The 273,721-nt window shown below is 48.7% G+C and overlaps 7 protein-coding genes across 17 annotated transcripts; 3 read left to right on the forward strand and 4 right to left on the reverse strand.

The window, feature by feature from the left end:
• Positions 1–34,939: 34,939 nt before the first annotated feature.
• LOC133351991 (tumor necrosis factor receptor superfamily member 1B-like) lies at positions 34,940–48,056 on the forward strand. Of its 6 annotated transcripts, none has more exons than XM_061567659.1 (6): positions 34,940–35,386; positions 36,038–36,229; positions 38,151–38,772; positions 39,086–39,370; positions 40,524–40,816; positions 44,474–48,056. In XM_061567659.1, the coding sequence occupies exons 3-5, from the start codon at positions 38,175–38,177 to the stop codon at positions 40,787–40,789; spliced, it is 1,149 nt and encodes a 382-aa protein (XP_061423643.1). In that variant the 5' UTR covers positions 34,940–35,386; positions 36,038–36,229; positions 38,151–38,174; the 3' UTR covers positions 40,790–40,816; positions 44,474–48,056. The 6 variants fall into 6 exon arrangements, with proteins under 6 accessions (XP_061423643.1, XP_061423644.1, XP_061423645.1 ...); XM_061567660.1 differs by having other exon boundaries at positions 36,101–36,229; XM_061567661.1 differs by having other exon boundaries at positions 34,940–35,237.
• Positions 48,057–50,881: 2,825 nt separating this feature from the next.
• On the reverse strand, positions 50,882–58,375 carry LOC133351969 (DEP domain-containing protein 1B-like). Its single transcript, XM_061567612.1, has 5 exons — positions 58,243–58,375; positions 57,605–57,777; positions 56,637–56,831; positions 55,906–56,058; positions 50,882–54,723 (listed from the first exon to the last, which is right to left on the reverse strand). The coding sequence occupies exons 2-5, from the start codon at positions 57,671–57,673 to the stop codon at positions 54,568–54,570; spliced, it is 573 nt and encodes a 190-aa protein (XP_061423596.1). The 5' UTR covers positions 57,674–57,777; positions 58,243–58,375; the 3' UTR covers positions 50,882–54,567.
• Positions 58,376–59,059: 684 nt separating this feature from the next.
• LOC133351967 (DEP domain-containing protein 1A-like) lies at positions 59,060–77,556 on the reverse strand. Its single transcript, XM_061567611.1, has 8 exons — positions 76,917–77,556; positions 64,301–64,567; positions 62,163–62,363; positions 61,828–61,958; positions 61,279–61,326; positions 60,718–60,858; positions 59,839–60,054; positions 59,060–59,197 (listed from the first exon to the last, which is right to left on the reverse strand). The coding sequence occupies exons 2-7, from the start codon at positions 64,360–64,362 to the stop codon at positions 59,849–59,851; spliced, it is 789 nt and encodes a 262-aa protein (XP_061423595.1). The 5' UTR covers positions 64,363–64,567; positions 76,917–77,556; the 3' UTR covers positions 59,060–59,197; positions 59,839–59,848.
• Positions 77,557–81,975: 4,419 nt separating this feature from the next.
• LOC133351843 (serine/arginine-rich splicing factor 11-like) lies at positions 81,976–97,269 on the reverse strand. Of its 3 annotated transcripts, none has more exons than XM_061567404.1 (11): positions 96,923–97,269; positions 94,319–94,452; positions 91,811–91,902; positions 90,820–90,975; positions 89,824–89,891; positions 89,140–89,270; positions 88,826–88,919; positions 86,704–86,847; positions 85,673–85,954; positions 84,677–84,836; positions 81,976–83,332 (listed from the first exon to the last, which is right to left on the reverse strand). In XM_061567404.1, the coding sequence occupies exons 1-11, from the start codon at positions 97,033–97,035 to the stop codon at positions 83,078–83,080; spliced, it is 1,629 nt and encodes a 542-aa protein (XP_061423388.1). In that variant the 5' UTR covers positions 97,036–97,269; the 3' UTR covers positions 81,976–83,077. The 3 variants fall into 3 exon arrangements, with proteins under 3 accessions (XP_061423388.1, XP_061423389.1, XP_061423390.1); XM_061567405.1 differs by having other exon boundaries at positions 89,836–89,891; positions 96,923–97,268; XM_061567406.1 differs by having other exon boundaries at positions 81,976–83,299; positions 96,923–97,267.
• Positions 97,270–103,064: 5,795 nt separating this feature from the next.
• On the forward strand, positions 103,065–117,794 carry LRRC40 (leucine rich repeat containing 40). The gene is made up of 16 exons (XM_061567402.1): positions 103,065–103,149; positions 103,788–103,944; positions 106,589–106,773; positions 107,678–107,751; positions 108,345–108,474; positions 109,048–109,171; positions 109,247–109,389; positions 109,958–110,130; positions 111,095–111,185; positions 111,674–111,719; positions 112,235–112,346; positions 112,860–112,967; positions 114,664–114,774; positions 115,000–115,077; positions 115,886–116,071; positions 116,611–117,794. The coding sequence occupies exons 2-16, from the start codon at positions 103,821–103,823 to the stop codon at positions 116,714–116,716; spliced, it is 1,791 nt and encodes a 596-aa protein (XP_061423386.1). The 5' UTR covers positions 103,065–103,149; positions 103,788–103,820; the 3' UTR covers positions 116,717–117,794.
• Positions 117,795–119,100: 1,306 nt separating this feature from the next.
• On the reverse strand, positions 119,101–241,156 carry LOC133351841 (erbin-like). Of its 4 annotated transcripts, none has more exons than XM_061567399.1 (29): positions 240,789–241,156; positions 196,868–196,924; positions 187,894–188,113; positions 186,273–186,390; positions 174,630–174,708; positions 173,519–173,608; positions 171,212–171,268; positions 160,654–160,717; positions 159,282–159,356; positions 157,431–157,575; positions 155,614–155,686; positions 155,051–155,180; positions 153,204–153,319; positions 151,893–151,962; positions 150,163–150,262; positions 149,317–149,441; positions 148,645–148,863; positions 148,061–148,228; positions 147,303–147,435; positions 146,267–146,459; positions 137,970–139,149; positions 135,326–135,595; positions 129,673–129,891; positions 128,960–129,091; positions 128,199–128,315; positions 127,230–127,334; positions 126,598–126,690; positions 124,729–124,803; positions 119,101–123,234 (listed from the first exon to the last, which is right to left on the reverse strand). In XM_061567399.1, exons 3-29 carry the CDS (start codon positions 188,080–188,082, stop codon positions 123,139–123,141), a joined length of 4,431 nt encoding a protein of 1,476 aa, XP_061423383.1. In that variant the 5' UTR covers positions 188,083–188,113; positions 196,868–196,924; positions 240,789–241,156; the 3' UTR covers positions 119,101–123,138. The 4 variants fall into 4 exon arrangements, with proteins under 4 accessions (XP_061423383.1, XP_061423384.1, XP_061423385.1 ...); XM_061567400.1 differs by having other exon boundaries at positions 241,048–241,093; XM_061567401.1 differs by lacking the exon at positions 196,868–196,924.
• A 5,419-nt stretch (positions 241,157–246,575) lies between these two features.
• Positions 246,576–266,377, forward strand: PPWD1 (peptidylprolyl isomerase domain and WD repeat containing 1). The gene is made up of 12 exons (XM_061567536.1): positions 246,576–246,887; positions 249,374–249,476; positions 250,965–251,068; positions 252,144–252,264; positions 254,463–254,649; positions 255,179–255,439; positions 256,202–256,392; positions 259,113–259,302; positions 259,617–259,798; positions 261,000–261,081; positions 262,821–263,003; positions 263,662–266,377. The coding sequence occupies exons 1-12, from the start codon at positions 246,644–246,646 to the stop codon at positions 263,803–263,805; spliced, it is 1,992 nt and encodes a 663-aa protein (XP_061423520.1). The 5' UTR covers positions 246,576–246,643; the 3' UTR covers positions 263,806–266,377.
• The last annotated feature ends 7,344 nt before the right edge of the window (positions 266,378–273,721 follow it).

Consider the following 273,721-nt stretch of genomic DNA (forward strand, 5'->3'; position numbering starts at 1 on the left):
ACGCCGTCTGAATTCTGAGACGACAACGATGACGCTGATAAAAAAAAGCAAAAAAGAGAAAAAAAACGGCGTGAAAAACGACACCGAACCTTTTACCGTGCAACGCCGGGCCTGTCACACGGGTTCGAGTTACGTCGAAGCGTACCCGAGCGCGGGCCAGAGCTCACCGCCGCGCGTGGGAATTGGGGCTCTTTCGCCAGTGGGACAGATGCCAGACAAGCGAGGCTGCAAGAATCCCCTAGTGGCCGCTGTTAACTCCTCTACCTGAGAAATCATTCGGTCATGCTGCTGCTGCTGCTGCTTGAGTTGGCAGTGGTGCACAAGCACACACAACAACAAAAAAGCCTCAAGACACTGTCTTCTTGGTTCTTTCGGTGAAGTCACGTAGAATGGAAATAATAAAATAATAAAAATAAAACATAATAAAATAATTCTCACGACGTTTCGGCCACAACGCAAGCAGCCGTCCTCAGGTGGAGAACAGGTCTGTCGAGGAGACAGTCTGAATGACAAGCCCCAGGCTTGGAGCGACTATTTAAGCTGGGATCGAAACCTCAAGACACTGGTCAAAAACACTGCCTCAAAGTGAGATAAATTACAAGAGGCGACGGTTTGGGCCCTTCTCCACGGCACACAGAGCGGCCACACTCCGCCCCTCTGTGGCCCCTCTGTGGCCCCTCTGTGGCCCTTCTGTGGCCCCTCTGTGGCCCCTCTGTGGTGTTGCGGAGAAGGACCACCACCCAAAACGTCGCCTCCATCTGACAGCTCGGTGCACCCTGGGCCCACCGATATCGAGACGCACCTACGACGCACGGCCTGTTTTTTTTGTTTTATCAGGTCTGTTGCTGAAAGAGGGCCTCCCCACGGTCGCGAAGCTATTTTTGTACCATACTTCACCACACAGGTGAAGGCGGGGGAGCATTTCGGTGCGAGCGTCAAATACAACAAGGGAGTTGTGCTGCACCGGCCTCTGCTGCCCACCATGTAGCCTGTAACAACCTGTGCGTGTGCTTGCTGGTCAATAATCACCGGTGATTACACTAGTCAAGAAAAAAAACATTTTTTCTGGCCTGGACTTTTGCAGCTGTTCTAGACTAATTTCAAGGTGCTGATTCCAAATCTGATCTCAGATTTGCTCTATCACATCTCATTTTTATGCTATCGGCATACCCCATTTTCATTGATTTTACCCGAAATTAACTCTGTCACTTATGATTGCAAGTTGTTGCCAGTCAGTGACTGCTTTAGTGTTAAAATATGGTGCTGTATTTTTAGTATAGTGTGTTTATAATATAATTTTATGTAGATATTCATATTTATTTAATATTTTTCTTCTGCAGTTTTTATTGAAAATGCAATATTTGATATCTCAAAATCTGATGTGATAGACAAAAACTGATGCCAGATTTGGAATCAGCACTCCAAAGTTACATTAAAACCGTTGGAATACCTTATGCCAGAAAAAGTGTGTTGACCAGTGTTATTAACTGAACCGGTCCCGGGCCTCCCCTAGGTCGACTCAGCCTCAAATGAGTAACTAGTGCGGTGTGTAAACATCGCCGCTGGGGAGATATAGGCGGTCGAGCGTGGTGCTGGCCACCCACCCTCTCATGTGCCATTCTGGCCTTCATAGGTGCTCGCTAATAGCACTTGCCCCAACACTGTTAAAGGCTATACGGGGGATGTTTGCCTTTTGATGGTCATCCAATCAGTGACCCCTGTAAACACTGCTTAGCTTCTGAGATCTGATGAGGGTCAGCCACAATCTTGGTGATTAAAGTTACGGGCGTTCAACACAATTCTTTCATTCAAGGCCAGGTGAGCGCGCCTGTTGAGAATTAAACAAAAAGTCTCTTTTTTCAAAGAGGACCTGCGACAAACTAGAACTTATGAGAGGAATCGGATTTCGAATGCAATCCAATATGGAAGCGGGGTGGTGCAGGGGTGACACTTGCGTCTCACAGCAAGAAGAGCCTGGGTTCGATTCACGACTCGGGCGCCTTTCTGCGTGACGTGTGTACGTTCCATTCCTCCCCCCTCTCCCCGGATTCCTCCAGTATAAATAAAGATCCTGATTCTGTTTCCCTTCGGTGTCCTCCCGGAGCGAAACTAAGCGCGCAGTGTAAACCGGCATTGGCCAAAAAACATCCCAGCACCGTCAAACGACCGGCACGCGCATCAATTTGCGCTGCAGCAACATCGCACCCTGCTGCGAACACAAAAAAAACTCGCCCAGGCTCCCTCCCTCTTGAGATTCGGTGATGCTTTCCGGGGTAAACAAGCAACAACAAAATAATAAACAGAATTAAACAAACAGCGACGGTAGAGCGCACACTCGAATGAATTGTTTGATCAGAACGTGCTCAGAACGTGCTCAGAACGTGCTCAGAGCGTGCTCCGAACGTGCTCAGAACGTGCTCAGAACGTGCAAAGAACGTGCTCAGAGCGTGCTCAGAGCGTGCTCAGAGCGTGCTCAGAACGTGCTCAGAACGTGCTTGCGCGCGCGTCTTTGTGTGTCTGTGTGGACGCGCGTTCGCTGTTCACAGGCGGCGCTCGGCATCGCAGAGCGACACAGCGGAGAGAGCGGCGACGGTTCACGCCTGTTGGCCTCTGGGTTCACGTCACACCACCCGTCACACCGCCCGTCACGCGCATCTGTGTGGGCTGCGCATCTGCACGTCTGGTAGCGAGCGGGCGGGCGGGCAGGCGGGCCGGTGAGCAAATGTTGTGTGCAGCGATGTGACAAAGACAAAGATCCCCCGTGTAGCCTTGAAACAGACTGTTGGGGCAAGTGCTGTTAGCGCGCACCGATGAGGGTCGGCACAGCACACGACGGGGTGGGTGGCCAGCACCACGCCCGACCGCCTTTGTGTCCCTAGTCACGATGTTTACACACCGCACCAGGTACTCGTTTGAGGCAGAGGCGATCTAGGGGAGGCCCAGGATCGGTTCAGATAATCGTCGACGGATGAGCGGGAATCGAACCCGGACCGCCGGCTCTGTCGCTCAGCGCTCGCTCGCCAACCGGCCCGCCACCGCTCCCCACTGCGATGTGAACAGACACACGCACGCACACACACTGCATGTGTGGGCTTTACAGCCCAGCTGAAGCCTCCGATAAGCAACACAACAACACAGCTCAATGCGTGCCCCCCCCCACCCCACTGCCTGACACCTAGCCATGACCCACAGAGATAAGGCGGGCGGCCTTGCGTCAGATTGGGGGGGGGGGGTTGCTTGCGTCCTTTTGATGTTCGGCAGCCGGGGTGGGCAAAGTGCATCGGTGTGAAGCGGCGAAATTCCTCGGGCAGCCCGGCTGCTTTAAGGATGGATCACGGGGGTATTGTTTGTCGTGTCAATGTGTGGGCTGGCCTCTCTTTTTTTTTGTTTGTTTTATATATCGTTAACCCCCGCCAAAAAAAAAAAACCTGGCCTGGGCATCCCCTACATTGACTCCGCCAAAATAAACGGGCGGTCGGTGAACCTCGGCCTCAATCGTGGACATCGGCCGCCGCGCAAAAAGTGACGCCGGTCCCCGCACCGTTTCCCCGCCGCCCTCAATAGGTGCTCGCGAACACGATTTCCTGGCCCCGGTGATGTACGCGCGGCTAAAAACGGTGACATTTCTATGAAATCCCTTTAATATACGCGGTGCAAATGATACGTAACAATTACACCTCTTGTCAACTTCCAGCAGAGATTCGCTCGCTCGCACGCATTGCACGCGCACTTCAAAGGGCGCAGGGCACACCTACGCACACGCTCGGGAAAAGCCACACGCATCGTTTCATCGGAACGCCGCCAGAGGATTGCTCAACGCCGCTGCTATTAATCCGTCAGCTGTTGCGCGAACACCACGCGGCCGGCGCCACGGCGAGTGAGAGCTCCGCTCACGCATGGATTCGGGTTCTGCGCTCCACTACCCAGCCCCAACTCTTGATATGCAATAACTCTACGCCAGCATTAGCCCGAACCATTATCCAGCATTAGCCTTAACCCTAAGCCAGCACTAGCCCTAACCCTAACTCAGCACTAACCCTAACCCTAACTCAGTACTAACCCTAACCCAGCCCTAACCCTAACCCAGCCCTAACCCTAACCCAGCCTAACCCTAACTCAGCACTAACCCTAACCCAGCCCTAACCCAAACCCAGCCCTAACCCTAACCCTAACTCAGCACTAGCCCTAACCCTAACTCAGCACTAACCCTAACCCAGCCCTAACCTTAACCCAGCCCTAACCCTAACTCAGCACTAGCCCTAATCCTAACCCAGCCCTAACCCAGCACTCAACCTAACAATCCCCTTACCCTAATCATGCCCTAACCCTAACAAATACTTAATCATAACCCATAACCTAATACAGTCCTTAACCTAACAATTCCTTCACGGTAACGATGTCCTAAACCCTAATAAAGTCCACACTCTTAACTGTAACTCATCCCTAACAATGCTCTAACTCCTAACAATGCCCTGACCATAACTCTAATATCGCCATAATGCCAACGCAGCCTTAACTGTAAACGTAAAACAACATGAATTCCAACCCGAACATGGCCCGAACAATAACACAGCCCGAAAGCCCTCTAACAACACAGCGCTAACCTTAACAGAGCCTTAACCTTACATCGAACACAGCCCATCTGTGTATCACTCGACACTGGTTCGGTAGTTGAGCGTCGAAAATCTTTCTCCCAATATTTTTGACCTCGAGAGAGGAGCGGAGGCTGAGCTGTTGGCCTCGCATCTCCCCCCCCCCTCCTCTCTCGTTGCGTGAAGGCCTCTGGCGGCTTCTACCTGTTTACGTGTCGGCAATGGTGAGTAATTTTGATGTGGTTGGTGGGGATTTGATGCGCATTACATTTTTTGTATGCAACTCGAGGTACACCTAATCCTGACGTGACACGTCAGCGTGCATATACAACGCACATAATATCTCTATCATAATGTACCTAAATTAAATTTGTTTTCATTTCGCAAAGTACACATTTGCCTCAATTTGTTTAATCCCCGTTCCGATATATTTATTTATTCGTCAGATATTTAGCCTTTGATTTGATTGACTTTTCAGGAGGATTTTGCATTGTGATGTTTGGCCAACTCCATCTTGTTTATGTGGGGGTGGAAACTGTAGTCTTCCATCTTCTTGTTTCTTTCGGTAAAGTCACGTAGAAGGGAAATAATAAAATAATAAAAATTAAATATAATAAAATACAATTCTCATGACGTTTCGGTTACAACGCAACGTCGTGAGAATTATTTAATTATGTTTTATTATTTTATTATTTCCCTTCTACGTGACTTTACCGAAAGAACCAAGAAGATGAATCCCTGCAGTCACGAAAACTTTAAATCGAAATTTGAAGTCTTCCACTTACTGCGCTTCTTTCTCCACTCATCCTGTCCTGGGCCATCATCTCCACGTCCACTCCACAGCCCTTGGCATCCAAATTCACCACTTAGAACCAAGACTTATACTCATCATCAAACCAAGACCTCAACAATGTACCTCGCTGCTGACTCAAATCCCTGTTTCCCCTTACTGAGATCGCTGCTGCTGCTGCTGTCACCATCCTAGAATCTCAACCAGAGCTGAACAGAGCAGAACAACGCAGCAATCCAGAATAAACACGGCGCTCGAGACGTGAACATCAACGCAACTCCCGGCTTCGACATTCCTCCTCGAATACACTGCTGTCCCCATCGATCACATCAGGAACCGTCAACAGGCCGATGAGCACATCCGCTTCGTGAATGGAAAATTAACGACACAAGCCGCAGCAGTGCGACCGTGGCCATATAACCATGTAACCCAAGCTATGGACCATATCGTAAACCACTGGCTAGTGCGATACTCAATAGTAGAATAAAACCACTTGGAAGCGCCTCTTCATGGGCTTGTGCGTCTCGGGGTCTAACGCCCTTGCACTTTAATATTTACGGAAGGACAGCGTAATGCCTGGAGAGGAAAAAAACACAAAACGTACGGGGAGGGGGACACACTGAAAGGTTTGCACAGATGGGTTCACAAACACACGCGCAGTACTGCCATCTCTTGTCTACCTCGCAGTCCGGCAGGTTTGGGGTGTTCACGGATCTGTACGTGATCTCAGGTGAGCACCGGATAACTTGGTTATTTCTCAGTAAATAAACCTGGTGGTGCTGGTGGTGATGGGGGTGATGGGGGTGATGTTTGTTGTGAATTCATTAGACAGTGATGATGGTAGTGGCGGTGTGGATAGCAATGACGGCGATAGCACCGATGATGAGGATGATGGTGCAAGCCGTGGTAATGATGATGATGATGACACGATCCTGATTTTGATGGTGACGGTGGTGGCAATGAAGAGGACGGCTGCTGGCAGCGCTGACGGTGGTTGTCACGAGGGGATGGTGATGATGTTTGAAATTCCGGCGGCGGCACGAGCGGTGACGATGATCGCGATGCTCGGTGTTGTGATCTGGCACGTAACGAACTACGCCTCGATTAAAAATCGATTCTTCCATCGACGATAGATGCCTCCAATCGTGCGTGCAACCGCCCAGCGGCAACCCTCCGTGTTAGAGAGAACGGGGAGAGCAGCGCAGGTCTCCGTGTTAGAGAATGGCCCACGGAAAGGAAGGTCACCAAGCTAAGTGACCTTTGGCCCACGCGGTAAGAGGACATTACCTTCTCACCTACCCTGCCACTGAGAGCAATGTTCACTGGATGAAGGTTAAACCTCATGGGCGGGGGGGGGGGGGGGGTCGTTGTCCTATTAATCGCGGAGCAGGAATTTGGCCGAATGAGATGCAGAACCATATTTTAGGGTTTTCATGGGTTGGTTTACTTTTTTGTGTAGTCATCGGTAACCGGGCTGACGCCAGGCAGCTTGCCAGGATTTGAATTCAGGATGTAAGCGGTGCCAACTCAGCACTCTGACCTCTTGAGCCGTCGAGCCCGAGGGTAGAAGAGCAGTCAATGATTGATGGATGTGAAATGATTCATCTCTAGAAATGTGATGAATTGTCACAATTCAGAACCGCAATCAGATTCGTCACTCAGGTTTCTTCTGTGGCTCATTTTTTATCGTCTCGCATTACCTCATTGGCTCCATTAGCATGCCTTCTGCGTGCAAATCGCACATGCTGAATATATTACATTCTCATTACAAACACGATTTGACGCATTTAGGGCAAGCGTAAGAATCGATTTTAAATCATATAACCGACACATCGCAACATGCAATGATGGTGTGAGGGTTATTTAGAAACAATCGCTTAAATTATTTCGATTATTTGGCTGATATGCATTTCCACGTGATAAGCCACTTCGTTGAGCTATCATTTGTGGCCAGGTCGCTTCTGAAAAAGAAGCTAATAGCTCACTGGGCCTTACCTGGTAAAAATAAAACATAGCTTGTTTTTTTGTGATTTTCTTATATTCGCTATAATTTGTACTCCTATCGTGTTTTCGTATTGTTTGTTGTTGTAACTTTATGATCCGGCCCGACTGGACATCTGTGAAAAAGAGCTTTATAGCTCATTGGATTCCTCCAGTATAAATCAATATTCTGACTCTGATCTTCGTGAGCGTTGTGGTGCTGGCGATTACAAAGATGATGATGATGACAATGAATGTGCCGGTAGTAATCAAGTGGTCGATTCTTTTTCAATTAATAATGACGGTGATGGTCTCGCTGGCCGCGGTGGCGCTAGGTGATGCTGCTGTTGGCGAAGCAGATGATGAGGACAATGTTAAGTGGTGCTCGGATGGAATGACTGTGATGGTGCCGGTGGTGCCGGTGGTGCTGCCGTTGCATCTGACGCTGTTGATTTGTGTCTCCAGGAGCGTCCTGTGCGTTTCCCATGACTCCCGGGCTGCACAGCCCCAGGGAAGCACAAAAACCACAGCGGTCACGCCAGAAACTTCGGGTGGACACGAAAACTTTAAAAAAAAATTGTTTTAAAAAAATAATCACGCTCATCCCCAATTAATGGGAAGCCCCACGGGCAATACGTGTCCGCCGCCGAGCGTCGGCTATTTGACGGCCTTACGTCAGCGGCGGTGACACATTTGTCCTCGCGTGCGTGGTGCAGTCGCGGCCCTCGATGCTCCGCAGACTTTCGTGCGACGCGCCCGACCAAGGCGAGCGGCATCCGGTGCCGGGCCCGTGAGTCAGCCGCCGAGCCGAGGTGTGCCAGGGTACGGTGGTGACGTGCGGCAAACGGTGGGGGGAGGAGAGGGGGGTGGTGGATAGTGAGGGGTGGCGTACGTGTAATACGAACGGTCCTGTTTGTCGATGAATGCGGTTGGTGAACGTGGAGGGCAGCTCGGCTGTGGGCACTATTCAATGATAACGCAGCACAAATCGAACTGTTAAAGGACATTGAGAGCCGCGGAAGAATGGATTGAGAGAGGAAAGTTTTCAGTTTCGATTTAAAGCTTTCGTGACTGCAGGGATTCATCTTCTTGGTTCTTTCGGTAAAGTCACGTAGAAGGGAAATAATAAAATAATAAAAATAAAACATAATAAAATAATAAAAATAAAACATTATAAAATAATTCTCACGACGTTTCGGCCACAATGCAAGCAGCTGCTTGCGTTGTGGCCGAAACGTCGTGAGAATTATTTTATTATGTTTTATTTTTATTATTTTATTTTTTCCCTTCTACGTGACTTTACCGAAAGAACCAAGAAGATGAAAGTTTTCAGATTCTGACAAAAGCTCGACGCCGATGTGCGGCACAGTGAAAAGGGAGGAGGGAGCGAATTCCCGACGGCTGGAGCCGCGACACAGAAGCTGCTTTGAGAGATGGGAAACGATAAAAAGGAGGCCACAGCAAGAAAGGCCTGTGTTCGACTCCTGACTCAGACACCTTTCTGTGTGGGGATTGTATGTACCCGCACCCCACTTCCCCCATGTTGTTCATGGGTTTCCTCCAAGTTTTACCGGTTTTTTTATTTTTCTCCCCAGAACTAAAAAAAACAACAATGTCAATGGCATTGGCCAAACATTCCAATGCTGACAAATGTTACTCAATTGGGATTACACAGAGCGGCTACATCGCCCTCTCTGACTGCGATGATCTGGCAGGACCCTCCTGCAAAAATAGTCTTGAGTAAGAGGCTCCTCTCGGGGAAAACGAGCGAACTCGAGGCAGATCTTAGATCGCATTTCGAGCGCAAGAAGCGAACGTCGATCGGCCGAATAGGTGCATCGGTTCACAGTCGTGGTGTGTGACAATCTGAAAGCACGCCACGCGCGCGTGGACAAGTCAATATTTGCTGGAACATTCCGCCCCGTGTGCTCGTGACGCAGACATCCCCTCTCTCATCTTCTTTAATTGGCCCTCATCACAGCCCAATTCAAGACAAAGGAATTAATTCAATTAGAGAATAACAAATGATTGCACTCGGGGACTGCTAATCTAAAATTGCGTAAAATTGACAGTTACCAGACCTAGAGCGTGCGTAGCGTATTTTTTTTTCTGTTTCAGAAAAGCCCTTTCGTAAAATTACTGCAATTTTCTCAGTTTAATGCAAAAGCCCCACTAAATTGGATTTGTTTTTTTCTTCACCTTTTTAATGATTATCATTAAAAAGGCATTACTACGACGCGTCGCCGCACGCAAAGTGTGTTTTCATAGCTCCGCGAGCGCGGCCGTCGACGAACGTACACAACGCGTCGCGCGTTCGGTCTTCATCACGCCGCCCCCCCCCCCCCTGCGCTCACGTTCAAAGCGATCACCGCGGTTGGGAGGGGGGGCTCGCGGGCCCGTCACGCGGACTCGCCGGTGCCCTCTTTCACGCGCGAGAAAATTTACTCTCCTGTCGGCAGCACGCGGGAGCGAAACGTCGGACGTCGTGAGGAAGGGCGGCCCTCTCGTCACCCACCGCCAGCCAATCCCTCGTGCCGTGAGATGTGAACTAAGGCTCCGGGAAGACTGTTTGGATTCACCGTCGCCGCTGATTTGGAAATACCGGTTGATCCATCGACAAGATAGCGAGCCGTACACCACAACCGCCGGAACATGCGGCTTTTGGCGAGATATGCGGAATGGTGCTGGTGGTGGTGATGGGAGGGGGTGGGGTGGGTAGGGGGCTTGTGGGGGGAGTGCGGGCGGAAGCGACGAACTTTCCCAGATGCATTAAGCGCTGGTCCCTCGGTAATCGCCGGCTGCTAAAGCTGCGTAATTGCCCTGTTTGTGCGTGGCAGCGTGGCCGAGGGAAGCCCAAAGCGCAGGGTTCTGCTTCCGCGCGCCATCTTCAAAACCCAAGGCCGCCACCTCCTCTGGGGTGTAACAACAACAACAACACGAACTGAAAAATAATTCACTAAAACCGGGACGTATGATGATGGGTGAGAAGAAGAGGGGGGATTGAGGGAGAACGACGTGAATTGTGACACAAGTGAAAAAAACCAGGATTGTTAATGTCGCGGGGAGGCTGGCAGATTCCAACAGGATGGCAGCTGCATCAAAGAGGAGGAGGATTCTGGGAGAACCGGGACAGGTGGCAGGCACTGCCAGCCGTAGGTGCCATGCACATCCACAGCATTGCTCATTGACACAGAGATAAAGATCCCCCGGGTAGCCATGCAGACAGCCGAGGCAAGTGCTGTAAGCGAGCACTTTGAAAGGGGGTGGTGTGGCCAGACCCCACGCTCATTAACACACACACACAATGACCGATTAACACACACACACAATGACCGATTAACACACACACACAATGACCGATTAACACACACACACACAATGACAAATTAACACACACACGTACACATAATGACCGATTAACACACACACACACAATGACCGATGAACACACACACACACACAATGACCGATTAACACACACACACAATGACCGATTAACACACACACACAATGACCGATTAACACACACACACAATGACCGATTAACACACACACACAATGACCGATTAACACACACACACAATGACCGATTAACACACACACACAATGACAAATTAACACACACACGTACACATAATGACCGATTAACACACACACACAATGACCGATGAACACACACACACACACAATGACCGCTTAGAAAGGAGAAAACAAAAGCGATGAAACAAAAATGATGACTTGGTCGTTAACAAAACGTGGAACATAAAACTTAAAAGTGCACAAAGCGTTGAAAGAACTGCATCGAGAGGCAGAGAGCGGGATACACGTGATTAGAGAGCGTGCAGGTGAAGGAGGATAAGTAAGTGGCCTTGCGCACGATGATCAAAAATAATAACAGTGGCAGCGGAGGAGTGGACCGTTTGATCCCGCCAAGGAGATGGAGTGATGGAATCAGCTCGTTTGGCGGTGTGACGTGGATTATAATTACACCGCAGGAACTCGAGGGATCGTGGCAGCTCAGGGGGGAGAAGGCCTTCATCCAGCAGTGAATTGGCCACGACCGACGATGATTAAAAAATATTTCGCCTTCCTGCCCTTTCCTGCCGACGTGTAAACACTCCCGCGCTGGTAATTTCGCAGATTACGCGGCGCGGATTATTGTGCTCAAAACAGCGCCGGCACCGATGGCCACGCGGACGGACGGACGGACGGCGGCAATTTACCACAACATCAGCCAAGCCCCGGTGTGGTGTATTTATAACTTTGAAGTTCTCAAATCCCATTCACCTTTGACCCCGGGGAGCCGCCACCGCGCGGACGACTGCTCGATCGGGAAACTGTCGGGCAGCCGACGTCCAAAATTGTCGGACGAAAAAAAAACTCCAGTCGCCGCGGGAATAATTTTTCACAATCACGGCGATGGTCCGGTGGAAATACGGGGGGGGGGGGCGAGTGCCGAACGGCGAGGATTCTACGGCACGCGCGCGCGGGGGGGAGATGATGGGAGACCGCTGCGGCGATGATCTCAGATCTTGAGTTGGTTTTCTTTCGGCGGTCGTCAGGTGGCTCGTGGTTCAAAGCAAGCCGCGTCGGCGCCGCAGAGATCCTGGCATTAAATTGGGCTTGAGCCGCGCGTGATTACACCGGGTCTTTCTCGAGTGGTGTGTGGTAGCGGCTGTTGACGGCCTCAGCCAACGGCACGCACCACAAAAAGACGATGACGTTCGATTCGGTTAGTCACCAGACACTGCACCTCAAGGCGTGCAGTAGTGGTGAGCACACTGGCCAGTTAGATTCCATTTCCCAGTTGCGGCGGCTGAAGCAACCGTGCTTGTTTATTAAATCTGCTTCCCAGGCCCCCTCCCCCTACCTCACCGTCTGTACACCCTGCAGTGTAAATGAGTTCACCACATCATGGGACCTCCTTTGCCAGTATCAAAATATACTAATAGGGTTTTTCCCCATTTTCTGGCAACAAAACTGACACCTTTTGCAAGGAATCATGCTTACATTAACCACAATACTTGCAGTCAAATGCAAACAAAACACAATACTCTGATAATTTATGCATTGTCTTTGAAACTGATTGGTCCACACCAGAGACAGCTTTCTTTAGAGCCTAAATTATCAGAGTATTGTTTTTTGTTTGCATTTGACTGCAAGTATTGTGGTTAATGTAAGCATGATTCCTTGCAAAATGTGTCAGTTTTGTTGCCAGAAAAAAGGGGAAAACCCCTATGAGTTCACCACAGTTCGTTGTCGATGGGAAGGTGGCGTGTGGTGGGGTGAAGTGTGGCAAGATGTCTGACCAGCGTGGACGAGGAGGTCGAACGACCCTCTTGTCGAGTGGCCCTCTGGCGTTCCGTCTAGTGGAAGCCCTTCTGACAGCAGTGGCGCGAGCAAGCAACTTCCAGGGCTGCACCTTTACCTTTGATCTTTTACTTCGGATTATTTTGAGGTGAAACTTGGGGGGTGCGTTTTATTATTCTTATTATTATTATACAGACGGTTGTGTGTGCGGTTCAGATTTGTGTGCTGCCTTTATTGTTCTACCGGGCACAAACGTGGGGTGCGTCTTACTATCCGGAGGGTCCATGTCATCCGGAGAATGCGGTAATGCTCACAACAACGACGACGACATTGGGGGGGGAGAAGGCAACGAAGTTTAATTACAGCCTCGATTCTTACAACAACAACAAGTCAAAGTGATCTGCTGCTCAAACGTGTCTCGGGGCATTGGTGCTCATCGCCTCGCTTACAGCCCTGGGCGTGTGGTGGGAATTCCACATTCCTATGGCGGGGGTGAGTATATCCATTGGACAACCATCAACTAAGCTATACACTATTTCACCAGGCAAGGCCCACTGAGCTATATAGCTCATTTTCAGAAGCGACCAGGACACAAACGATAGCTCAACAAAGTGGCCTATCGTGTGCAAACTTATATCGGCCAAATACTCTGAATGCATGTTTCTTAAAATGTGGAGAAAAAAATCCGAAGAACCCGGAGAAAAATCAACACGACCACGGGGAGAGAGACACGAAAACTCAAAATATCCAGCAGGCGTCAGGGTTGGGATCGAATCCCACGAACCTCCTGCATACCAGGCGAGGTAGTTAACATCTCCTAGCCACCGTTATAATAAGAGAGAGAGACACGCAAACTCCAAATATACAGCAGGCGTCAGGGTTGGGATCGAACCCACGACCTCCTGCATACCAGGCGAGGTAGTTAACATCTCCTAGCCACCGTTATAATAAGAGAGAGAGACACGCAAACTCCACCTATACAGCAGGCGTCAGGGTTGGGATCGAACCCAAGAACCTCCTGCATACCAGCCAAGGTAGTTAACATCCCCTAGCCACCGTTATAATGATAAGAGAGAGACACGCAAGCTCCAAATATACAGCAGGCGTCAGGGTTGGGATCGAACCCACGACCTTCTGCATACCAGGCGAGGTAGTTAACATCTCCTAGCCACCGCAGCACCCCCCCCCCCCCCCCCCCCGAACTGGTGACTTCCTCGCCAAAATGGTTCCAATTTTATCAACCCCCCCAGAGGGATTGTGAGCAACGTCCCCGCCGCCCCCCACCCCAGCGCGATCATCCGCTGAGCCACCTGGCCGGTGAGATTGTGTGGTTTTAAAACAAACCTGAGTGAGGGGAGGTGGGGAGGGGGTTGTGTGAAATAAGTAGGCGAGGGAGGTTTTGTTGTAAATTGCTGGAGGAAAATTGCACTTAATCCATCGCCCTATGGGCCCTTGCAGATTAGCGCTTCCCAGTACTTAATGTTGAGTCGAAATTTAAATTACTCCCGGAATTAAAAAATACACGAACAGAGGAAGATAAAAAAGGTGGCATTTACAAGCACAATTATACCTATACGTTGTAAGCGATTGCAAAAATAAATTACCCCAATCGGGGAACACGTTTTGTTCCTGCAGTCACGAGCCGGCGAGGGTGGACCGTGACCTATATATACCGTCCGCACATCCACCTCCATCGTCGTCATCAACAACAGCCACGGCCTGTCCACTGCTGGATGAAGCATCCCCACAACACCATCCCTTGTAGGCCCCTTGTCACAATCAGGTCTCGCTCCTTCGTGCACACGAACGGATCTGATCGACGCTGCGTCGCCACCACAGTGATTATCCTCGCAGACGCGCTCAATCCCTCAGCTGCGATTTTCTGTCACTGGTCTCTTCTTCAGGCCATCATCGCTGATAGCGGCGCATGAGACAAAAAGCGCACTAACTTTCCGTAACGGTCAATATTATGACTTCCAATCTGTCTTTCTTCTCCGATCCCCTTCCCCCACCACCCCCTCGTTGTAATTCCAAGCAGGCATCTCTTCACGCTTCTTTTCGCACTTTTCACCTGTTGTTCCATTTTGTTTGTCAGCGACCGCGCTTCTGATCCCTCACGGCAGGCCGTACGCACCGACCAAACAGCTTTATTCTTCAGGCACCAACGGTTTATTGCTTTTCGCGATAAAGAAAAAAGAATTCAGACATATCCTCGAAACGACGAGACAGGAATAACTGGAAACCCGCCAGTAATGCGTCGTTTATCCCGACACAGCGAGGCACAGCGAGGTGGTGGCTGTGGTGTTTGTCGAGGCGACTGTCAAGAGGACGGCGAAGAAGAAACCGCAGCCTTGTCACGGGTGTCACACGAGATTAGAGGGCCCTTTTCCGAAGGAAGTGAGCCCTCGGACAACGCCCGCGTCCCAGGCTACATCAACACCAGTTCCGGGAAGTGCTCGTCAAAGGACGCAAAGGATTCTTCGAAAAGTCCAAACTTTTAACTCCCCATTTTCAACTCCTCCATTTGATGTTGAAAGCACGAATGCGTCAGCCATGTCCATCCGCCTGTCGGTCCATAACATGGCGGCCGCGAAAACTCTCGCAGAGATGATCCGCTATTAATGACACGTTTGCATAAAGTGGTGTTGCTATTAGCGGCTTACCCCGCTCTCCGCCATGTGGCCTCCGCTTCAGCAATAAACACCTCCTGCTTACACGGCCCACGGTCAACCCCCAATCCATGGGTGGTTGCTCCTCCTTGCTTGGAATTCTCTTCCGCTCGAACTCTGCGCAGATGAGGCTGCTCCGGCTCAAGTCAAGCCTTAAGACGAATTTGTTTTCCTGTGCACACAGTAAAAATATGTTATTTATTTTACTCAACCCTTTTAATTATATTTATTTCTGCGGTTCCATGTAGACACTATATCCAGTAAATGCACATTGTATTATTGTTGTATAATACTCGACGGCAAAAACCAGTGCTAAAAGGGTTAGCCTGGCCGGCCAAGGGAAGCGTTACAGCCCCTCCTCTCCCGGTGGCATCATTACGTTGTGACGTCACAAAACGATGTCACATGACGCACGACCTGTGACGTAGCCACGTGGTTTGAAACGTGACAGAATTGCAGCCAGATTCCATGCGGAGTATGATGTTTCTTAAACATCATCAAGACGCGGAGACAACGGTGCCAATGTAATAACATGAAAAGTGAGTACGCTAAGATGCATGGAAAAAAATATTCTTGGAATTACACCGAGAGACAGGAAGAACAACACGTGGATCAAAGTTAGGCAAATTAGAGGCATCATTCTGGATTCTTCCGTCGCTTAAAAAAAATGAGTGTTCGGCTATCGCTGGCTTGAAGTCAGTTTTTATTTTGTGGTTTCTCACATGAGGGACGAGTCTGATCCTAGACTGACAAATGCGGTCACAGATCTTGCGAGTGCAGTCGTTGTTGCAAGTGTAGTCATCACATCGACTGTTAAAAGTGGGCTTGAGCAAGACACATCGCGGTGAGAAGGGATGATGGCCAACAGACTGGCAGCCAAGACAAATGACGGAACGGCAGCCGAAGGACAGAGCGCACCCCCCAGAGGACAGAGCCACCGTGGAGATGGAGCGATGAGATCAACTCGTGCGCACGATTTTGGCGTTGGACTGCGAGGTTTGGCGACGGCGTGTGTGGAGGTCTCCATCCAGCAGTGGATAAGACCACGGGCTCATGATGATCATAATGACGATGAAGGTTAATTGCAGGCATTGGAACAAAATGACAGCAAGACCAAGAGTTGGTAAACATCCAACGGTCGCTCTCACGAATTGACTTTAATACGCGCATTAAAATGCCAACATCGGCGACAATGCGCAGCGTTTGTGCGTACGTGCGCGGGTGCCCGAATGTTTGTTTGCATCCACGTGCTTGTACGTGCGTGATTGATTGTGAGTGTGTGTGTGTGTGCATAAAACACCCCGGGGCATAGTACGAGAATATTTAAAGAACACACATAACGCATGATGTGAGCCTGTCACAAGCAGGCAAGCAGTTACGTGCCAATAAAACACAACCCCAAGAAGCACACACACACACAATGACAAAACAAGTATTGGTAGCTGCCAAGAGAACTACCTACCAAGAGCAACCTCCTTCCTGCTCACGTGCAAGAGACACCACCTGCCAAACGTGCACTGAACAATTCGTTGAAGGAAGATCAGGAGGTTTTTTTTTTTTTTTGGGCAACCCGTCTGCCTTCCACCGAAGCGTACGGTGCGTGGCGCAAGCGCCAAGCGCGGGTCCCCGAGACGTTTTGTTCGACACGAGAACGGAATCTGAATATCTGGCACGGCCAGAGAGATCAGCCAGGGACGAGCGGTAGTCGGAGGTCGGAGGTGCCATCGGAGCGAGGCTGGCGACATCGCGTAAAAAATAAATGGGCCTCATTTATCAGGAGTATTTTGTTTTCCAGCTCGCCGGTAGACTGCGGTAGGTGCAGCGTCGGTCGCTAGGTAGCCATGAGCCATATCGAGAGGTATGATGATTTCGATATAAAGCTTTCGTGACTGCAGGGATTCATCTTCTTGGTTCTTTCGGTAAAGTCACGTAGAAGGGAAGTAATAAAATAATAAAAATAAAACACAATAAAATAATTCTCACGACGTTTCTGCCATTGTGGCCCTTCTACGTGACTTTACCGAAAGAACCAAGAAGAGGTATGATGATGCCATGTGCCACGTGCGGAAACTTTTTTTGAGGACAGACCCGGCTAAAATGAAGAAAAATTGAGCCCCGCACGCGACGCTTTCCCAGCGTTCCACCTGAATGAGTGAGAATGCTCTGGTTGTGGTTGTTGCTGGTGTGGGTGAGGAGTGGAGGGGTGGGGGAGGGGGGAGTTAGGTTAATGGATCGGGAGACGATCCAGGATTTGTCACTTGAGAGTGGAGCGGTGCAGGTGGCTGGGAGGTGGGATTTGCGCCGTCCGTTTACGGATGGCTTCACCTTCACGGAGGGCCCCAGAAGCTGGCGGCGGTGGCGGCGCATCCTGCCCACGGCAAAACCCCGGCTGAACAACCAGCTCTGTAGCATGGGGGGGTGGGCTAGAGGGGGCTGAGGCAACACCCCCACACCCCCCCTCTCTCCTCCCTCCCCCTTGCTAAACGCTCTGCACCCCCCCTCCCCTTCCCCCTTCTACATTCCCATCGTCCAGCGAAGCTGTGAAACACAAACATCGGAGCGTGCAATCAACGCGATCGTTTTAGACGGCGACTGAATATAGAAGGTTCACAGCTCGCGTAGGACCTCGAGGCTCAACGGCTTCGATTGAGATCGCCGCTGTTCAAACGCGTGCCGGGCACGCGAAAAATAGAAAAATTTACCCGTAAAAACTAAGTTTTTCACTATAAATGCTTTATATGCGTGGCGGCTAGAGTCCTCTCGTCCTCTGGCTTGAGATGGCTGCCACCTATGGGTCAGATGATTGCCTGCCACCATTAAGCAATTGGTAATTAAATATATTTTTTTTTCCTAAAAAGTGTAAAGTTATGGAAAAAAAATTTCACGAAAGTAAATTGTCACGCACAACGAGTCTGTGTGCAAAATGTCAGCTTGATTGGATCACGGGAAGTGGGTTAAAAAACGACCGAAAGATTTGCACGGTCGTAAGCGCGCAAGCAAGCAAGCAAGTGAACTTAATATAAAGGATTTAAAAAGACGACGGTTCCAGGTCACGAAATGTTTTGCTCACACGCACGTGAACCCGATGTGTTGCGCTGTCCTTCTTTGGTATCACGTGATGCTCGCGTGATTACAAAGAACGCTTCCGCAGGAGTTGCAGGGGGCCCGGACAAAGTGAGTTTCACTCCGACACGGACGCACGGGGGAGCGAGCAAGCGATCGACAAAAGTCGATCACATCTGATACTCGTAACTGTTTAACGTTGCACATTTGTTTGAAAGTTTTTTTTTCATATTGACTTTGTCGTGCCCGCCATGATTGTTTGCATGCCCCCCCACCCCCACCCCCGAAGTTTAAACAAAGTCACGCAAATAGTGTTGTGAACAACCCTAATAAATGGCTGAAACAACAACAACGACGGCCATGTTACTGCTAAGCGTAGGCGATGCCACCATGGTGGGTGTGCCAGCCTAGGTGCACTTTGAGGCCACGTGAATTGTCAAAAGTTTGCTGGCAGGAGATCATGGAACAGGCTCAGGTGTTATGAGTTTACTGACTGATGTGACTGACAGATGCAGTCAGCCACCTGTACCAACTTCTTGGTTCTTTCGGTAAAGTCACGTAGAAGGGAAGTAATAAAATAATAAAAATAAAACATAATAAAACAATTCTCATGACGTTTCGGCCACAACGCAAGCAGCCGTCCTCAGGACAACGCAAGCAGCCGTCCTCAGGACGGCTGCTTGCGTTGTGGCCGAAACGTCATGAGAATTGAGAATTGTTTTATTTTTATTATTTTATTACTTCCCTTCTACGTGACTTTACCGAAAGAACCAAGAAGATGAATCCCTGCAGTCACGAAAGCTTTAAATCGAAATCTGTACCAACTTGTGACGCAAACCCACGAACAAAGACACAGATCCCCCGTATAGCCTTAACAGACTTTTGGGGCAAGTGCTGTTAGTGAGCACCTATGAGGGCCAGAACGGTACACGAGGGGGTGGGTGGTCAACACCATGCTCGGCCGCTTTTGTCTCCCCAGTGACGATATTTACACACCGCACCAGGTACTCATTTGAGACTGAGTCGACCTAGGGGGGGCAGAATTGGTTCAGATAATCGTCACTGGTGTTGGCCGTGAGCGGGAGTCGAACTCGGGTGGCCAGGTTCATAGCGCAGCGCGCTAAACCACTACACTACCTACATTTGAAGCTTTCGTGACTGCAGGGATTCATCTTCTTGGTTCTTTCGGTAAAGTCACGTAGAAGGGAAGTAATAAAATAATAAAAATAAAACATAATAAAATTATTCTCACGACGTTTCGGCCACAACGCAAGTAGCCGTCCTCAGGTGAAAACCAGGTCTGTCGAGGCGACAGCGTCTGAATGAAACAGCACACGCGCTTGGAGCATGTATATAAGCTGGGTTGGAAGGGGGGAAGAAAGGCTGAGCTTTGAAAAAATTAATATGTTTTATTTTTATTATTTTATTACTTCCCTTCTACGTGACTTTACCGAAAGAACCAAGAAGACTCGTTCTTTTTATTTTGTTCATTTACTACGCTGGTCTACAAAGGACGGCCTCGCCGAATCTCATAACTCCCCTTTCAGGAGGGTCCTGCCAAGTTTTTTGCTGGACAGCAACGACCGCTGAGCGTTTCCCGTTGAAGCAGCATTTTCAAATTTGGAACCACGATGCCGGCACGCGATGGCCTCCCGTTCTTTTTGAATGACATCACGGGAAGTGTGCTGAGTGTCCGCCGCTGTGAACATCTTACACGTAGGTTCTCCTGCGTCCAACGTTACGATTAATTTATTTTGGGTCAGATTTCACCGAGGAACGGACGGTGAGTAAAATATTTCATTGCCGACGCAAGCACGGTAATAACCAGGGCGGCTTTCCGGATCCGAAGCGTGAATCTCTCCCTGCAACAAGCGGCGAATGCGAAACTAGCCTATTGTTATTTTTTTAAATCCTTTATATTAAGTTCACTTGCTTGCTTGCTTGCGCGCTTACGACCGTGAAAATCTTTCGGTCGTTTTTTAACCCACTTCCCGTGATCCAATCGAGCTGACATTTTGTACACAGACTCGTTGTGCATGACAATTTATTTTCGTGAAAATTTTTTTTCAAAATTTTCCACTTTTTAGGAAAACATTTTTTATATTTAATTAAAATACCAATGTGATAAAAATGAAATTCTTACTCAAGAAAAACGGAAATGAATAATAAAATAAAACCGATGCCACGCATATAAAGGATTTATAGTGAAAAACTTTGTTTTTACGGGTTAATTTTACCAGGTAAGGCCAACTGAGCTGTACAGCTCTTTGTCAGAAGCAACCTGGCCACAAATGACAGCACAAGGAAGTGGCTTATCACGCAGACATTTATAGCAGCCAAATTACTCAAAATGCGTGTTTCTAATTGCGGAGAGAAAACCCGGAGGACCTGGAGAAAAATCCACGCGACCACGGGGAGAACTTACAAACTCCAAATACACAGGTGTCAGGGTCGGGATCGAACCCACGACCCCCTGTATTCCAGGCGAGGTAATTAACATCTCCTAACCACCGTGATGATGATGAGAGAGAGAGAGACACGCGAACTCCAAATATACAGCAGCAGGCGTCAGTGTCGGGATCGAACCCACGACCCCCTGTATACCAGGCGAAGTAGTTAACATCTCCTAGCCACCGTGATGATGATGAGAGAGAGAGAGACACGCGAACTCCAAATATACAACAGCAGGCGTCAGTGTCGGGATCGAACCCACGACCTCCTGTATACCAGGCGAGGTCGTTAACATCTCGGCACCGCGTGCGATACCGCTGGGACACGCATGGCGCAACCCAGGGGTCGCGTCGGAAAGAGCAAGACACTTTCAATAACTAAATCACTTCTCACGGAGACAAAATCCCCACGCGTTCGTTCAACACGAGCGCAAGAGTCGATCCCCAACGTCGATGAAACTTGGAATCGGACGCTCTGCCCGCCCGCCCGCCTGTCAGCCGACCCACATTCCTCGCGCAGCATGGCAGGATGTTACATAACGAGGGGGTTAAACGGCGCAATAGATGATGGATGGCACAATGATCCCACTCGCTGCCTGCCTGTGTACTCAAGCGATTCGTCATATGGGTTTACGATCTTTGACAACGAGAGGCTTTTTTTTGGGCTAATCGCGACTGGCAGCAAAAGCCGCCGCATACCAGTGGGATCGCTGCCAACTGCTCTCGAATGACGCGGCTGTGTTATGTATGAGGGGTGGGGAGTGGTGTGGGCGCAGAGGTGGGCGCAGAGGTGGCCGCATCGCACTCTGAATCCCAGCAAACCCGACTTCCATTCCCAGCGATCACTGGCACGGGTGGCGAGGAAAACACAAAAAAATAATTTCTGGGTGAAGCCCACTACTCGTCAACCCACGCTGACCAGCGCGGTGAAGTATGGTCAAACTACTCCCCTTCTCCCCAGTAACCGACGCAACATGGGGAGGCCAGCAAACAGTAGCGGATTGACGAAAGGCTGTAAATAATCATGTGTTATATTGTTACGTACAAAAATACATGACACAAGACAATTTTTACGAAGTGTCTGACTTGTTTGAGAAATATTTTTCTCTCTTCATATTCTCCCGATTTGTATCACCAGCGAAGTGGGAGCCACGCAGCTTTCTGGGCCCGTGACCCTACTGGACATCCGTGAAAAATTTTGCTTTATAGCGCATCAGATTCCTCCAGTAAAAATAAAGATCATGATTCTGACATAGAAAAGCACTTGATTATACTTCACACACACGTATATCTAAAAGTACGTGAACACATCGTGCTGCAGGATCAGCCTATCATTCTGCAGTGCTGTTAAGTCTCACACTAAACATTGACCAATTCCCATCATCAGCGCGCCAGGTAATTTACCTCTCATGGAGTGCTACACTAAATCTGATGAGAAACAAGGACAAGCACACTCATTCTTGTGACCCAGTAAACATGGACAACATTGGGCCAATGTTGGACCAACGGTTTCAACGACATGCCAAAAAGTTGGCCAAAAATTGCCATGTTCACTGGCCAGTACGTGTAGCTTCATTTACACGCGAAGTTGTGTTTATACTTGGATGAGCGCCCAATGACGTGTGACCAAATCGCCCAGAATGCACCTGCTCTCGTCACGTCTCGGATGAAGCCTGGAAAGCGCCTGAACACCATGCGAGTCCAATAGGCGTTGTGGGCAGTAGAGGGCATTACTGCGATATCCACTGTTCTAGATTTGAAGCTTTCGTGACTGCAAGGATATATATTCTTAGGTTTTTTCGGTAAAGTCACGTAGGTAAAAAATTGTAAATTAATAAAAGTAAAATAAAAATAAAATAAAAATCACGACGTTTCGGAGGCAACACAAGCTTCCATCTTCAGGTGGAACATTCACAGCACGATAGCTGTGATACAGCTATCGTGCTGTGACGGTTCCACCTGAAGACGGAAGCTTATCAAGTGATACAGCTATCGTGCTGTGACGGTTCCACCTGAAGACGGAAGATTGTGTTGCCTCCGAAACGTCGTGATTTTTATTTTATTTTTATTTAACTTTTATTAATTTAAATTTTTTTACCTACGTGACTTTACCGAAAAAACCTAAGCATATGAATCCTTGCAGTCACGAAAGCTGTATCACTTGATACAGCAATCGTGCTGTGACGGTTCCACCTGAAGACGGAAGATTGTGTTGCCTCCGAAACGTCGTGATTTTTATTTTATTTTATTACTTTTATTAACTTTAAATTTTTTACCTACGTGACTTTACCGAGACATCCACTGTTGTTCTCTGCTCTCCCCTCCACCGTCACCAACTGGCCAGCGTGATGAAGCATTGGCATGTGTCCCTCACGGATCTCAAGGTGTGGGTAGGCCCTCATCCAGCAGTGGATTGGCAATTGGTGCTGTACGTGCGGTAGTGAGATGTTAGCTGCCTCGACTGGTATGTAGGTCGTGGGTTCGATCCAGACCCTGACGCCTCTTCTTGGTTCTTTCGGTAAAGTCACGTAGAATGAAAATAATAAAATAATAAAAATAAAACATAATAACATAATATTATTTTTTTTAATTCTTTTATTATTTCCATTCTACGTGACTTTACCGAAAGAACCAAGAAGATGAATCCCTGCGGTCACGAAAGCTTTAAATCGAAACCCTGACGCCTGTTGTAAATTTGGAGTTTGCGTGTTCTTCCCGTGGTCACGTGGATTTTTCTCCGGGTCCTCCCGTTTTTCCCTCCACATTTAGAAACACGCGTTTAGAGTATTTGGCTTCTATACATTTCCATGTGATAACCCACTTCGTTGAGCTGTCATTTGTGGCCCGGTTACTTCTGAGAAAGAGCTAGAAAGCCGGGCCTTACCTGATAAAATAAAAAATAGTTTAGTTTCAGAGTGCCCAATGAGACAAAAGTCTCCTTTGGCAAGGGCAACCTGAGATACAAAACAATTGTAAAAGTAAGAAAGGTGCCTTGAACTTTGCTTTGCGTGACTCCCAGGATGCAAAACAAAGAACAATGCAACATCTCTCAGTGGAGAAAGAAAACAGACAAACAATAGGACAATTAAAATCAACAAAGATGAGAAAAAAACTGTAAGTTCCCATGAAAAATACATATCAAATACACCGCATTACGCATGTGGGTGGAGCGGTTAGCGCACTGAGCTGTAAACCTGGCAAACCGAGTTCGATTCACCGGCCACAGCTGCCATCATCGGTGGCGAATGATCTGAGAACCAGTCCCTGGTTTCTTATGCAACACGCAGTGATCAGTATGGTGAAGTATGGTCGAAACAACCCTGCATTTACCAACACGGCATGGGGAGGCTTTCGTCCGGCATTGGATTGGCAAAGGGGGGGGGGGGGGATAAAAAATTCCCTAAAACAAAAACATCACAGCCATCGCTACTGCAGCCGTTGTACATCCGTCAGACTACCGTGATGCTCACACACGCATCGACAAAGCTGGTCCCAACCAGGCGGTGCAATTCCACGGTATTATGACAGGGCACAGTAGACACGTATCACCTTCCACGGAGTGCTGCAGCCTCATTATATGTCATCAACAGGTGGCACTCATTTTCTCAACCCAGGAGTAATGGCCATGATGATTAATACGATTGAGTCGAGTGATGAATGGATGATTGTGATGATGATGAGATCATTATTGAGCCGATGAATGGATGATGATGATGGTGGTGGTGGTGGAAATGGTGGAGATGGTATGATTATAGATGATGTACGTCATATGGATGATGATTTACGATGGTTGGTGTATGATGATGACGATTATTGAATCTGATGGAATATTGTTGATAGATAATGATGGTGTCATCACCTCTTTCTAGTGGCCATTGCTCTGGTGACCCAATTATATGTAGAGGGTCAAATTGATACCTTGACCAAACGGCAAAAAATGCATCACTCTGCATGGGCGATCTGCCCTGGCACTGGTGATAGGACCGACATTGGGAAGCACTAATCCATCACTTTTCGCGGATGCACTATCCAGCTCTCTGTTGAGTTCTCGGGGTTGCACTGCGCGTTGTACAGAATCACTTGCGAACATTTGGCTCCATGTCCCGGCAGCTTATGTTCCCGAACAACACGTGGTCCAATCCGCCACCGCATCAAAGGGCCTTGGCAAGTTTTCCCCAAAAAAACTTGATGGACAGGTGACGGTCGCCAAACAAACACGCGAATTGGAATAACGCCGAATGACAATCAACCGGCACATTACCGCAAAATGAACAGGTCTTCTCTCTGCACGCTCACACACAAACCGTAAACCAAGATTCATTCTCCTCGATGCAAGTCCCGACACCTCTCTCTCCTGGTCGGCTGGCGTGAGATCAAACAAAGCAGGGCTGGGAAGAGACGAGCGAAAAAAAAGAAGGGGGGTGGGGGGAGGAGGAGGTTTGAGAGGAGCAGTGGATGGAGAATGGGGCTTTGGAGGGCGTGATTAAATCGGTAATCGCCGCAGACGTGTCTGACGCTCGTTCCCACAGTCAGATGTGAGGCATTAAAAAAAATGGGGCGACCATCACTTAGCCACAATGTTTTTGCCCAGAGCTCAAAGCAAGAGCGAGCGAGCGAGAGTGTATGTGTGCGTGCGCGCGCGCGTGTGCATGTGTGTGTGTGCGTTTCTTTTTTGACGAGCATTCAACACTTCGGCAGTAACACAGCCGTGGGGCCAATGGTGGCAGGCGGAGCGAGAAGATCGAGTGCGACTCAGCTGGAGCGACGGAGCGAAGCGAAAACAAATAACCGCCGCGGCCGTGATTTACGGCCAAACCGGAACTCCGGCTGTAATTTATGGCTTGACTAATTAAGTTGACGCAACGTGCAAACAGCTAATCGGAAATAAAGGTATTTTAGTTAATTTTTACACTTTGAGCCAAGAATGTCTGTCTGTGTGTCACGCGCGTGACGTCACTCCACATGCCCCCCCCCCCGTCATTAATATTCATTAGCGGGTGGATTTTTACACTCACGCAGAAGGTCGAGCGGAAATACAAAAAAAATCGCAAATTCGTTTTAAGTTTGACGTTTCTTTATTGAAAGTGAATCTAATAAATAATTCTACGCAGCAACAGAGCGGATTTGGTGTGTTTATTTGTTTCTTCAGCACTTGAGACAAAAGGTAAGTTTAATTAATGCTTATACATTATGGTAAAATAGACATTTCCCGGTGATTTTCCAGATATTTTATCGAATTTATTTCAACCCCAGCGACCGAAAGCAGAAGAGAATAAAGTATCAGAGCAGTGAATTTGAACAAATTGAAGGTCAGTTATATACAATGCTGCAGTGACATGAAGTGAGGTGTTTTATGACGTAGCTTGGTGCAAGATTCACTGCCATTAATACAGTGCTACAGTGAAAATGTTTGATTACGTACTTTTGTGCAAGATTCACTGAATCTGCTCAATTTTTTCGTAAATATTACAGCTTCTGTCCTAGGGATGGACAAACAAGCTAGTTTTTCAGAATGGGTCTGCATGCATTAATTTTTGACTGAATGTATAAAAATAATTATGCTGCTACCTTTCGAAATTCAAAATACAGCAAAACCATCGCAAGCTAAAACAAATCATCGACTCAACATATTGAACACCTCACGTGGTCATGTGGCCCAAGAGGTGAATAGTAAACACCCTGATTCATAATTGAGTGTTGGGTTACTGGTTGGGGGGAAAAAAAACAAAGTGTAAAATTAAAGCCCTGCCCAAGCACTGAGCCAACCGCTGCTGAGATCCTGAGTTCTAGCCCAGGTTTTATCCACCCCTGATTAAGCCAGGTTTTCAAGTGCAATGAGCCTGATGGTGTCAGCTCTGTCAAAAAAACGTCTGCACGGGAAAATAATTTCTAACCCCCCTTTCATTTGGTTTGTCACTCAGACTCAGTTTGAGCAAATTCCTGCTCTGAAATTTCCCAAAAAATATTGAGTTGGACTCTCATATGATGATGAGTCGGAAGGAAAGTGCTGCCACCCTTATTCTGTATGTGGACCAGAGGTCATTTGATGGGATCTCGAAGGTAGCACTGCATTATTCACTTTGGTGGGGCGGTACTGCAATGCTCTACAAGAGATGAGAATAGAGTTATAGTCTCATATGACACGACACCCTGAACACAACCAGCAGCAAACGGAGCGGGGGGGGGAATCTACGAATAGAAATCCTGCCTTCGTTACTTCCCGAGCTCTCATTTATAGGCCTTAAATGACAACACTAAGAATACCCAACACGTTCAATCAGGCTTGTCTCTAGGGCATTTTCACTACTTGAGGATGAAAAAATTAACCCGTAAAAACAAAGTTTTTCACTATAAATACTTTATATGCGTGGCATCGGTTTTATTGTATTATTCATTTCTGTTTTTCTTGAGTAAGAGTTTCATTTTTATCACATTGGTATTTTGAATGAAATATGAAAGAAAAAAAATTCCTAAAAAGTGGCAAATTTTGGAGAAAAAATTTTCACGAAAATAAATTGTCACGCACAACGAGTATGTGTGCAAAATGTCAGCTCGATTGGATCACGGGAAGTGGGTTAAAAACGACCGAAAGATTTGCACGGTCGTAAGCGCGCAAGCAAGCAAGCGAGTGAACTTAATATAAAGGATTAAAAAAATAATGTCAGTTTGCCCGGCCCCAAACAAGACATCTATAGCAGGGCACGCGAGACGACTTACAGCCACCGAGTGTGGGCAGGAGGCAATTGAATGAACCTCAGGAGTAGTTCTGTGAAGTCGTCTTCCCGTGGCCAATACATGGGGTGATTTCGCACTGCTTTCCCAAAGCGCTCCAAATGGAAATGTATCCACGTCATGCGAAATAAGTAATATTTAAAAATACTTTAAAAAAAACACGCTTTAATGAAATGTACCGTACGAGTAATGGCAGAACTCCACGACTCCGGGAAGTGGCCCCGAGGCTTGCCACAACGTAAGGGACCGTGGTGATTTACAGCCAACGTGAGTTGAGCGTGGACAATTAGAGCCAAGGCGAAACATAACATATAAAAAAGATGGTTAAAAATATGTTTTTTCTTTTTAATGATAGAATATAGTATTGTCATCAGTAAGACATAAGTATCCGAAGTTTGCAGTCGATACCACATTGGGAAGTGGGTTAAAATAGTTACAAGATTTGAGGATACGACAACAACAACAACAGACAGAGTGAGTTAATAGAAAGCGTGTAAAAAGATAGTTTAAAAAACATTTATGATAGAATATAGTATTGTCATCAGTAAGTTACAAGATTTGAGGATACGACAACAACAACGACAACAACAACAGACAGAGTGAGTTAAATAAAAGCGTGTAATAAAAAAACTCATTGAGCAACTGTTATCTACTTGAGGAAAAGATCAATAGCACATGCATAGAGTTTGTTTTTACATGCCGATATCATCATGATGAGGCATCTATCCACTGCTGGATTAAGGTCACCATTTTTATCACATACAGATATGACTTGTGTAATTAAGGATGGTTTTAAGTGTTGGGTTACTGATTGCAATTGCACTAAAGAGCAATTACACGCTGGGTAATCTATGTTGCAGGTCCCGAGTCAATGATGAAATTCCACATTGCCATGGCAGGCTGCCGTTAAGTACGGCATCCGGTCGCGACTTACCACCAGTTAGTGCCACTCTACAAATGGGTACTCGATTTACCGACCACACATAATGATGAGAGATATGATGATGATGATGACCGCTGACAGTGATAATAATGAATGATGAGGATAATGATGATCATGATGATGATAATGGTGACAATGATGGCGATGGTGACAATGATGAGAGTCTTCTTGGGTCTTTCGGTAAAGTCACGTAGAAGGGAAGTAATAAAATAATACAAATAAAACACAATAAAATAATTCTCACGACGTTTCTTTATTGTGTTTTATTTTTATTATTTTATTACTTCCCTTCTACGTGACTTTACCGAAAGAACCAAGAAGATGAATCCCTGCAGTCACGAAAGCTTTAAATCGAAATTTAATGATGAGAGTATCACTGAGTAGCTATAAACGTTTCAGGAGGGCCCTGCTACATTGTGATATTTGGGTAATTCCATGAACGAGTGTTTGGCTTCACGTGGGAGGAAAGCATCAAGCATACGAGGGGCAACGCTCAAAGCTCCACACAGATAGATTCAAGAATCTATTACTGTACCGCCATCTCCTGGTCACCTCACAGCCCAAGCTTAAATCACCTGGCGATGTCGGGCAGTCCCCAACCACCAGGGTCATACCTGCTTAGCTTCCAAGATCAGACAGGGACGGGGAGCATTCAAGCCGATTTAGGTCACAGCATAAAGGTTAACCCAGAGCGGAGAGTTCGACATGCGAACCCCCAAAACGTTGCGAGAAGTCGCTCGGCAGACTTTTTAAAGTCGCCCAAAATGTCACTCGACCATTTACCAAGTAGCGTGATCTTACACGTAACAAACCAACACGAGATCCTTAACGTGACACCTCGAGAAACGCTGATTTAAAACATAGAATCATCATTTTCTTGGTTCTTTCGGTAAAAGTCACGTAGAAGGGAAATAATAAAAATAAAACATAATAAAATACAATAGTGAGAATTGTATTTTATTATGTTTTATTTAGTAAAAATTTTATTATTTTATTATTTCCCTTCTACGTAAGTGAGAATTGTATTTTATTACGTGTTATTTTGTTTTATTATTATTTTATTATTTCGCTTCTACGTGACTTTACCGACAGAACCAAGAAGATGAATCCCTGCAGGTCACGAAAGCTTTCAATCGAAAAGTATCATCATTGTCCCTCCCAAGTCGAGAACAGATCCCAGCAATGGAGTGAGGGCGTCACCTACAGCGTCCTGCCTGTTACTGCTGCTCACAGTGTGAGCATCAGCACGATGTGATGGCTCAGTTTGTTCCTCACCGATAACATCACATCAGAGTGGGGCGGGGGGGGGACACTTTCGCCAATGAGACATCATCAGTGCGTGAGGGCCGCCACACATCTGAAACCATCGTGGGTTTGACAGCAGCACGGTGATGATGGGGGTGGGGGAGTGTTTACACTTTTGTGTATTGTAGGAGGAACGCACGCCAGGGGCCGCACTAAAGGCCGCCAGGGGTCGCACTAAAAGCCATCAGGGGTCACACTAAAGGTCACCAGGGATCACACTAAAGGTCACCAGGGGCGCACTAAAGGCCGCCAGGGGTCACACTAAAGACCGTGAGGGGTCACACTAAAGGTCACCAGGGGCGCACTAAAGGCCGCCAGGGGCCACAGTAAAGGTCACCAGGGGTCACACTAAAGGTCACCAGGGATCACACTAAAGGTCACCAGGGATCACACTAAAGACCGTCAGGAGTCGCACTAAAGACCGTCAGGGGTCACACTAAAGGTCACCAGGGGTCACACTAAAGGTCACCAGGGGTCACACTAAAGGTCACCAGGGATCACACTAAAGGCCGTCAGGGGTCACACTAAAGGCCGTCAGGGGTCCCACTAAAGACCGTCAGGGGTCACACTAAAGGTCACCAGGGGTCACACTAAAGGCCGTCAGGGGCCGCAAGATCCTCCCAAAGAAGGATCAAACTCAGGAGTGAATATATATTTGGGTAAAGTGTTCGGAACGGTTGCGCAATTATTTATCGCGCTGTGCTACGAACCCCATCCACCCCAAGTTCGATCCCCATCCACAACGAACACCAGTGGCGAGTGATTGTGAACCGGTCCCTGGGCCTGAAGTTACACCTATCACATCACCTGGAGTGAGCAGAGTGGTGAAGTATGGTCATTAAAAAAAATACTCTCATCAACGACACGGCGTCGGGATTGATCCCTCTAAATGAAGTGTTGTTGGTGGAGATATCAATTCAGCAGTGGAGGGGGGTGTAGTGCAGCTGTTCTATGAGCACGTGGATATTGAACTTCTTTCGCACCGTACGTAACCAACCGTGCTCATCGGATAGATCCCCCACGTAACTTGAGAATGTCGCGTCAATGTCGTCACTGTGTGTGTGCATCGCTGTCAAGTTGCGTGTCAACATTAACGTCGCCCTTTGCTCGTCCATAGTTCAGGTTTGTTGGCTTCGATCGCCTAAATACAAATGCGTCGTTAAACCCGCCACCACCCGCCAATTTGTTACAAGTATAGCAACGCCGGTGTGCTGTACTAGTAACTGGTACTCAGATTGTAAATGTTGTGGATTTGCTCTCCAACACACCGGTGTGCTGTACTAGTCGCGAATTTCGATTTAAAGCTTTCGTGACGGCAGGGATTCATCTTCTTGGTTCTTTCGGTAAAGTCACGTAGAAGGGAAGTAATAAAGTAATAAAAATAAAACATAATAAAATAATTATCACGACGTTTCGGCCACAACGCAAGCAACCGTCCGCTGTCTCCCCGACAGACCTGGTCTTCACCTGAGGACGGCTGCTTGCGTTGTGGCCGAAACGTCGTGAGAATTATTTTATTATGTTTTATTTTTATTATTTTATTACTTCCCTTCTACGTGACTTTACCGAAAGAACCAAGAAGATAGTAACGAATTGCCCACGTTCTGTTTACGTGACAAAACTTACTAATTGGCTGTGGGGTGGTGGCGAGTTTAACGACGCATTTATATTTAGGCGATCTAACTCAAAAAAATATTTCGTGGATGATATTGGCTGCGAAAACCAACTGCGTGTTAAACTGACCCTTTGCTCGTTTTAACCGAGTCGGAGTTACAGTCCGTGCAGCAACATTTACAAAGAGTTTGGCATATTCGGGCTCGGGTGGTGGTGATTGTATAGGTGCTCACTAACAGCTCTTGCCCCAACATTCTGTTAAGGCTGTACGGGGGATCTTTGTCTTTGTATAGTAGTTGTGGTTAAACAGTTAAGGATGGGAATTAACAAAACTGTCTACAAACAAGGCCTCCTCCAAAACAACTACAATATAGGCTCCCGGCTCGCCTTATCAAACTTAATCAACACGGCGAGAGGGATGATGCCTTTACCCAGTGGTGAATTGTCACAAGGGGCTGACGTTTTTTTTATTTACAAAATGTTTTTTTATGTCATGAACAATCGATAAATAATGAGGCTCACGCGCACAACACTTTGCGTGAACAGCTGATGGCGTTGCTTCACAGGTCCGATAGCAACAAACAAACTCACCATCGCAGGGCTGCCTTCATGGCCCCGAACTTGTATGGATGTGCAGGTTCAATCCCAGATTAGGATCCCGAAAGGAAGTCCCGAGCGAATAATCGCATTTTCATGATTATCATTAACATTGTTCGGCATCATTTTCAGCATCCGCTGCAGTGGCCATGATCGATCCTTTGCTGATCCACTACTGGATGAAGGCCTCCGCAACCCGACAGTGTCTTTGCTCGCCGTCTCCCATCTCGCACCTCCACACATGAGCCGACCTGAGGCCGAGTCGACCGCTTCAGATGATAATCGTCGCCGGTGTTGGTTGATTGGTTGGTGGCCGTGAGCCCGGAATCGAACTCGTCTCGCCCCGGGTTGGTTACTCGTGGCACTGCGCCACCGATCTTCGGCCAAATCCTCGCATCGTGCTGTTGCGAGCGAGCACCTATTGCTGGACATCCGTCATAAAGACCTTAATAGCTCATCTCATCCCTCTGGTATCGAATGAAACATTCTGGTTCTAAATAATCTGTGGGGGTCAAACACGGCACTTTGATCAGACGTGGGGTTGCAGCGAGCCACGCGCAACGACACGTGCACCGGCCACCATTTTATCTCCAAATTATGACGTTTTACACGCGGCACATATTTTAGGCCGAGTCCACTTAGGGGAGGCCCAGGATTAAATGATTTTGTTTAACGAATGTAATCGGCATACGACGAACACAAGTCTCAGACGCCCGATCAGCACGGTTGGCTGCGTACGGTGCGAAAGAAGTTCAACATATATACGGTACATAAACAGACGAACTGTGGTGGTGGATTAGAAGCACATGGCCTGTGATCCAGCACTGTGGAGGCAGTAGCGAGCACAAACTCCCTTCCCGTGGGCGTCAAAAGCTGTTCCACACCCTGGTTCGCCACGAGAAGGCCGCTCAGCAAATGGACGACTGTAATCGCCATCTGCGTCCATCTGTACGGGGATTGAGTGTTGCCCCCTCGCGCCCGTGGGTAATCTCCAGGTGCTCCGGTTTCCTCCCGACGTGTACAATCAACGCGGCTCGCTATCACCACCATTAATCGACTGAAAACATTTAAATGACAACGCAATGCAGGGCCCTCCTGACACAAGAGTGCACGGACTGAGTGGCTTTCCCGGACACATGTTGTTCATTGTATGTATGTATAATAAAATACTAAGCGGACCATATGAAGATGCACGCTGCGCCATGAATCAGCCAAATTATTCGTGTTCACTGATACAACCATTGGGTTCGGTGTGGTCAATCGGTGGTACACACACAGTGCTCTAAACCCCGGCCACCTGAGTTCGATTCTTCACCACGGCTAATATCAGTGGCGTATGATATCCGAAGCGGTTCCTGGCGCTGCGTTCACTCATCCAGACTGACCGGCGTGGTGAAGTATGGTCGAACAACCCCCAGGACTGGTGACGTAATGGGGAGGTCTTCGTCCTGCGATGGATTAACAGAGGGGATAAACATTATAATTATCTGACAATGCAGCACAAACATCCCAATGCTTCGATAATTATTTTGTAAAGAATTATAATTTGTAGATAATTATCTACAAATTAATGTAATCCATTGGAATCTGCGGCAGTAACATCGCTCCCGAGACTGCAAAAGCCTGGCAGGACCCTCTTGAAAAGGAGTCTTGAGACTCGGTGAGGCTTCCTCTGTAAGCAAGTTGAATGTACGAAGTCTGCTATTATTATCCCTGCCACTAAACCCTCGAGGAGTGGAGCGGTGGCGCAGTGGTTAACCCGGCCACGGATCACATCAGCGGCGACTGAAATCTGAACCCACCCACCACTTCCCCAATTTGTATCAACCCCGCACTGACCGGCAGAGGTGGGACAAAGTCATTGTTATGCAAGTCCAAGTCGAGTCTGAAGTCATCAAATTCATGACTCGAGTCTGACTCGAGTCCAAGTCACATGACTCGAGTCCACACCTCAGAGGTGGGACAAAGTCATTGTTATGCAAGTCCAAGTCGAGTCTGAAGTCATCAAATTCATGACTCGAGTCTGACTCGAGTCCAAGTCACATGACTCGAGTCCACACCTCAGAGGTGGGACAAAGTCATTGTTATGCAAGTCCAAGTCGAGTCTGAAGTCATCAAATTCATGACTCGAGTCTGACTCGAGTCCAAGTCACATGACTCGAGTCCACACCTCAGAGGTGGGACAAAGTCATTGTTATGCAAGTCCAAGTCGAGTCTGAAGTCATCAAATTCATGACTCGAGTCTGACTCGAGTCCAAGTCACATGACTCGAGTCCACACCTCAGAGGTGGGACAAAGTCATTGTTATGCAAGTCCAAGTCGAGTCTGAAGTCATCAAATTCATGACTCGAGTCTGACTCGAGTCCAAGTCACATGACTCGAGTCCACACCTCAGAGGTGGGACAAAGTCATTGTTATGCAAGTCCAAGTCGAGTCTGAAGTCATCAAATTCATGACTCGAGTCTGACTCGAGTCCAAGTCACATGACTCGAGTCCACACCTCAGAGGTGGGACAAAGTCATTGTTATGCAAGTCCAAGTCGAGTCTGAAGTCATCAAATTCATGACTCGAGTCTGACTCGAGTCCAAGTCACATGACTCGAGTCCACACCTCTGCTGACCGGCGTGGTGAAGTATGGGCAAACACCCCCACACCACCATCACCACCACCACCCCCCCCGCCGTGACCCTAAACGGCATCGCGAGGAGTCCCTCGTCCAACGTTGGATTAACAAATAACACAAGAACCCATTCCATCTACCTGTATCTGGAATTTCCACATTCCGTGATGACGACGGTGTCTTAAGGAAATCCCCAGATATTTTAATTATTTCCCCCCAACACGGCTGCATCTTAAGACCCTCCCACCCCCCTTTAAATCGCTGAAGAGATTCACCAACTAACATCCCTGCTCACGACGATCTTCTGAGCAACTTTATAAACAAACTGCGAATTTTAACCCGACGCCTTATTAAGTGGGGGTTAGTGGATTAATAGTTTGGTTTTCTTGTCCAGCTAAACAGCTGTCCAAACCCTTCATCCAAAGAAGGGAAGGCGGTGAGCGCGTCACAAATTCCGGTAGTTCGTGTTTTTCTTTTGTTCCTGGTAACAAACACAAAAAACACCCAAGCGAGTCGCAGTTTGCGAGACCGGGCGGCGTTCTTATACGAAGCTCTGGTTGACAAAAACAACTGTGCGTAGCTGTGCATCACATACGTGTGTGTGTGTAACCATATTAATGTGGGTTGGTGGGTGACACGGCGGTCGTCGGGAGCTGATTCAGTAAGGGCCACACACCCGCACATGGCTCCCGTAAACGTGGAGCGAACAACGTGATCACAGGTAAGCGGCTGGGCTCGACGATTGAGGGCACGGGGCTTGGGCAGGACAGGTGGCTAAGGCGACTGTGTCGCTGGTTTACGAAGAGTAGCAGCCGCAGAAGCTGCCAGGTTTTAAACGACGTCCCTCGCAGAGACGGAGCGATGCAATCGGATCGGTGAATCATCATCTCTGGAGGCGACGACTTGGGGAGGCTGACTTTCATCCTAGCAGTGGATTGAGCTAGGCTGATGCTGATGATGATAATATACAAATGTGAACTTTAACAGGGCAGTTTGTATTATAATATACGTTTTACAGGACGTCAAATGTAGTCGCGGTTTTTTACGATTTACGCGGACAAATGTTAAGATGAGGAAGTAACACGACGACCGTGGCACCGTGTCAAGCTGCACAGGAGGTGCACTGCTATTGCGTGTGCTGCTGCTGCTGGTGTGTATCGTGCCGGGGAGCGGTGGTGCACTGGTTATCAACCACTGCGCGATTGGGTCCGATTCCCCAGTGTGGTATAACTAAATGTTGTGATTCTGGGCCAACCCGAACTCGACTGTGGCCTTAAATCAATCCGGAGAGCACCTGCCTTGCGGTGTTTGTAACACATCAGCAGTTCAGCAACCACCCTAACTCGTGAATTAACACCGGTGGGGGGGTGAGGGTGTGCTGGCGAACATCACCTTGCCCCGGCAGTCTGTGAAAGGGTGGATGGGTGGCTTATAGGGGAGGAGGACTCTGGCAAGAGGACACTGCAATTCAAACGCAACGCTTCATCTCCACGGACGCTCTCGCAGGACGCAAGCTGATGAAAGCCTAAGGGTTGTACAGCCGCCACTATCGCCACTCTCTCAGGTCAGTAGTAGACTGTGCATCTAAGAAAGGGCCGTCCAGAGAGTGTTTTGACACCGTGACGCAGAGGTCGCAAACGGGTTTTGATTCCTTACCCGTACCCGTACCCGGCCGGGTACGGGTACCCGTTCCCTACCCGTTCCCTACCCGTACCCTACCCGAAATGAGTGACACACGGTTACTCACCGGTGACTCACAGCCTACCCGTACCCGTACCCGGCCGCACCAGGGTCGCAAACGTGTACCCGTACCTGGCCAGGTACAGGGTAGCCGGGTATCGGGTAGGGCACGGGTATCGGGTACCCGGTTGCGACCTCTGCCGTGACGTAGAAGCGCGCGCGGGGTCACCCCCCCCCCCCACAAAGCGCGGGGCCGCGGGCGGTCGACCACGATTCGGCGTGCACCCGAGGGACGGCTTTCCATCTCTCGGTACTGTTTTAACAACAAAACCTCTAAACGCTATTGTCGGGACAAAGTCCCCGGAATTCTCAAAATAAATAGAGAGGCTAGAGATGGAGTGGATAATAATGAATCGTTTTTTTATTGGCATGTTAATAATTACACTATTCGTAGCTATTGAGTACGAGACAAACCCTTCAATAATCAATTATCTTATTACATACACCAATTTGCATTAATACCACACAAAAAAATGTAAATGTTGCTGTATGTTGAACTTCTTTCGCACCGTATGTACCATTGTGGATATTACTATTGCAGCTTGGCCAACAGATTAAACAACAGCATAATCCACCTAGTGACCCATTCCTTGACCCAATGGAATTCATTAAAGAGGCTATCGAGAGCCGGGTGTGTTTTTAAATCCTTTATATTAAGTTCACTTGCTTGCCTGCTTGCGCGCTTACGACCGTGCAAATCTTTCGGTCGTTTTTTAACCCACTTCCCGTGATCCAATCGAGCTGACATTTTGCACACAGACTCGTTGTGCGTGACAATTTATTTTCGTGAAAAACATTTTCCAAAATTTTACACTTTCTAGGAATTTTTTTTTTATATTTAATTACCAATTGCTTAATGGTGGCAGGCAATCATCTGACCCATAGGTGGCAGCCATCTCAAGCCAGAGGACGAGAGGACTCTAGCCGCCACGCATATAAAGGATTTATAGTGAAAAACTTTGTTTTTACGGGTTAATATTTTTTTGTATTTGCTTAGATCTTATCGACAAGCACGTGGCTGAACGCCTGTGCGCTAGTCAGGCCAGATACACCGAGCCCGCTCCACTGAGAGCCAGGATTACAATCCAGGTGTCCGCTGCCCCTGATTAAGCCGGGTTCTCAAGTGTTGAACTGCTTTCGTAGCCAACCGTGCTAATCGGAGGTGCAGGGGGAAGGACAGCAAACTAAACACACAAAACGCAGTAACGAGTTTACGACCGCAGCCAAATCAATGTTCAAACTGGTCCAGAGTTTGCTTGTGTTGAACCAATGCTGATGAAACTATATCCTCTCCCAGAAGGCCTTGTAGTTGTCGGGATATGTAAAACAAATATTATTTGATGCAGAGGGACGGATATGTGGAGGCAGAGTTTATTTTCGTATTTATTTTGTTACTGCATATTATCCACGGCTTTAATGAATGTTTCGTGTTATACAGACACAATAGGCCTACATAGAGACTCATAGACTTACAGTGAGACAAAGTAGGCTTTAATAAAGACTCAAAGACTTACACATGACTATTACATCTGACAATATATAAGGTCTCCGATTGAATGACCCTGCATTATTCTGCGAAAATTTGTGTACATACACCTATCACAACATCATTCATTAACTAAGGGTGAACCAAGTCTTTGACTGCCTTCGTCAACCAGACAATGACCTTGACGAAGATTCCACAGATTGTGCCAAAGATGTATACAAATGCTGACTAAATGACCACTGCCCCTGTTCACCCGCAGCTCCACGTTGACAAGACCACGCTGATGGCTCCTTTCATGACATCGCTCCTCGCGTTCGCAGCGGCAGCGGCGGCGGCGGCGGCAGCAGCAACAACGTCGGAAACGACGAGGACGATGCCATTCCTACCGGGACACCTGGAGCATCCCGCGACGCGCCTGTGCCGCCCGTGCCCGGCCGGCGAAATGGCGCTGACGGAGTGCACCGCAGCCCGGGAGACCGAGTGCATCCCCTGCCAGCCGGGCACCTACACGGACAAACCCAACACGCTGCACCACTGCCTCCTGTGCCGCCGCCCCTGCGCCGGCCTGGAGCGAGAGGAGTCGAGCTGCGAGGCCACCTCGCCCCGCCACTGCGTTTGCAAGCCCGGCGCCTACCTGGTCGACGGGCGGTGCCATCAGCACCGCGAGTGCCCGCCCGGGTACGGGGTGCACAGGCGCGGCACCAACGAGACGGACGTGGAGTGCAAGCGGTGCCTCTCCTACTACTTCTCGCTGGAAGTGCCGGGGAAGGACGGCGCGGCTCGGTTCTGCCGGCGGCACACGAACTGCCAGGAGCGCGGGCTGAAGGTCCTGCGCATCGGGACGAGGAAGAACGACACCGTGTGTGCCAAGAACGTGACTAGTACGTTGGGGGGGTGGGGGGGTGGGTGCGTGGGGGTGTGGGGGTGGGCTGTGCGAGGGCACGTGAAGGTGTGCATGGTGTGGGTGTTTAAAAAGGTGCGTGGGGGTCTGCGCGTGGGTGTATGGGGGGGCGTGCGTGTGCGCGGGGGTTTGTTGCACGTGGCCTCAAGGTGCACTTGGCCTGGCACAAGCATCGTGGTGACGTCACCGCCACTTAGTGGCGAATGGCGGTTGTTGTTGTTGTTGCACTTTGAAGCGCACGTGCTCCCACACCAACCCGCGTGTGGTTTTTTTTGTGTAATGTGTGCGAACAGTGACTCGCGGCGGTCCCAGTCGCACCTCCCTGCTGTCGCCACCCCCCACCAAGCCCTGCGGACCCGATGACAAGTTCCGTGACGATGCGATGCCCTGGTACCACGCGTACGGCCACGTCGCCATAGTCGTAAGCCCCGCCATCATCATCGTCCTCGCCATCGTCATCGTCGTCCTCATCGGAGTCATCGTGTGGCAGCGCCGATGCTTGAGGAAAATGAAGCTGCAGAAATTATGCAACTCGGATTCACCAGTGACGCACTGGTTGATGGCGACCAAGAAAGAAGGTGCGAACGACAGTATTGCGCCACTCTTTAAACATGTTGTGATTGTTTTTGCCATGAGTTACCTGAACATGGCCACCCAATTCCAACCAATGACCGTTTTCCACTGGCACATTCGAGCCGAGCCAGCGCAGGGCCCTCGTCGCATTTGCCGTGCCAAGCCAGAGCCAAACCATGGTACTCAACAAAAAACATTTGATTCTGGCTCGGGGCAAAACAGGGCCAGGGGCGGGACATAAGATCCGGTCGTTGTTTATAACATCAGTTCGTACTGATGGGGCGCCATGGTGGCGAGATGTTATTTCCCTCGACTGGTATGCAGGAGATTGTGGGTTTGATCCCAAACCCTTGTATATTTGGAGTTTGCATGTACTCCTCATGGTTGCGTGTAATTTTTCTCTGGGTCCCCACACTAAGAAACATGCGTTTTGATGATTTGGCTTTGGCCAATGTTATTCATAAAGGTTTTACAGGTTAGATCACGTAAATATAAAGCCACTTCGTTGCGCTATCGTGTCTGAAAAAGAGCTACAAAGCTCATTGGGCTTTACCTGGTAAAAGTAAAATAGTTTTTAAGTTCAGTTATAGTACGCTGTTAGGACGTAGACGCCGCCGTGCAGTCCGCGTGCATATCGACTCGTCGCACGTGAACGCCGACGGCACGGTTCGCCTTCCGCGGTGGAAAAAAAAATTAACCCGTAAAAACAAAGTTTGTCACTATAAATCCTTTATATGCGTGTTCAATGGGCCACAACCCAGCCCACATTGGTCTTTGAAATGGGCGGCTAGAGTCCTCTCGTCCTCTGGCTTGAGATGGCTGCCACCTATGGGTCAGATGATTGCCTGTCACCATTAAGCAATTGGTAATTAAATATAAAAAAAATTTTTAAAGTGTAAAATTTAGGAATTTTTTTCACGAAAATTCATTGTCACACACAACGAGTCTGTGTGCAAAATGTCAGCTCGATTGGATCACGGGAAGTCGGTTAAAAAACGACCGAAAGATTTGCACGGTCATAAGCGCGCAAGCAAGCAAGCAAGTGAACTTAATATAAAGGATTTAAAAACGACGCGAGAGGAGGCTCGGTTTGCGCGGAGGAAACAAACGAGGTCACGATTGCATTACTATGACCCCACGACCTCCTGATGCGTGCAGGTGACAAGGTCTACGTGCTCAATGACGTGGCACTGAAGATAGGCACCGACTGGAGCAAACTCCTGGGACAGCTGGGCATCAGCGATTGGGCCGTCTTCCAGCAGCAGCACCCGCACAGCATTCACAAGCAGGCGCTGTCCGCGCTGGAGCACTGGGCCCACAAGGACAGAAACAGATGCGTGGACGACCTACGCCGAGGCCTGGAGCGAATCGATCGCAGGGATGTTCTGGACACCCTGGATGACCTCGTCGATCCGCAGCTGTAGCCCCATCAGAGGGGGTGCAACGAACAGGTAGCGAGCATTTTTCGATTTAAAGCTTTCGTGACTGCAGGGATTCATCTTCTTGGTTCTTTCGGTAAAGTCACGTAGAATGGGAATGATAAATTAATAAAAAAAAACATCATAAAATAATTCTCACGACGTTTCGGCCACAACGCAAGCAGCCGTCCTCAGGTGGAGAACAGGTCTGTCGAGAAGATTCAGACTCCGTCCTCAGGTGGTGAACAGGTCTGTCGAGAAGACATTCAGAGTCTGTCTTCTCGACAGACCTGTTCTCCATTTGAGGACGTCTGCTTGCGTTGTGGCCGCAACGTCGTGAGAATTATTTTATTATGTTTTATTTTTATTATTTTATTATTTCCATTCTACGTTACTTTACCGAAAGAACCAAGAACAGGTAGCGAGCACTTGCCAGGATCCATTCGATGAGCATGATGGTCTGGCAACGTGCGGTGGTGCGAAAGAAGTTCGAGCGTAAATGACAAAAAATGAGGAGAGGTTTTAACTCTTTCCGGCAACAGGACAGGAGTTGTGTTAAGATGATTCAAACACCAAAGAGATACACCTATTGCAAGGCATGAAGTCTGAATTAACCGCTGCACATACTTGTGGAAAAACATACACACAAATGTGTTCTGATAACACTGGTCAAAAAAAAAAATTCTGGCCTGGACTTTTGCAGCTGTTTTAGACTAATTTCAGGGTGCTGATTCCAAATCTGGTCTCAGATTTGCTCTATCACATCTCATTTTTATGCTATCGGCATACCCCTTTTCATTGATTTTACCCGAAATTAACTCTGTCACTTATGATTGCAAGTTGTTGCGAGTCAGTGACTGCTTTAGTGTTAAAATATGGTGCTGTATTTTTAGGATAGTGTGTTTATAATATCATTTTATATAGATAGCCACATTTATTTAATATTTTTCTTCTGCAGTTTTTATTGAAAATGCAGTATTTGATATCTCAAAAACCTGTTGTGATAGACAAAAACTGATGCCAGATTTGGAATCAGCACCCCAAAATTACCTTAAACCCGTTGGAATACCTTATGCCAGAAAAAGTGTGTTGACCAGTGTAATGAGATATGCATTGTCTTTGAAACCGATTGGCCGACACCAGTTACAGCCTTCTTTATGGCCTTGCGTCACCGGTGTTAGACCGACATACAACCATTCGTGACAGACGCCCGTCGTCCCTGCTAGCCACCTGCCCTGCCCAAACCCATGTACTCTTTGTTCTCATCACTGACGATACTCTCTGACGACAGCGGAATGTGTCTTGTTCAGGCTCCGTCCGTGTGTCATCCAAGCATAGGGGCATCACGGTGGCGAGAGGTTAACTACCTCGCCTGGTATCCAGGAGATCCTGGGGTTGGATCTCGACCCTGACGCCTGTATATTTGGAATTTACATGTTCTCTCTCTCTTTTTCCGTGGTTACGAGGGACAATATTTTAGGATGTTACTCGCATTCGAAAATAATCGTTTGTGATCAAGCAAGCTTGGGTGTTTTTTTACCAACATTAACACTACTAAAGTTGAAGATTTTTTTTGTCCGTGTATTTGTCTGAATAAGAAGATAAATTCAAGGTCTGGCAAAACGTCAGATAATTCAAAGCAGAAAACAAGCACTCTCCCAATCTAGAAAGGGCAAACAGGCACTGCAACATCCTGACTCAACATAATAATAAATAATAATATTATAATAATCAATAATATTATAATAATCAATAATAATATAATAACCAATAATAATAATCAATATTAATCAATACTAATATAATAATAATCAATATTGGAGAGTATATTTAGTATACTGATGATACTGATGTAGTTTATATTTTAGTTTTTTACGTGTTGGTTTAGTTGCTGCAGCTCCATACTATTAACATTCCTTCCCTTTATTAATGCTAACCCTACTCCCTCCCTTTGATGCTGTTAATCCTGCATAATGCACGGGCATATTATGACTTTGAAACCCCCCGCCCACCTCCTACGCATTCCACAAGTAGTGACTAATCCCATATCTGCATTTCCCATAAATATGCTAAATTCCTATTGATATGCACATTATTTTGTCAAGGCGCACTTCCCCCTCCAACCCAGCGTAAATATACGCTGCCAAGCCTGATGGTGTTCATTCAGACGCTGTCTTTCCGACAGACCTGTTCTTCACCTGAGGACGGCTGCTTGCGTTGTGGCCGAAACGTCGTGAGAATTATTTTATTATGTTTTATTTTTATTATTTTATTATTTCCCTTCTACGTGACTTTACCGAAAGAACCAAGAAGACTATTACAGAGAGTTTTCCTTCACGTGGGAGGAAACCGGAGAGCCCAGAGAAAACCACCACACGTATGGGGAGTGGGGGGGGGGGCGGTGACACTCAGCGATTAACCACGTTGCAGCCACACACGCCTACAACACCTGGCAAGCCCTGGTGGACAAACCCGACCACAGTGATGACCAGGCTCAACCTTTTTTTTTCTTGGTTCTTTCGGTAAAATAATAAAAGAAAACATAAAATAATTATTTTACTATGTTTTATTTTTTTATTCTTTTATGTTTTATTTTCATTATTTTATTATTTCCACTCTACGTGACTTTACCGAAAAAACCAAGAAGATGAATCCCTGCAGTCACGAAAGCTTTAAATCGAAAAAAATAGGCTCAACCTTGCTTAGGGTCCGAGATGTGACGAGATTGGACGATGCATTTTGAGCGATTTGATCGTAGGCAATAGAAATAAATCTGGGATTCAACTTTGATCCGTGCCTATTTGATGCCCATGCAAAATCCCCTGCACGACTGGATTGTGGGCGTTTTTACAGTTAACCGATTCTCTGCAAACCTCCTGGCTACCATCAAAGGTTTGTACACGAAGCCATACAAATATACAAACACAGACATAATTTCAACCGTGATGATGGGTACAAACTCAGAAATCATTGGAAAGATGTTATTAACCACGCAAAAAAGACTTAATTACACTTTTTTGGACCATCTTATCTGACAGGCACTATTTTAATTTACTTCACCGAGTGTTAACATCCCCACGTGCAGTCTTTGATCACCGCTCACCCTCCGTCCCGACACGTTTCCATTCATTGTGTTGAGCACTGCGTGATGTCTTTGATCACCGCTCACCCTCCGTCCCGACACGTCTCCATTCATTGTGTTGAGCGCTGCGTGCAGTCTTTGATCGCCGCTCACCCTCCGTCCCGACACGTTTCCATTCATTGTGTTGAGCACTGCGTGCAGTCTTTGATCGCCGCTCCTCCTCCCTCCCGATACGTTTCCATTCATTGTGTTGAGCACTGCGTGCAGTCTTTGAGCACCGCTCCTCCTCCCTCCCGATACGTTTCCATTCATTGGCTACCACAGTCTGATAAGCTCTCCAACCCCCCCTCTCCACCTCCCTTCAACTTGCTTATAAGGGATTACATCTTGAATCATTGCTTCACTTGATGCAGCTAATTCGGCTGTGACGGTCCCACCTGATGACGGAGACTTGTGTTGCCTCCGAAACGTCGTGATTTTTATTTTTTGTTTTATTTTTATTTTGATGTTTTACTTACGTGACTGAACCGAAAAAACCTAAGAATATAGTTAACCGATGTCTGCTGAAAAAGTTTTCTCTCTTTCACACCTCCCCTTCCTTCCACTAGGACTACATGGGGCGTCTGTGCAAATAGAAATCAACGAAGGAAATTGTGTAGGTATGAACAACAGCAAGACTTAACGAAGAAAGAAAACACAACTGTGCACTGTATTTACATTTCGCGCCGTCGTCTCCGGAATCCGATGGGACATCAAAATGATTTGCAGTGTGTTGGGTTAGGATAAAGGTGCAGCCCTGCAACTGCTTGTTCATGCTGGCGGAAGGGCCTCTACGAGAGACAACCCTAGATAGCGCCTCTAGAGGGCACTTGGCCTCCTCTTCTACACTGGCCAGACATCTTGGAGGAGGTTGCAGAACCCACACTTAACACCACCAATACTAAACCTGCCCGTTGACTAAATTGTGATGGAAAAAACAGGACCAATTTCTCTATTACCGATTGCAAAATGTGCTATTTAGTCAGAGCAGCATGACTTTGTGCGCAATGAAGCTGCAATGCTACACTACTGTGCCACACTACTTGTTGACATTGCTGTGTCAAACAGCTCAAGGACACTACTGCACCAATCTTCTTGGTGACACTGCTGTGGCCAAACTGCTCATAAACACTGCTGTCCCACACTGCTAAGTGACATTGCTGTGGCCAAACTGCTCAAGGACACTACTGCATCAATCTTCTTGGTGACACTGCTGTGGCCAAACTGCTCAGAAACACTGCTGTCCCACACTGCTAAGTGACATTGCTGTGGCCAAACTGCTCAAGGACACTACTGCATCAATCTTCTTGGTGACACTGCTGTGGCCAAACTGCTCAGAAACACTGCTGTCCCACACTGCTAAGTGACATTGCTGTGGCCAAACTGCTCAAGGACACTACTGCACCAATCTTCTTGGTGACACTGCTGTGGCCAAACTGCTCAAAAACACTGCTGTGCCACACTACTCGGTGACGCCGCTAAGCCAAACTGATCAGAGAAACTTCTATTGCCACACCGCTCGTTGACACTCCCGTGACAAACGTTTCAAGAGCTGCTCGTGCAAAGGCACAGTCGCGAATACATCTACGGTGGAACGCTACGACAATTCGCAAACACCGGCATCTCCACTCCGCGCACACGCCGTGACTCAATGGGCAAAGTGCACACACAACCTTTCTGCGAGAAGGGGCAGAGATAGAACACAGGTCACTCCCCCGCCCCCCCCACACCGCTATTTCATTCGTTGCATCGATGCCCATGCCATCCGTGTTCAGCTACTTGCGTCGACCGATCGTCAAGCACGAAAACCCAAGCCGGAACGCGAATCTCAAAATCATCGGGGGTGGCAGCACGTTCATCGTCATTTCTCGAGTGCACGTAAAAATCTCCGACACGAAGAGCCAGTTCGCCTTTTTGCGCAACGGTGTTTGTTGTCTTGGTGCCTTCAATCCTGTCCGGATGTTTCAGCCACCCTTCAGTCCCCTGTGCGCGCGCCTGTCCGACCGTGATCGAACGCCAATCGACGTGTCCCTCAAATGTCGCTCGCCGAGGATGATTTTGTGCCCGTGGACCAGAGGCGATGGTTTGGTTACCACCTGAGCAGTGCCGGATTAAGCTAGTGCGGGGCCTGTAGCATATGTTATAAAGGGGCCCTAAATTTTAAAAAAAAAACATTAAAACAGCAAATATATATTCTAGATTTGAAGCTTTCGTGACTGCAAGGATTCATATTCTTAGGTTTTTTCTGTGACGGTTCCACCTGAAGACGGAAGCTTGTGTTGTCTCCGAAACGTCGTGATTTCTATTTTATTTTATATTTATTAATTTTAGTGTTTTACCTACGTGACTTTACCGAAAAAACCTAAGAATACGCAAACTATATCTTGCATAGTAAAGTAATTGTATTATTTCATTTGCTATACAGACAGATAATACAACAAATCGCTAACCTTAAACACCCAGTCGTTCGTAAAAGTTGAAGGCGGTATAGTACTATAGTAATAGAGCAAGTGCAGAATCACTAAACCGGAATTGATAGCTTGAAAGCATTTAGCGCGAGGCCCTTGAAAGTGCGGGGCCCGTAGAATACGTAGCTACTTTTGCTACGAGGATAATCCGGCACTGCACCTGAGCAGCCAAAACATTGTTGGTGTGAATTTCTAGACCCTAGGGTGTAGTGCAGGCCGTGAGTGATATTTTAACCATACTTCACCACGCTGGTAAGTGTAGGTTGCTGACCGTAGGTGATGGTGCAGAACAACAGTGGATGTTTCTTCTGCACCGCCCTCAATGTCTATGGCGCCCGTCTTTGCGCATGCTGATCGCCCAACCCGAGGGCTATCCAGGCTCAACCCTGCCAGACTTCTTGGATCTGATCAGATTTGAGTAGATTGCATGGAACTTTCATAACGTTACACCACACGTTTAACATGCAATTAAACGAAGGGATCAATGAGTTGGTATATTTTGTGTCGGCAAATAGACTGACTTCTTGTAACTTGAAACGGGTCTCCCGGACCCAACCGCTGGATCAGTGCAGGCTGTAGAAATTGGGGTTTGTATTCTTGGGATAACAAACGTCATGAAGTTATATGAGACATCTCCTTTACCAGTGGCAAAATATAGTAGTAGGTTTTTACCCTTTCAACTGGTACAAAAACTGACACCTTTATACAAGGCATCATGTTTGCAATAACCACAACACAAGCAGTCAAAATGCAAACAAAAAGAAACATATCATTACCATCATCAGAGTTGTTTAGTTTTGTTTGCATGTTGACTGCTTGTGTTGTGGTTATTGCAAACATGATGCCTTGTATAAAGGTGTCAGTTTTTGTACCAGTTGAAAGGATAAAAACCTACTACTATGTCATGAAGTTCATTAATAAGTTATGCGGTGTTTCGCAGCATTGATAGTGATATAATTTTACCTGTGTTTACTTTACTTCAGTCACTGTAATGCTCCACAGAAGCACAAATATGGGTTTTTTTGTTAATATAAATAGAATGGAGTTTTGTATGTATGTACCGCAGGTTGAACTTCTTTCGCACCGTACGTAAGTGGTTGCTAATCGGAGGTGCCGCGCAACGACGTCTCTGGTTTACGATGAAATGGGCCCCATCGTGAAGTTAGATGGCTCTTGTCAATATTGTAACAACAACAACAACCTGATAGCACAAGTGTCTGTGTGTGTGTGTTCTGTTTAACGAGCCTGACTGCTCTAGAGCCAAAACCAGTCGAGATTTGTTTTTGGTTGTGCCAATAAATGCTGCTGGTATATGTAGTGGTCGTAAATGCTAAGAACGATTTCATGTGTAACGCCGTTTTCAACTGTAATTTACTTCCTTCTATCGCGTGGTTATAAAAAAAAAATCCGAAGAAACCCGACTAAGTTTGTCATCCCAGATGATATCACGAAACGAAACATCTGCGTCTGAGCACCGGTGGCCTGTTGGCTTGAGACGAACAATGACTCATCGATTTGCATGCCACAAAATGCACATTCACGGCAGCGGGGAAATGTAGACCGCTTTGTTACCTGACATACGGTGACACATTTGCGAATCAGCAAAACAATTGTCAAGAAACCCCCCATCCCACTTCAAAAAATTGGTGTTACTTCGCAAAGGGTATTGCTCATCAGTTCAGATCTTTGAACGTGCCAGGCGAGCCACCATTCCAACTTTCCTCCCTCACCCATCCCTCCTTACATTAGGGGCCGTCCATAAATGACGTCACGCACCTAGGGGGGGGGAGGGGTCAGACGTTTGTGACTATGTGTGACGAGGGGGGGGCGGTTTGAGAAATGCGACGTCACATCAAAATGCGCAACTTTAAATAAATATAGACAACACGTTCTACTTAATTAAAGACTTTTTAATAAATGTTTTCTCCTACAACATCAGAGTGCACCGCCATATTAATTACACACTACAATGACAATAGTTTAAAGCGATTTGAAGCATGTTTTATATTTTTTTGGGGGGGGGAGCTTTGTGACGTCATATTTGAGGGGGGGGGGTCTGACTTTTTGTGACGCCGTGTGACGAGGGGGGGGGGGGGTCAAAAATCGTCAAAAATCGCGTGACGTCATTTATGGACGGCCCCTTACCACTGTGAACTCTCGCAGCAGAAAGCAGCGAACCCACCGGGTGCTCCAGAGCGCGTTCCTAACTCAACATTGTGCCACTTGCGGCCCAGGTAATACGAAGGGAGAGGGGCGGGGGGGGGTACCTTTTTATGGTTTCGCTGGTACATTGTGTGTTTAAAGTGGATATTCACAGCAGGTTCCATACATCGGTGATTCCTGCCGTGGTTGTAACGGTCAGCGCGCTGGGACTTGCAATCCAGAGGTGGCCGTCAGGTTGCGTGTGGTGGGGTAAAGTGTCGAGCAACTTCAAAGACGTCTCTAGTTGGAGACCCTCTACCCGCCAGGAGTGGCAATTGGCAAACCAGCGCACGGCTGCACTTAACGTGCATCCACTCAAACAAGATCTCGGAATAGGGCCCTACTAGGAGGGGTGGTGGCAGAGCTGGCATCTCCCGAGGCGCATACGACTCTATCCGATGGGGGGGGGGCAGAACGTAGAAGAATGTGCCACCACGGTAGCAGAGAAGAACAAATGTGTGTTTAACACGTAGGCTTTCTGGCGAATTGCCCGATGATGCTGGATGTAATTACCAGCGAAACGTCGAACTCAAAAATTGTAAATGTTGTGGATTCACTCTTCAACACACCGGTGGGCTAAAGTAGTGAACTATTTGTCTTGTCAACGTGACACTTTTTTGATGATTGGCCGTGTCGGGTGGTGGAGGGTTACGACACATTTATAAATAACGCGATCTAACCCAAAAACGTTTATGAACAAAGGTCTCCCGTGCTGTGCCGAAAACTGCCAATATATGTACACACTTGGAACGTATATACACGTGGCTCTCTGCGGAACTCACTGGAACTTTTTCGTGCTCTTGGTCTCTGTTACAGGTTTGGCCACCCCTGATTATAGCAGCGCTAGGCATTGGATACGAACACAAAGCCATTGGGTTGTCGTAACGTGTTTTCGTTCTCGTGAGTACGCATCAAATTCACGCGCATCCAACCGGTGCGTTTGTTGTGGACAATGCGCGGCCACGTGTGTACACCCAGTAAACATTGTACAGATGCGGATAGTGCATTACCATGGGACAATTGTCAACCGATTTGGTGATGCTGCTACTGCTTTGGCAGTGGCGCTGTGGCGCAATAAAAGCGGACTGCGACAGAACCATGGGGGGAGCGGGAGGGGGCGAGGGGTGGAAACTCATATTCGTCAATAACAGTGTGGCCTTAAAAGGGGAACCTATAATAGGTTACTTTTCAAGCGTCGACCTTGTGCTATTAAGAAGGGCTATTGCTCAACAACGTAACCTATTATAGTTTTCATTTTAAGGCCACAGTGTTATTGACAAATGTGTTGAATTGTCGTCATGTGGTGACTCAGAGGTCAGAATACCGAGACAGCCACTGCAGGAATTCTTTGTTTCGAGTGCGAGCTTCAGCCGCCCGTTAGGGGCGACACGGCAGCGACATGTTAACTACCTCGCTTGGTATACGGGAGGTCGTGGGTACGATCCCCACCCTGACACCGGCTGTATATTTGGAGCTGGTGTGTCTCGCTCCCCGGAGTCGCGTGGATTTTTCTCCGGGTCCTCCGGGTCTTCCCTCCACACTGAGAATCAACGTCACGCGTTCAGAGTATTTGGCTGCTATAAATGTCCACGTGTTAAGCCACTTCGTTGAGCTATCATGGCGACCAGGTCGCTTCTGGAAAAGAGCTACTGTGTATACTCTTAGGTTTTTCGGTAAAGTCACGGAGGAAAATAAATAAATAATAATAAAGAATTCCTTTTAATTACATTTTTATTATTTATTTTCAAGCCACGTAGGTAAAAAATATATAATTGAAATAGTATTATTTCAAAAATATTTATATTATTTTTATTATTTATTTTACCTACGTGACTTTACCGAAAAACCTAAGAGTATGAATCCTTGCAGTCACGAAAGCTTCAAATCTAGCTACTTTATCGCTCAGTGGTGGGCCTTGCCTTGTAAAATAAAATAAACATATTTATTAAACTGGATTTTCCAGTGCAGCTCGGTTGGTGGTCCACAAATGACAGCATGTCATCAACAAACCGCTCCCGTGATAAATTTGGTTCTGCGTTCAATCAATCGTGGATACATTCCAACTCTTTGAGAGAATTGCAAAATATTGCTTCGATCATCACGTGACAATTTCATCAAAGAGTAAACGGCAAAGTGCAAGCCCCTGTTTTTTGTAAAGATAACAAGGCCACTTGAATGATTTCCCAACGCGTTCTCCAGCTCTTCAGATGGCACTAATACCACAAATTGGAATACATTTGGGGAAAAAGACCAAAAACTAAATAAAAACGTATACTTGCAACAATGGAGAACACTTGACAAATCAAAGATAATAAAACACGTGTAAGGCACTTTAATGGTTATTAATTTGACGATGATTGACAAGTATCGACTGATGTGGACCATGACGCTAAACATTCATGATGCTTTGCACAACGATTACCAGGAAACCAATGACAATGATTATATCCAACAAGCTGATTATCGTAAGCTTGATGATTAGCATCACAGATAATTATCATGATCATAGCCGTGACTGTTATTATTGGGAACGGATCATGAAAATGATAACCATCATAGTGATTACCATGATTATTACATCACTGATCATTATCGATAGATTTCTATAATAACCGTGACGATTACCATAACCATGATTATTCTACCATTATAGTTATGACAATATCCATGAATGACACTTACCACAAGCATTATTGATCATGACAATTACCACAGCCATTATTACCACAAATGGCGACAGTCGTGATGATAATCATGCAGCCGTGGTGATGACCACGGTTCTATTTTTTGACAGCGACGCCGTTGAGGTCGTCGTGACGGCGTCTGAAACGGACTTCCAGACGAGGTCTGAAAAGCCCTTTTTATTAAATCCTTTATATTAAGTTCGCTTGCTTGCTTACGACCGTGCAAATCATTCGGTCGTTTTTTAACCCACTTCCCGTGATCCAATCGAGCTGACATTTTCCAAACAGACTCGTTGTGCGTGACAATTAATGTTCGTGAGCATTTTTTTCCAAAATTTTACACTTATTAGGACAAAAATATTATATTTAATTACCAATTGCTTAATGGTGCAATGCAATCATCTGACCCATAGGTGGCAGCCATCTCAAGCCAGAGGACGAGAGGACTCTAGCCGCCACGCATATAAAGGATTTATAGTTAAAAACTTTGTTTTGACGGGTTATACTTGTTGTCAATCCGTTGATGGATGATGAACACCTTTTCCACGCCACCTCAGCCATGGGGATCACTGGACCACACTTTGCCCATCTCTGCTCAAGCCGTGGGTTGTCGAAGGCAGAGCGTATCGACACGGGGGCATTGAAGTACAGTACCGCTGTGCTCGACTCGCTCAAGGCAACAAAAGCTTCTTCTCGTGAAGATAAACTCGTTATTCTTGTTTAAGGCTTCGTTCGTTGTCCTTCCCGCGCACCTGCGATTAGCACGGTTGCCTACGTACGGTGCGAAAGAAGTTCATACACGTACTATGCTAATAATTAGCATGTATTATAGAACGTATTTCGCACCGTACGTTGCCAATCGCGCAAATTGGAGGTTGCGGTTGAAGGCCAAACAAACTAAACGCAAAAAGCAGTTCTACGGAAGAGAGTGTTCAATCTAGATTTTTAAAAAGCTTAGAAAGTGCAGCACAATGGACCGGTTGCTGCACCGCCCTCTGCTGCCCACCACTTTGGCCTGCAACCCGATAACGGATAACGAGCGGGATCGATAGCCCTGCTCGGTTTCTCGGACGTGAACTTGACTCATTTACGCCGCTGCATCTCCTGTTAATAATTCGATGATTAAATTGTCATTTTCGCCCATGGGCACGCGAGTCAATGACTCACATTGGCAACCGTGGAGTGTGTGGAATAGACGATACGCGCAGAGGTCGCAAGAAAGGTCGCACACCCCAATTCACAATCATCAGCCATGATCAGTCCACCGCTGGATGGAGGCCTCCCCCAAACCGTCACGGTCTCTCATTGTCCTGCAGAGTAACAAAGACAAAGACACCCCCCCCCCCGTACGGATTAACAGACTGTTGGGGCAAGTGCTGTTAGCGAGCACCTATGAAGGCCAGAATGGCAAACGCACCAGGTACCCATTCAGTCGAATCGACCTAGAGGACGCCCAGGACCGGTTCAGATAATCGTCACCTGGTGTTGGCCGTGCAGCACGAATCGAACTCGGGTTGCCGGGTTCGAAGCGCAGCGGCGCTAACCGCTACGCCACCGCTCCCCACGGAGTAACAACCCACCTAGCGCACCTGCGCACGAGCGGATTTCACCGCGCCGTCTCCGCGATGGGAAGTCGCTCAGGCGCGTTCCATCCTTTGGCTGCAGCTTGGTATTCTCAGCCACCAGGCCCGCCCAACCCCAACACACACACACGCGTATCGTGAGCCACGGGTGTATCTTTAACATGCCTACTCTATACACACAGTATATACTTGCATGTACAGTCTATACTCTATATGTCGCTAAAGTTCACAGTCTGCCGATAATTTGGGCAGTCATTTATGACAGCCACTTCGGCAATGCACTGCTGGATCAAGGCCTCCCGTACGGCGGTACGGTCTTGGCGGTTGTTTGACCATACTTCACCACGCTGCTCAATGTTGGTGGAGGTGGGGGGGGGACAGGGTATCACCAGGGCCGGTTCAGATGTCGTAAATGGCTGGCAGCAAACTCAGGTCGACAGGTTTATAATGCGGTGTGCAAAGCAGTGTGCCGCTGATCCCCGACCCAGGTATAGCATGACAAATGGGGCCAGCAGCTCCCCCACCCCACCCCAAAAACATTTTGGCTAGAGTGGCAAGACCACCGCTTGCCCTCGCGTGATCGTGTGGTGTGCGTCTCATTCACTGCTCGTCAACAGCACTCCTTGCCCCAGACAGTCCGCACGGCCAGAGGGGCGCGTGTCTTCATCTTTGTCGAGTGCAGCGCTGAAGATGAACGGACGGCACTCGGAGGGCTCAACGCTTTATACCGCCGAAAACGACGCTGGGACACTGCAGCGACAGCCAGAACTGATAGAGAGGGTTTGAGAATCGAAGAGCCCCCCCCCCCCCGAGTAAACAATTGTCTGCGTGTCTTGGTCTGTGGGACCCGCTCACCCACGACTCAGACACGAGAAGGCTTGGGGGGGGGGGGGGGGCGGGAGTGTGGGGGGAGGAATGGGGGTGGTACAGGGTGAGACCGGTACAGGTTCCAAAAACCGAGCTGCAGGTCTCATGTCTCAAGTAACAGAATTTAGATACAAACACACTTCTAATATAAGTAACATATCCTAAGGACAATGTCAGATCAGCACAGCTGTTCTTGCTTCCGAGGGAAGGGCTATCTGGCTAAATCCCAAGTTTCTGAGTCACAGGTGCTTCACAACTCCGTTACAGATGCCACGTTCTTGGTTCTGCAACCCAAATCTCAGGCCCTGAGTTTCAAATCCTGGGTCATAATTCCCAGCTCCCACACTTTGAATCCTAAAGCTCAGGTCCAAAATCCCAGTTCTTCAATTCCAATTCTCATGTACCACATAATTCGTCTCAGGATCTGAGTCACATGCTGAAACCGACGTATCGTGTCCTAGAACACAAGTTACCGAGTATCAAATCCCAGTTCCAAGTCCAGAATCCTAAGCAAATATAAATTTCTCACCGAATATTCGCTCGCAGACGAGAGCACATGACTAGTAGCCACAGCAAAAAGTATTCTGAATGTGGAGTGCTGGGTGTGGATATATTTCCCGAGTCGCCGACCCAGACAGACCGTGCCGAGATTAAGCCCTGGTCCCAAGTTTCAGATCTTTGGTCCAAAGCTTCAGGCCCGATGTGCTGAAACCCAAGTCTCCATTCCCAGATCCAGGATCACAGGTCCTATATCACAGGTTTTTAGCCCCAAGTCTTTTGTCTCAATAAAAAAAAAAATCCCATGTCCTTTGAATTGGTCCCAAGTCCCGCGTCACAGCTGCCAGGTTCCCAGCGGCACTCAGCAGCGAAGGGAGCTTTTGCGCTTGAATGGCTTGGTCATGGCGAGCAGCAGCAGCGGCGGTTTGATGCTCGGCCTAGTGCGAGCAGGGCCCTTGGCGGCGTCGCGGGGTCTCTGCGCGTCCAGCTGCTGGAGTCGAGGAGGGGAGGCGGGGTACTGCGGAGGAGGCAGGGGGGCACAGAGCAGGGGAAATGGGTGAGGGCGAAGATATATAGGCAAAGGCGAGGATCAAGATGGATTGAAATGTCGTGATTTTTATTGTTTTATTTTTTATTAATTTTAATTTCATTTTTTACCTACGTGACTTTACCGAAAGAACTAAGAGTATGAATCCTTGCAGTCACGAAAGCTTCAAATCTAGAATGGATTGAAGGGTGTGTATCAATCAATTCTCACTCCAGACTCAAATAATACGTGTGGAACTTTACTTTACGAGGTAGCAAAAAAAATCGGCTGAGAAAACTAAACAGGAGGCGATGCTTTTTGTTTTGCCATGGAATCGATTCACCTTTGCTGCCCCATAGGAACTCCCTTCCATCTGTCATCCGTGTTGTGTTTTCCAGCCCTTACACATCCCTCCTCCTTCCTTTGCCTATGACTTCCTTTTTCTCTCTAGAAACTAAACGTGCCCCGGTAGTGGTTGGAAATGCAGTGACATTGAGAGGATACATACATTCCCATTGTATTGCATTGACTAACACAGAGACCCAGAGACTCACAAAGAGGCCTCCATACTTAGGGAGACCCAAGACACTGGCAGAATAATTTGTCTCCGATAGAGCGCCCTAAACACCAAGGCATCTTCAAGTGATTTAGACACGACTGAAATCACTTCTCATTTTACAGGGCACCCCCAGCGGCAGCTGTCCCTCTGCGGCACAAGGTTGACTCGGCACCAGCCTGCAAGTGAGCATGTCTGCCAGTAGGCGGCGATGATTGTGATTTGTAGTCCCCATTGAGTGGCTTGCGGGTAATTCTTCGAATATCGCCTAGTATGCACGAGGTCGTGGGTTCGATTACGACCCCGACGCCTGTATATTTGGAGTTTGCATGCCTGTATCCCCATGGTCGCGTGGATTTTTCTCCAGGTCGTCCGGTTTTTCGCTCTACATTGAGAATCATCACGCGTTTAGAGTATTCGGCTGCTATAAATTTCCACGTGATAAGCCACTTTGTTGAGCTGTCACTTGTGGCCAGGTCGCTTCTGAAAATGAACTAAGTAGCTCAGTGGGCCTTACCTGGTAAAATATAAAAAGTGTTTTAGTTTAGTTTGGTACCACACCCACGGATCATTGAGAATGAACTACAATGGCTAAGTGTGCCCCTCTCCGCACTGACCTCCTGCGATCGCTTCCGTCTGTCGCGCGGAGACACGGATCCGTCGCTCACGCTCCGCCGTGGATGCTCACTCGAGCCCGTGTTTGGTCGGACTGGTGAAGGGGCGTGGCTCCTCAGCCGGATCGGTGAGGGGGCATGGTCTTCGAGAAGCTCCTGTGCGACGTGCAGGGGAAAGCAGAATTAAACGTCACGACAAAAACTTCGGGAGTTCGACAAGGCGAGAGCTAAGATGCTCAGATGGCTGCGTGCAACCGGGGTTTTGATTTGAGCAGTTGACGCGACCTGCAAGATTACACAGTGCAACACCTATGGGGGGGGCGGGTGGTGTAGATCGATCAATGGACAGATGGATGGACGGTCAGACAGATGGACAGGCGGACAGACGTACCACATTGATGCACACGAGTGGAGCTAGCACACCAACAGCAGGACAAAGATAATCAGACCAAAACTGTGAGACAGTAGGAAAAAAAAACCTGGATGGACAAATATAAATATATCGGCAGACATTTGGGACAGATCTGGCCAACAGACATACACAGACCGACAGATGGACGAATGGATACACAGATATAAAAACTGACAAATGGAGGAACACACACACACACACGGGTGGACAGACACACAGACCGACCGGTAAAAGGGCAGAGAGAGATGCACGATGCATACCAAGAAGCGGACACACGTGTACACCGACAGATGCACGATCGCGCGCACGGACGGACCCACACCTGCATGCGTGGAGGCGTGCGCTCGGCGCTGCTCTCGCCGCGAGCGAGCCGGGCGAGCGGCTCGGGGATGCTGAACAGCGCCTCGCCGTGGTTCTCCACGAGCAGCGTCAGGAGCCGGGCCGACACGAGGGCGTCGCCCTCCGCGCCCTCCCCTTCGCGCGCTCGCAGCACGCACGGCGCCAGCGACTCCACGATCTGCGCCCCCCCCCACACAACGCCCGAACAACGGCAGCGACAGCGGGAGAGGCAGCGGCAACAGACACAAAACAGCGGCGACGTCAGTCCAGCGGCGACGTCAATCCAGCAGCGCTTGCGTTGTACCGTATTTGTACCGCCACCTCCTTGCCCGCGTCGCAGCCTTTAGCGAGTTGGGGTGGTGGTGGGGGGGGGGGGGGGGAGTTTCACAATCCGAGCGTTCAGCACCAACGCCACGTGACCGGGCAGGATTTAAGGTAAGTGGCCCAGCTAGGCCGACACAAACGCAGCCCGGGGTTTGTCGATCAACTGTCGGGTCGCGGAGGGGTTTTTTTTTCTCCCCAACTCTGGTGAAAGCGGGGAGCGTAGATGATGGAGCAGAGTACACTACAACACCGTATTATGCAGCAATTTTCGCTACCCCACCCCCCACCACCCCCCACCCCCACTTGCTGACAGTGAGCGAGCAAGTGTGAGATGTGCAGGCACAGGTGAGCAAGTGCAGTCAGTGGGAACAGCTTCATCGGGGGCAGGTTAATCGGTGCAAAGGTGAGCAAGCATGGGGGAGTGCACAAGCAAATCAGCGTGAGCGGGTGCATGTGTGTGTGAAAGTGCGCAGGCGAGTGAGCGAGTGAGCGAGCGCAAGCGTGGGAACGAGTGTGCGTGAGCGAGCGAGTGAGCAAGCGCATGCGTGCGTGTGTGTGTGCTCGTGTGCGTGCGTGCGTATGCGTGCGTGAGTGTGTGCGTGTGTGTGTGTGCATGAGCGAGCGTACGTGCGCCCGTGTGCCCCGCGTCGCGTGCAGCGGAGGGAGCCGGCCGTTGGCGATGGCTCGTGCCGCCATGCGCGCCAGCAGCTGCAGGCGGCGCCGGCTCGGGGGCGGCAGCAGCAAGCAGCAGACGCGCAGCGCCGCCACGCACGCGGCCTCGCAGCCCGCGCCCTCTGGGCCTGGGGGACGGGTACGGGAGGGGGGGGGAGCAGGGTCACAGGTCAAAAAGGTTATTTCTATTTACTATTTTTATTTAACCAGGTTAGGCCCTATGAGCTGTATAGCTCTTTTTCAGAAGCGACCTGGCCACAAATAATAACAAAGTGGCTTATCAAGTGCAATTTAGAGCAGCCAAATACTCTAAAACGCATGTTGATTCTAAATGTGGAGGGAAACACCGGACGACCAGGAGAAACATCCATGGGACCATGTTGGGTTCAAACCCACGACCTAGGATTAGGAACGTTAGCAAGGGCTGAATTCTTCACAAGGCGGGTGAGAGAGCCCTCCCTCCCCTATGTCTACTCAAACGTAAACGACAAGCCAGCGGAGGGATTGGCGGTTCAGCGATCAGGGGCAGGGGGTGCGACTGCACGGACGGCGGGTGGGGGGGGGAAGAAGCCAGCAACATAGGCGTAACTCACTCGGCACCAGGGTGGGGCCGCTCGCCGCCGACTGGACTCTGAGGAACTGACGGCGTGGGGCTCGGCGTGGGGCTCAGCGTCGCTCCGAGGTCAGCCGGCGCTCGCGCCGAGCGCCGATCCGCCGCGCCGTCCCCAACCGGCGTCAGCGCGCGCCGCGCCGTGAACGTCGGCACAAGCTGGCGGCGCGGCGCCGCCCAGCCTGCATGCGCCGCTCGCACGCCGACAGCGACGCCACTCGTGGGCGCGGCTCCGCGGAGGAGCGCCGCTCGGGGGGCGAGCTCCGCGACGTGCCCCCCGCAACGCCGCCGAAGCCGCCATCCCACCACGGGTCGCCCGCGTGCTCGGGGAAGCACATGTGCCAGGACCGTGGGCGCTGTACTGTCCCCCACTCCTGCACATCCTCATCCAACCGCTCCGGATCCCCTGCCTCCCCGAGCTGCTGCTGGTGCTGCTGATGCTGCTGCCGGTGGTACTGCGGGTACTGTTGGTACTGCTGATGCTGATGATATTGCTGCTGCTGCTGCTGCTGGTAATGATACTGCTGCAGCTGCTGATGCTGCTGCTGCTGTTGCTGCTGTTCCTGCTGTTCCTGCTGATGCTGTTGCTGTTGTTGCTGCTGATGCTGCTGATGCTGCAGCCGCTTCAGGAGGAAACTCTCGGCGCGTCCGACCGGACGTACCCAGGTAGGGAGTTCGGCGGACCCCGTGGCCGCCAGGCTATCGAGCGAGAAGCAGCGCTGAGCCGGCCCCCAGGAGCTCACGCCGCCGTCACCATCGTCCACCGTCTCCTCCTCCTCCAGCACGGCCAGTGCATGGTGGCTGCGCCCGCGGTGGAGGGGGAGCGGCGCGGGTCGGGGGGCGGGGCGCACGAGACGTGGGGGGTCGCCCGCCGCCGCCCGCGTGACGCTGTCGTGCCGCTTGACCCGCACGGGGGCGGCGCGACGGAACGGCGCGGCCTGCGTACGAGATGGCCGGCGGGGGTTGTGGCGGTTATTCAGCTGAACTCGTAGTAGGCTTTCGCGACCGATATTATATCCATTATATCTAACCCCAAAACAAAACTTTATTATGGGTAGCGGCGGTTCGATAGCAGTGGGAGATCACCCCCCGTCCTTGAACCCCTACTTTTTCAATATCCACCCAACACCTCCAAGTATAATGGCTTAAGCACTTTTGGACTGGTGTCAGAATCACCACCTTAATTATCTTTCCCTGGAGGAATCCGATGGGCGACAAAGACTCGTTTTTATGGGTCATTAGCATTTCCGTAACATGATGAGCAACAGGCAGCACGTGGTGGGGTAAAACATGGTGAACTCCTAGCTCTTCCGAGACATCTGTCCAGGGTGCAAGAGTAAGCTAAGATACCCTCTTAACAGGCCGCTCTCCAGAGTGCCCTCTGGTGGACGCACGTTCAAACGTTCAACTTCTTTTGCAGCGTACGTAGCCAACGGCGCTAAATGGAGGTGCGAGCAGGGCCGTGCGTACGTTACGTCACCGCTGCCGCACCTCGACCCGACGTGGGCTGTGGGCCACTCGGCATGGCGCGCTCTGCCACCCTCTCCGCGCGAGATTGACACGACGCGGTCCCCCTTACCGGCACGGCGTCACTCGCTGGACGTGAAGCTCAGCAGGAGGTTCTCGGCCGAGGCCCAGGGCAGGTGAGCGGGGGCGAGGGTCGGGGTGGGGGTCCGCCGGAGGGGGGGCGGGGGTGGCGGGGCCCAGCGTTGGTCCCGCCGCGCCAGCGGCTCGGTAGGCCGGCGTTCCCGGTGCGCGGGCGGTGGCTCCTCCTCCAGGACGTAGCCCGTGAGGACTGCGGGCGCAAGCGGCGAGGGCGAGTGAGGTGGGTGGGGTGGGTGCGGTGGGTGGGTGGGGAGTAGATCACCGAGTGAGTGCAAGGATGAATGGGTGAGTCATTGGGTGAATCGTTGAGCAAGCGGATAGGTGGAGGAGTCAGTGAGTAGGTGGGTAGATAAGAAAGTTTATGGGTGGGTGATTTGAGTGGGTCATGCAATTAGTGGGTGTATGGATGGGTGTGTGAGTGGATGAGTTGATGAGCAAGTCAATAGGTGGATGAATGCGTGGGTGGGTAGACAGGTAAGCGAGCATGTGAGCGACTGAGTGGGACAGTGAACGAGTAGGGAGATTGCGGAGTGGATAAGTGAGGGAATCGGTGGACTGCGTGAGCAAGTGGGTCGGTTGGTGGGTGGTGGGAGTACGTCAGCATGTTAGCGGGTAATTGCATAGAAGAGTGGGAGTGATTGGGTGAATGAGTGGGGTGGATGCGTAGGTGAGTGAGTGGGTAAATGGGTGAAGAGGTTGGTGGGTGACTGTGCAGGTGAGTATGTTGTTGAGAGGCGAGGGAGCAGGTTCGTGGATGTGTAGCCGAGTGGGTGGGTTAGTGAAGCGGTGAGTGACTGAGTGATTGGGTGCCTGAGTGAGTGGTTCAGGGTAGGTGAGCAAGTGGGATAGGCACCGAGCACGCCGACGAAGAGGCGGTAGAGCGGGAAAGTGAGGAGCGGATCGGCGAGCGAGCAGAAGTGCTGCGACACGGAGCCGAACACATCCCTCTCGAAGCCCGGATACGATTCCGAGCGACCCGCCTCGCTGCCCGGCCCTGCGGGACACAACGGGGGTCACAAGGTCACACGGTGTTCGCAGGGGCCAGGCGTGTAATGGACGGCAGAAAGACCAGGCAAAAGGGAGGGAGTTTAGTGCAATAGGAGGACAGTTTTTTAGGCACTTGTGATATAGCTATGGTTAATGCTACAGCATTAACTGTGGCAATCGAATGTAGTGACCGAAATCTGGACCCGACTGATCACTACTTCCCCAAGCGGGCAAATGGGATGGAAACCTCCAATCACACTAAAAGGCATGGTCACATGACGACCAAAGTTCTGTACTCTGGTAGCCCGATCGCCACGGCGACCGAAGTGGTGCTGGTGGCGATGGCGGCAGCTACAACAGGTGGTGGTGACGATGGCATCGGAGGTGACGGTGGTTGCACGGTGATGTGTCCGCCACGTGCACTCACAGTTGGCCAGGCACTTCATGGCGGTGAGGACCCAGTGCGGCAGGTCATCTGTGGAGGTGGGAAGGAAACAGGGGATCGAGACCAGAAAATCAGAAGCAAAAAAAAATGTTTTAAGACACTTACATTTGCATTGGTGCCCAGGCACAGCATTGAGAACTCTGAGGGCAATGGACATGGAAGCAAGGGCATAGGAGAGGGAGGCGGGGGGCAGAAGGCAATGAGAGCAGGGAGCTGGCAACACAACTGTACATAATGCACGGTCAGCCGAGAGAGCAACTCGATTTACGAGCTCACTGCCGGATGAAGCTCAAAAGGCGTTTTGAGTGAAACGCTGTGGATGTGTCGATGTTGAACCCAGCCGGGAGAATGTCTCAAGTCACCGGTGAGGAGGAGGAGGAGGAGCCGTGTTGGTCAGAATTTGATCAAGGGGCAAGGGCGCAGGGGGCAAGGGTGGTGGAAGTGAGGGAGTGGAGGGTGAGGGTACAGGGGGTTAGGGCTCAGGGGGTAAGGGCACAGAGGGGTGAGGTCGCAGGGGGTGTTATGCAGCACCGGTGTCGTCCTGCAGGGTGACGAGGCCGCGTCTCCCCGCGCCCTGCACGTTGCGCACGATGTGCGTGGGGTCGACGCTCGCGGGGTCCAAGAGCCCGGCGAGCGACGGCAGAGACAGCGCCTCGCACAACCTGCACACACGCACACACACACCGGTCCCCCGTATAGCCTTCAACAGACTGATCATCGTCAGTGGTGTTGACTGGGAGCTGACAAACGTGCTCGGGTTGCCGGGTTCGCAACGCAGCGTGCTAACCGCTGCGCCACCGCTCCCCACATGCGTGCATGCGCGCGCACACACACACACAAAACCCGACTCAAAGACTTGTACGTACAGCGCAAGCGCGACGTTGCGCCACTCGTCGGGGTTAAAGGTCGCCTTGGCACAAGCCGGTGAGGCCGACCCCGACCACAGCGACGGCGGAGCGTCGGCCTTGAGGCCGAGGCGCCTCCTGGCCGCGGAGCCCGAGTTCCTCTCGGAGAGCGGCTGCCGGGAGCCGCCGGACATCGACTTGGCGGGAGAGGCCAACGGGAACCTGCGGGGAATTATGGCGGGATTGAGACGTGGCCTCGTTAAATGAACAGCGCTTTTGGTAACAAGGACAAACATCGCCCATATAGCCTTGATAGGCTGTTGGGGACAAATACAGTTCGTGTCGAGCACTGCACCCAGGCAAATCTGTTTCCCCTGTTTGAACACCAGGTGCTCATTTAAGGGTGAGTAACCGAGGGGAGGTCCAGGACCGGTTCTGACATCACTCGTCACCGATGTTGGCCGTGGCCGGGAATCGAACTGGGGTTGCCGGGTATTGTCACGCAGTACGGTGACCCACGACTACACGACCACTCCCCACACACGTGCACTCTCTCGCACACTCAAATACATTTTTGTTGTTGTTGTTGTGAAAGCCGCACACGAATCCTGAATGCCATCACGAACTGAATGCAACAATGCCACATTCCTCTCAGTGCGGACTAGCAATAATGATATGTCAAAACTGAATACCCCACGCCCCCCCCCCCCCCCCCCCCCCCGGGAGTAAACTCACATTCTTGGGCATCTGCCTCACTGTCCCTCTCGGTGGGCTTTTCTAATCGTCGTGTCGCAGACACCGAGTTGGTATCCACGTACTATTTTTTTAATTTTACCAGGTAAGGCGCCACCGAGCTATGCAGCTCTTTTTTCAAAAGCGACCTGGGCCATCCTCAAATGATAGCTCAACGAAGTGGTTCATGACGTGGAAATTTACAGCAGCCAAGTCGCTGAGACCACGGATTTCAATCCGGATTCCGGTAGCTCGCGATTAAAGAGCCGGGTTCTCAGGTGCGGTGACGCGATGGTCTCGGCCTCGTCACCAATGGCCATACGCCAAAAAAAACACACCAATCTTAAAATAATTTGTTTTGCATTTCGTTTGGTAAAATTCCAGCCGTGGGAATAAAACAATATATACCGGTTGCAATTTTTCTCCGCGGCAGGCTGTTTGGGAAAGTGCGGCACACGTAGCGTGCAAAAGAGGTGACCTGAAGCGAGCTCGGAGGGTGTTCCATTGTCCATCTCGGGGGTAGAGTGGGGGAATGGTCGTGCACTGCCCTGCGAGCCTTCCCAACAGAAGGTTCGATTGCGCAAGAGAAATACATTGAGAAGGGACCAAAGCAGACTTTGGTGGGGGGGGGGAGGGGGGGGGCGACCAACCACTTGCGCTCCCCACCGCGCCACGCTACGAGCATGTGCTCAAACCACACACGTTGATGGCGCACAAAGGAGACTCCTTTATACGTATGTTGAACTTCTTTCGCACCGTACGTAGCCAACAGTACTAGTCGTTTGACTACGTACTCAACGGCGACGATGATTGGCCCTTGTGTGTTGTGCGATCGATCGGGGTGTTTTTTTGAAGGGGGAGGGTGGAGGGAGGCAAAGGGGGCACTTTCTCCAAACAGCTACTTGAGTCCGAAACTAATTTTTGTTCAGTGGGGCAAATGCCGTGACCCCATTCAGGGAACGAAAGCCAAGTGGTGTGGACACACCTGAAGGTGGCCCAAACTGTCCGTAAATCAACGTACAAGTCAGGAAAGAAAATATTTTGACTTTGTTCATGAATTTTTAAACGTTTGCAGAATTGTTCTCATGAAGACAGTTTTTTTTTTTTTACACTAAGCACATTCATCAGTGGAGGGGGTGTGTGGTGGTCAAATGTCTGACGACGTTGTCATCACAGTGGGCTCGGAATCTTGGCTAACTATTCCATTCCCTGGTCACGGCTAAAACATCAGCGACACGCGATATCTGAACCGGTCCTGCAGACGCCCAGGGGTAGCACCGCTATCAAAGCCAGCCCTACAGTCACATCGCAGCCTGCGGGCGACGACTCTCATTTCAATATTTTTTTTTCATTAAAGCTGTGCTGCCATGAGCCACTTACACCCGAGTCAACGGCAAATGATTTCAAAGCCGGTTGCCCAGCCGCACCTGTAGAGCTTAGAGTCGTCGCGCACTGCCTCCGTGCCCCAGCGGCCCTTCACGTCCTCCATGACGTGGTTCTTGAGGAACTTCCCGAGCAGCTGCAGGGTCTGCTCGCGCGTCACCGTGGGGCCGAAGTTCCGGTTGTCGCGCAGGAGCGCGTGCAGCCAGTCGGCCGCCTCAGGCGGCCGTGAAGCAGCGGTCGTGCGAGCGCAGGTGCAGGCGGTGGCGGCGCACGGGCATCCCCGCTCGGAAGAGACGCGTCACCTCGCCCCACTGCACACGGTCGCGGGGAGGGCGGTACACGCACGCACGCACGCATCAATACACCGCCGCCCGGCACACCACTTCCAGTATACACCTTGCTATGACACACCATCGCCCTGTGAATTACCTCCGCCACCGCCCTAAGCATCTTCGATAAGCCGATTTAGTTTGGCTGCTGGAGCCTCTGGTGTTTACACTGCATCTTAAGAATCATAAGCATGGCCTTGTGTAGCTTGGGCAACTTGCAGCGGGCCCACAGTTCCTGAACACGCCGTAAACGGTCGCATTTATTTTCTTTGTTTCCTCAAATATAATTATTACGAAAGTTACATTTAGGTCAATTGGAACAAACAAGACAGAAGAAATAAACAAACAAAAAAGACGAAGCAACACAAACGAGATGGCAATAATGAAACGATCCGTAACCCCCGTCATCTCGACAATCAAACAAATCGCTTTGCAGACACGCCTGCACATTTGCATTTCTTCGAGGCTTTAGCGGGACGGAGGGTGCTACGGCTGGGAGTGGGCAGAATGGGGAGGGTCTGTGTTGAGAGCCAAAGTTTGTATTTGCAAGCAAAAGCCACCCTTGGGCCTGTGGGTTCTGGGTGCACATTCACCACGGTGGCGAGGAATTTCAGGCCGATGATGAATAGAGTATTCTCCTCTTAGTGAAAACATTGTCCCGCTTAAATGGCGTAAAAGGCAGATATGCCCCCAGCTTGCTGCCATGAAAGAGTATGCAAAGTGATGTATTGCATTTTTTTGCTCATTTTGCTGCTGGTTAACGTTGGAATTACATAAACTGCCACCTGTATTTTCCATGAAGTACGGACATGTTTTGTTTGCCGTGCAGTTCCAACTCTACATCGTGTGTTGCAACGTTTAAGTGTCGGCCTCCGTTTCAGTTGCATTGCATTCCTTGCGAGAATAGAAAGATAAGAAATTAGAGAAGAGGAAGACCACATTAGTTAGGTTTTATGTTTGCATTATGACTGCAGGTATTGTGGTCTATGCAAACATGACTCCTTGTAAAAAAAGGTGTCAGTTCTGTTGCCAGAAGACGGAAGCTTGTGTTGCCTCCGAAACATCGTGATTTTTATTTTATTTTTATTCTACTTTTATTAATTAAAAAAATTTTACCTACGTGACTTTACCGAAAAAAACCTAAAAATATGAATCCTTGCAGCCACGAAAGCTTCAAATCTAGAAACAATTATCAAGACCAAGAAAGTTTAGTAAAGACTCAATCAACAGTGATTTACAGGTCATTGAAATGGCTCAGCTGACTGAAGACCGCAAAATTGTGGCTAAGCTCAGTTTAACACGTAGGCTTTCGCGACCAATATCATCCATAATATAGGTGTTTTGGGTTGATGAAGCTAGTTGTAATTACTGGTGAAACGTCCGACTCAGATTGTAAATGTTGTGGATTTGCTCTGAAACACACCTGTGTGCTGTACTCGTAACGAATTGGCATGTTCCGTTTACGTGACAAACCTCACTGTCTGATGGGTGGTGGCGGGTTTAACGACACATTGATATTTACGCGATCTAACCCAAAAAACCTGTATTATGTGTTGCTACGCTGTAAGATAGAACCTCATCTTATCTCCGTTTGCCTTAACGTAATGCAATTTGCTCAGATTTACTTAACAGCTACTACTGGGTAACTATTCGTACGCCAAATAAAAAAACTGGTCATCAGCAAACATTTTTCAGATGTAATTCTCCCCAGGTCCCACCGATGGTGAGTAAAGTGCAGTCTCCAACTCGTATTATCCACCGTCTCTCTCACATCTCCACGTAGGTGCTATGAAGAAGCAAGGCCCTTGCCCAAAATGTCACCTATTACATTGTTTTAGTTTTAAGGCCAGAGTGTTGTGGGCGATAGTGTTGCAATTGTTGATGTTAACTGTGCGCCACTGCCAATGCAGCAGCAGCAACAGCATCGCCAACATAATTTTTTTGCAATTCATTTTTGGGTGCAATTCATTCGGAGGGCGGGCGGCTCCACTAGCCGCGGTAGCACGGGCGCTAAGAATCGAAATTGAACCGATGAACCGATTCACCGTCACACCGCTAACGTGGCCCAGCGTATCCATTTGTGCGGGTAGTAGTGGGGACCACGCCGCCAGTGCTCGAAGGGATCTTGGCTCCGGGTTCGGCACCTGAATATTCAAAATCACAGCGGTGATCACGACCGTGGCAATGTGAATGGGAATACATTCCACTCCGTGTTTATGCATTGGGTCGCCAACAACAGAGCACGTTAAATTATTAACGGAGCAACGCGTGGAGTTTGGCTTGCTATGGATTCATTAATTAAAATCATTGAAGGAAGTTAACACTCAAATCTCCACACAGATGACATCATCAATCAATCAATAGCTAGACTCTCAACTCCTGGCCAACTTGTATACGAATCGATTATTGACATTTTTGCTCAATTATAAATGCAAAATGTCACTCCGAAGATAATGTAACGAATCAGACCGATTAAATGAGACATAGATCAACCTTTGCTATCACCACAGCACTTGTACCAGGCTAGGTGCACTTTAAGACCATGTGAAGTGACTAAGGACTTGCTGGCACGAGATCAATGGCACATATCTACGAGTTATGGGTCAACAGGCTGAGCGTGCCGCACGATACATAGCTGGTGCCAGCTCCGACATTGACCATTGACACAATGTCAATGTGTGCGTACAAGACAAATACTTTCTTATAAGAATCAAACTTTTTCATTAAACCACGATGATGGGTGGTGGGTTGGTTAATCATTACATTCCTACCTGTAGCCACACACATCCACCTTGTTTATTTGGCATTTCCATGCCCTACCTAGAGCCGGTGGTATTTTTTTTTTTACAATTTGTTCTCAAGATGTTCTTGTGGGTTTCATTACAAAACTTGTATTTTTTTTGGCAAAGCGCACAAAGTCATCATATACCACCCCCCCCAAGGGTGTTCTCCTGATCGGCATGGCCATCATCCAGACAGCGGTCGAGGGCTAAGGAAGGGCACGTACAGTTTTGACTGTTGAAACTTCTTCGCGGGGCGCTGTGCGTGACGGCCGACGAGTCAATAAAAGAAGGGAACCATCTTGAGAACAAACCGCACACGTGGACACGTTGACACAGCACAGGCCACCTGCACAACCACCCAAGGTGGCCCCCTCGACTCCGACGCCCACCCACGCTTCCCTCCCCACCTCCCCCAGCCCCTCCATTGCCGGCATCTCAAGATGAAGGATGGTTTAACCGCGCACAAAGGATCCCTCCCCCTGGTTTTAAGGAGCTGATAGGGCCCTCATTGCTATGCCTGGGAAATGTTACGGCTGGCTGTCCGTGTGAGGGCACTTCACAGGTTTTTCACAAAGGCTGGGGAAAAAAAAAAGATATAACACACGACACACAGCTCAGCAGCACTACAAACTCACCGCACAGTTCACCGCCACCACTGCAACTCACGACACAGCTCAGCCCAGATCCGTAGGGTTTTAGGGGAATATTGCATATTTTTGCATATTCCACTTTGCACGGTCTATCCCGCTTGTAATTATATTTTCATGAATATCTCTCAATGATGTTACATATCTCACAATATCGTATACCCCGATATACCCCGAGTTATTTGCACATAAGGACATAGCCCAGGATGCTATCCGTATTAACATGGACGCTGCCCTAAATCGACTGGCTCAATAGCTCGTTTATAATTCGGCCATATGGTGCATTGAGGACTGAGGGCTGTTAAATTCCTGTGCTCCACTGTCCAGGCACTAAGTGGATTGTTACATCGCATGGCCACAAGAAATGGTGGCAGCGTGGGGAGGACTTCATGCATCAGTGGATTGATCATAACCGATGATTATTATGAATGTCTTAAAAGCAAGTGTCCAAAAACGCAATGGGTAGTGCTTCAGAATATTTATTTTATCAGAATCTTTATTTATCCTGGAGAAATCCGATGAGCTATGAAGCTACTTTTCACAAATGTCCAGTAGGGGCAGGTCAGAAAGTTACAACAACAATATAAAAACGAAAGGAGTGCAAAGCATAGAAAAGGTAAGCAAATCACTAATAAATAAATAAAACTGGTAAAGTATACAAGCTCAAATTCCATAAGTAACCCAATTGGCAAGTTTGGGCAAGGCAGCAAAACAACAGAAAAAACTGTCCCAGACGACACCAAGGCAACAACACACAGTCCCTCAACAAAATTGCACATTGAAATTTAACTGTCGATACATGGATAAGGATGAAAGTTACAAATCACATGTTGCAAAAGCGCTTATTTCCATTGGCGGTCCCCGACCCAGCGGTGGAAATTCCACATTCCCATGGTGGAGACCAGTCCACCTCAAGCACGACCGCTGTTCAATTCTCACAAAGCGGTACTCGTTTTTAATCGACTCTGGAGATATGATGATGGGCCCAAATCTTGACTTAAAGCTTTCATGGCTGCAGGAATTCATATTCTTTGGGTCTTTCGGTAAAGTCACGTAGACCCTATCTACGTTCAAAGAACCTATCTACGTGACTTTACGAAAAGACCAAAATAATATGATGGGCCCAGTCGACCCCTGACTGGAATTTTAACCCCCATGACCTTTCTTGCTTTGAGTCAGGCGCCGGTGCGGAAATGTGTGTGGGGGTGGTGCGGCCATAAACGTGCAATGTCTGACCGCCTTTGTCTCCCCGGTAACTGGTGTTCATGCCCAGCGGTTTAACAATTCACTTCCGCTGTGGTTTGATGAATTGCCGTGATTAGGGTTTACAATCTAACTTAAAGAGTCAAAATATTTGCCGCTGTGTTTCATGTGGCGGCAAATCTACCGGCGTCAGTTCGATGCAACATATACGAACTGAAACACATTATTACTCACGTTATTCAGTGTATCGTGAGCTTAAGCATCGATGTTAATCAACAAGCCGACACGTTGTTACCCGCCAATGCGAGACAATAGGAGGGACAGCGCTGTACTTAGCGCACTGCACGATGGAACCAGCAATCTGGGTTTAATTCATGGCTTTGGTGAACATCATGAGTGGCGAGTGTCACCTGAACTCGTTCCGAGCCTTCCCCTCCCTTCACGAAACCGCACTGAACCAGACATGTCTGGTAAACTATCGTACAATAATTTCCATGATCGACACGATGTGGAGAGAACTTGATCCAGCAGTGGATTGACTAAAGGGGGCTGCAATTACGAAATAATTAAATTGCACAATTACACCAGATCAGCAAAACTATTTAAGAGAAAGTACCTGCAAAATAAAATATGTCGTGGACCATTACAGTCTGAAAAACAACGGGACTCTGGAATAAACCAAAAACAATGGATCAAGATGTTTTGCAATTGATGTTGATAGGCCTCATCTCCCGTGTACAATCCTGAGCCAGTGGTGGAAATTCTACATTCCCATTCCAGGGAGATTTAACCTATAGGAAAGCACCGTTAGATTTCCCATAGTGGTACCCATTTTAATGACCCCAGAAGAATGAAGGGATGATGGGGCCTAGTCTAACTATAGTTTATACACCCGTGTGAAAAATACAGATAATAAATAATCTCAATTCATATCACAGTATTATCATAATCATCACAATCAGCCATGTCCAACCCAAAAACCGTCTCCATCTCTCGCGGGTGTGCAGTGTAGCAATCCGCAGAGCTTATCTTTAAGCTCCATCTCCCTGGCAGATGTCCTCTTGGTGCCTTAAGCTTCCTCTTCAGCTGGCATAATCCCCCCACAGAGCCACCACGCAACCCAGCGGCAGGACGTGACCCAGCCCAATTATGTTTATTAACGCACGAAGTACTACTGTGTAAGGGGCCGTCCATAAATGACGTCACGCGATTTTGGACGATTTTTGACCCCCCCCCCTCGTCACACGGCGTCACAAAAAGTCAACCCCCCCTCAAATGACGTCACAAAGCTCTGCCCCCCCCCCCCCCCAAAAATAAAACATGCTTCAAATCGCTTTAAACTATTGTCATTGTCGTGCGTATTTAATGTGGCGCTGCACTCTGATGTTGTAGGAGAAAACATTTATTTAAAAAGTATATTTAATTAAGTAGAACGTGTTGTCTATATTTATTTAAAGTTGCGCATTTTGATGTGACGTCACATTTCTAAACCCCCCCCTTCGTCACACATCGTCATAAATGTCTGACCCCCCCCCCCCCAGGTGCGTGACGTCATTTATGGACGGCCCCTAATCATGTAACGTGAGCGGTGCGCGTTGGCCATGAATTCACTGGAGGCTCGCCGGTTGGCACCCGGCAATCCTGGGTTGGCTGGCAGAGAGACCACCGTTGGAATGTCACCCTTGAGTATCACCATCTCACCATCTCACCATCTCTCCCACAGCAGAGGGATAACAAGACAACGATCCCACCCCCCTTATGGGGAAAGTACTATATTCTTAGGTTTTTCCCGGCAAAGTCACATAGGTAAAAAATAAAAAATTTAAATATAAAAAAAAGTAAAATTAAAATAAAATTAAAATCACGACGTTTCGGAGGCAACACAAGCTTCCGTCTTCAGGTGGAACCGACACAGCACGATACAGCAATCGTCTTCAGGTGGAACCATCACAGCACGATACAGCAATCGTGCTGTGACGGTTCCACCTGAAGACGGAAGCTTGTGTTGCCTCCGAAACGTCGAGATTTTTATTTTATTTTTTATTTTACTTTTATTAATTTAAATTAACATTTTTTACCTACGTGACTTTACAGAAAAAAACCTAAGAATATGAATCCTTGCAGTCACGAAAGCTTCAAATCTAGAATTAGGGGCAAGTGCTGTTGGGGGGCAGCTATCAAGGCCGGAATGCCCGGAATGATTGCGCAGACACACACACACACGGACTGAAAGATTTACTCAGAAAACAACTTACACGTCATGTATGCCAATCACTATCCACATCCGAGCTGTTATATAAGCTATGCCCTGTGCTGTATATAGTTATGAAACCATACCACTAATTAGCGTTGTTCTTGAGAATACAAGTTACACAATAAATAAGGACATAATATTTAAGTCATACGAAGAAGATACGACAGACCGCTTGTTTATTTTCTAGGTAGATATGATTGTTAATGTTTTTTTATAAATAACAGCAAATAATTATTTTATTAACTAAAAATTAAATAAAAATAGATCTGGCTAATTGGCTTAAGCGTTTAAAGCACTGTTCAAATCCGGCTTTCAAAAGCCGTAAGTTTATGATCACAGCCCGGTCACCAATCATTGACAATTAAACATTTCGCGTAAATGTTGAAAAGTAAATTGACCAATGCCCAGCTCTGCGAATTAAAAAGAATGGTTTACTGCCATCCGTAGAACGTTTCTGTGCAGCAGAGAACGTGGGGCAAAGTGTGCCCTTGAGTGTGTGGCTAAAAAGAGGTCTCTTCAAGTGCCCTTTGAAGGAGTTCTGTGAAATTTGTTTCTGCAGGACCGTTCTCTAACGTGGGGCCAATGCACCGCTCTGCAAGGGTTCCGAATATGGACGTGGTCATCTCATGGCACCGATAGGACGACTGCAAAAACAATCAAAGAAGTAATATTTAAAAACACTCAGAACTCCACGACTCCAGGAAGTGGCCCTGAAGCTTGCCATAACGTAAGGGGCCATGGTGATTTACAGCCAAGGTCAGTTGAGCGTGGACAATTAGACCCAAGCCGAAACATAAGATATGAAAAAAGATAGCTTAAAAATATATATATAAGTTTTAATGATGGAATATAGTATTGTCATCAGTATGACATACGTATACCAAGTATGCAGTCGATACGACATTAGGAAGTGGGTTAAAATTGAGTTACAAGATTTGAGGATACGACAACAGACAGAGTTGAGGATACAACAGACAGAGCGAGTTAAATAAAAGCGTGTAAAAAAAGGGAAACGTTCTACCCATTAAAAAAAAACATTATACATAAAGGGGCAAGCGTTTGTTTTTAGACACGAACATCAAGGTGTTTATGAAGCTATGTACTTTATATATGCCGAACTTCTTTCACACCGTACGTAAGCCAGCCACGTTAATCGGATGTGCGGGAAAACAGTTGTGCCGATTACTGATGTGCGGCTCCGAAGGGTGGAGAATGATCAAATCCGATTAACAAAGCACGGCATCTGCACAGATGAGCTGGCTGATAAAAATCCTGGGAGTGTGTCTGGACTAGAGTCCAAAGAGAACGATCGGAACAAAGTGATGACACTGAACAGAGAGAAGTTCCAATATGGACAACCCAGGTGGTTTAGACGCGTGTCTAGAATGGATCCGGAGAGAATACCGCACGTGGCGTTACGCACACACACAACCACCACATGGAACGTGAAATAAGATGCTTTGGATTGTGAAGAATGATCTTGAAAGGAAGGGGGGACACAAGTCAATGTAGCCGTGACGCCGGTACGAGCACCTCCGATTAGCACGGTTGGTGTGACAGAAGTTCAACATACATAAATACGAGCCGGGGACAGGGGGGACAGATCTAATCTGGCTTTCATTGTGTATCAAGAAGTTGGAAAAGGAAATAAATAAAATATGTTTCAAGACCAAAATTTCATATTTAGGCCCGTCAACTTATGAGCCTTCGGAGCCTATATGTTTTCCAGCAGCATGTGTTTAAAAGGAACCACCACGACCAGAAAAAGGAAGGTGTGGAAAGATTCGGGCCTCATCGCTAGCTGCTGTGTGACAATTCATGTATGAGAGCGGATATGTCTACGCAGTGGAACCGATAACCAATTGCAACTTCACTGAGTCTCATCAGCAGATTGTAGCCCTTTAAACAAATGCTGCTGGGTTGCCTGGTGTATTGGATGCAAATTTTGTTTAATCACCTGTACTTACAAAAGCTTGCTGCTCATGAGAAACACAGCTATTTGGCCAATTTGTTCAATGTTTAACTTCTTAATGGGATACTCTAGAATAATGTGAATTCCATTTTTATTTAATCTTATACATGCACAAGCCTATGAACGCATTACCCGGAATGTGCCCAATCTTGCCAAATCTCAGAAGCTAAGAAGAGTTGAGCCTGGATTGTGCATGGATAATGCAACCACCATTATATAAAACAGGCTGTCATCGGCTGCTGAGGGATGATTTTGTGGACATCTGAGGGCAGTGAAGCAAAACCCATTGTTGGATTGTACTACTATGCTTCCTTATCTATGCTCCCTGCCTTCACCAACCCACATTGCCCAGAAATCCAGGAGTGGATTGACAAAATACATTGGACATCTACATATTAGGGACGAGTTGTGGCTTTCAACATTCCAATATATAACGGTCATTTTGAGATATTATTTAGATTTCCGAATCATTTACATTATTTAAAAATGTAATGAGTCTTCATGCTCAAAAAAGTGAGATCACCCAATTGTCACGCGACAACTTCAAGCGGATATGGTGTCCCACAAAGTGACATCACTTCCCGTGGTACACGTTTTCATAACAATCCGAAACAAATTGTTTTCTTTTCATCTGAAATTTAATATCTTGGCCCTATTTTCAGATTTTTCATATTCATCTGAAAATCCCTAGTCTTGTACGTATGCACGCGCACATTACCCACAGCATTGATGTAACTTAATTCCACACGAATAGGTCGTATTAGACGACCTTAGAGTTGAAAGAGACCACCTGAAACATTTACAGCAGCAGATTTGCCAACTGTACATTTAAACAATGCATACCAATAACACTGCCAAGAACATTCAAAGCTATGTCAAAAGCACACAGCCCTTCGTGCATTATGCAACAAACCATCAGAAGCTCATGAAGAACTGGATTGTGGTCCTTTGTCTTAGGTCACAGTCAAAATAAACTTGAGTAAATGTGACCGTAGGTTGGTTTCATTCTCATTAGGCCTCACCAGTACAGTCGCATCACCAATGCTCACCGCTCCAAAATCTGCTTCTTGGAACCAATATTTGTGGATTCCCCACTTTCACACTATGGGGTGCATTAGCTTGCCTAGATGGCAAGTATAATCTAATCCGTAAAGGATAAAAATTATGGTTTTCCAGCCTGCACTATTTTTCTTTTACGATGGGATTTAGTCAACATTGACACTGCTAACCATTAAAACACTGCCCACATTGTAAGCCCTTCAGCCTTGCTCTGATCCTGATGATGGTGGCATGGACATACGGGTGTAAAGTCAACATATCTCCTCCTCCCCTCCCATGGAGTGTGAACCCCAGGTCTGCTTTAACTCCCAATTCCTTACTCCTGACTTTGTGAACCAACTCTTCAATGTAGTCTAACGCTTAGTCTCATTCCACAAAGCTGGGCAAACTTTCCCCGAGTAGCCTGTAACAGACTGTTGGGGCAAGTGGCGTTAGTGAACACCTATTTTTAAGGATGACTAGGCAATCGATGGGTGACCAGTTACATATAGAACGTTGGGCAAACATTGCATGTTTACTGGGTGGTATGTTCAGCAAACGCAGTTTTCATCCGGCAGCTGATTGGCACGGGGCTGTTGTATAATTATCACTTAATGTTTTGGAGTATAAGGACAAAGAGACATATTCGCAGATACCCGGGGACTGATTACAGGCTGAATCAACACGGAGGTCAAGGACCAGGATGCTTCAGATATCACTGGCCACTCATTGGTAACCGTGGCCAAAAATTGAACTTAGGTCGCCCGGTTCACTGCGCCACTGCTGCACACACCACATGTACATATGCACGTGTGTGTATGCACATAGTACACGTGAATTATTCAACCAAATCAGCCTCAATGAACCAAATCTTAGGTGACGCGTGGGTGAAACCTGCATGGTTAGCACTTGAATGGGAGGCTGGCTGGAAATTCCACGTGTTGTATGTTTAGCCTTTAAGATAGCAAGCAAATAGGATCAATTGCAGTACAGTACAACAATTGATCGTTGAATCTATCTGTGTGGAGCTTTGAATGTTAGCCTCTTTGTATACATGGGAGGTTTTCTAAAAAAGACACTAGTTTTCTCACACTTAAAAGCGAAATGGAATTGACCAAACATTCCCTTGTAGTAGGACCCCCCCCCCCCCCGAAGAAAATAATCTTAAGCTTTGGTGAGGTTTTTCCTCCAAAAAATTTAAGGATACAGGCGTTATGAAACTATAACCAAGGGAAGGGCAGCTTAAACCCTGCTATGTGCAGAATGTACAACATATTTCAGTACTGACAGATGTAAGAACAATGTAAAAAATCTGGAATATCAGCCAAAACAAGTTTCGCGAACACATTTAAACAATATGGACAAGTCCGCTCACTGGGACAGAAAAAAAGTGGTTACACCACGCACTCAATCCATCTCAATTGTGCTCATAATTCACACATCGCAACACGAGGAATTCACAATGTTTTAGGCTGAGCCAACCTAGCAGAGGGCCATGCCCAGCTTGATTAAAGCAAATGCCACGAATTGCTTCACATTCTAGACGCTGACACACGTACAGGTCAAACAGCAGCACACGTGCATGAAATGACCCCGGTAGCAACCACGTGCGTTCAAAGGGGACATTGATCCAGGAGATGGAGCAACGAAATCTCGTGCGAGATCATGGGCCATGGATGGGTAAGGGCTTGGTGAGACCGTGGATTGATCATGGCTGATGATTATGATGATGATGACAACATAACCGGATCAGACATCTCTCGCCACTGATGTGGTTAAACAATATTCTTACATCACAATATTCTTACATCTTCTTGGTTCTATAAATAAAACACAATAATATTTAATGTTTCATTTTTATTATTTTATTATTTCCCTTCTACGTGACTTTACCGAAAGAACCAAGAAGATGAATCCCAGCAGTCACGAAAGCTTTAAATCGAAATTTAATATTCTTACATATTCGCAGATAATAAAGACAAAGCTCCCCTCCTCCTCGTGTTGCTTTTACAGGATTTTCGGAGCAAGTGATGTTAGCGAAGCACCTATTATTAACGCGGGTATGGCGTACACGAGTGGCCAGGATCACTCCAGACCGTCTTTGTCTCTCTCCTAAGACAGTACAAACTCGCACACAGTCTGTAGTCTCTGTACGGACTGTTGAGGCTTTAATGGGTGCTCGCAAACCACACAAAACCACGCGATTAAAGACCCCCCCCACCCACCCACGTGGAGCTGAAGGCTGGCAACCACACACGAGGGGGGTAGTGGGGAGGGCAACCAGCACCACGCCCGGCCGTCTTTGTCTCCCTAGCGGCGACGTTTACACAGAGCAACAGGTACTGATTTGAGGCCAAATCGACCTAGGGGTGGCCCAGCACCTGCTGTAACAATCGTCTTAGTAGACCACACAGGACACAAAGTCGCTACTCACCAGCTTGGTCGCCCTGTAGGGTCCAGGCGAGATGAGCCGCTGGTCTTGCATGGCAGCTCAGCGTGCGGAGATTATTGAGCACGGCACGAGATCAAATCTCCTTCACCACCACCAACAACAACCACCACGTGTCTTGCCACAACCACAACCACCAACAACAACCACCACCATCACAGGCATCAACCCATCCGCTTCTCGCGAACGAGGCGACGGCAAACAATGGACCCCCCCCTGCTGTCCCCCAGCTTAGCGAACCCAAGACAGCCAATAGGACCAAGCCGAGATTTAAATAGGATTTAAATAGGATCAGTGAAGGGTTCGTGCCGGTCGTTGTATAGACCCACAAACAGCGACTGATCCACCTATCCCCTATAGCCTTTGGTGGGGCGGCCAGCAACTACGTCACGGCCGCCTTTGTCTCCCTACCGTGGCGATGTTTAACTACAACAACCACAACAACAACAACAATCGCCGTTCGCCAGAAAGTGGCGGTGACGTCAACCGCGGCGCTGGTGCCAGGCTACGTGCACGGCCCAAGCACGTGGGGTAGCAGCCACACACACACTGCGTCCTGGTCTCATCCCCTATCCACCACCACCAACAACTACACCACCAACAACCACACAACAACCACACCACCAACAACTAAACCACCAACAACCACACCACCAACAACTACACCACCAACAACTACACCACCAACAACCACCACACCACCACCAACTACACCACCAACAACCACCACCAACTACACCACACCAACTACACACCACACCACCAACAATCACACCACCACCAACTACACCACACCACCACCAACGACACCACCACCAACTACACACCACACCACCAACAATCACACCACCAACAATCACACCACGACACCACCAACAACAACCACCACCAACTACACCACCACCACGACACCACCAACAACAACCACCACCAACTACATCACCACCAACAATCACACCACGACACCACCACCAACTACACCACCACCAACTACACCACCACCACCAACTACACCACCACCACCAACTACACCACCACCACCAACTACACCACCACCACCAACTACACCACCACCACCAACTACACCACCACCACCAACTACACCACCACCACCAACTACACCACCACCACCAACTACACCACCACCACCAACTACACCACCACCACCAACTACACCACCACCACCAACAACTACACCACCCCACCACCACCACGCAAGTGTGTGCCCTGCATGCCCCCCCCACCCCCCGTGTTTGAATGAGGCGAGGTGGCCCACGCAGCCAATCACAGCCGGCCTACTGACTGAGCGCACGCGTCACGGGTCCCTTTAAAGAGGAGCGGCAACGTGGATGATGATGATGATGGTGGTGGGGGTGGGGGATGAAGCCGGTGACGATTATCGTGAACCGGTCGTGGGCCTCCCCTAAGTCGACTCAGCCTCAAATGAGTACCTGGTGCGGTGTGTAAACACATCGCCACCAGGGAGACGAAGGCGGTTGTGGTGTTGGCCACCCACCCCCATCGTGTTTATGCCATTTATTGTGAAAATTCCGGCACAGTTCCTATGATTGCTTTTTCATTGCTTTCATGGCTTTATTTTGGTGATTTCGAAAAGTGTATTGGTTTAGTCATGTTTGTTTGTTGTAGTACAGAGTTAGACTGATGGTCTTAATCTAAGTTGTCTTGTGGTTGTTGTTTGACTTGCATCCCACTGGGATTTTTGCACACAGCGTTGGTGTATGGTGTTTTTATTTGCAATATTTTGCTGTCTTTTCTTGGATTTTCTGTTTGCACTCAGTCACATAGTCACTTTAAGCTGTTTTTTGTTCATGTTTTTTGTTTGTTGCGGTTGCACCCGATTCAAGAGCCGAATGGCTCACAGGGCTACACTTAATCAATGAACTTGAATCGTGTGCTGTACCGTCCTTCATAGTTGCTCACGAACAGTACTTGCCCCATCAGTCTGTTAAGATCTTTGTCGGAGTTAAATCTCGTAAATATATAAATGTGTCGTTAAAACCCACCACCACCCGACACAGCCAACTAGTAAGGGTTGTCACGAAAATAGAACGTGGCCAATTCGTCACTAGTACAGCACTAGTGTGTAGTTTATAGTGTAGTGTATAGTGTAGTGTATAGTAGTATATATTATAGTGTATAGTAGTGTATAGTGTAGTGTATAGTAGTATATAGTGTAGTGTATAGTAGTGTATAGCAGAGGTGGGACAAAGTCATTGTTATGCAAGTCCAAGTCGAGTCTGAAGTCATCAAATTCATGACTCGAGTCTGACTCGAGTCCAAGTCACATGACTCGAGTCCACACCTCTGGTGTATAGTGTAGTGTATAGTGTAGTGTATAGTAGTGTATGGTGTAGTGTATAGTAGTGTAATGTCCTAATTAGGGGCCGTCCATAAATGACGTCAGGCACCTAGGGGGGGGGGGGTCAAACATTTGTGACGATGTGTGCCGAGGCGGGGGGGGGGGGTTGAGAAATGTGACGTCACATCAAAATGCGCAACTTTAAATAAGTATAAACAACACGTTCTACCTAATTAAATATACTTTTTAATAAATGTTTTCTCCTACAACATCAGAGTGCAGTGCCACATTAAATACGCACTACAATGACAATAGTTTAAAGCGATTTGAAGCATGTTTCATTTTTTTTGGGGAGGGGGAGAGCTTTGTGACGTCATATTTGAGGGGGGGGGGTCTGACTTTTTGTGACGCCGTGTGACGAGGGGGGGGGGGGTCAAAAATCGTCCAAAAACGCGTGACGTCATTTATGGACGGCCTACTTAGTGGAAGAGACATAATTTCATCAGCTGCGTAACGCTGCCTGGAAGCTGATTTGGCCTGTAGCTCCACACAAAGCTTCGGGGAGGCTTCACGGCCGCATTTATACCATCTCCTCTAAGCTTGTCAAACGTGGACCCCTCTGAAGGAAAATCTGCGCCAGTTTAACACATTCAGGCTGGCCTGCCTACGATCTGTTTAACCAGACTGGATTGTGTGAGGAGTTCACAGATCCTTCAAAGATTTGGACAAAGTCCCATGGGCAGGCGAGGCAGCGTTGGCTGGGTCACGTATTTCGCATGCCCAAGCAGACTCTGTTTGGCCAGATAGAAGGGGGTTAGACGGGCATGACACGGGCTGGTGAAGAGATGGGCTGGCGTGGGAGGATGTGGAGTCGAGTGTAGTTTTCCAAGCCTGGTACCAGCGGTGTCAAGATCTATCTCTATGGAGGAGGCTCAAGAATCACGGCAACCGGTTAAAACGCAGCGAGGTGGCACAGCTGGTCCATCCGCCAGTCATGTCAACCCACAGCACCTGGATCCGTCCCTGTGAACTCCCTTCGGCGAGCCTTCCACACTTCACGTGGCCTCAATGTACACCTAGCCTGGCACAAGCGCCGTGGTGATGCCACGGATACTTCTTGGCGAATGAGGGCCGCTGTTGGTGAGAGTCGTGCGGCCTTAATAGGCGCTCGCTCAAAGCAGTGGCTCCAAGTATATTAAAATACTAGATATCTGTACGAATATGTCCGTGGGTACAAATTGAGGGGGTCTTACAATGTAAATTATAACATGTTTCCGAGTTCTTATAAAATACACAAACACCAACACGTAACTCACACCATGCAGGTAACAATCGATACATCGAAATATATTTTACGTGGATCGTATCATGAATACAAGAATCAATTATTCAGTGATTTCTAAAAGATATACGGTCAGATAATGCCAATGATATGGTAATATTACAGAGAGCACGACAAAGACCCAGCATCAAAACAAATGAAAACGAATAGAATATCGTCTACAAATCCCGACTCTTCATCTAAACATGGTTGGTGGTACAATCATTGACGTTGTCGGTTTAAGAAATCTCGAGTCTCAAAACCCTTTAAGCATGGTCCTGCCTTCAGATGTTTGACCAGTTGCACGCAGTGTTTGGCATGTTGGTGGAAATTCGAGTTCAGTACCTGAAGAAACCCCACCACACACATACACGGTGACAACTCAAAAATTCCGCAGTTGTGTTCCATCCATTGCTGCACTGCCATCTCATGGCGACCTCGCAAGTCCAAGCCCAGATCAACTTAGGTTCCAATATCCAGCAATATCTGGCGCTTCCAGGGAGACTTGCTGGCTCCATGCTTGTTCTACCGTCCACAGCATGTCCTCAGCTCATGCCCTCTTCTGCCATTCTCCGATTAGTCGTGCCGTCGTGTCTCTCTGCAGCCAGACGCTCATGAGCGGTGGCGATGGCTTCCTCGCCTCATCCAGGACCCCGTTTCCACAATTCCTGGTTCTCCTCGCCTCCATGGATGATTGATGGCCGCGTGCACAGGTCCTCGAAGCTGCCGAGTCGCCAAGCACCTTGCCCGGCTCCTCACCTGCAAACATCTTCCTCTGCAGCGCGCCCACATCCGGGAAGAACAGCGGCGAGGCGATGAACGCATGCCCGGGCTGCACGTCTTCTTGTGTCCCACACTGCAGTCCCCAAGGAACGGTGCCGATGGGGCAATGGCTCGTATCCGCCTTGCTCACGGGGCCCAGGCGCGACTTGGCAAGCTGAGGCACGGAAGGAACCGGGGGGGCCTTCTGGCCTCTCAACACAAAGCGAAAAATATCAGCCGTGGACAAAGGGTGGACGTCACCAGACACTGGAATCCCTTGCAGGACGTGGTTTGGCATGATGGTTGAAAACGTATACCCAAGCGAACAGATACTGGCTTTTGTCGGCTCACATTTTCCCGTCCAGATCCAGTGCTGTAGATGAATAAAAACAGCAACAGACCGTTGCTTAGTAACCCCCCCCCCACACCGTATACTGTAGAGGGAATTCACTTCCACAATAGGGCCACGTAAACCAACCACGCTATTCACCTAAATAGATTGGCTTCTTGTAAAAAATACACGCAAGATTACACAAAAGGTTTTGACACTAACCCTTCATCAGAGGTCGGTTGCATTGTTGAACAAGCAGGTTGTTAAATTTATTAAAACAATGCAAAAAAACACAAATTCACAAAACAGAACAAAACCGCGAGTTTTTATTTAATGAATGTGGGGAAAACCAGCATCAAATGGACGATCCTTTACATGCCGGCTATGTAAAGCATACTGTACAAAGAGAAAATACGGTATGTGCTTCTTAATTTATGTAGGATTCCCACTCTTGCCCCTTTTTTTAAAAAGCAAATGAATTTAGTGGCCTGTTGTAAAAAATGCACCAACCTGAAGGTTCCCAAGAATGAAACGGCAAAAGGTCGCTTAAAACACAACAAAAATCGCATGGCGCAAGCATTACAATTTTGTTACAAACATCAAGTACGGTGAAAATCCTAATGTCAACCAAAGCTGTAGAGACTCCAAGGTAGTTATATATATATAAAAAAAATTCACCTCCGGCAATAATCAGAAACTGTAGGCAGTTGTGAACTCTATAAACCGAGCCGATCAATTGCCTTTAAAAAATGGGGGACATACAGTATTTACAAACCAGTATGCAATCAAAAAAACTATTTGAAATCTCAAGACTTGTCATGCTTCATCTTTACAGCAATGCGAGTTGATTTGGGAATTTATAGTTTTTCCAATTTCACCCACCGACTTCACCTGCCTTCTGCTACCAACCACACCATCACCAGACACCTTTTATATGCAACAGAAAAAAGCAGCCATGCATTCAAAGGGACGTCCTCCAATACCCGAGACCATCCATTTAATACAAAGCTCTGGGTTCACCCTCAAAATGGCAGTTCCCAAACCAATGTTGAAAGGGGACCGAGAAGGCTGGTGGTGGTGTTGGTTCATAGGCCAAGAAGGTTGTGCAGGTCTGTACAATTGCATCTGTAATCTCACATGCGCTCACACTGGCTCGTGTGAACGCATGTTAAAGACACGTGGACCAAATTATGTAATTGGGTGCAACTCTCCTGTACACTCGCATGTGCAATCATACTGGCCAGCGTGTGTGCACGCGACTTGGGGACCAACTGCTGTAACTGGATGTAGTGGCCAGCACGAACATGTGCTAATGGCCACGCAAAAACCAACGACTGCATTTGTGTAGATGTAATAATTGCGGAGTAAGAACAGGCGATTGTGTGTGCGGCAATCAGAGGCACACACGCAGCTCAATCGCTGGTGTACATGTCTTCCTGCTGATCGTCATCCCCATTGGTGTTGCGCTCGGGGCTCTGATTGCCGCTGTCAGAGCCGCCCCTGCTGCCGGAGCGTGTGCCGCCCTGCGGTGGAGACCCGTCATCGGCGCCTCCGGAGCCAGCGCCCTCCTCGCGCAGCAGCCGCTCCTTTTCGCTGTCGTAGCCCATCTCCTCCTCGTCGTAGTTCCGCGTCACCTGCACGTGTGCGCGCAACACGTCCAACAGGGTCTATGCACCACAGAGCAGCCGGCGTGCAGACGGGAAAGCACGTCTTACTCATTCGTTCACCACAACGCTACATCAGGATAAAAATGTGTTAAATCAAAGTGGCCTGCCTGCTTAAAATGAGCAAGTGCGATTTGCTCAGCTCCTGAGTTGTACACCCTTGATTGAGCCTGTGGCAAGGCAGGGAGACTCGTCTATCTTATATAACACACACCGTTGACTTCTAGAAGATAGACTTATTCCAGTGGCAACGAAAAGATGAAGGCCAAGTTGATTCCTGACCAGGATATAAACTGGCAACCTTATGTTTGGCTGCACACTGCGTGAACTGGTCAGATGAATAACAGAATGACCTACAACATAGTGCAGAAGATATATTGAGCATATAAATGTATCCTATGGTAAACTTAAAAAAGAAATTTGCTAAATCTTACCAAACCGGTATAGTTTGACTTGTCAAACTGTGCAACATTTTTCAAAGAGACATAAATGACTTATGTAGGGCACTTGGGGATTATATGGCTTAGGAGATTTGAAGGCTTTGCTAAATTTTAGAAACCTAGACTTCATTATTTCTTCATTTTTGACAGCTGCCATTTTAAAATCGGTTTAAATGTCACCGAAATCTACCCTTTTCCAGGCTCGGGTAAATGCTAGATGAGATCAAACGACTGTTCACATCAGAACTGCTTAAAAACTCATCTTCACAAACATTCTTACATTTCAAGAAAAACTCAACTTCCTTTCACATGACAACCTTAACAGGGTCCTATATATAAAAGTCACCGTTTATTTTTAGCTACTAATAAAAAAATCCAAACCACCTCATGGATTTCAATATAATCAACTTCATAATAAACGTTTAAGACAATAAAACAAATTTTACCCAGACTCCACAGATTCAAAGCATTTCAAACGGAGGACTTGAATCAAATTCTTTTAGGTGTTAACAATTTTGTTTGCAGAATTTGTTATTCATTTTTTTGTACAAGCTGAGCCAAAATGCAACATTAGCATGATTTGCATAAATCATAAGCAACTAATTCTGCCTATTAAAAATTGTTTGCCACAAGGCAAGCAGTGTAAATACTAAGTCTTTCTTAAAAGCATATACAAAGGGGGCTGCGAGGATAAGGAAATACTCTTAGGTTTTTTCGGTAAAGTGACTTTACCGAAAAAACCTAAGAGTATGAATCTTGCAGTCACGAAAGCTTCAAATCTAAAGGATAAGAAAATAATGATACGCCATGGACCCTTTGAAAATACTACTCGCGTTCAACAATTCGTTATTGCCGACATTTAACTACGTGCATTTATGGTACCGCCAATGGCTGCAACGCCACTCACCTTGACGTCGCCCTTGTCTCCTTCGCTCCTGTCGCGCCGTTCACGCTCCTTTTCCCGTTCACGCTCCCCCTTGTCCCTGCCCTTCTTCTTGCGGCTTCCCGACGAACGCAACTCTTTCTCGCGGCTTCGCTCACGCTCGCGACGCTTCTCTTTCTTGTGCCTGGCAAAGGGGCGCAAAGTGCGATAGGGAAAACATACGTGCACCTCCACGATTAGCACGGTTGGCTACGCACGATGCGAAAGTTCAACATACATACACGCAGGGTATTTATAGTAACGACAAAAGGCTTTGCAAAAATTAAGTTTGGAGTCAAGCCAGCTTTTATTTTGCCTGTATATTTTTTGGAGCAACTCAAAAGTTATTCAAGTGGACACCACAATTTGCAATTGTGCTTCAGATGACATGAACAAGCCCTTTTGTCAATGCAATGCTGGATGTTGGGTCATGGGAGGTTCCTTGACTATATTTCACCAAACTTGTTCGCAGTGTGGGTAGTGTGGGTTAGCAAATGATGTCAGTCCTGGCCATGAATCAAACTAAAATCGCCGGGCTTACAGTACAGTGTGCGAACCACTGTGCTAAACACTACCTGTTTTTAGTTACCTTCATAACTGTTGGGGTAACCCAAGCGTTATGACACCAAGGTGATTCAGTGCAGTATTTAATCAAGCGTCTAAATTACGACAGAAACTTAAGACAACCATAAAACTAACAGATCATATCAAGTGGATATGGACCTCGGCTGTATACGCTAAAATACTTAATGTCATCAATGCTTTAATGTCATTCAAACTATATGATGCTGCCATCGACTTACCTTTTTCTGATTAAAGCTTCAAGATTGTTGTACAGCCTACGACACACAGCCTAGGTACGCACATATCTAAACAAGATATATGCGCCCAGTTTTTTTTACATCGTGCCTTCCCATTCATATAGCGCAAATTTATGGTTTAAGTCTCGGCACATCATGCGTGTTGTGTCGAGGCTCTCACTTCTTAGGCGACGGGGAGCTGGAGCCCTTGCGCTTGGGCAGAAGGGGCGGCGAGCCGAGCTTGCGACGCGGCGACCGAGACACACGGCGAGGGCCCGGCGATCTGGACGGCAGGCGGCGTTTGGGCGAGCGCGAGCGGCGGCTGCTCGACGGCCTCGGGGAGGCCCGGCGCCGGGGGCTGGGAGAGACGCGGCGAGGCGGAGGAGGCGGCGAACGCGACAGCGGGCGCTTCTTGCCCGCCAGCGAGGGGCTGCGGCTCTTGCGGCCACGTCGGCTGCGATCCCTGTTCGTCGTCGAGACGAGAAAAGAGTGCGTCAAAGCAGGGTAAATTTTACCCTTGTTCACTCGAATTAAGTTTAAATGGCATTAACTACCATAATGGCCAATGAGAGAATTCTCCATGCGACTGTGTGGTTAGAGAGTTAAAATGGGATGACCCCCTTTTCCTCTTCGCTTCCTGGAGCTTAAGACACCGTGAGAACATTCGAGGAGTCAAATGTTAAAGTGACAAAAGCAGAATGCGAGACAAACTTGAAAATATAGTATTGCTGAAATTAAAACTATAAAGCATATCGACAGAATGTTTCACGTAAAATGACTCTACATGATCGAGTAGGATCCAATTCATAGCCAGATGCTGACACTGGAATCATGGGTTCATTGTAACAGGGAGACTTGATCTCTTACAGCTCAATACTAATCTCCAGTTTCTCACCCCACAAAGACAACCTGAGCAAACGAGAAAATACATTTCAGTAATATGCCAATTTTTTCTTCTAAAAGCAATAACTCAAGCTTTATAAAAAAAGCAAATCAATCTCTTAAGTTCACAATTTCCTGCGATTAAAGTGAATAAAAGTATCTCAAGGTCTCAAAAAGGAATGGGTAGGACAGTTGTTGGGGGTGATATTTTTAGATGTCAGGAGAAACAACAAAGTTACTAAATGACATTCTGGCACGAAATGAGAGAACGACAAAGCTGTGCGCCGACGTGCTATCGGGAAGGGGATACACCCCCTTGATCGCTCTCACCTGGACTTGGAGCGAGAGCGGCGGCCACGGTCTCGCGAGCGCCTGCGTGGTGAGCGGGATTTGCGGCGTGGGGAGCGGGACCGACGGCGGGGGCTCCTGCGACCACGCGATCGCGAGCGGTACCTCGTGCGGCTTCCCGAGCGTCTGCAGTCAACATGCGGCGTCAGGACCAACATAAAAAACACTAGCAAGCTTTAACCCTTAGTGTCATTTCACCACTGTGGTTCGGTTAGATAAGTCTCTACCCTCAAGTGGAGATACTCATAAACTTTATTTATTTTAGTCACTTGCTTACATTTTCTCTACTTTGCACTATTGTATTTATATTTCATCATGGGACCTCCTTTGCCAGTACCATAAAATAATAGGCTTTTCCCCTTTAATCTGGCAACAAAACAGGTGTTAAGATGTTAAAACACCAAACTGAAACCTTTTACAAGGAAACATGTTTTGTTGCCAGATAAAAGGGGAAAACCCTATTATCATATTTTGGTACTGGCCCCATGATGTAGATGCTCAACTCCGAGCTCTCATTATTCTGATAGTGCATTGTCTTTTGGGTTGTACGTCTTTTGGCGTCCTCTGGTCTAACACCGTTTGAGACGAGGCTCAAAAGAAAGCTGTCTCTGGTGTGGACCAATCCATTTCTGACCACAAGCATTGTGGTTAATGTAGACATGATTCCTTGTAAAAGGTTTCAGTTTGGTGTTTTAACATTGTAACACCTGTTTTGGTGCCAGATAAAAGGGGAAAAACCTATCACCACTGTATTTATAGTTTGTTGTAACTTGCTGAACCGTCCCCTACTGAACATCTGTGAAAAATATCTTTATAGCTCATCAAATTCCTCCAGGATATATAAAGATTATGATTGTGAGATACGGCAGAAGTTTGATATTATTTTCTTACATTACACTGGTGAGGCAAGCACACCTGCCCTTGCTCCTAGCGAATGTGCTTATAAGCAGCTCTGGCAACAAAAGTATCAGCAAAGCCGAATCACCAACTCGACTGCAGTTCACGCCTGATGAAACGGCTCCCCCTGCTGGCAAGTTGATTACAATTTCACCTCTCACCTTGCATTTACTGCACCCAACCACTTCCCAATACTCGCGACAAAAACCATGTTCATGGTCAAATTAATACGTCATTGGAACCTCATTTGCCGGTAAAAATATAATTGGTTTTTTACCCTTTTATCTGGCAACAACGCACCTTTTGGCGTCATCTGGTCCAAACCATGCGAGACTAGGCTCTAAGGAAAGCTGTCTCGGGTGTGGACCAATCAACTTCAAGGACAGTGCACATTATCAGAGTTATGTTTTTTGTTTGCATTATGACTGCAGGTATTGTGGTCTATGTAAACATGACTCCTTGTAAAAAAGGTGTCAGTTTTGTTGCCAGATAGAAGGGTAAAAAACAATTAACTTAATACGTGTTACATTGTTTTTATTTACACATGTAACAATACGTTAATGCATTGACTGAAATGCTCGTGCACTACGAATTGTGCATGTAATGATCAATCGTTTTGAAAGGTTTCGGTTATTTGCGCACACTTTGTTTAAGAGCAACTAGAAAGGCTACATTTACCAAAATGGTAAATCAGATTGTTACTTCTCGTTACCAAATGGTTTGTATTGTTTATCTGTTTTGTGCGTAGTTTTGTTCACGTTAGTCTAAATGTAAAAGCATAGTATTTGCCGATGCTTTGAATAAACCTCTAAATAAATCCAAACACAAATTGATGCATCGATGGTGGGTGTACATAATTATTTCAATCTACGTGATGCGTCCCCGTTTTCTCCAGCCATCTGTGCCGTCTCCCTGCGCAAGTTCACGACTCGAAAATACGCCCAGTTTCTGTGCATAATTTTGAGCTCCGATAGCATTCATATGCTATACAAATCCCAACTGTCCCAATGTATTGCATTACGCCGAATTTATTTACATTATTCACATCCCAATTTGCGAATTTCCATTGCAACTTACATTCCAGATGGCACTTCTGCTACGCGTTCTCTTCATTGTGCTCCGAAACCAACACGTGCAAATGTCATTAACGACAACTTGGACTGGTGTGCCAACAAATGTTGTGCCCCTGGGAACAGGGAGGGCTCACCGGCGGCGTGAACGCGAACGGGAACGCCGTTTCCGCGAGCGGGACCTCGACTTTGACCGAGAGCGCTTCTTTTTGTCGTCCTTCTCTGAAGAATCTGAAGAAAAAAAGCAAGGACCACTTAAATTACAGTTCCCGAGAACACAACTGCCATCCAACGTATTCCAGTAACTGACCAATACATTCCAAGGACAAGCTTAAGCATTTCTCCTAAAACATAGCTTTTATTGCTTAAGTTCTTCTTTCACAAAGCTTTGAGTGTGGGGGTACGATCAAGAGCAAGATGTCTTACAGGATTACAACTGGGTGAAACTCACCTGGGTCGATAGCGGCAGAGATGAGCGACTGTGCTTCACGGACCCTCTTCATGGCCTCCTCGATCTCTTTAGAAGCAGCGTCCGTCCCCTTACCCGCCGGTTTTGCGATGGCATTGTTCGGATGGTTCATTCTTGCGACAAAGGTAACAAAATTACCTTGAAAATTAGTGCCCGTTTCAAGACTTAAATATTCATGCAATTTAAACACTCATGGGAGCACAGCCACTCTATAAGTAATCTTTAATTTTTTGTCAAACAATGCAGCACTTAAGTTAGTGTGTTCATATTTGGTTAAGAAGCAATAATAAGTATAACCCGTAAAAACAAAGCTTTTCACTCTAAATCCTTTATATGCGTGGCGGCTAGAGTCCTCTGGCTTGAGATGGCTGCCACCTATGGGTCAGGTGATTGTCTGCAGTATTAAACAATTGGTAATTAAATATTTAATTTGTTTTCCCTAAACAGTGTAAAATTTTGGATTTTTTTTTTCACGAACATTAATTGTCTCGCACAACGAGTCTGTGTGCAAAATGTCAGCTCTATTGGATCACGGGAAGTGGGTTAAAAAACGACCGAAAGGTTTGCACGGTCGTAAGCAAGCAAGCAAGCACGCAAGCGAACTTAATATAAAGGATTTAAAAATGGATATTCTCTATATGTGGGGCAGTGTGTGTTAAACTCAACAGATGAACGTACTTGACCTCGCCACCGACTTGCGAAAACAAATTCAGCAACTGTTCAGCAGTGGCAGACTGAAAAACAAGAGGCAAAGGGTCAACCCGTGGCCATCATGGCAAAACAATGCAAATTTCGGAAGCAAAAGAAAATCAACCTTGCGTTACTTGAATTTTCTGTGCTTAAATTAGAATTTAGGACAAGCAACTAAACTAAGAAAATAATGGCAACATCAATCTTACACAAAGAGTTTACAAATAATATTAAAATATAGAGAAGGTTGTGTATTACATTTAGCTATTCACAATTCTTAAAATATTATAAATGTAAAAAGGTCATTTTTAGCACAATATTTGATTGGATTTAATTTTTCTACGTTGGCGAGAGCCTCAAGCTTTATACAAGAACCACCGGTAAAGCACATTGCTAGAAAATAAGTGCAATGATGTACCACATCTCAAATACGTGCCGGATGAATAAAGATGTTTATTAAAACATGAGATAATGAATATCAGATAGTGTATACACATTCTTAACAAGTTTCCAGACTTGCGCCATTTTTATTAAAATCGTGCACGAGCAGCATGCGACGAAACAGCGTATCCATTTCGAATTCTTTAACTCCACATCACAAGCGAGCATGTGGGGTAACATCAAAGAACCATTTCGATGATCCCTTGTAGGGGCATTACACTTACTCACATGCACTGCAACGGAGAGGTCTGTCCCAATGGCAGTCAAAGTACTTTTTCACTCCGCACTGGAATTGTTTCCAAAAAAGGCGAAACACCCAACTAGCCTTATGTGGAATGAAGTGATTGGGCTGCTACCATTAATTCTTTACATGTGAGAACCCGGCTTCATAATTGAGCGCCGACACCCGGATTGGATGGAAGCATCTGGTGATGACTCAGTGCTACGGACGCTCCGTGTGCCACCGAATCCCCCTAATCGGTAACAGGACCTTCCGATGTTGAACCGCGCGCACATGCAGTCAAATCGTACCTGGCCAAGGTGCATGGGCTGCTGCATGCCCTGCAACTTTCCGCCATCCAAGTTGCCGAGAAGCTGTGGCTGTGGGAGGCCGAGCGCGGCCAGTGTGGAGTCCATGCTCCCGCCACCGTGCAGCGCGCCCAAAGCCGACAGGGGCACGGCCCCCATCTGTGATGCCACACGCACATGTGAAACACTTTAAAATGCACATTCGATCAGAGAAGCTCAGTCAGTCTTGAAGGTATTTACACAACTCTTATATAACACACATGTAAGTCAAATAACAAGTATTTGCAGGTATGTCTCACATTCAACTATTAACCCAGGATAAATTCAGCTTAAGATTGCGAGATTATCCAAACTCAGTTGTTTGGTCATATGCAAGGTTGAATGGGGACAAGGTTATGCCTTGTGTTTTTTATGTTTTTTACGCCATTGAAAAAGGTATTATTTTTTCATGTTTTAGTTGTATTCATTTATGTACAAAACGATTAAACAAGATATTACTTTTCAAACTCAAAGTAAACCTAACCAAGTTGTTAAATGTATAACTATTTAATTTCATTTGTCCCAAGGGCAAATTAATTGGAAACGGGTCTATGAAGTTGCTGTATATACATTGAATATGGTTAGCATACCCATGTACTTAAAAACATCCCTTCTCAGAATAGAATGTTATATTAGGACATTTAGTCAATCCCTGCATTTTTGAACTGTACATAACATATTCTTGGTTCTTTCGGTAAAGTCACGTAGAAGGGAAATAATAAAATAATATAAATATTTTTTAATTATTCTTTTATCTTTATATTATTATTTCCCTTCTACGTGACTTTACCGAAAGAACCAAGAATATGAATCCGTGCAGTCACGAAAGCTTTAAATCAATTTGTACATAGCATCTTAAACTTTGAGTTGTATTTAACTCACCAGTTTTTTTTTTATAAAAAAGTTAACATACTACACGAGTTAAACCCGACAATTCAAAACACAATCTACTTACCGAGGCCAGCGGGCTGGGCGTAGGCAGCAGGCCGGCGACAGCACTGGCGGGAGCCAAGAGAGACAGTGCTTTAGCCTCATCTGGTATCTTGCCTGAAAGCAACCGAAAAGAAACAGTCAGACCCCTCCAAACCCACAGACCAGCAGACCTGCCTAGACAGCGCGGCAACGGCGCTTTGCGCTGGGACTAGACTCGCCAGCGTCTACGCAATGCCCTCTTCATAGCTTATCTTCCCTCACCGTGGGGGACGTGGGGGCATTGCATTATTCCAGAGCTGCCAATGGCAATGTCAAGTACATGTTTCAACGAGAGCCCCGTGTTTACTCGGGTAGCTCTTTGGGTGCCCTCCAAAACAGGTTCAACGCAATGGCTGGGACGGAGGATTATGGGCTGAGGGGGAGGTAGAGAGAAGCTGGGTTTTATGTCAAGAGGTCTCAGACAGACACACCGCTTGACGACACATGCACATCTTAACTTAATAAGATTTAAAAACTCCTGTGTTTCAGAGTTTCAAATTACGCACAGATATCCAAGAAATGACACCGTGTTTTTTTTCTCCCGCACATATCAGTTTGAACGTGACTTAGCTATATCACCTGTCCTCGAAACATACTCAAGGCCAAACGATAAGAATCGCTGGGTTTCTCCAGGCACGTTGCTATGAAATTTGCACGCTCAAGCCGCTGGCATCACTATATGGTACAAAAACAATCAAAAAACAGAGAAAACAAAGGGAATTACGGTCCACAGCCCAAACACTGGCAATCTCTGTACAGTGCATTGGCAAATGGAACAGGCAGTTTCTTGAGTCACACATTTTCTTCTCAAGTGTAGATATTCACATTTGCACACGACGGTCCTGATTGTACTTTCTGGTTGCGATTTAAGCAATAAATGGCTATTTGAGCACCTGATTCGTGAAGTCCAAAATGTGAGAAAATTTAAATTTTCAGTGCTACTTTGCATCACAAAATGACATGCGCACATTGAATTTACATTGTTGTCCACTATACCCTTCCGTCGTGTGTTCCCTATAAAAAACGATATTGCGTAAATATGCAAGTACAAAGAGAATAAAATTGTATGGAGGCCATTCTCAGTCAGGGTAAACTGGCGTGCTGGCCCAGGGATATAACTGTAAAAGACGACAAGACAAAGAAAACAACCATTGAGAGTGAAACTTCAACATCACTTCCAAGGCTTGCATTCAAAAAACCCAAACATGATTTCAGTGAATTCAAAATAAAAAAAGCATCTACCACAACACTTCAACCATTTGCAGCGAATATACCACACAGCTGCCGTTATGCACACAACACAATTTGATTAGCGGCCCTCAGTACAGCAGGAATACTTGACTAAAAAAAAACAGAAGACACACGGACACACAGACACTTGACCACGTAAGGGGGGAAACAACAGGGCTGGGGGGTAGAAAAGGGGGTTGCAGAAATGTATATTTAAATAACGAAAATAAAAAAAAATAAGAAAACAAACAAGGGCAGACAACAGAAACGCCGCCATTCGCGGCGCAGTCTTGTTTGGCGGACGGTGCAACCGGTACCCCCGACTCGCTTAGCGGCGAGGAACAATCTCTACTGGAATTTTTTTGGCTTCTGCCTTGAGGCGCCTCTCTAGTAGGCACAAACAAATCACACAAAGAAAGACACAGAGAAGCACCACATTAATCTTTGGGTAACCCCGCAGAGACCCCGCCACATGTGTGCACTCGACTTCCGCAGCAGTCTCCACCCCTTTTTTCTTGCTCCTACTGGAACGAGGCATCTTCTATCATGCATGGGGGGGCGGCTTCTGTCTTCAGCACTTTTTGCCAATATTGCCAACACGGGGGGGAAGGGAGGTTGTCGTCGATCGGGTGACGGACGTGAGAATTTGCTTAAAAATAAAGAGTCTACCTAAAGTCCCCCTCTGATCAAGAACCGGAGTTTTGTTGTCCCCATCGCGATTGTTTTCAGGAGGCTACCAAGCAGCGCCTAATAGATTATGTATTGCTCTTACGACCAAGACACAGCCAGCCGACCCACAGCCCCCTCTTGTGAGACAAGTCAGGGGTTAAGGGGCAGGCAGATGCCTTCTGCAATACAAAATAACAGACAAAGAAAGAAAAACAAACATGACGGGACCGTTATTGCAGAAATGCTCGGGCGGAACAGTCAAAAACGTCTCTTGAACCGGCTGCCCTAAACAAATTGAACACTGCACAATTTTATAGAACTGTGAACATTCACAATTATGCATCTTGCCGTGTTCAACCTTTAACTCACAAATGCTTACGAACTTGCCGATGTTTGTTTATTACGGATAATCATTTGGCAGCGCTAATGAGCGAGTTGCCACTCTCACTGTGGATTGCTGCCGCATCCCGAGCCCTCTGCCAGATTGTGTTAGTGTTGAGAAGTCACGCAGGCATCGCAGATACATGCTCGCATACGCTAGCATTCCGACGGCAGCAGCAGCGACACAATGGGGGGGAAACGGTGCACCAACCTTCAGCGTACGGCACTACGATGAGAGCCCGGTCGATGAACACAGTGTTGGTCAGATGCTGCGACACGCCGACGCTGACCGAATCGCTAAACCTCACGAAACACACCCGCGACGTCACCGGCAGAGGGGAGTCACTGCAAAGAGAAAAGTCAAAGTGTTAGCTAACACGAGGAGAATACAACCGTCTGCTTGTTTCTTATCGCTGGAGAATTTATCGGCAACAATAATGGAGGTTAGCGAGCAAGTGGACCCAGCTTCAGTGGTGAGCTTTGGGTCAATCCACCGATGGCCGAAAGGCCACCCCACTCCGCGTGAGTCGCAGTGATTAACGGACCCTAACCTACTTGATGCTCGTCAGTAGAGGTTAGAGGCAGGCGATTCCCCACTGCGTAGCTCCCCGCAGTAGGCACTTGTGTACTGTGGTCACCCATCAAACAGCACGGTCCTATATGCAGACTCTACAATGCGTGCGTTCCAAAGTGGGACGGGCGGATATCTAAAATGCCGCCCGGCGCCATTTGTCCCCCCAACCGGCATGCTCGACTGCGTTAATGTACACACACCCGTGTAATAGGCTTGCGACGAGGGCGTACCAAATTCAAATAAAAAAACAACACGGCCTCTCATACTCATGATTACGCACCATTTATCGGGAGTGAAAATAAAGTTGGTGTATGTACGCAAATAAACACGCAGAAAAACAAAGAACAGAGTACTAAGGATTCGTGGGATAGCGCACGCCCAGAGTGTGGTGGTTAGTGTAATTGTACAAAGGAAAATAACCTACAAATCGCAATGCCATCAAACAACTCGCGCAGGAGATAGTTGGACAGGATTTTGTACTTTTTTGGGGGTCCAAGTGATGTTTACCAAAAACAGCAGAGACCTGGTGCGCTCGTCACATTTGTAAGACATCAATGAGTCGAGTTTCGGGAAATTGCACGAATTTAGGGCCAATACCGACAATAAATTAGCAAGTATGCGTTTTGGGAAAAGCCCCCTTCGGACAATGCAATAACCATTTCTAAAAAACGTTGCATATGAGCTATCCTTTGTATTAAGGCAGGGTTAATTAAGGAATTTGTTGTGTTTCGATTTAAAACTTTCGTGACTGCAGGGATTCATCTTCTTGGTTCTTTCGGTAAAGTCCCCGACAGACCTGGTCTTCACCTGAGGACGGCTGCTTGCGTTGTGGCCGAAACGTCGTGATAATTATTTTATTATGTTTTATTTTTAATATTTTATTATTTCCCTTCTACGGGACTTTACCGAAAGAACCAAGAAGATGAATTTGTTGTGTTTGTAACAATTCCATGCAGTCCCTTCATAATACAGTATCCAAAATAATACAGGAGGACCTCATACGGCAGGGGATTAACAATAGGGCTCCTCTACATACCGACCTAAGTTTAACACTCTTGAGCAGTGCTACATGCTTGCAGATAAATGCCTGACGTGGCAAGTCTACATTCCTATGGCGAGGGACGATGTATGAAATATATTCAGGATCATTGCCCAAAACGTCGCCTTGTCTTCAAGGCAGTGTTGATGAATATGTTGAGCGTCCATATATATAAACTACGAGTTAATTCCTGTTAAATAGGGGGTTTAAGTACAGATTCATGTGCGCTTATACAATACACACTCTTTCAATTTAAAGCTTTCGTGACTGCAGGGATTCATCTTCTAGGTTCTTTCGGTAAAGTCACGTAGAAGGGAAATAATAAAAATATAACATAATAAAATACAATTCTCACGTTTCGGCCACAACGCAAGCAGCCGTCCTCAGGTGAAGAACAGGTCTGTCGGAAAGACGTGACTTTACCGAAAGAACCAAGAAGATTAATACACACTCTGTACTGTATAGGTAAAACATGTCCAGTTCTCAATTCATTTGCGCTGTTTAAGGTGGAACATTAGTACGCCTGGGAGCTGAGCAGCATGAGATATGGTCAAATAACCCTTATTGGGGAAGCCTTCATGCAACAATGTATTGAAAAAGCTGAAAAGTTATTGATATAAACCGCACTAGGGTCACTCAATTGGTGATCGCTCTTAACAACGTAACAATGCAACCAATTCGTTGACGAGCGGATAAATGACTGCGAGTTTAAGCGAACGAATGAGTCGACGAGTAAACAGAACGAAACTCGATCGCGAGTACTGCTTGGAACGAATCACCTCACATGTTTACCCGGAAGGAATTGCGCGATTAAACTAGTCAGCTACGAGTTACTGAAAGATGCACTCGAGTCACCGATTGAAACCCTAGTGGTACTACCGACTGATAGATGAAGGTTTTTTTCGGTAAAGTCACGTAGGTAAAAATAATATAAATAAAATAAAAAAAATCACGTTTCGGAGGCAACACAAATCTCCGTCAGCAGGTGGGACCGTCACAGCTAAATTCACTGTATCAAGTGATATTAGAATGTAACGAGTGAATGAGTTAATGAATGAGTTAATGAATGAATGAGAGCCACGTGCGGCCCCCCACCCCCTCCAACTCATTCCTGAAGAAGATGGCGGCCGATCGCCGTCATTCGCCTCGAACCGTTTCGACAGCGCACAGAGGAGACCCGCCGCGTCTGGGCGCCAACTCACTCGTGTGGGAAGACGCGAATGTCTTCGATTTTGCCCAGGAACCCGAACAGAGTCTTCATCTGCTCCGTGGTAGCCGCGGGGGCCACGTTGGTCACCTGAATCACGTCCGTCATGGTGCAAACCCCCCCCCACCACCACCACCTCCTGTCGTGTCGAGAATAGAAATGAGCGCTGTGAAATGAAGGCGGTTAATAAACTCGCTGGCTCATTAAAGGGGGGGGGGTCGATGGAAGAAGGGTAAAGGAAGAAATCGGCGAGAAGTGAAATTAAAATGGGAGGAGGTCGAGGCGGACGCAGCCACCAACGCGCGGCATCGCCACAAAATGGCGGCAGCAAACAGGGGGGCCTTCCTCCCAGAGTTCATTGCGCGCAGTCCAGCCTCTTGTAGATTACATACACCGTATAGGCATGGGTGGTGGACCCCGGTGTGTATTACATACAGCATATAGGTATGTGGACCATGTTTTCATTACATACACCGTAGTGGACCTCGGTTTGTATTACATACAGCATATAGGTATGTGGACCGGTGTGTATTACATACACCGTATAAGCATGGGTGGTGGACCTCGGTTTGTATTACATACAGCATATAAGTATGTGGACCATGTTTCTATTACATACACCGTATAAGCATGGGTGGTGGACCTCGGGGTGTATTACATACAGCACATAAGTATGTGGACCATGTTTTTATTACATACACCGCATAAGCATAGTGGTGGGCCCGGGATATATAACATACATCATATAAGTATATCGGCCATGGGTTGGATTACATAAAGCATATAAGCATAGTGGTGGACCTGGAATATATAACATACATCACATAAGCATAGTGGTGGACCCAGGATATATTACATACATAGCAAAAGCATGTGGACCATGTATTGCATTACACACATCACATAAGCATGGTGGTGGACACGAATATATAATATACATGACATAAGCATGTGGACCATGGGTTGGATTACATACAGCACACAGGCATAGTTGGTGGACCAGGGATATATTACATCTATATATAAAATCGCAAATCTGTCTGTCTGTCTGTGTGTCGCCGGACCATACGCAGTTTAATTGGACGAAATGTGAGGGATTTGCGAGACGCGATTGGTCCGGCAGTTGCCTCTGGCAACGGGTAGCGACGCATTCGCTGCGGGATGGACGCCATTTTTTATTCCCGTTAAAAATATGCGCACGCATTAACACGCGACTCTGAGGTAAATTCATCAAAGTTTCACGTCCTCTTCACTCCCCCCCCCCCACCCCAATGTGTGCTATTACTATTATAGGGTCGGTAGATAATAAAATTATAGCGCTTAGACAGTATTATTGTAGCGCGGGGGGGGGGGGTTAACGGCCCCAGTACCCAGCCTCAGCCGGGTGGGCAATCTAGGCGAGGCCGGAGGCTCTGCACGGTACTAGGCCTCGACACCCCACCACACTATAGGCCGTACATATTACTGCACAGCGGCCGAGGAGATCGTGGCTGGGGGGGGGGGGGCAGGGGTAGCAGCCCATCTGTGTATATATGTAAGGTTATTAAGAAATATATTTTTCACCCGGGCAACGCCGGGTACTTATGCTAGTCTATATATATATAATCGCAAATCTGTCTGTCTGTGCGTGTGTGTGTCGCCGGACCATACGCAGTTTCATTGGACGGCGGTTGCCCCTGGCAACGGGTAGCGACACATTCGCTGCGGGATGGACGCCATTTTTTATTCCCGTTAAAAATATGCGCACGCATTAACACGCGACTCTGAGGTAAATTCATCAAAGTTTCACGTCCTCTTCACTCCCCCCACACCCCAATGTGTGCAATTACTATTATAGGGTCGGTAGATAATAAAATTATAGCGATTAGACAGTATTATTGTAGCGCGGGGGGGGGGGGGTTAACAGCCCCAGTACCCAGCCTCAGCCGGGTGGGCAATCTAGGCGAGGCCAGAGGCTCTGCACGGTACTAGGCCTCGACACCCCACCCGTGTCAAGCGACGACTTTGTGGTATAAACTCGATATACCCAGCGTTGCCCGGGGGGGAAATACATTTAAAATCTTCTGAAAACTTTCAAACATTACATACCAATGAAAAAAACAACTGTGTAATTACTTTTTAACCCGACGCGCCAAGAATCGATTTTTTAAATGTTGACTGTACAAATAGTCATTAAGCTGGGTGAGCGTACTGGCAGTCTATAATGTAGACTGTAGCCTGGTTATTAAGCTGGGTGGGTGTACTGGCAGTCTATAATGCAGACTGTAGCCTGGTTATTAAGCTGGGTGGGTGTACTGGCAGTCTATAATGCAGACTGTAGCCTGGTTATTAAGCTGGGTGGGTGTATTGGCAGTCTATAATGTAGACTGTAGCCTGGTTATTAAGTAAAGTGAGTCAATTTGTAACATGTAGGCTTTCGCGACCATTATTCATACAGAACGTTATTGGGTTTAGATCGCCTTATTTATTAATGTGTTGTAACCCTCCACCACCCAACACGGCCAATCAGTAAAAAAGTGTCACGTTGATAAAGGACTAATAGTTCACTGCTTTAGCCCACCGGTGTGTTCAAGCGTGAAACCACAACAATTACCATTTCAGATGAAAAAACAACTGTGTCATTACTTTTAAACACGACGCGCCAAGAATCGATTCTTTAAATGTTGACTGTACAAATAGTCATTAAGCTGGGTGAGCGTACTGCCAGTCCATAATGTAGACTGTAGCCTGGTTATTAAGCTGGGTGGGTGTACTGGCAGTCTATAATGTAGACTGTAGCCTGCTTATTAAGTAAAGTGAGTCAATTTGTAACCCGTAGGCTTTCGCGACCATTATTCATAAACAACGTTATTGGGTTTAGATCGCCTTATTTATTAATGTGTTGTAACCCTCCACCACCCGACACGGCCAATCACGGCCACCACCGGTGACAATTATTTGAACCGGTCCTGGGCCTCCCCTAGGTCGACTCAGCCTCAAAACGAGTAACTGGTGTGGCGTATGAACATCGCCACTGGGGAGACAAAGGCGGCCGGGCGTGGTGGATCCAAGTCCCGGGCGAAGCCGGGTAGTACAGCTAGTACATCATATAAGCATGAGGATCATGTGTTGCATTACATACACCGCATAAGCGTGGTGGTGGACCCGGGATGTATTACATACAGCACATAAGCATGGTGACCCTGGGATGGATTGCATATATGCAGAGTATAGATTGCATACTCTCCTACAGGATATAGCTGCCCACATGTTTGGCGACGCTTCCTCGGTTGCGGTGCACAGGCACAGACAACGCAAATAAAAGAGAAAGTTTATAATAGGCGACGTTTTGGGCAATGGCCCTTACGAGTAATGGAATAACCATTTCCAAAAACGTTGCATGAGCTAATCCTTTGTATTAATTCAGGGTTAATTAAGGAATTTTGCCACAAAACGTAGCCTACGATATTACGCTAAAGCACTCTTCTGTACGTGTTGAGTTTTTAGCGACTATATTCGCCAATTCTTTACCTTTTAGGTATGACCCCCCCCCCCCACCCACCTCATCCCAAAACCAGGTTATTGAAGCCACAATACAGAGATTATCCACCTGCCCATTCGTGGTGTTAGACTGTTAGTAAGGCGTGGGTTGGGTTCCAGCTCATGGCCACCAACACCGGTGACGATTATCTTGAACCGGTTCTGGGCCTCCCCTAGATCGACTCGGCCTCAAATGAGTACCTGGTGCGGTGTGTAAAACATCGCCACTGGGGAGACACAGATGGCCGGGTGTGGTTTCTGGCCACCCCCTTTCATAGGTGCTCCCTTAACAGCACGCTAACAATGATGGTTATTGCTTTTAAGAGCATTTAATCTCAAGGTCACAGATATGTCTGAAAGACTTCTGGCTCCCAGGTGTCTTTTATACAGGTAACGAGCTGAGATTAGGAGCACACTCTTAAAGGGAGTGCTCCTAATCTCAGCTTGTTACCTGTATAATAGACACCTGTTCACAGAAGCAATCAATCAATCAGATTTCCAAACTCTCCACCATGGCCAAGACCAAAGAGCTCTCCACTAGGGTTTCAATCTGTGACTCGAGTGCATCTTTCAGTAACTCGTAGCTGACTAGTTTAATCGCAAATTTCCTTCCGGTTAAGCATGTGGGATGATTCGTTCATTAAATCCTTTATATTAAGTTTGCTTGCTTGCTTGCTTGCGTGCTTGCTTGCTTGCGTGCTTGCTTACGACCGTGCAAATCTTTCGGTCGTGTTTTAACCCACTTCCCGTGATCCAATCGAGCTGACATTTTGCACACAGACTCGTTGTGCCAGACAATTGATGTTCGTGAAAAAAAATTCCCAAAATTTGACACTTTTTAGGCAAATTTTTTTTATTTTACATATATTCAAATATAACTCATTCATGGCTTTGGCTGAACGTCAGAGTGTAGGAGCCCAGAGCGTAACCCCTCCACAGGCCGTGGTGGAGTAGCGCAGTTAGTAGTGCCCTCGCTTCCCATGCCAAAGGTCGCGGGATCGATCCCCGCGTCCTCCACAGGCGAATATATTTTAAATCCTTTATATTAAGTTCGCTTGCTTGCTTTAGACCGTGCAAATCTTTCGCTCGTTTTTAAACCCACTTCCCGTGATCCAATCGAGCTGACATTTTCCACACAGACTCTTTGTGTGACAATTAATTTTCGTGAAAAAAAAAATTCCAAAATTTTACACTGTTTAGGGAAAACAAATTAAATATTTAATTACCAATTGCTTAATGGTGGCAGACAATCATCTGACCCATAGGTGGCAGCCATCTCAAGCCAGGGGACGAGAGGACTCTAGCCGCCACGCATATAAAGGATTTATAGTGAAAAACTTTGTTTTTACGGGTTTACTTGTTTTACTCGTCGACTCATTCGTTCGCTTAAACTCTCAGTCCTTTACCCGCTCGTCAACGAATTGGTTGCATTGTTACGTTGTTAAGAGCGATCACCAATTGAGTGGCCCTAGTGCGGTTTATATCAATAATTGTTATCAGTCTTAATTTGGAGCTTTCGTGACTGCAGGAATTACTCTTTGGTTCTTTCGGTAAAGTCACGTATAAAGTTTTCTGGTTAGATTTTTGTTGCTATTTCATTTATACCTGATGATGATTGCGTGTGTTGCAATCGAAACGTCGTATGCTATTATTTAATGTATTATTTGATCTTTATACGTGACTTTACCGAAATAACCAAATAGTAATTGTTATCAGCATTGTCAAGCCATTGTTGCATGAATGCTTCACCAATAATGATTATTTGACCATATCTCATGCTGCTCAGCTCCCAGGCGTACTAATGTTCCACCTTAAACAGCGTAAATGAATTGAGAACTTGACATGTTTTTACCTCACAGTACAGAGTGTGTATTCATATTCTTGGTTCTTTCGGTAAAGTCACGTCTTTCCGACAGCCCTGTTCTTCACCTGAGGACGGCTGCTTGCGTTGTGGCCGAAACGTCGTGAGAATTGTATTTTGTGTTTTATTTTAATTTTATTATTATTTCCTTCTACGTGACTTTACCGAAAGAACCAAAGAGTATGGATCCTTGCAGTCACGAAAACTTCAAATCTAGCTATGCAATAGCACATTCCTGCGGAGGGAGCTGGTAGGAACGTTGGGTTGCTCGGTCAATAGCCTGCAGGGTCAACGGCGGCGTGGTGGATTCCGCAAATATGCCCGACTGTGAGGGCGGGCACAAGCCGGCGTGAGTAGGTTACACGTTGAGTTTTATAAGGGCACCACGGGGTGACCAGCCCCTCCCCTACCCAGCCCCACCCCTCCCACCCCCACCCAGCCCCTCCCCACCCTCCCCTCTCCACCCAGCCCCTCCCCACCCAGCCCCTCCCCACTCAGCCCCACCCCTCCCACCCCCCACCCAGCCCCTCCCCACCCTCCCCTCTCCACCACGCCCCCACCCCTCCCACCCCCACCTAGCCCCACCCTCCCCACCCAGCCCCTCCCCACACAGCCCCTTCCCACTCTCCCCACCCTCCCCACCCTCTCCACCCAGCCCCAGCCCTACCCTCCCACTCCCCACCCAACCCCACCCTCCCCACCCAGCCCCTCCCCACCCAGCACCTCCCTGCACGACGGACGGACACAATAATCCACTGTGGGCAGGTTGAACCAGTGGGTTCCTACCAGTAACATAATAATTATACAGCTACGATTAACCCGACCGCACACGTTGCGTCGAGGTGCGTTTAGAATATTTAGATAATTTTGCTGCTATAAATTTCCACGCGATAAGCCACTTGGCTGAGCTTATCATTTGTGTCCAAGTCTCTTCTGAAAAACACCACCACCTCCTGCTGCCATCACCACCACCTGCTGCTGCCATCACCACACCCATCACCACCACCTCATCCTCCTGCTGCTGCTGCCATCACCGGCGACATAAACACCACCACCACCTCCTGTCATCACCACCACCATCACCACCTCCTCCTCCTGCTGCTGCCACCATCACCTCTTCCTCCTGCTGCCATCACCACCACCATCACCACCACCACCTCCTGCTGCTGCTGCTGCCATCACCACCACCATCACCACCTCCTCCTCCTGCTGCTGCCACCATCACCTCTTCCTCCTGCTGCCATCACCACCACCATCATCACCACCACCACCACCTCCTGCTGCTGCTGCTATCACCACCACCATCATTATCACCACCACCTTCATCCTCCTGCTGCTGCCATCACCACCACCATCACCACCACCACCTCCCCATTCACCCCCAGGCACTCATCTCCTCCACATCGTCCCACGCCGCCCGCCCTTTCTCTCTCTTGTGAAAGAGCAGCGAATTCACACTCTTCGGTTTGACTCCTTGCAGCCACGAAAGCTTCAAATCTCAGGAATAGCAGCGATGTCCACGCATCGACGAGGCCCTCCCAAGGAGGAGGAGGAGGAGGGCCCCGTGCCCCGGGGCCTCCTCAAGGCGGCCAGGACGAGCGGGCAGCTCAACCTGGCGGGACGAGGCCTCGCCCAAGGTGAGCGGCCTGCCCGGCGGCGTGCGGCAAGGCCGGCCAGGGTCGCTAGGCAAGCGGCGTGTTCGGCAGGCTTCCCGGGAAGTGCGTGACAAGGCCTCGGCATGTTTGTTTTTTGTTGTTGTTATGTCACGTTTATACATCGTTCTTTAAACATTGAGATTACTGTGATGGATTAATAGTCGTTTTATTGACGTATGTGCTTTATTTAACCGTTGTAATTTGGGGTTTGTAATTAATGTGTGGAAGTTTTGTATGGGCATTGCAGTCCGTTATTTAAGCATTCATTCTCATGTACAGTACGAACATTCTGTATATAACCTGTAATGCAACTTGCGAATACTTTAATGCGGTCGAGAGATTAACCACTTGTTATAATCGAAGATTTGGTTTGGTAATTGTTGCAATGCGCAATGTTCTTGGAGTTCATAATACAGTACAGGGAAGTATAGGAATTTGCGGATGATGTAACTGATTAAATATTAAACAACACTAACGATGGATATTTTACAGATTTGTGACCAAAATACAAACACAAATGCGGCCTTATTTTGAGTTTTTTTACAATTTCCTCCCAAAAAATTGTTAAAAAATTACGAAATCGAACTTCTTTCGCACCGTACGTTTCAGTATTATTTATTTGGTTTAGCCCTGTGAGCCATTCGGCTCTTGAATCGGGTGCAACCGCAACAAACAAAAAACAAAAACATGAACAAGAAAACATCTTAAAGTGACTATGTGACTTTGTGCAAACAGAAAATCCAAGAAAAGACAGCAAAATATTGCAGAAAAAGCACCGTACATCAACGCTGTGTGCACAAATCCCAGTGGGATGCAAGTCAAACAACAACAACACAACTTAGATTAAGGCCATCAGTCTAACTCTGTACTACAACAAACATGGCCAAACCAAAAAACGTTTCGAAATCACCAAAATAAAGCCATAAAAGCAATGTACGTTGCCAACCGGACAACAAACAGAACACAAAAAGCGATTCTAAAGAAGTTAGTTTGTCAATCAAGGTGGTTTAAAAGTGCACAGCTCGCAGTGGCTTCCTAATATCAGCAAGAAGAGCGTTCCAGACGGCCGCAGAAGCGCATCATCTGAACGCGCGCGATGCAGTTGACCGTCTTGTTTCGATGGATATGGATAATAAGCATAGACACACTGATCCGTGCTTGTGTTTGGGATTAAGCCACATGGTAATTTTGTGCCGCAATTCTTCGCAGAGAAAATGGTTCAAAAGCTGAGAAGTGCACGGAGAGACGTGGGGAGCGAGAGATGCCCGCTTTGAATTACACCGAGCGAATACGTGAAGCAGGGGGGAGTAAACAAAAACATGGCATCATTGACAATTACAAATTAAATTGGCTTGGGCAGAACACTTCGCTAGAAGGGATGGCTGGCCAATGGACGAGACCGGTGATGGAATTTCAGCCGGCCAAAGGAGGGAAGTTGTCGTTAGAGGGATGACCACCGTGGAGACGAAGCGATGGAATTGAGGTGCAGCAGTGAGATGGGTGATGTCTTGGAGGGGGGAGCTTTCATCCAGCACTGGATTGACAAAGGACTATAAATATTATAGTACAGATTATTTTTTTAATATCTCGTCTCTTAACATCCAATATTTACACAGTACTTGTTCATACATATATTTAATTCATGTGCGATCCATGAATGTTGTATAGTATGTAGAAACGTATTAATTACAGTATACACTTCTTATCTTTCCTACATTTACATAAGCTTACCTTGACCCTAGTTAAAGAATATTGATTTTGCCACCACTACCCATGTCCCCATGCCTGACTTTCTACCCTTTATCCCTTGTAAAGAAAAGTAAAAGTGGCAAGCCATGGGACATTGTTCCTCCCAATTGGATGCCTGCACCAAGCCAGTGATGGAAATTCCACATTCCCATGGCGCAGCCAGTCTGTCAATCAGGCATCTACTATAGACTTCCCGCAGCGGTGTGCTTGTTCTTCACTACAGAGTGGTTATGTTATAAAACAGCATTGCATAGTGGAGAACTGCCTTGTCGGAGGAAATGGAAGACTAGAGAGTGCACCTTGACACAGGAAGTATACAAGTTCACGGGATTCTAACCCATAACGTTCAAATGTAAAAGCTGCTCAGTGCCTGACTCCTGTATGAAGAAAACCCTTTTTTTCCTAGAATCATCTGAGACACATGGCACTCTATATATACTCTTAGTTATTTCGGTAAAGTCACGCAGGTAAAAAAATAAAATAAAAAATCACGACGTTTCGGAGGCAACACAAGCTTCCGTCTTCAGGTGAAACTGTCACAGCAAAAAACGGAAGCTTGTGTTGCCTCCGAAACGTCGTGATTTTATTGTTTTTATTTTTTATTAATTTTAATTTCACTTTTTTTACCTACGTGACTTTACCGAAAGAACTAAGAGTATGAATCCTTGCCGTCACGAAAGCTTCATATCTAGAACACATGGCACTACCTAAGCCCCAACTCTCAGCACCTTACCCTAACCTCTCCCCCACAGAGGCCGGTGAGCTCCCCCCCACAATGTATATACTGGTGGCACTGCCAATTAAACGGATAAATGACCAAACCCCCACCCTGCGATCCATACACCGCTCTGCTCGCAACCCTTCCCTCCCGGCTCAGTGCCACTGGCGGTGTGGCGCATCAACGTGGATCCGCCTGAGGAGGTAGCGCGAGGGGTGGTGTTCGGAGCGTCCGGCGAGCGCTGGTGGGAGCAGGCCGACCTCACGAAGCTCATCCTCGCCTCCAACCGCCTGCGGGTCCTCTCCGACGACCTGCAGCTGCTGCCCGCGCTCACCGTGCTTGACGTCGGTGAAAGAAGTTGAACACACATACGACATGCGTACATACATACATACGAGCGGAGTGTAATTCTAATACGAACGCAGTGCGATTATGTTAATTCTAATACGATTCTAATCCCGAACCTCCGATTAGCACGGTTGGCTACGTACGGTGCGAAATAAGTTCTACGTACATGCAGATATGTCCACGATGCACTGTCAAAAGTGAATGGGGAACTGTAAGAGGCGGCCAGGTGGCTCAGAGGTCAAAGTGATGAGCTGGATTTCAATTTTGGGGCCCAAGTCATGTGTTAGCAATGACAGTATTCACTTCCGTGAGATTTTTTGGCCAAAATATGCCAATGTCTCCATTGCAATGCATAGGGTTAAATTAAAAGATGTGTTTTGTCCGTGTTGTCAAGATTTGAATCTGGCCTTGGTGTTTACAGGACCCCCATCTCCTGCCATGTAGGGAGAGGGGAAGGTGTCTTGGTCAAAGTGATGCACTGAATAATAACCTGTTGCTGTACATATGTTGTTTAGTTAAGTCAGACGATACAGACAAGACCAAAAGGCCCAAAGAGTGATACAGACAAGCTCGTGTTTGCATAAAATAGGTTACAAGCCAAAATCACAGTATTATTGCAAACTACAGGGGTGGCTTTAAACTCTGGTTGGACGATTCTTCGTTAATGAAGGCCAGTTAAATAACAGTCGTGTGTCCGTGCTTAATTGCACTCATGAATGCCAATATTTATTATTTCCCTTCTACGTGACTTTACCGAAAGAACCAATAATATGAATCCCTGCAGTCACGAAAGCTTTAAATCAAAATTTTATTTTTGCATTGTCAAGTGCTGCTTGGCTTCACCTCCGTTGCATTATTGTAATAGTTTATGATGTTCTATCCCTCACTTGCCTACAATAGGTACATGACAACCAGCTGACTGAGTTGCCACAAGTGCTGGGAGAACTGGTTAACCTGCAGAAGCTGAATGTCAGGTGTGGCAACTGCATCGCATGAGAAGGGCAGTTCCACAATTTTTAGACACTACTGATGTGGTTCAACGTTAGTAAAAACATCTAAGTGGCTTTTCACCCGGCCAGTAATGTGTCAACTTGTTTGGACCATAATTCAGGTAGATATAATTTGACACTTTCTTGATGAGGGAGAAATCTTCGGTTGAAATACCATGGTGTTGGACATTTACGGATGGCCATTTTTATCCACGCTGGGATTGTGATTGTGCGTTTCGTTTGGTGTAGGTGTCAAACCATTGACATATCAATAAGCCATATCTATACAACTATGGATAATCATATTCAAAATGACACCCCGCATGTACTGTAAGGATGATTTAAAAAATTTCGACTGAGGTTGCCTAATTTGTAGAACTTCCTGTATATTTATGAACGGCTTATAATCATCGTATAACAAAGGGACGTCAAACACGACTCTTTACTTTTCACAACAATACCCGGACACTGCATCCAGAAGCAACATACATTCAGTGTGGTAGTTGAATTCATTTCTGCATTTTTTTGTAATGTGAGAAACATCAACAAAAAAGCGAAATGTCCTTTTTGTTCTGCAGCCACAACAAGCTGCAGACCCTGCCCGAGAGCCTGTGGACAATCAGCAGTCTTCTGAGCCTGCATGTGGAGCACAATGAACTGGAGGGAATTTCCAAAAACATAGGAAACCTGGCACGCCTCGAAGAGCTGGTGAGGGATATTCCTGCTCAAAAATACATTAAACATTTTTACTTCTGATTTGTTGGATCCTAATCACCATCATCATCTTCTACTCCTGGACAAAGGCCTTCCCATGCTGTTAGACTACTCCATGGCTCTGCGTTGCCACAGTCTGACTCATGTGTGTGTAAACCTATCGCATCACTCCATCTTTAATATCATCACTTGAAGCACTGTGTCTTGCCCTAGCCCACTTTTTACAACTGCCAATTCACTGTCTAATTTGCATTTGTTCCTTGAACCTTGTACTCACGTTTGCTGGATTAATGCACTTGAATGTGAAGTCCATTGGTGTAGCGCGGATGGCATGCGTCCTGCTATGAGGAATGAAATGGGTGCCCCCTGTCCCATTTCCCCCTTCTTTGTGGCCTAGCACCTGGGCCCCTCTGGCCCATGAGTCCCGGGGTGTAATTGTACTGCCTGTAAACTCGATAGCTATTCCGCTAGCCAAGCCTTTACGAATATTATAAATATTGCTTATTGTTTGTATGTTTCAACTTTTATACATTTCATCTGAAGAGCTTACGATCTGCTCTCTACCAGGACCTCTCCTCCAATCGGTTGACAGCTCTCCCGGGCACTCTGGGAAAACTGACGCGGGTCACCAAACTGAACGTCGCTGAGAACAAGCTCAGGGAGCTGCCAACCGAGATTAAAAGCATGAAGGGTAACGGCGGCACGCCCACCACACGCACGGGCGGTGGATGGACAGGTTGCGTCTGACTGCGTGCCTCTGCCACAGGTCTGTGTCAGCTGGAAGCCACCCACAACCTGCTTGAGAGTGTTCCAGCAGCGCTGGGTGGCATGGCTTCCCTGCAGCAGCTCTACCTGAGGCACAACCGGCTGAAGAGCCTACCCGAGCTGCACAATTGTGCAGCCCTCAAGGTGACGTGTGCTTCCCAGCAATGGGAAGCTAGCTGGTTAAAAAAAAAATCCTTTAAACTCCGATTTTATCCCAACAGATTGTGCGATCGTGCGATCGGCACCATATCTTGAGATGAAGTATCAATTTGCATTTATGGCAGGGTAGTGCAACCCCCTTCATTTTGGAGAACAGCCCATGAAAATGGATATCACAGAGCCTCCTCTAAGATCCTTTGAAGTGACCTCTGCTCCACACACAGTAGGAGGAGAGGCAACATGTTTCCACCTGCCCTGCCACTCGGCATGATGTGCGCCACACGAGGGTCAAACTGACACATTTTACACGAAATTAAATAATACAAACAAATGATGAACAATACAAATGAAATGGTTACAAATTAGATTTGTTTTTAAAAGAATAGGATTGTGATGCCAAATCATAACAATTTATCAACGCGATGGTGGTGATGAGTGGTGGGGTGAGGGCGGTAAATCGTTGAATGCGTAACAGGAGTTGAACGACGCAGGATTGCACGTCCGCACTACTGCACGCGGTAGAGTACAGCTGAGGGTCTCTGTGCCTTCGCAGGAGCTGCACGTGGGGAACAATCAAATCAGCGAGCTGGGCCCTGAGCACCTACGTCCGCTGGGTGCCATCAGCGTGCTGGACCTGAGGGACAACAAGCTGAAGGAGCTGCCGGACGATGTGACGCTTCTGCACGGTCTGGAGCGCCTCGACCTCACCAACAACGACATCAGCAGGTGATCACTGGGGGGACTTAGGTGTCCTTAATGAGGACTTAAATAACCTTTTGGTGGGTCACGCACGAGCACAACATATTTTGGCAGGGGTGGGGATATTTTCCTTACCTAGGGTCGAATGGGACGTTCGAATGGCTTTTTGGTGGGTCACGCATTAGTCGGCACGAGACTTGTATGACGCGAGGACTGTCTGCATTGACTGAACAGAAGTAACTTGGAAGAGGACAAGAAGGCGCACGAGCGTGCTAAAACTGTAATGCAGTTTTGCCACGGTGAAAGTTTTCTCCTCTAGTCAATTGTATACAATTCATCAAAGAAATTGTACGATGATGTGCCATTTAGGCTGTTAGAGCGAACGATATGGAACAAACCGTAAAAAAACTAATGAGAAATAACACGAGCAATAAAAGAGACAGGACAAATGGGATGAAAGAAATTCGAATGGATAGAAAGAAGACGGTAAACACGAGACGAGACAGATTCAGTCGTTGAATCACGATGACAATTTAGCCAGTCACAGAAGCGGAGAATCACGTTCTACCTGTTTAACCTCCTCTGTTATCGTACATAGAGAATCCTATCGTGGTATGATCCTATGGAATCTATTAAAATTAAATCATTATATCATACGTGTTACAGAAAAGTTTTGCTGGCTGCCTGGGCTAGACGGACAGACGGACGGTCACAGCTGCTAGTTTGATACAAGAACAAATCTTTAGTGCACGATTCAATGAATGTATTGTTATTACCATCATTTCGGTCGATGAATCGTTATATTTCTATTCGCAAAGCTCCAATCCTTTGGAACTTGCCGCGCGAGCTCTGAATGCAAGTACGCTTGGACAAAATGTGCTCACTTTTCATGGACATCCAACGCGTCGATTTTAAAAAGGTGCCGGCTAATTGCGAACGACTGCATGATGAACGTGTTGGGGCTTTGTGCTTTTGCTTGCGTGCCATGCAGCCTGCCTAACGCACTGGGAAACCTCGGGAAACTGAAATCCCTCGCTCTAGAGGGAAATCCATTGCGGGCCATTCGCCGAGACATCATCAACGTAAGCTTTCCGTTGTTTTTTGTCAATGGATATGGAACAAACACTGCATCCCAGCTGCAGTGTGTGTCCATAGCAGCAGCGTGTGTGCCAAGCGCCCAATATAATTCAGGTTTGTTTGATGTTGGATGCAATTTTAACGCTTTCCATCTCGAGTTGAAAGCGTTTATGCATTAGCTCTGTCTATCCCACTGGAACGGGGAGGCACTGTAATGCTCGTAAAAAAATATCCAATATGAATGAACATGTAGTCTTAAAGTTGTGTTGCGATTATGGACCTTGCCTATTGAAAACAACACAAATATATCAATTGTGTTGGGCAAAATTTGGAGGCGTGGAGAGCGAAAAGGAATATTTGCAAATATGCAAATGTGTTTTGCCATGACAGCTATGCATCGGCTTCCATTCTGAGAACATGCACATGTTGGAAAGCATCACACAACCCCAAGCATATTCATGATTTATCCTAACCTGTATATTCAACATTCCAGAGAGGAACACAAGAAATCCTGAAGTTCCTGCGGAGCAGGATAGAGGGTGAGCGTGTGCAGCAGCAGCAGCAGCGCACATTTATTTCTTGTGTCTTGATAATTGTTTTTTTACCCTTCTATCTGGCAACAAAACTGACACCTTTTTTACAAGGAGTCACGTTTGCATAGACCACAATACCTGCAGTCATAATGCAAACAAAAAAAACATAACTCTGATAATCTGCACTGTCCTTGAAGTTGATTGGTCCACACCAGAGACAGGTGTCAGTTTTGTTGCCAGATAGAAGGGTAAAAAAACAATTATCTTATTTTTACTGGCAAATGAGGTTCCAATGGTGTTCTTGTGTCTTGTTAAACCGCACTCGGAAATACCACGGACGCCATAGCTGCAGTCGAGGCACGTGTATAGCGGAGCGCCGTTGATTTGGAACACGCTGGAGTTTATTAGTTGCATGTTAAATCCACGTGGTGGGGCGCCTTTTGCTGCCCTTAACGTGACGTCTCGTCAAAACGGGTTTCTCGTCGACGTAAAAAACGAGTGGAGGACTATGAAACCTGCAGAGCCAACCGGGAGCGAGGACAGCCCTGACACGGTGACGGCCATGACCCTGCCGAGCCAGGGAGGCATCAACGCCTTCACCTTGAGCAGCACGCAGAAAGCTCTGCACTACAGGCAAGCGCGTTTACCAGCATCACCACGTGAACCTCCGAAACCTCGCTTTTTTATTCGGCTTGATTTCTCCCATCACATCCACGTAAAAGGGGCATGCTCGGTCATACAGCATGCATCTGCCAATCTCGTCAGATCCCGGAAGCCAAGCAGATTTTGTGGGGGGGTTGATCCTGAAAAGGAAAAAATAATAGTCCTTGATGGTATCGGCCATGGGTCAGCAACCTGTAGCTCCAGAGCTGCATCCAGCTGTTTAAGGACTGCTTCGTGACGTGATTATTGAGAACCGTCTCGTATCCACATGCATTGTTGCTCCTGATATATCGATTTTTTTTTGTTACGAATTCGAAAAAAAAATGCTCTTATTATTTTGGTTGCCGCCCCCATGGTATAGGCAGTCGGCGGCGATTACATAAGTGTCCTTTTGTTTGAAATGAATCTTCTTGGCCTTCACGTGGCTAAACTAAGGACAATGACTTGACGGTGGGGGTGGTGGTGGTGGCTTGGGGAATGCAGTGGGAAGAAGGCTGCTGAGATTCCCGACGAGGTGTTCGAAGCCATCCGAGGGAGCAAAGTGACGGCCGTGGACTTCAGCAAGAACCAACTAAGCACCATCCCTCCCAGGTAAACGCCGGCCCAGGTAGACACCAGCCCAGGTAGACACTAGCCCAGGTAGACACTAGCCCAGTTAGACACGAGCCCAGGTAGACACTAGCCCAGGTAGACACCAGCTCTGGTAAACAAGCCCAGGTAGACACTAGCCCAGGTAGACACTAGCCCAGGTAGACACTAGCCCAGGTAGACACGAGCCCAGGTAGACACCAACCCAGGTAGACACTAGCCCAGGTAGACACGAGCCCAGGTAGACGTGAGCCCAGGTAGACACGAGCCCAGGTAGACACTCGCCCAGGTAGACACCAAACCAGGTAGACACCAACCCAGGTAGACACTAGCCCAGGTAGACACTAGCCCAGGTAGACGCTAGCCCAGGTAGACGCTAGCCCAGGTAGACACGAGCCCAGGTAGACACTCGCCCAGGTAGACACTCGCCCAGGTAGACACTAGCCCAGGTAGACACGAGCCCAGGTAGACACTCGCCCAGGTAGACACCAACCCAGGTAGACACCAACCCAGGTAGACACCAGCCCAGGTAGACGCTAGCCCAGGTAGACGCTAGCCCAGGTAGACACTAGCCCAGGTAGACACTAGCCCAGGTAGACACTAGCCCAGGTAGACACTAGCCCAGGTAGACACCAGCTCTGGTAAACAGAAGCCCAGGTAGATGCTAGCCCAGGTAGACACGAGCCCAGGTAGACACTAGCCCAGGTAGACACGAGCCCAGGTAGACACTAGCCCAGGTGGACACCAGCCCAGGTAGACACCAGCTCTGGTAAACAAGCCCAGGAAGACGCTAGCCCAAGTAGACACCAGTTCAGGTAGACACAATTGCACTGCTCAAGCACACTCCCGCTACGTTTATCCATATTCATTCCAACAATTCGCATCTTGTCACCAGAAGGCAAACGGTTGTGGCACAACATGCCATTGTGTGATGTCACAACGTGGCACAGACATTGTGATTACTATTAAAATGTTGTATGTATGTTGACATTTAAATATAAGCGACATGCATAGAAGCTGTATATATAAGGATAGACATTTCTTTGTGCACGACCTGAATGCAAAATGTATCATTGTGCCATTTATGCAGGAAAGCCACTGGCTAATTATTTTTCAAGGAATTTTGACTAAAGTCACTTAGGGTTCACTGTTAATGCTTGAGGCTCAGAGATATGCTTCAGGATTCTTATGGATTGTTAATTTCTGAGACCCAGACATCCAGAAAGAGGCACATTTAGTTTCCCGGGGTTGAGTGTTAATTTCAAAGGCTCAGAATAAAGCACCCTCAGGGATTCTTATGGTTCAGTGTTAATATTGGAGGCTCATAAGGACCGTTTTGAGAGCCGAGAAGGACATGGTTGTTTTGTAAACCATGTCCGAAGCACGTAGTTGTTTTAAAAGCCACACCATGTAGTCATTGTTATTTAGCACGTGTGTTTGGGAACAGGATCCGTAAAGTTGGAGCTTGCAGAATTCGGTCACCGCTGGTTGGATCATCAGGTTCCCTGAGGGGGGGGACACTGAATCCAATGCCCCCCTATGTGGTCATAAGGAAGTTCTTTGCATTGTGTGACATGAGTGTGTCTGTTCGCATTCTTTTGATTACATAAACGGCTCCGCTGCGAAGCATAACGCACGTTAGATCTTCTTCGAGTGCATCTCCAGCACCGTTCATGGAATCTAAATGTGTCCGCGGCAGGATCGTGGAGCTGAAGGACATGGTGACGGACGTGAATGTCGGGTTCAACAAGATTTCTGTCCTCTCGCTCGAGCTGTGCATGCTGGGAAACCTGACTCACCTTGACCTCAGGTGAGACCTGCACCAGCAGTGTTGTATTTTATGTGGGGTTTGGAATTTTTTTTTTCTTCCCCCACTCCTCTGATTAGCACAGTTGGCTATGTACGGTGCGAAAGAAGTTCAACGTTCAGACATCTTTCAATGATCGTACTCGTACTTTAACTTGCTCCATACAAAAATAAGGTCGCCGTTATTTCTGGCTTCCACAACTTTAACTTAAATGAAATTTCATTTTAGGAACAATGCCCTCAGCTCTCTCCCGAACGAACTGGAAGCACTATGCAGACTGCAGAGCATCATCATCTCCTGCAACAGGTTTGGCTCTACGGCACATCAGAAATTGCATTGATAAGGATGTCGCAAATACCATCGCATGCAGTTTAGTTGCCCCCTTGCCTTGACTATTGCAACTCTGCCGTACGGATTAAATTATGGCCTCGGCAAACGCCTACCACCGTGTCCAAAACAACACCCTCCTCGTCAGAGTTGTTTGCCTGGCCCCACCTCTCACGTGCTCTTGAAACCTTTTGAAGGAGCTGCATTGGTTATCAGTCCTGAAGAGGAGTCCAGTTGAAGGTTGCAGTACTTGCTTTTATAGTAAAGGCAACGAGTCAGCCAACCTGCCTGAGCAATGGCATCCACATATTTGTACCATCACGAAACCTACGTTCATCTACTACGGTGGACCTGCTGTTTGTGAAATCCACTTGGCAGCTTAGGACAGCAGAATGGGCCACATTTCATCTGCAGCCCCGGTGGTCTGAAGCAGTCTTCCAATAGAAGTTCCGTCAGCTGGAACAATATGGGTGCTTTTAAGACCAGTATGAAAACATGTATTTTCTCTTCCGTTTAATTGAGTTAAAATTTCTCGGTACCATCCGCACTTTCGTCTCAGCTTCTCGCTGATAATGGCGCCGTATAAATATTGGATTGATTGCGCACCGATGTCACACACGATGCGCGACACCCACTTCCCCAAATCGCTTGCCCTCTTCGCTTGCCCTCGTCGTCATTTCACTTTCCTTCCACCTTCGCTTGTCCCCTGTGCCCCATTCACTTATCCATTCGCCGACACCCCTTGGCTTGCCTCGCGCGATAACCCGGGTGGTATCGCGTGCGGCAGGTTCCGCGAGATCCCCCCAGTGTTGTATCGCGTGGGCACGCTGGAGACGCTGTTGGCGAGCGACAACCAGATCGGCACAGTGGACGCGACGGGACTGAGGTCGCTGGAGCGGCTCGGCACGCTCGACCTGCAGAACAACGACATCATGGTCGTCCCGCCGCAGCTGGGCCTCTGCGCGAGCCTCCGGTGAGGGGTCGGCAAGACAGCGTAGCACCCCTCGGATAATAATTATCCGTGATAGTTAATAAAAGGTGTTCGTTTCTTTGCCGGCTGCAAAACTCTTAAGGGCAGCTCAGAGGTTCCCGGAGTTCTCTCTTTGTATTTGGCTACTGCGAGAAATTTCCACGTGATCAGTCACTTAGTTGAGCTGTCAATTGTCGCCAGGAGGAAGCGAAGTGAAAGCTAGTAAAAAAAAGTTAATAGTTTAGTGTTTTAATTTTTTTGTGAGGCATCGTGTAAATCGCCCCTTTTTCCCCACCCTCTGGGCAGCCCTGCCTCATTCCAATGCTAAACTTATCATCTCCTAAACCGACGGATTAAAATACGGCATTGGACTGACCGTCGGCTCTCGACTTTGCAACTTGGTGATGCGAGCAATAGGAAGCGAGGGAAAAACCACCCCTTGAGACGCAGACGTTAACTGTAGAGCTCCCCCATGGCAGCGAATTTCGGTGCTGGTGTATGAAAAGCCGTCCCCCCACCCCGTCCCCCCCCGTCCCCCCCAGGTCCCTGCTGTTGGGAGGAAACCCATTCCGCTCACCGCGTCCTGCCCTGCTCTCCAAGGGAACAGCCACGCTCCTTGAATACCTGCGTGACCGTATCCCTGTGTAAGTGCGGCCCCAGTGCGCACGGCACTCTGCACTTCTGGAGCAGCACTTACCTGTGAACTGGCGCACGTGTACACACTACTGTGCGCACACGGCATGTAAAGGTGATGATTAACCCCTCCAGCCCCCCCCCACCCCAAAACCAAAAAAATATTTAATTGCATATCAGGTTTTGTACCTTCATAACAAAAATTATTCAAGTAAATACCACAATTGACGCGGTCATGGACGTGTACAGAGAAGGCTTTGAGAAGGCCCCTCCGGGACCAGCCTCTGCCACAAACATTTTTATGATAAATTTTCATAATTCAGGGTTGTGATTCACAAAAAATTCTCGTCTCAATATTTCTTTGATTTGTAAAATCCATAGTTTGCCATGTTGGGAGTTATTTTATTAGACATTTCTTGTTTTGAACTATGCAGCTACCAGTGGATCATCCTTTGGCAGAGCCTGGCCCCAGAAGATGGTAATTACTTAGATCTTGTATTGTTTGTGTGCCGTTGATAGTTTGGTAGACGCGGGATGTGATCGTGTGATATAACAGCATCATTTGCATATAATCTGCATCAATCATATACTGAGTCTTATGTGCATGATTCAATGACAGTTGAGCGAGTTTCAGAATAGACTTAAAATTGATAAATCCATTCATCCTCATATGCCCAGTGCGCATGCGAAGGGTTGATGCCTTCTTCCACTTGACCGGAGCAGTGCATTATTTCATGAAGGCCGCGCACATTCCGATGTGCATTTTACATGAAGTTTATGGGTATTACTGCCACTTGCCTGCCTGTCTTTGCCTGTCTGCCCGGCACTGGTGCAAGAATCATTGCAGCAGTTCGTTTTGGCACAGAAATGGCCTTTGCCACGTATGAACGATGAGCGGAGCCACATTGTTAGAGTTAATACTGTTTGTTAATTCACTGTGTTCGTTTTCTGCACGTTGCCACACACAGTCACTTTAGTGACTCTCTGAACAAGAGCTGATTATTAGATTTTTTTTTATATATGTATAAAATGCCTAATGAACGTTTACACAAATTCCACTGTGCGTGATTTGCAAAAAAAAAATTAAACTCAAATGAAGCAACGCTCTTGTTCTGCGCGACTGATTCAGTCTGTGTCCTGAGCTTAAAAGTCAACATTTCTTTACACATTTTCTGGCTTATCTTGTCACGAGAAGCAATGTTTTACATTGGGCTAGGCGGCCAAGTAGATCCATAGCTCGTAGAACCAAATTTCGTAGAACCAAATCTAGTGGCAATAACAAGCCATGCATGGGACTGGCTTGTGGTGAACAGCCACCTGCATTCATTGGGGTTCAGACAAAGCCACGTGATGGTTTAACCGTGGTGACAACAAATGTCAACGCTTTCTGTTTAGCAACCAATATATACAGAGGTCAATTACCCAGGACAGCCTCACAGAGTCCTGACTGTTTTCAACAAGGACCTTGAGGATGTATGTTTGTTTCCCCAAATTATATTCCAATTGCGCTATCAGCTCATGTTATGAGAGGAACACACTTCCACTCAGAAGTTTTGGCGGTAGCAGCAGTGCACTGCCCTCTAACAGCCCTTGAAGATGTTGCCATAGAACTGCGATTGAGGTGACCATAGGTTGGCTTATTTATCCACACTCGGGGTACAGATCTCATTTTCCCTGCATAAAGTATTCATTGCATGTCAAACAGTTTCAAATTCTCAGACAACGAACTCCGCAAGAGTGCAAAGTCAGATTGTTTAAGTTCATTGGTGAGCAAGCTGAAACGAGTAACTCACTTAACCTGTTTGGTTCTTTCGGTAAAGTCACGTATAAAGATAAAAATAAATTAAATAATAGCATACGACGTGTTGCAACCAAAACGTCGTATGCTATTATTTAATTTATTATTTTATCTTTATACGTGACTTTACCGAAAAAAACCAAAGAATAACTGTTCTTGGTTCTTTCGGTAAAGTCACATAGAAGGGAAATAATAAAATAATTAAAATAAAACTATTAAATAATTCTCACGACGTTTCGGCCACAACGCAAGCAGCCGTCCTCAGGTGAAGAACAGGTCTGTCGGAAAGACAGCGTCTGAATGGGCACCACCAGGCTTAGCAGCGTATATTTAAGCTTGGTGACTTTACCGAAAGAACTAAGAAGATGAATCCCTACAGTCACAAAAGCTTTAAATCGAAATTTCACTTAACCTGGTGTAATCATGGGCGTCTCGAGACACGACCCCGAGTTCGAAGCAAAGCTCTCGGCCAGTGCTGGGTCAGTGGTAGGACCACTTTACAAACTCGCTCTTGAGCTTTTGACTTTCAACAAACACAAAGCGCGCGCTTGCGGACTCGTTTCACAACACTGCACACACCAACCACAGACAGCAAATGTGGGCAATTTTTCCCAGTGGAATGTTTTATTGTACATCTGTATTTTTTTTTCCTCTTCTAAATTTTACAGTACAGCTTTGACAAAAAAAAACACCTGTTCCCAGAAAGATATTAGAAAAAGAACATTAAATCCAGCTTCCCCTGTACAAATGATTAGGTAAAACGATGGACGTAAACACGAGTAGGCATACATCTCTAAGAATGGGTTTTACGTGATATCCGCAAGTCTATTCATTAATTCACCAAATGACCACCATTGATGCATGTGCTCCATTAACGCTAGTGTCAGCAGCCAAATTTGTAAATAATAAAAACCCCTCCGTGATTATAAAACTGCACCCTGCGATACAATACCCCTGTTAACAAAGCGTCAATATAATACACGGTTAAAATCACATCTTGTTATGTACATCAGAAAAAACGTTAATGCGTGGTGGAGAGCTTGAAATAAGCGAGTGGAACGACCGATGCAACCCACAGGTCTTTAGTTACACAGGTTAGCGACTCTACTCACGACAAAATAAAATCTTGGGTGTAAAAATGCAAAGCAGGCCGTTTTGGTACTACCCCAATACACCGAATTACATCTGGGAAAGCTCTTCATCAGGCAGGGTTAATTCATTTTACAACTTTCTAATTCCAGTACAAAATCCGTTCAAACATCCCTCGACCTGCAAAAACGTAACGTGACAAATTCGTTTGTTTTGTTTAAGCAACAAGTGTACATCATTTTGGCTCTTTCAAAAATATTGCTCTCCTCGTCCGTGGACAGGCAAACTTGTCGAAGGCACTTGTCAAAAGCAGGACAAAACAAGACCAGAGACAAGACTCTACACGACCACCTCTCCTGCCGCTCCATCCACTGCCCCCCCCCTCCCCCCGCTTCACATACTTTTCCCTTGTCCTCCTGCCACATGATTCCCCTTGCACTGAATGGGAACTAAAACGGTGCTTTAAAAACGTGGGGCATTATCTTGATGTCTCGCTTAACCGCCCTTTTACCAAAGCTCGTAGCAAACAAACAGACGACGATCGCATTACTCAAGCCCTTGGTGATTTAAAAATGCCTCTCGTCTCATCGGGTAGACTCGATGATCGGGTATTCCCGACACTCGCTACCGAACTCGCGTTGATTTAACGATGGCTCAACAGGCATTCGTTACTGAACTTGGAATGAGAAACTTGCGTCTGAAAACACATGCGCCACACTCCTTCAAGATGTCCCGAGCCATGAGATTGAGTCGATATGCACCGTATTGTAACGTTTACAAGGCCTGTCCACTCTTGTCACATAATTCGATTGTTTTCCTATTTATACTGACAGTACATTCATCCACATTGCTGTGACCACAACAATTGAGCTATTTATTTTTGCATTATAGTCCCCAATTTCATTATATTAGGAATGTCGCTCAACTTGCAGGGCAGAACAAGTCATCCAATCCCACAGGGCGTGACAAGACCATGGCCAAGTTTTGCAGAACTCCGGTGGAGAATCGATTACTCTATTTGTTAAAAAAACATCCATCACGACGGGCACCAGTGAAACCCAAACAGCCTCGCCCCAACCGTGCTCCCCCCAAACAAACCGAAGCTCGGCCACGGCTTCATTTCTCACCGAATATTTTCCAGGTCACTGGGAAGCAGCACGTGTTACGGACTTGGTAACCGGAGCCATACAGGGCACCGCCATCCTAGCGCGTGGCAGGCATGGGGGATTTATTTTTTTTGCGGAACCACGATTGATATGAGAATGTCCGCCGTGCATGCAGCTGCGCTCCTTGCACGGTTACGCAGTAGATCCGAAGTACCGTAAGAAGAAGACGACGATAAGACGTAGCAGGGCTCAGCTGCCCCCCCCCCCCCCCCCCCCAGATTTTTATACCCAACGTACACCGGGACCTCCCGAGCCACCCGTCATATCTGGTGCTCCGCCCGTCTCAACCTCCCCCCCCCCCCCCCCTCGTGTTTATATCTCAAGTCGATCGCGTGCAGCTTGCCGCAAGGGACCGGTGCCGCACGCACCACATCGGCGGCGCGTTGGGAGCTCGGCTCGGACCGGGCGCCTCCGTGCCGAGTACCAACGGCCCCCCCCCCACCCCCCACAAACACCCAAACCCATCAAACCGACTCAAAGACGGACGCGGCCCAACGAATATGCCTTGTAGATGCGTGCCCTGACTGCACGTCGCAAGCAATGCCGATCCGATTCAGTGATGTCGGCGGAGTGCCGTAGTGAATGGCAAGCCCGACCGTTACTTTTGATCGGCTTTGAAAAACTTCGATCAGACAAACCGAGGGGAACGCAGCAGTTTTAGGGCAGGCGACGACAAGAGATATTCGTGTCCTGGGCCAAACGTTGCGTGTATGTTTTAGTTTTTGCTGTTAATGCAAACTTTATATACACGATGATGCCCTCGAGAGGAGAAATTATCACAGTAAGAAACAATTGATGTTAATTATTTTGCTTGCCAGAATATATAAAGTTTTAAAAAATAAACACGCAACAACAACGAAACTACTATACAGTATCAGTAATGTCTTAACCGCTGCTATTTATACTAATCTTCGCTTTAATTGTGCTCACAGTGAGTGTGACCGTTACCCTCCACCACAGGCCTGGCCTTTTTTTATTTACTTATTTTTTTTGCAGACGCTTAGAATCCCACAGTTCATCGTGTGCTGCTGCCTTAAACATTTTATACATCCAATCCGCGTGAACGCGCACAGGCACGCGCAAGCACACATACACTGGGGGGCTCCACTTAAAGCGGACCTCGGGGACACTCCGGCAGACCGGGGACCAGCTGACGAACCTTGCTGGTTGATTTCGACAACGAAAGATCAGTGGGGGTACACAGAGGCATTTTTTCCCCCTTCGTTTTGCTTTACGGCAGACGTAGCCAGCAACAGTTGGCTGCGCGACGTGTTATTGTATAAGGGGGTTGGAAAAAAATCATCAGTTGCCCAAATATGGTGACAATACCTGATCACTGCTCCCCTCAAGTAGGCAATTTGGAAGTTCAAATTTTAATAAGGTTATGGAAAGAGAGAAAAAAAAAACTCAAAACATTGGTCATTAGCACTGTGGCCCTTTGGCCTTGAAAGGAAAAAACATATATATAAAATGTGTGATGTTTCGGGCAGTCGCCCTTCTTCATAGCTCATAAAACAGGACATTTTAACTTTCACAAAGGCAATTAACAAATATAGCACAATTTAAGTTACTACGAAGAAGGGCCATTGGCCAAAAGACCACCTTAAATATACATTTCATTTTAAGGCAGTGTTATTGACGAAGGTGTTGAGTTTTTTTTTTATTGTGCTCGTGCGCCGCTGATAATGCAGCAGCAGCATCACCAAATCATTTGTCTTAAGATTACAGAACGAGGTTACACGACTACCAAAACTAAAGCACGTGCTCACATCAGTAGACCACCCATTTTTTTTTCTCATCACAAACACACTTTTTCAACAAACTCCGTTTTTTCACTGCCTCGACAAAACTCTTATCGACTCTACGCCAAAGCCGTACCGAGTTGCCAGACTTTCCCGCGGTGGACCGCGTTTCCGGTCAAGATCGCCCCAAGTGTACCGAGCCGTACAGACAGAAGAAACCAGGCGACAGAAGAGCGTGGCGACAGGAGTGTTCACGCAGGAACGTCGTTCGCTAGCGAGCTCCCTTCTTCATCGGCGTGCCGGGAGTGGGAGGGAATGTCTGCCGTTCTCCTCGCTCCTGACATCCGACCCCCCCACTCCACCCAGTGTCCGTCGCCCGAGCTGCGTCCAATCATCACTCTATAATAATATATAACATATATATCTTAAAAAAAAAACCGTTGTTGAACAGCAACGGCTGATATGGAAGCAAACAGTATTATTGCTATTGCGACTTTTCCTCACACAGGCACCGACACCAGAATAAAAAACATAAATGACCGACGAACTTCTGGGGGGGGGGGGGGTAGTGGCAGGGGGAAAGCAAGGGGGAGGGAGGAGGTGTGGTTTAGGCACGTGTGTTCCCCTCGACGCATCCGGGCGCTAGCGTCGCACGACCAACTCCACCGGGTTCTCCAGGCCCTTGAGCAGCGCAACGGCCCTCTCGTGCGCCACGTCCGCAAAGTTGTAGCCGTTGGCCTGGCGAGCGCACCATGTGACGAAGCAACACACGCAACGCACACACAGACAAAAGACGGACACCCTTATTAGTTTTACGAAGTGTATAGTACACCAGTGATGATTCACGCCCTTCACCACACCGACCCCCTTTCCCCCAGCAGTTCAGTGGTTTGCACATAACATGAACAATATATTCTTACACACAGTTTGATGCGTTTAATTGTGAGCGTATGAATTAAACATTTTAGATCACATAATCAAGGCATTATTATGACAAGCCCGACATTCAGCCTTTTAGACTGCACTGTCAGGTAGGTGGACAAATGTGAAAGCAACGTCCAATCAGATCACACACGGGTCACATGACTATCAGAGGTTGTGCGAATTCCGTAGACCAATCACCGTTTATTATCAAACACTTCAAAAGTTTGTTTTCATTGGCGAAGGAGGTCAGGGGTTTCTCCGTTGATGACCTGTGGAGCCAGATTTGGCTCCGCGAAGGCTTTTGGAGTGGCCCGTCGAGCAATGGGTCGGCGAGTCACAGAGAGAGGTTCAGATTAATGAGATGAAAGAAGAGTTTAACGAGACAAGGAGAGACTTGGGACACAAGCGATATGGATTCGTGGTCACACGTACGGACGTAACGCGACGTCACCCAACGTCCGTCCACGTGACGCACAACATCGCGCGGCGCACCAGACAGCGCTCATTTGATTACAATTGCACATTCAGGTGGACAAGCCAGATAACCACAGAGGAGCGCGTCGGGTGGTGGCGGGTTTAACGACACATTAATATATTTCGATTTGAAGCTTTTGTGACTGCAGGGATTCATCTTCTTGGTTCTTTCAGTAAAGTCACGTAGAAGGTAAGTAATAAAAAAAAACATTATTTTATTATTATATATTTTTATGTTTTACTTTATTATTTTATTATTTCCATTCTACGTGACTTTACCGAAAGAACCAAGAACATTAATATATATTTACATGACCTAACCCAAAAAAACTTGTATTATGAATGATATTGGTTGAGAAAGCCTACGTGTTAAACTGACTAACGTCTTTGGGGAGGGTACTTTTCTTCACGCCAGAAAATTGTAGGAACTCCAAATTAAGCAAATTAAGCCGTTGTCTTCACTGGCGTTCCACAAAAGATGCGGAGATTGCGTCACCACATCTCCCCCTCTATTTAAGGAGGATTTCTCCACAGATCTGGCTGTTGCCTGATGAAGCCAGTTGTATTTACTCGCGAAACATCGTACTCAGATTGTAAATGTTGTGGCTTTGCTCTCACCGGTGTGCTGTACTAGTAATGAATTGGCCACGTTCTGTTTACGTGACAAACCTTACCAATTGGCCGTGTCGGCTGGTGGCGGGTTTAACGTCAGATTTATATTTTTACGCGACGTAACCCAATAAACCTGCATTGTGCATCGCTCCGATGAAAATGTTTTCGTCTAAGCAGCCTGCTCGATGCCGACGGACGTGTCGACTTGCTGCACAATCTCACCTTCACGATCCTGTCCCCTGGGCGAAGCAGGAAGGCGGCAGGGCCGTCCGGCTGCACTCGCGTCACGAATATGCCCTGGACAAAGGTCGCGGGAGGTGACACCGAAAGGACAATCAGCCTGTTGCCACCACCCCAGCATCAGGCGCCATCATCAAAACCATTGTTGTGGCCATCACCACCAAGGACAAAGAAAAAGACCCACCCGGATGGCCCATTAACAGACTGTTGGGGCAAGTGCTGTTAGTTAGCGGGCAACCTATAAAGGCCGGCACGGCACACGAAAGCGGTGGGTGGCCAGCACCGCAACCTTTGTCTCCCGAGTGGCAATGTTTACAAACCACCCCCAGCTGCTCATTTGAGGCCGAGTTGACCTAGGGGAGGTCCCGGACCAGTTCAGATAATCGTCACTGGTGTTGGCCATGAGCGGGAATTGAACTCGGGTCCCCGTATTCGTAGCGCAGCGCGCTAACCGCTCCACTACGCTCCTAACCATCATCACCACCAACATCCCCAACAATAACAAGCGCCATTCGCCACTACGTGGCTGTGACGTCACCACGGCGCTTGTGCCAGGCTATGTACACGTTGAGGCCACGTGAAGTGTTGAACGCACGCTGGCAGGAGGTCACGGGGCAGACCCAGGTGCCATGGGTCGACTGACTGAGATGACTGGCCGATGCACCATTTGTGCCCCCTACTGTGCCAACCACCACTACTGTAAACACAACAATCACTTTCATCATCCCCGCCATCGTCATAACCTTTATAGGTGGTATTATTTACGGGTGAGAACATGAGTGTGTATGTATGTTGAACTTCTTTCACATCGTACGTAGCCAACCGTGCTAACCGGAGGTCCAGGGGAAGGAGACAACACAAACATCAGTTCTATAAACATGAGTATGTCAATCTAGGTGGTTTAAAAGTTCATAGCTCCCAGTGGGGCTTCCTCATATCGGAAGGAAGAGAGCTTTCCAGACGGCCGAAGAAGCGCATCCGAAAGCGCGCGATTTAGTGACCGTCTTTTCTCGATGGTTAGCCAAAAGCTGCTGCGAGGATGATCGGTCTATGCATGATGGTTTATGCTCCTTAACGAGATCAGCAAGGTATCGTGGTTCATTTGCGGCAAGCGACCTTAGCCCGGATTCAAACCCATGCCCTCATTGTTGCCGGCTCAGCGCTATTTGACCCCTAACGCCACTCCTAATCGTTTGCTTTTGTAAACAAGGGCTCCATTATAACAGAGACTTTTCTCAGCAACGGGCTCTCATTCGGCTATGAAGTGAGTTTGCATTGTGTTTCATCACCACTATCACCACCCACTGTCAAGTTTTTAGATTGAGTGGGGCGATACTTGTGTTCAGAGAAAGTTTTGCTAGATTACACGCTGGCACCCGCGTGCCTACTAGTAAAGACCCCAACTAATACGGCGGGTGTTGAAATTCATTAGAAAAAATATTTTTCGATTTAAAGCTTTCGTGACTGCAGGGATTCATATTCTTGGTTCTTTCGGTAAAGTCACGTAGAAGGGAAATAATAAAATAACAAAAATAAAACGTAATAAAATGAAATTCTCACGAAGTTTCGGCCACAACGCAAGCAGCCGTCCTCAGGTGAAGAAACAAAGCTGTCGGAAAGACAGCGTCCTAATGAACACTGCTAAGCTTGGCAGCGTATTTTAAGCTGGGTGGGAGGAGGAGAGAGCCTTGACAAAGGAGTTTACATATCAACTCCAAGAACAGAAAAAATATTATTTAGTTTGCACACTTTTTACAACTTTTCCGCTTATCTTTCACAGGTTTCTCCCCCCCCCCCCCCCCCCCCACCAGTGGGCAACTCGTAGGGATGTTTCTAGAGGGCGGAGCGTACCATGTTGGAAGGGCTGAAGGGGCCAGACTGCCCTCCGACGCCCCCAGAGATGCTGAATCCCAGGCCCGGGTTCTTCTCAATGAGCACCACCACCTGCAGCGACATTCGTTCATTTATTCAAAGGAGAAATAACTAAAACGTGATGACTCCATAAAAAAAAATAGACTAAAGGCCAAAGCAGGTTGTATAATTTGTATGGTTTTTTTTTCATCAATGCGGCCGATTTCACGAGCGCAAGCCCCCTAACAGCAATGCAGCTTTACACTACAACTTCATTTACAACGCATCGTCTTCGTGAGTTACCGTGCGCCTCCGTTACAGACGGATAGACAAGACAGAGCTGGTGCATAAAATGCTTCGGCGCCCGAGTTTAAAACGCGGTTTTAAACGACGAACGTTGAACGAACGTCAAACGAACGTTGAACGACGACGTCAAACGAACGTTGAACGACGACGTCAAACGAACGTTGAACGACGACGTCAAACGAACGTTGAACGACGACGTCAAACGAACGTTGAACGACGACGTCAAACGAACGTTGAACGACGACGTTGAACGAACGTCAAAACAACGGCGGCGACGGCGAAGTCTAAAGTGGAGGTGTGCGAGCCGAGTGGAAATGCCGCCGTGCCTCCTCCGCGTATCCCTCTGGTCGCCGCGCCACCACCTGCTCCGCGTGGTAGCCGTTGGAGTGGGGGTTGCTGGGAACCCTGTGCAGCACCTGCAGGCCTTGCGTCTGCAGCGGTCACAGCGGGTGGGCGGGGGCCGGGGGGGACAACAGAATCATCAGAATATTTATCCTGAAGAAATCCAATGAGCTATCAAGCTCTTTTTTCACACATCGCCCCCCATGTAGGGGGGTGGGTCAGAAAATTACAAGAACACAATAGGAAGACAACGATAGGAGTTGCAAAGTGTAGGGAAGTGGTAAGAAAATCACAACAAAATAAGGTAAGCAAAGCACACTTGCTTGAGACGTCATCAGCCTCTTGGGGTGAGCGAGTGGGCGAGCGAGTGGGCGAGCGAGTGGGCGAGCAAATGGGTAGGTGCGTTAGTTCACGTTGTGAGTTTATTCTTGTTTAAACCAGCTGAGAACTCAAGAGACTAGGGTTAGTCTCATGTATAAGAGTAATCTGGGTCTCCAAAATGATAAAGGCAAATAAAAATTGAAGCAAAAACTATTGAAATCGAAAGCACCGCACAAACATAAATCGATGTTAAATAATAAATTCCCTGTCGCGCAATCAGCTCAGGCACACTATATCTCGAGTGATCATAGTACAATTACAAATTAAGTTACAGTCAGCATATGAGGGAGCGAGGAAGCGTGTGTGTGTGTGCACAAACGAGCGAGCGAGTGTGGAGAGTGTGAGCGAGTGTGCAAAGAACAGCGTGAGAATGTGAGTGAGCATGCAAGTGTGCGAGCAGGTGAATGAGCGCACGCGAGTGTGTGAACAAGCCAGCGAGTGTTGGAGTGAGCGAGTGTTGGAGTGAGCGAGTGTTGGAGTGAGCGAGTGTTGGAGTGAGCGAGTGTTGGAGTGAGCGAGTGTTGGATCCAGCGAGTGTTGGAGCCAGCGGTCGTTGGAACAAGCGTACGTACCGGCGTGCGCATGGTCTGCCTCTGCACCAGGAAGTCGATGAGCTCCTCGCGGGACGGGTGGCGAACCATCTGAGAGGACGACGGGCCTCGGTAGGGCGCCCCGTTGGGTAGGGAGAGCTGCACCACCGGCACAAGCCGGGCAACGGGCGAGGGCGAGACAGAGAGAACAGATTTTCCTATGCCCAACTGGCGGCGCCGTGTGCCACTTTGCGTTGTGTCGCGCCGTGGTATGGCACGGTGTGGTGTGGCGCGGTGTGGTGGGGCACGGCGTGGTACGGTGTGGTGTGGCATGGCGTGGTGGGGCACGGCGTGGCACGGTGTGGCGTGGTGTGGTGGTGGAACCGTCACGCCGTGGCACGGCTTGACGCGTGGATTGTGACGCGACGCCGACGTGCTGTGACGTACGCTACAAAAAGTTCAACAAGCATACACACCACGCTCTGCCACCCAACTCTAAGTTCAACATACATACACAAACATTTATGTGTATGTATGTTAAACTTCTTTCGCACCATATATAGCCAACCATGCTGGTCGGAGGTGCGCGGGGAGGGGGGACAAACAAACGAAAAAAAGTACTCAAAGAAATGAGTTTGTGAATCTAGATGATTTAAGAGTGCATAGCTCGCCATTGGCTTCTGAATATCGGAAGCAAGAGTGTTCCAGACGGCCGCAGAAGCGCGTCTGAAAGCGCGCGATGCGGTGGCCGTCTTTGTGGGTTGCCGTGATGTGGCACAACGACATGGTGTGGTGCGCCGCACCGGTTTGAGCGTCTCCGGCGGGACGTCCTTGCGGCTCAGGGTCCCGGTGACCCCGGTGACCCCGGTGACCCCGGCACCGTACGAGTCTTCGCATCCTCCCACAGGGCCACCGAGCAGCGGCTGGGACGGGAACTGCACGCGACCGACGAGACATTCTGGGTTACAAGCCCGACATCCTGGACGAACTTCGCCATGACGGTCAGCGCGAGTTGGCGAAGGCAGAAGGGTTCAGGAACAGTTCAGATGTCGCTCACTCACCACCGATATTGGACGTGGTTGGGAATCGAAATTATAGTGCCTGGGTTGGGAGCGCACACTTGGCTGACCAATGCGCCGGCCATTCAACCGCTTCCACACGAATGGAAAAAATCCAATTCCTTTGAGCCAATTTATGTGGTTGGCCATTCCACCCAAACTACGGACTGTAGAGTCAACCAATGTGGTCTGCGCGCCTTCAGCGGAGGAAGAGCAAAACTACACTCTCTCTGTCTCTCCTGAAGCCCTCTCGTGGCTAGCAGCCCTCAACATCGACACCCCTGAACAAATTACAATACGTAAGAAAATAATTTGGATGGTTGGCCCCTAAGAGAGTGCAGCTTCAACTTTCTAATAACACGCCTAAGCCTAGACAAATCTCTATGCGATCCACCGACCCTTGCCTCGACCAGAGCGGGCCCACAGCTTTGTGCCACCGCCACGGCCACCGCACTCACCCGGTTGTAGTCGCGTGCGGCTTGTCGCGCTCCGTAGGCCGGTCCGTCCACCGTCATGTGACCTCCGCCACTGGGGTGGCCCATCGTGGCCCAGTTGGCCGCCCCTCCGCCACCACCTCCACCGCCGCCCGCGCCGTCGCCGCGGCCAACCGTACCCCACCCGCGAGGGGGGCCGCCACCGCTTGGGTCGAAGGGGCTGCCTGGCATCCCCGGAGAACCCTGGAGGAGCGCAGCAGAGAAGAAACAGCGGCATCAGGGCGGGGAACGGACGATGTGAAGGACGAGCGGCAGTTGGTGGCGCTAGGCACGAGCAAACCACGTGGACGTTCAGGTCACCCAAGCAGCTCAAGGGGCCCTGGATTCACCAATAATAATAATAATAGGGGTGGCACCAAATATCAGCTCAAACCCAGATCCTTTTATAAATATATATAAACGTTAAGATTCATTAACTTGATTACATCAAATTGTCCAGAACGTAACGTTTGTCGTCGGGTGGCAACGCACGCAAACAACAATTTTGGCGTAGGGCCTCCTCCGATTGGCTGGCAGCATCGCCGACGGGCGGGTCGCGTCGCGGATGGCGCAGATGCGCTCGTAAAGGTACTCGCATAACGCGCATGGTACTTTTGGATCGAGTTAATAACGAACGGTGGATCATCATCGTCATCAGCAGCATATCCAATGTCATTATTACAGTGGCACGTACGATTATTCTCCATAATTGGACATTTTTGAGCCATTACTTTCCACCCTGGGACAAGCTCAAATCATTGCTAATCCAATTCCACGGAATGTCCATCGCGCAAATGTGAAGAGCAGTGCTTTGCAAATTATACTGAAACACTCCGTGCCCTTTTGAAGCACTACATTGCTTACTTGCCTGATGAATTTACAGCTTTATTCAGCGACAACTTCGAAAAAAACCACAGCCACGTCACGTGGCGGTAGGTGAGCAGCGACTGACAGCGAATTACAAACACGGCCGCCATTCGCCACAAAGTGACGGTGGCGTCACCGCAGCGCTTGTACCAGGCTACGTGCCGCGTCGAGGCCGTCACGTGAAGTGTCGAAGTCTCTCTGCTGCTGGCAGGAGGTCACGAGACAGACCCAGGTGTTAGGGGTTAACTGACTAGAGTCGACTGGCAGATTAACCACCCGTTTGCTTCCCCACTTTTCCAGCGGGGGAGCACACAGACCAGACAAAGATCCCCCATATAGCCATAGCAGACTGCTGGGACAAGTGCTGTTAGCGAGCGCCTCTGAAGACTGGCACGGCACACGAGGGGGTGGGTGGCCAGCACCACGCCCGAGTACACAGAGACAGAGACACGTGAACTCAGAGCCAGATGAGAGCCCTTTGGGACATACATCTCTTCAAGCAGAGACACGGGACTATTTCATGGTGTTACTGGATGATACCATTTTGCAGTATTCCTTTAAAAATATTAACATTTATATATTTCATATATATATATCTAGGTCAAGGTAACCACAACAATCGCCCTGCTTCGTTATTCTGGTGTGGTCGTGACGAACGGGAGGGGGAGAGAGCCATGAGAGGGAGGGCTGTGGCTGGCATGTGCTCTTGGCGGTGAGTGGGGTGAAGCATGGCTGACAGTGTGATCGATGGAGGCTGGCGGTACACTGATGGGTGTTGCGTGCGTTTGTGTGCGCGTGTGTGGGGGGAGCGATGGTGTAGCGGTTAGCGCGCTGCACTACGAAACCGGCGACCCGAGTTCGATTCCCGCTCACGGCTAAAACCAGTGACAATTAGCCGAACCGGTCCTGGCCCACCTGTATGTTGACTCAGCCGCAAATGAGTACCTGGTGCAGTGTGTAAACATCGCTATGAGGGAGATAAATTCGGCCGGCATGGTGCTTTCCACCCATCCCCTCATGTGGCGTGCTGGCCTTCATAGGTGCTCGCTAACAGCACTTGCCCCAACAGTCTGTTAAGGCTATATGGGGGATATTTGGCTCTGTGGAATTAACCCATGGCACCGGGTCTGTCCCATGACCTCCTGACAGCAAGACCGCCACACTTAACGTGATGGCCTCAAAGTGCACTTCGCGTGGCACATGCGCCGTGGTGACGTCATCGCCACTTAGTGGCGATTGGCGGTTGTTGTTGTAGTTGTCTGTGCATGTGTGTGCTTGTACACGTGTGTGTGTGGCGGGGGGAACGGTGGCTCGATTCTCGGTCATGGCTAACATTCAGTGCCAAGCCATGAATGTGGCACCTGATGCGGAATGTCAACATCTCGCAATGGGGAGACAAAGGCGGTTGTGAATGTGGTGCTGGCCGTACCGACGCTTTGAATGCCGTAGGTCATTAATAGGTGCTCGCTGACAAGACAGCACTTGCCCCAACAACATTTTTACTTTCAACTCGCATTTGCTTTGTAAGCCAGGTCTCCCCTGCAAGAGAGATGCACCCTCAACTGGCTCTCACCCCTATTGGACCATCTGTGAAAAAGAGCTACATCGCTCATCGGATTCCTCCAGTATGAAGAATAAATATTCTAATTCGGAGTCGACAAACAAACGATTGAACCGCCGCACCTCGTGCGTGCGCACGCGACGGGGCACTAGGTGGCGGTCGATGCAAGCGAGGGAGGGCGTGTGTGTGTGTGCGTGTTCCAGCGTGCAAACACACAGCTGGAAACACAGCGCCAACCCCCCACTCGCATTCAAGTGCTTGCCACAAATGAATCGCAAAACCTCGCTGACCTCGTCGAGGAGCACATAAACCATCATCACGCGAACTCCGGTCATCCGCACAGCAGCGGCTTTTGGCTCACCATCGAACAAGGACGGTCACCGCATCGCGCGGCGCTTTCAGGTGCGCTTCTGCGGCCGTCTGGAACGCTCTTCCTTCCGATATTAGGAAGCCACTGGAGCTATGCGCTTTTAAATCATCAACTCATTTCTTCAGAACTGCTTCTTGTGTTTAGTTTGTTGTCCTTCCCCCGCACCTCCTCTTAGCACAGTTTGCTACGTACAGTACGAAAGAAGTTCAACGTATGTACGTGCAACCCTCTCAACGTCTCGCGGACCGCCGCTAATTGCCATCGAGTCGCCGGGTTGACAATTGATAGGCGCGCGGGCGTCGATTCGCCGTGGCTTACCGCTAACGGTGACCTCGATAAAGTGCTTCTGTACACTGCGCCGCACCTCCGATACGCACGGTTGGTACGGTGCAAAAGAAGTTCCACGTACGAACTACCCTTGCCGTCACAGCCTTAGCCACGGCACCGAGAGCCCGACGGTCGGCGAGCGCCACAACTGCAGTCGCGTGGACGTGCTCCACTAAACTCCCAACCTAGCACAGAGTCGATTACCAAATTAGATTTTCCCATCCTCATGATGTTCCACCGGCCCCCCGGTTAAATTACAGGCTTAAGACTTGAATGATCTCTTCTGCACGTAACTGTTAGTATGAAGGGTCTTCATATTTGCACCCCATGCCAACTGCTTAAAGCCCTCTCTGCCCTGTAAAATTATACCCCATCAATCCCTACACTAATTAAATAAATCACAGCCACCCACCCCCTTTTCTCTAGATATTTAGAGGGGCACAAGCTCTTATTTGCACATCATCTTGAGATGAGATGATGTGGTCACATCTTGAGATGGGATGATGTGTTCACATGTGGACACATTATTGTCACATGTCTATGGGACCTTTTTGCCATTGTCCAATATGATGAAAAATAAGAACAGGCAATAAAACAGGTGTTAAGATGATCAAACACCAAAATAGATTCCTCTTCCAAGGCTTCAATTCTGCGTTAACCACACACACACACATTACTGCGTGGCAAAAGCATTAATTGCAAGTCCTCCGCTACGCATTAGTCTCGAACTACATCCCCCCCACATTCGCCGCCCGGTATACCGCACCGACAACGGTTCAAAAATCCCAGGGCGTCGCTTGCGCCGCTAAACCTTCCTTGCGACGCACGAGCCCGAGGCTCTCTCTGGCGCCGTAGGCAAAGAGCGCCACCCCCCCCCCACCCTCCGCCAAGTCCGCTGCCGGAGGTCGCCCGGGTTCATTGATGACGCGGCCTCTTAGGTTTCAATGAGGAACTGAAAACATTTAAAAGGTACCGAGTCGCACACGTGTACAACGGCGAGGACTCTGGGTGGGGGTGGCCACTCGCAGTGTGGGGTTTGAGACCAGTGGTGGCCCGTGGCTAAAGCTTGAGGAGGCTACAAACTCGGGTTTGAGAGTTTCAGGCGAAGTGTGCGGGTGTATTCTTCGAGAAACTGGAACGTGTTTGGTGGTGGATGATTCGTCATCGGTGTTTTTTTTCACGTAGAGACCCGTGGACTCGAACAGCGTTCCCCGTTCACTCATAAGGGACTCAAAGACTCACAAAGACCCACTGAGAAACCGGAATGCGCTCATCACCGCACTACAACAAACGCTCCAGCTTCTATGGCTTTATTTTGGTGATTTTTGAAAAGTTTTTCGGTTTGGCCATGTTTGTTTGTTGTAGTACAGAGTTAGACTGATGGCCTTAATCTAAGTTGTCTTGTGGTTGTTGTTGTTTGACTTGCATCCCACTGGGATTTTTGCACAGTGTTGGTGTACGGTGCTTTTTCTGCAATATTTAGCTGTCTTTTCTTGGATTTTCTGTTTGCACTTAGTCACTTTAAGATATTTTCTTGTTCATGTTTTTGTTTTTTTGTTTGTTGTGGTTGCACCCGATTCAAGAGCCGAATGAATGGCTCACAGGGCTATACCTAATACATGAAACTTGAAACTTATCTGTCCGATGGAGGCTCACAGTCCATGCAGCTTCCCCCAGAAAATGGATCTGTGAGAACCCAGTACTAGTGCATCATCATCATCATCCTTATCGCACACACTGCCTTCACATTACAATAATCAATTAATCCACCTGCATGCATCAGATTGATTGACGACCGGAAGGCAGTGCGCAATGATGATCCAATGGTCGAAGCGCTAATTGAGCCACTGCCACCGCATTACAAAAATCAATTAAATCAACATGCGGACGTGTCATCTGAGGCCAACTCCAACAAAGACACACACCCACACAGAGACGACACACAAGACACAAACTGTGTAGCCTTAACCGGCTGTTGGGGCAATTGCTGTTCGCGAGCAGCAGCTATGAAGGTCGCCACGGCACACGAGGGGGTTGATGGCCAGCACTATGCCCGACCGCCGTTGTCCCCCAAGCGGCGATGTATACACACCACACCAGGTACCTCATTTGAGACCAAGTCGACCGATTCAGATACTCGTCGTCGATGTTGGCCGTGAGTGGGAATCGAACTTGGGTCGCCGGGTTGGTCGCAGCGCAGGGCACTAACCGCTGCGCTACCGCCCCCCCCCCCCCCCCACATAAGACAAGATCCCCCCCCCCCCCCGTGTAGACTTAACAGACTGTTGGGACGAGAGTAAAGTTCGCGAGCACCTACGAAGGCCGCAACGGTAAAAACGAGGGGGGTTGGTGGCCAGCACCACACAAGATACACACAGGACACGCACACGTTCATACGCGTGCACCAATACCAATACCCGCCATTCGCCACTAAGTGACGGGTGACGTCACCGCGGCACCTGTGCCAGGCCAGGTGCACAAGCACACACGCGCACACACACACGCGCACGCACCTTCTCCAGCATGCGGTTCTCCACGTGCCGCAACAGCTGCTCGCGCCAGTCCGCGGGGGGCGGTGTGCGGGCCCCCGAGCCGCCAGCGGGCCCCGCCAGCAGAGAGTGCTCCGAGCGGGCACGGGCCCCGGACCCTCCGCCGGGGCCCGCCATCCCCACCATCCCCGCCGCGCGGGGGTCGACGTCCGAGGGGGCTCGCTCACGGCCGCCCACCGCGAGATGCTGGGGACCCGGGCGTGCCGACTGGGGGCGGCCACCCTGCCCATGAGCCTGGGTCGGGGGGGCGAGACGGAGAGATCGTTAGCGATGGCGACGACGGTGCCGAGTGTGCGTCGACGCTGCCATGACGCCGGGAATTGTTCCTCGGAATGCCGAGCATCGGGGACTTGGGATGAAAGGTGGCCAGACATTGGTCGTGCAATAAGCAGGTTGGCTGATCCGGCTGTGCAGAGCTTTCAGTGTTATCCCATTGTACGTGCGATGAATCTTCTCCTGGATTTGCCAGTTATGATGATGATGATAATAATGATTTCAACTGGTAACGTGCATAATATCCGTCCGCTCTCGAAGAGCCAGAACGACTCAGAGGCGCGACGAACCACAGATGAGCGGACGGGCAGCCACGCAGTAAGCCGGCACCAAATTGTCCCCAAAGCTCTGCGGTCCTCTACATATGGAGTTGCTATTTGAAGTCGCATCCTGCATGAAGCCAAACGTCCCACAAATGACATGTTGCCAAACCTTCCCCAAGCAGGACCCTGCTGACAAATGTGTCTTCAGACTCATTGACACATTATTAATCAAGCAAACAATGAACTTGAATAATCAGTGAGAACCCAGTCACTTGCTCAACACCTACAAGAATCGTGTTAACGCTCAGAGCACCGACTTGGAGAGGTTAAAACTCCTACTTTGTATGTTTCCTTAATGTACCAGTGTTTCCCTTACTCGAGTTCCTTACGGCGAACAACGGGCGCTTTTATTCTCCCCACTCTAGAAACACTGCCGTTGTTGTGTCGCCCCATTTGACGGCGAGCCTCTCTTCCCCCCCCCCCCCCCGCCATTAACTCGCACGGTCAAACCACGCGGAGAGGTACGGCCCCAACAAAATGTCGTCCCGGAAGTACGCCGCGTACTTCTGGGACGACATACGTGAGCGAGGTGGTCAGGGGGGGGGCGGTGCAAAAAGTCTGACCGGCTGGTCACCTGGTCCTGGCCTCCGCCCTGTGCCTCCACCACCCACCCTGCCACTACCCCTACCGCTACACCCCGCACCTCCGATTAGCACGAACGGTGCAAAAGAAGTTCAACACGCACACACGTACGCACACCCGCACGTTGCCAAATTTTGCGGGAGACGTCCGCCGCACGAACGCCGGCGAGCAGACGTGGCGCTGCGGTGAGCAAGGCGCATTCCTGCGTGGGACCCACATGCGGCTGCACCTCTCCTCCCGGTGCCGGCATTTCCCACGAACGCCGTGACGGCTCGAGAGGTTTTCAAGCCTTGATCTTCCGAAGCCCAAGCGAGCTCGCGTGTCCTCGGGGTGCCCCCGTGCCCACTAGCCCCCCCCTCCCCGTGCGACGTGACCGCGTCGTCCCCAAATGCCCCGTGGCATCGCCCGATTTCCTCATGGCGATAATTTAACGACATCAATTATTCACCCAGCAGGATGTGCAGGGGGTATCGTAGTGGAAGTCGAATGACTCTTTTTTTTCTCGGCTCAATAAATGGGGAAGTGAAGATTTTTAAAGGATTATGAAGCAACTGTAAGTGGGTGTCCTGTGAAATTGAATGTGTAAAACGTCGTAAAAATGATCATCATTGATATAATTATGTGATTTATTCATCCAGAAAAGCCTCACCGAGAGGCAAAATCTTTTTTTACGAGGGCACTGCATTGGGATGTTTGGCAGATTACATTTAAAGTGTCTATAGCTTGACGTTGGAGGAATCCGGAGTACCCGGAGGAAAGACCGCACACACGAGTGTTTGATTCAATTCATGGCCACTGGTCAACTCCCAACCCAAAGCCTCCACCAAACATGGCAATCCCAGGCAGTCACCCATCCAGGCACAAACCAAGCTCAACCAGAATGAAATGTTCTAATCCCTCGCGCTTAGAGCTTTAAAAGGCATAATCCCAAAAAAATAATTTTTTTACCTTGTATGCATACCCACCCACACACACACCCAAGCTGTGCGTACCGGGCTGTCAAACAAAGCTTTCTTTAAAAACCAAACGAGAAAGTAAACCACTTTCACCTTGTGTTGGAGCAGCTTGGGACACTCCACCTAAATGTGTAAATGGCTACGGCAAAGTTAGTCAGTCAATCGGCGGGTCGTGCCTGGTGGGGTAAATGTGGGAACTCCCAACTCCTGGATGTATAGCCACACTAACCCCTCGAACAAGACTGTTTTTTCTCGAGCTCCCTTGAGCGGAGGCCCTTCCGCCGGAAGTGGCGTGAGCCGACAATTGCAGGGCTGCACCTTTACCCATGTAACCCGACGAGAATCCAACGCAAAAGAGCAGACGAAAAATTCGCCCGCAATAAAAGCGACGCTAAAACCCAACTCCCCCGCACCAACCCCACCCCCGCTGTCACAATGCCGCCGGTCACTGCAGTTCGGCACCGCCAGACCCACCTGCGTGTAGAAGCCCGAGTCGAGCGTGTAACTCCGTGCCGACACGGGCCGCCCGTAGGGTGCGCCGCCGCGGCTCATGGCGGCGACGTCCCGCGGGCTCATGTAGTCGCTCTCGCTGTGTGGCATGCCTCTGGCGTAGCCCTGGTACGAGTAGCCCGTCGCCCCGGACGCGTCGCTTCCCGTCGACGTCACGCTGCCCTGCCGATCCAGGCCGCCGCCCCGCTGACGCTGCTGCTGCTGCTGCCCGTGCACGTAGCCGTAATCTGCGCAGTCCCCCGGCGGCACGTCCACGCAGCGGTAGCCAAACTGCTGCCCGCCTCCACCGCTGCCCGGCGTTCGTGGGAGCGAGGAGGCCGAGCTGTGCCGGCTCGTGAATACGAACTGCGTGTCGCCGACTGGCCTTGGCGGCTGCTGCTGCTGCTGCTGCTGTTGCGCGTAGCGATCGTGAGTGCCGTGCGCGTACTGCTGCTGCTGCTGCGCAGCCAACGCCTGGCCGCGCTGCGAGCGAGGGCTGAAGTCGCTGTCAAAGTGGTAGATCACGTGCTTGGCGGGCATGGCCGGCGGGCCGGCGCGACCGCCACGCTCCTCGTCCAGCAGCGGAGCCGAGAGGCTGCGGGGGATGCCCACGTCCGCCGCGTTCTCCGCCTCCGCCGATGCCGCCGTCCCCGCGGTCAGGGACGCCCCCCCCTGCGGCGCGGTTTCTGCCGCGTTGGCGCTGTTCGACCGGGCCAGGGCGGGTAGCGGCGCGCGCGCCGCGCTCAGATGCGAAGGCTCCCGTGAGCGCTCATACTCTGCCGTCGCGACAACGAAAGTTCCGGCTTCGCTCCGCTCCGAGGAGGGCATCGTCACCACGTTTGTCGCGGTAACCACTGCCGACGAATATTCCACGGCGGTATCCCGCCGTTCCGGCGCGGCGCCCGCGTCCGGTTGTTGCCGCTCGAAGGCTCCGAGCGGAGGGGGAACGAAGGCCGGATCGTCGGCTTCGTCGTGCCGGAGAGACTCACTCGGCCGTGGTGTGGGAACGGCCGCCTTGCTCTGTGTCAGCGCCACGCTCTCGGTTTTGGCGGAGTAGAGGACGCTGGGTTTTGCAGGCACGGCGGGCCGCCCCGAGCCGCCCGGCGTGCCGTTCACCTTCACTGCGCCGCCTATGGCTTCCGCCACCGTCGACTGAGCAGAGATCCTGGCGCCGCGAACAGAGGGCAGGGGGAGGCACAAACGGAGGATGAAGGCATTGCCGTAACGATGACGAGGCTATCGTCAAGACAACCATTAACAAAACCTGCATCGTCCGATGTGCTTTCGCGTTGTACCGTGCGTGTCATCCAACACTGTGTCGCACTTCTTGAGCACGTGGAACGAAACGTCGGACATCATACCGAGCAACGCGCTTGACAAACCAGAGCGCTGTGAGTCACATCCGCAAAGACCGACTAAACGGCGCAAACCGGAATAGTTTTTTTTCCCTCCTTATTTCTACTAACTAGAATATCACCGGCCTATAGCCGCCTTATTTTCTAGCTCCTGCCTACAAAAGACATCTGGACTCCATTGTATGTACTGTGTACAAGTCAATATGCCTAGGCTCTCATCATTTAGTTGACGGACCAACAGACAAAAAGACAGATGGACAAACGGAACGCCGGGCTTTTGTAATCGATTGAGATGCCCGTAACATGTTCTGAGACGAGACATCCGTTCAAACTTTGTTACAGGGCGGTGCATCAGAGGACTCTTCGTGCAAGCTACGTTCAACTCCACGCTCAGGGGCCACCCCGCTCCGCTCGTTGGAAATGTCCGTTGCACGGCAATCAAGCTGGAATTCATCCAAATTAAGAGCATTTAATGGGCTTTGCAAATTGCAACTGAGGTCCACTTATTAGGTGAATGTCCTTGGATTAGTGATTACAGCGAAAGTTTTTCAAGTGTTGAATGGGGTGGGGTGGGGGGCAGGGAGCGTGGGGTGGGGTGCACATGTTGAAAATATAAATGTTTTTGATTGCCAATTAAAAAACAACTATTCGGAATCTTGCTGAAGTGCTGACGTCTTGTTCATTACAAAAAAAAACGAAGAAGTCATTACAAATCTGCTGAGCTGTTAGGTTAACTGCTATCAGCTAACCAAGACAAAGATCCCCCCCTGGATAGCCATCAACACAGGGGTCCTCAACCCCCGGGCCACGGACCGGTACCGGTCCGTGGCCTGTTAGGAACCGGGCCGCACAACAGCAGGAGGTGAGAGCGGTGAGTCCGCGCGTGGCCCGCCCCCGTTATTTTATTTACCACTTCCGTCCGCGCCTCTTTCCCTCATTTGTCTAAGTCACAGTTTTGGTAAGCTAACAAGCTCTAACCCCTTGCCACAATGAGTAAAAAACAAACGTCACTGGAGAGCTTCTTTGAAAAGGGGGAAAGACCCAATGAACCACCCCCCCCCCCGGTCCGTGAAAAAATTATCTTCCACGAAACCGGTCCCTGGTGCCAAAAAGGTTGGGGACCGCTGCTTTAACAGACTGTTTGGGGCAAGTGCTGTTAGTGAGTAGCACTCATGAAGGACGGCACAGCACACGAGGGGGTGGGTGGCCAACACCACGCCCGGCCGCCTTGGTCTCCGCAGTGGTGATTTTTACACACTGCACCGGGTACTCATTTAAAGCAGAGTCGACCTTCACGTGGACACACACACAAATAGATTGACGAACAACCCTTAGGCGCCCTGCACATAAAACGACTCCACCGGCCGTGTGATGTAATAGTTCCCGGCCGCCAAAGTGAAAACGAGACCGGCCTGCAATTTCCAGACAGTCCACATTAGGCGCGTCGAAACCCAGTTAAACGCACAGTTCGCGAAACGCGATATCGTTCGTTCAACGCTGGACGTCACCGGGGTGCGGGCTTCTGCACCGCGCGTGTGCTCACGCGCGCGGATTTGCACGGCAAGAGAGCATAAAACAATGAGGAACGTGGCCACTTGTCAAAAAAATTCCATTTTTTTTTTAAACAAGGCATTACAGTCAATCGGAAAATCCTTCTCTAAATTAAACTATTTTTATTTTATCAGGTAAGGCTCACTGAGCTATATAGCTCTTTTTCAGAAGCCAAATATCCTAAACGCATGTTTCTAAATGGGGGCGGAAAAACCAGAGGACCCGGAGAAAAATCCACGTGACCATGGGAAGAACATGCCAACTCCAAATATACAGCAGGCGTCAGGGTCGAACCCACGACCTCCTGTATACCAGGCGAGGAGTTAACATCTCCTAGCCACCAAGATGATGATAAGAGAGACATGCAGACTCCAAATATACAGCAGCAGGCGTCAGGGTCGGGATCGAACCCATGACCTCCTGTATACTGGCGAGGGAGTTAACATCTCCTAGTGACCATGATGATGATGAGAGTGACATGCAGACTCCAAATATACAGCAGCAGGCGTCAGGGTCGGGATCGAACCCACGACCTCCTGCATACCAGGCGAGGTAGTTAACATCTCTTTGCCACCGCGACGAAACGCAGGGCGGGAATCGTAAGGGCGTCGACGGCGACAAACAAGATCGACCCCCGCACACCGCACGCACGCGGCAGGATTAGCAACGTCAACGCGAGTGGGGGGGGCGGTGGTGGGTGGGGGGGGTAGTGAAAATGCCTCGGCTTAAAATTTGCCAAAAATGAGCAGAGCCTCGCCACCGTTTACACTTCAAAGCATTTTAAGCAAAAATGGAAATTAAGATGGATGGTTCCTTACTTTGCACACAGAAAATTCCGAGCTGGTGATTTTGGCCCCTGATTAACTGAGCAAATCCAGGTGGAGAAACAAATGGGGAAAAAAATAACACGGCACAAGCAATTATTATAAGGCCCTCGGAACCACTCAATCCGAAACTTTGCAATGCAGGAGGAATAAGCGCTGCTGCTGCTGATGACAATGATAACGACAAAGATGATGATGACAATGATACCATTACTGTTGCGGCTGATGATGATGACCACATCACCCTCGATGCACTGGATCAAATCAGATCTGAGCAGCCAATGTGGACTAAAAACGAGCTGGGAACACAAGGGCATTGTGCAAGCCATTACTGGTAGTACAGTAATAGATTCCTAAATCTATCTGTGTGGGGGTGGTGGGGTGACGCTCACGTGCGTGCGCGTCGGGAGCTTTGAGGTGTGCGTGTCCTGCCATCGTATTTTAGGCCGAAAGTTTTACGGTCGCATGGGGCCGGCTGCACGGATCGTTTCCCTCTGCGCACTTCTCTCCTTGTGCCTCTCTCCGGCGGTCAATGCCACGGGCCTCAACGTCCCGCTTGGGACGCTGCCTTTTGAGCCGTGCAAAAAGCGAGAAAAAAATCTCGACGCAAGAATGCCGTCAGCGGTCCCCGCGTGGCCCCACCACAAGACCCACAAACGGCTGTAACCCAATCCCTGGGCTCGCACGAGCGAGCTAGCGGGCGAACGGGTGAGCGGGCGGGCGGACGGCTGGGCGGGTGAGCGCTGTCGGTCCGTCGCGGGCGACGGTGCAGAAACGGCGCCGCCACGCAACATTGCCCGCACGGCGGCCCCTTTCAGACGCGTCGCCACGGCGACCGGGCGCGGGGAGGAGGTGGTTCATGCGCCAACAATGGCCGCTCGCCAGAAAAGAAGGAGCGCGGTGGGCGATCGCGTGAGGGGGCGCCAAAGCGCAAGAGACCAGAAACAAGGTTAAGGCGCAGCCCTGCAATTGCTTCCTCGTGTCGCTGCTGGCAGAAGGGCTTCCCGCGAGAGGCAGCTCTAGAAAGCCCCTCGAGAGGGGATATTTTTGTTGGCCTCCTCCTCCACGCTGGACGGACGTCTTGGCAGCGGCGGACGTACCCACACTTTACCCCACCGCACACGACCTGCCGATCGAACTGCGGGTGGGGGGATTAGGGTTAACTGCCGTGCCGGGAGATAGCATCACCCCAGCGTGCGAGAACCATAACACCCGCGGGGGAAGCATCCCAAGAGAGGCCAACCACTTTTTGACAATAAGCAACTGAAGGTCTTTGTCGCTCCACTGCTGGATGGAGGACTCGCCAGGCTCCGTGGCGGTCTTGGGGCTTTGTCAGCGTGGATTGTGGAGGTATTGGGGGGGGCGGCACCCAGGACTGGTTCGGATTACAGTGTGCTAACCGCTCTGCCACCGCTCCACCACTTTCTCAACAGGGTGCAACAATCTATTTTAATTGTTTTGCTTGCTAATGACGCGCAGTACTTTGCTCACCGAGTTCACTTATTCGTCTCGTGGCTCGATGCCACGGGCAACGTTTGGAAAACAATTCGGGAGGATAAGGAGAAAATACTAGGGAAAATGTCAAAACTGGGTGGTTTTTAACTTTTGCCGACAAAACTGGATCCCAAATGTCAAAACTGGGTGGTCTTGGAAAACGACAGGCAAAACAGGGTGGTGCTTTTTGATATGACAAAACTGGGTGATGTTCAATGTGGACAAATGTCAAAACTGGGTGAAGAAGGTGTACGATTTAATGTATCATTTGGTACACGTTTAGGTCCTTGCGTTATTCATCCATATGTCGCCACAGATTTAGAGCGTTCCAAATGATGTTTCTCGTGGCTCATGTTCCATACCTTGCACCACAAACTTCCCGTTTGCATACTGGCACAGTGTGCCAGCTCGCTACTACAGTAACACTTACTTGCCATATGTATACTGGCACAGTGTGCCAGCTTGCAACTACAGTAACACTTTCAGCTCGCGAACATACCCTAACTTGCCATTTGTATACTGGCACAGTGTGCCAGCTCGCTTACTTGCCGTTTGTATACTGGCACAGTGTGCCAGCTCGCTACTACAGTAACACTTACTTGCCATATGTATACTGGCACAGTGTGCAAGCTTGCAACTACAGTAACACTTACAGCTCGCGAACAACTACAGTAACACTTTCAGCTCGCGAACATACACGTACTTGCCATTTGTATACTGGCACAGTGTGCCAGCTCGCTTACTTGCCGTTTGTATACTGGCACAGTGTGCCAGCTCGCTACTACAGTAACACTTACTTGCCATATGTATACTGGCACAGTGTGCCAGCTTGCAACTACAGTAACACTTACAGCGCGCGAACATACCCTAACTTGCCATTTGTATACTGGCACAGTGTGCCAGCTCGCTTACTTGCCGTTTGTATACTGGCACAGTGTGCCAGCTCGCTTACTTGCCGTTTGTATACTGGCACAGTGTGCCAGCTCGCTACTACAGTAACACTTACTTGCCATATGTATACTGGCACAGTGTGCCAGCTTGCAACTACAGTAACACTTACAGCTCGCGAACATACCCTAACTTGCCATTTGTATACTGGCACAGTGTGCCAGCTCGCTTACTTGCCGTTTGTATACTGGCACAGTGTGCCAGCTCGCTACTACAGTAACACTTACTTGCCATATGTATACTGGCACAGTGTGCCAGTATACAAATACCAAGTGTTTGGATGAATGGGGTGCTGGCACACTGTGCTAGTATACAATTATCAAGTGTATTTGACAAATGTCAAAACTGGGTGCACCCAGTTTTGACATTTGGGATCCAGTTTTGTCGGCAAAAGTTAAAAACCACCCAGTTTTGACATTTTCCCAGAAAATAACCTCACCATCTTCGTCATTAACACCGCCTGTAACAGAACTCTCATCAGCCACGGTCAATCCACTGCTGAATGAAGGCCTCCCCCCACATCACTGCCAGCCCTGAAATTCCCATGATTCCGCCATCAACCTTGCTCCTGAACGTGTACCGATCTCATAGCTCCATCTCCACGATGGGCGGCCCTCGGCCATCCTACTTTTGTCTGATTTGAGCGCGTTCCCCCGATTCGTGTGCCCCTCTCTCGCGTCCGTCTCCCAGTAAAATTCCCAGCGTGCATCTCTCCACGCCGTTTTGTTTACGCAACTCACGGCTTTTATTCCATTTCCTTTGTCAGAATCATCGTTTCTCGTCCGTGCGATTTAGCTCCGATGAGCACGGTTGGCTACGCACGATGCGAAAGAAGAAGTGCGTTATAGCCGACAGTCCCACGGTGGTTATCACACTGCAGTATGGAACCTGGCAGTCGGAGTTCAATTCCCAGACGTGGCTAATGTGCAGTGGTGAGCGATACCCGAGCCGGTCCTGGGCACCTCTCCTCCTTCATCAAGCCCCACACTGACCAGCGTGGTGAGGCATGTCAAAACTACCTGCGTGATCGAAAAAGGCACTGAGAGGCCTTCATCCAACAAGGGTGTATCTGAAGTGATAATGTTATATCTTGAATTACTGCTTTTTAACGTGGGTTGTTATTTACTACATATTTATTTGACTTATTGGTACGTATATTTGCGTTATAAGGCTATGCTAATGTCAAATGAAGGGAGCTTTTTGTTGTTGTAAAGTATGCATGTAGAATTTATTTCGAAACCGTACGAAGCCAAGCGTGCTCATCGGAGTTTGGCATGTACACCGGTGCGCCAATGTCGTTTCTTAATCGTGAGATTTTTTTTGTTTCAATTATTTTCAGAAAGATTTTTTATTTCAATTCACTTCAGGTGTCACATTTTTTTTTACCTATCGTGTTTGTTCAATCCCTTCTTCGTTCACAGTAAAATACGCAGAGAAATGCTCCGATAAAATGCACCCTGGAGAAAACCCACACGGAGGAGGGGACAACCACCAACGTTGGCAGACAAGCCCGATAACAACCGAGCCACTTGCTGTACCGCCCGACACATGTACCCGACCTTACCTCCCTGTGCAACGCATTCCTGTGAATTCCTGTGAATGTAACACCGTGACCATTCTCCCAACAATAAACTAAATAATCAACTCGGATAACATTTTAACACGACTCAAGGAAAAAGTTCTTTGGGATTGTTTCCCCCACTCTAATTTTATCCCGATTGTGCTATCGGCGGCCTGAGAACGGCCCACGAAAGTGGATATCACGGAACTACCTATGAGATTCCTTCAAGCGAGGTAATGTCACAGGCAGCATAGTCCGTCCCGTGGCAATCAAATCCGATATTGAATTCACAGAGCTGGAATTTAGCCAAGTTTCGTTTCTGAAACCAAATTTTACACGATGTGTTTTTTTTTTTGCCTGCAGTTGTTGGTGCCTGGGCTTGAGACCAACAACTCACTCAGAGGTCACTCGGCTTGGATTCAAACCCAGGATCTTAGCAGTGCTGGTTCAGTGCTCTAAACTCCGAGTCACCTGGCCATCTCCCTCTCATGCATCACGTTAAATAACAACAACAATAAATAAACATTGGTGGTGGTTGGGGTGGTTTACCCTTTCGGAGAGCTTTTGGTTTGGTCCGGGAGACTCTCTTGGGCCTGGCGGTGGAAGCTACCAGGAGCGTTGCTGTCGGCGGCAGGGGGAGGCAGCAGCGGGAGGTCACGCACGAGGCTCAGGCCGTTGCTGTTGTTGCGGTTGCTGTTGTAGTCCAGGTCCAGTCCGATTGAGAGCGGCACGGCCCCCTCGGCTGAAGATGGCGGGACAAGGGGCATTGGGGAGTGGGGGAGGGGGGTGAAGCGTGGGTCAAACGACGACTCAAGCGTCCTGTCGACACAACTCCAAAGTTGCACGGGTGTGCTGCATCGAGCTGGAATGTAGACAACCTAAGCGCATCTTCTTGGTTCTTTCGGTAAAGTCACGTAGAAGGGAAGTAATAAAATAATAAAAATAAAACAAAATTATTATATTATTATATAATTATTATAATTATTATTATTATTATATTATAATATTATATTATTTTATTATGTTTTATTTTTATTATTTTATTACTTCCCTTCTACGTGACTTTACCGAAAGAACCAAGAAGATGAATCCCTGCAGTCACGAAAGCTTTAAATCGAAACCTAAGCGCAAATATAGATTTGTATCTAGGGTCTGTAGCGCAGTATGCTAACCACTCATCGAAAGAGTAGGCAACTTTATAAACACTCGCAAAATTTGGCGAGCGGACAAAAGTTTGCGTGCGTCTCAGGCGCCCGGCTCGGAGAAACTCGAGAGCTCGCCAGAACAGGTGGACCTGTATTCAGACAGCTACGCGGACAATCACCTGCAGCGCATTCGGGTGCACCTGCATTCAGGTGCTTCTGTAAGGTGGAGTGTGAATCAATGCTGCGTATTTGAAGGGGGGGATTGATTCCAGATGGCGGTGGAGAACCGACGGCCGGCGGGGAATGTCCTTGATCGGGGGATGACGAGTCAGTTTTAGGTGGGAGCTCCCTGTGGAGCTCCGACCACTGATGGGGATGGCGCACGACACGACTGGCACAAGGGAGAAGGGATGACCGACAGTCGGCATTCACGTGGGCACCTCTCTTCACGGGCTGCGACAAGGCGGAGAGTTGTGGCGACCGAGCGACCGATTGCTGTGGCTCCGAGAGGAAGGGCTTCCTCTCTTCCTCCTCCTTGCGCTGCTCCTCCACCTCGCTGTCCTCTTCGCTCTCCTGCGGAGGACACAGGCGGACACAGGCGGACACAGGCGGTCACAGGCGGACACAGGCGGGCACAGGCGGGCGTGTTAGTGAAAGCGGGGCTCTGACTGCAGCCGGCGACGGTGTTGCAAAGCGAGGGGCTCGAAAACGAATCTCCGCTCGGGTTAAAGTCTCAATATTTGCACGGTTGGCTACGTATGGTGCAAAAGAAGTTGTACATATAGGATGGGTTTCGCAGTGATTATGTCATCTTGCTCTATTTAAGACCGAAAGCAGGTGGATTGCTTGACTATTCTGGCAAATCACCCGATGATGATGTAATTACCAGCAAAACGTCGTACTCAAATGGTAAATGTTGTGGATTTATTCTCCAACACACCGGTGAGCTGAAGTAGTAAACTGGCTGTTTACGTGACAAATCTTACTGGCTGTGTCGTTGGTGGAGGGTTACGACACATTTATACTCACGCGATCTAAACCCAAAAACCTTTATTATGAACAAACATACACTCCCCACAGATATATAGACACACACGGGGGGGGGCGAGGTCAGGAACTAACATTTTCTCCCGAGGCTCAAAGCAGCTTGACCTTCTGGCAGTCTCACAGGCTGCGTTACGCGCACAGATCCACACACCTGGGTGTAGTGGTTGACGATGACGGTGGTGTTGGTGACGGTGGCGTTGTTGACGGTGGTAGTGGTGCTGCTGCTGCTGTACACGAGGCCGACCGCTCCGGTGGTCTGGATCGTTCCGTCGTCCACCGTGCTCGCTAGCCCCCCTCGGCTGGCGCCCTCCGCGAGACCCTGCGCGCGGGCGGCACCGCCAAAATCGTCATCGTCGCGTCGACAAATACTTCCGCCCGGCAGTCCCACGATGAGTTCAGTCCGGCGGCAAAACACCCGTCCGGCACGCGCGTTAGAGAACACACGCAGGTTTGAGACATCGCACCGACCGGTAAGCGGAGCCCACTTACGGCGCATCGCTACAAGTGTTGATGGCCGGCAGTCGAGACCAACAATGGAGTTACAGTCAAAGGATGGAAACCGTAGAGATGGGAGCGATTAAATCAGCTCGTGCATGGGCGCTAGATGGATTGTTACATCACAGGACCATGAGAGACGATGACAGCTCCTGCAAAGCCTTCTCCCAGCAGTGGACTACGTGAAAGATGACGATGGCGACGTTGGCGATACTCCTGATGGAAGCCTGGCCGCTTTACCTCGGCAGTCGGCTGCAATCCCGGCGTCTGGCTGGCGTCCGCAGGAGCGGACAGCGCTTCCTTGCTGGTGGCCGCCCTGGCAGCGGCAGCGGCGGCGCCGGACGCGGTGCCGGCCGTGGCGCCGTCGCTGTGGATCTTGTTGACGACGCTCTGCGCCGTCTTCACCAGGTTCTTCAGCTCCTCGGGGTACGGCGTCGGGTAACGCTTCAGGGTGCCCTCCTGCCGGCATCGCCGCCGCAGCGCCATTAGTACAAAAATAAGAGGACGCACGCGGGGCAAGGCGGCGCGAAATGTTTCTCCCGAAATTAATTCTCTTTCGTATGTATGCATGCTGAACTTCTTTCGCATCGTACATAGCCAACCGTGCTAAGTCACCACCATGAGACTCAATCGACAGTCTATGCAGTTACAGTGAACGCACGCGGCTACACAGTTTGGAGGGGAAGAGGAAAACTGTTATCTGGCCTACACAGTACGTACCGGCACATCTAATTGTCCACACAGAAAGCTGCTTCTGAGAGGATATGGTTTAAGCGGCTGGGAAAAATTTAATAATTTGGTGGGTCACCTGCGGGGTTGGACGCAACAAACGACAGAAGAGCGATCGACCCCGATAGTTTATCTATTTCCTGCACGAGTTCTACGTCAGCACTTGGCGTGTCCGTGTGGCACCTTGACAGTGTCGGGGTCCCTCTCCTCCCGTTGGTCGTCAAACTCGAAGGCGACCTGCGTCCTCTGCTGCCTCTGCTGTTCCCACAGCTCCGCGTTGAAGCTTTCGCTCTCCGACTTGTACTCCACTGCACGCGCACCAAAGACAAAGATCCCCCCCCGTACAGCCTTAACAGACTTTTCAGGCAATCGCTGATTCGCGAGCGGCGATGAAGGCCGGCACGGCACACAAGGGGGTGGTGGGTGGCCAACACCACAACCGACCGCCATTGTCTACCCAGTGGTGATGTTTACATACTGCACCAGGTACTGATTTGAGGCCGAGTCGACCTAGGTGAGGCCCTGGACCGGTTCAAATAATCGTCACTGGTGTTGGCCGTGAGCAGGATTCAAACTCGGGCCACTGGGTTCGTAGCGCAGCACGCTAATCACTACACTCCTGCTTCCCACACTGCACATGCTCCACACGCAAACACGCACAGCACACAGACACACACATTCACAAGCAACTCGTGTGCACATCCGCACGCACAAACACACGCATGCAACATGCACGCGAGCCGCTGCTCCACCATCCACCACTGCTCGACACCCACAGTCTCCTTCGCCGTGCACGAGACGTCTTGCCCTGTGAATTAAAGGGCCCATGCTTCCCACTTGGGCGGCACGGTGGCAGCGCAGTGGTCAACACTCATGGCCTCTCAACAAGAATGCCCTGGGCATGTGATTCCCGACCCGGGCGCCTGTGTGGGGTTTCCAAGTTCTTGCCCTCTTCTGCGAGTGTGACGCAACAACCGCCGGGAGCAGGTGGCGCACGGTGTGGCTGGTGGTGGCTGTGCGTGTGCTCACTGTCGGGCGCGCGAGGCTGCTGCGGGAACATGTAGTTGGTGAGGACCTTCTCTCCGCCATCAGCCGGCTCGTCCACCTGCAGCGGGATCAGCGGCTTCGACTGCAACCGACAGGGGACGGGCGCACGCGCACGCGGGAGAGCGGAAGCCACCGTTACCACGGCGACCGGCGGCCGTCGCAGTCTACTCCCAAGGGGTGGGGGGCGACGGGGCGGCTCGCCCCCCACTGTAGGGGCAAGTGCTGTTCGCGAGCACCTATGAAGGCTGGCACTGCCCATGAGGGGCATGGGTGGCCAGCACCACGTCCGGCTACATTTCTGTCCCTAGTGGCGATGTTTATACATGTTTACACATCGCCCCAGGTACTCATTCGAGTGCCGAGTCGGGCTAGGGGAGGTCCAGAACCAGTTCAGATAATCGTCACCGCTGTTGGCCGTTAGCGGGAATCGAACTCGGGTCGCCTGGTTTGTAGTGCAGCGCGCTAACCGGGCAATACACATTCGTCGATACACACTGTGGCCTTAAAAAAATAAAAAGTATATAACAGGTGATATTTCGGGCAATAGTTCTTCTCTCTTCTGCACCGTACATTTTTTTCTCTTAAAGGCAATTGCGCCTGCCACTTGTTATTTGTGCACCACTGCCAAGGCAGCAGAAAATATTTTTTGTAATTGAGAAGAAACACAAACACAGGGTGGGGGTTGGCAGCACACAAAAGGCACGGACGGGGATTCTGTGCCACAGTCTCATCTGTTATATTTCTTTACTCATTTATCCCCCAATAATCTCGCGATATCGCCCACCCGCTCACTCACTCACCCCTGCCCGTCTGTCCGACGTTTCAACTGGGTTGGATGGACAGGCCGGGATTTTTGAGAGCGTGGGGAATTAGGGCAGAAAACTAAACAGATCTGGAATATCGGCAAACGAAAACACAACGCGGACAAATCTAGACGGCACCAAAACCCTAAAAAACCCACTGCTGGCAGCAGGCGTATGAATTAATCAGAATGTGTATTTATACCGGAGGAATCCGATGAGCTATAAAGCTCTTTTATGCAAATGTCCAGTAGGGGCGTGTCAGAACGTTACAACAACAAACAGTACAAACACACGATAGTCGTGCAAAGTACAAGAAAGGTAAACAAATCACCCAAACACAAACAAGTAAAACTAAACCATCCCCATCCTACCAGGCAAAGCCTACTGAGATATTCATTTATATTTCACAAACGACCTGGCCACAAAAGGATAGCTCAACAAAATGGCTTATCATTTGGCCATTGATAGCAGCAAAATAATCTAAATAATCTGGGTCCTCAAGTGGCCCAGTCACCAATAGCTGCACACGGGATAAAAAACATTAATTTGGATCTGCACTTAATTTGGTCGTCTTAAATGCAGAGCTCTGAAAATTACATAACGCTCTGACCGTCACATCATGAACATAATGGCTCTCGTATGGCAGAGCGGATGATAAAGTGTCGCCCCCTTCATTGCGTGGACCAGAGACGTCACTCGAATGGATCTCAGAGGCAGCTCTGTGACATCTGCTTTTGTGGGGCATTCTCGAAAACGAAGTGGGGTACAGTGTGTGCTTTGCGAGAGCTCTCAATGGAATCTTCATCTCAAGACACGAAGGGTTACCATTGGGCAAAAAGTACAGCTGTTTCAGCGAGAGAATGAAATGTGCGGTAAACTGCTGGGTCGTGGTAGTTGGTGGTGGCAAACCTGGTTGTCGGAGAGCCACAGGGCCGTGAGCTCCTTCAGGCTTGTGAACGAGATCGGAAGGAACTTGAGTCTGAAACAGAAAATTGTTCGCATCAGGTGAATTGTTCGGGTCACGGGTGGAACGACTCGCCCAATCGTCAGATGAATTCTCGCAATTTGGGGGTTAAAATTCAAATTCTATCCCATTGTCATCTTCACGGTTTTTCCTGTCTTGTTAGTCGTCTTGTTTTAGTCGCACAAAGATATATTCGCGTAACATTCGCGTATAATTTGAAGGCGCTGCACGCAAAATAATTTTTTAGACAGATCATTCCGTATATTTATCACGGGAACACGGATCTATTTGTATGAACGCCTACATTAATAATTATTAATTATAATAGAAAGCTGAAAATGATGCTCTAGGGATGATGATGCATTGATGATATGTGATATTAATGATGATGACAATGCTGCTGCACCAACACAGGGCCCCCACTAGACCGGTTCCTCCTGCGAATCTACATGCCCTGTGCGTGCGCCCTTCCGTCAGAGACAGCACCGATGTCGGATAAAGCTACTTTCTCCTGGCACATTCCGGTTTCGCCACCTGCACCATGTTTCAACTCCAGTCTCGAAGCCCTCGGATAGAGTCTTGGAGCCTCCTTAAACCTGGAGCCACGAGCCAGCACTGATATTCACCTCCACACTCCAAAACGTGTCTTCCACACTGCCCCATGTTGGGGGTTTGGTGGGCGGGAAGTCAACCGTTTGGGAGCAGGGCTATGAAACCATCCTCAAGCAGCACTCTCGTTAACCTCACAGCAGCTGGGTCAAGTGACGCCAACATAAAACCAGTTTGGCCTGTCCGGGAACTGAACATGCCGTAAAATGAACCACACCCCATCATCTTTATGGTATAGATTTTAAGGGCCACATTATTTATTAGTCACAGCACGGCCTTCCTTGACACTGGGGGCTCAGCTAAGGCTTTGAGCCGCTCAGTTCCGTTCAAAAACACGCAAGCGGGCTCAGCCGTGGCTCGGCTCACGCACGGCGAGTGCAAAGTCTGAGCGTGGCCGGGATCGTGCTCAGAGCTGGTGTTGCTGACGGATGTATTGAGATTTAAAGTTAGGCGTGGCTTTGAGCAGGATCACTCGGGGCAGAGCCAAGCCTGACGAATATGTGTCTAGAACCAGTTCAGATAATCGTATTCGGTGTTGGTGGCCGTAAGCAGGAATCGAACTTGGGTCGCTGGGTTCGTCGCGCAGGGCTCTAACCACTGCGCCACCGCTCCCCCCCACACGCATGCAAACACACACGCGCACACACCGGTTGTCGCTGACGTTGAGCACTCGGAGGTGAGTCATGTCGCCCATCTCCGAGGGAAGCACCTCGAGTCTGTTGCAGCGCAGGGACAGCACCGTCACGTTCTTGCAGTTCCCGATCTGTGCCGGACAAAGACAAAAGATCCCCCACACCACCACCGTGTGTTGGATTACAAACTGTTCAAGATAATAATAATGAGAGTAAACAACATTCGGAATGCGTGCATATATCGTAAAATGGATGCAATGTTCAATCGAGAACTCGGAGGCATCGAGCCAGAGCTCAAAGTCCATTTTATGTAGCCTGAACAGGTGAGAGACTGAACAGGTGAGAGCCTGAACTTGGTGAGAGACTGAACAGGTGAGAGCCTGAACAGGTGAGAGACTGAACAGGTGAGAGACTGAACAGGTGAGAGAATGAACGAGTGAGAGACTGAATGGGTGAGAGACTGAACAGGTGAGAGAATGAACAGGAGGGGGCCTGAACAGGTGAGAGCCTGAACAGGTGAGAGACTGAACAAGTGAGAGACTGAAGTGACCTGGCCGTCAATGATAGCTCAACTAAGTGGTTTATTGTGTGGAAATTTATAGCAACCAAATGATCGAAACGAATGTTTATAAATGTGGAGGAAAAAACCGGAGGACCTGGAGAAAAATCCACGTGACCACCGGGAGAGACATGCAAATTCCAAATATAGAAGCATCAGGGGCGGGATCGAACCTCCGACCTCCTACATACCAGGCGAAGGTGTTTTCATTGAGAAATTGCTGCAGGAAGGCGGCAGTGCGGCAAGTAAGTAGGTTACAAACCCATCTGTGAGGAGTTGTTCACGTTAGCCATTTGTACGTGTGGTGGGTTTCCTCTGGGTAGACTTTTATTCTTACCCAAATGCAAAAGAACCTCAATGAAATGAAACTGGCCAAATATCGCAATGTTGCAAGCAGGGATTCCTCTTGAAAGACGGTCTGGAGACTAGGTGAGGCTTTTATGGATAAATAAATGACATTTTCATTTTTATTCTTTGTATGCCTGATAAACGTTGATTACATTTCACAGTTGCTTCCTCCAATCGCTTTACAAATTCCTCCCTTTCCGTTTTGTTGAGCGTAGTAAAAACATTCACATTCCACTACGATAAAAGACTCCAAATCCTGCAGAGTATGTTCCTATTTTTTTTGTCAGCAAATTTATTTTTAAACCCTTTAAAGAAACAGAACATTCCAAATCCCTAGAATATCACTGTCAATTATTATGGAAATCTTAACTTTCACGCTTGGCAAAGCAGACTGCAACAGCGTTTGCACAGAGAGGATCAGGGCCACAGGGAGGGCATGTAACCACTCGCCACACCCCCACGATCGTTACGACTGGGGGTGACACAATTTGACTCTTATTTTTATAATTTCGACACTCATTCGTATTGTTTCGCATGCGCACTGTTTTGTCCACCTCATTTGGTCCAAACGTAACAACGGCACGTAATTGAATCGGCGTTGCTCGGAAGTGCGTGGATTCTCGCACGCGCGATTCGATGCGCGCGTCACTAGAAACTTTAGTCTCCGAATCTCGTTGCTTGCCGAGCAAGACCTCAGACGGCACACGCAAGTGCGGACGGAGAGCGAAAGCGAAACGACAAGACAAAGCCACAGAAAGATTCCGGCCCCTGAAAGGGCGACGGCTACGGAGAAAGCGACAACCTAGAAAAGCAGCAAGGCCACCACAGGGAGGGCAAGGTTCACAGCAAGGACAAGGTCACCAAGAGCTCGGACCTGGGGGGGGGGGGGGGTTGAGGGGGGGGTGAGCACCATGATAAGAAAAAGAGAGGGGGGACACAGGGACGGCATCGTCACCTCGGGGGGCAGGGAGGAGAAGTGGTTTTCGTCGGCGGTGAGCGTGCGCAGGTTGGCGAGACGACCGATGCCGGCCGGAAACAGCTCCAGCTGATTCCCGCTGCAGTCCAGCTCCTCCAGGCTGTCCAGGCTGAGCACAACAGACGCGGGGGGGGGGTGGCGGTGGCGGGCGGAATGAGATACACGCGGGGTGTGAAGGCGGAGGAGGGTGGGCGAGCGTCATTAACCCACACGGACGAGGCTGCTGATGGATCGGCAGCCAAAGAAGAGACCGCACCCGTTATATGGCAATACTTCACCACGTTGGTCAAAGTTGTCGTTGCGGGAGACAGTAACAATAGTGGATTTTGATGCCCTGCCCCTCCGCTCCTGCCCACAATGCAGCCCTGCGGCAGCCTTCAACGCCGGCTTTATGGAGGGCGGTCGCACATTCAAGCGCAATGCAGACATGAACTCTGCTTAGCTTCCAGGATCTGACAAGATCGGGCGTATATCCCGGGCGATCCGGTCGTATTGCACGGCGATTTTAAAGGGGCAACGGGCGACTGGACAACGGTACTCACTCTCCGAGGGCTTCGGGCAGCAGCGACAGCTGATTGTCGTCCACTTTGAGCGTCGTCAGGCTCTTGAGGCAGCCTGGGGGCACATCGCGGCCACAGAGACACGCGGGGGAGCACACGGAGACGTCGCGGCGTGAGCGGCGATAAAGCGCGACCGCGCACACAACGCTCTCGTCAAGCCAGTTGCGTTACCGTCGCGTTATCCAGAACGTCACAATGCAAAGCGAGCGACCATTTAACACCGATAGCTACCCAGCAAGTCGTCACGATTCCAGATTGTGACGAGTTGATTCGAGGATCAGTTATTTGTTTCATCATCTATTCTTGAACACGTCGGCTTTCGCGACTAATATCATCCATAATACAGGGTTTTTTGGGTTAGATCACGTAAAAATATAAGTGTCGTTAAACCCGCCACCACCCGATAGCCAATTAGAAAGGTTTGTCACGTAAAGAAAACATGCCAATTCGTTACTAGTACAGCACACCGGTGTGTTGGAGAGCCAAGCCACAACATTTACAATCGGAGTATGACGTTTCGCCAGTAATTACAACGAGCTAGTTACAGTAGTCACAATTAGCTAGTTGTAATTGTTGGTCAAACGTCCTACTCAGATTGTAGATGTTGTGGCTTTGCTCTCCAACACACCGGTGTGCTGTACTAGTAACGAATTGGCACGTTCTGTTGACGTGACAAACCTTACTAAATGGCCGTGTCGGGTGGTGGTGGATTTAAAGACGCATTTAAATATAAACGCGATCTAACCCAAAAAAAAACTTGTACGGTGGATCTATTCTTGAAATCATGTCACACCCGCAGCAGACTGACACAGGAAACGACGCAGCCTCATTACAATTTTTTAAGTCTTGCCCTTTGTTACGATGCCTCTGGAGGCAATCCCTTCCAAACGCGAAGTTAAAAAATGATAAAATTGATGCGATTTCAGATTATAGAACAGCACGTTGCGCAGTTGTAACTTCCGTAACGTGCTGGTAGTTACTCTCCTGTCCACACAGGGTGCAGCAGCAGGTGGAGATAAACCTCATCCCGGTGGGGAGACAAGCGTGGCTAATCTCTTTAACAGATATGGCTCATTAAATAATAACAAACAGCCGTGAGAGCTGACTTACGTTTTAAGGGATTTTTTTTTTGCTTTCTGCCCCCCACCTCAGCTCCCCCTCCAAGTTTATTTCAAACATTGAAAGCAGAAATAAAGTAAACAAAGTGGTCTGAAATTTTTGTTGGTTTTTAAAAGAACTTAATCTGGACCGCTCAACTTAAATGCTTAAATAGTCCACGTGTAACGACTTGCGACACCACAGCCGGTTAAAATTAACGTTTAAAAACAATACAATAACAAACTTGGCAACCGATTCATCATTCGCTGCCAGCCGACGAGCATTCTTCGGCATCTTAAATCACGACAAAAACTCACCGGAATTCACCCCAACCGGTGTTCACCTCTACCAGTATCACAATAGAGATATCCCGGCACAGCAGTTAAAACAATGGACGCCGTTTTCATAAATACCCCCCCCCACCGCCTCTTGTCCGACCAGCAACAATTTAGTCAATCGGCAGGCAGGTGCGTGTGCGGTTGGGCCAGCGTAGAAGGGGTCAAAAAATAAATGCCCTCCAGAGTGGGGGAGCACTTTAGAGCTCCCTCTAGTGGAGGCCCTGGCTTCAGCAGTGGCGTCAGAAACGAATTTGCAAGGCCGTAGCTTCGGTTTGCATTTTAATTCATTTCTCATTTTAAAAAAACCACAAACGACCACGTCAAAACGAACACAAACAGAGCGACGAGCCGGCAGTGACGCACCGATTTCGTCGGGCAGCTGGCAGAGCAGGTTAGACGACAGGTGCAGGTCCTCAAGGGCTTCGCAGCCCGCCACGCCGGGGTCCATGGTCTCCACCTGGTTCTTTGAGGCGTCTAAGTAGCTCAGCCGCTTCAAATTCCCCAGGCCCTGAGGCGGAGGAATCGCACGTGCGCGGGGGGGTAACGCACACGCTCAATAATTCAACGGAAACGCGGCCAAACCGTCGCGTGCCCAACTGCCTAAAAATAAACACAATGACACCAACAACAACAACGAAAAGCCGTAAAGAGGAAAAGCACGTGACAAGGCCTCTTGTTATTGCACTCGGCTCGTTAATCAACTTTGTAAATATTTTCGTGCGATACTGCGTTGGCAATAGTCCACGAGCACAAATAACGAAGTCAACATATCCGTCAACAGGCCTGCCTCGAAGAGGAAATAAAAACATCTCAGAATACATTTTTGGGCATTGGCCCCTTCTTCATAGCAGATATCTTCTGTCGACTTGTCCAAAGAACTAGACTTATGGATGCCAAATAGACTTACACAGACACTCAGACATATAACAGAGACCCTTTCACTCACATATAGACCCATAACAGAATTTTGTGGAGAGTCCTAAACTTAAAAGGGCCCTTGCCCAAAACGTTGCTTATATATACTCATCTCTTTATGCAAGTGTTATGTACAACCTAGGAGGCTGCCTCTGTGTGACGGTTAGCACACTGGCCACCAGGTTGCTTCCCATCTCCTGGTGGCGGCAGCAGCCTAAACAAGTTTCTTAAACCTCCTCGTACCCCCCCCTGCCGCCTCCGTCCACCCGGCAGTGTGTGCGAATGGGGGATCACCACGGTCGGTCCGTCGATCTGCAATTCCACGTGTGGTGGGGTAAGGCATGGCGGGGTACGCCCCACATCGTCAAAGACAACGGGGGTTGGGGGGGGGGTGAGCGCGAAGAATTGGAGCTCCCTCTAGCGGAGGCCCCCTTCCACCAGCGGTGGGGGGGGGGCACGTATACGAGCGAGCAATTGCGGGGCTGCACCTTTGGCTTCGTCCTCCGAGGTGCCGAGCAATCGGTTTGGCCAGAGAAGCAACGACTCGCTTGTTCAGCTCAAACGGGGCGCAGGCTTGCTACCCCCGGAGGCAGCCGCCGAGGAATTGATATCGATTGTCCTAATGGGGCCAACAAGGCTAAGCACAACAATGGCCAAACCCTTGGGGACAAGGTCACGGAGACGTTTTAAGTCGTTCGACCGAATGAGGGACACGGTGTGCTGTTGTTCTTCGTTGCGTTTAAGGAAAGTCTTTGGCAGGCAATGGGAGTTTGGTTTAGCTTTTAACCAGAACAGTTTTTTTTCATAAGTAATGTTAAATAATCATTACGTTTAATTGAATATTTATATTTAGTTGCGTTGTACATTTTTTTCATGGTGTTTTCCACGTTTAGTTGACACTGTAGGTTTCTGCGTAAGTCTACAGCGTCTCTCTGTGTAAGTCGATGGCGTCTCTGTGCAAGTCTTAGGGTCTTGGTGTAAAAACATTAAAAAGTTCTCCGTGTGGTCTCCCGTGTAAACCTGCGCGTCTCTACGCAAGTACGCGGCGTCTCTACGCAACTCAAAAGAAGTCTCGACACAAGTCTACGTACAGGTCTCTGTGCAAGTCGATATAAACGAGACGCCTGGCCTGCAAAGATCCATCTATCTATCTAACCCGATCTTGAACCCATGCAGACGCGCGGCCTGTAAATCGCCCGACCACCCAGCCATCCGACGGGGGCCTGTCGTTTGAGTATTTATACGCCATCGGGAGAGACGTATTCGTCCGTGGCTTCAACTCCCAAAAGAGCGACTGACCGGCGGCAGAGCTTGCAGCTGGTTCCCATCCATCCACAGCTCCTTCAGGGCAACCATGTGCTCCAGCACGGAAGGCTGCATACGCAGACGCACAGACACGTGCGGAGAGACGCGCGGACACACGCACACGCGGTGAGACGAGGGTGCGCATGCACGCGCTCACGACACGCGCGTACGGAAATGTACAGGTGACGAGCCGACAGGGTCACGAAACGCGTGCAGTTAGAGGCGTGCTCAGACGAACAGGCACGTGTAGGATACGCAGGCACAAAGATACGCATGCACACACCCACAAACATAAGAGACAGATAAAAAGACAAACACGTGCAGGCAGGACACACACACACAGGCACACGTGTGTATGGTGAGGACATGAATACATTCATTGACAAATCGCTACAAGCCAAGCCAGCACCCACACACCTGGCCCTGCCTGCGTTTCTGCGATTCTTTTCGCACCGGCAGCCAAAAACGGTGCGGCGGTGTCGATTTCAGGGCGAGTCATTCACTGGTTCGGGGAATTGCGGGGGGGGGGGGAGCCTTGGTCGGTCAAGTTCAAGGGTGAAGAGAGTCACTTTGAGGGTAGAGGGGTCAAATTAACCCCCACCCACCCAGCCCCCTACCCCCCGACGCCGACGAGGTGAAGCATGCCTCGGTTAACTCGGCAGCGCAGTTACGATCCCTCCAAGGTTAAAACGGCCATCGCTCACCTGCCAAAGGATGCCCGGGCCCTGTGTGTTTGTGGAAAACAATTTACTCTAATGGTATTTTTCGCAAAGGCTGTGTTTCCCCCAAACAAACCCCACCCACAATCCCCTCCCCCCCCCGGTCTCCGCCGCTCTGTGAATGAAGTTCATTGCGATTGCAAATTGTGGGCGGCAAAACGTTACGGCCGACGTCCGTGAATCAAACAAAACAAACTCCTCTCCCCCCCCCCCCCCCCCCCCGCAGATAATTTGGTGTTGTTTTCACGCGCACGCCATTTGCGAGGATCGTTAACGAACGGCCGGGACGTGGACGATGTAAACAAGGAAGCCGCCTCTCTCGGAGAGAGAGAGAGAGACGGTGCAGGAAAGGGCACGCATGTTTCACCTTGCACCGGACGAAGCCACAACAACCACCACCGGGACTATCCCCCCCTCCCTTAAGCGGTCATATGTACCGTATGTTGAATTTCTTTCACGTCGTAAGTAACCAAGCGTGCTAATTGGAGTCGTGGGGGAAGGAAAAGATCTTCCAAATCCCACACAGGTTTGAGCGGGCCACGTGACGAGTAGCCCAGAGGGCATGCGGAGCAGGGGCTGGGAGCGCCTCGTTTGCGCTCGGGGATGAGAGGATACCAACTCAAACAAGGCGCGAGCGTCAGACTCACCCACTCGGAGATCTCATTGCTGCCCAAGTCCAGCCTCTCCAGCTGACCCAACTCGCTCATGGACCTGCGATCGAGCAGCAGCAACGGCACGGAGAGGGAGAGGGGGGGGCAGAGGGGGGCAGAGGGGGCGAGTGTCATCGAGGGCAGAGGCGTCGCATCGAATCGACGTTTAAGATCCGTTAGCTCGCTCGGAGAACAAGCGGGTCCCGGGGTAGAGGATCCTAGGAGAGATGGGTGGCAGGGGATAGGCGCTCGATGATGGCTTAAGAGCTTTCTACGCACGACGCTTATACCGGGGCCAGATGGCATTGTTACGGTCGCGATTAAACTAGGATCCTGCGGGCTGCAGCCGCTCAACGCGTAGTAGCGAGAAACACACCGTCACGCAGCAACTGGCGCGCGACGGTGTGCAGAGGCGTGAAACGACGCATCAAATCGATCGTTTCGTTCATTAACATCCACCCTGACGCACTACCAGGATGCATGTTGAAAGTGTGCCGTGAGCGCAAGTCGCAGTGTCTGAGATCTACATCCAGTTCTCTCGAAAACTGCTGCACACCTCCACGTTTACAGCACCGGAGGCCAGTGGTTCAAATTCCATATTCCTATGATGGTGGCAAGTCTTACCGCAGGACAACCACCTTTGACTTCTGCTCGCAGTGGCACTCATTTCATCGACCTCGGAGCAATTATGGACTGAGTGAATTCATCCCCCCCCCCCCCCCAAGCTTGGATTTGAACTCGCAACCTTCCGGATCGTAACACCATCAACCACCTTCCACCACCACCGCAAATTTACTGCAACAATAAAGCACTTGACTTAAAACGGAGGCTGGTGGTTGGAGGAGGAGTAATAAAAATAAGGCCAAAGATGCATTTCCACTGCCCTCCTGTTTGTGTGTACGTTGAACTGGGAGGTCGATGGAGCATCATGACCATGGAAAATAAAATTTGGTAATCGACTCCGTGCTAGGTTGGTAGTTTAGTGGAATATGGGATGACGTGGTGTTGTGCACAAGTGTGAGCCAGTACCATCTGTTGGATTTCACATTTTTTCACGGCTGTGCGTCGCACGTCCACGAAGAAATGCCCGCTCCCCTATTAATTGTCAACCCGGCGACACGATGGCAATTAGCGGCGGTCCGCGAGACGTTGAAAGCGAAACGCATTAAAACGACTCGAGGGTTAATGTTACATGAAGGGCCGACGGCGACGAGGCGATGTCAAGGCATTTCATTAATTGCCGAAACTTTTACGCGGCAGTGTGGCACAAGGCAGTGACGCTCGTGCCTCGCGGCGATTCGGGATCTGGGTTCGATTCCTGACTCGGGCGCATTTCTGCGTGGAAATTGAACGCTTCACCCCAGTTCTGCACAGGGTTTTTTCTCTGGGTTCTGCGGGTTCTTCCCATAGCGAGAAACGTGCCAAGTCATTGGTGTTGGCCAAATAATCCAAAATGTGGCAGGACCTTCCTCGAAGAGAGTTTTGGGAACTGAGTGCGCGGCTTTCCTGGGTAACCAAGTATAGTGCGTGAGTGTGCGTGCGGGGATTCATTATTTCCTGCGCGTGTTTTCAAATCACGGCCGTCTCCAAAGCAGCACATGATGGATTAGTAATGCGGGATTATTAGGGGGGGATGGGCTGTGAGTGTGTGTGACGTGGACCCCGATTTTGTTGTAATATCTCGTTCAATCAACATTTGTTTTTGGGTTCGGCGGAGTGGTAGTTTTTATGCAGAATGTCTTGCCATGAACCATCCATCACCCGACAAGATTACCACGTTTTCATCGATATTGATAGTTTACACGTGGCCAGTGTTTCGATGAAATTGACCGATACAGCTCCTTCCCCACCCTGGTGGCTTGAGACTCTTCACTTGAGTTCAACATCAACGCAGAGCGACGTTTCGCTCAAACACCTTGGAGTTTTATGAGGCAGTGAGCTCGGAACACAATTTCGACTTTTAATGCCTCGCTGAAAGTAAACTTCAATTGGTCTCTCTCTAAAACGTCTTCCAGTTGGACTGCGGGAGTCACGTCCTGGGATAAAGCGTCCACTTGGAGCTCTGGTACAGCAGTGCACATCACCCTGTGTGTCGGAGAACAGCCAACAGAAGGAGATACTACGGAACTAATTCTGAGATCCACCCGCCAGCAGTCGCAATGTCCACGCACGCGCGCTGCTATAGAGAGGTCTTCCTTTGCGTGACAGTTAAACCAACTTTGCATTGTGTTTTTTTCTCCAAGCTGGAACTTAGCCAAAGTAAGCGCAAATCCAAATTTAATGCGATGGTTTTTGCATCGTCATCAGTGACCGGGAAGAGACCATCAATCTCGCTTACACACAGTTTAATCATGGGCAGGGTTGCAACCTATAGATTCCGACCCCGGCCCTCAACGCTACCAACCCAGCTGGCTCCGACCCCCGCCCCCCCCGAGCGACCACCCTGTCACCGCACTGGCAGAGGGTTTATAAATAATCACCCCTCCGCGGGGCTCGCCGATGATTGCCGTGTCAAGGGAATAAATGATTGGCAGCGGAGACTCACTCCCGAGGTGGCAGGCTCCCAACTGGCGGCCTCGTAACATCACCGGCGAGCGGGACGTGAGTCAGCCGAGTGGAACAAACAGACCCCGAGATATTTTGCTCGTTCGTTTTCATTAAAAAGAAAATAGAATCTGCAAAACCCGTTTCAATTACCCCACACTTAAAAACAAAAATCCCAACTGTCCAATGAAATCTTGCAGCAAATCAATCCAAGGCAACTTGGGCGTTAATTACTGTGCGTGTAACGGTGAGTTGATTCATCGATTGAAATTCATTCACGTGCTTATGATGCACGCGCTGAATTAAAGTGTGTGACAATCGATTGTGGAGTCAATGTAGAAAACTAGACGATACAATCGAGACCACATTCATTCTAGATTTGAAGTTTTCGTGACTGCAAAGATTCATACTCTTTGATTTTTTCGGTAAAGTCACGTTGATAATTTTTTTTTTTAATCACGACGTTTCGGGCACAAAACAAGCGTTCTTCTTCAGGTGGGGACAGCGTAGCGAACGCTGTTGCGCCCGAAACGTCGTGATTTGATCTATAAAAAAAAAATTACCTACGTGACTTTACCGAAAAAACCAAAGAGCATGAATCGAGACCACGTCAAATGTGATGCAAATAAAAGAGCAAAAAACGCAAATAATTTTATCTAACTTTGACCCCCAAATGTTAGGCCAATGTTGCATTCAAACTCATGGGAGTGAACAGAACCAACCGTAAAAACGAGATGGAACAGACGAGAAAGAATACAAAGGAGCGAGTAAATCATTCGACAGAAAAATGCATCGATTCGAGCAGAGTTATCGCGACCCACGAATCGTGAAGATTCATCCGAGCCACAGGTAGGACGAATCGCTACGCGCCTATCGAGTAAAAGCGTCTTCTTCGTCGCTGCCGGCACAGGTCGACGCGATCCCTCTCCAAATCTGGCTGTTGGCCTGATGAAGCTGGTTGTAATTACCGGCAAAACTTCGTACTCGGATTGTAAATGTTGTGGATTTGCTCTCCAACACACTGGTGTACTGCACTCGTAACGAAATGGCACGTTCTGTTTACGTGATAAACCTTACTAATTGGCTGTGTTGAGTGGTGGCGGATTTGAAACAAGTTCCCCCCCCCCCAACCCCCGAGTGTCATGCCGGCTCGCGTTATCAGCTGATGGGAGAAGGAGCGCGCCGTCCTTCAGGCGAGATGCCTAATCCGGCTGAAGTCCCCATGAACCACGCACAAGGATATTTGGCAGCCCGCACCAGCCCTGACGCGTGACCGAAGGCTCGCCGTAGTCGCGGCTTTTGTTGCGCCTGCCGAAAATTGTCACGTGGTTCTCCAACTGCCTAGCTCGGCTTTTCTTTTTTTTTACTACAAAGGTGTTGCGCCCGAGGCTGCATTGTGCACATCATCACTGCCACCACCGTAGCTATTCACGCGTATTTAAAAAAAAAAATTATTATCACAAGCCAGACGGGACAGAGACACATTTCCTGGAATGTGAGAGACAGAAACTTGCGAGCGTCTGGGGTGGCGAGTGGGGTGGGGCGGAGGGGGGGGGGCGAGCGGGGGGGGGGGGGCTAGCACCACAGAGTCATGATGTGCGCCTCGCCGATGCCACTGGGATTCCAAGTTCGGATCGGAGATTCCGTGACCCGTGATTAGACCGGGTTCTCAAGTGTAGCAAAGTTCATGGCCTCAGCCCATCCACGATGTGACCATATTTTAACGAACATGACATTATGTTTGGTTTGCCTACATTGCAGCATTGAGAATTATGAGAATTTTGGTTTGACTCCTGTGCGACAAACATTTCTCTGGAACGGCCGATATAGGAAAGGTCTCCCCTCTGGTGTGAATAAAAGGGCAATTTGAAAGGATCTCTTCAGTAGTTTTGTGATACATCCTTCTACGTACCGTCCTCTGACTGCATGACAAATATACAATGTAAAATTAATTGTAGGTGGTAGGTGATTAAATTCAACTTTTGTTGTCATTCATGAACACTCTTTGTAGGGCACAAAGGGTCAATGTTTAATTTAAAAAAAAACAGGTGAGAACTCGAGACCAGCATGAGTCTCATCTGACCTAAGTTGTGTCCACAGTGTACACAGGGGAGGCCTATTAAAGGGAAACTCAGAAGTAGTTCTATTACAGCTTCTTCCGAGAGCTGTTCTCCAACACAAGGTGGTGGCCACCAAGCCAATGTCGGCATCCACAATGGAACTGTATTCACCTCGTGACGCAGACACGTGGAGCAGCATGAGGGACACGCAACACAAGGCAAGCGGGTAAAAGGGAAAAAAAAAAACAGAAAAAATACCTCAAGCATAAGAGAGAAATGTATGAATGTGTTTGGGGACATCACCCGACGGATCAAACTGCCTTTTGATCTACAGTAGCGGCCGTTTGAAACCCGACCTCCCGCAAACCCTGCGATTCAAAAAGCCACCGATCGTGAAAACGTGGCTTTGTGTTTGTCGGGGCGGCAACGACGTGGCACGGTGCCTCAACCGAGTCGTCGTCGCTGAACGCGATTTGCGTTTTCGTGCATTGCGTTTCAGGAACGAGCAATGTACCACCCCCCCCCCACGCACAGGAACGAAAAGAGAGCGTTTTTATCGCCGCGTATTATCTGCCATGGCAGGTGGATCGGAAAGACGAAGGCCGATGAGGAAAAACGGACCAAATGCTCATGAGTGCCACAGAAGCGTGGGGAGACCCGCGCGCTGGCGGCATGTTAATTACCCCGCCTGGTATCCAGGAGGACGGACGTGGGTTCAATCCTGACCCGGGCGCCTGTATATTTGGAGTTTGCGTGGTCTCTCTCTCCCCGTGGTCGCGTGGAGTTTATTCCGGGTCCTACGGTTTTTTCCCTCCAGATTTAGAACCAAACATGCGTTTAGAGTAGTTGGCTGCTGTAAATTTGCACGTGATGAGCCAATTCGTTGAGCTATCATTTGTGTGGCCAGGTGGCTTCTGAAAAGAGCTATATAGCTCAGAAGGCCTTACCTTGGAGTAGCTTCATTACACGAGAGAAAGCGGAGGACAACGCGTGGATTGGAGAACATACGCAAGACGCTAAAGACGTCGTATGGGCGGCTAAAAAAAGTAGGTTTGGGCAGGACGTGGTCTCGAGAAGTTCAAGTGGATTTTGTTTAACCAGGCGAGGACTCTTAAGAGACCAGGGATGAGTCTCAGTTGCCAAGAGTGACCCGTGGGGGGGGGGGGGGGGGCATCAGTGTGGGGGGTCGAGACCAAGGAGGACCTGGTAGCCAAAAAAGAAGGGGGTGGTGGAACACCACAGAGGTACCGGCTGGCCCAGAGATGGAGCGATTAAATCGGCCCGTGTGGAGGTAACAGATGCGTAGCCTCATCAGGAGAGAGTGAGAGATGGCAATGGCTTGGTAGGGCACGTAGCGGTGTGTGGATCGCAGCTCACGACGGCGATTCCTGCGTTTTAACTTGCCGCTCCAGAAACTTCGTTTATAACGCGTTGCCCAAGGATCTCCCATGAACACGAGACTCCCGCTCTCGACGATGACGAGGGCTCTTGCCCGATCGTAGCCAAAGCGGCCGTCGTTGCATTATTAACGCGCTCCCGGCCGGGGAGAGGCAACGTGGCAACAACGTGAAACAGGAGCACCGCCCTCTCGCTCCATCTCCTCCATCTCTCGCCCCCGGCTACCCTCAACCTCGTCACCCCCCCCCCCCCTCAACCCACCGCCCCCCCCATTCCTTACAAAGCCGTTTCCAAACCGACGCCAACGCAAATATTCAAAAGAGGAATGTCAACACAAAGCAGGGGCAGGTGGACCGTGAAGGCGGCGAGGGGGCACGGAACGGCTCGTGCCGGCATCCGCGGGGGATCAGCGCGCAGAAGCGGACAGGCCGCGAGTCGGATTGCAACTCGTGACAACGACGTGGGAAGTGCGCGGTACAGTGGCGTCTAGGGCGCCACGGTGGCGAGTCGTCAACTCCCTCGCCTGGTTTGCAGGAGGTCGTGAGTTCGATCCAGACCCTGACGCCTGCTGTATGTTTGGAGTTTGCACGTTCTCCCGTGGTCACATGGATTTTTTTCTCCGCGTCCTCCGGTTTCTCGCGCGAGGTTGTCCGAAAAAGCGGAAGCCATGTGAGGGGTGTGCAGGTGTCACCGTCAACATTTTTGCCAAGGTTGAAAATTACTCGCGAATTTAACTCGACGCATGAAGCCACACAGCAGCATTGCCCCCCTGCTGTGAAGCTACTGCACACGATGCTCATCTAGGAAACACGGGACCCTCGGCTAAGGCCTCGTGCTAAAGGAATGGCACAAATACTAAACGTTTTAACGAGTTAATGATGACTGTTGACCCCTCCCTGCCCTCTAACTTTTCACCCCGACCACACTTCATATTAGAGGAACAGCGGCTGGGCGTAGATTAAAGAACATGCCACTAATTTATGCTGAAACAAACGAGTGGTTTTAACCTGCTAGTGACAGCCATAAAAAAAACGCGGAATCAGAATATTTCTTTATAGTGGAGGAATCTTACGAGCGATGAAGCTCATTATCACAGAGGTCAGGTAGGGGCGGGTCAGCAAGTTACATCATCAACAAAAATACAATAAATTATATCAGAGTAAGATAAAGAAGAGTTAAGGAAAAAAGTTAAGAAATAAAATGTATAGATATAGCAAAGATGTACAATTTGCACGAGAATATACATTCCTGCAAACGTCAACACTCTGACATCTGCTTAATGAGGCAATCAAGATATCTGCTTGGAAAAGGCAGCAAGACTCGTGGTGGAAATTCCACATTCCTATGGCGGGTTTGAGTTGACCCATCAGAAAATGATTGTTGCCTTCGCCACAACGTGATACCGGTTTTATCGACTCTGTAGGGATGATAGGCCTAATCAATTACCCGATTGGGATGTAAATTCTCAACGTTTCAATTGCGAGTTGCTTCCCCTGACCCATGCATTTATTTGGTCTCTTTTTATTCCCAGTTTTATTCTCATTGTCCTATTTGCATGAACAGATGCACCAATAAAATTAGGTCTTACAGTCCCAAGTGCATCACTTCCCGCGTGTTAGACAATGGCTCGCACGAAGAGAAATCACAAAATGACTCCCGAGTTCGCTTCCACGCACCAGAGGTGCTGCCAATTTTCTACTCGCCCCTGCGAGAGAACAACGCTCACGACACAACAGTAAAATAAACATTTACTTCTCTCAGACAGGTATTTGATCATATCCAGTAAAATTAACGACTTCACAGACAAATAAATATCTCTTATTTCGAAAAGAGATATTTTCCTTTGAGCAGTCACTGATGAGCGAGTCAAGAGACCCGCGACTTTCCACCCGAGAGAACCGGCTTTTAATCGCGGGCGGCTGAACCCGGATATGACCCACAAAGCCACGACCGCCAGAGAGCCCCACCTCCCTGCGTTAGATTTTTTGTGGCGGCGAAGATGCTAGCGCGTACGGAAAATTACCGACCACGGAGTCCGCCGACGCTGACGAAACCAAACAAAAAAACTCCCGATTCGAATCGGGGCTCTCTGCAGTAGCCGGGCCTTCGGTAGCGCCGACCCCTGAACAACCCCCCCCCCCCTCCGTCACCTGGCTTCATCATGGCTATTTATAATAGACCATGGCGGAAGCGTAATCTGGTTACACAACCGTGCTTTGTAGTGCGGGAGCAATTAAACCTAAATTAGGAACTGGCCGTTAATGAGGCAATCAGGCTAAGCTGTGTGCACAGCAACAAAGTAATTGGAAACGTAAACACGCAAACAAATAACAACAACCGCCGTCACCAGGGCGCTTGTGCCAGGCTACGTGCCACTTTAAGGCCAAACAAATAAGGGTGTGCACGCTCGCTCGCACAAGGCATAAAGAGAGAATGCAGATTTACAGATGGCGGTGTTCAATTGTGCCGTTCCACACACCTCTCTGCTTATCTATAATCCTCCACAACGACGCTCGTGATTATTGTGTCACGCATTGTAAAATTGCGCGTCGAACTGGGACCCACGTCGAACGCAAAGCGTTCTCGCCTACAAAACAAACATCGGGCAGTTCAGCGTTGCTTCAAGCGAGCCTGGAACTGTTGACGAGACATCGTATGTCGAAGCTGGTCCAGAGTTTGCCAGCGTCGAATCCCTCTAAGATTGCACGCGACGGCTGCTCCGTTACGGCCAGCGCTCGCAGCAGACAAGGGTTTGTGCTTTGATGATTTGAAATAAATAAAATGTGGATGGATGAGGAAAAGGGATGTGACCAGCAATGAACCTGAATAAATGTGTGGGGGCAAAGGATAACCTTAACACCTCTCCCGCCTTCTTTTGCATGGAGATCGTGTGGGGAAACCCCATGGACCACACACACAGGTCATGATTCACCACCTCCCCCACACCCTAACCGCAATACAAACCCAACCCGCGTTGCAAATAATTTGCAATCTGGGTTGGGTTGTAATGACCGGGGCTTCATGGAAAGTAATCATTTGCGTCCTTTGTGGAGAATATAAGTAACAAGAGAAATAGGCAGACAACAACATGCCGCCGCCTCCTCCTCCTAACAACCAAAATGTGTTTTACACTCATCCCATCAGGCGCACGGCCTTCTTGGAGTGTATCAAATCAGGAGTCATCGGTTCGAACGCAAGCGAACAACTCTGGACCATGTTTTTTTTCACGTTCAGTGTCTCATCAGGCTGTCAGGCCTGCTTGAACCAATGCTGTTGAACTCTCTTTCTCTCTTTATCGGGATTATGACCAACCCAATATTTTTCTGGGATGCTGGGAGACTGCAGTAGGCACACGTAGCCAGGTTCCGCGCCAATTAGCTACGGAGACAGGACGAGGCCGGGAGCGCGACAGCGCTGCTTTGATAGCGACCTCTCTTAAGCTTTCTTGTTTGACAAATATCCCCCTTGCCCCCCCGCCCCCCCAGTCCCCCCCCCCCCCGCAGGTCGAGATGAAAAAGACGCCTCGCATGAGAAACGCGTCGTCGACATCCTCCGCCTGCCTCGTTAATTAATCATTTAAATTGCGCGCCTGCCGTCGCTTCACACGCACCCCCCCCCCCCCCCGTAATACTTCAAGCGCCCGACATGTCAACAGAGGAGAGAATCAAAAGCATCACTCCTGACCTCGTCGGGGAAGCGAGCGACTGGGATCGCTCGCGAACGCGCGTGTCGGCCTGCGAAGAGACGACTCATTTCCCCCGATGCGTTTTAGAGGAGGACAAAGGTGCAAGTGCAGTCCCTGCAACTGCCTCGCTCACACCACCGCTCGAGGAAGAGCCCTCCCCCACTCGAGCGAGATCTAGAGAGAGGGATTTTTGGCCCGCTCTTCCGAATCAGCCAGATGTCTTGGAAGAGGAAGGAGTAGCCACACTCAACCCCACGACACACGACCCGACTATGGACTATGGTGAAGACATTCACACTGCTGGGTAGACAGAGGTAGTAGGGGGGGAGGGATTTAAGAAACTTGCACCGTTGTTTCATCTGCCACGTCGGGAGCTGGAATCTAAGCAGTGACCTCTGTATTGCACGTCCAGTGCGCTGCTGACCCTTTCCCCACGGGCAGCATCCCCGATGTGCTTAACGACTGAAACTGAGATGCAGCGCGTCTACGCTCCCGCTCCCCACACGCTGTGCGAGCTGGATCACGCAGGGTCATCATCATACGCAGCGACAGCAGCAGCAACATAAGCAGCAAAAAACATCATCATCATAATCGTCTTCACTGGAAACTCGTACGCAGCCGGCTAGACCGATCGATTCATCGCAGGAGCGGCTCCCTCTCTCTCTCTCTCTCGCACGCGCGCTGACGTCAGACCCTGGCGCCGATGCTCATAACGCCGGCCGATCGGGATACAAACGCCACGGATTAATGTGGGGCTCGTTGAGGGAGATGGGGGGGGGGGGGGGGGGGAAAACAACAACAACAAAAAACGACGGAGGAGTCGAGCGTTTTTGCAGAGAGGACGTTTTGATAAAAGAGCGTCGCTCACCGAGGCAGCGTGCGCAGGTGGTTCTCTCGCAGCTCCAGCACGCGCAGCTTCGTCAGCCTGCACACACACACAGGCACAAGCGGGGGAACACAACCGCGGTGGCGGTGACATGCCAGCAGGGAGAGGACGGGCAACGCAACACTGTGGTGCCGTTTTAGTTTCTTAAAGTTGTTGAGCCAGCAGTGGGAAAAAAATTCAACCCACTGTTCACTCAGGCAAATGGAGAGAGCATGGACTAAGTGTTACTAACCTAACATTGAAACTAACAATAACACGTTTATGAGGATCACAGTTAAAATACGAACAAGAAATAAAGTTAAAAACTAAAAAATAGAATAAAAAATTACTTCAAATATCGACACGTTGCTTCCGTGTCGTTCTCTTGTTGCTATTACCGTGCTTTGCCGTGCTAAAGGACTTTACGCTTTGAGACCTCCACAAGTGGCATGGCCTAAGTGGAGTGACCACACAGGCAGTTTCCTCTCATCACACTCTGTTCAGCCACCACATCAGAGGACACAACAATATTTATCTTCCTTCTTCTTTCCGCACGCTGCTCGACTCGGGGAAATGAGGCGATGCGAGGAGTTCCGAAGTTCCAATATTTTCGCTCGATTCAAGAATCGTGTTGCACGGTTATGAGTTCCTGTTGTTACAAGCAGTGCTTCTCTGTTTTCTGGATTTGGAATTCCTCCCCCCTCGACTATTTTGCCTTGCTCATTTCCATAAACACGTGGAATTATTACCTAATCTTTTATCACAAGTGCCCTCTGTTGATGACCACTTTGTGTTATAGGCCTTTGGGGCCCGTGCTCAGCAACTGTGACTTTGTTAATATAGAAATATTAGCACAGAGCTCGCATTGTGAGGGTCCGTCGTCCATTTAAAACACGGTCGATTTAACGGCAGAAATTTTGCGCGGATCTCCGAATTAAATTATATTCCTTTCGTACCATTAATTACCTCCCGGGCCGAGCCAGAATTTCCGATCTCCGGCCAATTTGGGTCATGTCATTCCACGTTATAAAAATTACCTTTTCGATCGTTCGTTGATGATCCTCGTCTGTACAATTATTTCTCGGCCTTCCTCTTTACCGTTCCTACTGCATTACGATGATTACAAGAATGACATCGCTAATAGGGGGTCTGGATAAATGAGATGATATGGACCATGACTGGGATTTGAACTCGTGTCATCAGGATTCGGACACCTGCTGTTCTGTTGCTCAATGTACCACTGCTATTCCTACGCAAGGCTAAATGTAACTGGAAAAATTCTAATTCTGGATCATTCTACCGTAGGCATAGCTGCTAGAAAAGAACGCAGCTGCTTTTCTGTATTTATGGCAAGTAAATCAAAAACAGAGGCAAGATATCAAATTCCGCAAAGTGCTTTTAAAAATAAATATAACGAATAAAAAAAAATGTGTTTTGACAACACTGAGGCGATCACAACCGATATTTACGAAAAAAAATGTCACATTCGACTCTGGCTATCTGTTTCCCGTCATGAAACAAAAAACAAATATCCACTTCTAACACGACATGGACCGCCCGACGCGACGTGGCAGAGAGGCCTCCTTCATCAATCAAATCACAAATCGATGTTCATTTCCTTTCCGAACCTTAACCGCCGGCCGTGCGGGAATGGAGGCGGGCATTGCGGTGCGAGGCAAAGTTACCACGAGACGGCTTTCCAGACGTGCGAGCGGGCCGGGAAGACCGTCCCCCGTCTGCGCGGTGTGCGACAAAGACCCTCGCTAATTGAACCGCGGCAGCACCGGCTTCGGCGCTCCGACCCCACAGGCAACGGCGGTGCGCACGCACACACACGCGCGTGTGCGTGACCATCGCACCACGACGACGCTCTCGTCTCGCTCGCTCTCCTGTTTAAAACTGTCCACACCAACTCGCTGTCATCAAGCCCGTTTGGTGGCCACAGAATGGCACAAGGAGACATTTACAAGACGTCGAATGGCACGACGGTGGTAACCATAGAAACTCACGTTCATCAACGGCACTCTGGCCCGAAAAGCAAAAAGTATACGATAGGCGACGTTTTGCACAATGGTCCGTCTTCATGGCACCTGAATCATCGTGCGGCATCATTTTTTTAAATTTGCTACGAACAAGGACCACTGCCCAAAACGTCAACATTTATAAATACATTCTCCTTTTAAGGCCACAGAGTGTTATTTAGGAACATGTTGAGTGTTTTTGGTATGTGTGCTTGTGCACCACTACCAACCCAGGTTTACAAAATGCCTTTCATGAACGCCTCCACGTTTAGCGACAACAGCTGCTCACCTGCCCATGGTGGCTGGTAGGGCCTCCAGGAAGGCGTCGTTCAGGTACAGCTCCGTCAGGCAGGTGAGCTGAGTGGCTCCCTCAGGCAGCCTGTGCCATAAACAGTGGGGGGGGGGGTGGGGGTAGGAGGGGTGCACCAGCGTCACGCGCGTTTACCATGACGGAACGCGCATCGCAACGGATAACGTGAAAATAGTGGGGGGGGGGGATAAAAGTCTCGCATCTGTTTCCCATGCGTGCCGCTGGACGGGAGGTGACGGGCGGGGGCCGGTGATGTCAGACAAAATCAGCGTGGCGTCGAGGGGGTTTCCTGCCTTCGGGAGGTAGGATGTGGGGGCGACCGCTATTTCTTAAGTAGGCCCGAGTAATTGACGACGGAAAAAAAAAAGTATACAATTAGAATTTCAAGTCAACTGATAGACCGAGTTGATGGACGGTGCCGGCTCAATTTCTAGTGGACCAAAGAGAATGAGCTCCGATCTTGTCGATATATACCAATCACGGGTGTCACGTGAATTTGCGACGTAGGATCGCATCGGATCGCTCGCGTGGTTCCATCACAACCATAATTATGCGCATTTAGGAAGGCCAAGCTTCTTGCTTGAAAGTATGGGGACTTTTGTTGAGATGTTGATGCAGAGATTTTGTCTCCGCAGCCAAGATTATCTGTTTGTAAGAGGCGCCGCTGTGTAAACAAACAAAAATAACGAACTAACTGTATCCCCGGACTGTATTCCCACCCCCACCCATTTCCCTTCTCATAACTCTGCTTGACAATGGAAATTCGGAGGCGGTAATAAAAAAATTCATTTGAAGGAGTTCACTAATCCGAATCGTCGCAACACAATACATTTTATGGACACCAGCCGGGCAGGGGGTAACACGACGCGGGTGCTGCTTTGGTTAGAAACGGCAACGTGGTTTGGCGACAAAAAATGCACGCAAATAAGCAGCCCCGGGCTAAGAGAGAAAGAGACCACCAAGCTTTATCAGAGCGGAATGCCAACCAGTGCTCCCACGATCACCGGAATTCCGCGTGCAATTACAGGACGGTGATGGGGGAGAGGAGAGGGGAGGGGGTGAGAAGGGGGGGGGCCCCCCGAGCGCGTACTTGGATATCGGGTTGACGCTAGCTTCGAGCATCGTGAGCAGCTTGCAGGACTTGATGTTCTCCGGAATCTCTTGTATTCCTACGCGGGGGAAGGGAAGACGACGACATCCACGGTTAGCGATGACACCTCAGTACGGCGATGTTTTGTTGCTGGCCGATAGGCGCGTGGATATTTTTTGGGGCTTGCGCTCAGGAACCGTGATTCTCAAAAACAAAAAAACGTGACATCAGTGCATTTTTCACAAGCGCCTGGGAATCAGCAACTTAGAGGAACAGCAGCAAAACCCCCGGGAGGATCGGCCCAACACCACCCACAACGAACGATAAAGCGGCAAGTAACGCGGTTAAAGCGCAACGCAAGTCAGAGGCGACGATGGCCGCTGGTCTAGACGTTACGACGGCAGGGGCAGCCAAAGAAATGAACGCAACTGAGGAGATTGTCCACCGCAGGACCAAGGAGGTGTTCGTCCAGAAGTGGACTGATCATGTCTGATGATGATGATGAGTACATTAGAGGGATCGGTCATACGTAGAAGATACAAATCCTGAGTCGAGATGTGAAAAAGGGCAGTTAGCTGACATCATGGAGTTTGATAAATGGAGTTCCAAATGGTGGGCAGGAAGAAAGAGGGGCAGGAAGCAGCAGAGGAGTGACCTCAATGAGCAGAGGTTGAGCGTGGGCTTTGACTACTGGAGGGGAGTGGAGTGAGGGACGAGAGGGGTGAGAGAGTTGCCGAGCTCATGGGCATTACACCACACACAGACAGCCCCCCCCCCCCCCCCGCCGCTATGACTTGGAGAGTAGAAAGAGCTTTCAGCTCAAAGCAGAAACTTCCGCTGAAGGTGACGCGACTGAATTATTTAGGGTCGGGCGTCTGTCCCTCGTTTTATTCCGTGCAGCCGACGCATCCCGGAAAAACCCGGCCACGACTCCCCACGGGAAACGAGCCGCAGGAAATTCTTGGGGAGCGATCGAGGCCTGCCCTGTGAAGGGGGGACACGTCGCTGCAGCTCGCCCTCTTCGCTGGAGGACGGCGGAGATCTCGCAACGAAATCTCTGATGTCGAACAACGTCGGCACGACGCCACGGTCAACTCGCCACCGTTGCCAAATCGTAAAACGACATAAGCCCATCATGTCTCATCGTCCCCACAGCCTTCTGGACCAACGTGTTCCAGAACGCATTTGTTGAAGCAGCAAAAACGCTGCAGCGGTTTCAACTTCTCAGAGCCCCATCAGCTGCGTGTGACCTGTTCAACAAACGCTGCCGAGTTGCCTCATGTTACATGTTCGAGCAATCCTGAAGCCTATGGGCTTAAAATGTTATTTTGCCGAATATTATGACTATTTTGGCAGCGACACGCATATTTATTTTCACCGAAATAATGCATATTATATTGAATACGATGTCGCTATGCATTGTATGATAAGTGGCAGGAAACTGGGCACTCTGGGTCTCCCGGTTTCCATCACCACAGGAAGCCAACCAATCATCCCAATAAAGCTGGACACCCCCCTTCCCACAACCCCCTCCTATTGAAAAAACTGTGCAAAGCTTTCCTGGGTAAATCAAGATCAAGGTGTCATCGCGACCAAAACCGATTCAGAAGGCACCACGCTCCGACACTTGCATTCCACCCTTCGCTAGGCCCAGCAGCTGCTGCTGCTGCTGCATGGTAGCCACACGCCGCAGTGGTTCCCAAGCTCCGTCCCAAAACAGCATCCCCTAGCATCTGCTGCTCTCTTTAAAGTCTTCACGGTCCAAACTTGAGTTGAAGATTTTCTCGCACGTTACAGAAATGGGATTAGGCACCGCATCGCCGCCGCTATTATGAAAGCTTAGCAGGACCCTCCTGAAAATGTCAGATTCAAAATCTGCATTTATAATGGCGGAATCCGATGAGCTATGAAGCTCTTTTTTACAGACGTACAGTCGGGGCGGGTCAGAACGTTACAACAACAAACACGACACGAGTACAAAGTGTAGGAAAGGTAAACTAATCACTTCATAAAATATACAAATAAAACTAAACAATGTTTTATCTTACCAGGTGAAGCTCACCGAGCTATTAACTTATTTTTCAGACGTGACCTGGCCACAAATGACAGTTCAACGATGTTGCTTATCGCGTGGACATTTATAAGCATCTCGATACGACTCGTCATGTACGTATGTTTAACTTATTTCGCACCACAAGTAGCAAACCGTGATAAATCGGAGGTGGCCATGACTCAAACCGACCAGCACAAGGAGCTCTCAGGTCACAGAAAAGACTTCCTCCTGTGAAAAATCCTAGCAGGACCCTCTTGAACGAGAGTCCTGAGGCTCGGTAAGCACGCCCGGCTAGACAATGTTATTAGACTCTTTGGTTCTTTTGGTAAAGTCACGTAGATGAAAATTAAAAATAATAAAATGAAAATAAGTAAATTAAATCACGTGATTTCATTTAGTTATTTTCATTTTTTTTTTCATCTACGTGACTTTACCGAAAGAACCAAAGAGTATGAATCCTTGCAGTCACAAAAACTTCAAATCTTGAATGTTATTATAATGGAAATAATTGTTCCCAAGCGATGCCTGTCCAGGGCTTCCAGGTCGCTTGCGAGACTCATCGTTCCAGACAAAGGTGGCCATGGGGTGGACAGGAAAATTAAGTTTTCGGCGCAGCGTGACAAACCAGCCGAGAGCGGAGATAAGTAGACGCAACACTCTCACACATGCGCACGCTCCCGTTTCAACACTCGACATCGTTACGTGGCAATGGAGTTCTCGCTGACTGCTTTGTGCATCGTGGGATGGCAGTGGCCTTAATCTGGGACATCGGCTCGTACGTGGAGGGCCTACGCCTGCAAGATCGGCAGTTCACTACTAACCACTACACTGCCGCTCCCCCACACGCACAGGTATGCTCAGTCAAGCACAAAGACAAAAATTGCCCATATGGCCTTTAACAGACTGTTGGGGCAAGTGCTGCCGGCGCGGCACACAAGGGGGTGGGGGGAGTGGCCAGCACAACGCCTCGGCTGCCTTTGTCTCCCAAGTGGCGATATTTACAAACCTAGAGGAGGGCCCAGGACCAGTTCAGATAATCGTCAATGCTGTTGACCGTGAGCCGGAATCGAAGTCGAGTCGCCAGGTTTGTAGGGCAGCGCGCTAAACACTGCACTACCAATGTCTTGCATTCAGTCAAGCAAAAAGCCAAAGATCTCCCATTTAGCCAGAACAGACTGTTAGGGCAATTGCTGTTTGCAAGCAACGAAGAAGACCAGCACGGTACACCACGAGGGGGTGGGTCGCCAGCACCACGCCCGAAGCACACACTCAACTCGCACACAAACAAACACTCACCTCTCCGTCACGCACACGCAGACTCGCACAGATGCACGCGCCTGGCCCAACCTCCATCCATTAATTTCGCTGCTCAGCACCAGGTGCGCGCGGCATCTCAAATGGAGGGAGTGGGGGGGGGGTACGATCCCCACCAGTTTACGAACCGGACCGGCCGGCTAATGATCTCCCATGGGCAGAGAAGCACACTCGCCAGCATTCATTGGCCAGCCTCGCTCGTTAGCATAGGTAAATAAATGGAGTGTTTGCGCATGCATTAGCGCCCGAAGTAGTAATAATAATAATGGACTGCCAGCGAAAGTGAATGGCCGCGGGCAGGCCATGTCGTGGGTAGAAATGATGATGAGATGCTGATGATGGTGGCCAATGGGCAGGACTGGAAGGGCAGCCAAAGGAGGAAACGTGACCGCGAGGATGACGCTCATGCGCAGGAGTAAGATGCGGAGCGGGACATGGCCAGATGACTTGGGGCGCGCGCCACAGTGGCGAGATGTTAACTACCTCGCCTGGTATGCTGGAGGTCGTGGGTTCGATCCCGACCCTGATGATGCCTGTTGTATATTTAAAGATTGCATGTTCTCCCCGTGGTCGTGTGGATTTTTCTCCAGGTCCTCTGGCTTTTCCCTCCACATTTACAATCAACATGCATTTAGAGTATTTGGCTGCAAGAAAAGTCCACGTATAAGCCCACTTCCATTGAGCTACCATTTGTGGCCAGGTCGCATCTGAAAAAGAGCTATACAGCTCAGTGGGCCTTACCTGGTAAAACAAAATAGTTTTGGAGTTTATTTCAACAAGAATGATCATACTGTCTGTGTATTCTGTCCAGTAGTCTTGATGGCGATGTCCATCAAAGCGGGGAGGTTGAGAACCACTGCAATACAGCTCTCTGCATTGCTGAGCCTCTTGAGTCTTGGGCACCCTGACTAAATTCTAGGAATCCCCGAAGTACAAAGCAATCGGGTCAGTCAGGCCCCGTGTGTGCAGTCAGGCGTTCAGAGTGCGAGCCAGGGAGCCGCTAACAGGGGCACCGTCTACTTTCAGCAACACTCGTGGCACAAGAGATCAGTGGGGAATCAATGTTCTAAATGCACACGAGTCAGCCACAGCTGATGACATTCCATCCACACACACTCTCAACTAGCTCGCTCAATCAATTACTCACTTGTTCCCTTACTCGCTGGCCGCGCCCATTCACTTGCTCATCAGCTCACTCGCTCACCCGGTCACTCACCCGGTCACTCACTGGCTCTTTCACTCACTCGATCACTTACTCTACTCGCTCACCCACCCATCCATCTTTTCCCTCTGCTGCATAACTCCCTCCCCCCCCATCCCAGGCCTATTTACGATCCGAGGCAAGCAGGTTGTGGACATGAACATGAAGAGCTCTTGCCTATAACACTAGGAAACCACAGCATCTATAGATTAACGGGTACACACTCTGCTGGGCAACGGCTTTCTTCTGTTTTAAACAAACTTCTGCTGGGAAACACTAAAGTGCAGAAGGCCGAAAGGCTGGTGGATTAAAAACGTGATTTTATTTAAATCTTCGGTGGCTAAACAGATCGTTGTTTCAGCTTCTATCAGCCAAGCTCAATCCACCGCTGGTCAAAGACTCCCCCCCCCCCCAAAGCTATAGTGATTCGAATTTTGCTTCAGTGGAATTAGCTACCAATAGATTTTTATTATTTTCTGACATCTTGCTCCAAGCTAATACCCTTACCGAATGTGAATGACAAAAGCCAAACCACGTATCAGTTTGACCTCTGGATGGCACTGGCGGTTCTTAATGGCTGTGTCGCACGCGGAGCTCTTGAGCCGGAAATGTTGAGATAGAGTGCAGGTTGATATACCCGCTCGACCACCCGTTCAAGTGGCCGGGTTCTCACGTCTAATGAGTTAATTATCTAATCTCGATCAATAATGTCAACCTCCGTACTGATTTCTCGCAGCAGGATCATCAGACTGGAGGATGCGCCGTGTTATGACGTCGGTGCCGAAAGCACAATCGGGATATAATTGAGTGGAGAAAAGACAAAAACAAACTAAAAACACAACTTGCGATAAAAGCTTTCAAACAACGTGCAAGCAAACGAAGCCCAGCGTTGTCCTCACTCCCAGTTTTACCCGTCGGCGAGATAACGTTTAACGTTATTATCTTAGCCGCCACACCTCCTGCAACCGTTTCGAGTTCACCCTTAACGGTTTCAAATAAAAACGAAAAATCGAAGAACAGAAGCGACAACAGCAGGGGCTGTTTTCATGAGACGACCACCCATCTCTCATGCCCCCTGGAGAGGGTGGGTGGTTGGGAGGGAGGGAGTTTGGGGGGAGCAGCAGTTATCCGTGCTGCATCTGCTGCTGCCCCAAGAAAGACGACGCCGCAAAGAAAAAACTATCGCGCGGGTCACCCAGGCCACGTTTAATTTCACCGTCGCGTACAGGGGATTGAGGGCGAATTGTTTAAATCTCTTACGTCACCGTGGCATTACTCAACTGAAATGACCGCAAACACATTCCTGGAAGACTGCCGCGTCGGTTCTCGTGGCTGTGCTGCGCGGCTCTCTCCGATGCGCTTTCGGTTCGAACCGCGTGCCGAAAAGCACGCCGGTCAGGGTCAAAAGGTCATCGCTGCCGACGTCACTGGTGCACCACGCCACGCATTGCTTCCTTCCTCCTGCGAGGTATCTCAGCCGTTGCACAGTTCCGACGCCCGGCCTCCAAGGTCTCATCACCCACTGCCATCTGGCTGTACATCTCCTTCGGCTTCACAGTCAACACGTCCATGCAGGACCCCTCTCACAGTCTCACCACCACCGCCACCACCGCCGCCGCCATCTGGCTCGAGGGCTTCCCCTTTGTCGCCGACATCTGGGTGCCACGCCAATGCCACACGCACTGCAGTAGACACCCCGCATGTTAGGGAGTAGAGGAGAAATTCGGACTGTTTTTTCAGCTGTGGTGAGGACCGTTGAGCCAAGCAGCTCTGTTACAAGGACGACCGCAGCCCAAGACCCGTTGGCAGTGGCGGCAGTTATAACGATGCTGAATGCCGAGACGAATGGATAATGGTGATGATGATTAATCGATGGTAATGCAAGATGCGAGATGAATGTCTATAAAGGATTATGATAAAATATGATTGATGACGATGAAGAATAATGAACGATGATGATAATGGAAAACGATTACGATTAACAGATGATGATGTACAATTCTGATTGTGTGACGATTTGGCCGAGTCAATACTGGACAGGATGTGAACGACCTCTCGACCTGTCCTACAAACCAAAGCAAGCTACGCCCCTGGCCGGGTCGTGTTATATTATTTATGTGGCCTTTCCATCCTGCATTAAACCCAGCCGCATCTTTTTGACGGCGATGCGCAGTGAACACACGCCGAATCTTTCAGGCCACCCATTTGCAGCACGCGCAAAGACAAGCCCTTAGAGCAATAAAAATAACATGTTGAAGAAGCGAAAACGAGATGTAATTTGGTACAAGAAGAAAATGTATTTCCATGCTTAACTTTCCAACGTCTACACTGTTCCCACAGGTCTGTGTGTATTGTGTTGGCGTGCGCTGTGTGGGGAGTGGTGGCGCAGTGGCGACCCCGCTCTGTGCCACGAACCCAGCGACCAGAGTTCAAATTCCCGCTCACGACCAATAAAAGTGACGAATAACTGAATAGGTCTCGGGTCTCCTCTAGCTCGACTCAGCCTCAAATGAGTACCACGCGGAGTGTGTAAAACATCAGCACTGGGGAGACATATGTGGCCAGGCTTGATGCTGGCCATCCACCACCTCTCGTGTGCCATTCTGACCTTCATTAGGCGATCGCCAACAGCACTTGTCCCAACAGTCTGTTAAAACTATACGGAGGAAACGTGTTTCTTTTTAAATCCTTTATATTAAGTTCACTTGCTTGCTTGCGCGCTTACGACCGTGCAAATCTTTCGGTCGTTTTCTAACCCACTTCCCGTGATCCAATCGACCTGACATTTTCCACACAGACTCGTTGTGCGTGACAATTAATTTTCGTGAAAAATGTTTTCCTAAATTTTACACTTTTTAGGAAAAAAATTATATTTAATTACTAATTGCTTAATGGTGCCAGGCAATCATCTGACCCATAGGTGGCAGCCATCTCAAGCCAGAGGATGAGAGGACTCAAGCCGCCACGCATATAAAGGATTTATAGTGAAAAACTTTGTTTTTACGGGTACATTTTTTCTCCTCTATGAGTGAGCAGCGGCGTAGGGCTTTGCACACTGCTCTCTGAACCCCGCAACCCGGGTTCAATTTCCTGCTGTGGAGAACACAAGTGGGCAGATGGTGCGAGGATCTGTTCTGAGCCCACCTGGGGTGAACTCGGGATTAAACGAACGGGTCGTGTAAACGTACAGCCAGTCAGTGCGGGAGAGATGAAGGCAGCCAGGCAGCCAGGTGTGGTTCGGGCCCTATAACAGGTGCTCGCTTACAGAACTTGTCCCTACAGTCTGTATTACATGACAAAGAAGAAGATGACAAAGGGTCTTTGTCTTCATGTTTGCATGTGTGCGTGTAAATATAAAACCGAGCTACGGACTTTTGCAGTCCATACCTCAAATCACTGGAAAAAAATTCCGTCCATCACACCCAAGAAAATTTAAAACAGGCTCAAGGCCATTACATTTTTTCTATAAACTAACATAGTCAAAGATCCCCCGTATAGGCTTAACAGACTGTTGGGGAAAGTGCTGTTAGCGAGCACCTATGAAGGCCGGAACGGCACACGAGGGGCTGGGCGACCAGCACCATGCCCGGCCACCTTTGTCTCCCCAGTGGCGATGTTTGTACACCCCAACAAGCACTCATTTGAGGCCGAGTCAACTTAGGGGAGGCCCAGGACCGGTTCAGATATTCGTCACCGACGTTGGGCGCTACACAAACACACGCAAGCACAAAATGCTGGGACCGAAAATATAATACCCCACTTATGCCGACAAACCCGGAAACGATTTAAACAAAAGCGGCCGCTCCGGCAAACTACAGAGCGGCTTTTAAAGGGCGGCAAGGCGCCGGAGTGGAGGCGATCGCCGCTTTCATGCGCGGCGCATCGAGCGCCGGCTACCCCGGCGAGGTTTGGGGCCGTGATTTTCGCGCTCGTCACCCGAGCCATCGGCTCTGTCGGTGTGGCCGGGCGTGACCCCGCCGGGATGTTAAACATCACACAGGGTCCAGGCCGGGGGAGGGGTCGGGGCTGGAGGGGGTGGGGGGAGCTTCGCACACACACGCGCCCACCTGCTGCCTAGCTAGACGAAGCACCTGCAAAGTGAGACATTATAACTCTCGATCATCCGTGCGTGGATTATCGTGCTTATGAAGTATATATATAAAAAGGCAAGAACAAAATATCTGCCATATAACCTTTCTGCTTGCAATCAAATGTGTTTAAAAATGGTTATTAATTAATAAAGGTATGGTATGCATACTAAGCCAAATATGTAATATTTATTTTTGGGTTACAGGAAATCGTTCTCCCTCTGGTCATGCCTCCTTTGCAATGTACTCCATGGTGTTCCTAGCTGTGAGATCCACACACATGCACGCACACACACTTAGCCTGCAACAGGCTGTCTGGGCAAGTGCTGTTAGCGGGCACCTATGAAGGCCGCAAACCTATGACCGCCAGGGTGGCTAGCACCATGCCGGCCGCCTTTGTCTCCCGAGCGCCGATGTTCACACATCGTTCCAGGTACTCATTTGAGGCCTAGTCGACGTCGGGAAGGCCCAGGACCTGTTCAGATAATCTTAACCGATGTTGGTCGCAAGCGGGAATATAACTCGTGCCACCGGGTTCGTAGCGCAGCGTGTTAACCACTGCACCACCGCTCCGCCATATATATGTATATATACATACAGTAGAGATCTTTACGTTAGTTTAGCTCTTATTTCTTTCTCACTCGTCGGGAGGTCAGTGACTAAAACACGTCTGGCAAGTAAAACGAGTGACTTGTGAGATGCAATAAAAATAGACGATGACACACACATTCGACATCTTCGCCCACGCTCTACTTAGTGTAACAATTAAACACGTTTATATGCAGCCTAAGTGTACACGTGTGGTGAATTAACCGTTTTTTGTTTCATCCCAGACTGGGTTCACCCCTTCCTCCCATTTCTAAGCCTTGGGGGAACGGGGACGAATAACGTCCATGGTGCTACGATACCCTGGGTTGCTCGTCAGTCGAGGCAGAAATAAGAGAAGGGAGTCGTTCAATGGGGGGAGCGGGAGGGAGTGGGGTGAGGGCGGCGGTGAGGGGGGGGGCGAGCGTTAAGGCTGCGGGGAAGGCAGCGTGCTTGGGCAGGTTCAAGTGGGTCCGCCGCATCTCTCCGCCTGAGCGTCAAAACGTCGCTCGTGTGAAAAAGTTTGCGATGTTCGGCGGGGCTTGATGTGCTGCGGCGATACGGGGAACGACGCGACGCGTTCATCGCGAATGCGCCGTCGTGCTCGGAGAGGAAGAGATAGCGAACACGTCATGGCGAGTTTATTTTTCAGATAGCGGGGGAGACTGCTAGTTTCAGATTAGGCAAAAATTTACGTTTGGAGAGAAAAGAAAATCTGTCAGAGGTGCCAGACTCTACATTGCATGTGTACGAGTTGAGTACTTGTCACTCCACTGCTGGATGAAGGCCTCCACGCACACCTTGTCAGGCATGGAGGTTGTTTGACCATACTTCACCATGCTGGTCCGTGCCGGTTAGAGGAGGAGAGGAGGCCATGATTGGGTCCAACTCTACAAGCACCGGATTTTAGCCTCGACTGGGAATAGAATTCAGGTTTCTTAATTCATAGTGCAGTGTGCTAAACACTGCACCACTGACCCACCCTTGTTAGACAAGCTGCACTAATTAATAATAAACGTTTTTGGGTTAGATCGCGTGTGTGTGGTAACCCTCCACCATCCAACACAGCAAGTAAGGTTTGTCACGTAAACAATGCACCAATTAGTTACTAATTTAGCCCACCGGTGTGTTGGAGAGTAAATCCACAAGATTCACAATTTGAATACGACGTTTCGCTGCACTTGAGCAAACACTGTTGTGGGGAATAAGTCGTTCGTGGGAAATCTTTGACCATATTTCACCACACTGCCAGTGCGGGGTTGGTAACGATAAGGAGACTAAACAAGGCAGCATGGAAGCACACTTCAATAATTAATTTTGACACCGACTACCGGAGGGGGATGATCGGCTGCGAGTTAATTCCTCAACTGGCAATCGAGCGTCGCACAACCCTTAAAGAGTTATGAGCCACACACTGTAACCGCGGAGATCGTAAATTCCTGTTTTCAAAAGAGTCGAGTGGAGGAGGAAGAAGAGATGGGACTGGCAAAATAGGAAAGGTGTACGGGCAACAGGAAATCATTGTAGGGTGGGCCGAGGGCTATTAAACCGAGAGGCGGCGGGGGCAGCAGGGGCAGCAGGGGGGAGGAGTACAGGCGGCGTAAATAACTCGTGGGTGTCAACACGTCTGTCACATTAATGTGATGAGAACGGGGCAAGGTCTGGGGTCGTTAAGCCACCGGCACAGTGACGCGTAAACAACGAGAAAACACGACGAGTCTCTTTGAATTTCACTCGCCTCACGCCTATAAATGTACCACTCGTCTCGCATGGCAGTACTAATGAGGGCTTAATACTGCTTGGATCCGGATGTCCAACAAGATCGAGTGCATTCAGGGTGACTTTATGAAAGGTAGTAACCGACTTGTCATCTTGGCATGATGCCGAACAACTGATCGATCGAGTGACCGAACAATGGACCAACTTAAATGGACACGTTGAAGATAAAGATACCAAATATTATTTATCGGAGGATCAACCAGGACACATGGTGAGCCGACAGCACCCCCCTCCCCGCTTTCACCGTCAGCTCCCACCCACTTTTACAAAGCCACGCCCGCTCAACCCCGAGCCCCGCACACACACCAGGAGCGGACACACTCCGGATGTTCGGCTCAGCCTACTGCGCGTCGGCCCTGCCTACTCCTCTGGCAGCTCCGCCCACTGCTCAGAGTAGCTCCGCCTTTTGCGTGCATTGCGAGTCGAGCACGAAACCAGAAGATTTTAAACCACAGACAAAGGCCACGGTTTTTTTTGTTCAAATTCTTTGGTGGTGGGGGGGAATGAGTGGACACACCGGGGACAGACTTTCTTGAAATCCGCCGCTACTGTCACCGGCCAAACCAGGACGTTTGGTAGCTTCAACCGAACGGGGTAAAACTCACTTTCCGCGGGGCACTCACCATTCTTACTGATGTCCAGCTCGTGGAGGTTGACCAGGTTGGCGATGGACAGCGGAAGGATGGAGATGTCGTTGTCGGAGATGCTCAGCTTGTGCAGCAGGACGCAGCTGAACAGTTGCTGCGACGAGAGTGGACAACGACATTCGGGAAAAGAAGTTGGTGTTGAATAAAAACACTCGGCGAGTCACTCCACCTACACGCCAAGCGAGGACTAGGCCACTTCACAATTAGCGCCCCCTTGTTACGTTAAGTGACTTTGTTTAACCAGCTGATAACTCGGAGACCAGGATGAGGTCTTATTTGCAAGCGTGATCCGGGGGGAGTCAACAAAATGACAAAATAAAAACAGTAAAAGCATAGCCACGACGCAAACAGAAACCGAAAGGAAAACAAAAAAGCGACCACGTCGTGTGAGAAATAAAAAAACACAGCACGAGCACAAAATCGGTTGCGATGACATGTCGTGCCCACAGCTCCGAGTTGGCGATCAAACAACGAGTTGTCCGTTTCATTACATGTGCGTGCGTTACAACATACTGTATCATTCTTAAATTATTATTGTAAAATCGCCGTTGTCGTTCAAGAATAATGCTACACTGGCTGCGAATGGGTTCATGTGAACAATCGCATTTCACAAATGCAATTCTTAAGGTAAATGAACCTTCACGCAAATGTTACGACGCATCTCGAGGAATCGATCCGTAGCAGCAGCGGCCAAGTGACCAACGGGATAAACCGCTCCCCTTTCTGTGGGGCAGCAGCGGGTTCGTTCCCCATCTTTCTAGCCCCCCCTGCTTTTCATAACCGGTTCAGTTTGTGTCGACGGTGTGTACGTGCGTCACAACGCGATATATTGGGCCCACGCATTGCCTCGATTAAAAACAACTCTCTATGGGTCGACAATTATCGTTGGTTTCTCATCAAGTTGTAAAGCCATGGTTTGTACCATATGGTGCTGCTCGTTTTACCAACACCAAAGGAACAATAACCATGAAGTTATGGATGATGATCACAGGGATGAGAATAAGTACTTCGATTATAAGCAAAAGAATGACAATGATGATCATCATCACAGGGCTGAAAATGAAGATCTTGTTGTTGAGCGAGTTAATAATGTCGAGCATACTGAAGAGGCTAGAGATGATGAAAATGCGAAAAATTCCAGACTCCCATGTCAACAATCATCATTTCAGGAGTTCAACCACTGAAATTGTTATATTTTCACAATAGGGGGCTAAGTTACTGTGTGTGGTCCCAACCTAGTAAATTTTAAGGTAATGTTCAGCATTGGGATGATTGGCCAATACCAGTAACACTGCATTTTTTAAATCTGTAAAAAGCAACATGGATAACCAAAAGAAAACCCCAACAAAGCAGCGAGAGAGAACATACACACGCCACGCAGAAAGGCGCCCGGATCCTGCTGCGAGGCACAAATAATAATTGGTTTTACCCTTTCTGGCAATAAAACAGGTATTAAGAAATCCCAGTCACTTCGTACGAAGCAGCGTCGCATTATCGGCACGTGAACCGTGCCCCCCCCCCCCCCGTCGCCCCCACCACTTCCCACCACCCTCTCAATTCGGCATTATCCCTGCAGCTCGCATCTCTCCGCCATCACCTTGGGGAGGTCCTCCAGCTGGTTGGCGTCCAGGTAGAGCTCCTCCAGGGTCCTCTCGAACAGGAAGACGTCCTTGGGCACCTGCTGCAGGCAGCAGTGCGAGTAGTCGATGGTGGAGATGGTCTCTTCCTCCCCGCGCAGGCACCGGCAACGCACCAGCCGGCGCAGCAGCTTGCTCTTACGGCTCATGATGTCGGGGGGGGCTGTTGGCTCGCGAGCGCTGTTGTGAAACACAAAGACAAAGGACCCCCCCCCCTTGTTAGCCTGAACAGACGATTGGGGAAAGTGCTGTTAACGAGCGCCTTATGAAAGTGCTTGCTAAGGGGAGCGGGTAGTGTAGCGCTTGGCGCGCTGCGCTGCGCTACGAACCCGTAGATTCAAATTCGATTCGCGCTCACGACCAACACCGGTGACGATTATCTGAACCGGTCCTGGACCCCGCCAGGTCGACTCGGCCTAAAATGAGTACCTGGTGCGGCATGCAAACATCGTCATTGGGGAGACAAAGGCGACCGGGCATGGTTCTGGCCACCCACCCTCTCATGTGCCATGCTGGCCTTCATAGGTTACGCGCACACACACCAAGACTAAGACCCCCACCCCCCCACCATGAAGCCTACGTAGACTGTTGGGGCAAGTGCCGTCAGCACAAAGGAGCGCTGTGGCCAGCAACAGCACGCCTGGCCAAATTGGCTTTGACGCGCTGACGGTACTACGTACGTACACACGCGTGTACACGACTAACATGCCGCGCTTACTCTGCAACCGCTCAGAGAGCGCGAACATCGCCCGCTAAAGCACCCGTCCACCCACTCCTACCTTCCACACACTCTCATCGCCAGCAGCATCTTCCGTTAGATGTCCGTCGCTTGAAAAACTTCGAAGCGCTATAATTATTCTTCTTTGCTCGTCGGCCTCCCTCGCTCTACTCTGCCCGCCCACGATCGCGCAGTCGTCCAGCGGACGCGACGCGCTCGTGCGGACGATGAAAAACGCGGAGCGGCCACCGTCCGGCTAAGCTCCGAGAGATTCCACGGCGGTGGCGTCAGCGAGATGAAGCCGTTGCAAAAAAAACAACAATGACGGAGAACGGCGCGGCAGAGCAGCCCTTTTGTGTTTGTCTAAACCGCATCAGCTCTTCCGTCATCCCTTCCCTGCACCCCCCACCCACATCACCCTATAACCCCCCCCCCCTCCAACACCGGGAACTGGCGGGAGTTGCAGCGTGGTCGTGCCACGGGAACAACGATGAAAATCTGCAGAAAAGTGCAGCTCGCTCTGACGAAATCTGTGCCCTTCCCTTGAAAAATGAGGTCACCGAATTCTCACACGCGTCAACTTTGGAACATAGATTTGATGCGCGGACTGTGCGCCGAAGGATCCGGCGAATCGATGCAATGTTTTGACAACTCTCGCGACTTGGCTCATCGTCAACGTAACCATCCAGGGTTCTATCCACCGCTGGATGCAAACGCGTGTTGCACTCGCATGCCAAACTCGCACACGACATTCCCCACCGCCACCAACGTGTCAGTAATTCCCCGGTGGGGAACGACACAAGATAAAAAAAAGGACTGCCGAGCTGAATTGCATCAGTGGCAATGACTCACAGCCTGTCGGTAGGATTGCTGCATTTACAATGCAAATTGCAGAATGGATTGAGGCAGCTATGGCTAATTAAGACACCCACGCGACTCATCCTTGCAACAGCCACTCCAAGACCCCACGGGGAGATGGTGGTGCCTCTATATTGTTTACTCTCCGTCGCATTCAACCAAACTACTTATGCCCAGTATGAAAAATAATAATTGGTCTTACCCTTTCTGGAAATAAAACAGGTATTAAGATGTTCAAACACCAAATATATCGCTTCTGCACGCCAAGTGTGTATTAACCACACGTACATGTGATGAACATGCAAGCAAACGTGCTCTGATAATATATGCGCCGTCTTTGAAACTGACTGCGGTACACCAGAGACAGCCCTCTTCATGGCCTAGTCTCATCGGTGTCAGACCAGAGAACGCCAACAGGCGAACACAGTTCAAAGACAAGGCCACACGTATCAGAGCATTTATAGTTTGGGGTGAGCGGGGTATATCATGGGATACTTTTTTTACTTTTCATTCTTTGATAATGGAAAAAAGGTCCCATAAGACTTCTGCCCGGTGGCACCCTTCGCTATAATTGGCAGCACCCTTTCCGGCGAAAGAGTCATCATCAGACTCGAGCGAGGCTTTCCACGGTATACATTGAGTCATAATCATTTGAGAAATACGTGCACGATACGTGACCTTGTACGTGTTTATCTGTAGCGTCTGTACGTGATACGTGGCCTTGTACGCGTTATCTATAGCGTCTGGACGCGACAGCATTTTGCGACCCTGTACCGAAATACCAGTGGGAATAGTTACTTGAAAGACGCATCACATCCGCGTTATTGGGCTCGTTAAGATCGGACCAAGTTCGCATTAATTGATTCTTATACACCGTATTCTAAGCATGTACCGTGAGCGAAATAATCAATTTTAATTGGTAATGTTACAATACGTGGACATATGCAGCAATTACATGCAGCCACATCTCAAGTAGCTGTACAGAAATGCCGGCGGACATTTATTTTCGAGAGAGAAAGAGGCAGTCAGTCATTGGCAGAGCGAAGGTCTTAAGCCCGGACTTGAAGGGCATGGAGTTAAGAGCACGATGTTCAGATGATCGGGGCAGCAGAGCAGAATAAGCGACTTCCCTTTTGAGTGAAGCTTGACTGGGGGTTTCAACAGAAAGGCTTTGGCTGCTGCAGTACAGAGTACTTGGAAGGTATGAGAGTGCGTGGAGGGGAGTAGAGCGGGATCAGAGGGGTAGCAAAGTGCGTGGAGGGGAGTAGAGTGTGATGAGAGGGGAGAGGTAGGAAGGTGCAACGAGAAAAGGGATGAGAGGGGAGAGGTAAGAGAGTGCACGCGGGGGAGTAGAGTGATATTCACTCGATAATCAAAAACAGCGTCTGTGTTTTGATTATTGTCTCCCCGACAGACCTGGTCTTCACCTGAGGACGGCTGCTTGGGTTGTGGCCGAAACGTCGTGAGAATTATTTTATTATGTTTTATTTTTATTATTTTATTACTTCCCTTCTACGTGACTTTACCGAAAGAACCAAGAAGATGAATCCCTGCAGTCACGAAAGCTTTAAATCGAAATCAAAACCCAGTTTCCCTGTGAACCATCCACCACCCGTCTGCTGCCAACCCCATTTGTCCCCACCAAATATACACGGAGGCCTCATTTGACCACCGCCACCGTCCACCGCGTCAGCGTTACTCACTCATTTTATTTTGCTCAATGAATGCACGAGCGTGGTGGCATCGGGGATCGGATGAATGGCTCGCAGTGAATGAATGAGCGCCGGGCCGGCGATGGGATGTGACAAGCAGTCGCGCGTTCCACGCGGATATTTTAATGCTCGCAGCTGCTGTGCAGAGAGCCTCATCCTGCCCCCACCACCACCACCCCCCCCCCCCCCCAGGACCCCAAACGCAAGTGGCAGAATTTTTTCGGTAGCATTCGCAAGAGTCACTCCTGTTGTCTGGTCAATCCGATAAATTATTTGACATTGCTGCTGCCACTTCGTTAGCAGACGCGCACACAGGCACGAACAACCAAGAACTCAACGCGTCTATCGATATCACTGCCGTAGATTATTTGGCTGATATAAATGTCCACGTGATGACAAGCCACTTCCGTTGAGCTATCATTTGTGGCCAGGTCGCTTCTGAAAAAATAGCTAATTGCTCAGTGCGCCTTACCAGGTAAAATAGAAAATAGTTATGTTCTATTTGGGTTTTTTTTCAGCGATTTGTTAACCTTTGCTAAACTTTAGACTCTAATGTTTTTTTGTATTGTTTGTTGTTGTAACGTTCTGACCCACCCCGACTGGACATCTGTGAAAGAAAAAGAGCTTTAAAACTCATCGGAGGAGGGTCCGTGTAAAGCTCACCATCCAGTATAAATATACTGATTCTGACATATGGAAAATAGATTTCCTGTGTAAATACATAATAGGTGACGTTTTGGGCAATTCCCCTCTTTCAAGTAAGGGATCAAGACCTTCATCATCTTTGCCTAGGACTGTTTTTCTCGCTCAGGTATCGCCATGCTGACACATGATGGCGGATTATATCCAACCAAAGTCGGTCACAAATCGGGACATTGTGCAACGACAAAAAAAACAACACCCAGTACATTAAACACGGCACACGACAAGAGTGGTGGCCACCGCTGAAGATTAAATATTTAGAAGCTACAATAAATAAATATAATTCCACGCTGTATTGCATTACGTTGTATTGTACATGGTGTCTTGTGACCTCCATTTAAACAACAGGTTCTGCAAGTTCCTGGCATTCGCCAAAAAACATCCCAACGGTAAACCATAATTATAATTTTTGTTTCCCTACAAAGTAAGGTTTCATGTAAAAACAGAAATTACTATGCAAAGGGGAAAAACACGCTGAGGGGGTGAATTCACTGAAGAAGGAGTCGCAAGAGATCTGGACCATCCTGTATAATGGACACCTTCCATTGGGCCATTCAAGACTGTGCACAAATTGGAGCATGGTTGGGTGTGGCTTTAAGGCCCTGTGGCATTGTCAATTTAGTCAGCCCTTAAAGTCTTCCACACTGTGCCGGATAAATTGTCCCACTGTCCACGGTGACAATTTAGTCAGGAATTGTTTTTTTTTTATAACGATAAAATGAAATACACAGACTTAAGACTGGCCTAAAGTTTCACGGGTTGCCATCGACTAGACAAAAAAAACTAAACTCACCGAATTACCTTTACGATCCATTGGTTAATTTATCCTCTAGTTTTTTTGTTGTTTTTTTTATTTTACAGAACAAATAAAAGCCGCACACGAAGAGAACTGACCTCCCTCCTCCACGGCTCGTCGCCGGCCAAGACCGAAAAAGCCGAAGGCGCCGACGAGAATTAACACTGGGCCTGTTCAAGTTGCTGCCCCGTCCTCCACAAAAATTGTAAAACGCCTCCAGATTAGGCCTGGCATTGCGGTGATTTGAACGACACACCAAACGGTCCGTTTTACGCATCCACACAGAACCGCCAACCACTTCGCGGCTGTCCTCACGAGGCGAGCACGCTCACAAGCTCGACAAAACCACCATTACATTTTGCTTGGGGTTTCGTTTTTTTTATGGTGAGCAGCCAGCAATTTGCGTGGAAAGACAACAGGAAAATTACGTGGGTCAGAAGGTGCAAGTGATGAAAGTGGAAGGAACGAGATCAAGAGGAAGGCAGAAGGAGTGGTGGTGGTGGGGGGGGTGGACACGGTGGCCCGAGGAGCGGAAAGAGAGATGGCGCAGGACAGGGCAGCGTCTGGAGAAGGTTGGCACATGAGTGGGACAAACGCGTGGAAGAAGCAGCCAGCAAATGCGTGCCACGAGCTCGCGAGGGTTAGCGCGCTCCGCCACGGGGCAACGCGTAATGCCGCAGGGTTAAGATAAACGACGCGAATTAGTGGACCAAAGGTCGTCGTCTATCCGCTAACCCCCCCCCCACACACACAAATGCCACCACCTCCTCGGCTCTCCCCCTCGCGTGCCCACAGGAGGGAACGTTTTTCTTTTTTTGCACCCGGCGCATGTCGCGACACGTCGATCGTGACCGCCAAGGCACGGCAAGAGACATTTTTTTATTTTTAGGGACCGGCCATTTTGTTCCTCACGTTTTTGAGTGCGTGTGGCGGTTGTTGTTTTTTGTTTTGCCGCTACACTCGGCTTTATTTTTAATTCGTCGTCATCATCAATGAGCCGTGGTCGAACCACCGCTGGATTAAACAAAAAAGCCTTTCTTCCCTAGCTGTTGCCGTCAAGCACGATTGTTGAGATGTTCACCTGCGCGCACAGCTGATTTTATTGCTCCATTTCTCAATATCCCATCGAAGTGCTGTCAATACCAGGCTCACTCCCCTCGCTTAACTTCTGAGACACATTCATGGCGATTCGGCAATAGGTGCTCTCTTTGTCTCAGCCCCTGTAAACAGAATCAGAATGTGTATTTATACTGGAGGAATCCGATGAGCTATAAAGCTCTTTTTCACTGATGTCCAATAGAGGCGGGCAAAACGTTACAACAAACAGTACAAAACATTATAGTCGTGCAAAGGACAAGGTAGACAAATAAAAAAACACAGACTAATAAAACTAAATCACCCCCATCCTACCAGGCAAAGCCCACTGAGGTATTCACTTATTTTTCACAAATGATAGCTCAACAAAGTGGTCCATTATTTGGAACAAAGTGGCGATTAGGCCGAGACCAGCAACCAAGCTATCCTTGAGAACCCGGTTTAATCACGACAAGACCCCCCCCCCCTTCCCCTCTCGAGCCATCGGGCCCACTTCTGCATTGCAAGCGGCATCGTTCACATAACGTCAGGCATACGATCCGCACCAGCGGGCCAGGGGAACGCGTCGCATCTCCACCTCTGTAGGCCGCCCCAGAAACCTCCGCCCTCCGCACAGCCGAGTGGGCGGTAAGGGCTGGGCGGCGTTGGAGGAAAGGTGAGAGAGAGAGACATGGAGGCTGCAATGAACGGGGTGGGGCGAAGCGGCGCGTTCACACGGGAGGCAAAGAGCTCCCAGGTGAACGTGACGGCGATCGACGCGCTGAACGTGTCACGGCCGTTGTTGTTGTAGGGTTTACGCGGTGGTGCTGCGTGTATGCATGCGTTTGTACGTATGCTGAACTTCTTTCGCGCCGCACGTAGCCAACCGTGCTCATCGGCGGTACGGGATTGGAGTGTAGGGTTGATGTGGGCGAGTGGTCTGGCAGCGAAATTTGGAGGACAGGGATTCGATATACGATCACACGCGATACGGTGTCACGCACGGCTGCTGTTCACGCCACGATGACCGACGGTCTCGCTCCACGTGCCGTGTGAGCTTCTCAACTGGGGTTAGTTCTGAGCAAGCGGTCAATGCGTACGGCCCGAGCGTGATCCAGAGTTTCGCGTCAACTCGTGGTGTACGCAAGTCCTATTTCGAGCCTCCATAAGGAAAAGTTCCCCATTACTCTGCACCTCTAAGGTAAAAGGTACAGCCTTGCAACTATTTAATCACGCCAATGTTTGGAGAAGGACCTCCACTGGAGGGAGCTATGGAGAGCCCCACTAGGGGAGCCACGGTGGCTAGGAGATGTAAACTACCTCGTCTGGCATACAAGAGGTCGTGGGTTCAACCCCGACCCTGACGCCTGCTGTATATTTGGAGTTTGCGTGTCTCTCTCCCCGTGGTTGCATGGATTTTTCTTCGGGTCCTCCGATTTGCTTTCTCCACATTTAGAATCAACACGCGTTTAGAGAATTTTGCTACCATAAATTTCCACGTGATGAGTCACTTTGTTGAGCTATCATTTGTGGCCAAGTCGCTTCTGAAAAGGAGTTAAGTAGCAAAGTGGTTCTTACCTGGAGATTGAATATTGGCCAACCATTCCATACTAACCAGACGTCTTGGAAGCGGTGGGAAATATCCACGCTCTACCCCAACACACGTGACCTGCCGATCAACTAACAGGCATGCCCTTCTATGCTGGTTGCGGGGTGGCAGAGTGGGTAACACTCGTGCCTCACAGCAAGATGGGACTGGGGGTTCGACTCCCGATACGGGCACCTTCAGTGTGACGATTCTATGCCCTCCCCTCCTGTCCGGGATTCCTACAGGTTCTGCAGTTCCTGGCATTAGTAAAAAAAAATATCCCAATTACATTAAAAAACACACCTGAAAGTGACTCGATTGGGATTACACGTAGCAACATCGCCCCCCAACTACAAAAACTGTGCACGACCCTCCTGCAAAAGTGTCCCGGAGACCGAGTGAGGATTTCCTGGGTAAACAAATGTAGTAATAATAATGATATAAATCATACTTCTGGGCGAACAGAGGTGGTCGTAGTGGGGGGGGGGGGGGGGGCGTGGGATTTAAGAAACTTCACGCTCTGTCTCAACGGTAGAGCCGGGAGATTGCGTCCAGCGTGCCAAATCATTTCACCGCAGCGGCATTCCAAAAATTCAGGTAACGCGCCACATTCCCTCCGGCGACAGAGCCCCTTGTTATCTCACAGCGGCACACGTGGGCCAGTGGCGGCCGTGCAAACCGGAGCTGGCGGGTGCAGGAAACGACAACAAACTCAGCAAAAAAAAATTCTGAAACGGCTACCGTTACGGGTGCGCGCGCACGTGCACAGCGTACAGCGTAGTACGGCGTCGCCCGCAAACACCACAGGGCGAGGGGCAATCGGCTTCAAAGCCAAAACACGGCAGCCGTAAATAAAAGAAATGCACGTGAAAGCGAGCCTGATCGAACTTACTCGGTATAATTCAAAATAATGAGCAAGGGACCGAGTTTATGATCGTACGTGGGAGCTCGGAGAGCCATTTGATGGCGCCTCGGGTCGGAGGATGGATTTCGTTTGTACCTTCTGCAAATGTGTGTGTGGGGCAATGATTGGTGGCGTAAGTTGATGGATTTCACTTCACACAAAGACCCATAGACTCACCAGGGTGACCCCAAAGACTCACGCAGAGTGTGGGTGGGTAATTGGCAGAGTGGGTGGGTAATTGAATGAGTGGGTGAGTGATTTGGATGGTGGGTGGGTGATTTGGAGTGTGGGTGGGTGATTTGGTGGGTGGGTGATTTGGTGGGTGGGTGGGTGATTTGGAGTGTGGGTGGGTGATTTGGTGGGTGGGTGGGTGATTTGGAGCGTGGGTGAGTGATTTGGAAGATGAGTGATTTGGTGTGTGGGTGGGTGATTTGGAGTGTGGGTGGGTGATTTGGAGTGTGGGTGGGTGATTTGGAGTGTGGGTGATTGGGCAGATCGGGTGGTGAGTGGAGCACATACAAATTGCTGACTGTGACAGGTCACACAACGCGCGCGCGCACACACACACAGGACCACACTTACTGTCAGCTCAAGTAAGGCTTTCATAAGCCAGCGTCCGTCCTCTCGCTTGAATATATTCTACGCAAAAGAGAAAACAAACAAACACAAGAACCCAAATTAGTGTGCGCGCCCACTAACTTTGTTTTGTTCAACGTAAAGCAGCCAGGGTGATCGATGATTCAGCACTCACCAATTAAATCCCAGCACCCACTCACCAGTGGCCATTCACCTTCGTTTCACTCTTTGCTTGCGCCGACCATGCTTACTGCTCTCCCGTGAACTTAACTCACGATCCCCCTACCCATGTCCGGGGACTTTCGGCCTACCCAGACTGACCGTTTCATCCCGTCCGTACGGTCTTCAACCACCACACTGCAGGTCACAACAATCACGCACGTCTCACTCACTCACCCACCACACTACAACAACAGGTCATAAACACTTCTCTTTCTGCTTCTTCCCACGCACTGCACCATTTTGAAATTCCCTCCTCCCGTCGTCTCTCCTTTCCCCAAGCTCTTGCTGTTAAGCGAGCACCTATTAAGTAAGGGCAGCATGGCACCCAGGGTGTGGGTGACCAGCACCACGCCCGACCACCTTTGTCTCCCCAGTGGCGATGTTTATACATCGCACCCGGTACTCAGTTGAGGCCGAGTCAACCTTGGGGAGGTCCAAGACTGGTTCAGATAATCATCACTGGTGTTAGCTGTGAGCAGGAATCAAACTCGGGTTGCCAAGGTTCAGAGAACAGCGCACTAACCGCGACACTACTGCTCCCCACGCACACATGCAGCGATATATACAAACCTAAACACTCACATAACTGCATAGAAAAACATTTACATCGACAAATTTTGCTTGCAAACACTTATGAATACCGTGTATATACACCCACAAACACAAAGCACAGACATTGAGAGAAATATTACCACTGTCATCGCTATCAGCAGCAGCTGCAAAAGCACAATCAGTATTTCTACGTATATATATGTATGTTGAACTTCCTTTGCACCGTACGCAGGCAACCGTGCTAATCGGAGGTGAGGGATGATCACGACTAGAATCACCGGCAGCAGCAGCAGAATTGCAGGCATCACCAATCACCACCGGCGAGTTCATTTGCACGAGCCTTTCGCAAACACACAGCGTGCGCACAGAGGCACGGCGGCAAGCGAGCGCACGCGTGCGTAGCCGAGGCCGACGGACCAAACGAAAGCAAGAGCAGGCCACACGGGCGCGCGACCGCACAAACCCAACGGGCACGCGGCGGCGTTACTACAGACTCGCTCGCTCGTGCCGCCCCCGGGGGTTGCGTTTCGTCACGCTCGGAGGTTAACCTCACAAGGCTCTGGCCGCGAGGGTGGCCCGGAAAAAATACATTTCCACGCCCGGCACACCACCCCTCCAGTATAACTCTTGCCGCGGCCTTGGCCACAAGTCATGTGCCACCTGCTCCAGGTTACCAGCGCTCAGCAATGTACGAATCAAATCCATCACCGTCGAAGGTTCGTCCGTTTAAGCCGGGCAAATTAAGAACCCTGAACGTGGATCCGCGCCTCCGAGTCGCAACTGAAAATCTGCCTGTTGGTGAAACTGCTCGCGTTGCCAAACAGTCCTATTATTTTCGCGCCGCCCGCTCGCGCAAACGACCCCAACAACATCGTAAAACAGCGGGAGAGGGCATCGCCAGACCCATTCTACCCGTCGCAGGGATCGCGAATGCGAGCGGACAAACTAAATTCAGCGCGGCGGTGGTGACGCACGCCTCGGATCGGCGGGGCGGGGAGCGAGGGTCGGGATGGCGACGGGTGTAATGAATGGGTCAGCGTGGCCACGCGATGAATTATTCCCCAAAGGCCGCGTGTCGAAAGCGGCACGCGCTGCACGAGCCGAGCCACAAGCCGGGCCAGAAGACCATAACAGACGTGCGTGCATCGTTGGAGGCTTTCTCTCACGCAATGCCTAAGCAGCTGAATACGCAAAGCCACAGGAGACGATAGCGCAGATACATCAAAGTCAAAGATCCCGTGCATGGCCCCAAGCACTGTGTTGGGCAAAGTGCTCTCAGCGAGCATCTATTAATTGCACCTTCATTAGGTGCTCGCTAAGGGGCTGCGGGTGTGGCCAGCACCTTGCCCGGCCGCTTATGCATCGGCACCGGGCGAGGGGCTGTGGCCAGTTCCGATATCACCGGCCGTTGAAGTTCGCCCAAGCCGGGAATCCAACCCGTGTCACCGCGTCCGCAACGCAGCGCCTTTAACCACTAATCCACCGCTCGTCCCCCCCTCCAACACCACACGAATTCAGACGCATGTACGCACAAATGCCTGGCGTGTGTGCGTAGTTGGGGCGACGCGTGAGTCACGTGGAATCGACACGCCAGCCGATATGACCAAACGGACAGGCGGGAGGGAGCGAGGAGATTTCCGGTTGAACGGAACCAAAGGTTTCGCGGAATTTGGCGTTGGGGAGACGTCAACTTTGTATCGCTCAGTGTGGCACCGCGGGCAGGAAAAAAACAACTAAACAGGACAGCGGGCGGCCTTTTACTCGGAGGTTTTCCAATCCACTGCCGGATGACGGCCTGCCCATGCCGTGTGGGTCACGGGGGTCATCTGACCACGGCGCTGGTCGGCGTGCGTTGGGGAAGACGGCGGAGCACGCACGGACGTGGGAGCATAGACGTACAATACAACTTGGGGCTTTTGGTGCCCCCCCCCCACCCTACTGCTGACTACAAAGTAGTCCCCCCCGACCCTCTGTCTACTCGGCATGCAAGGGTTGCCGCTGCCCCCCCCCCGAGTAGTCCCCCCCGACCCTCTGTCTACTCAACATACAAGGGTTGCCGCTGCCCCCCCCCCCCCGACCCTCTGTCTACTCGGCATGCAAGGGTTGCCGCTGCCCCCCCCCCCCGAGTAGTCCCTCCCGACCCTCTGTCTACTCAACATACAAGGGTTGCCGCTGCCCCCCCCCCAGTAGTCCCCCCCGACCCTCTGTCTACTCGGCATACAAGGGTTGCCGCTGCCCCCCCCCCCGAGTAGTCCCTCCCGACCCTCTGTCTACTCGGCATCCAAGGGTTGCCGCTGCCCCCCCCCCTAGTAGTCCCTCCCGACCCTCTGTCTACTCAACATACAAGGGTTGCCGCTGCCCCCCCCCCCCCCGAGTAGTCCCTCCCGACCCTCTGTCTACTCAACATACAAGGGTTGCCGCTGCCCCCCCCCCGAGTAGTCCCTCCCGACCCTCTGTCTACTCGGCATACAAGGGTTGCCGCTGCCCCCCCCCCTAGTAGTCCCCCCCGACCCTCTGTCTACTCGGCATACAAGGGTTGCCGCTGCCCCCTCCCCTCCCCGCAGAATGTATTTGTTTCGTCTCGTATTTACCGGCCCGCTTTGCGTCGTCCCGTGTTTGCTCCGACTCGCTTGTACAGCCAAGTCCGGGAGAGTCGACGACAACAGGTTTAGTGGCATCAGGCTTGGGGAAGGCCTTCATTCAGCAGTGGACTGATCGTGGCGGTTCATGATGATGCATATATAATTGGCATGAATCGTAGAATGGATTCTCACGCGAATTAATCGGTGTGTGTGTACATCACAAGGGTTAAGAATCGAATTTCATTTGGAAGATATTTGCATCGTTACACCCCTTGCTGTATATACACACACACACACGTACTGTACTTACATTGCTGTTAAAATATTTATCAATCAAGTCCAGCCCCTTCGTTGGCAATGGACGCGCGTGTCGCGCCCACCGAATTCCTGCACGAATACAACAACCGAGATGAGAGTGGGAAAGGAAAAAGAAGAATGGTGAACTTTAATAAAAAAAAAAACTGCCTCCATGAAATTGGATATTCTTAACGGCCACACACAGTCACGCCGCCACGTAAATCGTCGACCAACTCAGCGTTGGGCCTCTGCCTGGGCCAGCATCGCCGTCGGTTTGAATCCAAGAAAGTTGTAATATATCTTCACTGCATCGTTTTCGAGTGGCGTAAGAAAACCAAAAATACACTCGTATGCCTAAAGGAGTTACGCAATTGCTTGCAATGCACCGTCGCACAGAATGGCGGGTCACACCTGTTTTGTCATTCACAAAAAATGTCGCCTCGATTCAACAACTCTTCGTCATTGTGATCGTGACTCAAGGTGGCGCACGGGACGATGACACCAGGGGATCAGTGCCGAGCCGCCATTGAGTTTGGATCTGGGTTTCGGATGCCGGTGATTAATTCCGGTTCTCAAGCATAGGATGTTAAATGGGTCTCAACCAGGCAACCAATTACATAACCAACGAAAACCCCATTGTTGAAAGTTTGATTTGTCAATTAAAAATTTTCCAGCTGAGAGTTTTCATTACGAAGAGATGTGCCCCCCGAGTGTGCGCACGAAGCAACTAAATAAAGTGATGTGAAAAGTGGTTCTACTCCGTCATCTTGCGGGGGCCGTTCCAACAACATCTGGTGCAATTCTTGCTGCTTAAGAGCTCCTGAATACCTTTTAGCCTCTTGCGGCACGAAGCCAATAGCACAATTGCGCCTTAATCGGTCGGAAATATTAACTAGACAGGAAAAAAAGGGTATCACGGTGCATCTATAACCCGGCAGATGATCGCTTGGGAATTTCATAAAAGCAACGGGGAAAGTTCGGGAGAATATTGAATGGCAGGGAACTCAATTTTAACATCCGCTGTCGGTGCACGGAAAAATAATTAGGAAATTGAGTTGGGTGTCGCTCACCAGTAGCAGCTACGGAGCAATCCGTGGCAGAGCAGTCGATAGAGATTACTGGATTGGGTTTCATCGCGGCGTAGAATTCCACACGGAGGACTCTGCGTCTCCTCTGTCTCTATACGAACCAATCATCAGCTCGTGGCGGAAGCGACGCTCGTGAAAAACAAAGTGGGTTTACGATAGCTCCACTGTCATATGCGCAGAACGCATCCATTATTTTACACCAAAACCAACGCAGTTTCCAAATGGCTAATCGGACGTGGCCCTTCTCTCCACTGGGCCCAACAGCGACTGGTTTCCACGCGATTCCAAAAGGTGGCGGCACTTCCAGGTGGCCTATTTATTGGCCGACCGTTGCAAATTTTACTTGGTCAAGGGTGTCACTGTATTGGCTCGAGTCCAGTTCATACAGCAATTTGCGGTGACTGGGTAAATCACAGAGTCAAGGGCCGCAAAACAGCACTGCTGGTTCGAATCGAGGTTTCAGCTGCTTGTGATCAAACTGGATTCTCAAAGTGTTGAGAGTTAATGGTCTCAGCCTGGTCCACCAGTGACACTTCATTTCGCTAAAATGCAGCTCGACGAAATATTGGGCTGGTGAGCCGGAACCAAACAGGGCAGAAGGATGAAGCGTCTAGGGGCGTGACTGGGAAGAGCTCCACACGGTGGCTGAAGACCGTGAAGAGTGGAGGAGGCATTGGGTTACCCAATCTATCAGTCGGGCTGCCACCTGATTACAAAGCCTGGTCATATTCACGGGATGGAGGGATATACCAGAGAGAATGACACGAGCGGTGTATTATTTACCCAATGGATAAAAACCAGGACTATTCCTGTCCTCCATTGGAACCTCATTTGCCAGATAGAAGGGTAAAAAAACAATTATCATATTTTTTACTGGCAAATGAGGTTCCAATGGTGTAAATGCTTACCCCGAGCTCTAATACTCTGATGGTGCATTGTCTTTGAGTTGTGCGCCTTTTGGCGTCATCTGGTCCAACCCATGTGAGACTAGGCTCTAACGAAAGCTCTCGGGTGTGGACCATTATGACTGCAGGTATTGTGGTCTATGTAAACATGACTCCTTGTAAAAAAGGTGTCAGTTTTGTTGCCAGATAGAAGGGTAAAAAACCAATTATCATATTCATGTCCTGTTAAGACCCGCAGATGTCCACAAGACAGCAGCTTCCTCGACAAGAGGACAATCCTGGGAAAACCAGGACAAGTGGCAACCCTATGCGTCAGGTGACCGCAGGGACGGACTAACTTCATATACCACAAGCCCCCAACAGGGAAGCAACGGTGGATATATGTCAACTGTTAATTGTCCATTAAGGCTTTATTATTATTATTCAAGTGCTGGGTCTGGCTATTTTGAATTTAAATCTGGGGGCAATTATTCCCACGAGTGGCGAATTACCAGAATTGCCCGGGCCTGCAAACGCCATGTAGCCAAAGTCAATTGACTCATTTAAAAAGCTATTTGATGGTTTCCGAGCGGTAGGAGGGGGATTAAACTGCGCGGAGGGGCAGCTCTCAATTGGTGACGTACTGTATACACTCCTCGGCATGTGTCGATCGAATCGGATAACCGGACAGAAATTTCTCCTTACGCTCACGAGCCGTGCGACAATCGTGTGCATGTGTATTGGTTTTGTCCCGACTGCATAAACGCTCGTCATTAATTGCCCGTAAAACATCTCAAAATGCAATGCAGCAGAGCCCTGCTCAAAAAGAGTCCTACGACAACAAATAAGTCAATTATTGCAACCAATGACTTAAGATCAGTCTTCTTTGTACCGTCTCGTTTGCATCGTGCCTCCCGTGTATTGCACCTCATCCGTATCACCTCCCTTGCCCAAATTCGCTTAAAAGGCAGTAAAAATCGCACAAATATCCACGGAAAGTCACCGTTACGATTAAAACCTAAGCCCCCCAGCGCAATTTGCTTTCCCTTGCACCGGCCATCTGTGCCCGTCAGCCCCTCTCTGCCCCTGTTCAAATACAGGCTCAAGCCCTTAACCTCTCCCTCCTCCGCCTCTGCTTACGACTCTCCTCTTCTCTATCTCCTCCCCCATTAAGTGGCACATCCGTGAGACGCAGCTGCAGTCGGACCCTCTTACCAATCCAGAGTGTCCTGTAAATCGCGTCGCATGAATCGGAAATTCATGGATCTCGTTCGCATGATTTGATGCATGCATTGTGAGAAGTACAAATGTATATTCAATCATTACATTATTCACAGCATAAAACATCCCCCTGTATTGCCACACAGTCTGCAAGCGCGAGTGCTGCTAACAAGTACCTAATTAAAGGTAACGAGGCAAAAGAAGTAGTGCTGCAGTCAACACCAAACATGGCCACCTGTTTCAGCAGCGCTGATATTTACACATTGCACCAGTTACTTATTCACGGCTAAGTTGACCTCGTCGAGGCCAAGGAACATTTCAGATATTGGTGGTGGATGTTTGCCATCGGCAGGAAATCGAACTAGGGCCGTCGGGTTCGTAGCGCAGCGCACTGACCACTGTACTACCGAGATAAAAAGACAAAAGATACACCGAAGGGAGTAGGTGGGACTTGACGACGCAGCACATTGAAGGTTATTCGCTTAAACATCTGAACCTTGCATCCACCGAAACGTTAACCCAGCCCCGAGGTTGGCGCGCGCCCAGCTTGCGTCATCGTGCATTAAGCCAATTATAGAGGTGGCAGAAAGTGGGATTAGGGGGGGCAGCAGCTGAACGGATTCTGGCAGCGCCGCAGGAATGCGCCCCGCCGATCCGCTTGCGGTCCGCGGGGATTTGTGCCGTGAGCCGCGCTCTCGACGCGGCCGCCTGTGCCTATCCGCCACGAGAGCGCACCGCCAAATTTCATCGGAGCTCTTAAAGCCAAGCTGGGGTTTGAGCCTGGTGTGTACCCGGGTGCGGGGCGGGGGGGGCACCGTGTGATGTCGGGGCTTGGGCTCTCGAGGTCTCCAGGGGATTCTTTAAGACCGTCCCCGTCCGTGCGGAGCTCCTGCGAGTGGTTTCCTCCCGCGAAAGTGAAACGCTCACCGAATGACGTGGCCAAACGTCCCAACGCAGCGGGAGCCCCTCACGAAAACGAGTCTTGAGATTGAGCGAGGCTTCCTGGGTGAAGAGCAGCGTGGGTTCTTGAATCCATCTGTACGGTGCTTGTAAAAGCCTTTGCGGGAGTGTTTATTTATTATTTTATTTATCTCTGGGTACTCGCAGATTTCCACCCACGCGAGCCAACTCATGGGATTTGGCAGACATACCAAAGGCAGCAGAACCCTCCTAAAAATTAGTCTTGAGACTCCGTGAGGTTCCAGTGGAGAAAGAGTATAGTTGTAATTGTTATTATTGTATTATATCTCCTCTCCATCCACCAGCGCGACTGAACATCCAGTGTTTGTGACGGGGGGAGGGGGGAGAACGGTGGAGTCCTGCTTAGCGAGCTGTGCGATGAACCCGCGACCAAAGTTCAATCCCCGCTCACGGCAGAAACCCGCGATGATTATCGGAACCAGTCCTGGGCTTTCCCTATGATGACACAGCCTCGAATGAGTTCCCGATCATCACCAGGAGGGAGACCAAGGCTGCCGGGCGTGGTGCTGGCCACCCACCCTCTGGTGTGCCATACCGGCCGTTATAGATGCTCGCTAACAGCACTAGCCCAACAGTCTGATGGCTAGACAGGGAATCTTTGCCTTCGGAGGGACGGGTAGGAGGAGTGGGGCAGCATGGCTGCCTATTCAGGGTGTAACGATTCACCCCAATTTACGATTCAATTATAAGGTCGCGGTTTCGATTGAAAAAAAAAAAACGATCCTTTTTTTGAACACTGTGGTCAGATCTCAGAAACTCCAGCAGAGTTGAGCGTGGATTAGTGATTAGATGGGTTCCCACCGTGCACAGCAAGCAGGCTGCCCATCTCCACCGTCGGTTACAGCAGCACAGGGGAAGAGTGCAGTACTTAAATGCTTCTACACGTCCATGGCTGCGCTTACCAGCTCGGTGAAGAATGGCAAAATAACACGCGCACACACAGGACGCGCGGCAATCATGATCCAACGGTGGACCGATTGACAAAAGGGGCCTTGCACGTACAACAAGCATTGAGGATTAATGACGCAGTTTAAAATGAAGTTGAATTCAATCGGATCTCAAATAAGCAGGCTTGGGTTTATTCGCGCATTTAAATAAAAAAAACAACCTCGCGTGGCCCTGGCGTTCAGACAGTCAAATCATGGCCTTTGTGCCGGCTCCATTTACCATAACGGCACAACCCAGCCAGTGAGAAGCTGAGAGAAACTGCACCTGGGGGGGGGGAAGGACAAAAGGTACCTGGGGGGGGGGTTGCATAATGCGCAGCGCGCTCTGCGTAAACACAACAACGATGGGAACCTGCAGCGGCTGCACTAACCCGTCCAAAACGCTACCTTGTCCCGTCACGGCCCGTGGTCCCATCCACTGCTGGATGAGAAGGCTTCACACACCCCTGCCGTGTCGCTCACGGGGGTGGGAGAGGAGGGGTTGTTTGACCGTGCTTCCCCACGCTGGTCAATCAATCGATCGATTTTCATTTCACGCGCCAATATCGCCCTCAACAAAGTAGTGCATGGGCGCACACTGCAGCAAAACGGGAACGGTACGGGGGGGGGGGGGGGGGCGCACAGAGCCACAGGAATGGGAAAACATGAAACCCGTCACGACCTCGACGCGCGAACACCGACTGGGCCAAGTAAATTGGTCAGTGCTGGGTTGGTGAGAGGGGAGGGCCCAAAACCGGTTCACACGTCACCGATGTGAGCCTTAGGGTACACAGTGCGCTAACCACTGTTATGCGCAAACTCCTCAGGCGCAGCTCCTCGTTGTCATATGCGTGTACCGTACACACCCACATAAGCCTTCATCATAACATACTGCTCAGACAAGTGCTGCTAGCGAGCACCTATTAAGGCTGGCAGAGCACAGGAGGGGGAGCGGTGGTGGAGCCAACACCACGCCTAGCCTTACCTTTGTATTTTCAGTGCTGAATGTGTTACATATCATAGCAGGCACATACTGTAGCTTGCGATTGTACTTTGATCAGTCTCGGGATAATCTGCACGAGCCGACTTGCCGCTGCAGGGTTTTTATTTGTTTTGCTTTGTTTGAAGATTCAAGTTCATTTTAATTTGAGTCTCATTTGCAAGCCGTGATCCCGGGTTACAAAATTGACAAGGGCAAGAACAAACGCAACGAAGTACGGCAATTACGTCAAGAGCAATGAGAACAATAACTGCTCGAGTTTGATTTGATGAATTTGTTTCAGTGAAGTGTATTCTACTCGTTCTGATTTACATTTCCTTCGCTGCTGCACTTGATTTTCATTTGGTTTGTTTTTTGTCACCCAGGTCACACTTGCAAATGAGACTCATCCTGGGCCTCTTGAGGTCTCACACCTGGGGAAACTGAAATCAACTTGAAACTTATGTTGAGGCTGAGCAGACACAGAGGGACAGGTTCAGATAATCACCGCCGATGTTAGCCGTGGGTGAGAATCGAACAGGTTGCTAAAAAAATGCGCTCCCCATACTTATTACTCGAACCAATACCGATACCCGCCATTCGCCACTGACAGTAACGTCACCATGTCTCCTTTGTCAGGTCAGGTGCACTTTAGGCCACGTGAAGTGTCGAAGGCTCGCTGACAGATCACGGGACAGACCCAAGTGCCATGGGTTGACCGACTGAGATGACTGGCAAATGCACCAGCCAACTTGCTGTATTTTAGCCGCCCGGCACTCCACTCGTTGTTGTGAGTGGTGCTCTTCTGCCCTCCGTTGTTGTTGGAAGGAGACTGCCTCCAACTGACCAATAGCGTCCTTACTCGTACACAGACATACAACAGCCAGCCATAGGCAATGACGCCAACAACAGACACCTCCACACGCTGTCACACGTTGCTGCCCGCCGCCGCTATCACACGTGACGCCGCTGGGACACCTAACGTGATAAAAAGCCGCGTGCAAGCGTTTATCTTCAGAGCTGCGAGCGTTTATCTTCAGGGCTCCGAGCGAGCGAGCTGAAAGCTGAGAGACAATGACCAGACAGGCAAGTCAGACTTGGCGCACAAGCCCACGGGACAGCTCCCGCATCTCTCATCAGGACATCAAGCGCACGCTGTGTGCGCGCACACGCACAGGGCACGGACGCGAGGTGCAGACGTACCGTACCGATGCCTCACGGATCAACACCGACTTGTTAATTCCATTACACTCCAGGGCGGTTTCTCTCCCTCCCGCTTCAAACGGCGACGCGGTCTCGCCTACTCAGTGGGAGGTCGCTCATTCACCTCCGCTGCCCCCCACGCTCTGGAATTCCCCCTTCACACCCCCCCCCCACCCCCCACAAGCATCCATGCTCTTGTCTCCTTCCCTTTGTTCCAGTCCAGGCTCAAGACCTTTCTGCCTGTGGACTTGACTCTCTTTTACCTCCCTATGAAATAAACATGTTGATGGATTCTGTAAGAATGTCTTGAGATACAAATACATTTAGATGCTGCATCGGTCCAAACCAGATTTTGTAACTGTATTGTAAACTCACATGTCATTTGTTGTGAATTCCACATTCTGATAACGGGATCAAATTCACCCACGGGAAAACCACTGTTTGCTTCCCACTACGGAAAATGCTGGCTCTGCAAGATTACTTCCCGAAACTCAATGCACTTACTGCATTACCCAGTTTATTTATTTACTACTATTATTATTCAAGGAAAAAAAATTGATGCCATTCGCGAGATCGATGCTCATGACATCAGTGTGTCTTGATACAATAAACATCTGAACAGACAAAACAGTTAAACAAAGTGTTTGTCAAATAAATAGTTAAACAATGCTAGCGAGCACACACAAACAAACTGCAGATTACAGGAAACAGATAAACTCTGCAGATATTTTGGGTATAAATAGGGCGTAACTGAATACAGTTTTTTAGTAACCCTGCTTACTTCACCCCTCAATAAGCATCACAAGGCCGTGTCATTAGGCACGGAAACTTCAAAAGCGCTGCGGCAAACGCCCGCAAAGCCCCACACTTTCAGGACAAGGGTTGGTGAATCACGTAGAGATTTTATAAACTCCCCAAACACACGAGGAGGTGGTCAAGTACGAAAAGTAGGTTTTGCAAACTCATCCTGATGCACCATCCCGCGTTACCTCCCCCCTCTGATGCGCAGGCTTTCTCCGGGATCTCCGGTTTCGTTACGCAAAATATTCCTTCAAATCAAACTGCCCGAATACGCAATGCAGGACCCTCCCAAAAAAGCAATACATTATAATTTCCCTGCATTGCAGACATACACACGAACAAACCTTATGAGCAGGTAAACGGCCTCTTGGGACAAAATGTATCTTTGCAAGCGAGACCTTGTGGACAATGAACTGCATTGAGCTCCAACTCCTGCAATAGACCATTCAACTCCTAGAGTGACAATTTTGCACGTTCCACCAATAAATGCGCACCATATCCGCCAAATGTAGCAGATGGCTAACGTGGGTGGTCCAAATTGTCCGAGGGGGCCAAAATTGACCACCACATTCTAAAGTTACGCTCTCGTCGACTGAATGGGAAATACATGCACCAGACGACAGGGAAACAAACACAAAAACCCTTCCGCATTTTCGGGGGCCGAACGAGACGGAGAAAATCCGGAGGACGTGCCAAGTCTCAACGAATGTGCCCCGGCGCAGGGCAGTGTGCAGGCATGGACGGCTTCCAATGAAATCGTGCTAATTGCTTCAAGAGGCACGCGACGGTGCGTTAAATCACTCAGGTGCCCGCCGCGACGCGTCCCGCCACTCGAATTCAACCCACGCTCCAACCGCGCGGTGAGAATTGATGAATCGATATCTCCCCGTCGTGGCAGATCACGCGCTCTCGGGAGTTTCCCCAAGAAGGTTGCGTCGTGGCGGCTAATGGCAAAGGTGCAGCCCTGCAACTGCTGCCTCATCCAACTGCTGGCGGAAGAATGGCCTCAGCGAAAGGAAGGTCTACAGGAGCCACTCTAGAGGGGAACTGTCTGGCCTTCTCTCGCACCCTTCCGAGACAAAAAGATTGCCCTCCACTCCGGAGAGTTCCAGCGCAGTGTTCTTCATTGCAAGGCACGCAGGCCACTGGCGGCGGCCCCTGATGTTCGGCCCCCAACAAAACGCAAATGTGAAAACAGTTCTTTGTACAGAATGCAGCGGCCCTTACACTGATGTCTTATCAGGAAAATAGGCCCCACCCCCTGTGAAAATTAGCGAAAAATACAGCTCTAGAGGCTAAATTTGTCCTACTCCTCCACGGTGGAAGAGCTGGAAATGCCCACACTTTACCCCACCACACAAACTGCCGATCGACTAACTTGCAGTGCACTCAATTATACTGCTGGATGGACAGAGGCTAGGTGGGGAGCCGGGGGGCGGGGTGGATTTAGGAAACCTGCACGACTGTTTCGACTGTTTACGTCGGGAGATTTAATTGAACCGGCGACCTCTGGATTGCAAGTCCGTTGTGCTGACCATTACAGCGCGGCAGCGTCATCCCACTCCCGCTGCGCTGGGTATTTCCCTGTAATTTGACAGGCGGTGCGCGATGGAAAACGTTTGACCGAGACATCGGTCTCAATTCACAGGACACCGCCCGCCGCTCACGAGCCAGTGAGCCGGCTGCTGAAAGCTTTAAATGAAACATCAATCAATGTCGGAAGGTCAACAAACATTTGGGCAAGTTCTAATTAAGCCGCCCGTCTGTCTGCTCTGCTCACTCACAGCACAGGCGTTGTGATTTTACAAGACCGGCCTTGTGTACTTATTTGCGTGCGCGGTAGTTCCTTAAGCCCTGGCACAGTTGGGTTGGAAGCTTGATTGCTTTGCTTCCGGGATAAATTATTTCCTGCTCATTGTGCATTGTTGAAAAAAAATGAGTCGGGAGCACAGTGGTAGATGCTCAGCTTCGTGCACCAAATCAATGGATCGAGGTTCCTTCACTGCGAGCGAGCGGTTGAGCTCATTCGATTCACTGCCGCCTTCGCAACAACGAAGCGGAAAGCGAAACGTCAAGAGCCAACGACAGATTTCGCTGTTAAGGAAATTCTCACTTTTTCTTTCACAAATTTGGCCGTCATGACAAGGGCCGGGCCCCCCGCCCCTACCCCCAAAAAGCCGTGAGAATTATTTTATTTCGATTTAAAGCTTTCGTGACTGCAGGGATTCATCTTCTTGGTTCTTTCGGTAAAGTCACGTAAAATATTATTATTTTATTATTTCCCTTCTACGTGACTTTACCGAAAGAACCAAGAAAATTATTTTATCATGTTTTATTTTTATTATTTTATTATTTCCCTTCTACGTGACTTTACCGAAAGAACCAAGAAAATTATTTTATCATGTTTTATTTGTATTTTTTTATTATTTTATTATTTCCCTTCTACGTGACTTTACCGAAAGAACCAAGAAGATGAATCCCTGCAGTCACGAAAGCTTTAAATCGAAATTTAAGTCCACCTTTGCCAACAGCCACTTCTTGACAACGATGACGAGACTGCCACTGGGTGAGCACGGTCCCGTGATTACTGGGGGAAAATTATTCAACCCTCCCTTCCCCTCGCCCCCCAATAGCTATTCGATGAATTACCCGCACGTCAGGGTCATGATTGCATGATCTTCAACACTGCGGTAAACCGATGTTTACGTTAGGCCATGGAACGGTGCTGCCGAATTTGTCCAAAACGCGCTCGTACGCGCAGCCATTTATTCGTTTGGCTCGGCTCGTGCTGGGGGGGGGGGTTCTTAGGACCCAAGATTTTGGCAGATCTTTACATGGCCTTACCCAAAAATACATCTCGTGAATTATTGTGCTGGCATACCCAGGGAAGCCTCACACTGAGCAACACAACTTTTTCAGGTGGGTCCTGGCCAAAGTTGTTGCTGTTAGCCAGAACAATTGCTATGAGTTTCCCCCAACCAAGTACATTTGCGAATTTGGCAACAATATTATAGCATTGTACTCTTTTTGAACCGATTGTGTCAGTGCCTGCCATAAGAACAAAAATTGTCGATTCTTGAATAAAAACGTGACCCGGCATTGTCAAAATCTCATTGATTCGTGAGCGGCAGCCTGAGAATAATGCAATAAGCCATCGATGAGAATCGATTATTACACTTGAGGTATGTGGATTTAAATCGGGGCAGGCGAGGGGAGAGCCCAATTGTTACAAGCCTAGCACGAGCCACACACCTTTGGCCCTGTTTCAGTAGTCGAATTTAAAATTAGTCTTTTCCGGCACTCAAAGACAATGGTCCCCCGGTATAACCTTAACGGACTGTTGGGGCAAGCGCTGACAGCGGGAAGCAGCTACGAAGGCCGGCACAGCGGCTCATGACACGAGAGGGTGGGATGTGGCCTGCACCACGCCCGGCCGCCTTTGTCTCCCCTTCGTGGCCGAGTCGACCCTAGGGGATGGCCTGGGTACCGCATCAGGTTAATCGTCGCACACGCACAAACAACAACCTTGCCCCCCACCCTCTCGGGGTTGCGCCTCGTGCGATGCAAAGTACAGTGGGAGCGCGTCACGGCTCGGGGAAACAGGAAGCAATTGCAAGTTCACCCGAGACCGATCTCCAGGGCTCCGCGAGGAAAGGTGCCAAATAGGGCCGAACGCAAGAGCGCGAGGCCCTATTTGGCAACAGCGCCAACGGGGGGGGGGGGGGGGGGGGTGGGGGGGGAGTCCGAGGCAACTTCCACAGTTCGGTTTCTGTTGCGACAAGATGTGGTGGTCTCCCCTCCGCTGTCAAAAATCGATTCGTGATCTCGGGAAACGTGCATTGAATACATTTCAGGCAGAGAATTTCACGGCCAACATCATTCATAATCGGTTTCCTTTGGGTTAGATTTTGCATTGAGTCGTGCATGGAAGAATGAATGGTGTTACAAGTTTGTGTTTGTTGCATAGTAATGATTCCATGTGATTAACGTGATCCCCCCACAGCATCGAGAGGCTATTACATTCAGTAAAAAGTATTTTTCAGTTTTCTACTCAATTTAATTGCAACCTATAATGGTGATTGCCCCAATAAATCGTTATGTTGTGAATTGTTACACTCTCCGCATGCGGTCATTATCATCACCATCAACCATTCTCTATCCACCGACAGATAAAGGCCTCCCACCCAACCCATGAACATCCCTCACGGCCTGGAGACGCGACAATCCATCGACTCCCGAACAGAATCAGAGCCCTCACCTGGTTTATAAATAAAGTTAATTGATCGTTTGAATATTTAATGACGACATGATAAGGATTTGATTGTGCGTGTTAAGCAACGATCTCTTTTCTGTAAACAAGCACACACAAATATACGGCACAAATGTGTCCGTTGATGAAGATTACCGGTGCATCAGCTATTGACATAAAACGTGAACTAAACATGACAACAGAGACTCAGTATTTAATAGACTCAGTACACTATGGGAACCTCATTTGCCAGTAAAAATATGATAATTGGTTTTTTACCCTTCTATCTGGCAACAAAGGTGTCAGTTTTGTTGCCAGATAGAAGGGTAAAAAACCAATTATCATATTTTTACTGGCAAATGAGGTTCCCATGGTGTAGATGCTTGCCCCGAGCTCTCATACTCTGATGGTGCATTGTCTTTGAGTTGTGCGCCTTTTGGCGTCATCTGGTCCAACCCATGTGAGACTAGGCTCTAAGGAAAGCTGTCTCGGGTGTGGACCAATCAACTTCAAGGACAGTGCACATTATCAGAGTTATGTTCTTTTGTTTGTATTATGACTGCAGGTATTGCGGTCTATGCAAACATTACTCCTTGTAAAAAGGTGCCAGTTTTGTTGCCAGATAGAAGGGTAAAAAAACAATTATCAGACTCAGTACAGTGTTAAAGAAAAAACACCTATTCGGGTTCAGTGAAAGTTTAACCACGGGAACCCATTAAACCCTTTTTTCTTTAAACTTTAACCACTGTTGGGATGATTAACTTTATTTAGGATTACATAAGCACCCAGAGAGAGAGAGGATGCTGCCTGCGTAAACGACGAAACAAACGTTTCCATGCCCAGGGAGTGGTGAATGTATTAGACCCCCCCCCACAGGCCCGATATACGGCCAACAATTTAATATCATATCACCCACGGCCACACGAGGACTGCCGCTTTGAAATCGGCCCACAAGCGATATTTATCTGTCGCCGCAGAGGCGAGGAATAACATTTTCCACCTGGCAACAGCGCCGTCAGTGCCAGAAGTGACCGAGCCGTGGACCGTGTGCGTGTTCGTGCGTGGTTGGCCCTCCCCCCACAACCCCCCCAAAGGTATTTTAGAATTCAATTCGGCCAGGTGGCTCAGAGGTAGGGTGCGCGAGGTTCGTGATCGGAAGGTTGCGAGTTCAAATGCAGGTTGGGGGCCGACTCGGCCGATCAATGTATGCACCATACCCTATGTACGGACAGGGTTGGTGATTGTTAGGGCTACCGAATTTTGTTGCAGCTGCATTTAAAATACATTTAGAACCATCATCCTTCTGGGGTCGATAAAATTGGTACCACTTTGTTGGGAAATCAACAGAGGTTGTGTCCTATCAATAGACTCACCGCCACCCCCGCCCACCCACCACCATAGGAAAGTGGAATTTCCTCCACAGGATCAGGGCTGAAAAACGGAGATCATCAACCAGTCAATGCTCATTTCAGAAGATTGCGTTGATGGAACTTATTCAGCTCTCAGTAAGTGGTCTCTACCTGCTTTTTAGAGGCAACTCTCAGCGTAAAACAGCCACCCCTCCCCACCCCCTCCCCACCCCCCCAAACTACGATGCCGGATGTCGGAGTCATGCATGGGCAGGTCCAGCGGTGGGGTTATAAAGGTGCCATGTCAACCGATATTTGAACACCAGAGGCGTTAGGAATGACAGTGCAAGGTTCACCGTCAGGCACCCCGTGGGAGAAATGTAAACAGTAAACGCGCGCACACCCCATGTCAACGCCAAGGAACCCGTTTCGTGTCTGCGCGACACTATGCGTGTGCCATAGCAGGGTGGAGCAGTAGCGTAATAGTAGTTAGCCCCACTGCGTTACGCATCCCAGCCACCCGAGTTCGATTCTTGATCACGTCAAACATCAGTGGAAACTATATGAACTGGTCCTGGGCCTCTCTTGGGTCGACTTGGCCTTAAATGACTACCTGGTACAGTGTGTGTGTGTGTGTGAACAGCATCACTCAGGAGTGCCACTGGCCACTCGTGCGCTGTGCCGGCCTTCATAGTTGCTTGCGAATAGCACGTAACCCAACAGCCAGTTCAAGGCTATACACGGGGGGCTCTGTGCTGTGCAGTGGATCGCACGCTGCACTATGAACCCGGCGAGGCGAGTTCGATTCATATCTCGTAACAATAATATCTCCGCACCTGGGAGAGCCTCACAGAGTCTCAAGACTTTTTCGGGCAGATGCTGCAACATCGGGATGTTTAGCTAATTTTATTAAGTGTTTGTCCTCAAGTGGGAGGAAACCAGAGGTCCCGGAGGAGGAAAAAAACCTCACCACGCAAACGAGATGTCGGTGGTGCCAAAGCACGACCATCAGGCCCACCTCGCAGCCCCGCCGGCATTCACCAGTGAACTCCCTTTAAAAGAATGAATTTGGGCTCAAACCTGCTCAGCGTCGCCAAATTCGGTCGTAGGATGCTCGCTGACAGCACCTGCACCCCCCCTCCCAACATTCTACAGGGAGAGGTTTTTGTGATTTTAATCTGAAAGGGGGTGGGGGGGGGGACTACACAATAGAGGAGAACAGACGGAGTACAGCCACAAAGCCAGACACGCAGGCAGGTGAAATGAAGTGGTCATTGTGCGGCGGTGCATGTGTATTTACCAGAAGCGGGCTCTAGTCAAACTTGTTCCTCTGCTTTCAACGCAACACAATGGGGACTCAAGGTTAACGACCAACAACAAAAAAATAACCCTGCAAATTATTTGCTCAAGCCACTGCTGACAGAAGGGGCTTCTCTCCTCCTTCCAGGGTTGTAACCAGGGCTTCATTTCAGCCTCGCCTGGGTCTGGGCGGGGCGACACGGTCTGGAATTTAAATGAAATCTTACACTAATCAAATCCTTTTTAGTGCCAGAAAACTCTGCAACGCTTGCGATTTGTACATCTTGCAGCCATTATCGATGAAACATACGCGATGCCAAGAATGCATCGAACCATTAAATTAATCTGGATGATAATTCTTCTTGGTTCTTTCGGTAAAGTCACGTAGAAGGGAAGTAATAAAATTATAAAAATAAAACATAATAAAATAAAATGATATAATAATTTATTTTATTATGTTTTATTTTTATTATTTTATTACTTCCCTTCTACGTGACTTTACCGAAAGAACCAAGAAGATGAATCCCTGCAGTCACGAAAGCTTTAAATCGAAAAATTGGATGATAATTATTATATATTTCGCTTGTTTACCCAGGAAAGCCTCAACCGGTACTCATGACCTTTTACAGGAAGGTCCTGGCCAAATTATTGTTTGCAGTAGGGGGCGATGATTGATATGTACTGTATATTCCAACCCAGTCATTTGCAGGTGACTTTTTCAAATGTTTAATGAAATTCGGACCGTAAAGTCGGCAACAACAATAGGCCACGAAGAATGGAGACAACCGATTAAATCTCTAGATTTCTCCATCAGGCCACTACAACGATTAACCCCGCCACTTGCCGGCTGCTTTCTGGGATCAACCGACGTAGTGCACTTACAGAGATGTGTTTTTTGTTTCAGCGAAAGGGAAGAGAGGACCTGAAAGGGGCTACGAAAAGTGTGTTTCTGCTGTCCACGGTGCTGTGTGGATTTGGGACACGTGTCGGAGTGACTTACCGGGCATGCACGCAAGGTCATCCAAGTTCACGCCGCCCACCGCCCGACGGCTCAGCCTCAAACCAGCCGTGACTGCTTGTAAACAGAACAGACTCGGGGGGGCTCTGCCGGTAAAGCGTAGATGACCGACTGCGCACACACCGTCTATGGCGAATGTGTTTATACTTTTGTTGCTGCGTCTTGGCCATTCGTGGCCCGTCGCTCCGTGTTAGGTTTTTGTAAAAAGTAGTTGCTTTCCTCGAGACGTATGGAGTCCAGTATTATTCATTATAAAACCTGTTATATTACGATGCCACTTATCTATCCAGGATAGCCTCACAAAGTCTCATGACTATTTTTCATGAGGTTCCTGCCAAGTTTTTGCCGTCGGGGTTGACGTTGCTCTGTGTAATCCCAATCGGGTAATTTTCAGGTGCTTTTTCAGCATTGCGATGTTTAGGGCCAATAACAGTTACATTTTTGTTTTAGCGAGTGGGAATAAAATCGGAGGAAACCCATGCAGACCAGGGGGAGAAGAACCTAAAAACTCCGCAGAGAAATTTGCACCCGAGTTGGGAATCGAACCCAGGCCCTTTTTACCACTGTGCCACCGGTTAAGGGAGACACTGCCTGACTTGTGATTTGATGACGATGCCCGTTTGCTTTCTTTTCAGAACGCGGGTGAGTAATGATGGTGTAGGCTGTCCGGATGACTCAGTGGGAATGCCAAGGGCCCCGAGTGGTTCTTACTCCGTGTGGAAACTGTATGACCCTGCAGTATCCAGTCATGCCTTGACCTGACCACTCGCTGGGACATTCCAGGGAGACGCAGAAAAATCAAAGTTGGTGCTGTTAGCAAGCACCTATTAAGGAAGTCATCAAGTTCAAGTTTATTTTAAGTGGGTGAGAACTCAAGAGGCAAGGATAGTCTTATATACCAAGAGTGACACCTGGGGCATTATTCTGCCAGTAGGGGGCGATGATTGCTATGTATAATCCCAATTAAATCATTAGGTATGACTTGAACTTCTTACGCACCGTACGTAGCCAAACGTGCTAATCCAAGGCTTGTATGGCACATGAGGGGATGGGTGGCCAGAACCAAGCTTGACTGCCTTTGTCTCCCTCCTAGCCATGTTTACACACCGTACCACGTACTCATTTGAGGACGAGTCGACCTAGGGGAGGCCCAAGACTGGTTCAGATTATCATCACCAGTGTTGGCCATGAGCGGAACTCGGGTTGCCGGGTTCCTAGCGCAGCAAGCTAACAACTACACGACCACTCCTCAAAGACAAATATCCCCTGTTCAGCCTTAACAGCAAGTCCTGTTAGCTCGCACCTATGAAGTCCGGAGTGGCACACGAAGGGGTGATTGGCCAGCTTACCACACCCTTTATCTCCCGATCGGCAACGTTAACGCACGCACACGGCAACCTGCAAAACCTCAGGCAACAGGAGGGAAGGCGAAATTGAAAGTGCCGTGCCGAACGACAGCCGCATTTTCTAACAGGTGACACCGGTCTGCCGCTTCCCGTGCCACCGGCGCACGACGGCGACACCGCAGATCCCGTCGACTCCGCCGCACTGTACGCAGACTTCCTCGCCGCAATCGATTGCGGCAGAGAAGATTTTTTTTTTTACTCAACCGGTTCGCGGCCGAGTTTTCTGGGCCCAAACCGTGATACGCTGTTCGCCAAAGATAGGTCTGGAACAGACATAAGTTGCAGAGAGACAAAAAAAAACATATAGCCAACACCGTCGCAATCGTAAAGTTGAGTTCAAGGCAGCCCCGGTTGAGTTCACGGGTTTCAACAATTGCTCGTGACTCAGGGGAAAGCTGTGCGGTGCAAGGGTCACAAGTGGAGCCAAGGGGGAAACAGAATGTTTTACAGTGACATTCCTCAAGTTCGAGGGGCTTAACGCCCTACATGCCGGTTAACCTTTTCATAAAATCCTATGACAAAAAGGACAGTTTTTTTTTGGTTCAACATCAGTAAATTTCACACGTAGGCTTTCGCGACTAATATCATCCATAAGAGTTTTTTTGGGTTAGATCGCGTAAATATATAAATGTGTCGTTAAAACCCGCCACCACCCGACACAGCCAGCTAGTAAGGTTTGTCACTTCAACAGGACGTGGCAATTCGTCACTAGTCCAGCACTAACCGGTGTGTTGGAGAGCCAAGCTGGCTGTGTCGGGTGGTGGCGGGTTTTAACGACACATTTATATATTTACGCGATCTAACCCAAAAAAACCTCTATTATGGAACATCAGTAAAGTAGGTTTTTTTGGTGAATAAATTGGAGTAATGAGAAAATGGTGGCAATTTCATCTGATTATTCGTACATATTTACGGACAACAGCAAGTGGCAGTAACATCATCGAATTATCCCCATCTCTTTGGAATTAAATTGGAAGACAGGCAGGCGGAGGAGGAGTACGTGGATTTTGAGATCATACGCAGCTCAAGCAAATCGTATTGACCGTGAGCGTACGCGGACTTGGGCAGGACACGTCGCTACGAGGCCTGATTCGTGGCCGGCGGTCGAGACCAAGGGGACGCGCCCTGAGAGGACGTCCGCCATCCAGCAGTGGATTGACCACCCCTGACGATGAACCGCGTGGATAGCTAGAAGCGCGGATAAAGACATCCACGACCAGCGCTCGCAAACATAACGATGGGTAAGAGAGACGCCACGGAACTGATGCCGCAGCGGGGCTAAAGCTCGACTTCACGGAACCAGTCGCGCTGCATTTTTAAATGGCATAACGAGCGCGATGGTTCGCCGACAAGGAAACAGGTTTTTTTCCCCCGAATACGTTCGGAAGAAATGCCTTCCGATCGAAGTGGTCTACGGAGAGGATTTAAAACAAGGACCTTATGCTGTGAGGACAGCATTTTGGTGCTCAAATGAGCTTGGTGCAGAGCTCATCTCAATTGGCAAAGTGGCAGGAGGTTCCAGAATTCTTTGCTGCACTTTCCATCTACCGCCCACCTCGCACCCCAAGCCTACGGGACCATCTGGCATTCCCAGGGCAGTCTCCTGCACGTTTGAGTAACAACCAGGTTTTTTTTAGACGATCGCTATAATAAATTAAACATCGCATCACGTTGACGGAAAACGGGCTGGGGAAAAAAACGGAGAAAGGAAATAACATTTAATCCATTGGCCCCGGCCTATGATTGTGTTTCAGACCGGCATTTCCCAGTGGCATTTCATTCAGAAAATTTACTTTGCATCGGTTCGCGCTTCTATGAGACTCTTTAAAAGCAAGCATTGAGCGGCCCGTGCTGGTCTATTTCGCGCGAGACGTTGTGAAACAGGCAACGTAACAATTCACCTCTCCCCAGGAGGATCCAACTCATTGATTTATGGGTCACAATTCGATTCGTAACCTCGTAAATTATTTGCGTCTCGTTCGTTTTGTCAAATTTGTCATGTCCGTCTCACATAACGGTCGTGGGTGCACCCGTGGCAGCGTTAGTTTCACCCACTGAACCTGGGAACAACCCCGGGTTCGACTCTTGTCCACGGCTAACATCAGTGGCGAGTGAAAATCTGTACCGGTGCTGGGCCACCTTCCTTCACGAGCCCCACTCACATCGTGGGGCCCCGCCTACTCCTCCATAAACCCCGCCCACTACTTGGGTAGCCCTGCCCACGCGATGTGGGTGGGGTAAGCGCACCCCACCCACCATTTCAGGTAGCCCCATCGTTTGCCCAGTATCAGGATTCAAACGTAAAGCCAGAAGAGTTTTAAACCTGGGCAAATTCCTGCTTAGACTTTCTGAAAGGGGAAAATGTGCCAGCCAAAGCCGGACGTTTGGGTTGCTTCACCGCTCCCCTTTCACCAACCAGCACTTGCCAGCGCGGTGAAGCAGTGCAGGATACAGAGCCGTAAATTGATAATTTTGTCCGTACACTTTTTGGAAAACTGCCACCGGAGAGTTATGGACCCTCTCTGCTCTAATTGCCGTCTCGTATTTGAAACGCGTGGATCGCTTTGCACGAGCCCAATCATTAATTCATCACCAAGTAAACTCGCGAAATGCCCCGTGCACGCGGCCAGATACGACGTACGGAATGAGAAACAAGGATGCGGACGGGCCAGGATGGCCCGCAAGCCGACAAGCGCGCAAAGAAACAGAGCCGACGTATTGGCCATCAAACAACCAAAAAAGCTGAGCCTCGACAGGTCAAGCCATCTCCCTCTTCCCACGCGCGTGGGGAGGGGGGGGTGGCTTGTCGCATTTTGCGAGACCCTGAGAGATGCGTGCCAGTGTGGAGGGGGAAGGCTTCGTCCAGCAGTGTTTATAGACCACAGCCGATGGTGACGACGCTCAATGGGAAGGCTGCCGACGTTGTGTCATGAGTAGAGGTCTCCAGCGACAACCTCACAACTCACCACAGCTGCCGACCCCTCCCTACCACTGCCGCCCACCCTCCTCCAAACACTCTTCCACGACACTCATTACCCAGGAGTCACCTGATCCGCACGTGTGGGATTAATCTTTAACGTCTCCGAGTCAAGCTCACCAGCTGCTCACTCATCTCGTCCAAGGAGCCCGCAGCAACACACGTAAAAAGTACAGCCCTCGAGTCAATACTCTGCTGGATGAAGGTATTTCCCCCCCAACCCCATGCCATGTGGAAGAGAAAAAATTCTGGGTGGTGATTTCGGGTTAACCGGTAACTTCTCTTTGATCCATGTATCACACCCTCCTGCATGGCTTTTGGAAACATCAATGGCAACCAACTCTAAACGACAGACCAAAAAGTAAACTATACTCTTTGGTTTTTTCGGTAAAGTCACGTAGGTAAAAAATTAGAACAAAATAACTCACGTTTCGGAAGCAGCACAAGCCTCCGTCATCAGGTGTAACTGTTCCAGTAAAATTGCTACAGCAATTGCTACAGCAATTGTAACAGCAATTTTACTGGAGCAGTTACACCTGATGGCGGAGGCTTGTGCTGCTTCCGAAACGTCGCGAGTTATTTTATTTAAAATTTTTACCTACGTGACTTTACCGAAAAAACCAAAGAGTATGAATCCTTGCAGTCACGAAAACTTCAAATCTACAAAAAGTAAACTGCTCTCGTCTCCACTCCTTCACCGGAGGAGGAATAGCACAACTACATAAACTAACTCAGGTAGTCCCCTCTCATCGTGGCCAGCAGACCTTGCGCATCGGCATTTAGCTGCTGAACTTATTGCTGCCATCCTATGCAAGAATGGAACTTCTCTTAAGGGAAAAGCAAGCTTGGAATCGCATACCGAGAGGCAAGAAGAACAGAAAATGGCTCGGAGAGCAAACTCGAGATGGAGATGTCTCACACCGGACCCGTTAAGAAAATCAAGTGGGCTTGGGCAGGATGCGATCACTCGGATGAACTGGCAGCCCAACGGAGGTAAAAACACGGCCAGGATTGGGTGTCACCGCCGCAGAGATGGAGCGACGAAGAAAGGTCACGTGCAGGCGCTCAATGGGATTGACGCATCGCGAGTCCGTGACGGATGGGCGACAGCTTGGATAATGAGCATTCATCCAGCAGCGACTGCTGACGACAACGATGATGGTTACCGTACTTCTCAAATTTCATTCCTAGCTGGGGGGTTGTTTTTTTTTTTACGTCAACTGGTTGTTTGGCACCAAATAAAAATCGGTTATTGTCACGCACCAGCTTTGTTTGGTACGCAGGGAGTGGTGATGGTGTTGTGGACTCGGCTCGCCCAATCGGAACGGGGACTCCAACACGCACGGAGCAATTAAAGGCCGTTGCGCGAGTCACACGAGCGGGCTTACAGTCCCGCAAGTTAACATTTATCTGACTTAGTGTGTTAAGCGTTCGGGCAGCGCGGGGGGGGGTAAGAACGCAACATGGTTCGCAATCGGAATGGTACACTTTCAAATCCTGGTAAGGGAGGGGGGGGTCACATAATTCCTTCAGGGTCACGAAAATGTATTTACTGTACTGCCGCTTTGCTGTTTTTTTTACTATTTAAACTATACACTTTTTATTTTACCAGGTAAGGCCCAATGAGCTATAATAGCTCTTTTTCAGAAGTGACCTGGCTATCACAAATGATAGCGCAACGAAGTGGCATATCGGATGGAAATGTATAGCAGCCAAATACTCGATACACATGTTGATTGGAAATGTGGAGATAAAAACTGGAGGACCCGAAGAAAAATCCACGCGATCACGGGGATCACATGCAAACTCCAAATATATAGGTGTCAGGGTTGGAATCGAACCCACGACCTCTTGTATACAAGGCGAGGTTAGTTAACATCTCGCCACCGTGGCGAGATATTAACTACCTTTCCTGAATTAAATAGTGGTTGTCCAATAGATAAAGACTTCCCCCTGCTAGAGGAATGTGGAATTTGCACAACTGTCTCAGGGCCGTAAATGGGATCAGAGTTTCCGCCCCGCGTCCAAGTGCACATAAAGCCAATCGGTGAGATGTTCTCTTGACGAGACCCAAAACCACAATTAACAAAATGTGCGAACAAAACGAGGCCGTGTTTACGCCACTGCGTGGGTGTTCCCGCCGTCCTGCCGTGTGGCCGTCGGATGCCGCTGTTCGGCAACGGAGTCTGACGCTTCGCTGCACGGGCCGGTGGTGGGGTCTTCCTTCAGTTCCTCAAGAAGCCCCCGGCTGAAGAAAACTTCCCAGCAGTCACGTGAAACGAAACGTCGGGCATCGTGCCGAACAACACCCGAGAACACGACGGATATCGATGACTGCTGCTACTGCGAAGGATGGTGCAATGTTGCGGTATTTTTTTTTTACCCCTCTGAGCAATGTAGGAAACATTCAACGCGTTATCCAAAATTCCGCAGCCGACCCAGCATTGGGCCGATACGTGATTTTCGGCCGCACTGAAGATGCCCCCCCCCCACCACTTCCCTGCCCGGCTATGCCATGTGATAAGTCACATGGCTGCCATCACCAGCTAAACCCCTTCCCGCCCCCTCCTACCGGCCCGACCTACATTTCACCACAGACGAGCGCTGGGGAGAAGTCGCATTACTCACCGCACGGTGCCTTGGTGCAGAAACTTTTGACACTCAAAACCCCCGGCAGCCGCTTTTGAAAGAGAGGGAAATATGAAATATTTATTAAGTGCTCCCACTGTGGGCATTTGAGATACCCTCAGCATGACGGGCAATTTTCTTGGACCCGCCATGAAAGCCGCCTCATATTTATAAACACCGACAGCGACACACATCCGAACGTGTGTTCTTCCATAGGGGGGGCTCTCTATGCCGTAAACTGTGGACCCATATCCTATATACACAACTACCCTACAAGACCATTCAACCAAGTGGAGGAGCTACACACAGCCCCCACAAACTCCATAAATTGGCTCAATGAACAGGACGTAAATATCTCAAGTGCTTTTTGACTCTTTACACGAAGCCAATGATTTGTCACGGATCACGTTTGCATTGAACACAGTGTGGATGAGACACACACTCGGACTGGTAGACCTCAGCATGGGGGCAGGAACTAACAAGTCAAGTTCAAGGGAAAAAGTGTCAATAGCAGAGTGATTAGCGAGGCGACTGACCGACGATTCGAAGCAGAGTTGGAACCTGGGTCACGACTGGCATGGGACAGCACCTGGAAATACCAGGTACAGTATTTGAAAGTTTTGGGCAGAAAGGTGGTCCAGAGACGGCAAGACAGCAAAGGATTATTGAATCTCACCACGTGGAGAAGTTGTTATAAAATCGATGAGTTGATGTGTCGTTACACACCCCGACAGCGGACGAGACTGGCAGCAGGCATTCCAGACACAAAGGGCGATTGGGAAATCTCATGATGATTTCAGCTTCGATTCCCATTTGGCAATTTTCTCCTAACCACCACTCTCTCAACCCCCACCGTACCCGCCTGCCTCCATATCCCAGTTATGAACAGCTGCCAGAAATTAAATGTTTTCCCGTGCGCGACCGAGAATGGAATGCGACGGGGGTTCATAACGTACTCGGCACGATGAATGTACCTGGTGTACGTGCGAGTGAGCGAGCGCACCCGCGGATCGGTTAATGAATGCGAGGCGTTAATCAACGCCTGCCCCCAGTGGCTTTGTGTCGCTCCCGTTAAAGAACACGCCACAAGCGTGAAAACACAAAAGCTAATGGAATCAATTATGGATGCGCGACAAAAGTTCGCAACCACAATGTCCCACTCGGGCATGGCGAAGCCAGACCGGAGGGAGGTGATACAGACACGCGGGCAAATTAGCGGCGAGAGGGGGGATTATACCGCGCTGAATTTTTGTTACGACGCTACATTCATGACCAATAGAAGGGCTTAACACACTGCTGCCATCTCCGAGACGATTCAATTGTGGTTGCCCGCATCAATCCATTGCTTGATGGAGGCCTCTATCCGAGGTCAACGGGTCTCTTTCCGTTCAGCTCCCGCACAGTGCAGGCCAGCTCCGCGAGTTGAGCTCTTGCCGCGTTCTAAAAAAAGTTCATCAACTGTGTGAAGATTGAATGATTACACAATCAGGATATTGTGATTTATTGTTTAAGCAATGACAATCGAGTTTATTTAACAGATCAACTGGGGTGTAACAGAAGTGCAGTGGTTTGTGCGCTGCGCTATGAACCCCGCGACCCGAGTTTTATTCCGAGCCATGGATAACATCGGTGGCACACGGTACTTGAACCAATCCTGGGTCCCGATGGTTGATGAAGGCCTCCGTCACACCCCGCCCCCAGGCCCAAGCCGTCGCCATCTCTCGCCGCCCTACAACGTGACGATCCGCCCAGCGCCGACAAATGAGCCGATATGCTGCTTTCTCATTGTCAATGCTGTTCGTCCGTACTTTCGTGGATGGCGAGGCTAGACACTGGAGCATTTAAGCAAGTGTAAGTCGGGCGGGTTGGTGCAACGTGATCCACCAGCGTGAAATAGGAGACCACAACAGGACAACGTAGGTCCTTTTTGACAATGCCGGACCACGCCGGTGAGTTATGGGAAGAGAGACGGGAAGAGGAACACGTGGAGTGGGCCTTGGGGGCATAGAACGTTGCTACAGAAGGGGTGGCGGGGGGGGAGGTGATGGCCGATGGTCGAGGGTAACGATGGAGTGGCAGGCAAGGCGCGGGAAGACGCCCGGCAGGACGTTTGCCGTGGCGACACAGCGCAATGAAGTGGAACAAATGCCAAGAGGAGCACAAAAAGGAAGGAACACACATGATAGCAGTCGGAACTCCTCCTCGCCCGTGACCACGAGACGATTCACGCAAAGCGCCCTGTAATCCGTAAAAAATTTAATCTCCGTCCTCCTGTCCAAGTTTTTCAACGTTAAACCCCACGGGGTCGTCATGTTTCATCATCGGTCGCGTCAAAAAAAAAACTTCCAACATCCGACAAACCGTGTGTGTCCCCCCCCCACACCCCCTATCCCACCCCACCCCGACAAAACCGTCCGGCAGCCTCGAGGAGACCGACTAAACCCGCCAAAACCCCAGGACCCTTGGCTGCATCGGAATCCCAGCTATGTTCAACTGTGGTTTTGGTTGAGCAGAGTCCACGAGGCATGCAGGGGAGAGCCAGGTCCAGTGTGAAAGTCCCCTACACCACCCCCCCCTCCCACGGGCCCGTTCCCACGACAACAACGCAGAGGCCGCCGCATTCCTGAATTGAGAGCAAGAGAGGAGAGACGGGACCGCACCGCCACCTTCGCTCTCTTCCCGAGACAACCGCCGGCGCGAGATGGGTGGGGGGGTAGAGCCGAGCCGAGCGCCGCCCGGAGCTGCGGAGGCTCGAGCGGCACAGGCGCGCCATTGTCTCCATCTCACACAATACGAATACGCGTGCGTGCGTGTGCGCGTGTGCGTGCGCGCTAGCGGGAGGAGAGCCGTAGTGACGCGGTTGGAGCAAAGTGCCGCGAAGCGAGCACGCGCGGTGCCCGGCGAGGAATTGTCGAGGCCAGCGCCACTTGCGCCACACATTGCCCCAACAGTCTAGAAAGGTTATTCGGTGGCGGTAGTGGTTTTGAACCCTGCGCTTACCAAAACCTGTGCACACCCCGCAACAACCTGTCAAGCGAGCGGCGCTCATCCATGCGGTAGCAACCAACGATCGATGCGGCGCAACAACCCTGCTTGGGCTTGAACCGGGAGTCCTTTTTGAGTCGGGAAGCAAAGCCACGCGGCGGTTCTCTCCTCACCTCCGGCAGCCGAGGATGCGCAGCCAAGATGGAGCTGCTGCTGCGGACAAGGCACGACTTGCATCAGACGGAGGGCAGACGCAGACGCTGCTTTCAACGAAACCGGTCGAACCAGAAATATCTGTTTTAATAACTGTTCGGTGGCAGGAGACGGGGGAAGGGTTTGAAGCAGAAGACGCATTGTCCCATTCGGTGACTGTTTTATTATTCCCGAGCTGCTCTCTGAGGAATCACCTGGTGACCGACCTGTCACTATCAATGAAGTGGCTCGTGTGTATGGCGCTGGGCCAGTAACCGCATTGTCCAATATTAACGGCCGGGAGAGGGCGGGGGGGCTATCGGTGTTAGTGCAAAGCAATGAAAAGCCACTGACGTAATGTGTATTTATACAATGCTATACAGTCTCATGTCACTGCAGACAGCGTGGAGACGTGGCGCAGTGGTCGGTGAACCGCACTATCCACAAAGTCACCGGACAAAGTTGTATTCTCGGCCAAAGGCTGACATCACTGACCAGTGAATTCTAAAATACAGCAAAGGATTGACAAGGGGCTATAATAGAAAAAAACACAATTGTGGCTGGAAGAATCAATGTTTTTTTTATGTTCGTGTATACGTTGTAATTAGTTTGTGTGGTCCGGTTCGGCCACTGAAAGGCACACAATGCACCACAGCGCAAAAACAAACAAAAAAACCTCATCGATTCTTAAAAAACAAATCTCACTGCCCAAAATTCACGTTGAACTTCTGTCGCACCGTACGTAGCCAACGGTGTTAATCGGAGGTGCACAGGGAAAGGCAACAAATTTAAACGCAAACTATCGTGACGATTCATGCAATCACGAAAAAGGAAGGTAGGAGAGAGGGTCGCTGGCGAATCATTACATGTCGAGTGGTCAGATTAGCATCGATGCGCATTTAAGGTAAAAACACACCTTGGACCTCAAGTAGACGGGGGAAGTAACATGGGGATCAAGTTCCGTGACCCTCACGGTGATTGCTAATTCTAAAGAAATCAACTAAGTGACCAGCGGACGACGGCACGGACGTAGAGAAGACATCGCGGACCACCACAGCACCGCTGTACATGTTGGCCGATACATTTTCTGAGAAGTGACCTCATCCCAACGTTGCGGTAAAACGGGGCCTTTAACAGACATTGGCACAGGGCGAACTGAGTCACGGGACTGCCTGCTGCACGGCATTCCGTCCGATTCTCACAGGGTGGCCCAACAAAGCCACCGCACTTTGTGGGATGATGAGCGAGCTCGTCGTTGATAAGGGGTAGGAAATCTCCTTTCCTTGGGCCAAATAGGACACTCAACAACCTTCAAGCGGGCCCACACATTAAAACACACACGGCAAATGATCCAATAATGCTAAAAATTAGGGTTCGCCTGCACCGCAGTAATGCCGGGCCTGCTTTCTTTCATCTCACTAACGCGTTGTTGGTGTCGGGTCCAATTTCAAAGGTAAGACACGGGGCTATGATGCTTGCATTCAAGGAGAAATATAATTGCGGCCCGTTTTTAAGTGGTTGGCCTCATGTGATCACAAGACCGTGTGAAACGAAGTCGTGGGTCATACCAGGCCTCTTGGCCTTAGGTTCCGAAACAGTTTTTAAATGAATGATGACCCAACTCTACAAATTTTCCAAACTCTGCAAATTTGCACAAACCTGAATGTGTGCAAATATGCAATAACAATGCCTTGTCTGCTTTTCTCCCTCTCGCTCTCTTTCAGTTTGACAGAAATTACATTTTAGCTCTGGATTTTTCACTTTGTCCACAGGATCCCACACAAACGTCAAGGGACAATCTACATGTTGTCTTTCAAAGACATGAGAGATTAAAGCTGCGATTGGACTTCTCTACCAAGACCAATAAAAAATAGACTGACCCAGTGCGGCGCAGTAGCGTGGCTCACATCACTTTGAACAGCACGCTAACCCACAGCAGTGCAAACTACTGCAGCACCGCTCGTCATTGTCATACAGATGAAGACAAAAGACAAAGAACACCAGTATAACCTTCATAACAGATTGTGAAGACAAGTGCTGTTAGCGAGCATCTACGAAGGCTGGCACGGCACAGGAGCCCGCCAGTGGAGACATCACCCTGCCGGGACCTGTTCAGATATCACTCGTCACCTATTTTAGACGTGGCCACGAATCAAACTCAGGGTCGTCGGGTTTATAACCCTGCGCGCAAACCTGTGCATTACCGCTCCACTCCACCTCCCAGATAAGAGGAATCACAAATAATAGGCTCGCAGATAAAGAGCTTCATTTGTACAGAGACGCTCTGATGGTCTGCTAAACTTTTTTAACGAGAGGCCGAGCAGCACACTTCGCTGCAGATGACAAACACACGCACAGCCGCACAGCCTGCAGGCAATGGCCTTGACCTTGGCCAAGTCCTAACCAAGCATGGCAGAAAATAAGTGCTGCCAGGTTTGAGATAGATTTGCCAGTCACCCACACTCACCTTAGATAAACAGCCCTGGGTTTTGTTATAACCCTCAATTTTACCATTTACTTGCCGGCACAGCACATTTTGTTTATCAGTCTCAATGGTCTCGCCCGATTCTGCCAGGTCCCCAAAGATTACATCGCCGCTGATAATGTGATATGCATGTTCTGCACCGTAGTGGACACGCCATTTGTTTAGCGTAAATCCACACAAGCTGGTCAATGCGGCTTTCAAAAGCATGTACAGTGAATCCTGGCGGTAGTGGGTGATCATAAACCGCATCAGCACTTCCCACGGGCGATGTGAATAACTGAAGCACAAGTGGCGATTACAAGACAACACGCACTCTTACTGTGGCAAACTTCACACAAAGGACAACATCGTCAACAGTCGCCCCCCTTATATTCACAACCCGGTGTGGAATGGCAAAAGGTCATTTCCGCGTCCGATGATGTTCTTGACTGCCAATAAAAACTCGATCTAGCAGAATCAGAATCTTTATTTATCCTGGAGGAATTCGCCGAGCTAGGAAACTGGTTTTCACATTTGTCCAACAGGGGTGGGTCAACGAGTCCATGTTGGTATTTATATTCGACAGAAGTGAATCATCATCAGCCACAGGAGCACATGATCAATCCACCACTGGATTTGGATCTGACCAAGCCGTTACCACATCTGGCAGTCCTGAAATGTAACAATCCATCTAGCACAGGGGTCGGGCAAACCAAAATAACAAGAAGAGCCATTTTTTTTCTAATTCGGTGAGAAATTCAATATTTCAAGACCCGCAATTCACGTGAATACTAGACGGTGGGTCCTTAATAAATAACGTCTAGCACCTGCGTTTGAGCTGCTGGAGGTGTTCTCTCTTCTTGCTACCACTCCATAATTCGTCTTCACCACCCGGCTATTATCGCTTCTGATGACGTGTCCCACCCAAGCCCATGGGTATTAAATCAATACGATATGCCTAACTTACATTGATCATGACATTCAACAATTGAGGTTATTTTATTTAACACCGTATGTAGCGATGATCGTGACTGACTTAAGTATACAGTATGCTTATTATCAGATTTTAAAAATATATATATTTAAATTTGGCCACAATTTTTTTGTATCCAGAAGTCGTGAAGTTTTACTCACAGGGCAGGGAGATAGTCTGAAGTTCTACACTGCTTTCAGTCTTGTGCTAAGCAAAAACCCTACGTACAATCTCCATCAACTGTGAACCAAGTAATTTGCGTCTCACAGAATGAGAAATTACCACCCGGGTTCATGGACACATTTACCGACCTCCAACACAGCCTATAAGAGGCTCCTGGGCCAAGTGCTGTTATACCTATTAAGAATTGATAGGCGCTTAATACACATACACGTAACCACACACACACTCGCTGTAATACCATCCCCGATCAACTACACGTCTATTTATAAGTGTTCAGAACTTCATTTCCCTGCGTTAAGTCATTTGGCTGCAGTCCTATCAACAAAACACGTGTTCCCGTATCCACGGACGGACATCAGCTTAGACTACCCCCCATCGCTTTGACTTAAGCGTCTTGAGCAGATCAGAATGAGAATATGTATTTATCAAAATTGATTGGGTTCTTTTGGTAAAGTCACGTAGAAAGAGAAATATAATGCAATACATTATATTTCTAAGTTTACTAGGTTTTGTTTTCTCTTTCATTTGTACCTGATGATGATTGCTTGTGTTGCAATCGAAACGTCGTATAATATTAATTAATTTCTTATTTTCTCTTTCTACGCGACTTTACCGAAATAACCAAAGAGTATATATTTATCCTGGAGGAATCCGATGATCTATGAAGCTCTTTTTCACAGATGTCCACTGCGGAACTGCTGGGTCATTTCATTTATTGCTGCCAACACCGACAGTAACCAAAGGCGTGCATCATCACCAACATCATCAGCCACGATCAAGGCTAAGATTACGTGAAGCAACACCCTAAAAAAGAACACGCTAAAAGGAGCATCAGAAAAGGTGACACACGCACCCACCAAAGTTATTCACAGTGTCAGAATATTTTACGAAAATCGGGTTCGGACGAAGCCACGTCTGTTTAACAAAGTTAAAGAATCAAGTGTCTAAGAATCAAAGATACTTGCTTGAGACGTGCAAATGTACAGATCTGCTCACACAGCAGAGTTTCCATTTGTGAAAACGTTTCCCTACTTCTCTGGGGGACCCAGCACAGCCAAGTCCAGGGTTTTTTTCCCCTCTCTCTCTCCAAACAAAAGGTCAGGGGAAAGAATTTATGGCGAAACCTTCGGGCTAGCGTGGGTGTTTTGCCACGGTGCTTTCTAAAGCGAAATTCAGTCAATGATTTTAACATTATACGATTTTACATTATACGGTTTTTATGTTATACGATTTTCCCTTCTAAGGTTTTTTTCATTATACGATTTTACACTACAAACTATACACTATACGATTTTTACGTTTTTACATAAGATTTTACATTATACGATTTAACATTATACGTACAGTAAATGTGATTTGAAATTGTTCGAGTTCAAGGTTATTGGCACAAAGCTTGTCACAATAGCCGTGCTTTGATTGTCATCAAGTACAAAGTGAACTGCAGTTTGAGGATGTATTTGTCAGACTTTCTTCAAAATCCTTAACAGACTCTTACCCCTTCCAACCTCTCAACTCTCATCTCACTCTACAACTCCCCCCCACACACACCCTCTCTAACTCTATCGACCAAGGGCTTGCTGTGAAAGCCCCAAGCCAACCTTCGCCCAGTGGGAGGTCACTCACTCTCCCCTGCTGCTCCTACTGTCTGGAAGCTCCTTTTCCCCAGCCATCCACGCTGTTCAAATCCAGGGCACCTCTTTTTTTCATCTGGCTATGTTTTTTACCGGCTCACTCTCTCTGAATTAATTATGCCCACTGGCTCCGAACAGCGTCTTTCATCAGGTCGCAGTCGCATTCAGGCGCTACAAAAATCCACGTCGTATTCGACTGTATTTACTGCCGGGGTATTAACTACTATTTTTTTTTAGGCATCGAATGGTGTATAATAAATTTGATGTAAAACATATACCCAATACGTGCATCCAATAATGCGTCTAATAATAATACTGGGACGAATGAATTAGGACTTATATAACAAATCAGTGCAATCACTCAATACGGTTGTCACATTTCGGCAGAGTGCTAAACAACTACACCACCGCATCGCCCCCCCCCCCTCCCCCCATCGCCCCCCCCTCCCCCCATCGCCCACCCCTCCCTCCGTCGCCCCCTCCCCCGCCGCCCCCCCCTCCCCCCGCCGCCCCCCCCCTCCACCCGCCCCCCCTCCCCGTCGCCCCCCCCTCCTCCCACCGTCGCCCCCCCTCCACCCCGTCGACCCCCCGGCCCCCCTCCCTCCGTCGGCCCCCCCTCCTCCCTCCGTCGCCCCCCTCCCTCCGCCTCCCTCCCTCCGCCCCCCCTCCCTCCGTCGCCCCCCCCCTCCCCCCCTCCCCCCCCCTCCCTCCCTCCGTCGCCCCCCCCTCCCCCCCTCCCCCCCCTCCCTCGAACTCCCCCCTCCCTCGAACCCCCCCTCCCCCCGTCGCCCCCCCTTCCCTCGAACCCCCCCTCCCCCCGTCGCCCCCCCTTCCCTCGAACCCCCCCTCCCCCCGTCGCCCCTCCCTCCGTCGCCCCCCCCCCCCTCTCATTACAGCAGTCGGGGAGATCCAAATCAATGTCTGTGGATCACAGAATAAATATCATTACAGCCGGGACGATGCGTCGACTCATCTCCACTTCTAATTCACATCTTCTTTGTCCGCCCGCCCCCCTCCCCCCTTATTAAAGTCGAGTGACTAAACGAGAATTGTCGAGGAGGAAAACTCTCGCCCAACTCACGTGGTCGGAGGAGAGTTCAAAATCGGCAACTCCTGAGCTCTGATGATTGATGGAACGCGGTCTCCCGTCTCAGGACGCGACTGTGCTGGTGGTGATGAGCAGGGATACTTATCTTGCGTTTTTGTTGTTGTTTTTTTAAAATCCAGGCACGTCGGAGAAGGGGGGTGGGGGAACAAACCCGAACTGGTATCATGCCGGCGCCAGTACGTTCTTGTACAGTGGCGTGTAGAATGTACCTGTTACGTAACCCGCCCTCCCCCCTCTACCAAACCCTCCTAGGTTGCCATTCCATCATTCATCGGCACTTATTGGCGAACAGCACTTGCCCCAACAGAATAGGAAGACTACACGGGGGAGCTTTGTCTTTGCCGCGCTACGAACCCGGCCGCCCGAGTTCCGATTCCCGCTCACGGCCAACACCAGCGACGGATATCTGAACCGGTCCTGGGCCTCCCCTAGGTCGACTCGACCTCAAGTGACAATCTGGTGTGGCGTGTAAAAAACACCGCCACTGGGGAGACAGCGACGGGGCGGGAGGGTGTATCGAGCGTGGTGCTGGCACACCCAGACTCGCCTAACAGCACTTGCCCCAAAAAGGTCGTCAAGGCTATACGGGGGATCTTTGTTGTGTCACGGACCCAATGGCAACGTCCCTCATCCCTCCTCCTCCATGCACCGTCCTCCCTCTCTCCAAGAAGTGACAGCACGCATCTGCCACTTCACAGAAAAATGCCGCGACCGAGTGCTTAAGAGCGGTGGTGGTTGTTGGGGGAGGGAGTGAGAAAAACAATCATTGTGCTCACCAGCTCGGTAGATAAATTAAAACTACAGTGCACGCTCGGTAGTAATGCGAAACGCTGTGTTCATTTGCATCGTTGAGTTGTCCCGGGTAGCTGACGGCAGAGCATCTCAACCCCCCAAGGAGCAATTCCCGCACGTTCCAAGGGCTCAAGTACAAAATCCTGCAAGACCGGATTTTAATGACTGCCAATAGCTGTACTCGCCACAACAACAACAACAAAAACGAGCTGCAATTGCTATATTTAATAAACAGGGACGAACCCATTGAGAGGAGACGACTTGTATTTTTTTGTTCAAGGAACAAAAAAATTCGAGGAACAAAAAATATATAACCTTCGTGGAGTACACATACCTGTCAACCCCGTATTAGTGCCTATTCCATATTACCAACCAATTCAGACCGTATTGGTCCCACAGTGCCTGTATAAACCTCAACGTTAATCTTACAAAGTCCCATCACAAGTGAGAAACACAAAGAAACAGACAATACATGATTTTGAAACGGATGTACGCCGTATGGACCTGAAAACTCAATTTCCCTGTACAAGAAAAAGGGTAAACCGTGTGGGTTGACGGGTACGAGTACACAGCGTGAAGCAATTAAGGCTTTAGACGCCAGATAATTAAAAGGTGGATTTATAAACATCGTAACAGAGAGCCACATTAGCAGCACAAGTTTCCGAAGTTCCATAAGTCACAAACATCGCAAACAGCAGAGGAAACCCAATATCAATGAGCGAATCAAAAAAGATTGAATAGAAGTATCCGAAATGTGAACAACGATAATGCAAAAGTCTAACACGAAATTGAAATAGACATGGAGTTCGGTTCAAAATTGTTAAAAAGCGCAGTGGCATGTTTAGACTGAGACAGCCGTGCAGACAAATCCATTGTTGAACTACACTTCTATGTTTCCCACACCCATGTTCATCCACTGCGCCAACGCTCACCTGACCAGCATAGAAGGGGGGGGGGTGATAGACGGTCAAAATAACCCCCACACAGCCTAGGAGAGGGCACTCATCCAAATTGATGATAAAATGAATATACATGTGAAAAGCAAATTATCTGCAGTCGAGTTACTTAAGCATTTACTGTCCATATTTAATTAGTATTGTTATTAACATCATTATATCTGCGTGTGTACACCTCCTCGCCGAGTCTCAAAACTCTTTTTCTGGAGATTCCTGCCAAGCTTTTGTTTTCCTGGAGGGGTGATTTTGGGGTGATGCGTCATGCCAATTAAGTAATTTGCACATCATTTCCAGCACGAGGATGTTTCGGCTAATGCCAGTTGCGTTGCAATGTGTTTTTACGTAGTTTTGTTTTACCTATAAAATGAAACCAGGAACCTGGAATACAGAGAGCACAAACTCCAGAGCAAAAGGTGCACCCGAGTCGGGGAATCAAACCCACGTTTCTTGCTGCGAGGAGGAAACCAGAGAACACGACGCCCATTATGAAAGCGTGACGTTTCTTGTGGTTGCGTGGAACCGGCTTGGAATAAAATATAATCCAACGTAACACAACCTTCTGATGTTCCACGTCACAAAATATGGGGTGGGTGGGGGCGATGAGTGACTCCTCGTCACGGGAGGCCTCGCGGTGGCAAGACGAAATAAAAACGCACAAGTGCATTTGGATTGCGGAAAAGATGAGCCCATAAGATGGGTCTTCACAGGAGGACAGCGACATCTCAACTTACGCGTCCTGGCGCCTACTTAAGTCCCGTCCTGACGGTGGGAGTAAATCGTAGGCGATGATAAGACGCGTCGTGAGTATGATGTTGCAGTCAGGGGTAGTCGTGGGCTTAGGAATCGAGATTGCTAACATACTAATCAACACGTCATTCCCGCCTCCGCTGTAATCGACGCCTCTCACCGTGGTCAAAAAACGTGATTGACAGAGTACCGTCTTGCCAACTCATTTCGCGAGAAGGGGTCAAGTACCAAGGTCTTCATTTCTCTATTTTTCGGGTCGCCGCTTGACTAGTGGTAAGACTCGATGTGGTGTGTGCTGGGTGTGAACATATCTTCCGGAACGCTGGTAGACTGGGGTAGGCACGTGAATATCAGCCATAGCGAGATGGATACTTGATGTTGTGTGCCGGGTCAAACATGTTTATTCCGGGTCCCTAAGCCAACCAGACGCTCCCGAAATTAATCAAGTGAGTGTGTGTACGTGGGACTGAGTGTTCTGTACGAGCTTAATTGAAAGATAACCGTGGTGGCATGGATTTTTCTCTGAGGCCTCTCTGGTGATTCCCTCCACAATTATAAACATGCGTTCCCAGGGATTTGGCTCCTATACATTTCCACACGATAAGCCACTTCGTTGAGCTATAATTTGTAGGCCAAGTCGCTTCTGAAAAAGAGCTACACAGTACAGCTCAGTGGAGCTTACCTGATAACATAAAAAACACAATTGTTTCATAACATCTCGCCGATATTGCAAGATGCTGCCCAACAAAACGACGTGATGAACATTCCATCTCACGTGAGTGTGAGCGGGTGGGGGGGATTTCCACCAGAAGTATATGGCACCGAATACTGACCGCATTTTAACTGAGAAGTTTCCAGTTTTAGCCAACTCCTGTCAAAGTGACTCCGAGACAAATAACTTTGTATGGACCACTCCTGAAGGAAGTTACTGCGGTTCGTGTTCTGCTGTACGGCAGTGTAAAGAGTGACTAAGGACGATAAGTCATTTCACGTCTGTGCAGTACACGTTGCCAATTTCGTATTGTACATTACACACAGGGTCTCATAACCATCTGGCCTACCTCACCACACTTACAGAGAACACATCTGTGTGTAAAGCACAAAAAACGTGTATTCGAGTTATACTGTACTACGCCGTGTGTTGTCTATATACACATTACACACTGCACACACAACACATACACAATAATGATTGTGTGTTTTTGACAGAGCTGCCCTCCTTTAGGGCCGGGCGTTCTAGAGTGCTTTAACATCACATCTTATATGAATACATTTGAAGGGGCACCCCCAGTGGCAGCTGACCCGGTGGGCACTTGGCTGGCACATGGGCATTAGTCTGCCAGTAAGGGGGCGATTAATGACTGCGATATGCAATCCAAATGGCTACGTATAATCCAACAATACACAATGCATACACACTACATTATCTATACTCATACGTATGTATCACATACATATACACCCCATACAAAACACATACACTATATACACAAAACACAATGTGTACAACACACAATACATACTACACAACACAGCTGTACGTAACAAATACGAACAAATCTTGAACTGGGAGCAGAATGGGCAAAAGTGAATGGGAAATAGCTGGTGCCAGCTATGGCACAAGGATATCAGATCTCTCTTACTTAACAGCAACCTTTGATATCAGGGGGGAAACGTTAATGGTAAATTAACGAGTGGGGGGGGGGGTGTTAATCAAGAGTTTATGGGCGGCAAGGTGCAGCAGTGGTGGCACTAGTGCCTCACACCAAGAAGGGTACGGGTTCGATTACAGACTCAGGTGTCTGCGTGGGGTTCGTACGTTCTCTCCCTTTTCTGGAAGGGGTTTTTTTTTACCCCATCGAGTTCTCTGGTTTGCTCCCAAAGCTAAAATTACACACAATGCAACCGGTATTGGCCAAACAGCCCAAAGCTGAAATGCCATCCGTCCAACCACACCACCGCAGGTCACAGCACTTCTCTTTTTTAAATCCTTTATATTAAGTTCGCTTGCTTGCTTGCTTGCGTGCTTGCTTGCTTACGACCGTGCAAATCTTTCGGTCGTTTTTTAACCCACTTCCCGTGATCCAATCGAGCTGACATTTTGCACACAGACTCGTTGTGCGTGACAATTTATTTTCGTGAAATTTTTTTTCCCAAAATTTTACACTTTTTAGGAAAAAATAATTCTATTTAATTACCAATTGCTTAATGGTGGCAGGCAATCATCTGACCCATAGGTGGCAGCCATCTCAAGCCAGAGGACGAGATGACTCTAGCCGCCACGCATATAAATGATTTATAGTGAAAAACTTTGTTTTTACGGGTTATTTTTTTACCTCTTCCGTCCGCACTGCCCCATCTCAGAAATGCCTCTACCGTCGTCTTAACAACAATAACACAACTCGATTTAAGAAGAAAAAAAAAAACACCGCGTCGTGCTCTTTTTCGACGACAACTGTTTGCTGCATGGCCGTTTGACGTTTTTGGGACCTTTGGAGCCGATGAAATGAATGAAACAACGCAACACGCAAGACGGAATAGGTGATACGTCAATGTTGGTGCGCAGGAAGGATGTGTTTGTTGGTCTTTCCAACTCCAAACTTCCAAAAATAGCCAACCCATCATCATCACTGGGGGGAGAGGGATAAATTAATTAAATAAATGCATGCATACAGTAATCTCCGTGCCACGCGGGAGGCTAATGAAGATGATGCACATATGATGTCTCTTGGCAACAACACCGCGGGCAGGCAATAACAATTCTACTCGTAATACAGTACCGGTGATTCGTGAATAACACCATGACTGTGGTTAAGTTTAGGAGCGAATTAAAGTACAACATCGCGCCCCACAGTTGACACGGAGTGATCTTGACAATAACAACCGATGGCCGAGTGGCATTTGCATGACAAGCCTGACTGCCGATGCGACCCTGATTGTCGAAACCGTCCCATGGGTCTCTGCTTGCTTCAAACCAAATGTTGCTGGATAAAACGTGTCCGAAAAACATACGCGTACTTACGTGTGAGACGAAGGGCATATTTCTGCTCATATTCTTTTACACAAACATGCTTTCTCTGTCATCAGACTCATCAGGTGTGATCAACAGACTGCTGGATGAAAGCCTCAGCAATGAATCACTCGTTCTCTTTAACAGGGAAACAAGGGATAAAATATGTGGGGTTTATACACATCCGTACTATTAAAACTAAACTCCATGCATCTAATAGCATCCCTGGACCGAGAGCCTTTGATATTTTAATAATCCTGTTATTCCCAGTCGCCACGGATTAATGGTTTAGCTGGGACGAGGGCAACTGCCCCTCCAGGCAAGACACATACAGGAGTGTAGGTTCGTGTGGCCACAAGCCCCCACCCGCCTTTGTCTCCCCTAGTGTTCCTGCTAAGCACACCGCAGCAATCAAGGCAACGTATGAGACGGACGTTGCTTTTTTAGGCTGGGTTGACCTAGAGGTGAGGACCGAAGCTGGTTACAGAACCACAAGACGTCAACTTCCGCACCTACAATTAGTACGGTTGGCTACGTACGGTGCGAAAGAAGTTCTACATACATATACAGAACACGACTGCCAAGCGTGTATTCGGTATCTATTAACCTGCGAGTCGAACACGGAGTTTGGAACTGTGATTCATTGGGCGAACCATGCCACTTTCTCCAGAAATGCAGGCAGGCAAGCGGGCACAAACCATGGAGAGCCATGCAAGCACATAGGCAGGTTGACTGGCACAGATATAGAGACACGGGTAGATAGACAAGCGGATAAGCAAAGAAACGTGCAGACAGTTCGAGAGATAATGGTCACAAACGAAACACGATTTGTGGCAACGCGACTCTGGACCAGAGGGTGCATGACGCAGAGGTCGCAACCGGGTACCCGATACCCGTACCCGGCCGGGTACCCATTTGCGACCCTGGTGCGGCCGGGTACGGGTAAGGAATCAAAACCCGTTTGCGACCTCTGGCATGAAGCCACCACGTTATGCTCTTGACCACAAAAGAACGAGCTTAAAATCCCACACCCCTCTAACCTCGCGGAAGGCACACGCCCTGTACCTGCTCTTAGCCAGGTCAGTTGTGTATACCCGCAAACATTGATATTTGGCTTTGTTGCGCAGTCACAGCAATGTCGATACTGTGTACATATTAACCAGACCTGTGGTTGGAATCGAACCGTGCGAATCCCTCCCTCATTGGGCTGTTGATTATATCACGTTGCCCTCAATGGCATTTCGCATTCACGTCGCTGGAAATTACATGCTGTCATCAGCCGTATTGTAAGCTCGGATGTAATTGGGTTGCCGTAATTATATTGTATGACTGAGCTCAGATGGCCACCCACGTGTGAATTCATTCAACCGTTCGTTCTGGATTTCATTCATCTATCCACCCAGCCACAGAGAGATGTCCCATTAATCCAATCATTAATTCAGACATTCACGAGTTCATCCACCACGCGGAATCCCAACCGCTGAAGTATAATTACCGTACAGGGATTACGGCGGTAGATGTTGTACATAATTAGAAGTAAAGCAATGTGTGCGCAACTACGTAATGTTTATTTGAATGAGACAAGATCGGGGTGTAATGCATTGCAGGGAATGTAAAACACACCCATTTATATTGTCCAAACGATTGTAAAACTTGGGTGAAAAACAGGGACTTGGCTCTTAAAATGTAAAAATAGCCTTCCTACAATTCACATTGTCCCAAGGTTTTGTCTTGTTAAGTTGTGGCCCAGGCACTTTAAGCTTCCTAATAATTACCCCCAATACACAGACGCTACAGTGGGTGTCCGATGCAAATTCTACCGATGGCCCGAAGGAGCTTTAAAGATGATAAGTTGGCACACACGTAGACTAATCTACGCCGATAACCTGCAGCATACAAGATAAAACCTCCAACATTTCAAAATTTTGACCCACTCAACACCCATCAATTTCAAACCGCGGAGGTTAATCAGTTTCATTCATGGACGTGCAACAATGTGATAGGTTAAGTCACGTACAGAAACACACGAACACATTGTAAACAGAATCATCATCAGCAAGTGAACCGAGTAATTCGCCATCCCAGTGGGTAGTGTGAGACGCTGTAGTAAAACACATCGGATTGCAGCAACAGGGCAACACTTCCACTCACATCGCAAAGAGCGAATCTCCTCAACTCGACAGGACAATTGCGATTCCGACAAAGCCACGAAAACACCACGAACCTGGGATTCTTGTCGGAAGATGCTGCCGATGCTGCCGATGGGTTGGCGACTAGAATAAGCCAGCGACGTTGCCCTCCAAGTGGCGATCGAAGGCAGAAGAACCCATGGTGGGGGTTTTTTTTTTTAAGTTTTTGTCAAGTTGACTTGCGAAAATCTTATTGTTTCTTATTTGGTTGCCGCTGTTGATGCAACGCCCGTGTGCCCGATCGCGGCTGGTACGTCCGTGAGCCGTGAATGCCGCCCTGCTCGCCGTACCCACCGCTGCTGTGGTTTCGGAGCCGTAAAAAGAGAATCGTTTACGATTGTTAAAGATTCTTTTTTGGTGGAGACGGCTCCCCACGCACGACGACCGCCCACCTCGTTCGCTCGCTTCACGGCACTGAGCGAGCCCAACATGGGAGTGGGGGGGGCCTGAGGCGCGGAGTGGGCGGAGTCAACTGAATATGGGCGGAGTCAACTAGCAAAGTGGGCGGGGCCTCCGTCAGTATGGGCGTGGCTTAGGTGGTAATGGTGCAGCCTAGATTTGTATAAATATGGGCGGAGTCAACTAGCAAAGTGGGCGGGGCTCCGTCAGTATGGGCGGGGCTTAGGTGGTAATGGTGCAGCCGAGATTTGCATAAATGTGGGCGGTGCCGCTGCGAGGAAGTGGGCGGGGTCTGGACGAGAATGAGTTCCGGCCGTGTTTAACGTGACCCTCGTTGTCAAGACACAGGGGGGCGCCTATCCGTGCTGGGAAATCTAAAAGTTCCTTCGAGCGGAGGGGCTTATCTAGTCTATTGTTTGTAAACGGACGCACCGACCGCTCCCCATACACTAATTCCATGCAACGTTGTCCTTTCTTTAACCGGCTGGGAATCACAACGAAACTCAAATGAACCTGACGTGTTGGTGTTGCCCAACAATAGGGCGTGCAGAGATGTTTTTTTTTTACGTTCTCAAAAGTGGGACTATTTTTTTTGTTCTGCATTCCGCAGTTCGAACAAAACGCGTGCCGCGGAAGGATTCGCACAACTGCACTCTGCGTGCTTCGTCTGCTTTGGGGTCAACTTGTTGAATGCACTGCCTGGCACGTTATCGTGATGTGCGTTTGTAAATCATATCACGATGAAAGAAATGCCAACTTTTTTTTAGTTTTTAGATACATAACATTAACATACGTACGCAATGCTATACGGTACTTGAAAAGCAGGACTTTATCTTCCTAGGCATGTTGAGTATTTTAATTATAATGGCATATCTAATGAACAGCATTGGGTTATGTAATCACACATTCATTTGATTAGTTAGCAAGATGCCAATTGGCAAACCCCGCCTAATTATTCGAGAAGCTACGACGCATTCCTCTGAGCAAAGTGGGAATATACATACAGTACTTTGTTTCGATAATGGAAACTGTAACCTGGCCATTTTTGGGGAAACATCATCATCCTCAAATCTCACCCAGATCCACATGAACGCTGCGGTGTGAACATCGTGGGACAACGCCGATTTCCACAACAAACACCGCATTCGAGACCCAAACATCGCATCTCGTCGCTCTGACATTCCTTTCTCAAAGACACTGGTGTCACCACCGTGAACCACATAACATCACCAGGCCAATGTGCGCATCTCCACACACGGTACATTCAAGACAAGGCACAGTACAGCAGTGCGATTGTGGTCATGCAAACCCAAAGCATGGGCCATATAAAGTAAACAAAGCGTGCTCTGTTCTCCTTCAACAAAGTAATAACAATATGACGTCCACGAACTCTCTTCTGAATCTCTCTCGTGGCTAGCAGATCTCGACTTCATTTACCTCTTGAACACACACATATATATAACAGTGCCTGATGACGGAGACTTGTGTTGCCTCCGAAACGTGATTTATTATTTTATTTTATTTCCATTATTACTTTGATTAACTTATTTATTTTTTACCTACGTGACTTTATCGAAATAACCTAAGAGTATGAATCATTGCAGTAACGAAAGCTTCAAATCTAGAATTTATATAACAGGTTGGTGTGCCTATTGACTCTAGATTTGAAGCTTTCGTGACTGCAAGGAATCATATTCTCAGGTTTTTCGGTAAAGTCACGTAGGTAAAAAATCTAAACCAATAAAAGTAAAATAAAATAATAAAATAAAATATTTTACTTTCATTGTTTTAGATTTTTTACCTACGTGACTTTACCGAAAAACCTGAGAATATGTACCTATTGACGCTGTTAACTTATCCACTACTGGATGAGGGCTTTCTCATGCCGAGCGTGGTCATGGGAGTAACGTGACCATACTTCATCAAAATTGTCCAGTTGCAGTGGGGGGCAGCGTAGATGTGGCAATCATAAAAGTTCTGTACAACAATTGGATGCATCTATGTTGAACTTCTTTCGCACCGTACGTAGCCAACCGTGCCAATCGGAGGTGCATTGAGGTTTAGAGGGGGGTGGTCGGAATCGATGTAATTTCTGAAACAAAACAGAAAATATATTCTGAATAGTTCTATATTAAATTTGTATCAAGGTCATTTTAAGCTATCCGTGGCTTTCATTCTTGGCATCACTAAACACAGGACCAATAATACAAAAATGATAGCTGTTTTAGACGATGAATCTCAGTCTAGTTCCTTATTAGCCAGTCATTACGGTGGTGGTGGTGACAGTACACAGTTCTGCAGTTAATAGCGTGTGGTCATGGTTGGCTCATGCCCCCTAGCGTTTGTCTTTAACATTCCAGCAGCTTATCTTGATTGTTTTCATGGACTTAACTTAAAAGACATCAATATTTTATCCAGGGTCTATCTCCCGGTGGATGAAGACCTCCCCTCGTCATTGTTCTCTCTCACAGTGCTGCCATACCACAAATTAATCTCATTATTGCACATGAGCCGATGTAACTGATCCATCAACACGCTGGGTTGACCCCTCGGACGCTCCTGCTATTGTGGAGTGACTCATGCAGCCAGCTATGGCTGCAGGGTTTGGTGGTGGTACATGTTGTTTATGTCGTTTATTGTGAATATTCGGTCACAGTTCCTGTGATCACTGTTACATTGCTTTTATGGCTTTATTTTGGTGATTTCGAAAAGTGTTTTGGTTTTGGTCATGTTTGCTTGTTGTAGTACGGAGTTAGACTGATGACCTTAATCTAAGTTGTCTTGTGGTTGTTGTTGTTTGACTTGCATCCCACTGGGATTTTGCACACAGCGTTGGTGTACGGTGCTTTTTATGCAATATTTTGCTGTCTTTTCTTGGATTTTCAGTTTGCACATAGTCACATATTCACTTTAAGATGTTTTCTTGTTCATGTTTTTGTTTTTTTGTTTGTTGCGGTTGCACCCGATTCAAGAGCCGAATGGCTCACAGGGCTATACCAAATAAATAAAACTGAAACCTCTCGGACGCAGTCTCTCCTCTTAATTTGGTTGCCATTTATCACTCGTATTGTCCATCCTCCCTTCAAACAATGTTTGTGTCCCGCCAAAGTGCATCTAATAATAGTACACTCTATTTAACCAGCACACACCCTTGAGATTTCGCATCTCATTTCCAAATTGAGTCCCTGGCAAGATATCCGGAGGCATGTTAATTCTTAGTAACATGTAAACAATACAAAATCAATGAATATTGCATCATTTAGTAGCATATCTTTTAAACTGCATATATGTTAGAGATATATCTAGCATTTGTGCAATTACTGAATATTAATATCCTTTAAATCGAGCCCATCGAGGGTTTATTTTTCAATGTTGGAAAATCTAGATGTATTAACGTGGAAAATGTTTAACATTTGTTTAACATTTAAACAGAATATACAATAATATTCCAAAGCTGACGACACCTTCTGTTTCTTAAGTCGAGAGCTGTGGCCACCTGAGTTCGATACCAGGCCATGAATTACAGCATAAGCGCCAATACAATCACGGCAATTTCCATCAGAACCTGAACAGGGCATCACATAGGTAGGTTCATCCTAGAAATAGGACTCATAAGGGGCCGTCCATAAATGACGTCACGCGATTTTGGACGAATTTTTTACCCCCCCCCCCCTTCGTCACACAGTCAGACCCCCCTCAAATATGACGTCACAAAGCTCTGCCCCCCCCAAAAAAATAAAACATGCTTCAAATCGCTTAACACTATTGTCATTGTAGTGCGTATTTAATGTGGCGCTGCACTCTGATGTCGTAGGAGAAAACTTTTATTAAAAAGTATATTTAATTAAGTAGAACGTGTTGTCTATATTTATTTAAAGTTGCGCATTTTGATGTGACGTCACATTTCTCACCCTCCCCCCCATCGTCACTAATGTCTGACCCCCCCCCAAATAGGTGCGTGACGTCATTTATGGACGGCCCCTAAGATGGAGAGAACAAAAATAAATATATCAAGTGTTTGGCAAGTCCTCTTACAAATAGTAGTATTCTGTATCCAGTTCGATTTCAGTACAGCACGAAAGTCTATAACGACGTTACTTATACATCAGCCACGCACGCGAGTTAATTTCATCGCTCCATCTCCACGGTGGAGGTACCTCTCACCCGGTATAGTTGAGACATTCCAACGTTGGGATAACGTTGGAATGTGGCTGGGCTAACGTTGAATCAACGTTGGCCCAACGTTCAATTTGTTCACTGGGTCGGACGCGGTTTTATTCCTTGGCTGCCACTCCGTCATTAATCTTGACCAAATTTTTATTTAAAGCTTTCGTGACTGCAGGGGTTCATATTCTTGGTTCTTTCGGTAAAGTCACGTAGAAGGGAAAAAATAAAATAATATGAACATAAAAAAAAAATTATCACGGCGTTTCGACTGCAAAACAAGCAATCATCATCAGCAAAAACATTTTCTTGCTGTGGATTTCACACCTGATGATGAAAATCTTTTTTCAGATTTTCTTGCCGTGGATTTCACACCTGATGATGATTGCTTGTGTTGCAGTCGAAACGTCGTGATAATTTTAATTGTTTAAAATTTGTATTATTTTATTATTTCCCTTCTACGTGACTTTACCGAAAGAACCAAAAATATAATCTTGACCACTTAAGACGAAATGCTCATGACGGGTGACGTCACCTCTCTCACCCGGCAACGTTGGCACGACGTTGAGACGTTAACCCGACGTCGTGACGACGTTATCCCGACGTTGAGACAACGTTAACCCGACGTTGAGACAACGTTAACCCGACGTTGAGACAACGTTAACCCGACGTCGTGACGACGTTATCCCGACGTTGAGACAACGTTAACCCGACGTCGAGACAACGTTAACCCGACGTCGTGACAACGTTAACCCGACGTCGAGACAACGTTAACCCGACGTCGCGACAACGTTAGCCCGACGTCGAGACAACGTTAACCCGACGTTAAAACAACGTTAACCCGACGTCGAGACGTTAACCCGACGTCGTGACAACGTTAACCCGACGTCGAGACAACGTTAACCCGACGTTAAAACAACGTTGACCCGACGTCGTGACAACGTTAACTCGACGTCGTGACAACGTTAACCCGACGTCGAGACAACGTTAACCCGACGTCGAGACGTTAACCCGACGTCGTGACGACGTTAACCCGACGTCGTGACAACGTTAACCCGACGTCGAGACAACGTTAACCCGACATTGAGACATCGTTAGCCCGACGTCGAGACAACGTTAACCAGACGTCGAGACAACGTTAACCCGACGTCGAGACGTAAACCGGGTGGGCCGGCGACGTCGTCACCGCGACCCGGAGATGACGCGCGGCGCGAACCGAGGAACGGGCTCCACCTGGTGGCGGCACCCACCAACAACAACATCACTAGCACCACCACCATCATCACTAACACCATCATCATCGTCGTCACCGCCATCGTCTGCGAGCATGGCCTCGGATAGTTCGGAGACGAAGCGGACACGGGACGAGGAGGAGGACGAGAAAGAGAACGAGGAGGGGGAGAACAAGAATAAGAAGGCAAAGGAAGACGTCGAAGAGGAGAAAGAGGAGGGGAAAGATGGGAAGGAAGACGACAATGGTGGTGGTGGTGGTGGTGAGAAGGGGGAGGAGGAGGATGATGCCTGGGTCGGGCCCTTGCCATGCGAGGCTGTTACCGTCAGTAAGAAGAAAGGTAAGTGAGAGTCATCAAACACAACGGACATGGGTCTGGGATTCATCTGGGTTGACTCGGCATGAATGTTCATCGCGTCTCGTTCGTTGTGGTTGTTGTTGTTTCATTCGCAAGAGAAGCGGCGCAATGTGGTTTGTCTCGTGGTTTGATGCGTGTCGGAGCTCGGAGGAGAAAGCCGCTCGTGTTGTCTAGAGTCCCAACTCGATTTAATCTTTAAAAAATTGCGGGGATTCGTACGTGAAAGTACGATTCATTCTAATGGAAAAGTGCAGCGTTTAAAGACGCGTAAAACTTGATGCATCGCTCGCTCAGGCGTTGTGGGATTTCCCGCTCGACTGAAGTGCCTCCCCTGTCCCACTAGAGGGGGTTTATAGTACACAGTGAAGTACTGTACATGTAGTCCCCGAGTTACGACGGAACTCCCCGAGTTACGACGAAACTCACCGAGTTACGAAGATAGTCCCCGAGTTGCGCTGGTAGTCCCCGAGTTGCGCTGGTAGTCCCCGAGTTGCGCTGGTAGTCTCCGAGTTACGACGGTAGTCCCCGAGTTACGACAGTAGTCCCCGAGTTACGACGGTAATCCCGAGTCACTCGTTTAGTCCCCGAGTTACGGTGGTAGTCCCCGAGTTACGATGGTAGTCCCCGAGTTACGATGGTCCGACTTACGATATTTCGATCTTACGATGGCGATAGCGATGCGATAAAATTGCCATCAACAACCTTAACATCGTTCAAGTGTGCACAGTACAATATGATACGTTACAATGCGTTCAATGTATGTTAAAAGTTTTTTTTAATATATAGCAGATAGGATTGTTTCCTGAAAAAACTTTCGATTAAATTGCAGTTCATATAGGTGGGCTAATAATTTACTTTTTTTTTACTTAACATTTTACTGTGCAATACAGTATTGTAATTAATAAATACATACGGTATATAGTTTATACAGTACGGTACTGTAAATTGCTCTGTTTTGCTAAATTATCACAATTCTTTAAGACTCCTGAGTAGGCTAGGCCATCTTCGACTTACGATGGGGTCGTCGTAACGCATCTCTATCGTAAATAGAGGACTACCTGTAATGTGTTTTTTTGTTATTCATTAAACGTGTTCCTTCGGCATCGATTTAGATGGCAAACTCAAACTATTGCTTCAGGACAAGTGCCGGATTAAGCTAGTGCGGGGCCTGTAGCATATGTTATAAAGGGGCCCTAAATAAATAAATAAACATTAAAACACAAAAATTTTACTTGCATAGTAAAGTAATTGTATTTTTTTAATTTTCCATACAGCCAGATAAAACGACAAATCGCTACCCTTAAACACCCAGTCGTTCATAAAAGTTGAAGGCGGTATAGGGGCCGTCCATAAATGACGTCACGCGATTTTGGACGATTTTTGAACCCACCCCCTCGTCACACAGTCAGACCCCCCTCAAATATGACGTCACAGACCCCCCTCAAATATGACGTCACAGACCCCCCTCAAATATGACGTCACAAAGCTCTGCCCCCCCCCCCCAAAAAAAAAACATGCTTCAAATCTCTTGAAACTATTGTCATTGTAGTGCGTATTTAATGTGGCGCTGCACTCTGATGTTGTAGGAGAAAACATTCATTAAAAAGTATTTAATTAAGTAGAACGTGTTATCGATAATTTTTTAAGTTGCACATTTTTACATGACGTCACATTTCTCAAACCCCCCCGCCCTCGTCACAAATGTCTGACCCCCCCCCCTAGGTGCGTGACGTCATTTATGGACGGCCCCATAGTACCATAGTAATAGAGCAAGTGCAGAATCACTGAACCGGCATTGATAGCTTGAAAGCATTTAGCGCGGAGCCCTTGAAAGTGCGAGGCCCGTAGCTACATATGTAGCTGCTTTTGCTACGAGGATAATCCGGCACTGTTCAGGACCATATAACATCTCGCAACTATATTGTGTCGGCCTGCGTGGTCTGCCTTGCAGTTGTATGTTTCACGGGTGTTGACTTCCTACAAAGTGGTTCCAATTTTAATTACTCCGCAACGGGCTGAGCATAACAACATCAATGCAGGGTTGAGCCTGGTTAGTACGTGGATGGGCGACTTCCTGGGAATCACCGGGCGTTTGTAGGCAGGGGTTACGAGAGGTACCAACCATGGATTCTTAAATCGATCTTTGTGGAGGTTTTGACTGTTACCACTTCAAAAATGCATCGTGGGCTATTTTCATCCCACGTAAAGCCAAAATACTCACGAACGGAATTGGCCAAACATCCCCAGGCAGGACCCTCTTGAAAAAATATTTTGAGGCTGGGCATGTCACATTATTACGTTGTCTCCATGTATGTGCGTGTGTTGGGTGTCTCTGTGTATATCGTGTGTCGTTGCCGGCCTTCACAGATGCTCGCATAACAACATCTTGCCCCAAAAATCCTGTTTTTTTTTCGTTTTTTAAACGCCTGTACGGGGCACATCTTTGTCTTTTGCATATCGTGCGTCAGTGCTGGAATTCGAGCGGGTGTTTCTCGACAACCTACCGTGTGCCGCCATGTACGAGCGCAGCTACATGCACCGCGACACCATCACGCACGTGGCCGTCAGCAAGTGAGCTTTCTTCCCATTGATCGTTCACTGCCAGTTCCATTGTCGTCATACCTGTTGTCAACACCCTTATCAGTGTGTTAAGATGTTCAAACACCAAATAGAAAGCTTTTGCAAGGAATCAAATTCGCATTAACCACACGCACTTGTAGTGAACATGCACACAGACATGCTCTGATAATGTGGCATTGTCTTTGAAACGGATTGGCCTACACCAGAGACCGCCTTCTTTATGGCCTAGTCTCACCAGTGTCAGACTAGACGAACAGTACAAAGACAATTCCACTATGAGAGCATTTATAGCTTGGGATGAGCAGCTACAAAATGTGAAATTTTTGTGCCTACCTTATTACAGACCAATTTAGACCTTATTGGTCACCATGTGGCCTTATAAATCTAAACGTTCATCCTGCAAAGTGCTATCACAAGAGGGAAACACAAACAAATAGATGAAACATGGTTTTTTTGCCCATATTGAAACGGCTGTACGCCGTTTGGACTTGAACACTCAATTTCCCTGTACAAGAATCCGGGTAAACCGAATGGGTTGATGGGTATGAATGCCTGTTGGGCACCTGCCCTCCGCTATCCAGCATAAATTGTCCCACCCCATCGCAACCGATTGCTTTTTTTATCATTTTGTTTACATCCGCAGCACTTCCTTGCTAAGTTCCATTTTGATGTTCCAAGTCGCTTACCTTAGACTTCTGCATGCACCTGTCTTCAGCTGACGTATGAAGGGTCGGATTTATATAGCTTTATGTAGCTTCTTAAATGTGACCCCATCTCAAGACGCTGGTGTGCAGAAACAAGCTTTTTAAACCGCTTCGTGAAAGTCCATCTCTGACTTTTACACAAGTAACAGAGACTTTACACTGGAGTACCTTTGTGATGTTGGAGCTTGTTGACATGTATAATTTTAATTAATACAAACAAATTCTTCAGTTTGGCTTGTACACCACTGCAATCACTCAATAATTTTTTTTTACAATGACAACTGGATGAACAGCCCTGTCCTTAAGTCAGTTCTTTGTAAAAAATATATATATAATTTAAAATAAATGTCTTATGGGGGCTATCATCTGGTTATATTAAGATCTCTGTGCAATATAGGTTTGGCACCAGCTCATTGTCAAGTCGTTAGAATGCGTGGAAATGTGTGTACTATGGAGTAAGAGAAGCGATGGCATAGTGGTTAGTGCACTGAGTTTGAGTCCCCGCTATGACTAACATCAGCGGCAAGTGATATTTGAAAATCGTCTGGGCATCCCCAAGTCGATGTAGCCTTAAAATAGTATCTGGTGCGATGTGTAAACATCAACACCTTGGACACACAAAGGTGGCTCTGCGGGTTCTGGAAACACCACCCCTTCGTGCACTGCTTTTCCATTCATAAGTGTTCGTTAAAGCACTTTACTCAACAGTGTATGTTGGCTATATTGTGCGATCTTTGTACTAAGGAGTACATGACTGCTCGTGTGTGCGATTTAGGACGGATTTCCTCATCACAGCCAGCCAGGATGGACACGTGAAGTTCTGGAAAAAGAATGAAGGCGTCGGAATAGAGTTTGCGAAACACTTCCGCAGTCACTTGGGTACAATCGCCAATACCACCACATCACCATTACTACAGCAATAACATAATGGGGCTTTTTATTACACGCTTTTATTTAACTCACTTCGTCTGTTGTATCCTAAAATAAGTAAACCCGTAAAAACAACGTTTTTCACTCTAAATCCTTTATATGCGTGGCGGCTAGAGTCCTCTCGTCCTCTGGCTTGAGATGGCTGCCACCTATAGGTCAGATGATTGTCTGCAGTATTAAACAATTGGTAATTAAATATAATATTTTTATCCTATAAAGTGTAAAATTTTGGAAAAAAAATTTCACGAACATTAATTGTCACGCACAACGAGTCTGTGTGGAAAATGTCAACTCGATTGGATCATGGGAAGTGGGTTAAAAAACGACCGAAAGATTTACACGGTCGTAAGCAAGCAAGCAAGCACGCAAGCAAGCAAGCGAACTTAATATAAAGGATTTAAAAATAAATCTTGTAACTCAATTTTTGCACACTTCCCAATGTGCTATCGACTGCAAACTTCGTATAGGTGTGTCATACTGATGACAACACGATATTCTATCATAAAAAAATCCAAAACATATATTTAACAAAATTTTACACGATTTTATTTAATTTACTGTATGTGTTGTCGTATCCAAAAATCTTGTAACTCAATTTCAACCGTATTCCCAATGTCGTCTCGACTGCAAACTTGGTATAGGTATGTCATACTGATGACAATACTATATTCTAGCATTGAAAATTAAAAATAAATATCTTTGTTTAATCTTTTTTATGGCTCTAATTGTCGACGCTCAACTCACGTTGCCTGTAAATCACCACGGTCCCTTACATCACGGCAAGCCTCGGGGAGCCACGCCGAGGGGCAGGGGATGTGTAACGAGGGGAGGGGCGATGGGGGAAGGGGGCAGGGGGAGGGGCAGCTCGGACAGTACATTTCATTAAAGCGTGTTTTGAAAAAAAGTATTTTTTTATATTTTATTCATCAGAGTGCCAGAAGTAACCACCACATAATAACCATCACCTTCCACGCCTGCATAGGTTTCCTCATGCCTGTGTGCGTGCACGTGTGACATCCCCTAGGTGCGATCGAGGACATCTCTGTGAGCTCAGAGGGTGCACTGTTCTGCTCAGTGGGCGATGATCAGGCCATGAAGGTGTTTGACGTTGTAAACTTCGACATGATCAACATGCTGAAGCTTGGGTGAGTCTGCACTGCAGCAGAGCAGCAGTGCACGGTCACACATCGGTGAATTAGATGCATTAATGAAAATCGATTATTGTTTAGGCCCGTGATACATTTCGAATTGTGCATGTAAGAAAATCAATTATTGTCAATTTATACTAATTGTGTGCTAATTATATGGCAGTGTTACCCTAAGGCACGTGGCAGACAACCCATAGATAAAACCAAGTGTCAATACAGTCGAGGTGGTAAAATGTGACCAAAAAACAATGCGTTCAATCACAAAACGAAATTGTGACTCAAGTGTTAGATAATTGTCACATGCCTAGGTCCATGTTTTATAACAGGGATGGCCGAAACATCACGAGCCCTATGCAGCTCCCAGGCAGTTCGTCTGGCTCCCTACACATATAATTGTTTTCTTTCTCACGTAACATTTTTGAAAGAAAAGAAATCTGCAGAAGTGGGAGTTGCCTGGTTTAATCAAAGGCATCTGAAATCCAGATTTGAACCCAGAATCTCAACGGTGCCAGCTCAAGTGCTCTGACCCCTGAGTGACCCAACCACTTCAGTGTTTTTAAGGAGATTTCATGGACACTTAAAGAAATCAGCTTAATGTTCCAAGTGTGAACCACGTAGAATTACAGTGGTGAGTAAGGGTGTAGAAATGAAATGGTTTGTGGGTCTAATTATTAATGTTCTTTTTGCATATGTGAATGCAATGCTCACTTGTTTTTATGGCCAAGTTGTGTGCATGAGTCATCGCGTTGTGTGCAGCGAGCCAATCTACTAATGGACGTCATTAATTATGTCCAAATGGTATTTATTTTCTAGAACGTCTGGTAGAGGCTTTGTAAAGGCCACTATGTAAATGTTCCCTATTAATAATCTCAGCATACGTAATAAATCATGGTTCTGAAGCTCGACAAAAGTTTATTTTATTACTATAGCGTTTGCACATCATAGTTGTAAATGAGTACAGAGGTATTTATAATCAGGTGTTATAAAATGTTTGATTTCAAAAGAGTGCAACTATTTACACAAAATATATTTCAGAAATACCATGAACCTTGATGTGCAAATTTATCAAATCCTTTCATATTTTAATAGGAAACGATTGAAAATAATTTTAAAAAATCATTATCTCCATTTGGCCGGATGGCTCGGTGATCAGAACTTGCAACTGTCTAAATAGATTGGGTTCTCAAAGTATTGCAAGTTGATGAGCTCAGGCCAGTCAACGATGACTGCACCCAAAAAATATCACGTTTAATTTGCTTTTGCACTTAGAATAATTCCAGCTCTGAGACTTAACATGTTTGGTTTTGACGGTCATGTGACAAACATCACTCGGTCGTAGGGCAAATGATGCAATCGGAATACATTTTTATAAAGATTTACAAAAACCTATCCGATCGTGTCCTTGCTGAAACATTGGGCAGCATTCATATCAATCAGCCACCCGGAGTTCGTGGTGGATATTCCACCTTCCTACGGAGGCCAAGTCTATCCATGGTTCAGACTGTCTGTTGGCATCCCTCAATGTGCACCTAATTTATCAACCTCAAATGAAACTAATTGGATTGCTTTATTCGACCCCAATCTTGATTTGAACACATGGCCTTGTCATTATAAGTACTCTGCCAAAGCACCACTAAGCCAGATAGATCTCCTCGTTTCAACGTTGACGTTGGTGGGGGGAAGGGGCACACTCCTGGCGTTTTTTCTTTCACTGTTTATTTACTTATTGTTTTCTTTATTACCTACCTTTCTTATGCTATTCGTTGCGCGCGGCTGGGCTTTATTTTGCGCGCGGGGTTGAAATTTACTTTGCTCAGTCTGTGTCAGCCGCTGAGGTCGTGACGGGTTTCTTTTTTCATTCCCGTTGCTCCGTGCCCCCTGTACCGTTCGCGTTCTGCTGTAATGTGCACTGATGCCTACTCTATTGAGGGCAATATTGGCACGTAAAATAAAGAGTGATTGATGGTTTCTTGCTGTAAGTAATGCATCGTTCTCACAGTAGCATCCTGACAACTGCCTGCCATTGGTCGGATCTGTTCACACGTTGTTTATTTGTCCTTTCTCATTCACTGCATGCTTAACGGATGTATTTGAAAACTACAAAGAATGTGTACAATATTATCCTATTCTTCAGCGCCTCCTTTCGCCACGTGGTTGCCCCGTGGCCCTGTCGTCCCTCGCACTTCTCTCCGCAGCTACCAACCCGGCTGCTGCGAGTGGATCTACTCTCCGGGGGAGCCGGTGTGCGTGGTGGCGTGCAGCGAGAAGCTCACAGGACGCGTGCACGTCTACGACGGGCGGGGCTCCAGCACTCCCCTGAGGACCCTTGAGAAGCTGCACTCGTCGCCCGTGTGCCTGCTGTGCTTTAACCCCATCTACAAGGTTCGTCCGATGTCACGAGTCCGCCATGCGCCGTGGCGCACGAGTTCGTTTCTCTTGAAAAGGATGACCTTCGCCAGATAGTCATGCTTTGCCGGCTGTGAGCCATCCTGACTGGTTTTGGCTTTCGGCCAATTTTATTCCGGTTGTCCTATCACGGTCCTTTGCCTAAGATTTTGTCATTTGTCCCACCAATGTTGGCACTTACGTGAGTAAAATGTATTTTCGTGGGTTTTGTATGCTACATTACCTTCTGACACTTGCAATGGGCCCCTGCAGTGATAGAAGTGATTGTGCTTGTTTCCAGGATGAAAATGTCTCCTCCTAGCACCCGATTAGTGAGTGCAAGATGTTTGCAGTGACGGATGCATAAAGCTGGTGGGCCATTTAAAAGTGGCAATCCTGATGCGGCTATGGGTCCTGTGAAATAAAGTCGCGGGCAATAGTTTCCCTGTACCGCTGTGATAAAGCTTTGACTCTTCCTTCGCGGCATTGTCATCTTCACGATGGGCTGACGTCTTTTCGAGTCCAGGTGGTTGTGTCGGCCGACAAGACGGGCATGCTCGAGTACTGGACGGGGCCGCAGCTGGACTACGCCTTCCCACGCAACGTGGCGTGGCAGTACAAGACGGACACGGACCTCTACGAGTTTGCGCGCTGCCGCACCTGCCCGACGGCGCTGACTTTCTCTCCCGACGGCTCCCGCATCGCCACCATTGCGCTGGACCGCAAAGTGCGCATCTTCCAATTCCGTACGGGCAAACTCATCCGGGTCTTCGACGAGTCGCTTAAGGTGAGGCCGTTCAAATGCCAAGAGGACCTTCAACTGTGTGTGTGTATGTATCGCGGTTGGGGTTCATAATGACCACGTCGCAGATACAAAGTTGTGCTGGTGAAAGGCTGGGTTTGAACTCGAGCCGCCTTCTGCTCATGATTAAATGTGGTTCATATTAATTTCTTGTCTCTTTCCCCGGTTTTATATCATTTGCGCTCTCGGTGTGTTCTCATGAGACAAAGAAACAATTCGTATCGCTCTCGCACAGCAGTGTGTTAGTGAATTTCCCATAGAATTTGATGTCGCAGAACTTTTGATGGCCTTTATCTAGTAGACATAGGGCACTACTTTCCCCCCTGCCTCGCTTCTGAGAGTGACCTTCGCCACGTGATAGTCAAGCGTGTATTTTCTGTTTTGTTCGTCAATAGAAATACAAAAACAAAAACTTTTTCTGCACGAATGCAATGCTTGGGCCTGCTTCCCTCTCACCAACATGTTTTTTTCGGATGACAATTCCGAATTCTACATGTGACTAAGACGCTTGCAGGGTCCCAATAAGTATAGTTTGTGCGCCGTTTCAATGTGGTAGATCTTGTGTTTGTGGTTCAGTATGAAATTAAGTCCCTGGCTGTATCTAGCCCACAACTTGTAGGTTTTCCTCGCCCTGCTGTAGTCCACACGTCTCGCTTGACAAATAACAATGCTGGGTGTGTGCCAAATTGCCGTCGCGATTGGCCGCACTTCACCTGCAATTGATTCCCTTTTCCCCACCCTCAACAGATGTTCACAGAGCTCCAGCAGATGAAGCAGCAGCTGCCAGACATGGAATTTGGGCGGCGCATGGCCAGCGAGCGTGAGCTGGACAAAGTGGAAGCCGCTCGATTTGCCAACATCGTGTTTGACGAGACGGGGCACTTTGTGCTCTATGGCACCATGCTCGGAATCAAGGTCATCAACATCGAGACAAATCGGTAGGACTTAACGGAGACAGTTGACGACACACCTGTTCATTTTTGTTGCAAATTTTCCCAGTTTTTTGTTCTTTTTAAGGCACCGCAGCGAAAGTGTGATCTCTGTTAATCTCACTGCCTTCTCTGGAGAATGGTGATTTTCTGTAACATGAGCCGCTCATATATGTTTTGTTTTATAGGGGCAGTGTTAGTGATGTATGTGGTGTGGGGTTTTTTGGGTATATATAAAATTCTAGATTTGAAGCTTTCTCTGGTTTTTTTGTTAAAGTCACGTAGGTAAAAAATAAAATAAAATCAATGAAAACCACTAAATTAAATCACGACGTTTCAGGCGCAACACAAGCGTCTATCATCAGGTGGGAAAGCATGGCCTACTGCTGATGCAGACTGCAGACTGCATCAGCAGTAGGCCATAGCAGCAGGCCAATCTTTCCCAACTGATGACGGACGCTTGTGTTGCGCCCGAAACGTCGTGATTTAATTTAGTGGTTTTCATTTATTTTATTTTTTACCTACGTGACTTTACCGAAAAAACCAAGGAGTATATATTAAATGTCATTCTGCATTACAGAGGGATGCATTTTTGTCTTTATCATTAAAATCTGTTAAATCACATGTAGCCGGGTAAGTGTTTCGTTAGAGTGCCCATGGGAAGCAGATTCATTTTGAGATATGTAGCATAGAACGACTGCGGAGATCCCTTCAGAGTGACCGATTCTTCCCACACACGAGCGCAGCAAGTTCCTGCATGCTGTGCTACAGGGAAATGTTGCTCACATGGTAGTCGCACCAATATTTTTCATTCTCAGAGATGGAATTGGCCACATTAGGTGATCAACCAAATTTTTAAATGACTTGTGTTATTTTGGGGGGCAGTCTTTATAAATAGAATACACGCTACAGCCCTTTGTCAATCCACTACTAGATTAAGGTCTTCCCACAACTCTTGTTACAGTTGAGACCCCATTTAGCGGATAAGCATTGGCATTTACTTAACGCTTAATGCAACTTCTTAAGTGCTTAATCATGGGCGGCTGTAATCCCCAATCACATCGCAGGAGTGTCAGGAGTGTCGGCTGAGTGCTGTCTTACCCCTGAGCCGTGCAGCAGCAAAAGTTAGTTATGTAAACGTACAGAAATAAAAAAAAAAACTACTCGATACATTCATCATGAACACTGCCTTATCACAGAAAAATTATTGGCTCATGTTTCAGATAACGTTGTTCAGAGTAGAGGGTACAGAGGCAAGTGAAATGTAAACATTTGTGAATTAATATAGTTAACCTAGTCTGTTGCCCCACGCAATGTTGGTTATTTGACCATACTTCACCATGCCGGTTCGTACAAGTTTGTGAAGGAGGCAGGGGCCAGATTTGGTTCAAATATCACCCACCGCTGATCTTAGCCTTGGCCGGAAATTGAACGCTTGATTGCTGGGGTCAGTAATACTAATCATTGGGCCACCAAATTCCCCCTTTGAATTGATATTTGAACATTTTTACATTAATAAATATACACGTATCAGCTATCCTTTTCCATTCAATATTCCATAATGGAAAAAACCGACTCCTCGTGCATTAATTTAAAAACGTTTAATTGTCTGCTCTATTCAAAGTCCACAGTATCTTTTTGAGGGACAAAGGAAGGTGGATGTGTTCTGTGTGAAATGATTATTTCATCATGCACAAGATGAAGAGTTATTCCGGGAGGGGATTAAATCCTTGGAACATTGCTGACGGACCTTGTCCATCGGAACTTCAAGAGAATTACGTAGAAAATAACAGTTTCATCGCGGTCATTCATTGCATTAAGGTCAGCCAAGGGACTTTAAATGATGATCATCGTAGTCCCTTGTGATTTATCCCCCCCTCTGTGATGGTCTCCCCATCCCGTCGCCATCCCTGAGTGCTGCAATGCTGCAATCCGTCAGACCCTTGCACAAGCATTCAAGAAATGCATTTATTTTGTTAAACCAGGTGGGAACTCAAGAGACCAGGATATAGAGTCTCATGTGCTGAAGTGACCTTGGTTATCAACATTAATAATGCAATAACATTTAAAAAATGAAGCAAATAGACATCTTTGCCAAAAAAGAACGCAATCTCATAGCAGCAGCAGCACCACCTCTGGTGGTCAAATCCAGAAGGGTTCCTTTTCACACCCAGTGATTCTAACCAGCTGATTCTTCACATTGCAACTGATGCCAGCGGCGGGACAGATCCACAGCGACTGGGACTGGGGGCCATAGTTTAGATGTGCCAGACTTTCATGGTGGGACTATACCGTGCTGGTCGGTGTGCATAGGCATGCAACGATTCGTCGTTTAAGTTCCTTCTCTACACTCAGCAGTATGTGCATCAAATCATGCCGGCAAGAATCAATCGTTTTAATTTCGAATGTGATACGTCTAAATCGGTTCATGTGACCCCTGCGGCTAAATAGAGGCACTAAGCTAACCACAGCAGTTATCAAAAGAATCAATTTCAGACCCGACATCCATGGGAGGTGAGGGGTGAAAATCGGGTGGGCGGTTCAGTATTTCGCTCAATTTCCACAATCGATGGGTGACCCCCTAAATTGTGTCCGTTGATGGGATTCTGCCCGAAAAACGTCGGTGGTGTTTCTTTATAACCCCCTCGTTGCGAGCACGATTATTTCATTATTGTTTTTTTTGTACGTGACGCAAATTTCAAAATGGGTGGTGCGATGGCCGGGGGCAGGTGCGTGCGGATCCTGGGCAAGCAGGAGAACTCGCGGCCGCTGCACGTGGCGCTGTTCCAGGGCGTGGCGCGCACCAAACACGCCGCCCTGACGGTGGAGATGAGGGCCTCCGACAACCCCGTGCTGATGAGCGTGCAGGGCGACCCCACGGTGTTCGCGTCCGCCTTCAAGAAGAACCGCTTCTACATGGTAGCCGCCGCGCACTCGCACACGCACCGGTCATGCGGCACGTGCACCTCACATTAGCACGGACGGCTACGTACGGTACGTACAGCCACGTGCTCCTGAATACAAATTCACACGACTGCACACCCGCGTATAGCTATACAACAACAAAGATACCCCGTCGTTTCGCCTTAACAGACTGTTGGAGAAAGTGCCGTTAGCGAGCACCTATGAAACACCATCGACTCGTGCCGACGACATCGCCATCGCGCGCGTGCGTTCACGCTCGGGCACGCACGTGTGTGCGTGCGCGTCCCTTCCTCCCCTGCGCCCCGCAGTTCACGCGGCGCGAGCCCGAAGACGCCAAGAGCCCCGAGTCGGACCGTGACGTCCTGAACGAGAAGCCGAGCAAGGAGGAGGTGATGGCGGCAACGCAGTCGGAGGGCGCCAAGCGCGTGTCGGACTGCGCCATCATGCACACCACCTACGGCGACGTCACGCTCCGCCTCTACCCCTCCGAGTGAGCGAGCGTCACGGTGCTAGCGTCGCGCTTGAGGGGCTCTGAGCCAGAGGAGTGGCGGGGAGAGCACGGCGTGCGATGCCTGGCAATAGCGGGAAGGGGGACGGGAGGTTTGAGCGAGTTTTGTTAGGTGGCAGCGCATGCCTCTTGATACTACAGTGTGCGTGTCAACCGTCAAGCGGGACTCTATCTCTAACCGTAACCATATGAGCAAACTAGACGCTTGCCCTACCCTTAATCCTAACCACACTAGCCAATCAGACCTTACCACTGTCCCTAATCATGCAAGGCAACCAGGCAATAGCCCTGTCCCTTACTCCTACCACATTAGCAAGCTCGACCCGAGTCCTAACATTATAACCACACGAGCCAATTCGATTGTATCCCTTTCCATAACTACACTAAACAACCAGACACTAACCCTGCCCCGAATACTACCAAACGAGCCAGACAGCCCTCTTTTACTTTCCATCGCCATAGCCATGCTAGCCAACCACGTCCTAGCACTGGCCCTACCCGTGACCCTGATCCTAGCCTCGCCTCTGACGCTTTTGCCTGGTCCCCTATCTGAGTAACGGAATAAACTTCATTCCATAAAAGACGATAACGCTGAATAATTCATCCGTGTAGGTCGGTCAGGAACCTACTTGTTCTACTTTGATCTTCTAACAGCCACGTAGGCCCTGTTTCGGAGATCTTATGCAATCTTTCAAATGTGCACAATCTTAACAAAGCATGCCTTATTGCGCAGTGGTCGTTGCCAAGATCTCCCTGTGCCGCTGATGCGTAACACATCATATAACAGGAAGCCCCGGATGGCCTTTGTTAGCTTGTGCTGCAGTAGCTGAGCAATTGAAGGAGAGGATGGGTCCCGCCAGTGTGCCGTCTCTTCGCTGTCTAAACCAGAAGGCCCTGGAGATGTAGATCTATCTTATTGTTAGGTTTTTTCGGTAAAGTCACGTAGGTAATTTTTTTTTTTATTAATAAAAGTAAAATTAAAATAAATTAAAATCACGACGTTTCGGAGGCAACACAAGCCTCCGTCTTCAGGTGGAACCGTCACAGCACTTTTATTAATTTTTTTTTTTACCTACGTGACTTTACCGAAAAAACCTAAGAATATTAATCCTTGCAGTCACGAAAGCTTCAAATCTAGAATTAGATCTATCTTCCTGCGTGCGCGCGTTGCCACGTCTGCCAGGTGCCCCAAGGCTGTGGAGAATTTCTGCGTGCACAGCAAGAGCGGCTACTACAACGGGCACATTTTCCATCGCGTTATCAAGGTGGGTGTTGCATCCACCGCCGCCACTGTGTCTGTGCCTTGCGTGCGATTGGAGTGAGAACGTGAGTGTGTTTGTATTTGTTGGTGCACCGTCATCCAGCAGTGGATTGATCATGGACAATGATGACGTGGTTGTATGTAATGAGACTCATGAGCACCCTAATGTCACTCGTAGCACGCAACCTCGAATCATGATTATTATTCTGCTGCCCCACTGCCTGCAACTCCCCCTTCCTCTCTTCAAGTTTATTTTGTTTCTGTGCCCATTACTAACTGCCTCACTCTGCAAAATAAACATGCACACTGTTTGTGTCCAGCGTATTGAGAGATGGGTTGCTATATAAATCCACATTGTATTCTGTTTACTGTGGAATATTGGAGGGCAATTTGACGATGACTTTTTTTTTATGCATGTAGTGGTGCGTCGATGAAACGTCGCATTCTATTTTGGCGCACGACAATATGTTTCGGAGCTCGGTGCCAATGTCGAGGTCTGCTGTTCACGACGAGAAGGCTTTAGGAGAGAGAGTTTGTGTCGTTGTGCTGTTTCTCCTCCGTTGAAGCAGCGCAGGCCACGGTGGGCTTACTCTACGGTCCGTAGCTTGGGTTGCGCTGCCACAGTCAAATTGCTGTGGCTCGTGTCTTGAAATTTCAATTCACGAAGGAATCGTGACATTTAAAGTTCCCAATGCAAATGTTTTATCCCTTCCCTGCTGCCGATCACCCCCCCCCCCCACCACTTCCTTTAACAATCTGTCCTCGCTCTCTCTTTGGACAGATTGTAACTGCCGCCCCCCCTCCTCTCCCCCCTCCCCTTGGCTCTACCATCTGAAGGTTCGAGTGACAACAATTCTGCTCGCCTAATTATTCCTCCGTGGGTGCTCAAGCTGAACATGATGTTTCATTTTTTATTTTCTCTTGTTTTTTTTTTGGGGGGGGGGGGGGAATGTGTGTTTTTTTTAGTTTGTTTGTTTCATGATTATATTTAGGCATCATTATTTCATCTGTTTTTTTATATATATTATTAAAGCGATATTGCTTGAGGCATTTTAACAACAAAGGACGACTTTTTTAGAAAATAATGTGTTGTCCATTCAATTGACGCCTGTCAAGTGAATGGATAGCACAATTATACTTTGTCACGCTAAGCTATGAATCTCATTTGCGTGTTCGGGTGGGGACCAGTGGTGCAGTGATTTGCGCATTGTGCTATGAACCCCGCTACCTCTCATGAGCACGGTTGGCGACGTACGGTGAGAAATAAGTTGAACATAAATCTGTGACAAGCGGTATCAGAAATCATTCTTGGTGTAACCTCCGTCGACTCACCATTGAGCGAGTACCACGTGCGGTCTGTCAACATCAGCACTTGGGAGACAAAGACGAATGAGGTGGTGGTCCTGGCCACATCAACCTCTCGTACAGTACCGCCCTTCATAGGTGCTCACTAACAGGATAATCTTTATATTGGACTGTGGTCCTGCATACTGTATATGTGTACTGTGTGTGTGTTCTGTGTGTGTTTTGTGTGTATTTGTGCCATGTGTGTGTGTGTGTCCACTGGGTGTATACGCATATTCATCTGTGCACATGTGTATGTGCGTATCTCTGCGTGTGCGCGTTCTTGCGTGTACATGCTCATGCCTGCGCGCGTGTGTGTTTGCCGCACTGTTTACCGGGTGACCCACGTACATCTGTGCGCGTGCGCGCGTTTTACGGTGCTGGTTGGACCCTTTGCAGGGCTTCATGGTGCAGACGGGCGACCCGACGGGCACCGGCATGGGCGGAGAGAGCATCTGGGGCACCGAGTTTGAGGACGAGTTCCACCACACCCTGCGGCACGACCGCCCCTACACCCTGAGCCTGGCCAACGCCGGGCCGGCCACCAACGGCTCGCAGTTCTTCATCACCGTCGTGCCCACGGTTCGGACCGAATCTTGCCCTCGATTTGTACCGTCGGGTGTCGTGCCCCGAGATGGAGTATCAATTGGCATCTCTCGCAGAGAAGTGCAAAATTCGCTGTGTTAGAGAATGGTACACGGAACGCGGATATTCGCAGAGCTACAATACTTTTGAGATCCCTTTTAAAATAAACCCCTTATCCACACAATAGGCTGCGGCAGTTTCCCGCACGCCCAGTCAAAGAGAGTAACGCTCGATGCATGGCAGTCAAACCGATATATTTTATTAATCAAAGATGGAATTTAGCGACTGTTAAATTGCAATTATTGAGGCTGCGATTCGATTAAAGAATCGATCGTTTCTCTTTCGTGGTCTTAATTTTTATTTTGTATTTTTTTTCTGTCATTTACTGTTTGGACATTATTCTAAATGTAACAGTCCCAAAGTATTTGCATACAATTTACATAGATTATAAATAATTTATTCTCGTACGCACGATTGGACACATTTGTCATGAGCGGTATAATCAATTTTAATCAATGTAGCATTACACGTCTAATGCGTGTGCATCTGCAAGACAAGACTCATTTGTTTTTTAACCTTGCTCCTTTGACCTCATTTGTCTGTGTGTGTGCGCGCGCTGTGTCTGCGCATCATTATGCATCCCCCCTCGTTACAGCCGTGGTTGGACAACAAGCACACGGTGTTTGGGAGGGTCACCAAGGGCATGGAGGTCGTGCAGAAGATCTCCAACGTCAAGACCAACCCCAAGACGGACAAGCCGTACGAGGACGTCACCATCATCAGCATCTCCATCCGATAGCGCAGCAAGGGGTACGAGAGAAGGGAAAACCTTCTCTCTATCTCTGCACTTGGCCGTCCGCCTGGGATTGTAAAATATCGCCTCTCCTCATCGCAGAATGGACCAGACTGTGGTTTCTATTTTCTCTGTGTCTCGTGTGTTCGGCAGCGGTTTCACGTGGGATGCGTGAGAAAGCACCTCGAAATACCGATCTTAGATTAAGGTCAAGAGGTCGTCGGGGAAGCTGCTGTTGAAGCCACTTGCACCTTCTTTCCGCTTGATCTCGCAGTTTTTTTGGAACATCGACATCGGACATCCCCCTCCCTCTTACGGACTCGTCGACAAGCATCCAGCTCCGTGTGTTTCGCCTTGCCCTGCAGTTGGTTCTTAACAGTCGTCACTGTCGGTTGTACGATTCTACCGTGGTCACGGACCCCCTCCCCGCAGGTGTCATTCCTCCTCTGTCCTGCACATGTGTCCCACCCATCGCAGCCTCCACTTCCCCCCCATTGCGTCTTCAGTGCTATCCTGCCAAGTTCCATTCTGAGCTCGCAAGGTACTCCACCAAATTGCGAAATTGATCCTGCCATAAAGCACCGACGTTATAACGTCGCTTTCCAGTGCATAAAGAGCCAGACCTGAATCTCCATCAAAGCCAACGGTCCTGATTTTTTAAGCTTTGATGCTCGTAAGAACGCAGTGTTTGTACGGCTATGTGGGTGCATCAGCAGTTCGCCACAAGCAGCGGGGGAGATGTTTGGAAGCTAGCAGATTGCAGCTGGCTGCGCTGGAGTCCTCGGGGCCAGTGAAAGTTGGATACGATGGGAGTTTTACAGTGACCTTGTCGGGCCACCCGTCAAAATCTCGCCTTGCACGCACACACCTGCCCGATGCGCTTAATTCGACTAATGCAGCTCGCACGGCAACTATTAATCACTCGGCAAAAACGAAAGTGTTTGCGCACGCAAGTATGCCGTGCTCAGGAACACCCTTTTTGGCAAAACAGGATATAGGAAGTTGCAAAGTTCACTGCTGCGGGCCATTAGATATCCGCGGACCGAGTAACGCCGCGCTCGTTTTTCTACAAACAACAAAAACTTAATGCGTTCGTCAATAGCACCGCCCGAAAGAGGAAATGATAATAATAATAATAGGTGACGTTTTGGGCGATGAAAAAGGAGGGCATTTGCATGGGACGTTAGCTATATATTATTTTTTACAAATGTGTTAAGTTTTTGTCACTTGTGCAATCACTGCCAACAGCCTCGCAGTGTTTTTGTTTGGTCACCTTCCTTTGTGTTGAACATGGTAGTGAAAAATGAAAGTGCACAAACTTTTCGATTTAAAGCTTTCGTGACTGCAGGGATTCATCTTCTTGGTTCTTTCGGTAAAGTCACGTAGAATGGAAATAATAAAATAATAAAAATAAAGCATCATAAAATAATTCTCACGACGTTTCAGCCACAACGCAAGCAGCCGTCCTCAGGTGAAGAACAGGTCTGTCGAGAAGTCATTCAGACTCTTGTCTTCTTTTTAGTATTTTATTATTTCCATTCTACGTGACTTTACCGAAAGAACCAAGAAGAGTGCACAAACAGTTTATTTCTGTTCCGTTCGAATGAAGGCTGATTCCAGAAAACAAACAGCTTTTGCCTTGGCGCTACTAACCTAAGCAGTTTGTTTCCCACACTGTCCGACACAAGTTTTAAGCTTTGTTAATGAGAACATTTTTTAAAAATCACTTCCCGGTGGTTGTCGGGTGGCTCGGGTGAGAGAACGGAGGTCCATGGTTCGAATCTAAATTTCAGCCGCCTGTGATCAAACTTGGGTGTTTTAAGTGGAGTGAGTTGGACTCTGGTCGCCAACGCTTGCACGCAAAAAATGGATCGTGTTAAATGTTGTTTTTCACTTAATTTGGCTTATTCCCACTGCGAATTAATTGATTGTAACTGTCGTGCCATAAACGTTGAGTTTTATTGCCTGTGTAATGAACACTCGGAGGCCTCGAGGGACTTGACAATTCTGTGACTTCATCTTTCGGGGGCCTTGCTGTTGACACTGACGCTCTGCTGCTCGCTGCGGAGTTACAAATGGAAATTTTGTCTCATGACGCCAGTAAGACAGTTTGAATGTATTTGGAAAAATGCATCACTACGGTATGACAAAAATGTATCCGTCTGGTGCGGTGCAACAGTTTAACATCGCCCCATTGATGTGTTGCAATGTAAGGGAGTGATATGAAAGTGATGGTAACAAAGTTTCATTGTCACACTTGACTAAAACGTCAAGAGTCGTTGTCCTTAGCACGGCATCAAACTGAAGTTCGCCCGTGGCAGACACCTTGGGTACGCATCTGCAAAGACGTTTAAATTTGGAGTTGCGTTTCCCTAGCGCATATCGTCGGCGCTGCGTCGTGCCAAAGTGTGAAGAGAATGGCGTCTATAGCGAGGAGGTGCTTCCGAGGATGTCCGATGTCCTTCTGATAAAATTGCGTGCGTAGAACACGCCGCGTGCGTGCGAGCGTATTGATAGAGTGCCCTATCACGTGATTGTTTTTAACGGAAATAGATTTCTTTTTACGTATAAATACATTTTTTTTTCCACAAACGAAAGCGTCAATTGTGATTTATTTTTCGAAGGGCCAGATTTTGTTTTTAATTGCGTGCGCTTTGTCCCCGACGAGCCGCGCGTGCAGCCAGAAAAGAAATTGCTAAAATCCGCACAACGCCTGTTTTAATGTTGTCCACTCATGATGATCATCTATCACGACAGATGCGAGGCAGATGTTGACCCCCTGACCTCCTACACACCCCCCCTCTCCCTGCCCAAAACCCCAAACTCCCTCTGCATTCACAGTGGCTCACAGGCACAATGTTTTGCCTTGCCATATGCAGGAGGTGAATCCATTGTGTTATAAGATTTACAGACTTGCGTAGTGCGTCGATGCGTTTTCAGCTTGCGATGCGTGTATTTTTTACACGATGTCCGACGTTTCGCCCCACGTCTTGGGAGCTTATTCAGGCACCGAAGAAGGAATTTGGTTCCTGATTGAGGAAGCAGCCAGCACGTGGAGCGAAATGTCATGCATCGTGTCAAACAGCACGCGGTGCAAACCCAAAAACACAATCGAAACAAACCTACCCAGTAGATTGATAGAATTGTTTAATGGAACCAAGGTTGAGAGGTCATTCGTAATCGTGAATGTCTCCAGCTTGTGTTTGTTCTTTGATCCACGTGTTCCCTCTTCTGTCTCCCAGTCCAATTCCAAGCATGGCCTTCCTCGCTTATTTGCGGACTTATTAGCTGCTGCCGTACACAATCGATTTGAGACAATTCACCCAAATCAATCGAGCAGGTGATGATTTGTTTCAGGCCTACTCGCATAGTTCTCCCAAAAGGCAGCGCCGATTGGAATGTCCATAAACATGGCAAGCCTTGTCTTGAGTTTGTTGGGTATTGGATTGCAAGGCTGCTGTTGTGGGCAGCGGAGAGCAGTGCTGCAAAATCCATTGTCCTGTACATCTATGCCTCCTCGTCTATGCTACCCCCGCCTTCAACCCACATTGACCGGCGTAGTGAATGAAGTATGATTGTCAAATAATCCCGAAGACACGCAGGCCATGTGGAGGCTATCGTTCGGCGGTGGATTTGGACTACATGTCCATTATCAAATGAAGAGAGGAAATTTAAGGAACTGGGATATAAGAGGAATTCATCCGATTGGCTTTTAAAAACAAAGGCTCAATGGCCATGTCTGAGCCCTTTCGTCTGTACATGGTTTGGGAGTTAAGCAATGGACGGTTTAATCCACGCACAGCCAACATGAAGTGTACGAGGCGACTCAACATAAGAGGTTCATTTAAAAAAGCAAGCAGACATTTGTTTTTCTCGCTCTTCCCCTACCGATTGATAATAGTTACGTGTCTTATTAAGGCCATCACTGCGTGATCAGTGTTTACAAATTGCCACGTGTTCCAACGGCGTGGCTCAATACATTGAGTAATGGCCGGTGAAAACATTGCAGTGAATTAATTGTGCGCCGCCGAACGGAGTGCGGTGTATAATTTTGAGAGCGGGCAAGAAAAGCAATTTTGACCGATCGTTTAAGCATCAAATTTGCGTTACGAAAATTTATTGTGGCGGTTGGGATTTTTTTTTTCTCGACCTGATGTCCAAACAAGAAGATAATCATTTCAACCTATAAAACCACGCGTGCGAGGTGGAAAATAAGTATAACCCGTAAAAACAAAGTTTTTCACTATAAATCCTTTATATGCGTGGCGGCTAGAGTCCTCTCGTCCTCTGGCTTGAGATGGCTGCCACCTATGGGTCAGATGATTGCATTGCACCATTAAGCAATTGGTAATTAAATATAATTTTTTTTGTCCTAAAAAGTGTAAAATTTTGGAAAAAAATTTTCACGAACATTAATTGTCACGCACAACGAGTCTGTGTGGAAAATGTCAGCTCGATTGGATCACGGGAAGGGGGTTAAAAAACGACCGAAAGATTTGCACGGTCGTAAGCAAGCAAGCGAACTTAATATAAAGGATTTTAAAAATACATCCAATACAGATAGGAGTCCACATTCGCTGCACAGCCTTCTGGCAATCCACGGTATGGCACCCACGAGAATGGAGTTTCACAACATTTGTGTGATCCACAGACACTCGCAGCCTCCACCGTGCTGGATTACAGGCCACGGTGCAGAGCCACCACCGCCAGGCGAGATGCCTCTCCAACCCGCGCAGTACTTCATCTCTGGATGTTTGGACAGAGCCAATCCAGAGCGGTTAATTCTGAGAAACTGGTGCGTGGGCTGGCAGGATTTGAATGGGCTTCCCTTTAAAGCAATGTTTCCTGCCTAAGCCTATTTTCCTTAACAGTCAATATGATTCGCATTTTCCCATGATCTGTGTTAGCATCTCTGTTCGCTTATTTGCACACTTTTCAGCTTTTATCCCGTGAAGTAATGTATTCAGCAAAGCCTGCCCGACAGAACACATTTTCCAAAGGGTCCTGTATTTAGATATTTGGCCGAATCCTTTCTCGTGGGTTTGTCATACGAGTGGAAATCGGGATGCGTTCCAAACAAACCCACCATGCACACGAGGATATAGCATTCAATATAGTCTGCACAGATGGGTTCACGAACCTCCTCGTTTCACCGACATCCCCAGAGCACTTCGCAGTCAGCCGAGACGATTTTTTTTGGAGTTGTGCAAATCCACGCGAACCACCAACCCCCCCTCGCAAACAAAGCGCCTATCTGAGGATTGCGCCTTCATGCCTGATGGTGCATCCCATCACAGCTCGATTGGACTTGATTCGGAATAATGTGCTGGCATTTCCGCACACAATAGCCGAGGCCCGTTTTCCAGCACTGCTAATTGATGGGCGAAAAATTCCCGATCCCATTTTATATTCCCCAATCCTTTGGATCAATGTATAATGGAGGAGAGGGACTTCCCACTCATCATTATCACCAGCATCAGTGGCAGTAGCCGTGATAAATCCACTGCCGGATGAAGGCTTTCCCCAAACCGACGTCATCTCTCAGCTTCGCGATGCAACAATCAGTCTGGCGTCTGCCCACTAGCTCATTGTATTGCTCCATCTCTGCGGTGGACGTACGGACTCTACAGAGTCCTCTGTTCTTTGGTTACCACTCGGTTGTTCGTCTCGAGCACCGGGCATCATCTCTTCTAGCCGTGCGTCCTGACAAGGCCCACCTTTTATTTATCTGAAAAAGGAGCTTTTATAGCTCATCGGATTTTTCCAGTATAAATAAATATATTATGTCTCTGATCATTTCTCGGCAGTCAATATGGCGTCTCTAACTTTCGCTCTCGAATCCACGTGTCCGTCCGTCTCTCGGTGTGATTCCAAGCGTGCAACTTCGCCATGCTTCTTTGTGCTTTCAGCTTTTGTCCCATTTCCAATGTCAATATCCCAGCTTCTCGTGGACATTTCATCGCAGGTAATATCATGCGGGACAACTCACCAATTGAAAACGTTCTTATTAGGCACGTGATCACACAAATGCGGCCAATTAACCTGCTTCTGATAATTGTTTTTTACCCTTTTATCTGGCAACAAAACTGACACATTTTTTACAAGGAATCATGTTTGCATAGACCACAATACCTGCAGTCGGAATGCAAACAAAAAACATAACTATGATAATGTGCATTGTCCTTGAAGTTGATTGGTCCACACCCGAGACAGCTTTCTTTAGAGCCTAGTCTCACATGGTGTTGGACCAGATGACGCCAAAAGGCGCACAACGCAAGGACAATGCACCATCAGAGTATGAGAGCTCGGGGTAAGCATTTACACCATTGGAACCTCATATGCCAGTAGCAAAATATGATTTTTGGTGTAATCTGCTTCTGTTTCAGTGACCACGTGACAGATGTTAAGTGAGTGTGTTCAAGCCGCTTTTTTAGATGAAAGGGGGGGAATAAACGATTTTAACAAAACTCCGTTCGAATGAAGCAAAATGTCCCCAAATTATTTTAGCGATAGCGAGGTCCCAAGCCAGTATAATTGTTAGTGTGGGAACACTTTAGCCGTATAATGATACTTAAATCCACCCATTGTTGTTTCATTTCGTAGGACATCCTTTTGTTGAGCAGTCTTGGGAATTCGATTTTTTTTTGGTCAATTGGTTTTTCTCCCGATAGTAATTTGGAGCGTGGGCAGAAAACGGGGCGCCGTTACAAAAATAAAAACCAATTCACACACACACGGGAGAATATTCCATTTCATTCGATCATACACAACAGCCTGCCTCTTACCTACTTGCTGTACTGTGGAGGATGCTCGTGAAGGACGCTGCTGCTACTGGGCAGTTTCAGGCAGTCGCCCTCCAGCAACAACGGAGGGCAGAGGAGCGACGCTCACAACAACGAGCGGAGTGCCGGGTGGGTAAAACGCGGCAAGTTGGCACAGTAGGGGGCACAGGTGGTGCATCGGCCAGTCGTCTCAGTCAGTCGACCAGTGGCACCTGGGTCTGTCCCGTGACCTGCCAGCGGGCATTCGACACGTGGCCTTAACGTGCACATAGCCTGGCACAAGCGCCGTGGTGACGTCACCGCCACTTAGTGGCGAATGGCGCTTGTTGTTGTAGTGCTGCCTGCCCGTTTAAAGACACCGCTTCTGTCCTGCCGGTGAGTGCCTTGATTTTCGTTCGTGATGACCCCAGCTTTGCGCGATCCTCTGATACCCCACGGCCTGCATGGTCATCACACCTGGGCTCCTGCCAAGCAGCAGCAGCAGCAGTAGTATTATTAGTAGTAATAATGCCCTTTAATTATCCAGGAAAGCCTCACCGAGTCTCGTGACTTGTTTTTTTTCTTCCGGAGGTTGCTGCTGCTGCTGCTGCTCTATTGCAATGTTTGGCAAATTCATTTCGCGAGAGTTTGAGCACGGGTAAAAAAATAAACAAATGCCGTGCTGATAATTGTTTTTTTACCCTTTTATCTGGCAACAAAACTGACACCTTTTTTTACAAGGAGTCATGTTTGCATAGACCACAATACCTGCAGTCATAATGCAAACAAAAACCATGTGAGACTAGGCTCTAAGGAAAGCTGTCTCGGGTGTGGACCAATCAACTTCAAGGACAGTGCAAACATTATCAGAGTTATGGTTTTTGTTTGCATTATGACTGCAGGTATTGTGGTCTATGCAAACATGACTCCTTGTAAAAAAAAGGTGTCAGTTTTGTTGCCAGATAAACGGGTAAAAAAACAATTATCATATTTTTTTACTGGCAAATGAGGTTCCAATTGTGTAATTGCCGTGCTGTTGTTTTATGTCCACGTGAAGCAATACGCGCACATTCAGTAAGAACTTTACCAAATTGACCAAACGTACTCATGCAGTGCCCCTCCTGAGTTCACCCTCCAGAGTCTTCAGGCTCTGAGGCTTGCCCGGACAAGTGCATTATCTGTACATGATGATGACGATGAGTATGATGCAGAAGTAAAAGAAAAGCACAAGCCTCGAGTCAATCTACTGCTGGATGAGAGACCGTCCGTGCCGTGCAGGTCGTAGGGGTCATTTGACCATGCTGGTCAGTGTGGGTGGGCAAAGTCACACGGTACGTATGTGAGCATTTAAGTACAAAGGTGGATCTTGGTGTCGCTACCCTCTGCTCACAACCACGTGATCACGCAGCCTTAGAACAGCTGCAATGCTCGGTGCTCGCAATGTATGACAGCCAGATAAGGGGCCGTCCATAAATGACGTCACGCGATTTTGGAGGATTTCTTACCCCCCCCCCCCCCATTCGTCACACGGCGTCACAAAAAGTCAGACCCCCCCCCCTCAAATATGACGTCACAAAGCTCTGCCCCCCCCCCCCTCAAACAAATTCTTCAAATCGCTTTAAACTATTGTCATTGTAGTGCGTGTTTAATGTGGCGCTGCACTCTGATGTTGTAGGAGAAAACATCTATTAAAAAGTCTATTTAATTCAGTAGAAAACGTGTTGTCTATATTTATTTAAAGTTGCGCATTTTGATGTGACGTCATATTTCTCAAACCCCCCCCCCTCCCATCGTCACAAATGTCTGACCCCCCCCCCAATAGGTGCGTGACGTCATATATGGACGGCCCCTAAGATGGAGAGAACTAAAATAAATATATATCAAGTGTCTGGCTGCCTATTGTTACAGGCAAGTCCTCTTACAAATAGTAGTATTCTGTATCCAGTTCGATTGCAGTACAGCACAATAGTCTATAACGACGTTACTTATACATCAGCCAAGCACGCGAGTTAATTTCAGGAGAAAACATTTATTAAAAAGTCAATTTAATTAAGTAGAAAACGTGTTGTCTATATTTATTTAAAGTTGCGCATTTTGATGTGACGTCATATTTCTCAATCGTCGCACATCGTCAAAAATGTACGCCCCCCCCCCCCCTAGGTGCGTGACGTCATTTATGGACGGCCCCTAAACACGCTTCCGACTTCAGCGGCAGCCCAGTATTCAGCTGCGCCAGGGACAGCGACCCTTGACTTCTGACTGCTGGGGATTAGAGAGAGAGAGGGAGAGCGCGTTTCTGCTTAAGCCTGATTATGAAGATAGCCTCTCTCTCTCGAAGCCTCTGCACTAGGGCCCCATCTGTTGGTGCAGGCTTAATTACAGATTGCTCTCGTTTATTGCTGGGATCTAAGCGACTTCCGAAATCCAGCGGCCACTGCCATAGTCGTGGCCGCGTCATTCCCCGGCGTGCCGTTGCCTCTTGTTTCGTCGACACCGAAGATCAAAATGCCGTCGAACTTGGCCGTCGCTTCCTTCCCTCCGCCAAAGTTCTCGTCGCAACACAGTAAACACCCGCGGTGTTCATCTTCTTGGTTCTTTCGGTAAAGTCACGTAGAATTGAAATAATAAAATAATAAAAATAAAACATAATAAAATAATAATAAATAATAATACATAATAATACGTAATAATAAAATCATAATAATAGGTCTGTCGAAGAGACAGAGACTCTGTATCCTCGACAGACCTGTTCTCCACCTGAGGACGGCTACTTGCGTTGTGGCCGAAACGTCGTGAGAATTATTTTATTATGTTTTATTTTTATTATTTTATTATTTCAATTCTACGTGACTTTACCGAAAGAACCAATAAGATGAATCCCTGCAGTCACGAAAGCTTTAAATCGAAATTTACCCGCGGTGTTCTTCACATATCTCTCTTACAATGGCATCACCACCACCACCACCATTGTCTTGGCTCTTGGTCTTTTCCTTGGCCGCTGGCCGCTGACCTCTGGGTGCCATTTCAATCTCCGATTCTGTTTCTGTGACCTGCCCTCCTCCACCCCGCACGCGCGTATCCGACCCATCGCTACCGCACCGTGAGAACTCCACCCACGGCGCCTTCTTTGCCACATTCTCTTCTGAGCCCTGTGAGCCGCT

Source organism: Lethenteron reissneri, chromosome 39 (genome assembly GCF_015708825.2).
Source record: "Lethenteron reissneri isolate LAM-NWPU_2019-01 chromosome 39, ASM1570882v1, whole genome shotgun sequence".
NCBI classification, from domain to species: Eukaryota; Metazoa; Chordata; class Hyperoartia; order Petromyzontiformes; family Petromyzontidae; genus Lethenteron; species Lethenteron reissneri.

Coding starts and splice junctions, on each gene's coding strand:
- LOC133351991 (XM_061567659.1), top strand. CDS start 38,175: ATGGCTCCTTTCATGACATCGCTCCTCGCGTTCGCAGCGGCAGCGGCG. Junction 38,773..39,085: donor GTGTGCCAAGAACGTGACTA/GTACGTTGGGGG, acceptor GTGTGCGAACAG/TGACTCGCGGCGGTCCCAGT. Junction 39,371..40,523: donor GATGGCGACCAAGAAAGAAG/GTGCGAACGACA, acceptor TGATGCGTGCAG/GTGACAAGGTCTACGTGCTC.
- PPWD1 (XM_061567536.1), top strand. CDS start 246,644: ATGGCCTCGGATAGTTCGGAGACGAAGCGGACACGGGACGAGGAGGAG. Junction 254,650..255,178: donor GCTTTAACCCCATCTACAAG/GTTCGTCCGATG, acceptor TTTCGAGTCCAG/GTGGTTGTGTCGGCCGACAA. Junction 255,440..256,201: donor TCTTCGACGAGTCGCTTAAG/GTGAGGCCGTTC, acceptor CACCCTCAACAG/ATGTTCACAGAGCTCCAGCA.
- LRRC40 (XM_061567402.1), top strand. CDS start 103,821: ATGTCCACGCATCGACGAGGCCCTCCCAAGGAGGAGGAGGAGGAGGGC. Junction 106,774..107,677: donor CCGCGCTCACCGTGCTTGAC/GTCGGTGAAAGA, acceptor TGCCTACAATAG/GTACATGACAACCAGCTGAC. Junction 116,072..116,610: donor GGCCTCTGCGCGAGCCTCCG/GTGAGGGGTCGG, acceptor CGTCCCCCCCAG/GTCCCTGCTGTTGGGAGGAA.
- LOC133351969 (XM_061567612.1), bottom strand. CDS start 57,673: ATGGCGGCACGAGCCATCGCCAACGGCCGGCTCCCTCCGCTGCACGCG. Junction 56,832..57,604: donor CGCGGGGCACACGGGCGCAC/GTACGCTCGCTC, acceptor GGGGGGGCGCAG/ATCGTGGAGTCGCTGGCGCC. Junction 56,059..56,636: donor GCACGCCTCCACGCATGCAG/GTGTGGGTCCGT, acceptor CACGTCGCACAG/GAGCTTCTCGAAGACCATGC.
- LOC133351967 (XM_061567611.1), bottom strand. CDS start 64,362: ATGGAGGACGTGAAGGGCCGCTGGGGCACGGAGGCAGTGCGCGACGAC. Junction 61,327..61,827: donor CACCCTGCAGGACGACACCG/GTGCTGCATAAC, acceptor CCACCTCCACAG/ATGACCTGCCGCACTGGGTC. Junction 60,055..60,717: donor CCTCTTCGTCGGCGTGCTCG/GTGCCTATCCCA, acceptor TTGCGCCCGCAG/TCCTCACGGGCTACGTCCTG.
- LOC133351843 (XM_061567404.1), bottom strand. CDS start 97,035: ATGACGGACGTGATTCAGGTGACCAACGTGGCCCCCGCGGCTACCACG. Junction 94,453..96,922: donor ATTCGCGTCTTCCCACACGA/GTGAGTTGGCGC, acceptor TTCTCTTTGCAG/TGACTCCCCTCTGCCGGTGA. Junction 89,892..90,819: donor AGCCCATGCACCTTGGCCAG/GTACGATTTGAC, acceptor CTTGTTTTTCAG/TCTGCCACTGCTGAACAGTT.
- LOC133351841 (XM_061567398.1), bottom strand. CDS start 188,741: ATGCTGCTGGCGATGAGAGTGTGTGGAAG. Junction 155,181..155,613: donor CTGCCCGAAGCCCTCGGAGA/GTGAGTACCGTT, acceptor TGTTGTGCTCAG/CCTGGACAGCCTGGAGGAGC. Junction 139,150..146,266: donor ACCAAAAGCTCTCCGAAAGG/GTAAACCACCCC, acceptor TCGCGGCGCCAG/GATCTCTGCTCAGTCGACGG.